Here is a 288,358-nt window from a genome sequence, read left to right as displayed (position 1 = left end):
TTGAACATGTACAGTTACCATAACGTGGTACAGTTTGCATATAAAACATTAACAAGGCTAAATTACAGTAGGGAAATACTGTATTGTAACAAAACAATAGCAAACATACCTGTATTGTATATTAAATGTTATTAAATAATACCGGTATTAGAAAAGGCAACAGCCACCTTACCTCTTCAGTTGTAGCAAAAAATAAAATAAAACCCCTCAAATTCAATTCAATATTTGTCCTGTTTAAAGTAAAATAAAATATAAAAAAATAATAATCCAATTCACTTTAATCCTCATCCAGTTTGATGGAAAAAAAATGTGTGTGTGTGTGTGGGGGGGTCCAATTCAGCTTAATCTTCCTCGTCCTCAGTGTCCTCCTCCTCATCTCTCCCTGTCGTCTCCTCATCACTTGCGCCATCCTCTATAACAAGTTCATTATTGAACAGTTCCTCTTCGTCCTCCTCATTCTCCTCTGCACGTCTGTTCTCATCCTGGCGCAGGCGGGCAGTGGTCAGGGCCTGCCGTCCAGCAGCGCAGGGCTGCAAAGATTACGATACATTACATTTTAGTTTAGCTGCAATTGCAAGTAACAGTGGAAAGGTTCACTCACGAATAAATTCACCTAATGGTAGATGAATTAGACTGATAATAATACATTATTTCAACGTACCTGTCCGTCTCTGAAGCACAGTATGAGGTGGTCCTCACTCCCGTCGGGTTTCACAGACTGGCCACACACTTTGAAGGACTTGATGACCAGCTCCGTGTCCAGCTTGTCCCAAGCAGCAAGAACCCAGTCCACAAGCAGACGGCGAGATGGTGCTTTCAGGTTCCCTCCACTTGTGTACTGCTTGTTTGTGTCGCCAGACATCCATTCTTCATAAGACGCATGCAGGCTTGCTTTGAAGGGCTGGTTCCACACAACATCGGGGGCTTGTATGTACTTGGTGCAGCCTCCTGGGATCACCGCGGTGGTGATGTTGTAGGGCTTCAGTTCCTGCTTGGTGGAGGCGCTGATGTGACAGCGGTACGCATCCCACACCAGCAGGCGCGGGTGGAAACTGAATTTTCCCACCACTGTTTTGAGCCAGGCTGAGGTCAAGTCGTCATTCATCCAGCCGTTAGCAGATGTAGCAATGACTGCTCTGGTGATTTCTTGCTGCACTGCCTTCACTTCACGGACGGCCCCACGGAAAACAATAAAAGGCTTCAGTTTAGAGCCATCAGCCTTAGCAGCGAGAACAACAGTGAGATGGCTTTTCTCATGGCCGGTTGTTTTGAGCGCGACACTTTTTGTCCCTCTTACATCAATGGTGCTGGGAGACACCATATCGAACCAAACAGCAGTCTCATCCATGGCAATTATGTCCTTCTCTGAAATTCTTTTTGAGACGACAGTCTTACTCACATAGTCGACGAATGAGACAAGTTTCTGTGTGAGAAGATCGGGGTCCTTCTGCGCCATTGTGGTGCGACGTCGCAAAGCGAAGCCATTTCGGTTCAAAAACTTTTCCAGCCAACCCCTGCTTGCCAGGAATCGCGCACCTGCATCACTCATGGTTGGATATATTTCCAAAGCCTTGTTTCGGATCATTTTTCTAGACACTCGGTTATGATTTGCCCTCATTAAATGGATCCAGTTACAAAGCTCCGTTTCCAATTCTTCGCTAATCTTTTTTCTCCCTCCTCCTGGGAGCCTCGCTCGCTTCTTGCTAGCTGCGGCTAGATCCATCTTCTGCTTTTTCCAGTACCTGATTATTTCAAATAGGTTTTGAAAAGAGTTTAGCAGTTGTGCTATTAAATTCATGTTTCTTACTTCCTAAATGAGTTTGAACATGGTAACGTAACTTCCATAAGTCATACATCCAGCTAATCATCTAGTGGGATGTCATCAACAGGCACAGGACTCCAAGCCGGCCAGAAGGAAACATGGCGTCTAATATGGCGTCCCTAGACCCACGCCTTATGTACTTTAGACCTGATTTTTATGGTTATACGTTATGAAGCCGCCAATATTTTTCAACAACTGGACATCATTTTATTCATGTTCAACAACATATTGATGAATATTTATTAAGATTAAAAGTAAAAATACACATCGTCACGGTAACAATGTGACCTAAGTCAGTTAACATACCGTAAATCCTCTAATACAGGCCCGGGCCTGTATTTGACTCAAGCTCATCAAGCTCCAGGCCTTTATTGGAAGGAGGGCCAGTATTAGAGGCAGGCCTCTATTTCTATTTGAGCAAAATGAACTAATGGTTCACTGGAGTTTTTGACAATTAAAATTGCGCCCACATTTTCAAAGTTAAACACATTTCTTTTAACAACGGTAGTTTCTGCTTCAGCCCTCTCCCCCCTCCCCCTGCGCAGCGGCTGCAAACTCACTGATGCGCCTGCAGCCTCTCGGAGTTCCTGCTGCTCTAAACATTAAAATAATTATTTCATTTTCTGTTCCTCACTTCTGATTACCTTCAATGGTGTTTGTTTGTTGCAACCACCAGGTACAAAAACTAACTTGTTTTTATTTGACTATTTTTCTGTCCTGCCTGTTTATTATCTTCCTGCATCTCCTCTCAATCCTAAAGAAAAACTGCTACCTGGGTTCATATATATTGACCTTATGAGTTACCTTTGAACTGCAGTTCTAAAAGAGCTACCGACCGCAAAAACAGTGGAGCGCTCCCTGCTTGGGGGCCGTATCATACAGTCCGAGCAATAAACGCGGAAGTTAGATCCAAACACCCGTTGTGTGGGAGAAGCATCGAAATGAACTGTTTAATCTGCCCATCATTTGTGTTGAGAGATCAGCAGTGTTTGGATCAACAAAGGGCGACTACTTTGACAGTAGAAACTGTATTTATGGCTTATTTTTGTGCATTTAAAGTTCAGCCGCCATTGATAGTTGTTAAAAGTTGTTAAACCTGTGCATATGAAACAAAAAACGCCTTTTGTGTATCGATTTATTGTGAAAAAAGGAAGTTGTGCTTGCTCCTTTTCCTGTTGGGCAGTTGTGATTTCTGTCCATTGACTGCGGAGGTGCTCCGGCGAAAATAGGATCGATTCTATTTTTGCCGGACGCCGGAACAGAGGGCGGCGCACGGCGCCGCACTGCCGGAGCACGGCCGCAGTAGTAGAATTGCTCTGATTGACTACAACGGGACCGATTTTGCTCCGGCGTTTGTGTCGGAGCGGAGCGGAGCGGAGGTAGTGGAATTTGCGTCGGAGGACCAGGTGATGCGCGCAGCGCCCCGCTCCACAGCATGCAGCAAAACGCATCAGGCGCAAATAAAAGACAGAAAACATTAAAGGAAATGAACTAACATGAACGATCGTGTGTTAAATTAGTTTTTGAGGTGGCGACACCTGATTGTGGCCGTGCTCAGGAGGCAGATCTACCGACCGCGAAAACAGCGGAGCTCTCCCTGCTTGGCGGCCGCATCAGTGATCTGTGAGTCGGAGGACAAGGTGAAGCGCCCCGCTCCACAGCAGCGAAACACATCAGGCGCAAATAAAAGACAGAAAACATTAAAGGAAATGAACCGACATGAACGATCGCGTGTCGGTACCTATCCTCTGACACAGCGCGTTGCCCCCCTGAGCGCAGGAGCTTGTCACCTGCTGACAGCAGGCTGCTGTCTTTTCCGAGGGCTGCATCTTGCCGGTCATTATCACGTGGCAGCGACTAGTCGACGACAGGCATAAAAAGTCACTATAGTGAAGTCGAATAGTTCATACAACCCCTGCTACTGCTCCCCAGAGTGTTCTGCAGCATAATCAGCATGTTCTCTTTGAACTTCATAGTGTAATGACCTGGCTGGGGTTGTAAGCCAGGTGCATTCTGGGTATTGTGTTATATGTGTTTCCTATCGTTCTGCTGGTTCCTATGTGCTGATTTGCGTGTTGTGTGAGTGTTATGTAAGCCACAGGGAAGGTGATGTGTGTTCTGTGGAGTGGGTTGAATTAGCATGGTTAACTGACACCGTGACTCTGTGTGGTAGGAGCATGATAGAGGATCGTGTCTGTAGCGTTACAAAGCGTTGAAGAAAAAGCCTAATAAAGGTCTGTGTGAACCTCTACTGCCTCCTGCTGGTTGATTTGGGGACTATAGCCCTACCGCTGAGACGCTCGTATTTACTTGTTACTACATTCCACCCGGCCACAATAAGAGACCGGCCATTATTCACCTCCGCTGACTCCGACACCGGCCAAAATTGGAGACCCGGCCTTTAATTGAATACCGGCCTGTATTAGAGGATTTACGGTACACGAAAACAGACTTCAAATTGCAAAACATTTTTTTCTGTCACTGACAATGAGTTTCATTGGGATTGGGAGGTAATATGATTTGAAGGTATGCTCAGGTAACAGCAACAATGTTGTGTTGGCCTTGTCCAAATTCTGGGGCTTCAACTTTCCAAGATCATATTTGAATGCCGGTCACATTACAGTGATATGTTCTTCTTTTTGCAAAATTTAAAGGGCAGTTCTGGTGTGTCCTTCATAGCCCACCATATCCCAGGATTCATTGAGGGCAAAATGGGACATTTTTGTTCTCGTAACAATGGCAGACAAAGTTGGAGAGAATTACAGTTTAAATGTAAGTTAGAGATGCACAATATATCAGCATCAATATTGGTATCGGCCAATGTTAGTCTTGTTTCCGTCTGTGTATATCTGTTTCAGAGGGTGAGGGGGTGAGGATATGTAATTGTTTAGTCATGAGACAGTGATGGTAATCATTAGCCTGGCAAGCCAGACTAAATAAATATATTATTTAGTCGGGCAATGCTCTATTGACAGCTCTTGGTCGTGGGGCGGGTTCTACCGTTGTCTTTCAAACGATTGCCGCATGGTACTGGACAATGAACAATGTGACGTACTCACCGCAATGGATGTCGGTAAACGAGGCAGTCCGCAATTGAAGAAGGTGAAAATACATCCTTTTTTCCAAAAAAATTACTTAAATAAATCTAATGTTGGAGCTAAAGCTGTGTCTGGGAACCAAGGTCGAACATGCATTGCAGAAAGTCAGTATCCTGTTATTCAGTAAAGTTTGTGATGAGTTCCAGTAAGGAATATTTATCTTTGTCACAACAGCGAAAGCTGCATGATTTCCTAAGTAGTCTCTGAAACATGAACCATTAACAAAATATGTTATATCAGGTCCATTAAAAGGAGTACACTCCAAATATGGACTTAATTTAGTGTACCTTGCCACTTCAGCTATGCAGCACTGTGTTTCTCCTTCAAACTCAAAGGGAACACTGTTTGCAGGGTTTGATGTGGTACACTTCTTTATGATGACGTCAGGGTATGCCAGTAATGGCATATACGTTAGGCTTCTTGCTTGGTTTAACACAAGATAGACAGATAGACAGGGCAGGTTATCCTATTGTTATCGACCGGAAAAGGGTGGCTTGCCAACTCAGGGTCGGGAGAGAGGTCCTACCTCAAGTGGAGGAGTTTAAGTGTCTCGGGGTCTTGTTCAAAAGTGAGGGTAGGAGGGATCGGGAGATCGACAGGCGGATTGGTTCGGCATCTGCAGTGATGCGGACGCTGAGCCGATCTGTCATGGTGAAGAGGGAGCTGAGCCACAAAGCCAGGCTCTCGACTTACCGGCCGATCTATGTCCCAATCCTCACCTATGGTCATGAGCGTTGGGTAATGACTGAAAGAACGAGATCGCAGATACAAGCGGCCAAAATGAGTTTCCTCCGTAGGGTGGCCAGGCTCAGCCTTAGAGATAGGGTGAGGAGCTCGGACATTTGGGAGGGACTCGAAGTAGAACCGCTGCTCCTCCGAATCGAAAGGAGTCAGTTGAGGTGGTTTGGGCATGTGGTCAGGATGCCTCCTGGACGCATCCCTGGGGAGGTGTTTCGGGCATGTCCTACCGGTAGGAGGCCCCCTGGTCGACCCAGGACACGTTGGAGAGGTTACATCTCCAATATGGTCTGGGAAAGCCTAGGGGTCCTGCCGGAGGAGCTGGTGGAGGTGGCTGGTGGAGGTGGCCGGGGAGAGGACGGTCTGGAGCTCCCAAGTTGAGATGCTGCCCCCGCGAACCGGACCCGGATAAGCGGAGGAAGACGACGACGATCACAGAGGCTTCCTCATAAGCATGATGCAAAGTAGCCAATCCTTGATAACAAGGGATCCCTGTGTGCCACATTGTCATGCCACATTGTCAAGTTTCACACTGTAGTAAGCAAAGGGCTGCTTCCGATGACCATTGCATGTGTCCTGCATCAACACTGATCGGTAAGTCATCAACATACTGAATCAGAGCACTGCTCACCTCGGTACCTTCGAGGCTTTGTTTCAAGATTTGATTAAATATGTGTGGACTATGTTTTAGCTCTTGAGTAACCTTGTGTAAGTGTATGGCGTCAGAATTCCGCCAAAACCCATGCACGCGTATTGTCCACATCGCGCGTGGAAGTTAGAACCTCACAAGTGAAAATATACATGGCGAGGAGGTCATTTGTACACTGAGAGGGAGCAAACTGTGTCTGTGAGCGCACAAGGATGTGCACAAGTGACAAACCTGCGTGCGCGCATTGGCCAACGAACACACGGCAGAGGAAAGCATGCGCGCGACAGCCTCACTGCGCGTGTGGCAGCCTTTCTGCGCGCTCGGTGCGGCAGCCTCACTGCGCGTGTGGCAGCCTTTCTGCACGCTCGGTTTCTGATTCTGCTCGCTCGGCTGTTGGGAGTTTTGGCACTCTGGAGGCGTGGAAGAATTAAAATGCCAGAAATTGAGCACTTGAACTTTCAATTTGAGAGCAGAATTTCATATCAAGAGACCAACTTTTTAATTTGAGAATAAGATTTTATATTATTGCTCTCAAAACTTGTAATGCTTGCACTCAAAATGTCTGCTCTCTTTCAAATTCACTCTGTTCTTCAAATCTTTGTTTCTGCGCTCAGATTTAACCTTCTTACACTGGTATTGTCTTCTCACGTGACAGCTTTTTCTCTGCAAGGATCAAAACTCCTCCCACAAGTCTGTTCCCTGCTCTCACGGATTTTGTCTTCTCTAGCTTAAAACTTGGAAGTACAATCTCCTAGCAACCGCTCAGCCAATAGAAGACTTGTGGGACTGGGCGGGAACAAACCTCTTTGGGGTGCGCTCATTTTGACGCTCTGTGGATTTTCCTGTGTGGCTGCCGCATCTGCGCACTAACAGCCTGGCTATAACCCGCCCTGATCTGGATCGGGAGTTTTACCTGCACCAGCAAAATGGACCAGAACCAACAAGACGCTCAAGTAAGTTATTTTCAAGGCTACTAGCTGCAGTTTATTCCATAAAATTGTTTTGTTTGCTACTTTTTACGACTCCTCGCATTTAATATTACAATAGGGGCACATAGCTAGCTGGATTAGTGTCCTACATGGAATAAAATGTCCAGTGTTTCATCCAGGAGCTGGGATCGAGTTATGAGGGGCTAGATATCTGTCAGGGAAAGATCCAGAAATTTTTTCTAGTGCCGTATTCCCCAGAGTTGGATAAGTGAATGAAAAAGGATTGTTTTAACCAGCGCAGTAATTCTTATCTGCCAGCAGTCTGTCTGCTTTAGATTAGAATAAACCATGTAAGTTAATGGGAGGTAGCATTTTGTGTGCAAAACTGTGTAAAATTGCTAAATTATGATACCAATTATTCCTGTTGAGCTCAATAATCATGTCGACTGCAAATGAAAAGTAAGAAGTAACACATTTGCAGGAGCCAATTTAGACAGTAGACAAATTTTCACTTAGGGTGGAATATCCCTTTAAATCAAACTTAAAACATGCACGTAAGCAATATACAGAATATTTTAATTACATTTCATGTTAATCATTATTGTTTTCTTAACGCTAATTGTTGGTCACTGATTAAAAAAAATGTCTTTAATAGGTTTCCTGTCGATTGTGTGATAAAGAATTTACTCAGGAGTCTATACAATTGCATGCCAGCTTTTGTGGTGAAGAGGAGGAAGAGGACAGGTACATGTTTTTACCCATGCACGTTGTACACAATATGTTATGAGAGTTGAATCTTTTTTTTTTTGTTTCCACATCTGAACAGCATCATACTGGATGTGGATGACTCTTCCAAGCACTTAAGCTGGTTTGAATTTTTACAAACATTTGTGTTAATGTGTAGGTTTTAAAATGAATAATAATAAACACAATGTTGTTGTCAATAGCTTATCAGACATCCTGAAGTTCCTACAAGAAAGAGTTGACAACACTAAAACCTTTAACATTAATGTGACAAGGGACGACCTTTACCAGAGAGGTCTGAAACAGTGGGCCAGACAGAAGAGGGCTTCCCCCAAAAACCAGCTAAGTGTTTACTTTATTGGAGAACACGACATTGATGAAGGAGGACTACGACGAGAGTTCCTAACCAGTATGTATTCCTTGCTAATTTCATTTCTTTTTTTTTTCCAATAGAAATGATGCGAGGCCTTGAGTTGAACATATTTGAAGGAGTTTCATGCAGAGGCAAAAACCCCAAATATAGTATCTCTTAATACCAGGAAAACAGATACAGCTATGTACAGTATGATGCTGCTCTGCAGTTTAAGAGCAATACAGTGTAACTTGGCTTGTTTTGTGTTCAGGATCTGTGGGGAGATCATTGCCACCAGCTTGGTTCAAGGAGGACCAGCACCGAATTTATTTTCTACTTGGTCCTACCATTTCTTGCGTCATGGACAAATAACAAATGAAGATGTGCCAGAGGTGACTGATACGGAAATCCAGAACCTGATTCAGGAGGTAAATTAAACAGAATAATTTATTTTCTGTAAATTGTACTAACAAGTGTTTCTGATTGAAGGTGGAACGTGCCGAAGAAGACGCACTGACAGACCTTTCTGATGCAATTGTAGCATGTGGCTACACTGGTCCAATTTACAGCGATCGCAAAAAGGCCATCACTGAGTAGGCTATGTTAATGTAGCATTAAACAAGTCATGCAATTTAAAAAAATGAGTTATTACAAGTTCATTATTCTTTTTACTAGGGCCATCAGTTTGCATTCAGTGATGAGACTCATACCAATGCTAAGTCAGCTTAGAGAAGGACTGGCCATCTATGGTTTGGATGAGCTGTTGCCACAACACCACCAAGCACTTCAGCCCCTCTTTCTTCCTGGGAACGTTAAACAGGTAAGTACAAATTCTTTAGGCCTCTGCAAAAAAATATGTCCATTACAGAAACGCATAGGAAATACAGAGAAGCTGAAGCTGTTTTTGTTCCATCAACAGTTCTAATCGATTCTTATAAAAATACTAAGAATCAAATCGATTCACAAGTACAAGAATCTGTTTGTTTAACATTGTTTGCCCCAATTTATTTTTTACAGCTATAATTTTTTACAGACAGCAATTTTAAGTTTTCTTTAAGGAAGTTATCAGATGTATTTTTATTCTAATATCATGGCAATAAAGTTTTACATATTTTTTAGTGGTATACATCTTCATTTTTTTATATTAATTTAGCTCTGCAGGATAAGCCGAAGTAAAATGTGTATAGAGCTCCGGACCCCACGTGACTCTCAGTTAGTAGACGCCATTTTGGCAGGTAAAAAAAGGTAAACAAACACACAAACGTGAACGGGATCAGCTTGGATTTTACTTCGTCGGAGTTTACTTCACACTTTAAAACCGAAGAAATCGTTTTATATAGTCAGAAATTAAATAGACTAAACATCTCTGACCCTTACCGTGTCCCTGGGATACTTTTTAAAAATGCCAGAAGCTGTCGGAGCGGACTTCTTACTGGACCTGGCCGGGGAACCCCTTGGGATTCCCCCGGAGGAGCTGGCTCCGGCGGCTGGGGAGAGGGAAGTCTGGGCCTCTTGACGCTACTGCCCGCTCCGACGCCAGAAGCTGTCGGAGCGGACTTCTTACCGGACCTGGCCGGGGAACCCCTTGGGATTTACCCAGAGGAGCTGGCTCCGGCGGCTGGGGAGAGGGAAGTCAGGGCCTCTCGAGGCTACTGCCCCCGCAACCCGACTCTGGATAAGCGGATGAAAATGGATGGATGTACAAATGACAGATTTACACGTAAGTAGTTTAAATAGAGTGCTGTGCTGTTTGAATGTATAAACTGAACGCCAAGAGAAATCACTAGTTTGATTTTTTTTTTCCGTGAATAAAATAAATATGTCAGGCAGGAGCGTCTCTGTCTGAGATCTGTCTCGGTGACATAAAGTGCTTTTTATGTGTGATCTGACAATTGATCAACCATTGCTTAAAAATTAAATACAGCTTAGCCGGTTAATTGCTGTGATCATAAAACACGTAAACGGCAGCACGCAGAAATCACGAGGCAACGTTTTACGTGATGTTTACTTGTTGCTATGAGTAATAAGACAGAAAAAGCCACGCCAAAATAAGTTTAGGAAGCCCACTAAGAATAGTAATAAAAGCATTTTAAATAAACACCATACACAGTTGAGGAAACGTTAGTTTAAGTACCTGATATGAAGCGGTCGCTGCATAAGTGAAATCCTTTACTCTCAGGGTCCCACAGTTTCATTTAAGCCCGGTCACTAGCGCGTTTTATTACAATGATCCAACGTTTGCGGCGCTCCAGATCTTGGGGAATCCTGTAGAAGGATCTTCCCTTGACTTGTCCCCGTCTGTTCTGGCATCCTGGGGCACAACAGGAATCGACCATATTTCCTGTGTGAGATTTATGACAACAAATAGTCTAGCTGCGGGCTTCTGCCTGCCAAAATGGTGCAGTTTCGATTTGAACTGAAGTGACGTCAACTCCCGGAGCTCTATAACTGACAGATGTCCTGTATTTATTTGAGTTCTTAAGTAATCATAAGAATAGTCCATTACCTATTTGATAGCTGCAGCCCTAACAGTTTTATCTTTTTAATTCACAGTATTTTAAAAAACGTCTTTTGTAGGTGGATGCAGACTTCGTTGTGGAGGCACTGGCTCCTCAGTACAGTGACAATGGATCAGTAAGACACAAAGGCTTGTCTGCTTTTAGCACTGGCAAAATTGGAGTGTTACATGTGCTATAGATTTCTTTTAATGCTCCTGTTTGAATTAAATCTTCGATTGTTGCATTTATTCCCTCTTCTGCTTCTGGTTTTAGTGGGTATTGGGGCTGATAAGGCAGTCTTGCATTTGGCTTTAATTCCATTTGAACTGGGGTTGCTGATGTCACCAATCCAACATCTGTGTCGTGTTTGGACCATAGTTGGTCTGGAACCTGTTTTAGCATGTCAGCTTTCAACTCATTTAGAACCTTTTCTGATTCGGTAAAGCCTTGAATGTGTCTTTTGCTTGCAACCGCTACAATGGAACAGCTCCTGATTCCAATAAAGCCCAAGTCCAAATAATCCAAAATAAATGTCAAAGCTGTTTCAAACTATCTGTCGCCATCTTATTCCACTCTGTTGCATCATCCCGCCCACCAGACGAATAGAGGGTCCTGATTGGCCCACAAACCTGATAAAGCGCTGTGGTTGGTCCAGAAAGGAGATTGCGGACCATATATATGGTTCTTTGTGCTTTGCTAACCCCATTGGGCAAACCGGGAAGCTGGCTTGAACTGGCTTGTTCAGGAAGTGAACTAGCTTTTATTAACTATTGTTTATCAATTTGGACTAATCAGAATTTGACAACTTAAAGTGGGTGTTATCAAAGACCTCAGACACCACTCCTTCACTCAGACACTTAGGGAGATTATATTTCTTAATATGTCATAAAAATGTTAAACATGTATGTGAAGCAACAACGTGTTCAGTCATTAATGATATAGTGATATTAAAATGCAAATATACTGATAGATTAACATTATTAAATTCAATAAATGTACCAATGATATAAGTGAAGATCTGAAAGAAATCTTTATAGGAATAAACATTCATGTTCATTCATTATTCGTTAATGTAAAGTGTTGGGCACATTATTAAACACTTTAGACTTAAACATATTGTCCATTCAACAAAATAAGATTATATACAACTTTTTAAATTACATAGTCATTTTATGAGCTAGAAAAGAGAAACTTTATTCAAAGAGGATAGATAACAAGTCTTACGTCTTCTGCAGTGTCTTGATGGATAAGTTAAGATTATTGGGTCAAGTTCATAAATACTCATATCGATACCACAAGCCAGAGTGGCCTGACCATACAAGTATGGCCTGTAAGTTAAAAAGTTAACTTGTGGTCATTTTGATGAAATACTTGGCCATTTTGCCAAAATCACAAGAATTGTAAAAGAGCTCATATGGTCGGTCTCAAAGTTCTTCCTGTATGGCTGATAAGTTTAGTTTGAACTCCTGGTTAGCACTGACACGGTTGCTAGACAACATGACACCTGCCAAGATAAGGCCAGGAATAAATCTGAATGGTAGACCATTCTACTTCACTTCTAGTGAAGCTGACGTATGGCCCAGCCTACATCGACCAGGTAGGCCAGGTCTTTTGAAAGATGCAGCCCCTGAATTTTGATACAGTCATGAATAAATTTACATTTATGTCTGTACTAGAAGTAAACTCTTCTTCTGCTGCCATTCTTGTTGCTGTACTGTTTTATCTGTAGCAATACAGTTTAGGAATTGGACAGCAAGAGCCGTTGTGCATTTCAGAGAAAACAGAATCCCTTCCATGTTAATTGCACAACTCATTAAACTCACTACCAAAGCCTAGTCTGTTTTTATAACAGAATGATCAAATTATCATCTTAATTTATAAGGGGTATGACATTAAAGTCAGCCAAACCAACACATCCCTGCATTTACTGCCCTCACAACAGATTGTGCAGCAGCAGCCATCAGACACTGAGAAGCTGAAGGAGGCTGTGGTGAAGACAGTGGGACAAAAAATTAAATTAGGAGCAGAACCACAGCTGACTGTACCCCGTAGAGAGATTGTTGTGGTCCACAGAACAAAGAAGACACAAAATGACACCTGCTTCTCTGTGCGCTACAAAAATACTTTGATTGAATTTTCAAAAAAAAGTTTGCAGCTCCCTTGACTCTGAAAGAACCTAATTAACTGTTGGCATTATATTATTGTTAGCATTACAACACCTTGTGTCTGAGCGGTTATCATTTTGTTGTTTAAATCTCTTTTTTCCATGATTTTCAGCGATTATAAAATATTTTTGTCTAAAATAATATTATACAAAGTACTTCAACTAAATGCAGCAATGCGGCTAAACTACAAGCCTTTCAAGTAAACCTTGATATAATTGTAGGATGGCTTTAAAAGTATTTTAAAAAATCAGTAGCATCTAACCTTTCAGTACCTCTGCTGCTAATAAAATATTTTGTTTTAAGATTTCTTTTCATTTAAAATCTATTTTTACACAATCGTCACATTAAAGACTGTCTTGGTTGACTGTGTGCCTCATATTTCTATTGTATGCACATTTGCATGCAGCAAAGTGCAAGGAGAGCAATGTTTTAAACAGTTAATCTGACCAGACATCACTATCTGAATGGCTACTTATAACCAAACAAATCACAATTCCTCTTTGCTCTGCATAGAAACATGACATTTTATTTTGAGTGTATTCTTGGTGAACCTCAGAGATCTTGGTTAGATGTAACACTACTTGGAATAAAAAGTGTAAAAAATATGTGCTAATGCAAACCAAATGGCAATGACTTACTGATAAAAAAGGTGATAACTAGCAAACAGTAATGGAGCAGCATAAATTTGTAAGCCTCATACTTTGGTAGTGTCATTGCAGCAGCAGCAAAGTGTTCAATAAAACGGATCTGCTTCCTGATAAAAGATGAGGTCTGATCTCAGTTTTCTCACAGGAGCACCTCTGCTTTTTTGCAAAATCACATAATTTCTTTATTCCTTGGAGTAGACTGCCACTTAAAGAGGAAAAGTTGTTTATTTAACAATCTGACAACTAAGCAGGACCACAAATAACAATACTGAGGTGTCTCAGGATGCAGAAAAAGAAAGATGATGCGATTGTCAAACAATAAAAAAAACAGAAATTCACATGAGTATTTCTTTTACCAAAAACCTTATTATTCAAAGTGGATAATCAACAGCACACTGTAAGAAATGAAATGTTGAATTTACTTAACCAAGCTTTGTCTACTGGTTCCACTAAACCTGCTTGATTAAATGTAAAGAGTTATATATGTTGCTATGTTAAAGATAAATGTATTTTACCAGAATGAGCAATATGGTTTTAGTTCTAGTTGTGGACCACTGGACCAGCTCTCTACCCTTAAAGCCGGGCGTACACTGTGCGACTTTTTCACATTTTTGAGCAGATTTTCCAATCGTGCGAGAATTCACAAGATCGGGGCGAGTTTTGCGCCGAGCGTCGTGTAGTGTACAGGGGGTTACGAGAGGCGATTGACACCACGTGACCAGCTACCAATCAGCAATCGTGAGCTCGCACAAACTTCTGGCCTGTTTGATATTTTGCTCGTCCCTCGTGAGGGTATCGCACTGTTGAAGCGACGCTGCGAGCAGCTGCGACCCAAAAAGTATCAGAACCGCTCACGGCGCATGCACAATCATGCATCACCACCGCTCGCCTGCTGTTTCCCTAATAACACACTTTGTTCGTTTTTATTTCTACACTTTTTTTACTCACAAAGATTGTCAAGAAAGCGTGTTTGTCATGTTCATGTCAAATTAAACTGATCACAAAACACAGATTTACTTTCTTTATTTCGTTTTCGTCATCCAACCCCCATAAATCCCTGTGTGTCCCCCTGCAGCACTCCCGAAGGACATCAGGCAAGACAAAAAAGTCTGACGTGTTGTGTAAAAACGGCTATTTTTAGCATATTTTTAGGTCCGACGTGTTGCTACCAGACGTACAGTGTGAGCAGTCAGGTTGCATTCGAGAACTGGGTCGTACAGTGTGAGCACATGGCTCGTGAGATCTGCCCTGCGAGGAAGTCTTACAGTTTGAGCTGAAGCTGAGTGCTACGAGTGAAAAAGTTGCACAGTGTTCGCCCAGCTTAAGGGGGTCCTGGAGATGTGTGGGTGTTCGCCCAACCAATCTACATGCATACGACTGTGTCCCGGGAAGCCCTGTGGGGGGTGCTTCAGGAGCATGGGGTACCAGGCCCTTTGATAAGGGCTGCTAAGTCCCTGTATGACCCAAGTCAGAGCTTGGTCCGCATTGCCGACAGTAAGTCGGGCTCGTTCCCAACGAGTTGGACTCTGCTGAGGCTACCCTTTGTCACCGATTCTGTTCATAACTTTATGGACAGGATTTCTAGACGCAGCCATGGTATTGAGGGGATCCGTTTTGGTGGTCTAAAGATTGAGTCTGCTTTTTGCTGATGATGTGGTCCTGTTGGCTTCATCAGAATGTGATCTCTGGGTTTCGCTGGAGCAGTTACCTCATCACTCACATGAATCAAATACATTTACTCAAAAGAGGAAGTGGTCAAGAAAGAGCAGAGCGTGAAAGCATTTTTTTCTGTTATTAAAATTAACCGTTATTCCTAATTCCTAACCGTTATTAACCGTTAAGGGCGTCAATATTTACAATACTTATTATTTATTTACAATACTGACTAAAAAGGCTGGTGTATCCAGCTGCATGAATTGCCTCACTGTTCAAGCACATCTAATGTGCAGTCCCACTTCACTGATTTGAACACATTTTCCAGACTTAACCAATCATTTATGCAGAGGACAATACAGACGCATGCTAATTTGAGAATGTGAGTCATAATAATACGATAGAAGAAAGGAAACGTGATAATAGTAAATTATCACCCAGACACATTGTGTGAATAAAACTAGAGTACCAGAAATAAGAGAACTGCAAATAGCCTTTCACACTTGGATCTCTGACCACATCTGCATTCTGACACCCGGTAAACTGACTTCTTCTTGTTCACTGTGAGGGTTTCTATGAATTACCACGCACTATGTCTGCCATTTACATTTGCAAGGTTACCAAAGGGAGAGAAACCTCAAATGAGATAATTAACAGGTGTATTTAGTGAACTGATTGACAGATTTTTTAATGGTTTCTTCAACAAACTAATTCACAGTATTTACCGTAAACGAGCTTCAGTGTTAGCTGCTGCCTGGCTGTACTGCTCCGTTGTCTGTCTGTAGTTGTCGAAGTTCTGCAAACAAAAGGCATGAAAAGAAAATCTATACAGGATTTTTTAACAGAAGAAAAGCTCATGAAAGCCAATTTTCACTTAATATTTTGTGTTAAGTGAGCCGCACACACAGAATTTGTTTAATAGCTGATCGTATTTTCAGATTTTTAAGTTTAATTTACTGTTGAAATCAAGTTTAATCAACAAAAGATGAACAACTTGCACATTACCACAGTTAGAACTGCATTTTCTGCTATAATTAAAAATGTAATAAGGCAGAAGTAATGAGCTAAATGCATAAAGCACCACTGGAAATGCCACATCCCATAAATTAGTGACCTTTGAGTTTTACAGCCTGCTTACAAATCTGAATATTGGCAGTCTGGTGGTACTCCATAATGTTTTATTTCGAGTGAGAAACCGTGGCATTTAAATAACAATTACAAAACAAATGCAGCTTATACCTAGTGGGCAAAGTCACATACGGCACACATTTAACACAATAATCAGTGGTCAAAGGGGTAATTATCCTGCATTATGGACTATAATGCAGATAATGTGGGTACTCTTTTCTAAATTCAAAGTAAATTCAGCAGCTCAGTGAGTTGATCATCATAAAAGTTTTACAACATGAAGACATTTGTCTAAAACACTTTAAACACAGAGAAAATCTCTCTTGCCCCCCTCTCATTCACACTCACTTCAGTAATCATCATTATTTCAACCAATAACTGCAGCACTCAAGCTTTTACTTAATTATTCTCTATAGTCCCAAAAGATAAGGTGATGGGAGAGGAAGATAATTGAAGTGACTGAGCAGAGAGGAGAAGGAATCAAACACAAACCTCATCCACAACCCCCCTCACCCTCAGCTCCTTCAGTGCCTGCGAGTCATTTTCATATCTCATTATTTTAGGCTCATTCTGCAGATGGTCTCTTCCTGATCTGAAAGTCTGGTGCTGAAGAAGACAACTTACTGTCACAGGCATCTTTGGCTTTATCGTTCTTGTTTTTCAGGGTATATTAATCTGCCCTGTTTCATGCCTTTTCTTGATTATTAAGGCAGTAAAACAGAAATGTAATATAAAAAGTGCAATTCCAATCAAGCGCCAAGTGTTATGAGATGCACTGTAGATCATGTAGGTATACGGCTCCAACAAGAGACAAATCTATCCCAAAATAAGAGAACGATGTGTCTACTGCAGTAGTTTCTCTTTTTTTCTTCTAAACTCAACTATGATGCAAACTTAGAAAACCTTTTGTAAGCCTCTTTTAGAAAACATTGCCACCAATTTGCTGCAATGCTGAGCCGGAATCAGGGGGCCTTGGGTTGTTTATAAGTGCTGAACCGTGGCGGTAATGTGGCGCAATTGTCTCCTTTTAACAAAAGATTATGTGACGGCAGTATAAAGGGGGTATGGGGCGGTCTCTGCACTGCTACAGACGTCCGTTTAACCTGGACACAACTTGCTTTTTATTGCGATCAAAGCCGCACTCGTTAGGTTTTTATTACAAGCCATTTCTAATAGTGTCTGTCCTCCACAGTCTCCGAGAATGGTCAGGTGATCTGAGCTCCAGCTCTAATAGAGAAAAGCTCCTGGAGCTCAGCATTGCTCCAGCTTATCATCTCAACTGGTTCTGTTCACAAAAGCAAAACTTACTGCCCATGTTTACTTCGATTTTCTAAATTATAACCAGCCGGAGCTCGGCAGTAACTACACTTGTGATCATGACACCACCCACTGTTGCGCCAAGGCGTAAGCATTCACAAGTCAGGCGTTGCGGCAATTTGACTACCAAGCGTGGCGAAACGAATTCTGCTAAATTCCAGCACAGCCATGCTACAACCACGTGTTCATAAGACACACCATGGCGGCAGTACTATGCTGATTTGCTGGCATGGTGCATCTTCTAAAATGGGCTATAGTCTGACGGCAAAATTCTGATTGCTTCGTGTTTTGCGGGGTCTAATAGTTCCAAGTCTGAGGCCATGGCCCTCAATTGAAGAAGTATGGATGGGTTGGGATTGAGTAAATGCCCCAAGTTGATGAGTTCAGCCATCTCAAAGTCCCATTAGTTGTCACACACACTTATGTGTGTGCAAAATTTGTTCTCCGCATTTGAACCATCCCCTGGGGGAGCAGTGAGCTGCAGACACAGCCGCGCTCAGGAACCATTTGGTGGTTTAACCCCCAATCCAACCCCGTAATGCTGAGTGTCAAGCAGAGAGCCAATGGACCCCAGTTTTCCAAAGTCTTTAGTATGACCCAACCAGGAATCGAACCCTGATCTCCCAGTCTCAGGGCGGACACTCTACCACTAGGCCACTGAGTTCATCTCTGGGTCTTGTTCATGAGTTAAGATGCAAGGGATCAACGAGTGGATTGAGGCAGCGCCTGCATTGATGTGGATATGGTACAAATCTACAGTGGTAAAAAGTAAAGATGATTCATCTTCTTTCAAACCCTCAGCTATGCTTATGAGCCATGGGCAACAACCAGAGAGGATGATATCAAAAATACAAGAGACTGAAATGAGCTTCTTCCTCAGAGAGGCTGGATTCACCTTCGGGGATAGCGCGAGGAGCTTGACTCATTAAGTGGAAGAGGACTGATAGATAATAGGTGATATTTCAGATTAGCTGCCTTGAATCTACTAAGAGTAAATGAGTGCCAGTAAATGTCTCAATCTGAGGGTTAAAGAAAGCTAGTTCTGGATTAGATGGCAAAAAAGAAACAGCAGGTTTGATTTCTTATTTGAGGGAAATAAAATATAATTTGGAAATACATGGGATTAAGTTAGCCACTTAGAATTCGGCCTTAGGTTAAGGGCTCAGTGTGTATGCTGAGCTCAATAGAATGAAACCGTGTGGGACATTGAGAGTTTGATTCAAGATTTCAAAAAGGTCTCCACAGAAGCTAAAATTCATGGGCACCTTTGATTAAGCAGGAACTCGGAGGAAACCATGAAGCCAGCTAACTGATGCCAAGTCTTGAATATTTTGGAAAAGGGTCAGGCTGTGGTTGATAGAGTGCTCTCGTCTGGCAGAAGATTAAACAAATAACAAGCCAGGACGAGCACCAGAGCTGTAAAAATCAATATATTTCACTGAACTACCGTTATTACATGTAATAACAAGTGTTGTACTGATTGTGTGCCTGTTCTTAAAAACATTTCTTTATAAATATTATGTTTCACACTTTTCTTTGAGACGTTACCAGCCAGGACGTCTGTCTGATCCACAGAAACATGGAAACCAGTGAGAGTGAGACTGTTTTGTGCTGCAGCAAGTAAACATATAATTTAGTGTCTTTTTAACCAAGCAGATTCCAAAACAGCAACTCCAGCTCTGCTCTCATGACACCAGAGAAGAGAAGGCACTATCTCTGGCGTACACACTCTGAGCTCTTCCCAGTGGTTTCCACCCACAGGCACAAAAGCCCAATGTGGAGAGACTGAAAAGGGGGGGAAAGATAACCCTCCAAGGGGAGAGAAGGGTTCTGAGGTTGCTGGAAAAGCTCATGGAGGGGATTAGTGTGGGTGTATTTGTGCTGTGTTTGTGTATAATCTTGCATACATGCAGGTGTGTGACTAAATCTGTGTTTGCACGTGAATCTGTGCTCAGATGATCCTTGCGTGCACACTTGTCTGAACACCCTCCAGAAGCTGTGGACTGAGATGGGCTGATGTCAGGATTTTGAGGGAGGGGTTGTTCTACGCTGCATGCTTGGATGGAGGCGGATTAATTTCTCTATCTAAAAAGTGAAACCGAAGGGGGGGGGGGGGGGATTAAAATAGGTGAATTTTAAACTAAGACTTGTTTACAGAGTCACAGGGTGTGTTGCCACGGATATTCTCTACCTGTACCCTGAAAAGATTAGGGAAGCATCCGAAAATAAATGAGGAGGGCTGGGGATGGGAAAGGAGCACATTCAGAGTGTGCTGCTGTATATTTGTATCCATCTGTCTGTGTACATTTGAAAGTTATGCAGTGGATACTGCAGACTAATTACTCCTAAAATGGCAGGCTGCACACAGACCTGCCACAATAATCACACATTTACACAAACACCCACACACTCAGCCCGTTGTCACATTTGAGTCCGCGGAGAACCCAAAACGACACTCACATCCTTTGGACAAACATGATCGCCTATTATCATCATTTATCCCTTAGGCACACTGGACACGAGTATAGGTGTGTGTGTGCATTTCACACAGGTAACAGACAACACACACATGCACAGGGTTCCAGTTTATTAAAATGTTGTACTTTAAGCCACAAAGAAATGCTGATTCAAGGGAGAGTCCTGCACCAATTATCTGTGGAGTTTCCTTTAGTTTATTGTTTAGACTCAGATAATGAGAACTGTGTAAAAAAGCAAAGCTCTGCATGCGCATGCCTTTTTTTCTGTAACGTACTCTACTGAAAGCTTAAATATATTATTATCAGAGGTTTTTGTTTCTTTAACTTCAGTATAATACAATATAGTGCCAAATCACAACAAGTCGACTCAAGGCACTTTACAGAGTAAACGTTCCAAACTAGGTTTAGTTAGTTATGCAAATTAGTAAAGTTTTCTATGTAAGGAAACCCAGCAGATTGCATCGAGTCACTTACTTATGTCTGAGACTTTACAGCAATCCCCATACTAAGCAAGAGTGTAACGACAAGAGAGCAGACACACACACACACACACACACACACACACACACACACACACACACACACACACACACACACACAAATGTGCATGTGGGTAATATAAACTCTCAACTTCTAAGTAACTGTTTATTTCAGATCAACTAATCCCAGCAACAGCATTAAAGGTACTAACAGAATAGAGTATGAATGAGTACATTTCAAACTGCAAAATGAAGGAGTGTAAAGTGGAATGTGGTCTTTATTTAATGAACATTTCATATAAATGTTTTTTTTTAATCTCACCTACTCAGTCCCTTTCTCTCCAGCTGCCTCACCCACATGCAGGTCAGCAATTAGAGGGGGGAGGGTTGTAGCAAAAGGGACTGTGGCAGCAAGAAGATAGATAAAGCATCCTGCACTCTTCTGCCAATCAGTCTCTTCCGTCAAGCATTGCAACGTGTGCCGCTTGCTCTGAGTCATGCAGGAGCCCTTCCATTAAACTTGTTCATGTAAAAGGTTCTCTCCAAGGCCTAAAGGAGGCAAGTGCCACCGACTAGATAAGGTGCCCCGTCTACCTGAGGAGCCCTGCTGCAGGGAGGAAGGAAGGGTGAGGATGAGACCCTAAGAGTTTCTACCAAATACTGGATGAGACAGAACAATCTAAAACAATGACAAACACTGTACATGTTAATGATTAGATCTGCTCATTAATGACTTTTAACTGTTCCTTTGTCCAGATGGGTCAGAAATGGGGGCCGGGCATTGATTTGATTTGATTTAAATAGCTTGTATTTCTATAGTGTCTATTAGGGTTCTACAACCCCCTGTCACGATGCGAGGTTGGTAAGACCCAAAATGCAGTAACCCAGGATGACACGAGGCAGAAGTTGAATAATAAAAAAAATCCTTTTATTTTAGGATGACCCAACAACAAAAATAATCCCAAAACGCTGGAAGCCAAAGTCCAAAAATCCAGATGAAGATCTGGAGATCCAAATACACAAGAGGCACGAGAAGACATGACAGAACTACAATACCAAACAGAGACAAGACAGGGCTTAAATACACAGGGAGAACAATTAAGGAAACAGGAAGCAGGTGTGTGGAGTGAGGGTTGGAGGGAAGGCAGGTGACACCAATTATTAAAATGGGGAAACAGAACCAATGGAGGGCAGATAAACCTAAAACACCAAACTAAACCTAAGACTGAGGGAACGACTCACACACACACACACACACACACACACACACACACACACACTACCACACACATAAACTCACACACACATACACTGAACTGGGGAATGGACACACACACACACACACACAAACACCGAACTGGGGCAGGACACGCATGCACACACACACACACACACACACACACACACACACACACACACACACACAAACTCTGAGCAGGGGAATAATTTTAAAGGGCTACAACATAAGACACATAACTGAGACGCAGACAAAGGACACATGAGGGCGCTAAGAGACACAAAAGAGAATCTAGAGAGGGATGGAGAAACATCAGGAGACACAAGAAGGAAGACGCAGACGCAGACCATGGCAGGAAGACGCAGACGCAGACCATGACACCCCCCAAGGTGCTTCACAACACATCCAGTCATCCGCACACACACACACACACACACACACACACATTCACCCACTGGTGATGATGAGCTATAATGTCGCCACAGTTGTCCTGGGACACAGTGACGGAGGCGAGACTGCCAAAAACAGTTGCTACCGGCCCCTCTGACCATCACCAGCAGGCAAAGCTGGTGGCTACTTTTCTGCTGCTTTTGATAGAACAAAACTAAAAATACTGTAAAACTTATTTTCTTGGGTCCAAAATGAGCAGAATAAAGTAACTGAATGCATAAACCTTTTTGCTCTACATATGTAAGATTTTCTGTTAAACATTTACATACGTGCTAATTTCATGGGGAAAACACTCACCTTTTTCTCCAATACATCTAATTTCTCTTTATAGAAATTGGAAATGGTGGCCAGCTCCTGTTCTTTCTGCTCCAGTCGTCTGGCCTGGAAGGGAAAACAACCCAAAAAGAAATGAAGGATGAAAGCAAAGATTAAAAACTAATAGAAAACTGACTTTCAAATGACAGATTATGAAAAACTGCTGCTGATTGAGCTGTGATAATGCTATGTAAATTCTGACTGGGACTAAAAATAAAAGTAAAGAAATAAGGTGCCTGCTTTGAAATAACATACTCTAAAAATAAATTTCTAAAATGACCTGCAAAGTGGCTAAACTGATCGGAAAACATATTTACACTCTTTGCAAATGAACACATCTGGATCACCAACTGGTATTAACACAGATGTGATAGGAGAGCAAAGATCTGCAGCTAATTAATATATAAAGATTTCCCCTAACTGAAAAAATTCAGCCCAGAAGAAAGCTTGTGAATACATATTTTACACTTATTTACATTTGAAAAAAAAAGTAACAATCATCTCTCCACCATGAACAGTAACCACCATGCACACGTTCCTAAATCACACATTTATAAAATAGCAGTATCACATTTCTAAAGCTGATTACACACACAAGGCCACTCGATGTGGCTGTATACTGCACTATACTATAGCTGAGTCTACATTTCAGCTTTCCATTGTGTTTCCCAGAGCAGTACCTGGAACTGTTTTTATTACTGTGCAATCAGGTTTTAAGCACACAAGTGTGCTTATGTTACAAGCTTAGCTACAAGATGCATTATTTATATCCTTTAACCAGCAGAGAGCAGATCAAATATCGGAGCACAGTGCTTCATCAAGATTTATAACAAATGTGAAAAGTATAAAGTTCAACCTTTCACAAGTATTTGGTTTAAAATGGCTTTTTGTGTTATTCTGAATTTTAATCAAAGAACATTTTTAAATGTCTTCTCCATCGGCACCGAGTTTCCAATCACAATAATAATTTTTGGTGTGAAGATGTTAAAATATGTACGTAGAAAAAGGCTCAGACGTGCTATTTTGTGGTACACTGACATAATGTAACTCCACTTACAAAACTACAGAGGTGGCATGGGGCTGGCACAGCTGTGGCAGGAGCTGACACGGCGTCGCTGACATTAGGATGAGGTGAAAGTCTTTAATAAGCCCAGTGAGCTGAGCTTTGACAGGCAGCACGATGAAGGAATGGCAGCTGGAAGACCCAGTTTGGGCCGTGGCAAGGCAGCATGCAAGCAGAGGAAGGCAGAAGGCAGATGTCAAAAAAAGGGACATTTTAAAAATAAGTTGGCAGGTTAGCCTGAACACAGACATGTTCATTTTATATGTAGTTTCTATAGGGAGCCTAAGTCTCCTCCCTTTCTGGTGGGCTCATGGGACCCAGGAAGAATGCAGTGTTTCCCCTACATAGGCGTAGCCGTGGCGGCCCGCCACGGCTGAAATCCCAGCTCCACGCCTACAAGATCCCAAGTTTTATTGATACATTTATTTATTTTGCACTGTTTCCCGAAGAAGCAGTGAGAACTACTCTGTTGTTGCTTGTGATCACAGCCAGCAAGCAGCAAGGAGGAGGAGGCAGGGCAGGGGCAGCGCCTGGGAGGCGCTATAGCTACCCCTGGATTAGACATTGTACCCCATAGCACCCCGAAGTAAATATTAGATTTTTTTTTTTTACATTTTAATTTTAATTTAACGTGTGGATGTGATAATATTTAACATACAAAACAAAAATAATCAGTAAATTGGCATGTAGATAGTAAAAACTTAAACCAAAACAGGAAATTGATGTTAACCTTTGACCTCATTTTCCACCTGCGAACGAGTGAAAGGTAGAGCTAGTGGTAAAATGGATCGGTTTTTGTTGCCCAAATTTCCACGGATTCAGTCAGAAACGAATGAATCTTTGGAAGTGATCTCAGACCCACAAAAACCTATGGATCTGGATGAAGAGGGTCAACCCTCAACCGCCGCAGCAGTCGAGGGTTTTGCCGCTGGAAATGCTAACACTAACGTTAGCTAACCTTGCAACACTATAGATAGGTTTTCTGTGTGGCTGTATGTGTTTATGATTTCATGGAAAAGTCAGCGATTGTTCATATGTTTAAGATGTATATTAATGATTGTTTCAGGTGTTGTTGAGGTTTTGTGCACGCATGTGTATCTGCTAGTGTTGAAGTTGTTTTAGAGAACAATAGGTACGCATGACCACTTCATTCATAGCACCCTAAATAAAAAGACTAGCTCCTTCATAGCACCTGCAGAAAAAAAATTCTGGAGCCGCCACTGGGGCAGGATGGTTACAGCTAGGGATGAGCCGGATAAAGCATTTTTGATGAATACGAGCATGAAACGAGTAAAACTTGTAAATATCTGTAATCGTGCTGAATGAAGATCCTCATTGGGTCACTGACTGTCTTCATGTTCTGTGACTGGCCAGTCACACAGAGCGCCCGCCCCTCCCTACACACAAAAAACTACAGCCGGGAGCTCAGTCCATCTGGCCCATCCACGCACATACATAGACAGTAACGGATCTCTCTGTGCTTGCTTCACTGCTGCTTACGTTTCTTCAGTGCTCCCTAGGTTTTCTTCAGCTCGCCTCTTTTTCGGTTGAATATTTAAAGTTACTGTTTTCGTAACGTACGTGGTGCATTTGACAAGACAAAGCTGAAAACAGCTCGTACATGTGTCGGTCACTGCCTTCGCTCCGGTCAGTTTTTTTTTTATTATTTTAACTCACTCTCTCTCTCTCTCTCTCTCTCTCTCTCTCTCTCTCTCTCTCTCTCACACACACACACACACACACACACACACACACACACACACACACCTTAATCAACATTACATAGCAACTTCTGACCAATCCATATCAATTTCAGATTTAAAATAATGTATTGATGTAAACCACACCCACTAATTTCCAAATAATAAATAAGAGGTGCATTCATCTGTGTATCTCCTTTGATCCACATTAGTGATATTTTCAGCACCAGAACAATGAAGCAAAGAAACAGATTCCTTAGTTTATGTAATTTTATTTATTAGGTGCATCTGATCTGTTCTATTTGTCTCCGAAATGAGATCAAATCGGTGCTTCTATGGGTTGTCTCCTCTCTGCACTAGAAAAATGTACTTTATTATAATGTTCACTGTAATGCATCTTGATGTTCTTAACAAATAAATTATATCAAAGATATTGGTCAATAATTCCAAATATGTAAATTTGTGTTTCAGTCATTTTTATACTGGCTTAAAAATACTTAATTAAGTCTACTAAGCAGGGGTGTAGAACGTTATTAATAGGGCCAGCCCAGTAATGATCTTGGACCAAAATAAAGGGGGCAGAAAGTCAAATAAAGGGGGGCAGAAGGAGATGTTTTTCCAGACGCCAAGAAAAATTAAATGCCAAATCCCCCCTGCAAAGTGTGTCACTGAGAGTTTAAAACAAAAATTATTCTTGTGCAAATATTGGTGTATTCACCTTTAATGCTAGTTAATAAAATGCAGCAGTCGCTGGATTGATGCAGTTCAAAGTGGAGTGCATCAAATAAAACAATATTAACATAAAGGTGAGATGTCATAATCCCCACCACCACCACTGGAAAAATTGCTAGGGGAAACACTGGAATGAAAAAAATGAAAACAAGTCAACGGGGCTCAAACTACTACCGTACTACTGCTTTTTAATCTGCTTTGCCTTACGCCCTGGATCACACATATGTTGTAGTTCAATTTAAGTCAAAAGTAGCAATGTGTTTAAACCACACCTGTCACGCACTTTGAGATTTATCAGCTTGTAAAAATTGGTAATTACTATGACTACAAATTAGACCTCACATTCATGACGTCACCACAGACTGTCCTCTGACCCAGCATAACTACTGCCTACCTCGTGGTGAGGTTTATGGTGGTTCTTTCCTTTGAACATCTTTTTGTACATCCGTTCTGAAGAAGGCTGCAGGATTAGCTGAAACTTGTCAATAAAAAAGGGTAAAAACAAATCTTCTACTATGCTGTGTTTAATGAAGAAATAGAAGAGTTGTTCTGTCCTCCTAAAGGAAGGATTTGAAGCTCACTGAACTTACAGCCATTTTTCCTCTGCTCTTCTCCATGTCTGGTTTGATGACATCTATTTATTGATGCGCATTTGTACTCCTGGATGTATTTTCACACAAAACCTAAAATAACTTTTGCCCCCATTCAAAATAAGTACATCCTTGGCTTCAGAATGTGTCTTTAAAATTCACGGGCATCATGTGTGAAATCCATGGCACATAACTAACAGATTAGAAAATAGTGATTTTAGCCCCATTGACTGGCATTGTTTCGTTCTTCCGGGGACCCATGGTCCAGCAGTAGATGGGCGTGACTTAGGATCCCTATAGAAATTAAATGTAACTAGATTATTACAAGTTACATTCAAAGATTGACGATTAAAAACAAACAGATCTTTATGAAAAAATAATAAAGTTACATAAACAGATACGAATTTGTAAGAAAGGTTCAAAAACAAAGGAAATAAATGAAGACGGAAACCAAAGGGCAGGCGTTATTAAGCACTGTCAAGCTTCAGGCTGGGCAGTAAAGTTATGATGCGTTAAGTATAATCAAGGTATATCATACACACACTCATAAAACTAGTTTGAACTCACTTGTTTAAAATCAAATGGAAATAAAACGAGACAAACTTTCAGCTAAGGTCAGATACACATGAAGATCAACTTCCTATAGTGGGTCCTCCTGTGAGCAAAAGTACTGCTAATGTTACACAAATGGATAATAGTACATTGTACTCGTTATGCACATGTCAACATAGAGCAACTTTTCTTTTGGCTTCTCACACTCTTGCTTATTTAAAGACAGCTGGTAGAACCTCACTTATCACTAGATAAACTTTTATAATTATAGCACGTCATCACTAGTATAACAGCAACATTCTCAGCAACACCAGAATTAAAACTGAATTACACATTAATGTTTATGTTTATGTATTTAGCAGACGCTTTTGTCCAAAGCGACTTACAAGTGATAATTGGCATGTTGCCCTTGAGGCTAACAACAACAATAACAACAACTTGACATTAATCATGGAGAGGAGGGAACAAATCAAATCAAATCACTTTTATTGTCACGTCACATGTGCAGGTACACTGGTACAGTACAAGCGAGTGAAATTCTTGTTTGCGAGCTTCACAGCAACAGAATCGTGCAAAAATACAATAACGTAAAAACAAGCAAAATATAAAAATGGCTAATCTAAGTAATAATATATATAGTATGTAAGGTATATACATTACTAAATGTGTGTGCTAAGTATTTTTTTTCTACGTGTGTGTGTGTGTGTATAATGGGTATATACATATTTTACAAATGAATAAAGTAAACAATAAAATAAGAGATATAAAATATAAAGTGGTTGGTATGTGCAAAACAGTGGCATTAATGTACAGTATGGAGTGTGTAATGTTGGAGTTTCAGTAGTGAGGGTGAGCTGTCTGCGAAGTGTTCAGCAGTCTGATGGCCCGATGGAAAAAGCTGTCTGTCAGTCTGCTGGTTCTGGACTGGATGCTGCAGAACCTCCTTCCTGATGGAAGTAGTCTGAACAGTTTATGGCTGGGGTGACTTGAGTCCTTGATGATCCTCCCCACTTTCCTCAGGCACCGCTTCCTGTAGATGTCTTGGAGGGAGGGACGCTCACCTCCAGTAATCCTTTCTGCACACTGCACTACTCTCTGGAGAGCTTTGCGGTTGTAAGCGGTGCTGTTGCCATACCAGGTGGAGATGCATCCAGTGAGGATGCTCTCAATGGCACAGCGATAGAAGGTCCTGAGGATGCGGCGGCTCATGCCAAATCTTTTCAGTCTCCTGGGAAAGAAGAGGCGCTGCTGTGCCTTCTTCACTGTATTGTTCGTGTGCACTGACCATGTAAGATCCTCAGCCAGATGAACTCCAAGGAAACGGAAGCTGCTCACCCTCTCCACAGCGTCGTCGTTGATGGTGATGGGGGTGTGTATTCCTCTGCACCTCCGGAAGTCCATTATCAACTCCTTTGTCTTTGTGACGTTGAGGGTGAGACGGCTGTCCTGACACCAGTGGGTCAGGGCGCTGATCTCCTCCCTGTAGGCCGTCTCATCGTCGTTGGTGATGAGACCTACCACTGTGGTGTCGTCCACAAACTTCACAATGATGTTGGAGTTTCTAGTGGCTGTGCAGTCGTAGGTGTAGAGTGAGTACAGGAGAGGGCTCAGCGCACACCCCTGTGGAGCACCAGTGTTCAGTGTGACGGGGGATGAGGTGGTGCTGCCCAGTCTGACCACCTGGCGTCTGTCAGACAGAAAGTTAAGGATCCAGCTGCAGAGGGAGCTGCTCAGTCCTAGATCCTGCAGTTTCCTGTCCAGCTTCAAGGGAATGATGGTGTTGAATGCTGAGCTGTAATCTATAAACAGCATTCTCACATACGTGTCCCTCTTCTCCAGGTGTGACAGGGCAGCATGGAGTGTCAGGGCTATGGCATCATCAGTGGACCTGTTGTGGCGGTATGCAAACTGTTGAGGGTCCAGTGAATCGGGCAGTGCAGAGCAGATAAAGTCCCTGACCAACTTCTCGAAGCATTTGCTCACGATGGGGGTCAGGGCTACAGGTCGCCTGTCATTCAATGAGGAGATGGTGGAGGATTTGGGTACAGGGACAATGGTGGCCATTTTGAAGCAGGCTGGGACTACAGACAGAGAGAGGGAAAGGTTGAAGATGTGTGTAAACACTCCAGCCAGCTGAGCCGCGCATGACCTGAGGACGCGGCCGGGAATCCCGTCCGGACCAGTAGCTTTGCGTGCGTTCGCCCTCCTGAAGCACCTCCGCACATCCTCTTCAGACACAGTGTGTGCACTGACGTCATCCGCGGTGCGCTCACTGTCCGGTCTCATGGTGTTCGCTGTGTCGAATCTGGCATAGAATGCGTTTAGATCCTCACACAGAGAGGCCGTGGTCTGCGGTGTTGTGGTTTCCCCTCTAAAGTCTGTGATTTTGTTTAGTCCCTGCTACATACTCCGGGGGTTGTCAAACTGTTGCTCTACCCTGTCTCTGTACTCACGTTTGGCTGCTTTGATCATCTTCCGGAGTGGTAATGTGCGTGTTTGTAGTCTGATGTGTTCGCGGAGACAAAGGCGTTGCTCCGCGCCGCCAGCGCCGTTCGCACACCTCCATTAATCCAGGGTTTTTGATTTGGGAAGGATTTAACTGTTCTGGATGGGACAACATCTTCCAGGCATTTTCTGATAAATCTGCAGACTGAGTCTGTGTACTCATCAATGTCTCTAGCAGCCGCGTGAAACATTTTCCAGTCCGCGCGATCAAAACAATCCTGCAGCGTAGACTCCGATTGGTCCGATCAACGATGCACTGCCCTCAGGGTTGGAGCTTCCCGTTTCAGCTTCTGCCTGTAGGCAGGTATAAGCAGGATGGAGCGGTGATCTGATTGGCCGAATGGGGCGTGGGGGGGGGCTTTGTACGCATCTCGGAAAGAGGTGTAGCAGTGCTCGAGTAGCCGGTCTCCACGTGTATTGAAATGGGTGTGTTGGTGTAGTTTTGGTGAGGTTTTCTTCAGGTTACCCTTATTAAAGTCCCCGGTCATAATAAACGCCACCTCTGGGTGTACGGTTTCCTTGCTGATCCCGCTGTACAGTTCTCTGAGTGCTCGGTCAGTGTTGGCTTGTGGGGGAATGTAAACAGCGGTAGCCAGAATGGCCGGCACTTAATCATCAGGTACTCCAGGTCCGGAAAGCAGAAGGATTTGACCGGGTGCACGTTCGCATAATCACACCAGCTGTTGTTGATCATGAAACACACACCGCCACCTCTGCTTTTCCCAGTAAGCTCCTGTGACCTATCCGCATGGTGCACGAAGAACCCCGGTAGTTGTACTGCGGTGTCCGGTACTTTGTCAGATAGCCAGGTTTCTATGAGGCAGATCGCGCAGCAGTCCCGCATCTCTCACTGGAATGAGATCCGAGCCCGAAGCTCGCACAGCTTGTTCTCCAGGGACTGCACATTAGCCAGTAGTAAACTGGGTAATGGTGGTCTGTTAGTGCGCCGTCTCAGTCGAACCAGAACGCCAGATCTTCTCCCTCTGCGTCGGCGCTTGCTGCCTCCACGGGCCCATAACAAAGGCATCTCAGGTGAGATGAATGGGGGATCTGCAAACGGCGGGTCCGTGATGAAAAACCTGAACTCCGGAAAGTAATGAGAAAATTCGTCTTTTACGTCCAGTAAGGTTTGTCGGTCGTACACAAGGAGACATGTGCTACTCGTGAAAAAAATAAAGAAAAAGAAAAAGTAGTGGAGTGGACGGTAGAGAGGGGGGACGGGTGCAGGGAGGGTGCTAGTTTAGAAGATGCTCTCTGAAGAGCAGGGTCTTCAGGAGTTTCTTGAAAATTGAAAAGGAAGCCCCAGTTCTGGTAGTGCTTGGTAGGTCATTCCACATTTGTGGAACGATGCATCAGAAGAGTCTGGATTGTCCTGAGAGTGGTGTAGGCACTGCTAGCCGATGATCTTGTGATGACTGGAGCGGCCGGGCAGGGACATAAGCCTTTGCAAGAGGATTCAGGTAGATGGGAGCCGTACCATCTCGGACTTTGTATGCTAGTGTTAGCAATTTGAATTTGATGCTTGCTGCTAGCGGGAGCCAGTGGAGCTCAATGAACAGAGGGGTGGTGTGTGCTCTTTTTGACGTGCAGCTGCGTTCTGGACCATTTGAAGAGGTCTCACAGTACTGCCTGGAAGACCAGTTAGAAGGGCATTGCAGTAATCGAGGCGGAAGATGACAGTAAATTGCACCAGGAGCTGGGTGGCATGTTGTGTTAGGTATGGTCTGATCTTTCGTATGTTATACAGCGCAAAGCGGCATGAACGAGCAACAGAGGCAACATGATCTTTAAAGGTCAGGTGTTCATCAATCACAACACCCAGATTTCAAACTGCCTTTGAAGAAGCAAGACATTAATAATGTGTCTAAATGCTAGTTACTCCGCAAAATTCAATCAGAGTCGAGCAATCCCATGAGTGGTTAATTATGAAGTGCAGGCCCCTATTTCCAGAGCTAATATTTCAGACTTACATTTTGTTTTTTGGGCATGTCAACATCTCTTAAAACCGCAAGAATCTCAATGGTACATTGTATCTCATTAGATGAGAAAACAGGTGATGTCAGCCTCTACAGAGTTCATGTTTGCATTCTTTATCCAACATGTACCATGCTCAAATAAATGTTGTAGTGTAATGATGAGTGATCACTGTACCTAAGTCATGCATTAGTATGAGTTATACAGATCTGATGGATTGAGCCATTCATTTTCTGTGCTTCTGATGGCACAGAGGATACAAACATGCAGACAGGCTAATGTAGACTGATTGCCTTTATATTTACTGTAATCCAATGTAATCTCATCCAAATTTAACAGACACACACATCACTGCCGAGCACAGAAGTAAATACCTGCACTGCCTCCATTGTATGTTTCCCTTCCTGCAGCAGCTGTTTGATGCTTAGAGGAGGTGTGTAGATGTGTGTTTGCATGTGAAATCTCCTCTGCCAGAAGCACAGATGATGTGTAATTTTCTAGCTGAATACCTCCCAAAGTGTTGCTGTGGGAAATGGCGGTGGCAGCACACTTGAAGCCTTGCTTTAAAGCACAATGAAAACATGACATTTGAATAGAGGAGAGCTTGTGAAAAAGAACGAGAAAAAGCATAAAAAGTAAGAAGGTAATATCATTGCTGCTTACCCATGCATCCAAATCTGCTGGCTAGGAAACAGAAAGAACAAGGGTTAGGGAGACAAGAGAAGGTAGAAATATTGCAGAAGGTTTGAGAGAGTGTTAGCAAATCAAAAAGAATATGAACTAAATTAAGGGTGGAAAGAAGAAAGGTGAGGTAGTGAAATGGACATCCCAAACTCTGGGTCAGGGATGAGGTCCTGCCTCAAGTGGAGGAGTTTAAGTATCTTGGGATCTTGTTCACTAGTGAGGCGTTGTACCGGTCTGTCGTGGTGAAGAGAGAGCTGAGCCAGAAGGCGAAGCTCTCAATTTATCGGTCGATCCACGTTCCTACCCTCACCTATGGTCACAAGCTTTCGGTAGTGACCAAAAGAATGGCAATGCAGATACAAGCAAATGAGTTTTCTCCGCAGGGGGTCTGGGCTCTCCCTTAGAGATAGGGTGAGTAGCTCAGTCTTCCGGGAGGGGCTTGGAGTAGATCTGCTGCTCCTCCAACTCAAGAGGAACCAGTTGAGGTGCCACAGGCATCTGGTTAGGATGCCTCCTGGACCCCTCCCTGGTGAGGCTTTCCATGTCGGGAGGAGACCTAAAAGAAAACCCAGGACAGGCTGGAGGGACTATGTCTCTCAGCTGGCCAGGGAACACCTTGGGGTTCCCCCGGAAGAGCTGGTCCAAGTGGCTGGGAGAAGGGAAGTCTGGGATATTCTAACAGTAAACTCAGGTTCGACTCCACTACCACTTTTTGTTTTGTTGGTTTTAGTGTAAACATTTTTCTTTCGTAAGTTTTGTTAATACGCTTTATTAGGTAGGTTCTATAAAATAAAAATACAATGTATTATCACAAAAAGAAAATTATTTCATTGAAATGCTGCTACTCAGCACCTTCCATGTCCTTGACTAGGTGTCAGAAACCTTTCCTTTTTTCAGCCTCCTTCACACAAGAAAAGAAAATCCACAAGAATGTGGCCTTTGCGGGGTCTAGGGGAGGTCTTTGGGTACATTAGGAATGCAGCGGGCATGCCATTACATGATAGGTCAACAAGTTTTGAACATGCACAAAACTCCCACAGTAGTTGTAGTGCTTTATCATTTTAGGAGTAGCCTATCAGGGTCATGAGTGAAGCGTGGCTGAGGTGGTGACAGTGCATCCATAATGTAATGCCACATTGGTGTGGCTTAGTTGTGATGGATTCAAAACAGTACTGGCCACACTGATCCCAAGACCTCATCAGACTGCCAGCTTCATGTTGATGTGACCTTCTAGCTGCTTACTGTTGCAGTGTGAGAGGGTCACGATACCAGGAATGAACCAGCTGATGACAGATCTTGTTGACAGAAGAAGAGACTGTCTCAAGAACATGAAGAAAAGAAGGGAAAAGCCCCTATTGTGAAGTATTAGGAGTGTTGTGGCTTCATGACAATGCTCGCACTGAATGAGTAATAAAGGTTAGGTAAGTTGTGATGAATGTAGCTGGGGTCTCAATTTGGTGTTAAAGGGGCCTTTAGTACAATAGTAAGCAATCAATGAATAATAGAAAACTAAAAACTCTCATAGGGTACATTTTATCATCAATAGTATGATCATGATTATCCCATTTAATAAATAACTCTTGTGACCGAATGAGCATTTCATTGTCATAAAGTTTTACAAAGAAGAAAATGTTTGAGTCCATTTTTAGCTTGAGTAATTTGATTTAGATAACATGTGTGCAACTAAAAGGGCACACATGGGATGTTGATAACTTGTTTTACAACACCTTTTAGTGGGGCGGTAAGAACTGAGGAGTAGCTGTTCTTGGTAGAAGATCCACATGACTGTTTCTCAATGCCGTCATAAAACATTATATCACCACACTCGCTAGACCATCACCAAATCAAACAACATTCAGACGGGCAAATACGATGCCACATTCTGGCTTTCCTACCAAGTGCTCCCAGTCCGGTATTAGATGCAGATCAGAGAGGGACAGATTAAAGCAGTAGGTGGCTCTAATGTTGCCATGCGTCATAAAAACACCATTCAGTTAAATGAGGTGAACTCACAAAGCCAGTGGTTGCAGAACGGGTGTGATTGTGAGTAATCTGTGAAATGGATACAGTCAGCGCCATCTGTTAAACTTCCCTGCTCTTCAGTTGCTGGTCCAAAACTGAAAATGTGTCTGGGTGTGCCCCCGTGTGTGTGTGTGTGTGTGTGTGTGTGTGTGTGTGTGTGTGTGTGTGTGTGTGTGTGTGTGTGTGTGTGTGTGTGTGTGTGTGTGTGTGTGTGTGTGTGTGTGTGTGTGGTCCCACTTCCATAGATGAAAGACTTTAGTAGAGAGGTGAAGGGGCTGTCGTGATGCAGATGCAGATAAACACACAAACATGTGCGTGCCCACACACACACAGTTTGATGTAGTCAGTGAGATGAAGCAAGCTCTGGCATTCCAGGTACATCTACCCATTGCTCCCCGATGGCCGTTGGAAAAATTAAAGTGAGGGTCAAGGCCTGGGTGGAGACGTATTTCATCCACACTTCCTGTTAGGAAAGCACTTCCGAAAGAGGCGTCTCCTGGCTGACCGAGAGAGCAGCGCTGAGGCAGTAGTAGACCGCACCCCCCTCAACCCCCCGTGTGCTGTCGGAGTTTCTCAATCTAAAAACTAGCTGTTAACGAGCGTGCGCGCACTCACGCGTGCACGCAAGCACACAGTCACACCAGACTTACTACTCAGGAGAAAAGCAGACACAGATTCTGCAGCACTGGAGGATTTCCTGTTAACCACGATCATTAGATGAAAAGGGGAGGAGCGTGTTTTTTCAAGGAGGCAAGCGGCTCAGAGAGCCAGCGTGTCATATCGGCAGGTGAGTGGCTGAGCCAGGTGGAGGTGGGGCTGCCTCACCTGGAGACCAGTGCGGTGCAGCCACGTAGTAATTTGCTGATAACGTCACGTTTTTCAGCTTAGCCATTAGCCACAACTGGTTCTACATAAATGTGGAGCGGAGTTTTTAACCTGAAGATGGAGATATAATTAGGGTTTTGGGCTGAAATATTAAATTTAAAGTAAGTTGCACTTAACTGCCACACTAATGATTACACATGTGCACAGCACCATTAGACACTCATCTGTACAGGTTATCAGCAAAAAAAAGTTAATTTGGGTGTTACTTGCTCTTTAAGCATCTGAGTTGAATCAGCAAGCAGAATAACCACAGCCAGCATAGTGCTGCAATAAGACTAAAGACTCGTCATGATTTTTAAATCCATTAAGGTTAAGTATAAAAAATAAAAGCTTTACTAAGATTTTTTGTGCTGGCTCATGAAACATAAAGTCAGAGAAGAGGCCATTGGTTTGAAGTGTCTATACCAAAAACATAAAATCATATGTATGGTTTGGGCGTACTTCAAAAAATGCTAAGAGATAGATTAAACTGCAGGTGTAAATGTTTCTATGTGTGTAAAACTGGGGGAAACTATGTTTCATAGCAGACCCAGAAGAAACTATGCTGACAATAAACATGCTCAAATATGGAATCCATGCAGAAATGACACCCTGGCTGTTTCTCAAAATGTGTACTTGTCTGAAATTGTGTGCATACGTACTTGTGAAATGTCATCAATGGTAGCCCGCGTACTGTTCCAATCCTGAGTATGTATCATGGCAAGTACGCTCAGGGTTCACGGATGTGTTCTTGCTTCGCCCATTGTATCAAGGAGGCATCAACGCATTTTTCTGAGAACTTGGGCCGTCAAGGTATCCCATAATGCACTGTGTCGCAAATGTTACATGCCAAACACAAAATGGCAGACGAGTAAGTTCATAACTGTGGTGTGTTCTACATCAAAAATACAAATAAATGAATATAAAGCCTGAAATTGTAGATAACTGTGTTTTTGTTTCTCGCTCATCACAATACCCTTAAAATGCTAATTAGCCAGCCCACTTTCAAAATAAATCCAGCGTTGTCTTAAACTGCTCTGTTTTGATGAAAAATAAACTTTTTGTTGTCATTTAACAGCAGAAAATGCTGGTATTTTATCAATTTGGATAAAAAGTGAAACAGATATTAGACAAAAATGTATTCATTGTTATTTTGTTATTTATGGGACATAAAATGTTGGATGGCTTCTAATTTTTTGCACCTAAATGAGAGCAAAACGGAAGTCATAATACTTAGTCCTGGCAAAAGAAATGCTCAGGTGCTGATATTGACCTTGGCCCAATGACCCCCTATGAAAAGAAAATAGTCAGTAATTTGGGGATAAAAATTGACTCCTCACTTAATCTTGACACTCACGTAAATACGGTGGTGAGGTTCTGTTTTTTTAATCTGAAACGACTATCCAGCACCAGGCCTCTGCTATCCAGAGCTCATCTGAAGTGTGTTGCATGCTTTCGTCCTGTCCCGTCTGGATTACTGTAATGCTCTGTATGCTGGTCTGGCCCAGTGCACGGTTGCAGGGCTCCAATTTGTACAGAACCCAGTGGCTAGGTTCCTGGCAGGTACTAGATGCAGAGATGACATCACTCCAGTGCTGACTGCTCTGCACTGGCTCCCGGTGCGATATCGAGCTAAATATAAGATCCTAACTCTTGTTTATAAGGCCCTCTAGGGCAGTGCCCCCTCTTACATTACTGCACTTTTGCACAAGTATGTTCCATCTCAGTCTCTTCGCTCAGCCGAGCAGGAACTTCTGGTGGTCCCCCGGTCGAAATATCGATCGAGGGGTTATCGTGCATTTTCTGTTTTGGCTCAAACTCTGTGGAAAATTGCCATTGACCATTAGGCAGGCGCCGTCCCTTCAAGTCTTTAAGTCTCGTCTAAAGACTCGTTTCTATTTGATTGCTTTTCAGTGATAGGGTTCATTGAATTGCCCTGACATTATGGTTTTTAATACTTCTTCTTTTTGATCAAGATACTTGATATTATTTTGTCCACCATTTGTTTTTAATTGATTAGTCTCATTTCATTATCTCTCTGTATTTGTAATATTGCTTGCTTGCTATTTTATGATTTAATGTTTTTATCTTGCTCTTATGCCCAGGAACTGGGAATGTTTTTATGATGCTATTCAGCACCTTGGGCTTCTGATAACGTTGTAGAAGGTGCTCTACAAATAAAATTGATTGATTGATTGATTGATTGATTGATTGATTGATTGATTGATTGATTGATTGATTATGGGACAAACTAGACTTTTCATAAAATTTCAGGCCATTTTTTATATCGGAGCAAAAAACAGCACTTGTTGCCATAACGTAATGGAGTACGGTTCTGTTCCAAAGGCCGTTCTTGTACTCGCGCACTTGGTAGAATCAGTAGAACAGACTTTCTGTTGCACCTGCCAAGGACGTATTTGTAAAGTATACAAGAACGTACTAGCCTACGTTGATATTAAGAAACAGTCAGTTTCCCTCAAGACGAAGTCTATACTGCATAAAGTAAGAAAGCATGCATCTTACTGAAGTCTGAAGTTCCTGTCTTAAAATGCTGATTTTATTACAAATATAGCAAATGTAGCTAAAATAAAACAGGTCCTTTAATCAATGTGATTTTTTTCATGACACTAAATTGGACCTGGGGTCCAGCCAGAGAATAATTCATGCATATCAACAGAACACAAAACCCTCTATAACTACAAAACTCATTTCTAGGTGAAATGGGGCAAATATTTATCAGCATGGAAAATTTAAGGTTGCTCTGTCAGTATAAACACACTAATTTCATGGATCTTGTTACATTTGATTCTGTATGCTTAGCTGAGTTTGTTTGTAGCGTGTATCGAGCAGGTCACCAGATGCACCAGCTTGGCAACGCTTCATGCTTGATTTAGACTTGAAATCCTAACCATCCAGCAACACAGTGTGTCTATGTCTACGTCTCTGTGGGAGAGGGAGACACACACACACACACACACACACACACACACACACACCTGAACCATGTGTGTTTGTGTGTGAATAACAGTACAAGACCTTTTGGTCTCCAACACCACCTCACATAGTGTGGAACGCTTCCATGGAAATCAATTATGTAAATACTGAATTATGCAAATGGCACATGTGAATAATTCTGTGTGTTTGGAGAGAAAAGATTTTGGTGTGGCTTTATACTTGACAGTCAGGAGAGGAGAGAGAGAGGAAGAGAACTGAGGGAAGGGGACTTAAATGAGGATTAGTCTGGAGAAATGTCACAGTGTGCAAAGTTAAATTGCTGATTTGGTTTCTTAATTAGCAAGAAGGAGACAGAGAGACAGGGAGAACAACACACATATAAACAGAGGAAAAATCACAGCTAATTCACCAACAGCTTTCGACTGTCACATCTCAATGCACATGTGCCATAAGAAATATCACTCGTTCAGATGTAATGTAGTCAACGCTGATGATTGGTTAAAGCCTCAAGAGTTAATTTTAACATTTTTGTCCAAAACGAATATAGAAGCACATGCAGTGACCTGATTTCACCCAAATAAATATACGTAGAGTAATGAAGCCATGTTTCAGATTGGATAAACATTTTGTGTTCACTAAATTTATTTTATTGTGACACAAATCAGACCAACACCAAAACATTATTGAGGATGGAGTTGTCCAAAGTGTGATGCTTGAATGAACCATGACCTGCTTTATATTGTAGGGTTAGGTAATGTAGCTGTCAAGCGTGCCGGTGAATTAAGCCGAGGAGAGGCGAGGATCCAGACCGGGAGGAAACAAGCAGACTGGTATGAACTCTTAACATTGATTTATTGGACACACGCTGGACAATGAAACAATGGACCGACACAAGACACAGAACAGAAGGGGCTTAAATACACGAGGGCAGGGAGCTAAGGTGATTGGGAAACGAGAGGCAGGTGGGAGCAATCAACGAGACACAAGGCTGAACCAAAACGGGGAGACAGGACAGGGTGTGACAGTACCCCCCCCCCCCCCCCCCCTCAAAGGGCGGATCCCAGACGCCCACAGGAGCAAGGAGCAGGGCGGGAGGAGGGGGACCCGGAGGGAGGGCCAAGAGGAACCGAGGGCCCGATGAAGAGGAGGCAGGAACCAGAAGAGTCCGGGGGCCTGCACCTGGGGCAGAGGAGGCGACGACGGGCCCTTGGGGGCCTGCGCCTGCGGCTGAAGAGGAGGCGACGACGGGCCCTTGGAGGCCCTTGGAGGCGTGCGCCTGCGGCTGAAGAGGAGGCGACGACGGGCCCTTGGAGGCCTGCGCCTGCGGCTGAAGAGGAAGCGACGACAGGCCGGGGACATAGTCTCTGCAGGCTGGACCGGATACGGGGCGACCTCCAGAACCACCAGTGGAACCGGAGACGTCGGACCAGAGAGAGCGTCGACCTCTGGAGTGGAGAGAGCGTCAACCTCTAGAGTGGAGAGAGCGTCGACCTCTGGAGTGGAGAGAGCGTCGACCTCTGGAGTGGAGAGAGCGTCGACCTCTAGAGTGGAGAGAGCGTTGACCTCTAGAGTGGAGAGAGCGTCGACCTCTGGAGTGGCACGAGCGTCGACCTCTGGAGAGGAACGAGCGTCGACCTCTGGAGTGGAACGAGCGTCGACCTCTGGAGTGGAACGAGCATCGACCTCTGGAGTGGAACGAGGGTCGACCTCTGGATGTGGAACGAGCGTCGGCGTCAGATGAGGCGTCGACTTCTGGAGTAGAGAGAGCGTCGGCGTCAGACGAGGCGTCAACCTCTGGAGTGGAACGAGTGTCGGCGTCAGTCGAGGCGTCGACTTCAGACGAGGCGTCGACCTCTGGAGTGGAACGAGTGTCGGCGTCAGACGAGGCGTCGACTTCAGACGAGGCGTCGACCTCTGGAGTGGAACGAGCGTCGGCGTCAGATGAGGCGTCGACCTCTGGAGTGGAACGAGCGTCGGCTTCAGACGAGGCGTCGACTTCAGACGATGTGTCGACTTCAGACGAGGCGTCGACCCTTGGACAGGAAGAGGCGTCGACTTCAGAACACGAGGAGGTGTCGACTTCAGAACACGAGGAGGTGTCGACTTCAGCACTGGAAGAGGCGTCGACCACAGGACAGGGCGTCGACCACCATCGACTTCTGGTCCGGGGGCGTCGGCTTCTGGTCCGGAACCGGAATTGTCTGCTTCTGCGCCGGTCCTGTCTGCTTCTGGGCCGGTCCCGTCTGCTTCTGGGCCGGTTCCGTCTGCTTCTGGGCCGGTTCCGTCTGCTTCTGGACCCGAACCGTCTGCTTCTGGGCCGGTTCCATTGACGTCTGGAGTGGAGGTGGAGCAGCTACGGAAGGGGCTGCCTGGACAGGCTGCGTGTGAACCGGAGGTGCTGGGAACGGAGAGAGCAGGGAGGACAAACTGTCCAGCTGAAGCTCCCGGAGGCTGAGGGCACAATGGAGCTGGGCCAGCTCAGCCCGGAGACCGGCGAGCTCCGCTGTGTTTGATAAGGAGGACAGAGCGTCCAGGCGGGATTCCTGGGAGTTGATGAGCTGGCGGAACCGGCCAAGCTCCGCCGGGAGACTGACAAGCTCGGTCAGCTGGGCTGCGGCCAACGCTCCTCCTCCTGTAGGTGACGCAGGCGCTGATTCGGCAGGAGACGGCACTGCTGGTCTGGCCGGGGGCGTGTCCAAACTGCTGCGCTGGGCAGGGGCAGCGGCGAACTCACAGCTCCGTCCCGGGACATCGGATCACGGTGGAGTCCGGCGTCTTTCCCCACGCTGTGGACCAACTTCGGGGGAACAGACAGACAGCCTCGTGCCCTTGTAGCCGGAGCGATCCAGGAGCGTCTCCTGATCAAAACTCCCATCCGGTTCCGGAAGGGCGGCGAGGATCGCCGAGGCTGACGGTCGGGGACGGCGGCGAGGCAGAGCTGGGGCTGGAGAAGGAGAAGCAGAAGCCGGCTGGTGGGTCAGGGTAAGCCACTGGAGCAGGTACTCCCACAGAAGAACCTCCCCGCTGGATCCTTTAACAGGTCGGTCCATTATGTCACGCGTGCCAGTGAATTAAGCCAAGGAGAGGCGAGGATCCAGACCGGGGAGGAAACAGGCATGAACTCTTAACATTGATTTATTGGACACACACTGGACAATGAAACAATGGACCGACACAAGACACAGAACAGAAGGGGCTTAAATACACGAGAGCAGGGAGCTAAGGTGATTGGGAAACGAGAGGCAGGTGGGAGCAATCAATGAGACACAAGGCTAAACCAAAACGGGGAGACAGGACAGGGTGTGACAGTAGCGATACATATAGATTTATATCTATATTTAACAAATGTGGTGTAGACTTAGCTTGTCTTCGTCATTTATAATTTCATATTAAATAACTCGGGGCATCACCCAGTTTTGTATGAGTGAACTGGGACACTGGATTTAATATTTATATCTTCTCACTGTAATGAGTCTCAAAGTTAACACCAAATTTTAATCTGAAAGCTGAATTCTTGTCAGAATGCACCGGCTATTCTCGAGATCGCTAGGCAATGATCAGGCATGATTGAAGTTTTGTGAATCTATTACAAAAATGAGTTACATTGACAAAAAGACCAAACACATTTATAGTTTCATGCATGAGAGAAGGTAGATGGATAAACCCAAAGCTTTACAGCAGTGCTATGATATACTGATATGTAATAAAGTGGAAATTTAGTGACACATAGTGTTATAGTAAATATTAGGAATTATTTCTGTAAGGAGAACAAGTGAAAATGTGTGTGTGTGTGTGTGTGGGGGGGGGGGGGTCCAGGAGGGGCGTAGATGCAAATGAGTGTGTGTGTGTGTGTGTGTGTGTGTGTGTGTGTGTGTGTGTGTGTGTGTGTGTGTGTGTGTGTGTGTGTGTGTGTGTTCGTGTGGCTCGTTATGGCAGAGGAAGAAAGGAGATCTTGAGGGCTAAATGTGAATTTAGGATCTAAATGGACTAATCTGAATTCACTAATCGGGCTTAGCACAAAAGTCAGCCAGTTGAGATGCTTCACAGACCTTTTTCCGTCGCCAAAGAGGTGTTCTGGGGGGCTGGTTCAGCTGGGTCCAGTAGTTTGAATGCGGCCTTCAGGGGCCGTTGGAACTTTTGGCACCTCAGCTTAGGTCAACGGCGTCTGTGGTATGTAGAAGGAGGTGTTCTCCCGTAGTGGTTTGACTCAAGGGTCCTCCACTTCTGCTGCACCGAAAATGTGGAGTTCAGAGCCCGAGTCCAAATTATCAAAATTGATGCTGATCAGAAAAACTGCTCCAAATTAGTTTTAACTCTTAATGTGAAAACTCGACAGGACCAAGCCGACTTCCGGTTTTACGTAGGAAGTCAAACAAAAAAATACGGAACTACTTCTAAGTTTTACCGTAACTTTTGAGAGCTAATTACTTGACAACTGTAATGCGCCGGGTTCTGCTAGGCCAGATGGAAACAGCCGCAGGGATGTGCTTAAGGCGTCCTTTGTTCTTCAACTACCGCCACGAGGTTCGGATAGGTGCTTATATAGTCTTTTGGGCACGCCCACCTGTATCTTACTCAAAAACCACTGGAGTGCACTGTGGCTCTTCCAAATAAACTCTACCTTCTCCAAGATGAAAATCCATGATCACAATAAAGCCTCAAAGGCATTACTTTAGCATCAAAGTATTACTTAAAATGGGAAAGAATAAAATTCATGTCTTAAAACTGAACAGTCTTACCATTAGCATGAATTTTAACTGGAGAAACACCAAATGACAGAGGTTTAACATAAAAGGAAAAACAAACAGTTTAGGTCTGTGGCTGATAAGATTTTAACTTAGAGCACCTTGATTTCTATTTTAAGGGTGAACAACCTAAACACCTTCTTTGATTATAGATAAACAGAAAAATACCAGGGCTTTGATAAAAGCGAGATCCTGGAATCTTCCAGAATGACCCTTGAGAAGTTTTACGAGCACCCGGCCTGGAGGGAAGAGTCAGTTGTTGGCAGGTTAAGGTAAGACAGATCAAGTCCTGATAATGTCCGGCTTAACAAGTCACTTGGTAAAATTTACGTTCCTGGGAGAAAAATGTAGGAGTTAACCAGAATGCCCACCTGTGGGCAAGTTTCAAATTCCCCTCTTTATTTGCATCTGCTGAATGTGAAAGAACCCTTTGTGTGACAATGTTATTGTTCTTTTCCATGTAAATCCATATAAAATGTGGATTTCTGCTACAGTAAATTGAGTACTTTAAGAGCTCAATATATACAGTTGTGGTCAGAAGTTTACATACACTTGTAAAAACTATAATATAATGGCTCTACTGAGTGTCCCGTTATTTCTAAAACTGATTTTTCTCTGATAGAGTGATTGGAACAGATACTTCTTTGTCACAAAAAACATTCATGAAGTTTGGTTCTTTAATGTCTTTATTATGGGTTAACAGAGAAAAGTGATCACATTTGCTGGGTCACAAATATACATACAGCAGTGCTAATATTTGGTTACATGTCCCTTAGCCATTTTCACTTCAATTAGGCGCTTTTGGTAGCCATCCACAAGCTTCTGGCAAGCTTCTGGTTGAATCTTTGACCACTCCTCTTGACAGAATTGGTGAAGTTCAGTTAAATTTGATGGCTTTCTGACATGGACTTGTTTCTTCAGCACTGTCCACATGTTTTCAATGGGGTTTAAGTCAGGACTTTGGGAAGGCCATTCTAAAACCCTTATTCTAGCCTGATTTAGCCATTCCTTTACCACTTTTGATGTGTGTTTGGGGTCATTGTCCTGTTAGAACACCCAACTGCGCCCAAGACCCAACCTTCGTGCTGATGATTTTAGGTTATGTGGAAGAATGTGAAGGTAATCCTCCTTCTTCATTATCCCATTTACTCTCTGTAAAGCACCAGTTCCACTGGCAGCAAAACAGCCCCACAGCATAATATTCCCACCACCATGCTTGACTGTAGGCATGGTGTTCTTGGGGTTAAAGGCCTCACCTTTTCTCCTCCAAACATATTGCTGGGCATTGTGGCCAAAAAGCTTGATTTTTGTTTCAACTGACCACAGAACTTTCCTCCAGAAGGTCTTATCTTTGTCCATGTGATCAGCAGCAAACTTCAGTCGAGGCTTAAGGTGCCGCTTTTGGAGCAAGGGCTTCCTTCTTGCACGGTAGCCTCTCAGTCCATGGAGATGCAAAACACGTTTGACTGTGGACAATGACACCTGTGTTCCAGCAGCTTCTAATTCTTGGCAGATCTGCTTTTTGGTGATTCTTGGTTCACTCTTTACCCTCCTGACCAATTTTCTCTCAGCAGCAGGTGATAGCTTGCGTTTTCTTCCTGATCTTGGCAGTGATGAAACAGTGCCATGCACCTTATACTTACAAACAATTGTTTGCACTGTTGCTCTTGGGACCTGCAGCTGCTTTGAAATGGCCCCAAGTGACTTTCCTGACTTGTTCAAGTCAATAATTCGCTTTTTCAGATCCATGCTGAGCTCCTTTGACTTTCCCATTGTAGCGTTTGTGGGCGTTTGTATCCAATGAGCCCTATTTACCTGGCCTAAGAGAAGTCACCAGCTGTAGTCACTCATAATCACTCACAAGAAGTTAAGAGGCCATGCTATGAAGCTCAGTTCACTGACACGTTTCTAAGTCACCAAAATTGCTAGTTCATGTTGCTGTATGTATATTTGTGACCCAGCAAATGTGATCACTTTTCTCTGTTAACCCATAATAAAGACATTAAAGAACCAAACTTCATGAATGTTTTTTGTGACAAAGAAGTGTCTGTTCCAATCACTCTATCAGAGAAAAATCAGAGTTTTAGAAATAACGGGACACTCAGTAGAGCCATTATATTATATTATTTACAAGTGTATGTAAACTTCTGACCACAACTGTATTACCTCTACTTATGACCAATACGCTGGGATACTCTATCTAAATATAGAATATCACCCTGCCTTGTCTTTATTGTGCTTTAATCAGAAGATTCTAGGATTCTTATCTTAATTTATTAAAGGGGCATTATGGAAGTTTGACAGCTAAAACATGCATAGAAATAATAAATTTGTTCTTCATACATTCTCCTGCAATGCCCTGGTCCTGTAGAATGAGCCCTGGCATTTTTACTGTGATTGCCTGTTTTTCTGTAAAATCACAGAAAAAGAGAGCTGCTCGGGTCGAGCAGGCTGCTTCATGCGCGTTCACGCTCAGGCATAGCCCGTAGCATTTGCTATCAGTAGCTTTAGCAGCAGATAGTGAGGTAGTGCCAACTCAGCGACTTTGTCGCTGTTCCTAACGCCTAGTGATGAACCTAGCTACATTTCTGAGGACCCTTAGCTACTTTCTTCTAGATATTTCCTGCAAATTAGCAACAAAATAGCCATTTTCGCTCCGAACCGTTCTTTGAACGTTGTGTCAGCTGTCATCAAGGATATAAAAGCTACAGATACAAAAAACATCACTGGTGACTTAGCTCACCTAGTAAGACAACGGGCTCCCGTGTGAAAGATCCGGGTTCGAACTAGATGTGAACATAATTTATTTAGAGTTTATTTTTTACATTAATGGTATATTTTTTTACAGTAAGATGCCCAAATTTTTATTTGAGACTCACCGAATGGCATTGAATTCACAGATAAAAAAGATGTGGGTTCAACTTTCATTTTGGAACAATTTTTCAAGCAAGGGAAGGGAAGCTCTGTGAAGCTGATGGACTGACCCATCATAAACCTTTGCCGGCTGTGCTGAAGAGAACGGTACAGAACCAAATTATTTAATTAATTAGCTGCGCGTTCTCCTGTCCTCTGGGCCACACACACACAGAGCTGAGTGTCTCAGATGTTATTTTCCTTAAGGAGTGTGCATGTACAGCATGCGCCCCTCGTGCACGAGCCTACTATTGCAGCTGCTGTTACACTTTTGGCCTGAGGGGGCAATCGCGAGCATAAAAATTCAAAACTCCGTAAAGTCCCTTTAAGGGATAATTTATTTTGATTCAGAAAACAGTCAGGTTTATAAAAGTAAGAATTTATTTTACAAACAATTAAAACATGACAAGTTAACTAAACATTTACTGTGATGGATAGAACTAGATGTGATGTACTGACCCTATGTGTGAATGCGATGTTAGTCAGAACTTCCGTATCTAGGAGAGCTGAATTCTGGATGTAAAAGAATTTGGTTTGCGTTAAGCTATGAGTTGATTATTATCAAAAACCACATCAGACGCAATCCCACTGTGTTCCATGTACCCAAGTGGAGACGCCCTTTTCGGATCCGAGATGACGGGGTCGGAGGCCCCCAGGTACCGAAGTCCGTGGATTAACTTGCAGTACGACCAGGTCAGTCCAGTCATCACCAGGTAACGACTAGTTTGCGTCTCAGGAATAACTCTATATATATATAACTATGTCCTATTTTTTGGTGATTTTAACATCCATATCTGCTGTCCTGATAATGTGCTTGCTAAAGGTTTTTTTAATTTGCTAGATTCTTTCAATCTAACTCAATGGGTATCATCCCCAACTCATGCCAGGGGTCACACCCTGGACCTGGTTATCTCTTATGGTCTACCCATCACGAACCTTGTGACTTTGCCTCCGGTGTTCTCTGACCACTCTCCAATACTCTGTGATGTTACGTTGCCATGTCCTGTCCCTGTGTGTGAAGCTCCCGCTACTAGGTTCAGAGCCCTGGATGCAGAAACTATTTCAAAGTTTGTGGACTGTATGTCTGTAAGGTTAGAGACCTTTAACCCAGATCCATCTAACGTTGATCACTATTCACAACACTTTGATGTAATTTGTAATCAGGTCTTGGACGTGGTTGCCCCTCTCAAACTGTGCAAGTCTCGACCTAGGAGGGAGCCATGGCTCTCTGATGTCACACGGGCTTGCAGGCGGGCGTGTAGATCCTCGGAGAGAAAGTGGAAAAAGGATGGCCTACAGGTCTCGCGTGAGTTGTTCAGAGCATCTCTGGTTGCTTATCAGGATGCTGTGAGGGCTGCCAGAACGGCCTATTTTGCAGACATCATTGAGACAAACTCCAATAATCCTAAGATTCTCTACAAAACGCTAAACTCAGTTCTGGTGTATCAGGAGCCTAGCTCCATGTCTCCTACAGCTGCTGGAAACTCTGAAGCTTTTCACAAATTCTTTGTTGATAAAGTGTCGGGCATTAGAGCAGTCATTTCAGGTAACTCTGTTGACCCTGTTCCAGTTCATCCATCACCACCCACCCTGAGCTCCCTCAATACAGTTTCATACTCTGAGCTGAGTAAGCTAGTTGCGAGACAGAAGCCATCTGGCTCTTCACTTGACATTCTGCCACCTCGTCTCTGGAAGGCTGCCTTTCCGTGCCTTGGCCCTTCACTTGGTCAGATTATCAATGGGAGCCTCAGCACAGGTGTTGTCCCAGCTGCTTTGAAAGCAGCAGTTATTCGGCCGACCCTGAAGAAACCTGGTGCTGATGTCTCTGTGATAGAAAATTACAGGCCTATCTCTACCCTGCCCTTTACATCTAAACTGCTTGAGAAAGTCGTTTATCAGCAGCTGGTCTCACATTTAGCTGACTCTGATCTGTTTGAGGTTTTCCAATCAGGGTTCAGGTCTGGCCATAGCACAGAGTCTGCTCTACTGAGGGTCCTAAATGACATCTATCTATCACTAGATCAGGGTACATCTGTGCTGCTTCTGTTGTTAGACCTAACAGCAGCCTTCGACACAGTTGACCACGCGATTCTACTCGATCGCTTGGAACGATGGGTTGGGATCAAAGGGTCAGCTCTGGATTGGTTTAGATCGTATCTCCAAAACAGGACATTCTGTGTTAAACTGGGTGATGTTTTTTCTTCTTGGGAGGGGCTCCGCTGGGGGGTCCCGCAGGGGTCGATCCTTGGTCCGCTTTTGTTTGCCATTTATCTGCTACCTCTGGGGTCAATCTTTCGTAAACATGGCCTATCATTCCATCTGTATGCTGACGATTGCCAGATTTACTCTCCATTGTGTCAGGAGAAAGGTCACTCTATTCAGTCCTTTGTCTCCTGTGTTAATGAGGTGAAGTCTTGGCTAATGTCCAACTATCTACATCTGAATGAGGGAAAGACAGAACTCATTGTTTTTCACCCCAACAGCAGGAATGTGGATCGTTATGCTGATCTTGGCCCTCTTTCTCCATACTCAAAACCAGTTGTTACAAGTTTGGGGGTGAAAATTGATGTAGGACTTAAATTTGACGCTCACATCAATTCTGTGATCCAGTCCAGTTTCTTTCACCTGAGACGCCTTGCTAAAATCAAGCCTATGCTGTCGAGAGCCCACCTGGAGCGGGTACTGCATGCCTTTGTTATTTCTCGGCTTGACTACTGCAACTCTCTATATGCAGGGTTGTGTCAGTCAACACTGCATCGCCTACAGGTTGTGCAGAACAGCGCTGCCAGGTTCCTGACTGGGACCAGGAAACGGGACCACATCAGTCCGGTTCTGGCCTCTCTGCACTGGCTTCCGATTTGCTATCGCTCACAATTCAAAATCCTTGTCTTTGTCTATCATTTCTTCCAGGGTGGTGTTCCCCCCTATCTGGCCACTCTCCTGAACAAACATTCCTCATCACGCGCTCTGCGCTCCTCTGACCAAGGCCTGCTCGCTGCCCCTCGGTCTAGGTGTCGTACCCGTGGGGACCGGGCTTTCTCAGTCCTAGCACCGTCACTCTGGAACCAGTTGCCACCCTCAGTTAGGCTGTCCCCTTCTCTGCCAGTCTTTAAGAATCACCTAAAAACACACCTCCTCCGCTTGGCGTTTCCAGAACATGTTTGATTTTGGCCCTCTTTTATGTTGAATCCATTCCACAGTTTTCATTGGTACACTCAATCCATCCACTCTATCCAAATGTGTTTCACACATTTGTCCTTTACCAGAATGTTTCATCTATCTTGTAATTTCCATTTTGTATTTTGTAATTTGTATTTTGTAATTTGAATTTCTTTTATTGTTGATTTATTCAATATATTTACATACAACTGTACAATGTTCAGCGCTTTGGGCTTCCTGACAGGGTTGCGGAAGGCGCTTTATAAATAAAGCTTTGATTGATTGATTGATTGAACTCTTAAGGAGTTGAACAAATCAGCTTGTTCTACAGGAACTATTTTGTTGTATCAGCTTCGCAGGTGCAAAAAGGTTTTGACGATGTGTCAAAAGCTTTGGTTGGTTAAAGAGGTTTTTGCTTCAGGTGGCTGGCCTGAAGCTTCTCTAGAACTGAAGAATCACCAGATTGATCTGGTTTTAATGTTCTCATGTTATGATTGTGTAGCCAACCAGAGGTTGACAAGTCTGAGGATATTACCAAGAATCTCAGAAACACGCCTTCTTTTATCCGGAGCCTCTGATCTGGGGCAAAGGCTAATTATGTGTCATGGATTTAACTTTACCTTACTTTGTTCTTGTGTGAGTGCAAATGTTATTACCTTGTCAAGTAAATATGCTGAAACATATATCATTGAGCACAGATTAATGAACATTTCATTATTTTATCATTATTATAAGTCGCAATAAACAAACATTTATTTAATGATTATCTAGCTTGTAAATTTTAGTTCATGTTTAATTTTGAAAATCTTCTTTCTTCTGTTCTTCTGTGAGGCAAGGAGACTTAGATAAAAGGGTGCTCTGTGAGGGACTTTGGAAGGAGAGAATGTTATTGTTATGATTTCATTATCTCTGTCAGAGCTGCAGGCTCTGAGCTCAAGCTGGTGTGAGGAAGGCAGGCTGATTTAAAGGGAACATGTGCAGTCTCGTGTCTCCTTTTTGACCAGATGTTGAATGGTCAAACAGTACCTAAACTCACCATTGCTGGACGTTACAATATCAAACGTCACGACAAAGATAGGAAGTACAATTAAGAGGAACACAACCTAAATCCTGTCCAACCCTAGCTGAGGGTGCATCTTTGACATACAGTATGCTCGTGTAAATATATACTCCGTGTATATATATATATAGAGAGAGAGAGAGAGAGAGAGAGAGAGAGAGAGAGAGAGAGAGAGAGAGAGAGAGAGAGAGAGAGAGAGAGAGAGAGAGAGAGAGAGAGAGAGAGAGAGAGAGAGAGAGAGAGAGAGAGAGAGAGAGAGAGAGAGAGAGAGAGAAATATGTGTCTTTCGGTGTTTGATTTCCTGTCTGGCCTGATCACCTGATCACCAAGCACCCACCTTATTCCTGGCTAGGCTCATGGAAAGATGATGGTTTATCCCCAAGAAATGTACTTGCACGGCTCAGGAAAATGTTGTGCTGTTCACGGCGGTACAAACAACAAGAGAAAATAAAATTTTTGGCTACAAGAGCAATAATTAGAACCTGCGCCTCGGAATAAGAGTGTGGCTGCGAACATCGGTACAGTTTTCACCGCCTCTCCAGAAATGAGGAACCCAGAAGGATGTGTCTCAAAATCTTAACTTGAGAAAAACCACCACAAACTTTATTTTTGTGTTTCTTTCATCTTGTTGAGAAAAATTTCTGAATAGTTATAATGTAACATATTTTTAGATTGGCGGTATTAACCTGAATTTCGGTTCAGACATCACAAAATTGTCAACGATGCAGTATTTTAATCTTTAGCTTTGTTGTATCTGTTACTATGGATTTCCCTATTTTGGGAGCATACACTCAATCGCTACATCTGCTGTGTGCCATCTAAAAAATGCTACTGTATGTTATCTTTGGCCAATTTAAAAATCGTCCTCCCACTCCTCTTGTGCAGTAAGCAGAGGGACTGAAACGGTGTCCCATTTTAGCAGTGACAGCTAGTGTTCCCACATATGAAGCATGAAGGGATTGCATCGCTTCAATGTAAACAAACGCGGGAACGGAAGTTGATCGCATTTTTCACGCAAAGGATCATGGGGGATAGGAATAAGGTGGATAGTGTGTAAACAAAAGACCTGGGGGTATAAATGTAGCAAAGCACCCACACACACTGCTTCCAGGATTCATTGGGGATGTGTCACTGTACGTCCAGTGGAAAAACACCGGTTAACTAAAAGCTGCATCTGGAGCTTTGCAAATGTTGTGCGACATTTACGCATTCAGTGGAAAGTTGGGATGAAAGCTCCCCTGGATGACAAGATCCTTATCTTGTATGTAAGGCTGAGTATGGCTTTTCTACAGACCAAGCTCATTTTAGCTGCTTGTATCCAAAGAAAGTTTCGGTTAGATGCTTAAAAGCATTTTGGGTAAAAAAGAAATAGAAAAAACCCACATCAGCTGTCGCCCTTTCACACACATTTTTCTTGACATTCAAAGCTTTTTACAGAGCAAGACAACAGTTCAAGTGTCTGCATTTATCCTTGCACCAACACCTGTAGGTGATATGCACACAGATCTACATGCTCGTGTAATTTAAAACAACCACACATGTATGAACACCTACATGAGCAGGCTCGCAAGGTGTAGCAGAAATACCAAAGGCATGAATTGGTTAGTCTAGCTGGTCGCTTATTAAAAGTGAGTTTTGTCACATAACCTAGATGAATTAACACTTCATCATCAGCCTTCTCTGCCACCAGACTGTCACAGAGACAGAAAGTGAAAAAGACTGAAATGTGAGAAACACATTGCAGACCAACATGTATTGTCTGACATTGTTTTACAAAAGAGTGAAGAATGGGGTTGAATAGCACGGGGAATCAGGGATCGCACTCTATACCTATTCTACACATCTGCAACACAATATGTCAAAAATAATTAACTTTTAGACATTTGAGAGATTTATTTAGTTTTAAGGTTGAGTGATATATAAAAATGTTTCAACCAATATTTGTCAGTCCACAAAAAGACAATGGGTGATACATTTAGACAGGTAGTGTTTTGACGTTTTGTGGGCCAGACACAAAACAATGCCGTCAATTTGCCGCAACGCTGCGGTGGCATCAGGGAGCCTTAGGTCGTTTATAAGTGGTCAGACCATGGCGGTAGTGTGGTGCAATCATGTCCTTTTTACAAAACATTACGTGATGGCGGCATTAAGAGGGTATGGGGTGGTATTTGGCCCAGGAGAAGGTTCCAGTGGTGTGGAAGACATCCTGCCTTGTTCCAGTTCCAAAGAAAACTCGCCCATCAGCCAATGACGACTACAGACCAGTTGTCCTGACATCCCACATCATGAAGGTCCTGGAGAGACTCCTGTTGGTCCACCTAAATAAGCAAACTAGGACATATCGCCATGGAGTTGTAGTTGAAGATGCCATCATCCAGCTGCTTCAACCAATCCACTGTCATCTGGACAAAGCAGGCAGCACTGTGAGGGTCATGTTCTTTGATTTCTCCAGTGCATTTAACACAATTCAGCCTGATGTACTTTGCCAGAAACTCCAGAAGACACAGATGGGGCCTCAACAATCGCCTGGATTAAAGACTACCTGACAAACAGACCACAGTTTGTGAGGCTGAAGAACTGCACATCAAACCAGGTGATCAGTAACATTGGAGCACCACAGGGGACTGTACTCTCACCATTCCTTTTCACCCTGTACACCTTAGACTTCCAGTACAAATCAGAGACCTGTCATCTACAGAAATACTCAGATGACTCTGCAGTTGTTGGGTGTATCAGAGATGGACAGGAAGCTGAGTACAGAGAGCTAGTGGAGCGCTTTGTGGCATGGTGTGGAAACAATCTGCATGGTGGCTGCATGGTGGCTGCATGGTGGCGCAGTGGTTAGCACTGTTGCCTCGCAGCACGAAGGTCGCAGGTTCAAAACTCGCCTTTCTGCGTGGAGTTGCGTGTTCTCCCCATGCATGCGTGGGTTTCCTCCGGGTACTCTGGTTTCCCCCACAGATCACAACATGCCCTATAGGTTATAAAAATTGTACGTTGCTTTGGATAAAAGCGTCTGCGAAATGAATAAACATAAAACACAAACATAACAATCATCTGACCTTGAACGTGAACAAAACAAAGGAGATGATTTTAGACTTCAGAAGAAACAGGGTGGAGTCAAACACTGTTTCCATCATGGGAGAAGAAGTGGAGGTAGTTGAGGAATACAAATACCTTGGAGTTCACCTGGACAACAGACTGGACTGGAGAAAGAACAGTGAAGCAGTTTACAAGAAGGGACACAGCAGACTGCACTTCTTGAATCAATTTCCCTCTGGGATTAATAAAGTATTCTTGAATTGAATTGAATTCCATTGAATTGAGGACGCTTAGGTCCTTCAATGTCTGTAGCAAGATGCTGCAGATCTTCTATAAGTCTGTTGTTGAGAGTGCAATCTCTTCAGCCATCGTCTGTTGGGGTAGTAGTATCAGAAGCAGGGACCTGAAAAGGCTCAACAGCCTAATAACAAAGGCTGGTTCTGTTCTGGGGACGACTGTGGAACCACTGCAGGAGATAATGCAAAGAAGGATTCTCCAGAGAATCAAGAAAATTATGGACAACCCTGAGCAGTCTCTTCACAAGACTGTCCGACAACGAAAGAGTGTCTTCAGTCAGGCTTCTTCAGTTTCGCTGCAACACTGACCGCTACTGGAGATCCTTCCTGCCAACAGCCATTGTAATATACAACAACTCTTTGATGACTTGATTATTGTTATTATTATGAGCTACTACAGCAATCAATTTCCCTCTGGGATTAATAAAGTATTTTTGAATTGAATTGAATTTGCGCTGCCACGGACTTCTGTTTATCTTAGACAAAACTTGCTTTTTATTGCGATTGAAGCACTGCATTGCTCTAGTTTGCTGTTTCAGCTGATTCAAAAAGAAAAACTTATGGCCCGTATTTGCTTTCATTTTCAATATAGTTGCCGACCGCAGCTCGGCATTAACTCCCTGCGTCATCATGCCAGCTCTCTCTCTGTTGCGCCAAGGCACAATAGCCATTTATTGGGTTATATATTATGCAGATTTGCTGGCACAGTGTGTCATCTAAAAAGAGCCAAACACTGCACGCAGCGATCCACTAATCACAATTGATTTTACTCAGTTTGCAGAAGCAGGCCACGAGGAATCCTCATGAGATTTTGTTGTTTTCTGAATTTCACTATTTGATACATCAATCAACAATATATTGTGCCGAATTTTGTTCACAGATAAAATAGGGGGTGGTACTTCTGACCTATCAGCCAATTGCTGGTGATTTTGCCAAAGCAGAGGAGGTAACCCTTCATCTGTTGGATCTGGTAATATCAATCAAGAGTTTGATGCTGATGTAAGGATCCTAACAAAGGTTATAATGAGAAAAGGTTATGAATGTTTTCAGCAATTTAATATGTTGAGTTGTGGGTGTTAAGACTTGTTCAAAATTGCTCTTTTCCATCAATCACACGAGACTTCCGATGAGTTAGACATTATTTGGTTCGACAAAGCATTTACGGTGTACAGGTATATTTCTTTAATGCCATTTATCATTGACCACAAGAACCCTAGCTGTCCAATGATTTATAATATGTTTATGTTCATAAAAAGAGTTGCAAAAAAAAAACGCTGATTTGACATGAAAGTCTGTAATGTTCCATTCGTGAGACTCAGGGCTGGAATGTACTTGCTTTTTAACCTCGCGTTGGCACAGGCAACAGGCTACCGCTTTGTTTGCATACTTGCTGCTGCATTGCACGGCAACTAGGGGCACACTACACTACTCAAGACTGGATAAGAGCTGGGTTTGTGGGTACAGCCAAAGCAAAGATTAGTAAATGGTTAATTTTGAGATCAAGACAAAAAGAAAATGACTGCAGCAGTATCAAAGATATGAAAGACCTCTAACCCAGAGATGGAATCACCATGGTGAGTGTATCTTGCTTGTTTTGTCAACTACACCTACTGGTTTCTCGTATATTGCAGCGTTCGGACGCATTGCATTAATTTTGGGGGACGCACACAAACGATGCTTCAAATCAATGCAAGTTACACGTGGCATCCATTTTAAACACGCATACGTGTTGTAAAACAGCAAGTGTATTCCAGCCCTAATTCATAGACGTTAAAAGGTCGCTTGTAAAACATGATCGGCGAAGAGCTCATGGTATTGTCGATGACCGATAGATTTGTCCAATCGCACAACATTATTTTGTTAGCTACAAAACAGGCAAGTTTATCTCTCAGCGCAGTTTTTTTCCTATGGTGCCATGTTAAGTTTGCAGGAGTTGTTGGGTTACATCTGCACCGTTTATACACGAAAAGTTAGAACATGTTCTGAAGTTCAAATACAAAAATGAACTCTTACCAAATTAAACTGGATCACACAACATTCCTGCCTTCATTTTTGAATGATCATTTCGAGACTCTTTACTTTTGACTTGTTTGTTAAGAAAAAATTTAATTCTGATCATTTATAAGGACAATCATCTTGGAAATATCAGCTTTCTTTGAAGAATAAATCTTGTCCAGCTGTCTCATTACTAGCTAAAGTCTCTGTGATGGGAGAGGTATTCAGCTCCTGCACAATTTGTCCTCTGAACTGTCAGGATTTGCAGCTCTGCACCGATCAAAATCTCTCCATTTGTAGGGCGCTCTGCTTGTCGTAATTACCGCTGCTCAAACCAAGAGACTATAAGTGTGTGTATCTGTGAGTGAGCAAGCGCACACAAAGGGCTTAGCTGCTGTAACATGCAGGAAAGATGTCAAGTCTGTGATAACACTAGCTGATAGCGTGATTTAGACGTGTGAATGTGTGTGTTACTGAATCACTGCTGTATGTTTCAGTAAGTTTAAAAGAGAAAGAAACTTAATGTGTCAAAAGATGTCACTATGATGAAAGCTTGTGTTCAATTTCAACATAAAACTCTCTAACCTGACAATTTCTTGTTTTTCAATTAAAACTTTTTTTTGATTCATGTCTCATCTCTCTTTTTTCTCCTTTTATCTCCCCTCATTCCTGTTTTTGGCTAAGAAACTGGTTGGCTTTATCTAGTCGGCAGGCAGCCAGAGTATCTGAATCTATTACTGTATGTCTTCTCTGATTTTTAGCCACTGCTTTTCTTCTTTGTCTTTTTGTTGTTGTTGTTTTTTTCCTGAGCTCTCTGGATGATCTCTGGCCTGAAGCTTCCATGTTGTTCCTGTCCAAGCTCCTGCCTGACTTAATGTTTTTGTAACAATGGCTTCTGAAAAAGAATGACAAACAATCTATATAAGATAATAAATGATCGCTGAATGAATGAACTTGTTCATGCAATGCATTTCTACAGAATAATAATGAGTAAACGTTGGTTGAAACCAAGGCATCTATTCAGATGCATGGTCATGTTGGTCAAAGTAGCAAAGAAAATGACTTAAGTTTAGCTGAAGCGACACATCTAGAGTGAAAGAAGACAACTGAAATGATCGCAGTTGACAGACGTTACCTCAGGCTGGTTATCAGGAGGAGATGTGTTTGTAAATAAATGTTAATTAGGAGTAGGAGTGTCAGCACTGCTTGGTATCACAGAGATAAAGAAAATCCAATTAAAACATAATGGTTAAAAAAAATCAATAGAAGTTAAGAAATGTGCTGAAACAAGTGTTTAAAGAAATCTAACAAATGCCTTTTGGACCCAGACAGCAGGGGAGCCTGCTGGTTAGCAGGAACATCTTGTAGCTGAAAGGCTACATATTCAGCGCAAAACATTTACAGTCTCCGACGAGTGTGATTTCCTGGTGATTCTACACAGCAGCTGGCCAGTACAGTTAACACATGGAGCATCGACAGCCGACGTCCAAGCTTTGGTCTGCTGAGCTATGATTTAATGAATGTCAGTGTTTTTCCTCCTATAGGTTTCATCGTCACCCTTTTGGACAGTGTCAAGATCATCCCAATGAGCCACAACACACACACAAAATAAGAACATTCTCTTTTTCCTAAATAAAGAGTGAGACAGAGGGGGAGGAATGAATTCTGGGAGAACATGTTGCCCAGCAGCACATGCTGCAGAGCATGCATTCTCCCTGCTTTTTATTCTATTACTAAACACGTTTCAATACTGCCATCTAGTGGCACTTCACTACTGACTACTTTCTCTCATGCCACATAACTCAGTGACAAATCTTTAATAATAATGCACTTATTAAATCATAACTAAACTCCACAGTCACAAGGAGATTAGATGTAAATAATCATGGTCAAAAAGTAACAGATGACATTAAAGAGCTACATGATTATCTGTCGCCAAAAATCTGTAAAGCATGTTAAGAGGAAGCAGGAGGTGTGAGAGAACAGGGACATAAGGAGTGACCAAATGGGCTCCTAATCTTTTATCACACACTCCAGTTCACAAGGGAAAAGCTGCGAAATGTTCATATCAAGGCATCATTATTTACAGATGAAGAAATCTGTCAGCTTCTTCCTGCAGCAGGTTTCACACTGTGATGTTTTAGAGCCATGGCTCTCAAACTGCGGTACAAGTACTGCTAGTGGTACTCAGTCCCTTTAGAGGTGTTCACAGGACATCTTCGTATCAACAATTTACAAATTAAATCACAATCTAATTAGCGATTCTAATAGGGCTGTCGCAATAATCGCAAGAACAATATATCGCGATATTAAGAAACCCACCGCGCTGCATGACGTGCCACCGCAATTACCGCACTTGATTAAATCTCGCGACAGCACATGCTGAGAGGTAAAGTCCGCGCTGATCGAGGAGATAGTAGGGCACTTTTTTTTATTTCTGTTAGATGTTGCAGCCAAATTTGCATTTCAAAGTTAAACCTCCTGAATGTTGTTTTTAAGTTCAGTCTGAGAATGCCGTTACTGCCCTTTGATCTGCATTCAATAAAGTGTTAAAAATGGCCATGTATTTTTTTCTAACATTTTTAAATGTGTAAGCACAATGTTTCAAAGGAAATATTGCCATGAGTTTAGTAATTAACATACAAATTTGCTAAGTACATTAATAAAAACGGGGTGCAATAATATCGCATATCGCAATATTGAGCTGCCCTGACTCACCGCAGGGGGAATTCCTCAATCGCGACAGCCCTAGATTCTAACTCAAGAGCTGACATAAACAAAAAAGATGAGAAAATTAAATTTTTACCTCCACAAGGAAACTACTTGAAATGAAACAGGAATATTTCAAGAGCCCCAGAGGAACCTGTAGAGGACAACGATTAACTAATATAAAGTTATGAAAAAAATGAAAGAAATTCAAGTTATTTCAAATTTGGTGTGATATGAGTTTTCTCAAGTTGATGCAGCTAACTAGCAAATTAGCTTACAGGGGGATCTCTCACTTTTTGTCAAAAGTAAGTGTGCTTCCTTTAAGATACCTACGCATCACCGTCACTTTGTGGAGTCTGCATGGCACGTGCTTCTCTCGAATTTTTACAAAATGCCCTCAAACATGTTAGCTTCACTGTCAACTTGCCATAATGCTTTTGTTTGGGCTATTCTGTAACACTCATGTGGTGATATCTTAGCTTGAAAACCTTTTTCACACCTCCTGTGTTTTTAACTGGAAATGCATCAGTGGCGGGAAAAAACCATGTTATTGGACAATTACTGTGGCGTAAAAGGCTGTTTTTCTTATGCTCAGAAGTAGGGATGGGTACTTTTGACATCTGAATCGATCCAGTACTAATTCCCGGTACCTAAGAATCGATACCGGTACTTAACGGTACCAATTTTCGATACTTATGAGTGTTTAATATTTTAATTGTCGCACCATTAGATGATAACAATGGTGGCATAGGAAGCTAACATATCAAGCTACGTTATCTTAAACAGTTTATTTAACTGCTGGAACAGATTTAAACGATGATGCCTCACACTTAACCCCCAAATTCCACTACCTCCGCTCCGCTCCGGTCCGCCCCCGCCTTCCGCAGCCGCTCGCTTCCGAACTCAATTTTTACTGGTACCCGCTCTACAACGACTCAGCTCCGGTGCGGAGACCTGAGGGGGGCAAACAAGCATGCGCGGGATTTTCGAGATCTTGCGATACAGTCCGAGCAATAAACGCGGAAGTTAGATCCAAACACCCGTTGTGTGGGAGAAGCATCGAAATGAACTGTTTAATCTGCCCATCATGTGTGTTGAGAGATCAGCAATGTTTGGATCAACAAAGTGTGTCTACTTTGATAGTGGAAACTGTATTTATGGCTTAATTTTGTGCATTTAAACTTCAGCCGCCATTGATAGTGGTTAAAAGTTGTTAAATCTGTGCATATGAAACAAAAAACGCCTTTTGTTTATCGATTTATTGTGAAATACGGAAATTGTGCTTGCTCCTTTTCCTGTTGGGCCGTTGTGATTTCTGTCCATTTACTGCGGAGGTGCTCCGGCGTCCGGCGAAAATAGGATTGATTCTATTTTTGCCGGACGCCGGAACAGAGGGCGGCGCACGGCGCCACACTGCCGGAGCACGGCCGCAGTAGTGGAATAGCTCTGATTGACTACAACGGGACCGATTTTGCTCCGGCGTTCGTGTCGGAGCGGAGCGGAGGTAGTGGAATTTGGGGGTTAATCGTTGTCACTGGTTTCATCTTCACCCAATCACCCGTCGCATTTAGTAAAGTGAAGCCAAACTTTAGAGCGAGTTCATGTTCTTCTAGTCGGAATTTCGGAGTTCCGAGGAGAAAGCGAACGCACCACTAGTGAAACGGAAGCTAACAAATCAAGCTAACGTTATCTTACATTTTATTTACCTACCGGAGCAGATTAAGATGAAGATGTCTCACTTAGATCGTTGTCGCTGGTTTCATCATCACCCAGTTATTCATCACATTTAGTGAAGTGGACCCAAGCTTTAGCTTTCGTTCTTTCTACCCATGCTGCTCTGTTTACAACTCGCTCGCAGCGACCGATGACATAACGCTCTTGCGCATGCGCAGCTGTCTAGGCAAGTTCTTGTTGTGAAGGACGGGTACCGAAACGAGGCACCGTTTCAAATGAAGTGAATCGGTGCTCGGTCGGTACTGTGGAATTTGATCGGTACCTTAAAAAGTACCGAATTCGGTACCCATCCCTACTCTGAAGCAGCCCTACCTCCATTTCCAAGGGTCCGTCGGATTGTCGAACCTCGGATTCAGGAGGAACAATGTGGTTTTCGTCCTGGCCATGGAACACTGGTCTTAAATCGCAAAAGGGTAGAATGCCTTCTCCAGGTCAGGGACGAGGCTCTGTCTCAAGTGGAGGAGCATCTCGGGGTCTTGTTCACGAGTGAGGGAAAGATGGAGCTTGAGATTGATAGGCAGATTATTGCTGTGTCTGCAGTGATGTGGACGTTGTACCGGTCTGTTGTGAAGAGAGAGCTGAGCCGGAAGCTCTCGATTTACCGGTCGATCTACATTCCACCCTCACCTATGGCCACAAGTTTCGGGTAGTGACTGAAAGAACAAGATTGCGGATACAAGCGGCCAAAATGAGTTTTCTCCGCAGAGTGGCTGGGCTCTAACTTAGAGATAGGGTGAGAAGCTCGGTCATTCGGGAGGGGGTTGGAGTACTCCCGCTGCTCCTCCACCTCGAGAGGAGCCAGTTGAAGGGGCTTGGGCATCTGGTCAGGATGCCTCCTGGACGCCTCCCTGGTGGGGTTTTCCGGGCACATCTAACTGGGATGAGACCCAAGGGAAGACCCAGGACACATTGGAGGGACTATGTCTCTCAGCTGGCCATGTAACCTTTGTGATTCCCCCAGAAGAGCTGGCTCAAGTAACTGGGAAGAGGGAAGTCTGGGCATCTCGGCTTAGGCTGCTGACCCCGCGACCCGACTCCAGATAAACGGCTGAAAATCGATGGATGGATGGATTTTGATAACAAAGAAAGCACTTATTTTCAAACGAGGGAAATGTTATTTTAGGTTTTGTGTGAAAATAAGTCCAGGACTACAAATGGGCATCACCAAAAGGACGTCACCAAACCAGACACAGAGAAACAGAGGGAAAATGGCGTTAAGTTCAGGGAACTTCTAATTCTTCTTTCAGGAGGAAAGAACCACCATAAATCTGGCCATGTGGTAAGTAGCAGCAACGCTACAGGAGAGGAGATTCCGTGGTGACGTCATATAAGCGACGTACCAACATCCGGTTTGTAGTCATGCTAATTACAAACTTTTACATGCTGAAAAATCTCAAAGCACGTGACTGGCATGGTCAGAACACACATCATTACTTTTCATTTAAATAAAGTACAACATAAGTGTGATCAGGGTGTAAGACAAAGCGGATTAGAAGACAGCTCTTTTAGCCCCATTGACTTGCATTCATTTTTTTCATTCTTGTCCAGGAAGAACTAGTCTATTCTCCTGGAATTACCTCACCTCAGGAGTCAGAAGTTTGTGCAGCACAGGAATTGGACAGCCAGAAGCTAGAGAGGGCAAAGAAGATGACAAGGGTAGACCATGATGCTACAATAGTCCGTTAGCCCATGCAGGTAAGTTGTCCAAAGCAATCTCTGCTAAAAAGTGAGCTCTTGTACGTTTTCATGACAAGTAAATGGTGCTGAACTGATAATTCATTTAGAACTACCACCCACGCAAAATAAAATTAGAGCAAAGCCACGATAACAGTTTATTGTCCAAACAATATAATTTTCACATTTATTTATTTTTCATGGGTGGCAGTTTTCCGTGGTCTTCGGTGTCTATTTTGAATTTTATATTGGGCAAATGTAAAAGGCTTGTAGTGTAGAAATGATCCATTCTGACTGTAATCTGAACTAGTCAGGAACAGAGATTCCCCGTCGATGACGCACTTGTGGTTTTTGTGAAAGAGGTATATGGTTGCGCCTGTGCTCGGCAGCCTTGCCTCTGTCAGTGCGCCCCAGGGCAGCTGTAGCTACACTGTAGCTCATCACCATCAGTGTGTGAATTTGTGTAAAACGCTTTGGAGTCTTTACTTTGAGAGGCGCTATACAAGTGCGGGTCATTTATCATTTATTGGTGCCTTCTCATTGTTTATCAACAACAACAGTCTCTTAAAAGCCCCAGACAGGTAGTAAGGTCTGCTTCTCAACCACCTGACCTGACAGCCTTCTTAAGATCAAGAACTTCAAGATTGAAGATTAAGATTAAACTCCCATAGTTGTCACACACACTGGTATGGTGTAAATTGCCCTCCACATTTGACCCATCCCTGTGGGGAGTGGGGAAATACAGACACGGACGCACTCAGGAAATATTTGGTGGATTAACCCCCCCAATCCAACCCCTTAAAGCACTCACTCCTTAAAGCTGAGTGTCAAGCAGTGAGGCACTGGGTCCCATTTTTATAAAGTTTTTAGTATGACCCGACCAGGATTTGAACTCCGATCTCCCAGTCCCAGAACAGACACTCTAGGCACTCTATTGTCTGTGCGTGCGTGCGTGCGTGCGTGCGTGCGTGTGTGTGTGTGTGTGTGTGTGTGTATTGCTCAACACTGAATACCTGTGCATACTAATTGCATTTTGCTTGCAGTGAGAATGACACCTCCAAGGTGGAACAGACTGGGAAGGTGTAAAGAGAGGAGAAAAGTGCTAATGTCACTGTTTATATCCTCCACATCAAGGTGTAACAGTTAAATATAGCCTCAAAAACAGACAGAGCGATGATGAGAAAGAGCCTTGATGTGCACTTGAACTTTTCTAAGGGAGTTGCAAGAAAATTAAAATAACAAAAACTAACAAAGAAATCTTGAACTGGCCAAATATAAATTATTCTGTCTTATAATGTATTTTAATTTCTATAATGTTATTAAAATATTTGTATCATTTTTTAAATCTGTTGTTTATGTAAAGAAAAATAATCTATTAATGTGGATGAAACTGTTTTCAGCCAATTTCAAATTTCAGAGGAGCCAATATTCATATTGTGATTGTTTGTGACAGCCAGCCTAAGGCAATGTGGCCAGCAGCTCATCTCATCGACAGGCATAGCCTTCATACCTCCCTAACCTCTTCATCACCCAAATAATGACACACTGCCTGCATGCTGGGCAGCCAAGAGTACATCCAATGAGACAAACTGAGGAGATGGGGGGTTGGTGGTGATACAGTTATGAGGGAATTATTTTTTATCTGTTTTTCCTGCAGATAATTAAGACATCTGCAAATGAACTAGAAATAAGTGTTTTGAAGTGCAAAGAATGTGAATAAATGTTATGTTTAGTGTTCCTCAGGGCTCTGCTCTGGGTTTAATTCTGTTCCCCTGGGTCAGAGGTCTGCAAACTTCACAATCCAAAAGAGCAGTTTTCATCCTCAGTCAGTCCACTAGAATAAAACACGTTTAGAGCCTCAACTGGTACAGGACTATCTGTGAAGAGACAATTTATAGTGTTTGACATGGAGGAGGATTAGTGTTCTCAGAATTCTGAGGACAACATGAGAAATATGAGAATTATGAAAAAAGTCAGAACCCTGACATTAAAACCAGGATACTGACAATTCTGATTTTAAAACAAAAATATTTTTACTCTCTTCATGAGATTTGTTTTTATTTGGGGGGGGGGATACATTTTTAAATTATTTACTTTTAAAATTCTCAACAAAAAAAATTCAACTTGCAAATAGCAGTAAGGATAGTGTTTCCTATGAGTCATTATGTCTGTGGAAAATGATTAATAGATCTAAAACATTATGGGTACTTTTAGTGTTTTTCTGTAAAAATATGGAATATAATTATTCCAATAAACATCTGAAAAGCTGCACAGACCGGCATTTTTAGAAATCCTATCTTTATTTGAACAGACAAGTTTGTGTTTTATTATGTTTGGTCAAAGTTATTAAGACTCTTTGTGGAAGGTCAACAGTCACCTGTGGCTCCAGAGCCACAGGTTGCAGACCCCTGCCCTAGGCTATTTTATCAGGAAAAAGAATAAACATCATCAGTGTTAGGCCAAAGACATTTCTTCTGTCAGTGAAACCAGATGGACCTGACCAGATCAGACTCTGATGTTCTGAACTCTGATTAAACCAAGATCTAGATAAAGGTCAACCCTAGCCCCAACATAAATAACAAATAAATAAATAAATCAGAAGCATTAGCCATTCAGAATGTTTGCTTTAGTTCCTAGTAGGGCTGGGCAATACGGCCTAAAATCAACATCATGATATACTGAGGACCTTACCTCGATAATAAATGGATGATAACTATACGTATAAGCAAAAAAATAATAATTTTCCACTAGATGGGGCTGTCAGGTGTATTAGTTGACTTACGTTGTCATGTGACTCGGGTTGGTACAGCATACAGTGTTCTGCTGATTATTTTTCTTATAATTATAATTCATCTTTATTGTGTTAGTTCTGTTTTATTTTTTATTATGTGTTATTTTTTATTTTTACTGCCAAACTTACTGTATTTTAACACTGCTAAATGTATGAGTTTCTAATCTAAAACGTATATTCTTTCAGGTTTTGACTCCTTCGTTAGATTGGACTTGATTTTAGGTAAATGGAAGATCCAGTTGGGCCCAAGCGGATATGTTAGACAGGTGATCTTAAGCGAGTGTCAGAGGTGAGACCAAGACAAGGAAGAAGACAAAAGGTGGGAATGAAGAGATAAATGTGTGGTCACATAAACACTCAGAAGCCAGTGTTTTCAAGACTTTTCAAACACTTTACAGGCATCTGTTTCTAAACCATTATCACCTTAGAGGAAAAAGTACATTTCCTTTTACTCCACTGTACAGGTGCGATTCTGCTTCGCACCTGAAAACACTTAAGTTTCCAAAAAAATACCCATCAAACTAGGGATGTCCCGATCAGGTTTTTTGCCCTCGAGTCCGAGTCATTTGATTTTGAGAATCTGCCGATACCGAGTACCGATCTGATACTTTCGATACATTAAAAAAAGAAAGAAAAGGAAGAAACAGTTCCAGAATGTTCCTTATTTTTTATTTAATTACCTTTTTATTTTAATTTTTAACAACAGATCACTTCTGGGAGGTAGCTTGAACAATCAAGTAATAAGGAAATGTGTCTTGCAAATTTAAAAAAACAACAGGAAGTGAAGTTCTCCCAAAGCTTCTCACGTGAACCCATAAATTCTTCACTTTTGGACTTTATTGCAAACATAAAAGTCTAATATAAAAACAGATAGCACTTCAACTTAAAATAACTGGCAGGGGTCTATTTTGCCTCGGCCCCCAAAATGCTTAGATACGTCCCTGGGCATGCAATGGAGTTTTGAAGATGATCTGAATTGTATCAACTATATAAATCCTACATGCTGATAATTTATTGCTTTATACAGGTACAAACGTGTAGTGGGATCAATCTACCTACATTTTATTTTTTTAAGAACTTTGTTTTGTTTTCTTGGTTTTTATTTTCCCATCTTCCTGTCCTGTCTGTCTCTGATCTTCCTGCATCTCCCAGTCCTCCTGAAAAACTCCTGCCTGCTTCCTTCTTTTTCACCTCACAAGTAACTTTTTAACTAGCAGATCAAACTGATATGTTGACCGCAAAAAAAGCTGAGTGTGCGCTGCGCTGCTCGACTGTGCCAGTGAAGAGTGCTGCAGCGAGAACGCGTTCACACGTCATGCTCAAATACAGACAGAACTTACCAGAGAGAAAATGAACGGACATGAATGACTGTGTGTTAATTATATATTTTGGGTGACGCCACTTAGAAACTTAGAAAATGTTACTGTGGCCATGTGCAGAACGCAGCTGGAGTTCATGAATAATCAGCGGTCTGCCTGCCGCTCTCTGCATCTCTGCTCAAAAGAATCCCCGCTACGCTGAGTCCATATAAATAATATAATATAGGTACAAACTGGATCTCTTTTGTGCTAGGAGAACCAAGTTGCTCTTCTGTAATTTGAACCCAGTATCCAACTCAGAATCGGGGCTTGGATCGGGAAGTAAAGCTCGAGTCCCGATCAGTCTGAAACCACATGATCGGGGCTGATTTCCAATCGTGATCGGATCGGGACATCCCTGCATCAAACCACTGCTGTTCAAACCTGTCAAATCCACCCATCATCAGACCTTATTCTGCTACAAACAGAATACACCTTTAGTGCCTTAGCCCAGCGGAGGACCAAGCAAGGAACGGCTTATAAAGCGCTGAGGGAAACCCTGGAGGAATGACTGATTGTGTTGTGAAGCACCTTGGGGGGTAGAACCCTAAGAAGGTGCTATACAAATACAGGCCATAAACCAAACAACTTGGAAATTCTAAATAATGACCAACTCACTGTCTAATATAGTCTTATATAATTGACAGAATAAAGCCATCTGGTTATTGTACATTCAAGTCCAATAAAAGTCCAACTAAACATTTGGTCCGCAACAAGTCTTACGTTCACAGTCCAACACAAAAGACCCCTGAAAGAATTTATAATTACCCTCAGATATGTTTCTGACAACCACTGTTAGCATTCTTCTTATGTTCGCTTCAAACTTTTGGGTGTCATCTTCCTGAACCAATAGGTGAGAGGTTGCCACCCACTGCTGGGACAAAATCATCAGCTATTGGCTGACAGGTTAGAAATACCAAAATATTCCACCAATACCAAATCTATTATCTGGTATGTGGAGTGAACCAACTACAGCACAGTTTATAAATAAATTACGCATCAAATACCCATTTGGAAAACAGCAAAATCTCATGCGGAACCCTCGTGGCCTGCTTCCGCAAACTGAGTAAAAAAGATTATGGTTGGTGAAGAGTTGTGTGCAAGAGTGTGTCAGGCCCACAGAACTTCTAAATGTTTCCTGCGCAAATACATCACCCGTCATCATTTTTCGTAGTGACAAATATCTCTTAGAAATGTTGATATATCGTCCAACCTTAGTCACAATATGAAATGTTTCATTATGCTGTACAGGTAGTTGTGACATGATTGTGCACTGGACTTCCAGAGCCAGACTACATCTCTCACCAATAACTTGGCCTTTTCGTGCTCTTCGTGGGTCTTGTGTTTCTCCAACATGAGGGCCGGGGTCAGCTCACTCAGGTCTGTGACGGCTGCAGCTTCTCTCTCCATCTGGGCCAGTTTAGCCAACTGCTCCTGCACCAGAGCCTGCTGACGCTCAAAGCTGAAGGAAAAAAAGATAAGAGCTGTTGACCTTTGACGCTGTATTTATCCAAACATAACCAACAGGCTCAGAAAGATGTTGGTTTAATCACATTAGCAGTTAAAGGTTTTGGTGAAAGTAACCTCGCCAGAATTCTTTGTGGGAATATTTAGGATGTTGTCACTGTTTATGAATAAAGCTGGGGCTAAATGTGCAAAGATGGGAAGAGAAACAGCACAACTTTTTGTTAAAGCTCCCAGTAACACATTAGTGCTAACACTAGCATACAAAGTCCGAGATGGTACAGCTCCTGTCTACCTGAAACCTCTTGCAAAGGCTTACGTCTCGGCCCGGCCGCTCCGGTCATCACAGGATCGTCGGCTAGCAGTGTCTACACCACGCTCAGGACAATCCAGGCTCTTCTCATGCATCGTTCCACAAATGTGGAATGACCTACCAAGCACTACCAGAACTGCAGCTTCCTTTTCAATTTTCAAGAAACTCCTGAAGACCCTGCTCTTCAGAGAGCATCTTCTAAACTAGCACCCTCCCTGCACCCGCCCCCCCTCTCTACTGTCCACTCCTTGTTGCCTCCTTTCCATGATTGATGTCAATGTTGTTGTTATTGTTGTTGTTGTTGTTAGTCTCAAGGGCAACATGCCGATTATCACTTGTAAGTTTTTGTTTTTTTTAATAATTATTATTTATTAATTGTTATTATTTATTTCATTTATTATTAAAACAGAAAAAAACAATACTAACAAATAAATTGAGGTTTCTCAAACCAAGAAAATGAAAAGGGAACAGAAAGAAGAAAAATTATGTTATCTGCCCCTTTTTAACTAAAATGACATTTTTACAATGAAATAACAATAATTATAAATTGGCCTATACAAAGTAATTGCTCGACTGGTTAGCTGACTTGAGTTCAATTTGTACAAAAGCGTCTGCTAAATACATAAACATAAACATAAACAAAGTGTCACACCCTGTCCTGTCTCCCCACTCTGTCCTGTCCTGTGTCTCCTGATTACTCCCACCTGCCTCTCATTTTCCAATCACCCAAGCACCCAGCCCTCATGTCCAGCGTGTTTTATATTAAAAACCTGTTAAACTGTTCCCATCTGCCTGCCTGCCTTCTTCACCTGCGTGTGGATCCTCAACTCTGCTCAACTCACTTGCTCAACTCACCTCATTCATCTGCAGGCGGAGGGACCGAGCCTGCAGCCCATCGGACGGAGCTCGCCAGCCTCCAAGTGGAGCTGGGCCGGCTCCGTCAACTCACCAGCCTCCAGGAGTTCCAGCTGGCCACTCTATCCCCCCTGTTTCTCCAGGAGAGGGTTCCCGTCCAGCCAGCGGCCCCGCCCCCGGTCCAGTCAGCAGCTCCCTCATCTCCAGGCCAAGGGACCGAGCCGGCAGTCCATCCAACAGAGCTCGCCGATCTCCGAGCTGAGCTGGTCCGGCTCCATCAGATCCTCAGCCTTCAGGAGTTCCAGCTGAACAATCTATCCTCCCTGGTTTTCCAGGAGGCGTCACTGGTCCAGTCAGCTGCACCGCCACCAGTCCCAACAGTGGCACCACCTCCACTCCCGTCAGCGGCACCGCCCCCGGCGGCCCAGCCTGTCAAAGAGGCTCTGACCCCGGCCCAGCCTGTCCAAGAGGCTTCGCCTCCAGCCAAGTCAGCGCCAAGTCCGGCGCCACCAGCCAAGCCGTCAGCGCAGAGTCCGGCACCTCCAGCCAAGCCATCAGCGCCAAGTCCGGCACCTCCCGCGGCGCCGCCTCCAGTCCAGTTGACGGCAGCCCAGCCTCCAGTCCAGTTGACGGCAGCCCAGCCTCCAGTGCAGTTGGCGGCTCCCCGCGCAGCTGCTCCGCCTCTACTCAAGTTGGCGTCCCCCCCCCCCCCCCCCAGCGGCTCCGCCTCCACTCAAGTCGGCACCTCCCCTTAAGTTGACGCCTCCCCTCAAGTCGATGCCAGGTTCAGCTCCTCCCCTCAAGTCGATGCTTCCACTCAGGTTGACGCCTCCGGCGCCTCCAATACTGTCGGCACCTGGTCCGGTGCCTCCAGCCAAGTCGACGCCTCCAGTCCTGTCAGCGCCCGGTCCGGCGCCTTCAGCCAAGTCGATGCCTCCAGTCCTGTCAGTGCCTGGTCCAGCGCCTCCGGTACTGTCAGTGCCCAGTCCGGCACCTCCAGTCCTGTCAGCGCCCGGTTCGTTGTCTCCAGTCCTGTCAGTGCCCGGTCTGGTGCCTCCAGCCAAGTCGACGCCTCCCCTCAAGTCGACGCCAGGTTCGGCGCCTACCCTCAAGTCGGCGCTTCCACTCAGGTGGACGCCTCCGGCGCCTCCAGTCCTATCAGCACCTGGTCCAGTGCCTCCAACCAAGTCGACGCCTCCCCTCAAGTCAACGCCTCCCCTCAAGTTGACGCATCCCCTCAAATCGACGCCTCCCCTCAAGTCGACGCCAGGTCCGGCGCCTACCCTCAAGTCGGCGCTTCCACTCAGGTCGACGCCTCCAGTGCCTCCAGTCCTATCAGCACCTGGTCCGGCACCTCCAGCCAAGTCGATGCCTCCAATCCTGTCAGTGCCTGGTCCAGCGCCTCCGGTCCTCTCAGCGCCCAGTCTGGCGCCTCCAGTCCTGTCAGCACCCGGTCCGGTGCCTCCAGTCCTGTCCGCACCCATTCCGGTGCCTCCAACCAAGTTTATGCCTCCTGCCCTGTCAGCACCCAGTCCGGTGCCTCCAACCAAGTTGATGCCTCCTGCCCTGTCAGCGCCTGGTCCGGCGCCTCCAGCAAAGTCGACACCTCCAGCCCTGTCAGTGCCCGCTCCGGCGCCTCCCGCCAATTCGGCGCCTCCACTCCGGTCGCCGCCTCCTGCTGAGTCAGCAGCTCCATCTCCAGTCACCACTGGCCCTGCCCTTGCCAGGCGCAAGCCTCCCAGAGCCCGTCGCTGTCTCCTCCTCTGCCCCAGACGCCAGCCCCCAGACGCAGTCGCCGTCTCCTCCTCTGTCCCAGACGCCACCCCCCCCAGACTCAGTCGCCGTCTCCTCCTGTGTCCCAGGCGCAGGCCTCCTAGACTCTGTCCGGACCTGCGTTGGGCGTCCGGTGCTGCCATTTAGAGGCGGGGTACTGTCACACCCTGTCCTGTCTCCCAAATCTGTTCTGTCCTGCATCTCCAGATTGCTCCCACCTGCCTCTTGTTTTCCATCACCAAAGCTCCCAGCCCTCATGTATTTAAACCCTTTGAGTTCTGTGTGTCTTGCCGATTCATTGTTTTATGTCCAGTAGGGCTGCTCAATTAATCGAATTTTAATCACGATTACGATCTGAGTTTTGAACGATTATAAAAAACAAAACAAGCCGATTATTTGCTCCTCCCGCTTGCGCTGCCCTGAGTTGCAAATGAAGCGCTCCTCCACAGTGTTGCCAACTTAGCGACTTTGACGCTATTTCTAACAGCTTTTCAGACCCCCTTCTAGACTTTTTAATCCTAAAAGTACCTAGCGAACACCTCAGAAACATCTCTGGTAACCCTTAGCTACTTTCTGGATAACTATCGTCGACGTTTCCTGCAGGTTAGCTAAACACTCCGCCTGCACTCCAGACCGTTCTTCAGGACATTAGGAAAGGGAATGGTGCAGTGATGTGTCAGTCGCTAAAGACAGCTCTCGGAGCCGGCTCCCTGTTGGATTAACCAGAGTGAGTGACACACACACCGCACCTGCGGACTCCTGAGCCGCTAAAAACAGCTAAATGTGCGCGTGCGGCGCGCTAAACACACGTGCAGCGTGCCCCTGATTGCTGTGAGACCGGGTTGGGGGGTGGGGGGGTGCAGCTGTGGTTGGGACAATTATTACATTAACTGATGGACTTGTAAATAAATAGTTTGTAAATAAGGTAGAAATAACTTCCTCACGCTGATAAATAATAACTAATCTCTCTGAGGACACGGTGCTAGTGCACTCTCCTACAGCACCTTGACACAACTCAATAAATGTTATGCAACATTTTGTGAACATCAATTTATTTGCATTTATTTGTTATAAATGCCACTGTATAATTCTTGCTGTCAGTATTTGCAAGATATTGGTATTTGGTTCTGTACTGGTTAGACTTAAATGAGTTAAACCAAGGTCTACAGCCCTTGGGTCATAGACTATGAGCTATAAGTATATTGGTCTTTTATACAGGGAATCAGGAGTTCTTTTAGTGATCATCTTGTTTCTTATTTTTGTCCTGATTGTGCCCTGAGCAATTTTATGACTGAATAAAAACAAATAAAATCAACATAAATTGAAAAATCATCCTAAATAATCGTGATCTCAATTTCAGTCACCATAATCGTGATTATTATTTTTGCCATAATCGAGCAGCCCTAATGTCCAGCATGTTTTATATTAAAAACCTGTTAAACTGTTCCCATCTGCCTGCCTGCCTTCTTCACCTGCGTGTGGATCCTCACCTCCGCTCAACTCACCTGCGCGTTCGTGACAATTAGTGGACAGCAGATTCAAACAGATCAGTGAAAAGATGTTAATCTGGGCAGTTCGTAAGTTTTGTGATGCTATTGGTTAGATGTTTAACTTTACTAAACTAGAAAGATAAAATCCCTTAGACTCATTGAATCTTAAATATATATAATCCATGTTTTCCTAAAGGAAGAATTCAATTTGGCAAACATTTACTAATTCTTATGACAACAATTAAATTGGAATGCTTCTCCTGATTTTATTTCAATGCCATGTGCAATACTGTAGAAAAGACTGTGAGGTAGATAAAAAGTAAAATATATGAATAGAAATGATCACAAAACTAAAATATTGGGTGACCAGAAATAACAAGTTACAGTGAAGCCGCTTGTAGAGTCTAGTCTTTCTTAGTTTTACCATCATCATACATTTTTCTGTGCGCCACTTGATTGTGAGACTGCTACCCATTAGCTTTAGCATTAGCCAGCCTACGTGTAGCTGCACTTTTGATCCCAAACTTTGGACCGGTTCTGCCTTTGTGCCTTTGCTTGTTCCTTCATTTTCCTCCACTGCATCCAGATGACCACACTGTGCGCCAGTAAAAAGCATTTTTCTTACACATAACTTACTTTTGTTCAATAAAATTCTGGGGAAAATAGTAATTCAAAGATGTTGCACCAGTTCTACTTTTAAAAATAGACAGACACGCAGAAACAGCTTTTTTCGTCGCACGGTACAGCCCTGCTCTGATATGGAAGAGCCTTGGGGAAAATCGGGACGTCAATAGCACCAACCATAGATCTGTACCAACTAGCGAGAAAAGCAAATTTTGATCTTTGTCTGCAGTTGTTTTAGTGCTTTTCGGTGCACTGATGCTGAAACAGCGCCCCTGTAGTGGTGCAACGCTGCAACTGCAGTTAAATCAGGCTGGGGCGGCACAAAATTAGCTGGAGGCGGCCGCCACGCAAATTTGAATGCAGGAAAAACCCTGTATTGATTTTAGGCCGTATCGCCCAGCCCTAATACCAATACTGGTATCGGTGCATCCCTACTGTAAACAGAATTCTGTTGGATTTTTCAAAACTAAATAATCTAAATTATATCAACATTGGACATGTACTACAGATGCTAATTAGCAACTATGCTATAATCTGGCCCATTTACGATCGATACAATGTATTTGATTGTTTATTAATGTGCAGTGCCCTGAATAAAGAATTGAACTGAAAGAATTTAATTGAATAATTCCTAAATAATACAATATAACGTATATTCTGGTTCACATTGGCAGGGAAAGCCAATGAGAACTTTCCACTACAGCAGGCAGTGTGACATGTCTGTGATGCAGACGGAGTACGTTTATGTTTATTTATTTGGCAGACGCTTTTATCCAAAGCAATGTACAATTGTTAACCTATAGGGCATGTTGTGATCTGTGGGGCAAACCGGAGCACCCGGAGGAAATCCACACATGCATGGGGAGAACATGCAGCTCCACGCAGAAAGGCCGCAGTCAAGTTTTGTACTTGCAACCTTCTTGCTGTGAGGCAAAAGTGCTAACAACTGCCTCACCATGCAGAGTAAAGCAGCAATGGTAGGTCAGGCCACGTGTAGCTGTGAGCACAGCATGACGTACAACAAATCTGTCACATTCACCCAAAATATGTGTCACAGAGGGCTCGATTTATGTATATTAGAAAATAAGTTTTGTTTTTGTTCCATGTAGTGTAAAGTGACAATGTGTAGTTTTTATCATTAATCTCTGGAAATATCCATCCAAATGTTGTTGTAAATGAATAAAAAGATGTCCAGTTGTTGATAAATATTGGCAGTTTCATAACATATAACCATAAAAAAACAGGTCTAAAATACATGAGAGTAGGACTAAGTCTCTGGGTGACACCATGTTGGATGCCATAGTTTCCTTCTATGGAAGCCCATGAGGATAAAACACATTTACTGATTTGTAACAAATGGTTACAAAACATTCAATAATAAACATTTTTATTTTACACATTTACCTCTTCACTCATTGCCAGTGATGAAAGGGAATCTGATGTTCTTGTTATTTTGCTGGAGGTTGTACGCCCAGGGATTTTTGACCCTAATAGCCATCCAGTGGTAAGGTCAAATTTGAACACAAAAAAGATGTTTGCTTGCAATGACTTAGGTATGTACTGACCCTTATTGCCAAGGAAAATACACACTGTCACTTTAACAATATAATCTAAATATGCAAAATGATAGAAACTCCAAACCCAACAGGAGAGCACCTACTTTTTGCGCATCTCCTCCCGTGTCTCTGTTGTCAAGGGTCCCGATTGTTTCGAATCTGGAAAATTAATTATAAAGAACATTAGAATAAAATTGTGGATTTGCATTAACAGCATTTACATAAACATGTATTTATACTGATGCATGAGAGACGGTGAGTGTGACTGCTATAGGAACATACTTGGTGGCGGCTTGTGACTTTCTGCAGGAGGCTCTGAGGGTTTGGTGCTTTCTGATTTCTGAGAGTTCTTCATCCGTCTCAATACATCCTCTGACAGCTGGATCAGAAAATAAGCACAATGAAGTGACATTTCATTTGAATTAAATGCATTTGTTACCTGGTAAAAAAAAAAAACACGGGTCACCAGGCTTGTCCTGAACAACAAAATGATGGAGTAACCATGGATGACATTGGGTTTAATTCATTACCCTTGGCAGCTACAAATTACTGAGCTCACCCCATTATAACCCTGTCATAGCACACAAGCTAACAAGGGGTTAGCAGCTAGTAATATGATGCTATGTTATAAACTACAAATGTTAGATTATATTTGTTATATAAGGTAGGGTTCATTTGAGAACATGCGACCTGTTCGGATATCAAGTCAGCTCCTAAAAAGGCACCAGCTCTCAGCATCCTCCAAACCGCGTTAGCATGCTACACCTGAACGAAAACAAAACTGAGACGTTCCTATAATCTTGATACCTTCACTCCTTCAATAACGGTGACCTTCTCGTTTTCGTCCAGTCCGAACGACACGTTCCTGGCCGTGCTCCCGTTTCCTCCCATCCTGCCCGTTCCCCCGGTACCACACCGGAAAAGAAGAGCAAACGAAACTAAAAGCCCACTTGACTTTAGTGGCAGAAGGAAAACATAAAGGAGATAGTTGGAGTCACCGCCAGAGCGAATGGTGGTCACAATAATCCAATAAAGGTCATTTCTGAAGTATTCTCAAAGCTGATTGGTTAGAGGAAATCCTTCTTAACCAATCACCATTGTCAGTGACTCTTACTAGCGTGTTATGTGCGCAAGGGTTTGTGGGATTTATAGTTTAAAGAACAGACGTGGCGGCGACTTATGTTTGACTTTTTGTTCTGTGTTTGTGGTGCAATTATTCTAAATGTTAGCAATTCACATTGACATCTAGTTTTGCATTAAACATGCACGTTTTAGTTTTGAATATTTTTTTATATTTTCTGTTTTAATACTTCATTTCTAGAAAACGTAAGCATATGAACACTGAAATGCTAAAAAATAGTTACACGGATAACATACCTGTTGAAGAGGTTTAGCATTATGAAAACATTAAACGCATCTTACACATAAACTATAGTATACTTTTCTATTTTATCTTTTTAAAAACAATTAAAACATTGCCACACATCACTGAAATACGGAACACACAAATACCTTCAGATTAAACTCAACCCATTGTTGCATCTCTTTGAATGGTGACCCTATTTCATTTCATTCTACGAAATCACATAGCTCCTTCGTTGGAGTTGTTTGGGCTAATTGACATAATAAACTCCTAAACAGACTAAATTAATTTGTTGTTGATGGAGTTTTTTGTTACTCATTGATAAAAAAGGGCAAAGCTTCTTTCTATTATTTATACAAACCAATTTTCAAAGATAATGAGTCCATCAAGTATATGATAAATGGCCTGTATTTGATATTGCACCTTCTAGAGTTCTGGAACCCCCAAGGCATTTTGCAACACAATCGGTCATTCACCCATTCACACACACATTCACACCCTGGTGGTGAACTACAATGTAGCCACAGCTGCCGGGGCACACTGACAGAGGCGAGTCTGCTGTACACAGACACCACTGGTCCCTCCGAACACCACCAGCAGGCAAGGTGGGTTAAGTATTTTTTAATCTCTAATGAATTTGCTACCAAATAAATAAGCAAAGGTGTTGGCAAATAAGAGTAACCCAGTTTTTCTAAGCTGTAATATTGAAGTTTTTAAGAACCACATTAGTAATTATAAATTTATTTTATTCAGTCATGTGACAATGTAAACACTTTGAGAAAAAATATGAATATTACACTTTTTTAAAATCTCAATATGCATTTATGTAATACATTTATATTATAGGAAAAGTGAAACCCTCCATCTAAGAGGTTGTGACTCATCTGCATGAAACATTGCTCTCAGGGTACAAATGCCCTTTTTTATGAACATTTTCACTGGAGTTATAACTTCTTCGCACATGTCACTTTTACACGCACGCACGTTGGACAGAAAGTGCTTCACGAGTTTTGGCACTCTATGAACACCATGATGTGTATTTCTACTGCAGAGCTGCATTAATAAATATTTCTAGTTTTGAGAATTGAAATAATTTTTTGGAGTTTTTATGTGGAAGTGGCCAAAAAAACTACAGTTTTTTTTCTTCAATAAACTAAAACACATATTAAAAATACACTAAGAAAACTTAGTTATAATAAAAATTTGGCTTTTATTGAGGTGGCCTACTTTACTTCTCTCTTCTCAACATTTTGACTTCAAAAGCACCATCTATGGTGTCTATAAAGTGCCAAAACTCATACACAAGGTTTCCGCGTGCATGCATCAAACACTGTGCGTAAACATGACATGCGCAAGGGAGTTACAACTCTGGCGTGAAAATAAACTTTGTGCACAGGTTTTGGCACTTTCTGAACACCACACCTTCTGTTTTAGTAGGCTTTGTGTGTTTTTATGTACGTAGAAATGTGAACTGTGTCAAGTCTCATAATGAAATATTTCTCCCCAAAACAAGAACACAAAGTGAGGCATGAAATAGTCCATAGTTTATTTTGTAGTCTTATGGAACGGCCAACATGGTATTCGAACATTTGCAAAACAATTTCACTGTGAAAGATTTTGCATTTGAAGACAAAATAATTCCATAGTAATTTATAACGTGTGGTCAGAAAACAACCCAACATCACACCTGTTTAAATCTGGCAAAGCTAGAATTACTTGAAACATTTTCCGTACGGTCTTGCTCCTTTTGTTTATAAATTTAAAAATCTGACCAAAACTCTCTGCATACAGCTCACTACAACCTAATAAAATGTCGATTAAATAAGAAACTTGTTAAACAATGCATTTAATCTGATTTCATTGGCAGGAAAAATTAAGTGAGATAAATCTTTAAGTTAACTCTTTTATTAGATGGATAAGTGAAAGAATAATGTAATAATGACCCAATTCTTTTATGGTTTTAGCATAATCATAAAATTACCCATTAGTCTCAGTGCGTCTTTACTCAAATAACTTAATTATATTTGGAAAATGTAATACTACTACTTTTAATACTATAAAACCCAATAACATTTCTGGTCTCATTTCAGCCGTTGTAACAATAAAGCTGGTAAAATCAGCTGCACCAGCCAGTTAGAGAACATGACTGAATTAGATCTGCTGCTGTGAAAACGAAAGCTTGTTTGAACTGGAAAACACCAAAAAGTTTCACACGAGCAGAGCTTAATTACTTCCTCCCGGAGTCTGAAGGCTCTGCACAGACTGGAATGATTCATTTCAAATAAAAAAAGAAGCAAAACTGGAAAATGACAAAGCATAAATGCCATGAAAACATCGATATCTATTGGGTGAAATGTGATTTTATGTTTTAAATACTTGTATTTGGGAGCTACTAATGTTGGGACAAGTTAAACAGCTTTAGATTATACACCCTGTGTTATGAGGACATCGATCAGACTGATTTGTTGCATTTCTTGCTGTTATCCAAAGCTTTAAGTGGGAATGTACAAATGTTTTTTCCACCAAAACTGATTTACAGACTTCTTTAGAACACCGATCAGGACTGAGCAGCTGATGTTTAGTTGATGGAGCTAAAGAGAATGTGCTGAGTCAGCATTCACATCTAAAGGCCAGTGGAGACAGTCCAGTCCACATGGGAGCAGCAGTCCTGGTGAGGAGACACAGCAGCAGCAGAACACTATGGCACCACTGTTAGCAGTTAGCAATGGTCTGTTTACGTGTCCCACTTGTGAACTCACTCTGGAATCAAAGAAAGATCACGACTTTAGTTCCTCAGTGTTCAACCACCTGGATCTGCAATGTTTTGGCCACTTCCATGAGCACCGTCCTAAAACACCATAATCATGTCCAGCTGAAGATCAGACGTTGATCGGTTTCCAGCGGTCAGCTTCCATGCTGCTAATACTGTTGGACCCATAGGGTCCCGATGCAACATCATCCAGGTAGTTACCAGCCAGACGGGAGCTGCTGGGACCAGTTCCATCGATCTGAGTGGAGGAGTAGTAAAGGCCCTGGTCAGGGAGGTCCCGTCGGCCGAGGGCTGCAGCTATCGTCGGGGGAAGGTGGACGTCGCTTTCGTCTGGCTCATCCACCTGAGACTTATAGGAGAACAGGATCTTGGGCTCTGAGCTGCAAAATAAACAACAAAAGTTTGGTTTATATTTCTGACATTTCTCTGATAAAACTGAATAAAGCTGCTGTTCTGACACATTAAGATCAATGGTTTCAGGTATTTTGTAAAACTACTAACCCAAAGAAGCCCTTGAGGAATGCGACATAAATGAGTGGAGCAAAAGCAGAGAAGTAGAGGAAGGTGGTGACGTCCACGCAGCTGGTTCAGAAAAAAAAAACTAAATGAGCCAACGGTCTAAAGTCAACTCTGTGGGACTCGTTCAAAGCTCTAGTCTAGTTCATCCGACACAACTAAATAATACATAAAACAAGAGTTAACTGAAAGGAAACCTACGGGTAGGCTTGAGCAGTATTACAGTGGTACCGTATACAGCTGGTGTTAATAAACAACTGTATCAGTGACAATACCATCAAGAATAACAAAAATTAATTACTATTTAAAAGCAGTGCATAGACTTTTCTTTGAGGATTTACAAGCCAACATTGACTGAATTTGTTTTGTGTAGTGTCATTCAAAGTCTGACAGCTAGGTGGCAGCATTTTTCACCGCCTTCATTCTTATCTTATGACACTGGGTGTGTCTTGGAAGCATCTGACTTGAGTTTTACAATTAAATTCAGTCTTAAAAATTTAACAGATAATCTGGGCTTTAGTATTGCGATTTATTGTGTGTGTGTGTGTGTGTGTGTGTGTGTGTGTGTGTGTGTGTGTGTGTGTGTGTGTGTGTGTGTGTGTGTGTGTGGGTGTGTGTGTGTGTGTGTAAAAACACACAATTATTACATTTTTAAAAATAATCATTTTACATCCCAACCTTTTCTAAATATGAACAAGCTGTCACTAACCAGAGTCCCTCTATGATTCCAGCACACAGCAGAGCGCTGCCCAAACCCTGAACCAGGTTTAGTAAAGACAGGATGGCGGTGTACACGTAGAAACTCCTCTTGGCTAGAAAACAGGAAGCAAAAACAAAAGCTTACGATTTCATTTACCAAATGTTTACTGGCACAACTACCTATACAGTAAACATGGATTATTTTTAACGCTATAGCCTCTTGTCATTGTTGTTATTTATAAAAATCTGCTCATTAATGTTTGTCATTAAAAGTTGGGGACTTCAAACACCTTTAAAGAATTCTTTGGATCAGATTTAAATCTCTAATCTGTTTACGTCCAACTAACAGTTGTAGCATCAGTTATTACTAATAAACTTGTTGAACTGTCTGACTCAGACATTACAGACTCCTGTTCTAAATGTTTGTATTCAAATTTGTGCTTTAATCGCTTAAGTCTCATTTCTTTTTTTCAGCTTTGACAAGTTAAACTTACATGGCAGGGATATCCTTTCCCTCAAGTGGGTTTTGGGCAGGATGACGATCGTGGAGTACACCTAATTAAAAAAAAAAGGCCAAACCATTGATGAAAGGCTGAGCTTGGGTAAATATTTTCCCTCATATTTGCTGCTGCTGCAGAGTTACCAACCAGGAAGAAGAAGCAGGAGCTGACCAGCCAGAAGTGCCGACCTCCATGACCGTAGATGTTGAAGTCTTTAGCAGACAAATGATTGTCTGGATACAAAATCTCCAGCGTCCCCTAAAGCGACACTTTCATTTCATTCACACGATTTAGAAAGACGACCAGTCATGGTGTAAACACGACCATGTTCCTCATCATATAATTACCTGTGTGATGGAATACCCCAGAGCCAGGACAGCAGTGATGGCCAGCACACGTTTTATACTGGACTTACTCTCTAGGTGACCTAATTAGAGCAAAGATTCAGACCTTTGTCATGTTCAGAATTAAAAACACACCGGTGTCCATTCAGTGATAAGGATGAGAGCAAACTAACCAAAGGCCAGCCCAAAGATGATAACACTCAGCTCAATAGCTAGCAGGAAGAAACGGGTGATCTCCCACAGCACCTAAAGGAAAACAAACTTAGTGAGAAACCACAGGAGCAAAGAAGATCCACCGCACAGAAACACATCCATAGATTCACAAAAGGTCTAACGCTGCAGGAGTGACGATGTGTTAAAAGAACTACTCCAAAGGGATCTGTCTGGTATGTGAGGCATGTAAGATGAGCCTTTCCTCTCAGACATGAACCCTACACAGCTGCTCACTCTGGGTTTGTAATAAAAACATTTCTCCGCCAGGATGAGTTACTGGAAACAGACCTAACCAATTCCATCATAAAGCATCAAAAACAGGCAAACGGATGTTTGAACATAAAGAAAATAAAGAGTTGTTTACTGTAAGCGTGTTGATCACAAGGACAGCTTTGGATATGTTTACAAAACATGCCATGCTTTTCTTAATGATACGTAGAAATTATGTTTTTCTAAGCATTGAAAGAGAGATAAATGTTACAAACTTATAAAACGGAGGGTACAAAATCAAAGTTTCCACAACATTTCACAAATCCAGACTTATATTATATATGATCTGCCATTACTGTATAACGTATACAGATTTGGAGCAAGTCAAAAGCAGCACATCAGCTGAGACATCTTGTGACTGCCAAGCTGCACAAATCATGCACACTGTTGTATCAGAGTGTATGTTTAAACTCAGCTCGGTTCAAAGTGTTTCATGTAAACCAAAAAACTATTTATGTCCAACTTTTCTATGTAATAAATATGAATGTATGACTCTTCCTAAAGCTGCTTTAACAACTATTTAAATTAGTGTTTTTTTAATGAAGTGAGGTTTGTAATCATAAAAGGGTTTTCACACTTATTGAGAACTGGAAAATACTAAAAGTTCATTTTATTTAAGTTTAAAGAATGTCAAGGAACTCTGTACTATGAAAACAGACGCTTTAGACCTTTGAATACAAAAAATAACAAATTAAGACATTAATAATATCCATGAAAGAGTAAATTCCAACAAAAACCAATCAACACATATCCAACAGTCTTCTCTTTTATACAGCTTTAAACAAATAAATAAAAATGAACCCACACAATTCTAAATGCCCCAAAGCGATTTTTAACATCCAAGCTGTAACCCTCCTTTAAGATGTACAACCAAGAGTAGAGCCCCATGGTGTGTCTTTTCTTACTTTGTCTACGATGGTTGCAGCACTGGACGTGCTGACAGTCATAGACACAATCGCTCGGGCGATTCCAACTGCTGCAACAACAAAAACCTAAAACAAACACATTACACAACATGTTTTACTGCTTTATATAATCTACCTCCAGGAACACACACAGGCAACAGTAAAGCTGATAACAGCGCTGCTGCTGCCTAACACCAGAAACAAACACTCCGCGGGCTTCCTGGAGCCGACTATCCTATTGTCTTGGTGTGTTGTTGCCAATGAACACAAATGCACACAGAGATAAACTGGATTATACAACAAAGTGGTTGTAAATTGTTTGACAACGTCCTTTTTCTTTCCTGGTAGAGAGAAGGAAAAGCTAAATACAAACAGTGCTACATTTAGACATTTTTGGTGAATTAAAGCTGTAAAAAGCTAGAAAACTGGTCTGGAAAGGAAACAGAATGAGGTTTGTGTCCTACCAGCAAGTAAAAGGTAACAAAAATGGGGCTAGATGTGAGTCGAATCTTTGCCCTGGCTGAGGGCAGCTTCCACATCAGGAACATGAAGAAGGCAACATTTGGTGCCAACAGCAAAATGTCCCAGAAGCGCACCCTGAGACAAAATAATAATAATAAAAATTAGAATAATGTGTCTGATCTGCTGCATGGATCACACAAAAACAGCTGTCTGATGATTTTCACTTCCTGATTAGCAGTTTTGTTTCAAATGTACAAGAGCTGAAGATCACCTGGAGTTCCCAACATCCTCATACAGAAACTGGAGACATTTGTGAGGCTTGCTGATGTTGGATTGGGTATCAGGTTGCCAGGTTGGGAATACTGATGTGTTCTCTGATGATGGAGGTGAAACTGTGTCATTGGGCTGAGCAAAGCTAACCACAGCAGTTACTGTGGCTAGCATGGTGTCACGTCCTGGAGGGAGACATAAAAAGTAGGTTAGGCAGGGAGCTTGAGATAACGGTTGGAACTAGATAACGAGAACGTGTGTGAGTGTACCGTCTCTTTTCAGAGCATAGTATACTTACTTGTCAACATTTATCCACTAGAGACATTATGTAACAAGGTTTGTGAAGAGCTGAGTTTAAAGTGACAAACTTGCCCAAACACACTTAATCCAGCCTCATTTGTTTACACAACCTCAACAAGCCCGATGTTAACAACCACAAAACGGCAAAAGGTTGAACTGCAAAGCGAAACAAGGTTCCCTAACGCTGATAAAAGGAAGATTATTGGTCTCTAAACTAGAAAACCGCGATACCTTCAGTAGACGGGGGATTTCGGTCGTCAGCAAAAGCTAGCTTGCTAGCACCCGTCCTGTTGTTTATTTAAAAAAATGTTTTTTCTTGCGTAAACAGTACATGTCAGAATACGGTTAATAAGTGTGTTTATAAATGACACAAATTATATTAGCACCCCTTAAAAGCCGCCTAGCTTAGCGGCAAAGTCAAAACAAACGTGGAGAGGCTGTTTCTACGCGAATACAGCTTCAACTAGTAAACATTCCCATCTTACCGCTTCAGAAGACTCGATAACAGGTAGAAAGCTGTGGTAAAACGACGGAGCCCCAGTAAACTATAAGCGTAGCTGTCAACGTTTTAATCGAACAAAGCGTTGAACGCTTAACGCAGACATCGCTGTGTCTGCTGGATACTTTCGTTGACAATTTCCCGTCTGGTCACCTGATTATCTGACACAGGGTTCGCCCCGTTTATGCGCGAGCACATTTAACGTTCCTGTGGGTGAACTAAACACATCAAGATGAATTAATCAGGGAAACGTGTCTACGGAACGGGTAAATAATGCGTTATTTTGTTCCCCTGTAGCGCAATTATTGTCTGAAATAAATTAGTGACACAAAAAACATTGATACATTTGGCAGATATCGGCTGTTCGGTTCAAAGTGACGTGTCATCGCCGATTGGCAATGGAGTCAACCCACAAAAAAACAAACAAAAGAACACTTTCACAAATAATCTCGCGAGATTTACGTAACGAGCGTATTTTTCCCAAGGACGAGACATTTTTTGTCTATTTTATAAAATTTAAGCATTTTATTGGTATGTTGAAATAAAATAAAATGCAGATGGGCTCAATATATATCCTCTCTGATTTTCTTGCTCTAATAACACAATGGGACTGAGTGTGAGCGATCTGTTATGTAAAGTTTTTCTGTCCTAACAATATTTCCTGTATTTGTGTTTGTCCTAAGGTGTTGAGCAAAATGAAGACTCAAAGACTTGTCCACTAAAAAATATCCAATTCGAAACTAGTTTTGACAAAAAAGTAAGTCACATTTTGAAGCTGAACAGAAAATTAACTACATGTTTAATCCTAAGGCAAATATTCAGGTGCAAGAAGTAAAATATCATAAAAACACACAATTCTTAATAAAAGAAGAGAAAATATGTGGCCAGATTTTAAAGTTTATTTTAAATTAATGCATTTTATTTGAAATTAAATGTAGATAACATTGAATATGACACATTTGGTACCCCAAAAATGTAAACACTAACTGGAAACTTGTTTTTGACAATAATTCAGTCATACTTAAATGTATAAATCACAACAGATTTAAACAAGAATCTTAGACCTTCCCCCCCCCACACAGATTAAGTCTTAACTTTCATATTTTAAATAAAGTACATAATTTTATTTCTCCTCTGCACGTATGTTGAAAGTTGTGATTATGAATAAAGTGTGACCCGAGCTTTGGGATGCCCTGACATCATCCTGTAGGCAAGATGAACTGGTTCACTCAGGTTAGCCTTGATCGTGTAGATATGGGTTTTTCCACTGGTGGGACTGATGTTGTAGAAGCTCAGCCTGTGGGTCTTGAAGCTGAGCTTGATCTCCAGCCTGCGTGACACCGTGGTCCTCTTCAGTGGCACACTGTGACTCCGCTCAAAAGCAGTCAGCAGGTTATTGAACCACATGAGACACCAGGAGCTCTGGCTGCATTCCAGGGCAGATGGTAAGCCACTGCGCAGTAGCTTCCTGCCGTAACACATGCCGATGATCCACGGAGAGCCTTCCAGCTCCACCTCCCAGCAGTGCTCACCTTCTGAGAAGCTCTGGGTACTGAGGACCTGAAAGAAGCTGGTGAACCTCTGCGGGCAGGATGGGTAGGGCTGTTTTGCAGCACTGTAAGTGACAGTCTTCAAGTCTTCAGAGAGGAGGAGGTTAGGATGGGCTGTTTCCAGGTCAAAGGTCACCTCTGATGGGTTGAGCGTGTTCCGAAGGGAGCGCTGAATCTCTCCAAGTCTGTCTTTCAGCTCTCTGCTCATGTTGTCCAGCTTGGAACAAGCCTGCGTGGGGTTGACTTTTGCACCGACCAACTCTTCGTCTTCTCCCAGCGGCTTGGCCAGTAGATCCATGATGCTCGGCTGCAGACTTTCAAACTGGTCCCTGAATTCCCTCTCATCCTCTTCCGTGAGAAGAGATTCAGCTGTGAGCCCAGCATGCCTGAGCTGTTTCACCAGCTCAGACGTCTGAATAACACGAGCGCGTACGAGAGCCTCACCTGGACCCAACTCCTCCTCTATCATCTGAGTCACCTTCTCAGCAAAGTCCTGAACCAAGTCTTTGATCTGCGCCAAACGTTTAGACGTGGTCTCTCTCAACTGGGAGTTAGCCGTGGCCACTCCACTTTCCCATTCCTCTTGTTTCCTCAGGACACCTTCTGCCGACTCTAACTTGAGGTTTAGCTCCGTGACCTGAGATGCCAGTTTAAACTTGGGCTCATTCATTTCTCTCTTTTGGCCATTTCCCTCATCCAGATGAAACGGGTGCTCTTCAGACCCCGATCCAATTCTAAAGCCCTGCTTTGCCTTGCATCCATCGCCTCCCTCTCCACTCTGTCCAGCTGTTTCCACATCCTGCTGATGTTTAGTTTCTGATTCGTTGTGATTCTTCTTGACATCAGGAGGTTCTCCAGCTAAGGCTTTCCCTGCACTGGCTTTGTAGGTCTCCACGATGCTGCGCATTTTGAAACTCTTCACCGGGTCTGTGGCCCTGTGGTACTCAGCCTGACATTCTGGGCAGCTGTATCGGTCTACACCTTCTCCCATGGTCTCAAGGCACCCAAAGCAGTAGATGTGACCACAGGGGAGAGAAGCAGGCTCAGAGAACAGCTGGAGGCATATGGGGCATGTCAGCTCCAGCTCCAAGGCTTCAGAATGAGCCTCTGTAGAAATGTTTGCTTTGTCCTCATATAAAGACATGGTAGGTGCTGGAAACCTGCTGAAACACAAAACAAATGAGACTTGAACATCAACAGGGATTAAGCAGACCTTGTATTGACTATATTTACCTTTTTAGTGAATAATTCCTGCTTTTTTTATTTTATTTTATTTTTATTCAAAACATGCTTCACCGTGGAGAAATGAAAATCTAAAGAAACTAAAGAGAAATTGCAGGGTTGCAGAGCGGAGATGGAGAAAGAACAAAACAACTATAAATCATCAAATATATACAGAGCTGATTAAATCATATAATAACGCAGTGAGAAATTCAAGACATGCATACCTTTCCAAACTCATTCTAGACAATAAACACAATTCCAGAATACTTTTTTCCACCATAAACAACATTTTAAACCGTACCTCCATTCACCTCAGAAAACACCCTCAAATGTACTCTGTGAGGAGTTTGCAGCCCACTTCAGAGGGAAGGTAGACACCATCAGAAGGAATATTTTATCCTCCATAAGTAATAAGGTCTTAGATCAATCTGAATGTGTGTCTATACCAGAGGAAACACTGGACAGCTTTGTCCTGGTAGAAGCTGAGACTCTTGATAAAGTTTTCTCCTCAGTGAGACCCACCGCATGTGTTCTGGACCCAATTCCAACTTCGTTCTTTAAACAATTTTATGGATCTTCTAGTGATGAGATTTTAACCCTGATGAATTGCTCCCTTCAGACAGGGGTCTTTCCTGCTGCCTTTAAAAGGGCGGTGGTGAGGCCCCTGTTGAAGAAGAGCAATTTAGATTTGAATGAATTAAACAATTATCGACCGATATCTAACTTACCATTTTTAAGCAAAATTTTAGAAAAGTTGGTTTTAAATCAACTAAATGATTTTATAAACACTCATAATGTCCTAGAGAAATTTCAGTCTGGTTTTAGGGTGAACCACAGCATCGAGACAACTCTTCTGAAGATTTTAAATGATTTTAGAGTAAATTATGATAAACGGAAGTTGACAGTGTTGGTTCTACTGGGTCTAAGTGCTGCCTTCGATACGGTAGACCACACTATTGTTTTAACTCGTTTAACACAGATCGGCCTCTCTGGTGCTGTACATAGATGGTTCACATCCTACCTCACAGACAGGACTTTCATGGTGAGTTTGGAAACCTGTTCCTCTAGGGTCCATGGGATTACATGTGGTGTGCCCCAGGGTTCAATTTTAGGCCCAGTGCTTTTTAATCTTTATATGCTCCCTCTTGGCGGTGTCATCAGGAGACACGGGGTTAACTTTCACAGTTATGCTGATGATACACAGTTGTACATCTCCATGTCTCCTGATGACTCTTGGTCATTGGATGCACTTTTTAACTGTATTTTAGACATTAAATCCTGGATGGCAGAGAACTTTCTCCAGCTCAACCAGGACAAAACTGAAGTTTTAGTCATTGGTCCTGAGGCCCAGAGAGAGAAGCTTTTACCGAAATTACAATCTCTGTCCTTTAATCCATCTGAACAAGTGAAAAACCTGGGTGTGATTTTTGACTCTGAGCTGACTTTTATCCCGCACATTAAAAATATCACAAAAATGGGTTTTTATCATCTAAAGAACATCGCCAGAGTCCGCCCCATTCTCTCTCGGGCCAATACGGAGATGCTGATGCATGCTTTTATCACCAGTAGGATAGACTACTGTAATGCCCTGCTTTCTGGTCTTCCTAAAAAGAGCATCTCAGGCTTACAACTTCTACAAAATTCGGCAGCACGTGTCCTGATGAAGACCAGGAGGCGGGAGCACATTACACCAGTATTAGAATCATTGCATTGGCTCCCCGTATGTTTCAGGATCAATTTTAAGGTTCGTCTAATGGTTTTTAAGTGCCTTAATGGTCCTGGGCCTTCTTATATCTCAGAACTGTTTTTACCATATGAACCCTCACGGCCTCTGAACTCCTCTGGCAGGCGTCTCCTGGTCATCCCTAAAGTCAGGGCACACACTCACGGCAAGGCGTCCTTCCAGTGTTATGGCCCTCGCCTCTGGAACGAGCTGCCAGAGGACCTCAGGGCCGCAGAGAACGTTCATGTTTTTGTAAAGCACTTTGAGTAGCACTTTGTTTGAAAAGCGCTTTATAAATAAATCTGACTGATTGATTTTTATTTGGGTTTTGAATTGTTCGTGTGTTGGATTTGTCGTTTACTGTGATCTAGCTGCTGTTGTAAAGAAAGTCTGATAAGAAAATACTACTTTTTAAAAGTGTTTTGTCAAGAAAATAGGTCAGAATAACAAATTTGGAAAGTGTAATTGGAATTTTAGATTTGCTTTTTTTAATCCAGCTGTGACAGAGAAAATATCCAAGAGCTCAGTATCAAAAAACATCATCATAATGACGAAGCACACACCACAAGGAGGCGTTGTTCCAAAACTTCAGTAAAGTTAGCAAGATATCCACAGATTCGACTTTTGCGGCTCAATACCTTCTGAACAGAGGGGTATTTAGAAAGATAGCATACCTCTTTGGTATCGCGGCAAGGTAGTGAACAAGCTACAACTTAGTTTCTTAGGAAAAAAAACGTTCTCTGTCGTGCTCTGCTCCCGACGCGTACATTGATCTCTATGGGCCGACGGAGCAAAACGAGCGCTCAGGGACCATCAGCAAATAATCACACCAGAAACGTTTGATGATAAACTATGTGAAAAAGTCCACAATTACACACTGCAGTGTGACCAAATTCACTAAATACAACACTGCACACACACACTGATCACACAACACTATTTAGTTTAATCCAGGTATACAGTTTAGATTTAGCGTGAAACTTTTAATAATATAAATTCCAAAAGTTCCTCCATTTGAAACTATAGTGACACCAAATTCACACAGAAAATCTGTCTGTGTCTGTATTTCATGAGGAAACATTTATGTAACAATGAAGGCTGAGGAGACATGTCAGCAATTAATTTAAGGTATTTAAACATATTCTCTTTAAATCTGAAATATTCTCGCTAATGTGGCAAATTATTTGTTTATCTTGCTTTTATTTTGAAATTACAATGGTTTTAAAATTAACAAAAATTAAGAGATGCATTTTTTTCTAAAAAGTACAGCAGGTACGTGTTGATCAGCATGCATGATTTTGTGTCAACAGAGTTTACCGTCTAGGAGCTATTAAAATTACAAAACTTTAAAAATTCACAAAAAATCTGAGAATTATTTCACCCCCAAAATAAAGGTTGTAGTATGTAGAGCAGAAAAGGTGTTGACCAGCGGGCATGATTTGGTGTCAACAGAGTTTACAGTGTGGGAGATATTGAAATTAGAACATTTGAAAAATTCACCAAAATTGAGAGAAGTGTTTTTTCCTAAAAGTAAAGGCTGTAGTATGTAGAGGAGCCAAGTATTGACCAGCACGCATGACTTTGTGCCAACAGAGTTTACAGTGTATGAGCAATTGAATTTAGAAAACTTTAAAAAAAATCGCAAAAAAATCAGAGAAGTATTTTTTCCTCAAGATTAATGTTGTAGTATGTAGAGCAGCTAAGTATTGACCAAAACGCATGATTTTGTGTCAACAGAGTTTACAGTGTAGGAGCTATTGAAATCTCTTAGTTTGAAAGACTTCACCAAAATCAGAGATGTACAAAAACATAAATAAATGGTGCAGACTGTAGATGATATAAGTGCTAATTATTTGGCATTATTTTTGTGTCAATAACATCTTCAATGTAGGAAACATAGATAATTATAAGGTATAAATAATAACTTTATCCAATAATAATGTGCTGTGTGATTTTGGTGTCAATACATTTTAAAATGGAGCAGATATCAAAATTAAAAAACTTTGAAACATTAAAATACAAAAAAAAAAAACGTGTTACTGGATTACAATACCACTGTAGGATGAACAACATGTGTGTAGTGTTATATTTTAACAATTTGGTGACACTGCAGTCAGTGTACAGGGGTTGTGTTCTTTAATATTTGATCGAGCTGTTTCTTGTTAGCCTATTTTCAGATGGTCCCTGAGCGCTCGCGGCAGGTTCGTGGTCTCATAGAGCACAATTTAGCTCGTCGGGAGCTGAGGACGGTGTTTTTTGAAAGAAACGAGGTTGTAGCTTGTTCACTACCTTGCCACGATACCAAAGAGGTATGTTATGTTTCTAAACACCCATCTACTCAGAAGGTATTAAGCCGCAAAAGTCGAATCTGTGAATATCTTGCTAACTTTACTGAAGTTGTTCACAAATCAGCTTTGACTCGTAATTTTACCAGTTGCATTACAGACCATGCACTGTGCAGGAGATAACTTGAGAAGATGGAAGATTGAAGAAAACGGAATTATTCTGCGTCATTTGGCCGTGCGTAAGCGTCATTCCCTTGATGGGTAAGTTTCGATTTCCGGGGAACGCGTGCCCAGACAGACGCACCTGAGTACAGGTTAACAACGCGTTTATAAAGCCGATCCATGTTGTAGAAAGTTCTGTTTCACTGCTTTCATCTGTTACACTTAATCGGTCTTTGCGCTTTTATGAAGTTCCCGCATCATGTTGTTTGGGCCATTTGGGCACGACGCACGTGAGCACTAAATTAACGCGTTTTGATTGATTACAAACAAAATAAATAAAATAAGAAGAAACTCTTACCTGCTGCCACAGGACTCTTGTGTTCACTCTTCCTGATTGAGGTAAAGTCAACAAGACGCACTGACGCAGATCTGCAACATCCCCCCCCCCCCCCCCCCCCCCAACAAGACGAGCCGCATGTTTCTACCTGACATCTGACAATCCTACATTTACAACTCAAGCTTTGCTGTGTTCTGATGAAACCTTTATTTTTGATGATGTCCTCACATTTCTTGCTTGACCGATACTAATAAAACTAAAGCGCGCGTACACACTCGCGCGCACCTCTGTAAAGATCAACATTTAAAAGTTTCTTTCTTTTTGAAGTACCTAACTAGACAAAAACTATAAAATATCCGTAAAACTACAGATATGTTTAAATATAAAGCTGAACATAATGCTTGGCTAGAAAAAGCTAATTGTTTTACATTGATTTAATGTTTATTTCTACGGTACCTTTAAATAAGGTTAGAATAAAACCCAGACCAACATTAGCGTTTATACACTTTTTTTTTAATCATCCTGGGTCGTTTCATATTCTTCTTTTGTAGACTTCCCTCATCTCCTCAATTAGAAAATAAAGGAAAATTCCTTTTTTTAATTATCTCAAAAATAACTTTATAATTTTGCTCCCAAACTAAACATCAGCCAAATAAAGACAGTTAAAATTCAGGCTGGGGCCTACCATTTATAGTTGTTTATTAGGAAAATGGGCTCATTTCAGGTAAAACAAACAAACAAACAAAAAAATACACCAAAAAAACAATGAATCTTTCTTTATTGCTATTAGAAAGAAGTGTATACATTCTAGAAACAAGTAAATAACAAATTTAAAACCAAACCAAATGTTATCGGAAATATTTTGTATTTTTTGACATTCGGTTTATGACATAAAAAATTATCAGCCTAGTGACAAAAAACATGAATAAATAATAAATAGAACCATAAAGACAAAGATCTAACAAAAAAATCACTTAAAAGTTCCTCTTTCACACCTGGAATAAAACTCACTGCTCGTTCATCCTCTTATATTTGGCGCCAGACTAACATGTTCAGTGTAGAATCATGTCATCAGATTCAGCAGTCTTTGTACAATAAAGGCGATATTGGCTGTATTTGCCTTCTAAAATTGAGTCAGCCTCTTTTCCACACCTCTAAATAATTTGCATTTAAGAGTTAAATGAGTTTAAGAACACTTGAATTTAAAAAACTAATGAGAACCAAGAGAAGCAAACTCATTTACTTAGTGCTGCTCATGGCCAAACAGCCCAAAAAACTATCTAAATACATGCTAATATGTCTTTAAACTACATTTAGTACATGGAGCTATAAATACCATTTCATAAAATGCACGCACGCACGCACACGCACACGCACACACACACACACACACCCACCCCTCTGATTCACTTATGAAGATGATTAAAGGCAGCCAGACTGGCTAAAATCTGCAAAGTCCTAATTTGTGTTTAAGTATGGAGCGTGTCTACAGCAGTGTGGTCATGTCCAGCTCTGGCAGAGGCTCCTTCCAGTAGGAGAAGCTGCTGAACTCAGGACAGACGAGCACAGAAGGAGCATTGCTCTCAGCAGAGCGCACGGGGAAGAAATGTTCCACTAACTCACTGAGGTGGCTGTACCTGCAAAACACACACACACACACTCGATGTGATGCGTGATTTCACGAACACATAAAATACACGATTACATCCTGATTGATAGCAAATGTTTTAATTTCTAGGACTAAAAATTGATACATTTTGTGTTATTTAGATCTGATTATTCATTGTCACATGAAGTTGGAGCATCAACTTGGGGTGTCAAACTCAAACTCACACGGGGCCGAAATGAAACTCTGGGACGGAGTCGAGGGCCAAACTTAATATTTTTGAAAAAGTGACGGCAAGTTTGCACATTTTCTTTATCAACATATATGCAATTTTGAACCTTTAAATTTGGAAACAAACTTATTTCTGCATTAACACTGAATGTGGAATAACCAAATGACACACGTGCAAGTCAGTTTTAAATAAAAGGCATCAGTGGTATTCATTACTTGTGGTATAATCAGCATTTTTTAAATCTATTCAGGATTTATGTTTTCTTGTTTATTCATTTTTCTTATTGTTTATTCTCCTTTTTTCTCCTGTAATAAGTGTCATCGCTGCTGTGACATCTAGCTTTCCCCACTGAGGAACAATAAAGGGATTTTCTATTCTATTCATCTATCTGCAGCCTTTCCACTTCCTGTTTACTGTAGGTTAAATCTTTTCTCACGGGCCAACAACAAAATAAAAATATCATTTTATCTTAAATGAAAATGCAACATCTCACCTGTTAACGTTCATGTTTTGGAGCAGAAAAAGAGCATAAAACCAACATATTTAAAGCTCAGTTTTCCTCCACTGGTTTACTGTGATGCTCACCTGTTCCAGCCAGATACCTGCATCATGGGGTTGAGCTGAGCTGAGGAGGAGACTCCTGTTGTTTTGTTCATCTTCATCATCATAATGACAACATTAGATGACAACAGGTGCTCACATAGGTTTGTGCTGCTGAACATGTCTGAGCAACTTTACCACGTTGTTGTGTGTCGGGGAGGAAACACAACGACAGAGCGTGGTTTGAGCGTGTCACTGCTAGCTGGAGTTATATCAGCTCTGTCTGGACGTTAGCTGGAAAATTTTCTCTTTCAGTCGTGAACACATTACTGAGCGGCTAGAATCTCAGTTTCTGGGCTTCAACGTCAGAAAATAGCTGAGTGAACTTGGCGCTGAGTGAGAGGAGTGTAGTTTGTCCGAGACAGCGGAGCTGCAGACACCGGCAGCAGGCGTGGGAAAAAACACAAAGGAGGGGGCGCGTCGGCTCCGCGCTAACGCCACAAAGCATCATGGGAGTTGAAGTCTTTGCGGTAAAATCGGCCAGCGGGCCAGTTTTAATATATTTTTGATATTTATCTCGCGGGCCACATAAAAATGCTCCATGGGCCGCATCTGGCCCACAGGTCTTGTGTCTGACACAAGTGACTTATTCCTTTTAGACTCAAGTTATTGAGCTTTTTATGCTAATTATAAGTTAAAAAAAACATCCAGCTTTTCTTTGCAGGTGCTGTACTTACGTGGACTTGTTGCCTTTAGCCATCTCCTGGATGAGTTCTCCTTTTGGGTTGACAGTGAATATTCTGGCTTCAGAAACTCCGACCTGCTTGTAGGCATAAGCATCCTGAAAGGAGAGGCTGGTATTCAGAAGAGCGTCGCTGAAATCCACCCAGCTTTTTTGGAACATATGGAATACTCTTTATTTCTCTTACACCTTATATTTGGTCTAAATAGATTTTCCTAAGAATGCACTACAGGATGAGTCAGGCCAGAGTTTCCTAAGATAAATTAAAATCCTGTACAAGCGAGTTTATTCACTGCAAACGCATTCCATTTTGTTACCTAACAAGGTAATAAAAGCACTAAAAAGCAGGTTGAGTTTGTTTAAGTTAGAAGGAAGTCTCTGGTGGAATTAAGAGAATGCCCCGTAATCGGAAGGTTGCAAATTTGAGCCCGACTCAGTCTGTCGCTGGTGTTGTGTCCTTGGGCAAGACACGTATCCCACCTTGCCTGCCGAAGGTGGTTGGAGGGACCGGTGGAGCCTGTGTACGGACCAGGGCAGCTGTGGCTATAATGTAGCTCATCACCACCAGGGTGTGAATGTGTGTGAATGACTGATTGTGTTGTAAAGCACCTTGGGGGGTTCCAGGACTCTAGAAAGTGCTATATCAAATACATAATGTCGGAATATCAGCTGGTGGCTCTAAATGTGGCCAACCCCACATCTGGATCATTCCTTTCCTAGATGGCCAAACGTCTGTCCTTTAAACAGATGTGGCAATAACATGGTCTCGCCTTAGTAGGAGCCTTAGAAGCATTTAGTGCTTTGTAGAAATATAACCAAAAGCATCTTCTACATTTGTGTTAGAGAATACAATTACAGCTATTTCTAATTTAGCACCTGGGAATTCTGAATGTTCTACTTTGGCTCCTCCATTACCAGGAGCCATTTGGGGGCGGAGCTTACATTGGTCCTGTTGCCAAAGGCGGCGTAGAACGGTTGTCTGTGTGTGTTGAACAAATCTCTGATGTCACTCAGACAGGCGACCTTAAAAACCTCCGGCTTCTTTTCAATCACCTCTCTGAAGAGGACAGAAGAGTTCATCATCAAAAAGCACGTTAGACCAAAGGGAGAACGTTTAAAAGGAAACAAAACTCCTCAAATAAATCTCATCTAAAGCAACCTCAGAAGAACATTTGAATAGTTAGCCTTCAGCAGCCCTTTGGATCAAGTATTATTTTAACTTTTAGGTTCTGAAGCAGCCATTTAATGAAGAGGGTAGAAAGTTCACTTAGAAGAGGGCCGAAGGAATGGGTTAGAGGTTTTTTGTAACCTGTGGAGTGCTGAAAAGAGGCTGCTGGGAGCCAATAGGACGGGGCCTTTAGGAAGGACGATGCCCTGGTCGTTAACCCACTGCAGGTAGCCTTTAGTGATGGCGGCCATACCGATGGCCCTCGCTGAGCAATACAGGAACTTGTAGCCATTTCTGTAAATAAAATCATCAAAAACAATATAGGTCACATGACTCATTAAGCTCCTGAACTACTTTAAAGGTAATTTTAAAGCAACTTAATCCGATTTCTTATTTTTTTTCAAACGATGATTTTATCTGGTTTAAGTAGGAACATTTAAACGAATAGGAACACCACATACTGGTGTATTTTGTGGTACAGTTTTGCAATTCCCTTGTGTGTCCAGTCTTTTCCAAACTGTGGCAGAATATGACCCAAAGCATCAGACCTGCGGCAGACAGATTCATTCATTTATTTATTTTTATCTACCCAAAGTTAAATCAGGAGGTGTTAATCCATAAATAAACTAGTTTTACTTGGTAATGGTGCCATCGATGTCTGATATGATGACACGGTCGTTCCAGCTCCACAGGTAGATGGCAGCCTCACAGCGACAGGTGCCCTGATACTGCGTGGTCACACTAAACACCACTTTATTGGCTCCTTCGTGCAGATTTAGACTCTCCTGGTAAAGACGGAAAACAGTGAAGTGCATGCATACGTGTTCTGGGGACAGATTTACTCTGACCTCTCACGATCTGTTTAGAAGTCAGACGTAGAGATTTGCGGTAAAGCTGGCTGATGGTCTGAGTCACGGCGACGGTTTCTGTGGAAAGGCTGTGAGGAATGACCGCTTTTCGGCCGAGTCCTGCTGCCTCATCGCTGTAAACGTCGTCCAGCGTGGCTCTGGGGGGGAAGCGTCAGATTATACAAATACTTTGGGTTATTTTTCTCCCTCACAGGGAATTCTTATTGGTATGAAACGAACGTAAACGTTTTCCTTCCACTTATTTCAGTAACAGTAAAAGAAAACCATACAAAGGCACTAAAGCCTGATTTATGCTTCTCCGTCTGCGTCAGCGCGGAGACACGCAACGCCATTATCCGTCCTTGCGTAGGGCACGCAAGTACGTACGGAGTCGAGCCCACTTTTTTAAACATCCGTCGAACGAGACTGATACGCAAGCTTGTGATTGGTCAGAATACCGCTGCTGTTTACAGCGCCGCCATTGCAAAGAGAGCCGAGGATAACTAGCGGCAGACACGGAGAAGCTTGAAGAATACCTCGTGAAAAAACTCTAAAAATATGAACGTTTAATTCTCCCGTGACTGGAGGAGTGAAAAGATGCGCAGCAAGCATTTTATTTGTGGATGGAAATGACAGGAAACGTGGGTTTAGAGGTGGGGAGCGCATGAAGAGGTGGGAGAATGAGAGACAAATACGTCCGTGTTAAAAGTCTCTTATATACACAAAAAACACAATATAAACACACGATCTTGGACCGATACATGACAGGATACCACAGAACAGCGCTACGCCCTCTGTTGTCCTGCGGGGGAATTGCTTTGCAACACTCTCCAGGAGACGGAGAAGTATGAGAGCAAAACGCTTCCGTCAATCCGTGCGTGTCTGTCCCTTGCGGAGCTGACGGAGAAGCATAAACCAGGCTTAAGTGGAACAGCAGGACTTCCTGTAATCGTCCCAACTAAACACAGCACGGCACCTTTAACTAAACTGTCGGGTAATGAGGTGACTCACGTAACAGTGGAGGAAACACTGGCTAGGGCTTCTTCTGGCTCCTCTTTTGAGAGTTTTTGCTACAAAAAGAAAGAGAGGAGTTGTCATCAGCACTTAAAACAGTCTGTTACTTTGATTGCTCTACTAGCCATGCCACACCCGGACAGGTGATTACTGTTGCCAGAACATGCAGGTTCAAACACGCAACACTTCCTTCCTTCACCACCTGAGGATCAGCAGCTACCTGGTTGCTTTCCGAGTCTCTTCGTCTCCAGGAGAACCACCAGCGTCCGGACCTTTTGGACATCTTGTCCTTCACCAGGCGTTCTACTGTACTCTGTGTGACAGGGAGAATTAAAGAAGTTTAACGTTCTTTAAAACGTCATTTGAAAAAATAACTCAGCACACAGCTCATTGTTTTGTAATTATAATTTAGATCTTAAGAAAAAATACCTTAGGTAGGTTTTTCTGGAAAGCGGTCATCGACAAGATCATGGGAGCGGCCACTGCCCAGTTGTAATAGCTGCGATGAGTTAGAATGGACTGACTAATAAACTCAGATTTAAACTAAAAGTTTTCAAGAGAGCATTTGTGATTGAATGGTGGTTTTCTGAATAAACAATAAATGTTCCTAAATCGTACTTAGAATTGATGCAAATGACGAGACTTGGATCCTCCATGATTCCTGGATTGGAGACAAAATCCTGGTACGTCACGAGGTGCTCCTTAAACGTTTCTGGAAGTTTAAGAAGGAACAGAAAAGCGCTGAATTCAGCAATAAACGAGTTCATACCGAGTTACAAATTACACAGAGGCTTCCGGGGATCCCAGTGAGAGCAGGGGGTGTCTATTTTGCACTGGCCCCCAAAATGCCTTGAAACGGCCCTGGATGTGGGACTGAGTTTTGAAGGTGATCTAAACTGTATCAAATATATTAATATTGTACTTATAAATTATTGCTTCATAAAGGTAAAAATGTGCAGTAGGAGAAGTCTACCTTCATTTTAATTTTTAAGAACTTTGTTTTGTTTGCTTGTTTTTTATTTGACTGATTTACTATCCTATCTGTCTCATCTTCCTGCATTTAATCTCAGTCTTCCAAAAACACCTCTGCCCGACTTGAACTAAGCAGCCCAGACCAGATGGATCTACCGACTGCAAAATCAGGAGCACGGGTGATGAGCTCCGCAGCTGCGGTACGAATAAGACAAAAAGTGCCAGAGAACATGAGCGGACATGAGCGATGGTGTTTACCTATATGGTTTTGGTGGCACCACTTTGAGAATGTAACTGTGGCCGTGCGCAGGGCGCAGCTACCTGGAGCGCATCATCAACCAGCGCTCTGCCACTCTCCGTGTGCTCCACTCAAAAGAATCCCTGCTACGTTGAGAATTCGTATATGTAATGTAATATAGGTAGAAACAAGATCGGGCTTTTTTCGGGTTCCCCTGTGTGTGTACACTTGGGGCTTCTGGGGGAGCCCGTCACCCCTTCAGTTGAGCTGTGCTCCCCTTAGCTCTCCTGGTTCATACCTTTAGTGATCTGGCTGGTGTCTCCCTCCTTCCCACAGAGGGACATGCTGATGTCAATGTTGTAGCAGGTGGAATCGGACAGGTATTCGGTGCCGCTGTCCATCGCTGCGCTGCCCACCGACTGAGGAGACTGGCTGCCCGAGCCAGAGCACAGATCCGCACCCTGGTGGAGCGCTGCCTCTCTGCAATCACAACAAACCATCTAAGTTCAACTTTATTCACCTCAGAGACACTGGAGTTATTTATCCTTATGGGACTTTCTGAGCTCATGTCACAAGAAGAGATTTTTACTGCAGCCTGTGTTTTGTTAGAAGGTGAATTCTTACGCTTTGGGGAAATAAAGAGCAGCCACCTCAGGCTCCAGTGTGGTCAGATCATCCAGGTAAATGTCCGTGGGTCCTAGATGCTGGTTTCGTTTACCTGCATCCATTTCAGCCATGTAAATAAAGACCCAAGAACATTTCTCAATATTCAACCAGAAGCTAGTAAAGAATACATCGAATAAATAGTAAACATAAAGCAATGCTTGACCTTTTTTCTTGTCCTGTTGTCTGGAGGATGCATCAGCGGAGGTTGCTGAGCTGACTCCAGTGTCTCTCCCTTCGGTCTGCGCAGGATGTTTCTCAGAGGGTGGACCTCCTGCTGGACTGTCCTCGTCCCTTTCCTCTGAACAGTGATCAGTGTCGCCTTCACAAACAGGAGGATCGTTAGTAGACCCCCAGTCCTGATGTAGCAAACCCTTCTGATCTGACAGATCCCTACCTGTCTCTAGGACTCTGTGGTCACCGTTTTCTTGTACGACCCGTTTAGGATCAGTGTTTGGTTTGGTTTCAGTGTTCACACTGTTATCATTTCTCTGGCTAACTGAATCAATCACAGAACAAACATGCTCAGTAGTGTTGCTTAAATTAGGAGACAAGTCTCTTTTCTCCTCCTGTCCCCGAATATATTCAAGTGACTCAAATGAATCCAAGTCCCCGGATGAGACACAAGACAGGAAAAGGTCCCTTTGGGTAGAAAGGCCACCACGAGAGTTCTTCTCCCAGGAGAAGGCACTGGTTCGGATGGAGAGGTTGTCCAACGTCCTCGGCTGTGGTTTCACAACAGTTACGCTTCCCGCCCGTCCACAGCTGATCGCAGAGTCACAGTCCAAGTCAAAGGATTCCTGCCTCTCAATGGTGCGGAAATGAGAAACGCCTGCAGGAGGAATGACCTGCAGGTCTGCTGGAGTCTTCTCTGGCTGACGAAGCTGTGAGAACAAGGACAGACCATCACTATAGAGCACAGATAGGCTCTAAAAATCACTCGCGGGTCTCCCAGTGTGATCGTACCTGAGGAAAGCCCCCCCAGTTCCACTGCATCTGAGGCCCAGAGGACTCCGGGGATTTAAGCAGAAGCTCAGAGTCACTTTTAGGGGAATCGGGGCGGCTGTAGAACACGCTGCTGAGGAGGTGGCACGCACAAACGCGCGCACACAATCAGCTCAGAATGAAAACAAATACGGTACTTTATTTTAACCAAACATGGATCATTTCTTACTTTTCTGTGGGCGACTGCTCTCCATCAGAATATGGATGAGCATCTTTGGTCTGTGCAGCGCCTGGCTCCTCAGACATTGAGTAATACACTGATTTACTTTAAAATGCAAACACAGAAAGAACTTTTCAACTTTAACTCCAAAACAGTGGGGGAAAAAAACAATCACTTCCTATTTAAGGGTGCATTTAAAGTTAGATAACGGAGTTAATACATGACTCTTACCTAAAATAAATACAAGATTACTGGAAATATTTAAAGATTAACAGCCTATTAATAATTATTTCACCTTTCTCAAAAAGAAGATCTGACCTGATTTGCAGCACTGTGGACAGCTCCTCTGATCCGGGACTGTCCCACAGAGCCAGATCAGCTTCTCTCTCACTCTCCTTCTCTCTCTCCTCAGACGAGGAGCTGACCTCCTCCCTCAGGTGGGGATCCGAACGCACACGTTTACGCCGACGCTTCTTCCTGCGGGCGCCAGATCCGGTCCCTAGGAGCCCCTCTGGTGTCTCCTCAACTTTCTCAGGGGCCTCTTGAGGAATCGGGGAGGTGCACAGATATGCTGGGACCTGACAGAGGAGAATGCACAACAAACAGAAACATGCAAAAAGAAACCGTTAAGGCATAACATCTGACTTTTAACAAGTTTTGTCCAGCTTACCTCCATATTTTCATTTTGCTCCACAAAAAAAGCCTCTCCATTGTCTCCAAGCTTCATGTGCAGGTCGACCGGCTCTCCGTTGATCTCAATGTCCACCTAAAAATCAGTGTTTGATTTACTAGATGTAGAAAAAAGCACAAAAGTGTTAAATAAGATGGAAACACTGACAACTTTCTCCCTGGAACGCAGCACGCCGAGTTTCCCAAAGCGGACATGAAAGGGGGAGCACTGGAAAGACCCGTCGGGCTGCCGCACCACGATGACGTCGATCCCTCCGGTGAGAGTGGCGGGGTTAAGGCCGCGGTACAGCTCCTTTACCGTCACGAACACGGTCTCTGCCAGCTGGCCCACAATATTCATGGTTTGGGACTAGAAAAAAAAAGATGTTAAATTAAGAAAAAAAAAAGCGAGAAACGTTTTTTAACCTCAATTTTCCCCACCGAAGTACAAAATGTATGTTAGCTGAAAGGACTTTAGAATAAAACAGGTGTGTAATAAAGCATATTATGGCTTTAAAGAATACAAAGTACTTCCCAGGTGTTGAGTTGAAGTAGGTTTAATTGTGTTGCTTGTTAATAAAAAGATTCAAATATTGGCAGAAGCGTCCAACCTTTTCTACCAAAGTTATGTCCAAAACAGGACGTCTTCATGTCTGACTGAGAAGCTTCCAGAGGTCTGAGTGAATCATACCGACCTTTGGAATAAGATGTTGAATGATTAAAGGGCTAAAGGTCAACTAGAAGAGAATCAGATGAGATCTATTGAACAGTTCTGCATGTTTGATACTGCAGGACATAAAAAAAGGCACAGTACTTTAGGTTTATCCTGGTGAAGAGGGTGAAGTTCTAGTGTACACAGACATCATGTAAACTAACTGTTTACATTTAGGGAGTGGAAAGCTAGTCTGTTTTAAAAGCATTTGCATGACATAGGTTTTTAGGGCTGGCTGGACCACAGGCCGCTCCAGAAAGTAGAGCGAGATCAACAGTTTGCTTCTGAAGGGCGTAGAAACTGAACCTGCTGGCTTATGTGTGGATTCATGTTAACACTCAACAGCTGTGACATTAAACAGTTTATTTTGAGTGACACAAACCAGATGAGGAATACTAGTCCTCCCAAGATCCATCAAATTCTCTAAATGTCGAGTTTACCTAAATTACCCCCCGCATCAGCAGCTTTTGTGCAGATTCCACCTAATTGGTGTCAAGTCTTACCCAGAGAGATGGAGGCAGATGTCCCCTCCTGACCACGGCGCGTTGCCCTGACCGCCTCTCTGCCATCAGCAACACTGCAAAGGGGTTTCTAACCCTACTAACTCACAAACTCTCTCTTGAATTGGCACCTCCATGTTCACCTGAGGGGAACCTCACAACTCCGTTCCCTAAAACGCTACGCCTCTGAAATCTGTATCAAAGCTACATTTGTCTCCAGATGTCAGGTCGTATTTTTGTCAGCTATGACACCCTTTGAGGCAAAGTTCCAAGAGTTTACGATAACGATTGCAGATGACAGTTCTCTAGTCCTCTCTGCTCTGTGCTGGTGATCAAAATACAGTCATGTTTGAGAGCATCCTAGTATATTCAGTCACACACTGATGCATCCTCTATCTCACTCCAGCACATACACACCACCCTGCCACACTGAATCTATACTTCCCCTCTTTCAGGGCACATGACAGCCAGACTAGCAGTTTCTGAAAAGCTCGGACAGGCTTTTTAAACACACAGTTTCTGGTGATGACCACAGCTCTCTGGGTCATCAGAAATGAGGGGACTCTCCAGCAGCTTTGCTCCACCAGTGCTTGGACATCCAACATCATCCCACCTAATTTAGGAGGACGTCGAGCAAATAGCTTTAACATTTGGATGGATTTTACTGAAGTTACCTAAAACAGGAAAACTCTAGTAAATGGTAAGTATCTGTATCAAATCGGGAGATGTGAAGAACTGAATGTACTAGAGATATAAAGCAGCTCTGTCATCTGTTGTGAAATACTTGAGTGATATCTGATTCTAACTGCAAAGCTGTAAAAACTGTAGAAAGAAATTTTTACAGCTGAAAATGTAGTAAAGATGTGAGAATAACTTCCAAAATCACAAGTTTTTACTTCACTTCATGTAAAAAATGCAAAAGACCAAACTTTGTTTACCATTTTAACCCAACTTCACATCAAACTGTACGTTGTAATCACTCTTTTAATTCACTTTAGTGCTTTCTTCCCCCTGCATGTTTTAGACATTTTTCAGCTCTAGGAGCGCTAAACTTATAAAATTTTACCAATTAAAACTACTTTTTACTGATCTGAATCAGTTAAGTGTTCGTCAGGCATCATTTAGTGCATTCAGACTCAACGCAGCTCTCATTAGCCAGATCTGAATATTACAGAATACATTTCACAATAATTCCCAATGGGTGCTGATACCGAATAGGATTTAGCACAAGAACAAAACGCTGAATGAACGATAGCAACTTCCGCAACAGTTTAACGATACATTAAATTCAAATTATTTGTCCAGCTAATTAGGAACACCATTAAAACTCTTCTACTTACCAAACAGGTCAAGTTTAAGTTAGCAACTTTAGTTTAGCAGCGAGCTCAGCTAGTGATGATTCACCCTCGCCTACATGTAAAAACTTGTGAAACGAGCTGAGGGCTCAGGCACAAATAGCCGATAAAACTCCGACACCTTCATTCACTTAAAGACGAGACACCTCTTTCAATGTAAAAAAAAAGAAGCCCTTATTTGTTCCCACAAAAGTGAAAAAATCGGGACAAAACCCATTTTTGGGATGCTTTTTCAGTTATTTTTTTTGTGTAGTGCGCATGCGCGATAATCGGTCGATCACTCTAATAGGCCAATCAGAAACTGGGTCAAAACAAAGTCCCGCCTACAAAATGCAACGTAAACAGTTCTGAAACGCATGGGACTGTGGGGTAATTAAACACTTTAAATTATAGAGTACATTTTAGAAAGTCACGTTAAAGACAGCTTTTACATTCCTGCTGCTTTTGTTATGTTCACAGTTTCTGTTGTTATTCGATTTGCACTCATTCTTATTTAATTTGCAGTTTATTCATGTTGTCACTCTGCAAATATTACGCAGTATCGTTCAAAATGCGGTGTATAATATATTAAATTCAATCCTTCATTTAAACATAATATAATATAATATAATATAATATAATATAATATAATATAATATTGGAAAAAATACAATCTTTCCATATTATCCATCCGTTTTCCTCCGGGTTCAGGTCGCGGGGGCTGCAGCCAGCACATATGGGCCCTACATGGGCAAGCCGCATAGATCCCACCAGGGTTTGTCCACAGTTTCCATGGTGGCCCCACAGGGATTTGCCCACAAATATTCTAAACTCCCTGAAAACCCATGTAGAGCCCATTAAAATCTATATGGGCAAAGATTTCTCTGGATAAACCCTGATACCCATACAGCTTTTCTATAGGTTCCATATGGAACCTATAAGCAAGAGAGGCCTAAACTTCCCTCCCTCAGGGGGAATTTCAAGGCGTTCCCTAGTCAGATTAGATAACAAACATAGTCCCTCCAGCATGCCCTGGGTCTCCGTTCAGGTCTGTCAGGTGGACGTGCCTGGAAAACCTCATCAGGGAGGAGCCCAAGCCACCTCAACTGGCTCCTCTGGATGTGGAGGAGCAGCAGATTTACTTCAAGTCCCTCCATTATGACCTATGTACCTTCTCACCCTATATAATTCATTGTACATTATTTTGTTCTTTAGCATATTCTAGCATTTTTAGGCCATTTAATTTAAGTTTTAGAGCATACAGCATACCCACCCCCAAATAAAAACAAGATCGGCTAACAGGCAGAATTGTTATGCCCGTGATGAAACTTTCTATTTTACAGACTTGCAAGGATCTTTTCTTTTAGTGATACTTTTGAATTATCCAATGCTTAGCCTAGATGTATTTCCCTCTAAAATGTACTTTAATGTACGTATAGATAACAAAAACAAAAAACATTCAAGCAAAAATAAAATATTGTTATCTGCAACAATGGGTTCGGAAAATTCAAAGTGGTTGCCAATTTAGCCCAGCAGAGGGCGTCCCTGTCTTTTAAAAAATGTCAATAAACAGACACATTTCTTTTCTTTTAAATGTATCTTGTTTTTATTTTTGTCCCCAACATATCCTTGTTAAATATAAATGCTATTTTTTTTACAATAAACTCCATATTAATACGTCTCAAATAAAAGCACAAAACACGTTATATGTTTGTTCTTTTACTAAAAATAACAGAAAAGGTTGCAAGGACAAAAGGATCCATACATTTTACATGTTACTATTGTACACAGCGGGTGTTTAAAACCCAGATTTGTGATTAAAAATGTCAACTCGAACATTTTTTGGATGTGATATAAATAATCTAATATTCACTGAGCATGCACTGACCTAATTAGAAATGAATGAATAAATAAATAAATAAACCTGATCAGCAATTTGACAAATAAAAAAGCATTTCTGACAAAAAGTGTTTCTGACTGTAGTTTTTTTTATCTTATTTTATATAATATGTTTAAATACTATATAAATTTAGCGCTTAGAGGATGAAAAGAAGAAAAACAAACATTTCTTAGTTGCTTTTCAAATATTTTATCTGATCACAGCATCAGTGATGGCCAGCCTCACTGCCTATTTAAGGTTTGAGAAGGAAAACATGTTTAAACTTGCTCTGGATCTCCTCACAGCTTTCTCCCCTCCGTGCTTCCTCTGCACTCCACCATCCAGAGCCTCTGAAATGTTATGGCTCTTTTCTCTAAATAAGGCAGCCGTATCACAGTTCCTGTCATTTGGGCCTTTTCTCCAAACATCCAGAGCTGCGACTGTGGCATCAGCAGCAGCAGCAGCAGGAGCATGCACACTGTGCATTCCTTTGCCTTGTATGGACAAATGGCCTGTCCTGGGATGTCTCTATGGGACAGGCTGCTCTCCCTATTGGTTAGTTGAAGGAAGGAGGTGGGGCCCACTGGGGGGGAGTCTGATTCTTTAAGCAAACTTTCAGGAGGTTTCCTTTCCCACTCCTGTGACGGATCCAGACAAAAGGAGTTCGAAGGACTCCCCTGACATTTCTGCCTGAAGCCAAGGTGAGACTGCAAGCTCTTTTCATCACAAACTGACGATTCAGAGCGCCATAAAGCAAATTGCTGCTCGGTGTTGTGTTTTAGTGTTAATTCTGAGGAGAGGAAAAGAGTTGCAGCAGATTCTGGAGTTTTTTTTTCTCATTAGGAGAGACCTGGAGAGGAGATGTGCATGAACACACAAGCATGAATACTACGGCTGATTAATCTGAGGAATCTCTGAATACAGCTGAACCATTTAGTTCTTTCTATCTCTCTCTCTCTCACACACACACACACCTCTGATGATGTCTTACACTGGCAATTTGAGCTCACACTCATCTTCTTTCTGTTTGTTCTTGGAATTCCTGACCGTTGGACTTTGAGGCTTGACTCTTGCAGAGTTTAACATACAAGATCTAAAGTTGGAGGTGACAGCCAGACGTGTTTGTGTGTGTGTGTTTGTGTGTGTTGTTTGTGTGTGTTGTGTGTTCCATCCATCCCCCTGTAGATGAAAGGGCCTACTGTGTGGTGGCCAGGAAACAAATCCCATTGTCAGCTCAAGCCAAGCTGGGACTCGTCAGCCACTCTCACTCATGTTGCTGATGTCAAAATGAGTTATTCTCAGCTGTTTTCTCATTTGTTGCTGATTTAATTCATTTATTTGTTGCAAAAGGTTTAAACTGTTGTCAAAATGAGACTCACTGATTTGGATTTTGTGCACTTAAAAAAAATCTTAACATTATCACAACAAATCAATACACACACACACACACACACACACACACACACACACACACACACACACACACACACACACACACACACACACACACACACACACACACCCAACCAACCACAAAAGTGGAGCAAAAGTGTGTTGCCCAGAAAGGCAGGAGAGGAAAGCATTAATCAGATGGAGTTCCTGAAACTCTTGAGATGCAGTCAGATGTTTTGTTCCCAGCAACTCAGAGCCAACAAACGGAACACACCTTCAAAACCTCATGGCTTTTGGCACCAGGAGGAGGTGATGCAGCCAAACAGTAGGCACATCATAATAAAGATTGATGCAGCTGGCTTGTGTGATGACACAAGACATGAACTCTGTGTTTGCATCACTTTAAAACAAGATTGTTCTTCCTGCATCCAGATCTGTAGTGTTTTATACTTTAGAAGGAGAGTTGAGCTGTCTGTCAGGATCCTGAGCTGACATTTGCTTTTCTCTGCCTTTATGAGTCATACAAACAATTATAAATATGCGTTTCTCCTGAGCAATAAATAAACATCAGTGTTGCGGACGTTTTGAGGAGATGTGTGATAAACAAGTTAGCATGGAGCTATTTATGAAACGTGTTAACACAAGTATGGAAAATCACTGTAATAGGGTGAGAAATGGGGTTTCACATGTTAGATGTAGGATGTTACATATTAAACCACAATTTTAAACTACAAAAAAATAAGATTTAGCATAATAATAAGGAATGAAATGGCTAAAATAGTTTAACAGAATTATAAATTAAAGGGAGCCTTAAGTTTGATGAAAATATGAAAAGGAATGATTCTGTAATTGTTAGACATTTTTGGTGTTCTACATGGAAAAGAAAATGGCTCAACAGCATAAAACCTTCAGCAAATTGTCCAGGATTAGAAATGCATTTTTGATATTTAGGCTTTATTCAGTGCTAAATCCTTACAAACAAGTCCAGTTTTAATTCCATTTGGGGGAATAAAGTGTTTCTTTTGAGGCTGAGAATAAAAATGTATTTGAAGCATTCTTGTTAGAGTGAGGTTTTCAAACGTGCAGCTTCCACATCCTCCCAACTCCCATCAGGACATGATGTCATTCTTCTGTGTGGCCTTATTCACCTGCTCCTTCCCACACAAACCAATCAGCCCTCTGGGGTTCCACTAACACACACACACACGCACGCACGCAGAGGAGAGACAAAATCCTTGGAGATGTGAACATGATTGACGGGTCTAATCTGCACTAGAGACGTATCGTTGTCACACTCATCAGAGGGCATGACATTTATGGAGAAATAGATTCTCCAGGGGGGTTGACTGGAAAGATCCACCTGTAAGAGATGCTTATAAATATACAGAAATATGTGGAAACAGAAAATACTATTTTCTAACATCCAAAAAGCCTTCTTGAGACTTGACTTGGAAGGATCTTACAGCTAAATATATGGAAATCCTCCTTTTACAGCAGAGTGAATCACTGGCCTAGTTAAATCTTACCTGTTTTGTACGCAGGCACTCATCCAGCTGCCACCATGTCTAGCAAACGTGCCAAGGGAAAGACCACCAAGAAGAGGCCTCAGAGGGCCACCTCCAATGTCTTCGCCATGTTTGACCAGTCTCAGATCCAGGAGTTCAAGGAGGCGTTCAACATGATCGACCAGAACAGAGACGGCTTCATTGATAAGGAGGATCTGCACGACATGCTGGCTTCACTGGGTAAAAACCTAGACCTGAGCTTCCTAATCGTGTTCATGGTGGGGGTTTATTTATCACAGAAGAATGCATCTGATCAGCAGTTGGTGCAGCAGTCCCAAATTAAAAGGTCTACAAATGGAAATTATTAGTATAATCCAACCTGCTGCTTCTGGGTGATTTTATTAGTTTTATTGCCAGGGAAGCATACCATAAGCCCACGTTGCACACATAACAGTGTAGCTCCTTCTCAGGTAAGAACCCCTCTGATGAATACCTGGAGGGGATGATGAGCGAAGCGCCAGGGCCCATTAACTTCACCATGTTCCTCACTATGTTTGGAGAGCGACTCAACGGGACGGACCCCGAGGACGTCATCCGCAACGCCTTCGCCTGCTTTGACGAGGAAGGGTCAGGTAAATCCATCTCAAAATTGTGCACACAGATTATTTAGGAGCTGTTGATTTGTTGTAATTTGAGTGTTCTCCATTTCCAAAGGCGTGATCCACGAGGACCACTTGAGGGAGCTGCTGACTACCATGGGTGACCGCTTCACGGATGAAGAGGTGGACGAGCTATTCCGAGAGGCGCCCATCGACAAGAAGGGCAACTTCAACTATGCTGAGTTCACGCGCATCCTCAAACACGGCGCAAAGGATAAGGATGATGAGTAGTAGAGGGAGATCTAGACCCCATCCGGCCTCCTTTGTGCACACTGCACAACTCTATTACCAGTTCCTCTCGGAAGAATTCATTATCAGCTTATTTCCTTGTATTTTTGTATCATTTGAGATTAATGTGTTCATTAAAGGCAGATTCTTGGGATCCAAAGAATTACTCTGCTGTGCACAGCCTGTTTCTATCATCATGTGACAGCTCTAAGCCTGCTTGGCTTCCACCCAGACTGCAGTTTGTTATTCTAAGGGTCCGTATTTGGGCCTTTAGAGATGCATCAAACATCGGTGTGTGAAGGGACTGTTTGGACTTCCATTATCAGTGCTACATATCTGCCAGTTAGCTACCACACACACACAAGCACTGCAGTGATGCCCCTTCTGTGATCTCTATGCTTGTATGGTTTAAAAATGATTTTGACAATCAAAAGGGGTGATTGTTTCTTCCTCATAAAACAGAATATAATTGGCTGGCTAAATGAAACCTTGCTCTGGCAGCTGGTTGAGTTCAAGTTTTGAGGGATCAGATGTGTTGTTGAAGGAATTTTGTCTTAAAACTGCTCAGGCAAATAAAGTGTTTATATGCATCGTCATTGTACCGTCAGCTGGCCCACGTTCCATGTCTTCCACTGAATTCACGTTTACGCAAAGATTAAGACACTTTATCAGGAAGGGATGCAGACACAATGTGTGAGCAGTGCGCTGGAATCAGTTGAAACTTTTACAAGATTAAATATTTTCTATTTATGTATTTGTATAGGAGTTTCCTAAGGTGTGTCCAATAGATTTAGTATGTAAACGCCCTAAAAAGGATATTTTAAACATTTATAAAACTTATTGTGACAGAATGGAATGATTATGATTACGGGACAAAAAATATTTTCATAATAGGTGACACTCAAAAAATAAAAGTATTTTAAGATTTGAGGATTTGAACTTATTTCTTTATGAATAACTTCATGCTTCAAAATCCATTATTCCATCCTTGACTCTTCTCGTGTCCTAATCTCTCACAAGCAGAAGAGGTGAGGTAGGCTAACTAACATCTGAGACACAGAAAATCTAACAAATTTAAGTAAAAAACAACTAAATTGTATATTAATGGACGCATTTCTGGCACCTGCAACCAAGGGGCAAACTCCGCCTACCAAAGTGACGCCAACGCGGAAGTGATCAAAGTGCAGTTCCCTCCTCATCCACTAGGGGCTGGCTCTGTAATGAAGCAAGTTCCCACTGACTTCCATGTTTAAAATGTCCGCTTCACAGCAGAAATACACATGTTTACAGCGTGGTTTAAAAAACACTTTTAGGTTTAATAGGTCATGTTAACATCGTTAAAAACTGAGCTCGTGAATTTTTTGTAACGCTCCATTTAGATGTAATTAAAGCTTGAAATTATGACTAATTAGGGGTGTGTTCATTTGTTTGACATGTAGCAGATGAGCTCAGTGCTGGCGCTAGCGGCTTGCCTCCTGCTAGCTCCAGGGAAGGCCTCAGCCTCTCATGTCAAAAATGTTACAGCCTAGAAGGCAAAAGCGGAGTCGATCAACCACAGTTTCTGGCTAGAAGAGCCAGCCATCCCAAGCCCTTTTTACAAAACACACCATGCCGGCATATTGGTGTAATATTAACACAAAGGTGTGTCTTATTAATGCGCCAAGTCGGCATGGCGTTGAGCGAATTTAGCGGCACTTGCTAGGCAGTAATGTTGCGGTAATGATCTGTCCCATAAACAGCTATTGTGCCATGGCTCAACAGAGGGAGGTGTCATGATGATATGGGAAGTTAATGCCGAGCTCAGGCCAGCAAATATACTGAAAATGCAAGTAAACGCTGGCAATAAGTTTAGCTTTTTGAACAAAATCAACTGAGACGGCAAACTGACGCTCCATTAGCATCTCTCCGTTAGAGCTGAAGCTCAGACCACCAGAAACCGCATAGGGACTAATGGGGACAGACACCTTTAGAAGCAGCTTGCTAAAGAAAAACGTAACGATCGCAATTTCAATTGCATTAAAAAGCAAGTTATATCCAAGATAAATGGAAGTCCGCGGCATCGCAGAGACCACAACCATACCCCCTTTATGTCGCCATCGCCTATTTTTTTTTCTAAAAAGGACACAATTACGCCACGTTACCGCCACGGTCTGACCACTTATAAATGAGCTAAGGGTCCCTGATGCCACCACGGCGTTGTGGCAAATTTACGACATTTTTTGTAAAATAGGCTTCAGCTCAATTAGACTGTAGCTATATCGGCTCAGAGCTTGATTGGCATCAATCATCTGACCCCAACCCTTCTCCAGCCAGCCAGCCAGCCAGCCAGCCAGAGTCCAATGGAGCATGCCTAGACCAAACTTTGCAAAGCAAGAATTTGGTCTAGTTCACTAGGCTAGATCAGATGTCTACTCAGACCGGTGCAACACCCACATTAGTGCAGACGCGGCAGCACCAATCCGCCTATCTATCTCATGCTCCATTTTCCCTTCACTCGTGAACAAGACCCCGAAATACTTCAACTCCTCCACTTGAGAAAAGTCATTGTCTCTGACCTGCAGAAGGCATTCTACCCTTTTCCGATTCAAGACCATGACAGTGAAGCCCTCAGGTCCATTTTTGTATTTTACGGGAGTGACACTCCCAAGATGGCAGTGGTGGGAACCACTTAGCTTCATTTCAGCTCTTCAGACACCTACGGGTGACGGCGTGAAGGGCTCATCCATTTTATATTAAATCTATGCCTCAGCCTCAGAAAAATGATTAGTTCTTTCCTTAAAAACAAGGTATAGTGAAGCTTCAGTCTCCTGCTCTCTGCTGGACCAGATGAGTACTACAGGCAGTCATTTTCCAATTAGAGGAAATATTTTATCCAATAAACAGTTAAGTAAAAATTATTTTTGTTTCATTTATCAGTTTAAAGTAAATAAGACACGTAATGTTTTAGATAGTAATTTATGTTTAATATAGTCTTTTTATGGACAAAAGGATGAATTATTGAATATAAAACTCCAACAGCAAGTCTCGCCTGTAGTCTGGGTGCACATCAGGAAATGAGACATCTTTTCACTCAGGTCTATTCATGGGCCAAAAGCCGTCCAGGTGATAAATTAGATACCAGATCATCCTCAGTTTGGATCAAAGGCTTCCATTTAATTTGTTCAACTATCACTTCTAAAAGTGGTTCCAGTTCTAGTAACTTTCACAGTCTCTAAATTTAAATGTATTTTAAAACAACTTGTAGTTGACAATTAGGACAAGAAATACGATCTTTGAAAAAAAGGAAACTTTTATTTTTTGAAATGATCATACAAAACACATTTTAAGTTTAAAGTGTATATTGCACAGACTATTGAGTGTTTAATATATTCATATATATATAAGAAAATAAGAATAAAACCAGGACATCATCCCTCGGTCGAGGGCTTAAGGCACAGAGTCAGTCATGACCTAGAACATGAACTTGGAAATGAACATTCAGAACGCGTTTGGCTGTAAAACTACAGTACGAGACAGGGCTCTTACTATTACATAAAAGAAAAATCAACATATTTACATCAGCACATCTTTTACTCATAAATGTCAGTTTGCAGTTAAAACCTGATACAAACTTCACCGTATAAAACCTAGAAGAATAATCCAGATTATGTGAAGCGGGGTTTTGTAGAGTCGCTGTTGGCATAGGATGCTACCAGCAGCAGGTAAGCATTCTGAATCCTCTCGGAGTGGAGAACCTTCTCAAGGAGTCAAGGAAAAAATATAAAAAATAAAATAAAATTAAAAAAATAATAATAATACAAAGAAGGAACGGTTACAACGGGATTTTCTGCTGGATTAAATCTATTTTAAACCCAAAAAATTCCAGAATGGTTCGTACAAATGCTAGCTTGTAAACGTTCACACTGCTGTTGCATTTCATGGTTATTCTGGCAGAAATATAAACTATGTACTGAAAGAGCTAATGCTAGTTTCCATTCGCACTCATAACAGGGAGATTTCTTTTTAAAGAAGTTGTTTAAAGAAGCAGTAATCCACATTGTAACTGGCCCTACTCTGACTAGCCATTAGCTTGTCAATCCAATGAAAACTAACCACTTTGTTCAAACTGAAATGTTTCACAGAGTTAGTGACTGTTAGGGAATTGTACACAATGTTTCAACAGAATCCCACTCCACAGGATCCGAAGTATCCCTTTAATCAGCATTTATCCAGCACCACATCCACAAAGGCATCACAGTGCATCCACGTTGTCGGAAAACTAAAACATCACCACAACGTACGACCCAAGCCTGATGGGAAACGTGTAAAATGAGGTATAAATGCGGACTATTCTACCCAGAGTGTGCAACAAGACGTCCATCCTTACTTGTCTGCACAAAACAACAGAAAAAAAATCAGTCGAGCTAACCGTAGACTTCCTCCGGCCTCACAACAACGCACACACATACTGGAAAACACAAACGTGCTACATTACAATTCTGCAATAGCATTAATGAAAGAGATTTCAGTTGTTCTCTCGTGCTACAGCTGTTGGAGCTTTCGGCAGTATATGGTGGTTTCACAGAAACTACAGCTTAATGGGTTAAAATGGAACCCCTACAGAAACTAGCATCAGATTGACACAAATCATCTAAGTGTGCTACCTCTGTTAAGAACACGTACGCAATAATTAACCTTTTTCACAAGACATTCGAATGTGAAAAAACATAAACTCCAAGAAACGTTAGAGAAATGGTGACGAGTGAATAAAGGCTCCAATCATACAGGCTCTATATGCGTTTGATAGACAATACTTGAAATTTCATCCAGGACGGGAACGTGCAGAGCAGCTGAGATGACATGACATGACGGAGGACGAGCGATAGGGAGAACCGGGGGGGGGGTCCATTCAGTCGCTGCTTTACAAAGACACGGAAGTTGAAAAAAAAGAGGCGTCTACCTTTTCTTAAACTAAATCAAACTCTTCTGGGGAAGATTTAACCAATGACATCAATGTCATTCGTACATTCAACCAAATCCAGCCCTGCTACTGAAGAGGCCAGCTCTGCTCTGCTAAAAATACACATTTTGTACAACCCCCCCCCCCCCCCAGGAAAAGACATTTAAACTGAGGAAATGCATCGACGTCAGCGTCTCTGAATCATCTCAAGCCTGTCAGAGGGACTTTGATGTGCAGACTCAGGCTTCAGATACATTCTGCTAAAAAAAACAGACAAAAAAAAACCCTAGTTGACAGCTTCACTCATTGTGTGCAGGCTGTGCTGCGGCCCCCACATTGTAGTCATTGGGGTCTTCACCACCTGCCTGGTGTTTGAGTGAACCATGCTCCAAACATTGGGCACCACGGCTGAACTCCGCTGAGCACCAGAGGAGGGCAGCAAAGGAGGGGCGAGGCCCAAGCGGGCTGCAGCCGACGCAGAACCGGGGGATGGAACACACAGAGCGTTTCCCGGAGTTTTATGGAACGGCAGGAGGAGCGAGACTCCTTTAGAGGCCGAGTGTGTGTCCTGACTTGTAGCAGAGGTTGAGGCGGGACTAGTGACCGGTGCAGAGACGAGTGATTCTAAAACCGGACATGTGGAAGAAGGTGGGACAGAAGTTGAATCCAATTGCAAGGCTGCGCTGACCACTGGAGCAGCAGCTGGTCTCTGCGCATCTAGCTGCCCCAGGCCATAGGCAGACCCTGGCACCACGGCTGGGTTGAGCTGGGGCTGGTGTGGGCTGGACGCTCTGACGGCTTCCAGCTGAGGACAAATCCTCAAGGCTGAGAACGGAGCAGCCACTCCCAAGGACACAGGGAATTTTATTGACACTCCAGCTGACTCTGGAACAGCCATAGCCTTCTCCATTAGACTCTGAACTCTAGAGGGATCCATGACCTGCTCTTCTGGAGGCGGGGTCGGGCCCAGGTCGCTGCTGTAAGCACTGCGTGCGGTCTTTAAAGCCTCTGGCGGCAGATCCTGAACCTCCTTGAGTCTGTCCTGCTCTTCAGCTCGTTGGAGAGCAGCGTCCACCAGGAGCCTCAGGTCACTGAAGTCCTGTGTAGGGAACAGCTCAGGAGGAGTAGGGGGAGGCGTGTTGAAGAGGCCACTGGAGGAGCTGGCTGCCGCTGTTGAGCTGGCGGGGCCCGTTTCATCAGCTTCCCTCAGCAGACTTTGCGTGTCCAGATTCATTAGCGCCTGCACCGACCCCTGCTTACCAGGGTAGCCTGCTCCAGTCAGAATCGCTGTGGCCGTGTTCCCCAGGAGATTGAGGTCCAAAGTGGGTGCAGAGCGAATCACAGACGGGCGCTGTTGCAAAGAGACGCTGGCCTCTGGAGAGCTGGCTCTCGCTGCGCTGGACAGGTGGCCTTCGATTTTACTGCAGACCTTACGGGAGATGGTGAACTTGGTGGGATCTTTGCCATCCTTACGAAGAAGATCGGGGAGAAGGCGGCGACGCGCGTTGATGAACCAGTTGCATATCTGAGGGAAAAAAACCCACTTCTGGCATAAATAGAGAGCAGAGGTTTAAGATCTACAACATCTTCAAGTGTGTCTGACTTTCTCCCTCTACTGGTAACAGCAAGGAGGAGCAGAGGCAGAAAAATGAGAGTGTTCAGACAGCTGGCAATAATGAAGATGTGAGCTGAAATGTGCTGAGCCACAGAGAAAGCAGCCAAAAGCATTCCACTGAACTGACTGCATTAAAAGGAACGTCGCGGCTGCTCCAACTGCTCTGTAATCTGCACGTGCATGTGGGGAGAAAAGGAAAGGTCTACCATTGGTGCGAACTGGGATGGCGTAATTCACATCAGTAAAGGGTAAATAAAACAGAAAAAAAAGCACAATAAAGTTTAAAATCCCCTCACCTGCAGCACGGAGAGCTTGGTCTGACCCGACAGGCTGAGTTTCTCTTGCTCCGACGGATAGGCGTTGAAGCGGTGCTCGTACAGCCAGCTCCGAAGAATCTGCACCGCTTCCTTGGGCAGGTTGCCACGGCGGCGCCGCTTCCCGAGGAGCCCCCTTCCCGACGGGTCAAGCAGGGATCCCTCATCGCTGTCTGACATGGCTGAAGAGTGCTCCTGGTCCGGATGAAGATCATCCTCCAGAGCTGAAGAGGAAGAAAATGTATTTTATAACTGTTTATCATCTATTGTTTTTCTGTTCACGCTTTCAGGCACAAAACGACACCTTGACTTCATCTTAACATTAGCTGGCTCCATGTGAGCAGACAAGTTCACCAATCTTTACCCTAAAGAAATGGTTCAGCTTTTAGAAGTGGTTTCTGTGAAAAGCCCATGAGCAATTATGGTCTTAACTGTATTTGGATGTTTATTTTTGTATTTGATTATTTTATTTTTAAAAAAACAGACTTTTGAGTGTGAGATTGGCTGATTGTGATCAACAGATGCCTTTTTTGGGATGTCTAGCTCAAAAAAAGTTGAATTTATTTCTAAATATTACTCTAGGCTTTACTTTGGTGCAGGTAGAAAACATGAAATTCTCACCAGAATTATTGCAAATCTTCTAATTTCTGCTGTAAAACATGAATTCCGTCAGTCCAAATATCCATCTAAAGCAGGTAAGACACTTATTGTCTATAACCTTTTCACAGATCTGACCTATCTTGTGCACTTGCAATGCTTTGCCTTAAAGCTGTGGCGAGTTCAAACGAAAGCTTCTTACTTTGAACTCTAATTTTTGCTGAATTCACGGTGGGTCACTGGAGGAAATCTCCCCACAAAATGGAGCATGCCTGATCCCAGGGGTGGGCCACAGAATGCAGTAAATGTCTTTCTCTGGGGCTGGGTGAAACCTGACCCCCGGGGGCAGCGCCTGTCCTCACAAAGGAGATTGTGTTCATATCAACATCACAGTAGCCACTGGCCCAGGAATCTATTGACCATGGAAAGGGGGCTGTTTTCAGACCTCTAGAACCAGAGAGGCTGAAGGGTTTGAATTTTGTCTCGTACCTGGACAGTGAGGGATGCTCTAGTGCACAATAAATTACAAAATAAAATACATTTTCATTTAAAAATAAAACTAATGAAAACTGCTATGGTGGTTTCATAATATAAAGTTAATTCCATGAAGTTAAATCCCGGTTTGATGCTTGATTGTGTTTATTGAGCAGCCTGTTAAAGAAACGTGACGTACGTGATGCACAGCACTCCCGCAACCCAGCAGCCTCTCGCTGCAGTCATTCGGCTTTTTAATCGTTTAAAAACCCACAAAAATAAATAAATTAACATCTGTGAGTAATTGAGTTAAAAGCAAATCAAAGACTAAAATCACACTATCAGCAGAAGCTGGCTACTAAATCACACAGACTGTCAAACAGGCCAACTTCTTGTTTACAAAATGCCCTCTGTTGTTTACACAAGTCAGTAATGTGGGATTTCTTGTATTTTCCTTTGGAAAGGGTTTCGAAACCTCACGTTTGAAGTTTCATCTTGTTCCATGAGAAACTGTCTTCAAAACTTATTCAGCTTCAAAAGTGGAATTCTGTCCGTTAGAAAAAAGCTACCCCACAAAAAGTTACAAATCAGGGGAAGAAAGGAGGGGAACACACCAACACGTCGTTTTGTAGGAGTAAAAAAAGCCAATTGAGAGGAGCAAAACGGGGGAACACTCGGTAAATGAGCCATCTGGAGCGCACAAAGGAGGCAGACAGAAACGCATAGCCTCCCCGCATGTCGCTCCGCCAGATGGACAGCATGCCTGCCTCAGAAGATAACTAGCTGACTAGCTGTCCCCCTCCTCCTCCTCGGTTTTAAACACAAACACACGCTGCATTTGCTTGTGTCACACACACACACACACACAGCAACAAAACTCACACACCAGGCAGAGCCAACAAGCACTTCCAGTGTGTTAACTGTTCAAAACACGAGCAGAGCGGTGCTCACCTCGTTTAAACGCTTTCATTCTTTGTTGATGGGCTCGCTGGAAAACAAGCAGCTGTCCAAGTTGAGCTACAAAAAGGAGCCAAACGATGAGAATGACACTTTCTTCCAACACCTCTTCAGCTTCCTCCTCTTTTTCGAGTCACATTAAAATTCTTCTGTTTAGGTTTGGCCACAAGAAAAGGTTTCCATCTCACTCCTCGCTTTCTGCCAGGATGAATGTTTCTATTTTTTCTGTCGCCTGCTCCCTTTTTTTTACCTGAACGCAGCAGCAACGCGAGCTCTTTGCCAATCTTGACAGTCGCAGCTTAAATGGTCCCGCCTCTTTAGCTCGTATAGGCCAATCAGATTGCAGCTTTCCACCTCCTGTAACCAATCGTGGTGCGTCTCGCGACAGCGGCAACATTCCGTGTTGTTGTGATGGACGGGAGAACCATTTCATTCAAAATCCATCAGACGGTCGCTGCAACGTTGTTGTGTGTGGAAACAGGTCTAAAACCACAGTTAGGGAACGCAGGTTCAGAGACATTTAGATCATATTTCCGACAACTATGGAGAGTTTTACTCTTGCCGTGGTTTACGTAACAATGTAAAAAAATAAAATCTGGTTACGTAAAACATAACCATCGAAAGGTGACTAAAACCGACCTGTCCATGAGTAAGTTTTACGTTATGATTAAGGGTTTTGTGAAATGACAAAAAAATAATCATAATAAAGAAGTAACGCACCTGGAAAACCCACTTTTGACCAAACTTGTCCAAGTTTTGACTCAGATTTATAATTTGAAGAAAACCCAAAAAGAAACACAATATAAAATGAATATCTCTAATTATTTCAGTTTTCTAAAATAATAAATAAGTTATTACAAAAAATCCCAAACACCAATGCAAAGACAGACATGAAAAACTGTTTGAGAAAGTATTTTGTGCATTTTTATTGAACAGTGTGCCTCTGCATTATACATGTGAACAATCTTGATAGTATAAATAGACCTACAGCATTGTAAAAGATGACAATTTTACTCTGGTTTTATTCCTATTTACAAACAATACAACTTTAAGAAGCACAATGGGATAAAATGCAAGACAGTATCATAAGAACCTCCTTTACTCTGTATTGCACATACTTCAAATAATACCAGAGTATAGTGAACAGCTACATCTCATGAACGACACACTCATTCACAAGTTTACAATTTGTTTTTCATTCAAAAACCTACCAACCCTGATTTATACAGCCTATACAGCGTTCTAATGAACAGATTCTAGTCATTAAAATATGTGCTTAATTCATAAAATACTTATTTTCAGAGACTTTTTGCTACATGGCATCTCGGCTGGTGTGAGCATAGCCTCTGCCCTTCACCCAGTCCTGTGTTTTATGAACGAAGCAAAAGTTGGAGGGAAGCTTGTTTAACTGTCTTGTTTTAGAGTAAGGAGGTGATCAGGGTTAATGTAAAGAACATTTTGTCTTTATCTCAGAAGGGCAACACTTTTAAAGACGGGTTGATTTGAACGTCAGGTGTTTTCAGACTTGGTTTTAGGAGTTGAAACAAAAAAGGGGGGAAGAAGCATGGCTTTACATAGTAAATCCTTTTAACTTAATTCATTTATGAGATTTGCCGATCTTAATCTTGTTTGGCCCTCATTCATGATAACTTTATTTCTGTAATTGAGAAAAAGGTGTACCTCTTTTAATGTGCAAAGGTTGCTACTCAAACTTACTTTGAAAGGTGAAAAGTTTCAAACTCATATGTATGAGGACCATTATCGCACCCAAATATTTCACTTTTGCACCAAAAAGCCCCCAGGACGGCTTTAGGACAACTCTACCCAGGAAACAGACATAGCCCTCTAGTTTGTGTGTCTACTGGAGGGAAGCTTTGTTTATATGTATGAGATAAGCTCAGACAGTGATGTCAGGGCATTTCACACAACCAAATGACAGAACAAATAGGAAAGTGTGGTTTTATCTGTATTTAAAACACATGGCATTTTTATGGAGACGACTAAGAGAAAAATAAATGAAAATGATCAAAGAGTAGGCCTATGTGAGTAGGAGATGACAAATCTCCTCCTTTAGTTTACCAAATAAAAGACATGCTCACTGGACAGAGAAAAAAAACATCTGGTCAGGCAAATTTTTAAAGCAGTCAGGAATCAAATCAAGCCAATGGCCATATTTACATGAACAAAAGGCCTTTCAGGTGCTAACGAAGCTATCCTCCCAGTCAAATGGAAAGCAGCATTGACAGCAGCCAGGGACTCGTCTATTCACACCCCTGAGCCACTTTCCTTCCTTGAGGTCACCCACAGCAGGCAAACACAACTCACAAACAATGGGCTGCCGTCACAGTACGAAGAGAGGTATTATTCATGCTTTTTAAATCCATAATTGGGAGGCTCGTTGTTGGGTCACAGTGTAAGTAAGGGCCATTGCAACAATTTTTTTCTAACCAATTAGACAGGAACGTTGTTTATGTTTTCCAATTTGGAAGAAAACCATGAGTGGAAGACAAGCCAACAACTAGTGAATCTGATGTCACAGTTTGTATAGCTGAGCACGTAAGAAAAAATTGAAATTATTTACTGTGGTTTATAAAGACGCATCATTAATTTTAATTTTGCAAAGTAAATGATAATGCTGTGAAAAATAAATAGTCCAAAAAACAATAACATTAGTGATTAAAAAATTATGATTTCATTTAAATAAAGCAGAAAAAATTATTGAAAACGACCGGGTCTTATGTGAAAAAACCCTGCTCATTGATGTATCATGAAAAAAAAAACAACCACAATATTTGAAGAGATGAGTACCATGTACCAAACCTGACTAGTTCCAGACCCATGGAATAAACAAATCACTCCAATAGAACCTGGCTGAAAACATGAAATAGGCTAAAAGATCTCAAAAAGCATCATACACTGCCGAGCTAAGTCTACACCAAAACAAAAGGTCACACATTCTAATATTTTGTTGGACCTCCTTTAGCTTTTATTACTGCACACATTTGCTGTGGCATTGTTTTGATAAGCTTCTCCAACATCACAAGACTGATTTCCATCCCGTGTTGCATTAATGTTTCACCAAGATCTTGCATTGATGATGGTAGATCTGGCCGCTGCACTAAGCCTTCTCCAGCACACCCCAAAGATTCTCAATGGGGTTAAGGTCTGGACTCTGTGGTGGCCAATCTACGTGTGAAAATGATGTCGCATGCTCCCTGAACCACTCTTTCACTATTTGAGTTTATTCATCTTGGAATAAGCCCATGTCACCAGGGAAAATGAAATAACCTGATCATTCAGTATCTTCAGGAAGTCAGCTGACCTCATTATTGTAACACATCCTGTTGGGTATGTATATAAGTATATATGTATGTGTGTGTAAATGAACATGGGTGTGGGTATACATGTTCTTATGTGTTTTTAGGTATTTTTATTCTCGTTTATTGTGGTTGTTGTATGTTTTAGAGAGCGAACATCTACCGAAGACAAATTCCTTGTAAATGTACTTTTACTTGGCCAATAAATCTGAATCTGTTGCTGAACCAAGACCTGACCACCTGCAGTAAGCCCAGATCACAACACTGCCCTGCAGGCTTGTACAGTAGGCACTAGGCATGATGGGTGCTGGGTTAAATAACTTATTGCCAGCTGAAAGATAATCACCCATGCTGTAATTATCCAATAGGAGGCTTGTGCCTAATTGCTTAGTTAAATGCAGGTGGTAACTTTTTTTCTTGCTAGGCAGTGTATCCTGGTCTCATTTAAGAGCAAAAACAACCCTAAACAACTAAATCACCTGCAGGGCTCACTTAGTAAAGTTAAGTTGAGGGGTCATGATTCAGAAATGGCTTCATGGTAAGGTCCAAAACCTCTGCTAACCAAAACGTATACAAAGGCTCATCTCACATCATCTTGGAAGGTGTGTGTAAATTCACATCTGTTATCACCGCATTTCACATAAAAACATGATATCAACAGTCAAACATGGAGGTGGTAGTGTGATGGTCTGGGGCTGCTTTCCTGCTCTACCAGGAAATCCTGAATATCTGACCATTGACCTTAAACAGGCCATTCATGCACAGAAACCCTTCCAATGGGATTGAATTCAGTCCCGCAAATAAAGGTGAGCTGAAATTCCCTCACCGTCCAGGGAAGCTCAATCCCAGTCATATGTAATGCTTGATTTTAGTTCTTGACACCGACTGTTATTAGGTTAGGTGTCCATTAATTTTTCCACATCAACACAGGTTGCTTTGGATCATCTCCTCCTAAAATGTTAATCTGTGCGTGTTTGGGATCAATACTGTTTCACAGTATTGTGTGTAATAAATACAACAGGGCAGAGATCAATGCTTTCATATATGTGAATACCCTTTCACCACATACAACTGTGTAAACTGGACTGACATGTGGGAGCTGTTGACCTCCTCAGGTCAGAAATTATTCTTTCCATTAGATCACTCTCTGGCCCAGGAAGGGCTGAGGACTGATTCTGTAGTCTCACTGCTGTCGTTGGGTAGATGGATGGGTGGTTCTGTTCGCGCTTCCGGCTGTGGGTGTGTGCATATCAAAACGTTAAATCTGTATTACATGTGTTGCCGTGGCTACGGTACGTTTTGCTGCTGACATTCCAACACACAAGTAGAGTCAAAAAAATAATGAACTCATCTTTGGCTTCTGAAGTCTGCAAAGGGACAAAAAAAGCAAACACGATTAAATAAATATTAAAAACAACAAAAAATACTGGAGCTTTAATAAAAACAAGGTTTTCTGTGATTGAGAAAAACAAACATTACATTGAAGCTGGATGGTGATGGGAATCAAAATCTCCTGCTGTACGACTTCCAGGGAAGTTCTAGCTATTTAACACTCATTGAAGTTGGTGAAAATAGAAAATTTAAATCAACTGTGAATATGGAAAACAGAAGAAAAATAATCAAGAGACTAAAAGGATTAGATGGATTAAAACGATGTTTCCCCCAAAACTAAAATAAAACATAATTTGCGAACAGCTGAGATCTTTATGATTGGCCTCTGTTATTATGTGCTTTCATTCAAACCATTAAGAAACTGAACTTTTACAGAGTCTCACCACTTTTAAAATCTTTGACACAAAACATTTTTCATGACATGAGTTTGTTGCAATTAAGGAACAATATATTTGGACCCCCCCCCCCCCTCCCCCCCAAAAAAAACAAACACCTGAATTTCATCATACCTAAGTATTCAGATAAGAACAGATTACCACATAAACCAAAGAATTATCGATCCAAAAAATAAACACAAGGAAGACGTACAGAAGGGAATTTGTGGCGTGTGTGCAATTTGTGAGATGGCCACAAGGTGATGCTGTGCAAAGCTACAAGATGGCCAGTGATCTGGGAAGAGAAAGAGTGAGGGAAGGGTTTTTCCTTCCACCTGCTTAATAAATCTTATAGCCACGATACGAGAACTTTTAAAACAGTCTTCATAAAGATTCTTTAGCCTATAATTGACATAATAATTATTTCATAAACAGTTTTCTAATAATTATCAAGAAAATAATTGACAAAGTTCATCAGGTGAAGTCTTCAGTGGCAGCCTCAAAACGAGTAATCTCCTGGTTTATAGTCTGTTGGCTCCACACGCACAAAAAATAACACAGAAAGAAAAAAAAAATCTATTTTTGTTTCAACCAGGACCAGCCTATCAAATGACCTCAACCCTTATCCACTCAGCAATATGTTCTCTCCTCCAACACTTATCTACCTTTTTCATCTTCCCTGCTCAAAGCTTCTCTCAAAGGCGAGTTTGGGCCTCGGGGACATAAATTTCAATGCTGTCTGCGCTTTCTGTGGCAGAGTTCTGGCGAAACGAGGCAGCCTTCTTTGCAGCCAACAGGCGCTTGCGTGCCTCTTGTCTCTGCTTTTCCGCTGAGGCAGATAAAGAGGTTGAGGAAGAGTCGGCGCTCTTCTCGCGGCTGAGCGTCGGTCGTCCCTTACCAGGCTTCTTTGACGCAGGATGAGCCTCCTTGTCGTCGTTCTGTTGTATATGCAGAAGAAAAAGTACAATGAGAACGTAAAATATATTGATTTATCTGAATTTTGTTTGTATTTCGGACCAAACACGACACTGATTGTGATTTAACCTTTAGGGATCTAGGTGATAAACACAGAAACACAACAGGAAGTACGTAAACACACAGAACAGACAACTTACAAACACCTGAAATGGTAACATGAATCAATGAGTACAGTGGGTCGAACTTAAATTATGACGCGGACATCGAGACAATCAATACAAGTAGACAGATAGGCGAAACAAAGCCAAAACCCAGAAAACTTTTAGATGTTTCAGACAAGACAGACCAAGAAAAGCCACACAAACACAAATATAGTAGCTTAGAAATCTAGAGCGACCATAGCAGTGGCAAAAAGATTTTGCTCTGCTGGTCGGTCTAGCCACGCTCCATTGTAACCTCAGCTGGCTTACCATTGGCTCGAACAATTTTATGTTCGTCCAATCACAGCGCTCTATATTTGTAAAGATGTTAGGCGGGTTAAGCACCAGAGTTGAGATAGAGGTAAACTACGAAGATAGCTCTGGTTTAGGCTTGTTTGAAACGGCTTTGGCATCAACTTTGCATGATTTAGATTTAGGCTTTCTTTGAGACATCAGCAGATAGACGTAATTAAGTGATTTATTTTGAAAAAGGATGTACTTGCTTCTTCTTTGATGGTGTATCGTGGACTGCCACGTTGAACGGTTTCTGTTGTTCATTACTCTGATTGGTTCTAGCTCTGTCCTATTGCATGCAGAGACAGTTTGAAAGACAACCGTAGACTCCGTCCCACGACTGAGTTCTGTCTATGGGTCGTGGCCAGACTATACATTCGTATATAAAGGATGGCTTGCCAGACAAACGTAGTTGTTTAAAGAGCAAAAGCAAGACTGCATTCTGTCACATGAGCCAGTGCATCTTAGCCATGCTCCACAAAAATACAAACACACACACAGAAAAATGACACATGCATGCTCAAAGCAGGGCTTTACACCTAAAAACACAACAGCGCCAACCCTCTTTGAGGTGATTTTCTTTCCCCATGCATGCCTAGAGGGATGTAGGACCCCCCCTTCATATGTTGGCCAGTGAGGCCTTGTTAGAGTTCATACCACGCAGGGTCGAGGTTAAAATTTTGAAATAAAAAAGAGTGGCAGAAATGGTTGTGGTGGTGGTGGGAGGAGAGAGGCCGGATACGGCGGCTTTCCTACCCCAGCCAGGGCACTGGGCTGCATGGGTGGGAAGTACCTTCCGCTCGGGGGCCGACTGGACAGCTACAGATGAAACAGGCTGCCAGTCGTTAGACTTGAGATGGTAGAGCTCATCAAACTTGAGGCTAATGTCCTCGATGGAGAGCTGCAGCAGGTCCCAAAAGCCAGCCAGGTCCTGGGCTGTGGGTCGCGGACTGGCATTCACATTCTGACCAAAGGAGGGAAAAAGAGAGACAAGAAATATTAATTAAGAAATAGGATTTCTTAAGTTGGTGTCTACAATCTTAAGGTAAGAACTGCAAACCAGTTACTAAAAGTAGTACTAAGTACTTTGGTATTTTGCCACCTGCTGAGATAAATAAATCAGAAGTTAGCGGCCATTCACGACCCGCCAGATGAGCTGCCTCTGTCCCTCATGAGGATATTTTCTAAAGCCCGACATTATACCTGCCAACAAACCTGTCTCTTCAGTAATCAGAGGGTTGAAAGATCGAGCCTGCCACCAAGCAGAGAATGCTGCAGTTGTGTCCTTGAGCAAGACACTTAACCCTTTAAGCACCAAAGTCGCAGAACTGCGACAAGCAGCAAAGTTGGATTTAATAAGCTTTTTTTGAATGAGGATTTCTGGACCCTCATCACAACTGAAACTAACCAATATGCTCACCAGTATTTAGAGAGGGAGGAACTGAAATCTAGCTCCAGATATAATGACTGGTACGATGTAACTGTCCCAGAAATGAAAGCATTCATTGCCATTCAGTTCTGCATGGGGCTTGTGGAAAAGCCTGAGATTGAGAATTATTGGGCTGGCTTTTGGCCAACATACACACCTGGCTTCAGCAAAGTGATGTCAAGAAACAGATTTGAGATCATCCTTTCTTTTCTCCACTTTGTAAACAATGATGAGCGTGTTGAAAGGGGTCAGCCAGGTCATGGCAGACTGTTCAAGGTGCGCCCCATTATTGAGATGATAATTCCACGCTTTTCATCCATCAATGGTCGGCAGAAAGAACTGTTCTTGGATGAAATGACCATCGCATTCAAGGGAAGGTCTACCTTGAGGGTGTACAACCCCCCAAAAAACAGACAAATATGGCTACAAAGCATTTGTTCTGAGTGAGGCAAGCTTGGGTTACGTTTTGCAGTGGTCCCTCTACACTGGATAAAGTGCAAATGATGATGAAAATTTAGGTGCCACATGTTTTTGTCTTATTTTCTTAGTGTTGTTATTGTTTATGATACATACATACATATTCCTATGTAGACATATATATATATATATATATAAATATAAATAATATTTATTTCTTTATTGGTATTTTGTTATGTTTACTGTGTATCAATCAAGAACACTGTTTTTGGTGCAAAATAACAAAAATCTGCAAATGTGATGCAATCCAATATGGCTGCCACCTGATGATGTCATAACATGCAAATTATGTGAGTGAATTTGTTCCTATCACAAAATTTGGCTCATACTGAAGATTTTTCTAAGTTGCAACATTCCTCTATCTCTAACCAGATTTAAGCTACAAGCTCTTTAGCTCAGTGGCCTAGTGGTAGAGTGTCCGCCTTGAGACTGGGAGATCAGGGATTCGATTCCTGGTCGGGTCATACCAAAGACTTTGAAAAAAAAATGGGACCCAATGCCTCCCTGCTTGACACTCAGCATTAAGGGGTTGGATTGGGGGGTTAAACCACCAAATGATTCCCGAGCGTGGCTGTGTCTGCAGCTCACCGCTCCCCCAGGGGATGGGTCAAATGCGGAGAACAAATTTCGCACACACATCAGTGTGTGTGACAACTAATGGGACTTTAACTTTAACTTTAAGTAGTGATATAAAAAATTCATATTTTACAGAAAAAACTATGGCGCCTAAGGGTTAACCCAAATTGTCTGCTGGTGGTGGTCAGAGGGACTGGTGGCGCTAGTGCTCAGCAGCCTCGCCTCTGTCAGTGCTGTATCACAAGCGCGAATGACTGATGGTGTTGTAAAGTGCCTTGGGGGCTCTAGGACTAATTCGTTTGCAGTGGTCTGTAGTAGGAATGAATGCCTTGTAAGTCATTCTCTGGGGGGGAAAGCTCTGGTGCTCCTGTTTGAGGACATAGAAGCCAGCCGTAGGAGAAATTAGCTTCAGACGGCAGGATTTGGAGTCTTATTACCTGATTGGCTAACAGCAACACGACTCTGGAGCCTGAAGGAGTTCTGTCGTGTGGTGGAGTTGCTAATGCTAATGGTTAGCTTCTACTAGTCGAGCCATTTTCTATTGTTCCCTGGATGCTAAACCAACAACAGCCTTCCCGGTTGTGTGTCAAGATGGGTGAGTCCATGGGTTAACAGTAACAGTGTGACTTAGATCGGTCAGACTTTTCTGAAACAAGCATTTTTCCATCTATTTTCTATCAGAAGCTAATGCAGAAGATAGGTGTAGGAGACTATTTTCATGTTCAGCCTGCAGGAAAAACTCAGGGTGACTGATCATTTTCAAAATAATGAGTAAAAAATGGTTTCTGAAAGAACTTGGTCTTTAATTATGCACTTTAGGAAATACAGAAAGTTAATTTCCTATAGATAAAAAGATCTCTATTTTTAAATATTTCAGTTTGTTCTTTCAGTTGCAGCTGAAAAACAACAACATATTGATGTTGCCATTTCCTAAACAGAAAATACTTAAGATTACTGGTAATTCATTTTGTATTTTACTGTATCCATGCTTATGTTATCTGAGAAAATTTGACATTGTTTCCTCACTGTACTGAAAACAAACCAAAGCAAGGTACAAACCAAACCGGGCCGTTGGGCGAACCATCACACTTCTAACATTTACAGATCACTGGTGGCTGTTTTCATTTTCAGAAATAGACGGGACTACTTAACACCACATTTCTTTAATCATCAGACCATTAACAGAAAATAGCACTTTATTAGCCTAACTTAACACTATTGTAATAGTTACTATAAGGGCTGGGCAACAAATTGAAAATTTATCGTTATCAAAATTTCTGACTTTTATCAAGATCTTTTTTCCCATGTCAATACATTTGATAATAAAAAAAATGATAATATGTGTGTAGGTTGGCAACGTTCATATCCCTTTAAGAAGTAATAACTCAAAGTAATACATGTGACAGCCCCATCTAGTGGACCACTTTGTTTCTGCGCATACCTGCAGTTATCGTCCATTTATCGTTATCGAGGTGAAATCCTCAATATATCGTGATATTGATTTTAGGCCATATCGCCCAGCCCTAGTTAATGTGATCCAGTGAGGAATGTTAAACAAAAGGGATCAACTAAATAACAGTAACAATGCCCACTTGCATTGTGTTTGCCACATTTGGTTTTATAGATATAATCCACACTTCTCATGTGATGGTTATTTGCTGCCATTTAAAAAACTGGATTTCTATCCAAAACACATTATCTGAGAAGAAGGGCTTATTGGTTTATTATAAGCTCCTTGTATTTAGAGCTGCTAGGTCCTTATAAAGGATTCTGTGGATGCCTCACGGGTGGCGTATCATAACTCTTATCCGATTAGCCGGGTTTTGTGTGTATGAAAGCCTTTCTGATAACCAAGCCTAGCGGCGATGGTGGACGTGTGTTTGCTTATGTTGCTGTCGACTGTTGATGTGTGTGAGCTGAAGAGCTGCAGAGTTATAGAGAAAGAGAAGAAGATGATACACACCAAGTTTTGTTCACACAGTCCTCGGAACTGCTGGAACTTCTGAGAGATTAGGAGTTGAGCGCTTCCCACTGCACTGCGAACTTTTCCCAGCACTGTGGTGAGAGAGGAGGGGGGCAGATCAATATCACAATGTTCTTGTTTCCCTGATCCGTCCCGGTCTGTCTTCAGTGCTCCCCACAGACGTCGTAGGCATGCCCGTATGTTAGCTCCACACGGGGGTCTGATCCCATCTGGAAACTTCAGCTTTTCATCTGTAACTTGTCGCTACATAAGTCTGTGTCAGAATTAGGGCAGACATCTGCCTCAACAAAACTGTTATGGCAACAAGACTTGCAGTGTTGTGAGATCCTGCTGCAGATTTGCATCAGATTTAAAGTGGACTAGGTAGCAACAGGTCACAGCCACACATTTAAAACACAGGCTATGAAAAACACCAAGCACACACTCCATTAGACACACACAGGACCTTTTGTCCAGATAATGACTAAGCACTTCTGAGTGTCAGGTGCCTTCGCTCGTTTTTGCATTTATGGTGTGTGTGTGTGTGTGTTTGCATGTGTCCTCACAGCTGCATGTTTCAGGCTAGTGTTGAGGCACTAATCTAATCTGGTGGTTTAATCAGTTCCAGACTAGATTTGTGTAATTCTGGAGATTACAGAGCTGCTCGTGTGCAGTAACCCCACAGCCTCATCCCTTCCACGCTGCGCTTGTCCAGTAGACGGAATCAGAGTCTGAGGACTGAAACCTGCACCACAAGCTGAGCTCAGACACCCAAAGACCTGCTGGAGAAAGGTCACCATTTATGGCTCACTTAAAGACACAACACATATTTGTTTACAGAGGTTTAGGGAATGAATGGTGATGTATTTTGCAGGTAAACCTCTACCTTTAAGCTCTCGTCCATCGTTAAAATAAAAGTTCTCCTTTAAAAAAATCTAATAATTTATCTTCTACCTCACTTTTAAGCCAAAGTCCTAAAATTTAGACAGAAAAATGAACTGATGTTTGTTTTAAGGCTTTTTCCATGTTGCATCCTACTCCAGATAAATAAAAGTTCTTGTGAACGTGCTGCCAGTCTCACCCTCTTCTGAGAGCTGGTTGTCTTTGGCTTCCTGCTCCATCTGATGACACCAGCCTTCCATGCGTCCCGTCTCAGCCTGCAGCAGCTTCAGGAACCAGTGGCCGTCTCTTCGACAGAGTGTTCCTCCTCCTCCTGCGCTCTGGGAGATGCTGCCGTTATTCCCATTTCCACTATCCAACCATGGGTCAGGAGGTGGCAGAGACGAGGGGTCCAGGGCTGGATCCAGACTCTCAGAGAAAGAGGAGGAGCTACTCCGTGTTGTGGAGCGGTTGAGGATCTGCCTGGGCGGTGGTGGGGGGGAAATGTCTCCAGTGGTGTCTCCGTTGTCTAAAGAGTCTTGTCCAGGAGGGGAACTCATCGATTGGCTGGCACTGTTGACCATGACTTTTTTCTCAAAGGGTTTGGCGTTGTTGAAAAGAGACACGAAAGAGATGTCCGGCGTGTCCGAGTCTGTTTCCTGTTTGGAGGCCATGCTGCTGGAGCGACTGTTCCTGAGGCAAAAGGAGGTAATCATCACTGTTACAAGTCACAATCTCAAAGACAAAAAAAAAAAAAAAACATTTTACTACGTTTGCCACACGCTTTACAGTATCTGCACAACACCAATGCACAAATAATCCATAATTCAACAATCCCTCTGCTTTGAACTCAAATTTGCTAAACTTAAAACAGAAAGTAAGGTTATGTGGACATTCTATAATCATATAATGTCTGTTTTAGCTTTTTGAACAACCTCAGCTTTCAAAGTAGATTGACAAGCTAATCTTTAAACAAGACCATTCACTTCATGCAAATGTTATTTTACAAACATCTTTATCACCTTTGTGAGTTTGCATCATGGATGTTGACATGATTTCTATGTGTTTTTTCAAGGACAAAAGGTAGCAGCAGTTAGCTTTAACATTTATGGTGTATCCCACAGCATGTTCTTCAGGAATATTATACTATTTTTTTGCCAGAAATGTGGTATGAAGATTTATAAAAGAGCACTGGCATGAACTACACTCAACAAAAATATAAACGCAACACCTTTGTTTCTGCTCCGATTTTTCATGAGATGGACTTAAAGAACTAAAATTCATTCCAGATACACATTATTACCATTTCTCTCAAACATTGTTCACAAATATATCTAAATGTGTGATAGTGATCACTTCTGCTTTGCTGAGATAATCCATCCCACCTCACAGGTGTGCCACATCAAGATGCTGATCCGACATCATGAGTGGTGCACAGGTGTACCTTATGGGCCATTCCCATCTGTACCGGGTCGGCCCGGGCCGGGTAGCGTAGGTTGTTTACATATTTGGGTGGCCTGGAATTTTTCCGGGCCAAGCAAGGCTCATTCTCAGCCCTCTTCTCGAGTGGGTCTGCTTCAGGCTGACCAGGGCCAACACACCCACTGCTGACAGCAAATTCACACCTTCCATTAGAGCAAGCCTCTGATTGGTGGGTAGAATCAGCCCACTTGGGCTTAAGACAAGGATGTGTGGAATCAACCGGGCCAGGCTGGGGCCGACTGAGGCTACCCGGCCCGGGCCGACCCGGTACAGATGGGAATGGCCCATTATACTGCCCACAATAAAAGGCCACCCTGGATTGTGCAGTTTTGTCTCACAGCAAAATGCCACAGATACCACAAGCATTGAGAGAGCGTGCAATTGGCCTGCTGACAGCAGGAATGTCAACCAGATCTGTTGCTCGTGCATTGAATGTTCATTTCTCTACCATAAGCCATCTCCAAACGTGTTTCAGAGAATATGGCTGTACATCCAACCGGCCTCACAACCGCAGACGATGTGTAACCACACCAGCCCAGGACCTCCACATCCATCAGGTTCACCTCCAAGATCGTCTGAGACAAGCCACTCAGACAGCTGCTGAAACAATTGGTTTGCTTAACCAAACAATTTCTGCACAAACTGTCAGAAACTGTCTCAGGGAAGCTCAACTGCATGCTCGTCGTCCTCATCAGGGTCTTGACCTGACTCCAGCTCGTCACCGTAACAGACTTGAGTGGGCAAATGCTCACATTCTATGGCGCCTGGCACGTTGGAGAGGTGTTCTCTTCACGGATGAATCTCGGTTTACATTGTTCAGGGCAGATGGCAGACAGCGTGTGTGGCGTTGTGTGGGTGAGCGCTTTGCTGATGTCAATGTTGTGGATCGAGTGGTGCATTTTATTGATGGCATTTTGAATGCACAGAGATACCGTGATGAGATCCTAAGGCCCATTGTTGTGCCGTACATCCATGAACATCACCTCATGTTTCAGCAAGATAATACATGGCCCCATGTTGCAAGGATCTGTACACAATTCTTGGAAGCTGAAAATGTCCCAGTTCTTGCATGGCCAGCATACTCACCGGACATGTCACCGGTTGAGCATGTTTGGGATTTGCTTGACCGGCGTATACGACAGTGTGTACCAGTTCCCACTAATATCCACCAACTTCGCATAGCCAATTGAAGAGGAGTGGACCAACATTCCACAGGCCACAATTGACAATCTGATCAACTCTATGCGAAGAAGATGTGTTGCACTGCATCAGGCAAATGGTGGTCACACCAGATACTGGCCGGTTCTGAGTCCCCAGACCCCCAATAAAGCAAAAAAACTGCAAATTCCAGGGTGGCCTTTTATTGTGGGCAGTATAAGGTACACCTGTGCACTACTCATGATGTCAGATCAGCATCTTGATGTGGCACACCTGTGAGGTGGGATGGATTATCTCAGCAAAGCAGAAGTGCTCACTATCAGACATTTAGACTGATTTGTGAACAATGTTTGAGAGAAATGGTAATATTGTGTATCTGGAATGAATTTTAGATCTTTAAGTCCATCTAATGAAAAATCGGAGCAGAAACAAAGGTTTTGCGTTTATATTTTTGTTGAGTGTAAATGTAATTTCTTTAGATTGGAGCTCTTTTTAAAGGGATATTCCACTCAAAATTTAATTTTTGTCTGTTGACATATTTCCCAGAGTTAGATAAGAGGGTAAAAACAAAACAAAGCTTGTGTGTGTGTATCTCTAACATGTACATCTGTATTTATGGAAGCAGGTGTCTTTGAGGCTGCCTTGCACCTTTCAGCGGAGGCTTACAGCTGTGTTTTGTCATAAAGTAGACCCAAGTCAAAAATGGTGCCTGTGATTCCTTTATGTTACTAATTATTTTCACTGGCAGTCAGTCTGATTATTTAGGTCACCAAGAAGAATTGGGAAGATCACTACTGAGTAATTTTAAGGATTTTACTCACTCACTCATGCTGGCTGGATCCATTCACTTACTGTGTTTTATGTGTTTTAAGCTAACGCTAAAGGAGTATAGTTGAGTCAGGGGAATGACTGGGCTGGTTAAAAAGTGTTCCCCCCCCCCCCCCCCCCCAATTATTTAATGCTGGGAAATATGTCAAAAGACAAAATTTTAATTTCGGGTGGATTATCTCTTTAAGATGTGTGGAATCTTTTTTGCCATATATAACTTGTCAGAACTTACCTCTCTTTTTCTAAACTGAGGCTGTCCAAAGAGCTATTGACAACAGTCATTAGCTGTTCTTAACCTTTCCTGGGATCCCCACTTAAATGCATCTGAACAACCACCTTTAGCCACTGATGCTGGTTAGAAACCAGACCCGTCACGGGAAAACAACCAGACTCTCAACCTGTCAGCTTCCTGTCTTGAAAACGAATGGACTCCATTTGAATGTTATCTGATGAGCTCCATTTCCTCTCACCAATCAGGAAATGTGTTTCAGTATCAGGTCAGATAATCAATGAAATACTGCAAAGACTTAACCCACAATAGAGGAATGAAGATAAGAGTGGACAACTGGACATGGATGCAGTAAAGGCCACTATTTTGATCATTCCTGAACCAAAACTGACACAACTGTAGGTAAGTTCTTGTGTGTACAGCATCAATAAGAACATGCATGTATAAAACCAAAGTAAAAAGCAAAAGGGCATCAGGTGGCCCTAGAGCGTGTGACAGTCAAACAGAAAACAGGACTGCAGCAAATGAGACACGAGTCTCAACATTCAGCAGAAACATATTTAAAGTCTCCCTCCAGTTTAAGCTGTTGGCTGCTGAAACCCCAAAGTCTCTATAGGCACCTAAAAAAATAGCTAGATCATTTAGTACAGGCATGGGGAACCCTGGTCCCCGAGGGCCGGTATCCTGCTTGTCGTTGCTCCAACACTTCTGATTCAGTGGTTGAATCACCTGTGCTGCAGCTCATCAAGCTCTGCAGAAGCCTGTTATTCACCTGCTGATTGAAATCATGCGTGTTGAAGCAGGGTTGAAACTAAGATAGCGGCCGTCGATGGACCAGGGTTCCCCACCCCTGTTTTTGCAGGACATTCGGATTCAAGTGGAAACACTTTTTTTTTTACTAAATTGCAAAAACAGTGATACAAGAAAAGGGCCGAGATTTTCTGCTTAAGAATTTTTCAAGTTACTGAATGTTTTTAGTAAATAAACATGCCTCATAATTGAAAACAGCAGTCTGTAAATGTGTAAACCAGTCCGGAGGGGAACTTCAAACAGTAAATTCTCACAGCAGATGGGCTTTAACGTCACAAACAAAACACATAACAGCACCCATGGTTTCACATCTACAGAGGCCCCGTGAAGGGACAGGACAGTCAGAAGAAGGTGTGTGGCTAGAATTTAAATTCCTCACATTGTTAAAAGGACAGGAAGAGGACTTACTGCCACCCGTCCTCCACCTGTACTCCGATTGACTGAAATTTGGCCAGCGGGGGCGTCTCTTCTCTTGGGACTTCCTGAATACAGTCGACCTTAAAGAGAATCAACAAACAAACAAAAAAAAAAAATAATAATTGCTAAAATTTTTATGTTAAGGCAAGTCACGACATGAAGACACTTTAAATTTCTGGTCAATAGATGAAGTTGTGTTGAAGCCAGGATCTAACAGGGGAAGAACAGAAGTAGCAGCATACCTGTATCCCAATGGAAGACAATTTCCTTCTAGGCAACGGGGTGACAAAATGCTCCTCCGCGGTTAGATTCCCTTTATTAGATCCAGATTTCAGTAATTCAGTTTGGACGACTGGGTCATTTGTCTCGGTGGAGGCGTTGGCAGTGCTGGGGGCGATTGGGTCCCTCGGGGTAGCGATGGGAGTGGGAATGATGTGCGGAGGACGGGGAATGCCCCGAGCCAGGCTGTTGGCGCGAGTGCTGTCCAGGCTGTCAGATGAGTTGCTGTGAGCGTGGCTTGACTGACTGTTGACCTCTGACCTCCTGTCCTGCTGGTCCAGGTAGTTGTCCTGCGCCGACTCGGTACTGCTCTGCACTGTGACCGAGATGTAGGGCTTGGAGGTTGTGCGCGGAGGCACGGGTGGAGGAGCAGCCTTCTTACAGCTTGTTATGTGTGTGGAAACTGAAAGAAAATAAATTGGATAAAAAGATTAAAAATGTAATTTTTATTTCAGGGAAAAAGCCTGTTGTAATTAACTTTAGGTATTCAGAGATCAAGATGAGATCCTATAAGTACAGTAAGAAAACAGTAAGTAAACAAGTAGTTTAGAGACATTGTGTAGTTTTTACCATTAATCTCTGTAAATTTCCTTTGGAATGTTGTTGAAAATGGATGAAATGATGACCCGCTGTTGAAAAATAATGCACACTTTGTAACATTCATCCATTTTCTTAAAGTCGACAATAAATGGTACGACCTTTTCAATTTTTTGAGCCAAATCCACAAGATCGGGGCAAGTTTTGCGCTGAGCGTCGTGTAGTATAGAGATGTATGGAAACACTGTTGGCATTGTCCTAGAGTCTGTCATCTATTTGCATTCTCTGCTGGGAAGAAACTGGCTCAGATCAGGAATGATCAGGAACAAACCAGTAACTACAAACACACAGGTCTACTGTGAACCAGTAGCTGCTGGAATAAAACCAAGATCCTTAAATCAAACTAGCAAATATAAGTAGTGAAGCATTCAACTAGATATCTGTCAGGGATCTGAGTACTTTTGAGAGTATGAACAGGAGACTCACATCTAAATATTAGATTTAATTATGTTTGTGCAAAAATATCCTACCTAAGGAGGAGTTTGAATAAAAATATTTATCTACCAGACTTTCATTACACAGTTGTTTTAGCTTCCTTCTGTCACAGTATTGTGTTCAAAAAGAGAAATCCAAAAGGAGGAAATCCGACCAAGTAATAAACCTTTGCTAACTCTCCATAGTAACATGATCATGTGGTAGCAACACACACACAGAGGGTAAAACATTTAAATATGAGCTACTTAGACCTTTACACCAATACAGCTGAAAGTCTGATTGTTCTTGTCATGATAATGATGATTAATCCAGGATATTATGTGTGCATTCAGAGCTACAACAGAGTTAGATAACAATCTACTTTTTCACAAACCATACAGATTTAAATAAAGAAGCTAAACATCATACAAATACCATGTAAACAGACATAGTCCCTTTGTGTCACGAACTCCTCCAGCTGACTGCATTCCATTCATTCCTGCCACTAACGTGGCGACTGACGTCATCACGCCGACACTACTTAAGGAAGTGCCGGCGTTTCATTCATTGCTCAGTCATCGTTCTCACCAGACTTTGCATCGAGTCTCCAGGCTTACCAGCCCTCTAAACCCTCAAGCTACACCTACAGGAAATAACCACGCCGGTTATCTCCGTCTCTCCGCGTCTGGGCAACAGCACTCTCAGTCACGCTTCAGATCTGCCAACGAACCTGACAGGATGACTGAGCCCAAAGTTGACCCAGCCGAGTTCGCGCGTCTGCGTGCCGAAGTGGCTCAACAGCGCGCAACCTTGGATCAGCATACGGCAGAAATGAACCAGCTCCGTGCCATAGCTGATCGCCAAGCAACTAAGATCGAATCACTCACCGAGCTAGTACTCCAGCTGACCACCGCTCTGCAACGTCAGACCGCAGCTGTTCCTGACAGGATGGAACCACGCCTCAGCCTTCCAGAGAAGTGGGACGGAACCAGGGGATCCCCGGAGGGCATGTTGGCGACCCTGGCCATGACTTTCGAGTGCCAACCGGCACGTTACCCCACACCCTGCTCTCGTGTCGCCCTGCTGACCTCACTGCTGACAGGTCGAGCCGGTGAATGGGCGGCGGCTCTTTACAATCAGAAATCTCCTGCCTGCAATGACTATGAGACTTTTGTAAAGGAGATGAAAAAGACTTTTGTGCACCCCAGCAGCGAGGTCTCGGACGAGACGCGGCTGCTTCAGCTTCGCCAGGGCTCCCAGACGGCGGCTCAGTACACCTCTCGCTTCCGGACGACAGCAGCTCGGTTGAGGTGGGATGACGCCGCCCTAAAGGCCGTTTACCTGGAGGGACTGTCACCGAGAATCCGGGAGGGCATGATCGGGCACGAGGTCCCAACCTCCCTGGACCTGGCAGTGGATCTGGCTCTCCAACTGGACCGCTGCATCCTGAACCGGCCGAGCACCATGTCAGCCCCCGTACACACCAGGACGTCACCCCGCCGGCCGGCTCACCAACTGACGGAGGAGCCGATGCAGCTGGGACATCTTCCCCCTGAGGAACGTGTACGGCGCTACCAGGAGGGAAGATGCGCTTACTGTGGGGATTTGGGTCACCACCGTGGCACGTGCCCAAAACGACCGGGAAAAGGTCCCTCCGGGTCGGAGTAGGAGCTGTCCCACCCGGAGTCTCCACCTTTCCGGCTCCACACCGAACCACTCTCCCGGTCTCCCTCCACCTGGACCAAGGCCCGACCAGACTGGAGGCACTTTTAGACACTGGGGCTGCGGAGTGTTTTATCGATCACGGACTGGTTACTCGGCTCAAGATACCCCTCACCGCCCTCGACCGACCCATTCCCGTGACCTCTGTGGACGGCCGGCCCATCATGCCGTACCCTCTCACCCATCGAACTCAGGGTCTCCACATGACTATTGACCAACACCGGGAGACCCTCCACTTCCTGGTCATCCAGGCTCCGGCCACGCCACTCATCCTGGGTCATTCCTGGTTCTGCCGCCATGAGCCTCACATCTCCTGGTCCACCAGTAAAGTCCTGGCCTGGGGCACGGGTTGCCATAACCACCGGGACTCCCCTGCACCTCGGACCAGAGCAGCCACTCCCACAGACGTAGACCTGACGCTCATCCCTCCTCAATACCACGACCTCGCTCAGGTCTTCGCTAAAGAACCCACTACCAGGTTACCTCCTCACCGACCCTACGACCTGGAGATCAGGCTCCAGCCCGGCACCACCCCCCCTCGGGGTCGCCTGTTCTCCCTCTCTCCGGCGGAAACCCGGGCTATGGACAATTATATAACTGATGCCCTGCAGAAGGGATTCATCCGACCCTCAACATCCCCCGGGGCCGCGGGGTTTTTCTTTGTTAAGAAGAAGGAGGGGGATCTCCGGCCCTGCATAGACTATCGAGGGTTAAATAAAATAACGATCAGGGACCGTCACCCTCTCCCTCTCATGGGCACCGCTCTGGACGCCATCACACAAGCCGCAGTGTTCACTAAACTGGATCTGCTCAGCGCCTATAACCTCATCCGTATTAAGGAAGGTGAGGAGTGGAAGACCGCTTTTATCACGCCCACTGGCCACTATGAATATTTGGTGATGCCTTTTGGACTCTGCAACAGCCCCGCCGTCTTCCAGCGGTTCATTACAGATGTGCTGAGAGACATGTTGGGCCGCTGGGTCTTTGTCTATCTAGATGACATCCTCATCTACTCCCGCACGGCCGAAGAGCACATCCGTCATGTTCGAGCGGTTCTGTCCCGCCTCCTGGACCATGGACTTAACTGCAAACTGGAGAAGTGTGCGTTTCACCAGGAGTCCACCTCCTTCCTGGGTTTTACCATCTCCTCCCAGGGCCTGAAGATGGACCCGCAGAAGGTTCAGGCCGTAGCTCAGTGGCCTCTACCCACGACCCTGAAGCAGCTGCAAAGCTTCCTGGGTTTCTCGAACTTTTACCGGAGGTTTATACGCAACTTCAGCTCCCTCGCAGCACCACTGACCTCACTCACCAAAACCACCAATCAGCCTCGCCCTTTTCGCCTTACTCCAGAGGCTGTCCGTGCTTTCCATGAGCTGGTCGGACGTTTCACTAAGGAACCCATCCTCCTCCACCCGGACCAGACCCGGCCCTTCGTCGTGGAGGTGGACGCCTCAGATGTGGGAGCGGGGGCCGTTCTCTCGCAACGGGGTCCAGACTCTAAGCTCCACCCATGTGCCTACTTCTCCCGGAAGTTTTCCCCCACACAGCAGAACTACGGGGTTGGCGACAGAGAGCTGCTGGCAATAAAATGGGCGCTGGAGGAATGGAGGCAGTGGCTCCTGGGGACCACCGATCCCTTTCTGATCTGGACCGACCACCAGAATCTCATTCATCTACAGACTGCCTGCCAGCTCAACCCACGTCAGGCTCGGTGGGCCCTCTTTTTCGAGCCGTACCACTTCCATATCGCCTACCGGCCCGGCTCCAAGAACCTCAAGGCGGACGCTCTCTCTCGGCGTTTCGCACCAGATGCCGCCCCCCCGGAGCCTCGGACCATTCTGCCGACTCAACGCTTCCTGGCCTCCCTCTAATGGCCGTTGGAGCAGTCCATACAGGCGGCACTTCCTGGCGATCCAGCGCCGCCGGAGACCCCACCGAACCGTCTCTACGTTCCCGCCTCCTGCCGGCAAGAGGCGCTCACGTGGGGGCATTGTTCGCGGCTCGCGGGACATCAAGGACAAGCCCGTACCCTCCAGTTCCTCCGTCGGGCTCTCTGGTGGCCGTCCATGAGGAAGGACGTCCGCGAGTTTACAGCTGCATGTGATGTGTGTGCTCGCTCCAAGTCCTCCGACCGACCCGGCGCTGGAGAGTTGCAGCCTCTCCCTGTGCCCAAACGGCCGTGGTCACACATCGGGCTGGACTTTGTCACGGGACTGCCGGTGGTCGACCACCTGGACACTATAATGACTATCACGGACCGTTTCTCCAAGGCCGTGCACTTAGTGGCCCTGGCCGGCCTCCCCACTGCCAAGAGAACGGCCGAACTGCTCCTGGAACAGGTGGTGCGACTCCATGGTTTCCCTCAGGACGTGGTTTCCGACCGAGGACCCCAGTTCGTCTCACGCTTCTGGAAGGCGTTCTGTCGCCTGGTCGGTGCTTCCACCAGTCTGTCCTCTGGATACCACCCGCAGACAAACAGTCAGACAGAGAGAGCTAACCAGCAGCTTGGACGCTACCTGCGCTGCTTCGCTTCGTCCCAGCCGACCACCTGGCCCCGCTTCCTCCTGTGGGCGGAGCTGTCACACAACCTCCAGACCTCCTCTGCCACGAGTCTGTCTCCCTTCGAGACCTGTTACGGTTATCAGCCTCCTCTGTTTGATCATCAGGTGCCAGAGGTGGAGGTCCCTGCTGCCCAGACGCTGGTCCGCCGCTGTCGGCTCGCCTGGATCCGGGCCCGTGCGGCCATCACCCGGGCCAACACGGAGTATGCCCGTCAGCATCGCCGCCGCCACCGGCCTGGCCCCGTCTTCCGGTCTGGCGACCAGGTGTGGCTCTCCTCCGCTAACCTGAGGATGCCGGCTGGCTCCCGGAAGCTCACTCCTCGCTTCCTGGGTCCGTTCCCTGTCCTCAAGGTCATCAATCCAGTCACCTGCCGTCTACGCCTCCCGGCTACTCTCCGGATCCACCCGGTCTTTCACGTCTCCCAGCTTAAGCCGGTGATCTCCTCTCCTCTCCACCCTCCACCGGTCCGGGTGCCTCCGCCCCGCGGTGTTGAGGCGGATCGCACCTACACGGTCCGCAGGATACTGGACGCCCGCCGCCGGGGACGAGGTTGGCAGTACCTCGTGGACTGGGAGGGGTACGGGCCTGAGGAACGCTCTTGGGAGCCCACGAGCTCGTTTGTCGATCCTGCCCTGCTAACAGACTTCTGGGCCCGCTGTCCTGGGACTTCGGGTGCCGTCCCTAGAGGGGGGGGGGGGGGTCCTGTCACGAACTCCTCCAGCTGACTGCATTCCATTCATTCCTGCCACTAACGTGGCGACTGACGTCATCACGCCGACACTACTTAAGGAAGTGCCGGCGTTTCATTCATTGCTCAGTCATCGTTCTCACCAGACTTTGCATCGAGTCTCCAGGCTTACCAGCCCTCTAAACCCTCAAGCTACACCTACAGGAAATAACCACGCCGGTTATCTCCGTCTCTCCACGTCTGGGCAACAGCACTCTCAGTCACGCTTCAGATCTGCCAACGAACCTGACACTTTGCAAATGACCAGATCTTCCTGGCACCACAAAGGGAGATTATGATATGAACTCTGAAGCTCTAACATAAACACTTCGTGTTCTAATAAAGAGACACAAACAGGCCCAGCCACCTCAGACTTGTGTTTTCGTACAGCCTTTAACACTAAAAACCGATTTAGGACATAATCTTAATCAATTTTCAGCTTCTTTTCAAAACTTTGATTCCCATGAAAGGACCAAATCAATCCCACATTCATCTGTTCCTGGTTTACATGTATGAAACATTTTCGTTGAGGTTTTTGAAAAGCTCCAGAAGTTGAAAAGCTCCAGAAGCAAACACGTGAGCTGAGGTGAAAAGACACAAACAAAAGGGTTTTTGCTCATTGTAATCCTTTAATCAGTGGCAATTGTGGCTCACACAACCGTACCCACATCACCTGAGACATGTCTTTGTCTACCCGTTTGTTTTCATATTGTCTTGGTCTGGGTCATGGGGATAACAGCCCCAGCTGACAGACCCAAACTGCCCTCTCCACAGAAACATCTACCAGCTCCACTGGTGGGACCCCAAGGAGTTCCTTGGCAAACATAACCCCTCCAGTGAGTCCTGGGTCAACCCAGGGGCATCCTTTTGGAAGGATTTGCTCCCTAGGAGGCATTCAGGACAGGATGCATCCTTATCAGACGTTCAAACCAGCTCAGCTTAGCCTAGCGAACTAGACCAAACATTGCAAAGCAAGAGTTTGGTCTAGTAACACTCCACTGGAACCTTTGTGGACCCCTAGCATTCTGGCAAGCCAACCACAGCTTTCTATCCGGGTTTCAAACCACCATTGTGGACCAATCACAGCACAGCTTTTACATCAATTTTGGACTGTTTGGACTTGGGCTTTACCAGAATCTGGAACATATAGATGCATTTAAGACCTTTATTTTGGAAAAAGGATTTATTTTTTGCCTTCTTCAACAGTGGACTGCCTCACTGACTGACATCTGTTGCGGTGAGTACGTCACATTGTTCGTTGTTCAGTAGCATGTGGAAATCATTTGAAAGACAACGGCAGAACCTGCCCAACGACCGAGAGCTCTCAATAGAGTGTTCCCAGACTAAATAGTATATTTATTTAGTCTGGTTTACCAGGCTAAGCTCAGCCGGCTCTTCTCACTGTGGAGGAGCAGCAGCTCCTGGATGTTCAAGCTCCTCCTGAGCCCAACGCACCCCTCTGCAAAGAAAACTCATTTCGACTGCTTGTTTTCATGATTCTTGTTCCCTCTTCACTACAACTGTCCAGCGTCTGCTTCACTGAACTTGATATAGGACCTCTGCCCAGACCCGGAACTGGTCAAGAACTATGCCCTTGGAATAGAGGAGCTGATTTAGGACAGATTTCTTAAGCTGTCAGTAAAAGTTCTCTGGCATTGTTTTACCTTTCAGCTTAAGCAGAACAGAAAAAGCTATCTTGTCTGCTTAGATGGTTGCTTTACTAGTTCAGCAACTTCCCCCTTTCACGGTGGACAGTGGCGTATTTAGCAATTTGGGGGCCCAAGGCGAACACAGACATGGGGCCCCTTACACTAAATTTTCGACAATCAGAAAATCAGAATCAGAAAAAGCTTTATTGCCAGCACTCCAGTGAACCAGAGCATAGGAACTTGACTCCGCAGCACAGCCTGACCAAGGTTACACACACACACATGTAGACAAAAAAGATACAGGCAGACCACGAGAGCAGCCATAATGGCGCTCAATCTTACCTTTAACTGGAGTTGCGAAACTCTCCCCTCTTCTGCCATGAGTCATTTTCCCTTTTTATTAGTCCTCTGCTTTTTTCCTGTCTTTCCCTCCCTTTGAGCGCTTTCAATATTTGCTCTGCTTTCTTTTTCCTGTCAGAGCTCCTGTGCTTTTGCCTTTGCTTTCTATTTTCCATTTTGGTCTATGTTTTCCTCCCTTTAAATATTTTCCATTGTCTTTCCTTTTCTGCTTCCTTTGATGTTTACATTGAAAAACAACATCATTTTCGGAAGTGAAGATAAAAGCTTTTTTGAAGCATGCTGCTTCCTTCTCTTATTGGAGCCACTAGGATAACTCCATTTCACGCTTAATGTTTTGACTACCGCTTCGAGTTTGTTACGAATGCTCCCGCCTCTCTTCTTCTGCTTTCTTTTCTTGTGGTCTTATGGCACTTAGCAAACAACAATTTGGTGCATTACCGCCACCCACTGATTGGAGTGGAATGACTACCAATCGCTTCCTGTTTGTGCATTGGCGTCTTAAAGGAATAGTCCATTGTGGCATTAACAGAGGGGTAGTCAGGGCTAGGGGTCCCCGAACATAAAGGGGCCCCAGGCGGCCACCGACCTATGCCTAATGGTAAAACCGCCACTGACAGTGGATTTCTTTTTCCCATCTATGGAGTGGTTTCTGTTTCAGCTACTGACTCCAGTCAAGGAAACTTGTTTAACTGTTGCTCATTAATACATAATAGCTAGAATCTGTGGGATTTCTTTTGCAAGAGAACCAGAACCAATTTTCTATTAAAACAATAAGAAAGAATAAAATAGATTTTTATGAATGGCTTGTTGTTGCTGCTCCAGTGCTCTCAGGGTCACATTCCAACCAAACCTGAACATTGACATCACTGTCGACACCAGAGAAGAAACCCAAACCACTCCTAAGCTGGCTCTGCTCCAGGTTTGTGGACATCTTCATTCCTAAACACAAACATCTCATTGGCTACACCTTTACAAGAAAGTAGCCAGCCTGTCAGCAATCAAGTCCACTCAATGAATGATGATGTTTTAACAGTCAAGTCAACTAAACCAGAATCCAGCTGAGCTGACACAAAAGCACACCCACAGCAGAACTGACAAAAAAGGTAAGCATCATCTTTCCTGTGTTGTATTTGCTTACACAACCTGGCCACACAAACACAGCTGCAGAAGCGTACAACTCATCCTTGATCGTCCAGCTTACCAACCCCAGAACGACCCTTTCTAGACCAAACCTAGTAACATTAAGCCTTAATGCTTTAAAGTTAGCTAAATGTGTGAAAAAGTGCAGCTTTGTAACAACAACAATGCTCTTTAGAGGTGAGTTTCAAAAGCTAAATAACCAGATGCTTTGTGCAAAAATGCCCAAGTGAAACCTGGAGTGGATGCAGGGAGCTGCTGTTTTTGTGCCATCAGGACAGTGGTGCTGTTGTCTACGGTGATTGTTGGTTTTCTGACCAATGCCAAGAAAACAAGTCACTAAGGAATGTTCCAGAAGGTGAAAATCAGTATCTGTCATTGTCCTCCAAATATGCACGCATGCACATGCATGCATGCACACCTTTGTTGATGCATCAGAAATGACAGCATTCTGCATCTGAACAGGTTTAGTCAGACTAAATACCCATAGAGTTCAAATCTATTTTCTGCATTGTTTGAAAATTTGTACAGAGAAGATTAAACTACTTCACTAACATTACCGTAGCATGCAGACACCTTTTGTTACCAAAATCAATTATGACAATTAGTACATTTTTATTACAGCTGTGCATTTGTTCCATAACTGTTAGAAAGGCAGAAAAAACAAGTTACGTTCAAGTAAGTAAAACAGAACATGTTTATAACACACCCACTGTTTAATAAACCAACGTTGGACACAAATACTTATTTCTGTTAAGTTTATTAGATATATCAACAAAACAGCAGATTTAATTCCTAAAGTAAAACAACATCCAGTCTTCTTCTCATTTTGCACAAAAAAAGCTGTGGTTAAATAATTTCCATTAATTTATTCCTACGTTGATCCACTTGTATGAGCTAAATGTTAATACTGTAAGATGGATGAAATGCAGAAACAAAACAAAGGACGGTTGTAATTATGATGCTCCATGATCCATCCACATAATAATAATAATAATAATAATAATAATAATAATAATAATAATAATAATAATAATAATAATAATAAATAATCCAATTCAGTTAACAGAATAGTTAAATCAGTTACTTACCCCGCAATAAACATAAATGTAATGACTTTGTTAAAATTATTGTAGGTTTAAAAAGGGGACCCAACGAATAGTTGAGTCAGTCGCTTTGGGCTGCGTTTAATAGAAACGCCGGTGACGTTGGGTGCCTTTGCTTAAAAGCTGCTAGTTTGAAGGTAGGCGTGGTCACACCGAGATGTCTTCAGGGACGCCTCCGACATTCCATGATTTTGGATGTGAAGTGAAGCGCCTTTGCCTTTTCTTAAACATTATATTGGCAACTTATGAGCTTTAAGACTTTTAGACGCAATTCTATCTTCTGTATATTTTCAAACGTGTGTCACTTCTTAAAAGTTATTGGAATTTTTAGAAAATCCAAATTTAATGTTTAATATTCTTAATATATTTAATAGTTTAATAATATTAATAAATGAAAACTTTTAGGAAAATAAATATTTATTTAAGAAACGGAAAATAAAAAAAACAAACCATCCAACTTCTTTATTTTCGCCACAATAATGGCCTTGAATATAACATTAGTTTAAAAGATTTTTGTTTGTAAACAGCGCCATCAAGTGGATAATCTATGGAACCTGCAGATGGAGAAAATTCTGGAAGGAGACACACACCCTGGACAGGTCCAGCTCATCACATGGCCACGTTTAAACAAACTGGTGACCCACTTACACCTAGAGAGGATCTAGAGTCACCAATCAAGCTAACATGCAGGATTTTGGTCTGTGGGGACAAACTGGAGAACCCAGATAAAGCCCATACATGCCTAGGGAGAACAAACTGACACTGCACTGAAAAGTCACAACTGGGATTAGATGCTTTGACCTTGTTGTGAGGCAACAGTTTTAACAATTGTATTATCTTGCAGCATAAAACAAACAAACAAACAAACAAACAAATTACCAAATTTGTGTCATTTCACACAGTCACTGTTTCTTTAGGGATACCTCTTTTTAAACTATAGGTTTCTTTGTAGAATTTGTAGAAGTGATACATTTAAAGGATTTTGTTGTTTTTTGGGTAGGGAGAGGGGTTTTGTTACCTGTGTGTGTGGGTAGGATGCGTGGTCTGTCTGTCCCAAAACGCTGAAGAAAAATGGCAAGTTGTTTCTCCTTTGGGGCTTTGTCCAAGCCAGTGGCTATCAGGTAAGAGGCAAATTGTTCTTTCCATGTCTTCCATTGTGTAGAAAGGTCGTCTAATATGGGCAAAAAAGGCTGCATTTGAGCTAAATATGCTATTGGGGACAATCTGGATGGCAAATGTTGCACCAAGGGCCAATAGTATGAGGATCACTGAACTAAAGGCTGTACAAAAACAACCTTGGCCCAAGTGGTTGTACTTCTTGCAAGGGAGTGACAATGTGGGGAAGGCTAGGTGGTGTGAATGCGTTTGTCAGTTTGTAGTGATTTAGCAGTGCTTTGTCGTGAACAACTATTCTGTCTTTTGTTAACGTTTAACCACAAGTATAAAAGTCTCACCAGTGCTGCTGCTGTAAGTGCGAATGGTGGAGTCGATCGGAGGCGGAGAGCAGCCTGAGTCTATGGAAGCTGTGTCATCATCTTGGGAACAGCCTGCCTGGATGGCTCTCAGGTAGCTGTGGCTGCGGGATCGGAAGCATGTTGGCATGGGCAGATCTGGAGGCTCCGAGGTGTCCTGAGAATGGGAATCTCTGAAGGTAGATGCCGAGCTTCGGTCATCGTAATGCTGACTCTTTTCCAGCTCTCGCAACTAGACAAATGAGATGACAAAAGTGATGCTGGTGGAGCCTATATCAGCCAGGAATAAACGTAGCATAAAACCAGTTAAAATGAAATAAATGCCTGTCAGTCATTTCAGATTTTTTTATAGAACTTCTGCATACTTATGTAGAATTAGGTCAGCCATCTGAAAGGCTTCTTTTAAAAAGCAGCTCTGCAAATGTCTGTTCATGGAGAGAAACAAGGCAGAGTGATGACATTTTGATGACTCAGAATATTAATGGAAGGAAAAGAAGAGGTAAATGTAAACGAGTCAGCACCAAAAGGATAAAAGTGAAACACAGTTTTTGGAATCATGCAGCAAACTGCAAGAACAAATTTTTACTCTTGCCATTTAATTCTGATTCAAACATTTACACATTTAAACATTACACAACTTATCAACAACACTTCTGATTTGATATGCTTTGGATGTACTTGCAGGAAGGATTTGCCCGCAGGGGAAATTTCCAGTAATGCAGTATTTTCAAGAAACAGGCAAATTCTGTGCCACATTGCAGTGCCTTATTGAGCAAATCAACCCATGTTGATGTTCTCCAGACTACATTTGCAATTAAAAAACGAACCTGTCCCATGTGTCTGCTTAAAGTGCTGCAGGCCTGGCTGAAGCCGTCCTCGTCCCACGACACCAAAGGTCCTGCTTCGCCAATACAGTCCAGATTATCCAGGCTGCGATTATTAGACAGCTCTCTGAGAGATGGAAGACAGCTGAAAAGAGGGAGTAAAAACAAAACAGAACATTCTTCAACAATTGGAAGTAAAACAAGGAGAAAAAAGGGATGGGCAAAGAGCTGATGTTGACCAAGAGGCAGCAGAAAAACATGAACTGGGGCTGAAAATGATTGATCAGAAAAATCAGGAATCAAAAGAGCGATGAGGACAGGACTGGGGCATTTTTTTAGAATACCAGTTCCAGTAAGGTCACTGTTTTAATTTGTCTCATTCCTGGATCAGCCATTACAGCATTTGTGCATGGAATGTCAGCGGTGTCAGATGAGGCATGTATGTGCCATTACGGTGCCAAAATGAAATCAAACATATTTTACAAAGGTTATTTATTTATTTATTTTGTTGCACATAACAAGAGCAGCATGGCAGTAAAGTTCCATGACATGATACATGAACGCAGATGTCCTTTAGGTCCCTCAATTTTTCACAGAGTCAGACTAAGCTCCTTAAACGCTGAAGCACTGGGCAGATGGTATTTACAAGCTTAAGAGAAAATAGCAGTTGTTAACAGCAGGACATGAATGCCAAACTTGAAGTTTCCACCGTTTAAGCCTTTCTAAGGGGGAGGCAGCACAAAGCCTCTGGTGGGAAGTAGTTTAATAACAATTGTTTTGCAGCTCACCCCTGAGAAGAGGTTTACAGACCTACGACTGACCTGCTCATTGACCTGCCCAGCTGGTGCAGAGAGGGCACACTGTGGAGCGGAGACCACAGGGCATCCAGCTCCCCCTGCAACAAGGTGTAATCCAGGGTTCTGCTGCTCACGCCAACCGGGTCGGCGCAGAACGGAAGAAAGCAGGGTGGGGTGAGATCAGAGGCTGGCTGGGATATCAGGTGTTTAAATGATCAGGCCTTATCGGATATAAGAAGGCTAAACTCTTAAGTAAATCAATGAAGTTTTCAAAGTGGGGATGTGTGTTTAGCCTTGTCTTCATAGAACTAGAACCACTTTTATAAATGCATATGATACTGAACTCTGAAATCCCTCCCACCAAAAAATAAAAATAAAAAATAAACCCCAATTAGTATCTATGTTAGGAGTCCAGCTAATACTTAATAGTGAGCCTGTAGTAATTGCTTCTGCTTGCAGTGAATTTTTGTATCAAAGTGCATAAAATTAGCAAAAAATAAAATAAAAAACAACAACCCCAAACTGTGAGCAAATCCCAAGTATTTTGTGTATTTTAACGCATGACGGTCATATTTCAAAAGCCTTTGGGGATCTTAAGTCACGCCCGTCCACTTCTGGACCATTGGTCCCCAGAAGAACAAAAATATGAATGCAAGTCAATGGGGCTAAAAACACTATTTTCTAATTCCGCTTGTTTTGTGCCATTTCACACATGATGTCCATGAATTTTAAAGAAGTTCAGTGAACTTCAAATCCTTCCTTCAGGAGGAAAGAACCACCGTAAATCTGGCCATGTGTTAAGAAGCAGCTATGCTAGGGGAGAGGAGATTATGTGATGTCATATATCAATCAATCAAAGCTTTATTTATAAAGCGCCTTCCGCAACCCTGTCAGGAAGCCCAAGGCGCTGAACACTGTACAGTACAAAATATGCAATATATGCAACGTACCGACGTCTGATTTGCTAATTACAAAATTTTACAAGCCGATAAATCTCAAAGTACATGACTGGCGTGGTTGAACTACACATCATTACTTTTCATGTAAATTGAAGTACAGTATGTGCGACCCAGGGCAGAAGGCAAAGCAGATGAGAAAAAAGCTCTTTTAGCCACAATGACTTGAATTAATTTTTTCGTTCTTCTGGGGACCCATGAGCCGACTGGAAAGGGAGGGTACTTAGGCTCCCTATTAGCTGGCTTACATCCCACTGAGCCAAAATAGTTTATAGCATCTGCAGCAACATCTGAGTGCATCGAAAATTGAATAAAGTCACATTCCCAGTTTGTCAGAATGACAAAGATGATTTGCTGCACACCAAAGTTATTCCATAATCTGTATTATCTAAGATTTGTGGCACACATACAGTGGAGCCAAGTTTCAGAGGATCCGTAGTAACTGGCATGTGGACGACAACGGGGAGCTTGACACCACTTTTTATGCGTGAGTAAACCCAGCGTGGACTCTGTGAGCATGGGTGTCTGAACCTTTCTGCACATGTCCACAGTGAGGTAGGCTGTTGTGGTTTCCTTCCTGAGCACACAAGATCTGCTGGACTGTTTGTTTTCTTTTGATTGTCAAGTGGTTTTGGCTGATTATGGTTTAACATTTTTTACGAGTGTGTTTCTGAAAAATAACCCTTTCTATAGCTGCATAAATTGAAGAGCCAGCCAACAACTTCCCACACAGGACACAACCTAAGCTTCAACATCAAAAAGTTGTACATATATTTCTTTAATTTACCAGCAATACTGACTATGTAAGTATAATGTTTTTGGTATGAATGAAATCTTTTGTGTTTTCTAACATGCACCCAGCTCAGGTTTCTCTCTTACTTGCGTGGGGGTAGCTGGTCACTCAGAGACTGCTGGGTGGCCCTGAGGTAGCTCTGGCGGCGTGCAGCTGTTTTGGGCGAGGGTTTAGGACTTCCCTCTGAGTCGTCGCTGTCTTCTATGTCTCCCATGGCTTTCACATAGCTACCACTGCGCATCCGACGACATGGGATTTCATTGAACCCCCCGCTGCGGCCTAGTGTGCTGCTCCAATCACCCTACAGGCATCAGTATATGTAGAATATGAGTCTCCAGTTTTAATTTCTAACATCAAATCACTTTTTCATGTTCCTAATTGTGATTACACTTGATCTACTGATTTTCTCAGAGACTATCCATTTCTAGCCTACTCACCCTGCGTCCAACCTGTAGGTAGTTACAAGTCAGCTCTGGTTGGCAGGACTTAGATTTGAGCACGGATCTGTCCAGAGTAGTTGATCCCTTTTGAATGACTTGTCTTGGTTGGCCCATCGTCAACGTAGACCAAGATCCCCCTTTCACGTAGTCATTATCATTTAATATCATGCCTCCTATTCCGCTCCCAATATCCCCTGGGCCAGGAAGTGCTGGATACTTCATTTCATTGCTGCTTTTAGATGAACTGATGGTGTTGTAGCCACTGTGAATGTATTTACTCTGGCCACTCTGGCTGTCATGGCCAGTTGGGTGCCCCAGAGTCATCATGGCCATGGAGTTGTGGTAGCTGCTCAAGTCACTGCTGTCCAAATCGTCCGAGCTCCAATAACCTGACATGTTGGATCTTGGCCGTCGCTTGGTTGCCTCTGATTTTGTGGCACGATCTTTACTTTTGGATCTGCGATGATGCTTCCCTCCATTCTCGGTGCCAGATGAGCCTCCAACGCTGCCAGCAGATCGTCCATTAACGTTTCCTTTCATGTTGTGGCTCTCCAGGGACTGGGACTTTGCAAAAAGCTTTTGCACCGAGTGCAGCATGTAACGGATACGGCCAGGGCTGTCTGTCCGCTGCTTGGCAGCAGCAGTTGCTCTGTGAAACTGCAAAGTGCTGAATCCATCACGACCTCCAGGTAGCTGCTTTTCAAACTCCAGCAGACTGGGTGGGGTTTGACTCTTGGTCATGTGGTGCGAAATAGTCGCTGAGCCACTTGTGATCATAGGCATCCGTCCGCTCAGTCCTGCCATGCCCATACTTGTTGCCATTCCCATTGACATAGATGTCCCCATGGTCCCCGTGCCAATGCCCCCAATACTGTCCCCAGGAGGAGAAAAATCAGAAGGGTCATAAGAATTGTAGTGAATACTAGGAAAGGTGCTGCTGTTGGACAGCTGATTGTTGAGGGGCAGCATGCAGTCTGTTGGGAGGGAGTGTGGGTTGGCTGAGGAGTAAAGGTGGGGGTCCATGGTGCCATAGTGGTCCATTGCAGGGGTGAGTAAGTAAGGGCTGCGGGGCAGCGTGCTGGTCTTCTGCGAATACATGGCCTCCGGATGGCCAGTAGGGGGTTCACAGGATTCTGAGAGGTGCCTGTTACGGTTGGCCCCCAATCCTTTCATAATGGCAAGGAGGTCCGACCCTCTAGAAGATCTCCAGGCCAAGCAGAGAAGTCAGATGGTCCTTTAGAGGATTCCTACAAAAAGAGACAAACATGGCAGTAAGAACAAACACAACAGAACTGATTACATAATCTCAAAACACAATAAAATACATTCAGACTCAACTGTGTATAAAATGTTTGACGCACAAATTCGTCCACTCACGTGGTGAACCAACAATGCAGGCCAGCTTAGCGGCGTGTCTGAGCCTCCTATTGCAAACATCTGTCCATAAATGATGGAAACAGCTGGTAGAACAAGAACTCACTGTAGTGAGTTAAAGAAAGAGGACAATAGCTGACATAAACTCCTCCGCCTTATGGGGGGCATAGTAGCAGCAGCAGAACAAGTAACTCTTTTTTCTGACTAATCACATTCAAGAAATAACAAAAGATCAGCAGATCAATAATCACTCCAAAAATATATACCAGAGGGCCTAGTACGCTATACTCCCGAAGTACCCCCCAAAGGGTCCTCTGAGGAACACGGTTGAATGCCTTCTCAAAATCCACAAAACACATGTAAATCAATTGGGCAAACTCCCAACTCCAGGACCCCTTAAGGGTATAGAGCTGGTCCAGTGTTCCATGGCCGAAAATGACATTGCTCCTCCTGAATCTGAGGTTCGACAATCCGCCGGACCCTCCTCAGCAGAACCCCTAAATATACTTTACCAGGGAGGCTCAGGAGAGTGATCCCCCTGTAGTTGGAACACACCCTGTGGTCCCCCTTTTTAAATAGGGGAACCACCACCCTAGTCTGCCAATCCAGTGAAACTTCCCCGAATGTCCACGCGATACAACAGAGTCACATCAACAAACACAGCCCTACGACATCCAGAGCCTTAACCCTCTGGAGGCAGGTGTTGCAGATTTGCAACATTAAAACCTACCTACCTGGTTACTCCACATACATATTTCATGAGCATTTTTTAACTCAGAAGTACCCCTGAAGGACTTAGTTGTTTGTCCTTTCATCAAAACTAATTTTGAGGCTGAGAGGGTTAAGAAACTCCGAACGGATCTCATCTACCCTTGTTTTTTTTAACCACCTCAGGTTCAGGGATTGCCACCATGACAGGCACAAACGACCCTGTGGACGCAGCTCTTGTCGGTCGAATTGACAATGGAAGCACGGAACATGGCCCACTGGAACTCAACGTCCCACGCCTCCCCCGTAACATTTTGGAAGTTCTGTCAGAGGTGGAAATTGAAACTCCTTCTGACAGAAGACTCCACCAGACGTTCCCAGCAGACCCTCACAATACGCCTACCAGGTCTGACCGGCATCCTCCCCCACTATCAAAGCCTTTTCCCACCAGGTAGTGATCAGTTGACAGCTCTGCCCCTCTCCACACCCAAGTGTCCAAGACATGAGGCCACAGATTAGATGAGACGACAACAAAGTCGATCATCAAGCTGTGGCCTGTAATGTCCTGATGCCAAGAGCGCATATGGACACCTTTTTGTCTGAACATGGTGTTCATTGTGGACAATCCATGACTAGCACAGATGTCCAATAACAAAATACCACTCAAATTCAGATCAGAGGGGCTCTTCCTCCCAAACCACACTCCTCCTGGTCTCACTGTCGTTGCCTACATGAGCGTTAAAGTCCCCCAGCAGAATGAGGGAGTCACTGAAAGGAGTGCTCTCCAGACAACACATTCTTACATCCAAAGCGTCAAAATATGACGCGTGTGACCAAGCCTCAATATATCACGATTTGGAATGCCCCAGCATGCCAGGAGAGGACGCGCAGGGACACGCAAGGACACGCAAGGACACGTGTCACCACTGGCATCTGTATTTGATGCCCACGGTGACACGGACATTTTTCCTCAATTTAACCTTCCCCTCACCCCAATCCTAACCTTTACTCAGTAACTCAGCTGAGTTAAGGTTAGAATGGGGGTGAGGGGAAGGCTAAGTATTTCACAAGTCGCTCAAATGTCCGTCTCACCGCGGGCGTTGGATACCGACAGTGCGTCCTCAGTGCGTCCTCTCCTAACACGCTGGGGCATCCCAAATCGTCATATATTGAGGCTTGGTCACACTCGTCATATTTTGACGCTTTGGGTGTGAGAATGTGTTGCTCCAGAACCTCTTCCAAGGACTCCAAATTGAGTAGGTTGTCTGAACTGTTGTTTGGTGCATAAGCACAGACAACAGTGAGGACTCGTCCCCCCACACGTAGGCGGAGGGAGGCTACCCTCTTGTTCACTGGGTTAAACCACAGGCACCAAGATAGGGGGCAACTAGTATGCTCACACCTGCTCGGTGCCTGTCAGTAGGGGCAACTCCAGAGTGGTAGAAGTCCAGCCCCTCTCAAGGAAACTTGTTCCGGAGCCAGAGCCATGCATTGAGGTGAGTCTGTTTATATTTAGTCAGAATCTCTCAACCTCACACACCAACTCAGGCTCCTTCCCCACCAGAGAGGCGACATTCCACATACCAAGAGCCAGCTTCTGTAGCTGAGGACCAGACTGCCAAGGTCCAAGCCTTTTGTTAACACCCATCAGACATTGCACCCAACCCCTTTGAACCCTCCCACAAGTGGTGAGCCCATGGGAAGGGGGACCCACGTTTCCTCTTCGGGCTGTGCCTGACTGGGTCCCTCGCGTGAAATCCTGGCCACCAGGCGCTCGTCGACGTACCCCACCTCTAGAATTAATGATGATATGATGAATCAAATATCCCATTGTTCCAAAAGCTAAAATTTCTCCTTTTCAAAGATACAACAGATTTAGCATCAGGTGATAGTTAAACCAGCTCTCTCATAATCACACTTTGTTCACAGACCAGTTTAAATTGGACCTAACTGCATGTCCCTAAAACATTTTTGTGTTCCTTTATTTCTTAAAAACTAAAAAAATAAACTCATTATTTTTGCACAACGAACAAAAAACAAACAGAAACAAAAAAATATATCTCCGTAAACCATAAACTGGCTTTTCATTCAGTCATTATTAATAGGCTGCAAGCGGTGACTCATTTAGAGTCATTAACGTAGTTTCTCTGAATGTCATCTCAGTGGATAGGGTCAGACCCTCTAAATCCGTTTACACAACATTAACTAACCGCCGCGTATCCCATCACGACACGCCACTCAGCTCAACTCAGTGCGCTCTCGTCAATATGTCAGCCACTATGACTTCAAATGACAGTGATAGCTTTGGTGGAGGCAGGCTTGTCTGCAGCTATAGATCCTCTTTTGTGCCCTCTGTGGATCAAATGCTAAAGGAGAAAGTGGAGGGTTTAACTCTAAGTAAGGGTTGTTAATTGGAACACACAACACAACATTTTATCTGGGCTAAATCTAAGACACTTGCATTAACAAAGTAACCCTTACAAGCTAATTAAGCAGGCGTAGAAATTAAAAGGTCCTCAGAGAAACAATAATTGGATTTTCTGAGACAACAGAATGTGGTCTGAAAATAATTTTCTTATATGTCCAAAGCCTCTTTCGGGGGGAATAAGACGGGACGTGTTCCTTTAATTAGGAATTAAAGATTTGAGCTGCATGTTTAATGAAGATAGATGCAGTGTATGAAATTACATTGAAGCAATCAACTAACAAACTAAAAACCCTTGTAGCTTCCTTGTGGGTTATCTTTGAATCAATAGGGTTAGAGAATAAACAAAAATGTTATAACATTTTTACTATTTTATTTAAAAGAAAACAAAGTGTTAAAACAAGAATCCTCATTGGTCAAAGGCTGGTGCAGAGTGTTCATTTCTGATTAATTTTTAACCATTTAATTCAGAACTTATGAAGGAAAACGGACGCCCCAACCGTGTGAACAGGACACGGGGAGCACGCAGGTAGGGTTTATTTCACATTGGTACAAGTTCTACCCAAAAACGTTAAGGTGTCTTTGTTTGTGTGCTTTTTTGCACCTCGTTCAGAACGTCTGGTGACAAAATCTCCTTGCCTAGTGCACTGGGGAGCAGCCATCTGCTCCTCTGATGGCAAAGGAGGTGTTTGGCAGTGTGTCCGAGTTTTGACCTCACCCAGTCTCTTGTTTCTGAGCTGCAGGCAGGTCAGACTAGTGACCACAAGAGGGTGACACACTCAAGAAAAGATGGAAAGTTTTCTGCAGGATTCATGACCAACGACCAAAAAGATGTAAATATTTTCTTTTCACCTTGCAGATTTTATACTTAAAAGTTTTCTTTCCTTATATCTGTACAAATTACTTTACAATATGTTCTTTGTTCCATATTTGTGTTTTCCAAATCTCCTCAAAACTATTTAGAAGTTCAGCACCTGGCGGCTCAAAACTGGCAATAAAACTCATCCAATCTTTCTGAAAATAGAATTTTTTTATCACTTTGTCACACTTCTTGGCACATGAGTTTATTTTTTCAAAAACATACGGCTTTTCTGGAATGAGAGCATCTTCCTTTCCGGTGTTTTCCATTTAGAAGCAATTATCAGATCCTCAATCAAAAAGCATTTATGTGAAATCTGTAAGTAACCAGATTTTTTAGCCAGTTGCCAGTTTCTACATTGGCATGCCTGCAGGTGTCCAGCTTTAGATGAGAGACGGTGGAAAGGACATCCGCGCAGCAGTGGACAGTTTGTCGAAGCGCAGCTTGGTCAGTCCATCTGCTCCATAAGCCTGACAACATTACCCTGTAAGACAGGGGGCAGCTCTGCATGGGTCTGTGCCCCATGTGTGTACGTGTGTGTGTGTAACAGGACAGATGAATGTTTAAAGAACACAGGTGAGGAAGATGGAACAGGAGGAAATAAGGAAAAACCCAAAGCTGTGGCCTGTAAGGTGAGGGTTTTGACGACAGCGGAAATGAAAGCAATCTCCAGGGATTGAAGCAGTGTGAAAATGAGGAAATGTGTCATAAGCTCTGCTCTGGGGAGGCGATGAAGAGATGCGACAGAGAAAAAGGAAGAAAAAAGATGGAAAGCAGAGAAAAAAATGGTATGCATTCTGATCAGTTCACCCCAGTAAAAGGTGTGAGTGTGTAAATGAGTGTGAACATGTGACGTGCATGTGTGTGGAAGATAATTGCTCACGGATTCTCGGAATTTACTCGCAGCTTTGTGGTAAACGAGCTCAAAATCAGTCACTGGATGCTTGTAAAAGGTTGAGCATCTTACAGGAAACACAAACATTTGGATCAATGTGAGTACTACACAGAGTCTCTCTCTCTCTCTCTCTCTCTCTCTCTCTCTCTCTGTGTGTGTGTGTGTGTGTGTGTGTGAGACAGAGAGTGAGGCTAACCTTGTCCTAATTACACTCTATCTATTCCATCAGTGCTGTGCTCTGGCCTATTTTCGCAGCTATAAATTTATCACTCCCCCCTCTGTTGTGATAGATGACCCACTCATTTTTGCCCATCTCTGAAGACTGTGAGCCAGATAGGAAGTCAGTGGAAGACAGTGGCACCACTTCACAGCCTACAACACCAGTGATGGAACTTTCCATGTCCTCAAAACTATTTCTGGTGTCCAAATCAGTACAACCATGACTTACGGTGTGTATGGTTTCTGTAACTATTTCGTTTTGAAGGAAAAACCCAAGTTTTAAAAACTTTGGCAAATGTGTCATTATGAGTGGTTTGAGACTATATGCTGACATGCTAATTACCAGGTTCTTAGACATAAACAAAAATGTAGTAGGAGTAAAAAGATAATATAGATTTTAAAAATAACAAATAACACATTTTCAATCACTGCATTGTGTGTGTGTGTGTGTGTGTGTGTGTGTGTGTGTGTGTGTGTGTGTGTGTGTGTGTGTTATACGTTTTCAGAGTTGAGACCCTTTTGTAGGTCATAAAACAGGCATGTCCAAACTTTTCAAGATGAGGGTCAAAATTGCCTAAAAATGGCTATTTATTTATTTTTACATCTCAAAATAGGTCAAAAATAGGCATGTTAGTAAAGATTTGAGCATAAAATGTTAGAAAACTTCATTCCAAATCAACTAATGCAGAGACAAAATTTGTGATTCTAAAAATGTGATTGGGGCCAACCAAAAGTACTCTGAGGGCTGCAAATGGCCCCTGAGCCACATTTTGGCCACACCAGTCATAAAACATAAACAGGCAGGTATGATGTTATTAACAAGCATCATATTCACTTCAAGAAAGATGACCAACAGTCAGAGAGTCCAAACTGGTAGCCATATAGGGTTAAAAATGTACATCATCGCTGATGAGACTCTGTTGGATGGGTATGTCTCTGCAACATTAAACAACATAAAGAAGTAACCAGACTGTGGATGTTCTTGAAGGGTCTCAGCGAGGTCTTGCGTTGTGCTCCTCATTGACTGAGGTCCATGATTTGTGTTTTTTTTACTGATTCTGGTCATTAAACACCATTTTAACGTTACTAACACTCTCCTCACCCCGAATGGATTACATTACCTTTTACTTAGACAGAAGAAAACTTTTAATGTTATCAATGTCTGTTGATGCCTTTAGGTGCTGATCAGTGACATTACTCATTGCAGAAATGGTTGCGATATGCAGCCGCCTTAGAAAAGTCCTGGATGGGACGATTTTGTACGAAGACACAACGACGGGGAGGACAGAGCCATTGTATATTTCCTGCCCTCTGTTCCACTCCCAGAAATTTCCTTGAACTCTTATGGAGGACACATGGCTTTGGACACACGGTGACATAGACACTTTGAGCCAAAGAACTATGTGTCTGAACTAGCCTCGTACCTCCAGCATTGGACTTCATTTGAAATATGTTGAATTTTCTCTATTTTATTACTTGCAACCATTCATGTGTGATTAAAAAACATGGATCATTGCGTTGTTCAAGGGTAGCGCATTGGTACAATCTAGAAGACTAGCCTGGCAAACCATCGGATTTGTGTAAACGTTAACCACAGATGTAGCATTTAGCTAGTGCTGTGTTATCTAGCACGAAGCTGCATTCTTACGCCAGACGACGATGCAAATACTGCAGATCCATCTGCACAACAAGCACACGTCATTTTTGTTCTTTAAAGTTGTTTGGAAACCTGCACTCCCAGCATGCAAGCATGAATTGCAAATGAAGACAGATTGCATGTTTGCACATGATACTCATTTCCCCTCCTGTTAGGGGTGTCCTGCTCTGCTTGTGTCTTCCAAAAGCTACTCAGATCTTTCTGTTTGAACCTTATTGCAAACATCTCCAGTGCCTTGCAGAAGTTTTGTGTCACGGCTCATGCGGACACATTTCCACACATTTCTGCAAACTTTTAAATGCAAAACGCAACACGAGACACATCATGGCTTTCATCTTTAACACTACATTTATTTTTAGTGGATGATGGATAAAATGAAACACAGATGGACATATTGATGTTTCAAGGACAAACTTAGAAAAATAATTTTATGATTGCAATGAACTTTAACCCTCTCAGGCTCAAAATAAGTTTTGATAAAAAGGACGAACAACTAAGTCCTTCAGGGGTACCTCTGAGTTAAAACATGCTCATGAAATACGTATGTGGAATAACCAGGTAGGTAGGTTTTAATGTTGCAAATCTGCAACGCCTGCCTCCAGAGGGTTAAAATGCACATTTCTGCCTCAGTTTACAAATTGGAAGAAAAATGAGAAAACAACCCAAACTAGATTTTGTGGTCTGTACTTGTGGTTGATGGATGTTCTTTTTTTTTACACAGAGAGAAAAAGAAAATAGGGATCTCACACTGAGCGGTCTGCACAGCGAGGGACACAGAGGGTTGTGGGCTACAGCTGCGTCCACTTGCTCTGGATTCAGGGCAAATTCAGACGACTAATGTGAACAGACAAGGAGATGTGCAAGCCCGCGTACAAGGCACTAGTTTCGCTTTCCTTTTTTTAAACAACTACATAGAAATTAAGATTTCTGAAAGCGGGCACCACAAAAATATAATTTCTACCTACATATACATCAAGGGTCAGTGAGAAAATGTAAAGATTATCATTCTTTAAGTCTCTTAGATCAACAGGCATTTTTATGTTAAATTGTCAAATAAAATAACGTTCAGTCATCTCAGTGAAGCCCAGTTCATTCTGTAAGCTGCTGCATTAAATGAGTGTGGAGCTGCGGTCACTCCCAGTCTTTACGATCAACTGCAGCACGGACATAAATCCCTGCAGGATAAGCTTTAAACACCAGTTCAAAACACCCTTGGCCTGACACACGGCTGCCACGGCTCTTTGTGCATGCAGCCTCAGCCTCACAAACACACCTCCTGCTGTAAAAGTAAACTAAGGAAGATACCTCCTGTTAAAAAGGGTCATCCTAAGATGGGAGGGGCGGGTCCTCACTGCATGTAGGTCAGAAATCCTCACGTGACTTCACAATAATACACTAATGGCTATCTGTAGTTTTATCAGTCTGTCAGGGGCACAGGGATGATCCAGGCAGAAGTGGTGCATTTTTATATAATACACTTTTGACATTTAATAAATATGAGTCCCATGCGCTCGTTGCCCTGGTAACATGGGTGGATTAAAGAGCATTTTTCTTTATCGCAACAAAGACATACAGACAGGAAGAAGGAATACTTGATTTGAGGTCAATTAAAGTGGAGTTTTGAGAAGCTTTTGGGTCATTTGTGAAATCCCTCGCTGCTCAGTGCATTTACTGATCATCATTTTGGATTATTGCTCACAGCAATAGAAAGAAACAAAGTGGTAAACTTCAAACAGATCAAATAAACTGATCAGTATCAGCAAAACGTAGGGGTGTGCAGCTACTTGGTAGCCTGGCCTGCCAGACTCCTCCTCTGTTTAATTCTGCACAGAGAAAGAGTCTGGGAACTCTCCTATTCAAATAACTCCACCCCGTGAGAATTCTAACCGAGCCAATCAGCGCTGAGTATCGTACATCACACACCACAAGTACAACACCGAGTTTGTCATAACATGGTGACTGAAGTGGAGTTCACTGCGGCTCTTTCCTTTGTTCTAAATGATTTTAACATTTCTTTAAAACCACAACAAGTAGAAGCGCTAAAAGCATTTCTTCTAAACAAAGATGTTTGCGCTGTCATCAGACTCTATTTTTACTACAGCTAAAAAAACTACAGCGTCGCGGACGTCATACACAGCGACGCTCAGTCTCTCATAAACAACGAAGACAGCGGTGAAGTTTGCTGCAACGCTTTCCTCTGTTCTAAATGCCTCAAATGTCTTTAAAACCACAAGTAGAAGCGCTAAAAGCATTTCTTCTAAAAGAATTAAAGATGTTTGCGCCGTTGTCAGATGCTATGATTTTATTACAACTAGAAAACTACAGCATTGTGCGGTACAGTCAGGATTTCCGTCTTTTTTCTGATTGGTCATTTTTGAGCTGTCTAGTCCCGCCCCTCAAGTGCCTCTCTGCCTGTGAGTTTCCAGACTCATTCTCTGTGCAGAATTAAACAAAGGAGGAGTCTGGCAGGCCAGGCTAGCTACTTGGATGTCTCGCCTCTGTCAGCAAGCTCCAGGGCAGCTGTGACTACAATGTAGCTCATCACCATCAGCGTGTGAATGTGTGTGAATGGATGAATGATACACTGTAGTGTAAAGTTCTGTGGAGTCCTCTGACTCTGAAAGGTGCACAAGTGCGGGTCATTTATCATTCATGATTTTTTTTAAACTAATTAAGAAGCTGACTGAGCCAGTTGCTAAAATTTTATTCCATTCTAAAACAACTTTAATTTCAAAAATTTAATTTCTGGTGATGCAAACTATAAACTAATGCATCATCATAAACTTTACATGAAATGGTTATTAACATATGAGGAGTTAATTAGGAAAATGAAGACGTAATCAAAATGACCAATCTTCATTTTTGAATGAAATCAGCTGAATTAAATGGTTAAACTATTCATTTTTTCTTTCAAAATCTGTAATAAAAATATTTATTTGCTTTTGCAAATGAACTTACATTTACAGGCAAAACAAGGGTTCGGTTTGGGAAATGTGTTGGAATTACAGCCAGTTTCATCCTGGCGGTAAAGAAAAAAAAAGAAATGTAACATTGATAGTATTTGCATAAACTGCTGTGAAATTTACAAAATTGCTTTAAAGCAGACTGTATGTGCTTCCACTCTGCCTAGCCGTTAGCTTATCAATCCTGTCAAATTAATACCTATTTTTTCTAAGTGAGATAATTCAAGAAGCTATCTATAACATTGTTTATAATCTATTGCTGTACTAACCATTCTATTTAACCAGTCAGCAGCCCAATCATGTAGATTTTTTATTACTGACAATTGCATAAAAATGACCAAATGTGCACATTAGAATGACTAGACCCATAATATTTTGCTTTGGCTGTTTCTGCTTTACATGTGCTTGAACTGATGACCCTAAACTAACCCCGTTGATTGGAAGTTACTGCAATGAGGCTGATGAGATAATCTTAGGGAAATGTCATGAGATACCAGCTCAGTGGTCTAGTGGTATGGGTGTCTGCCCTGAGACTGGGAGATCAGGGTTCAAATCTTGGTCAGGTCATACCACTTTAAAGAAATGGGACCCAAAACCTTCCTGCTTGGCACTCAGCATTCAGGGGTTGGATTGGGGTCCTGTCAGACTCACCCTGTCTATCCTACACAGAGGACGAATCTGGATACTCAGAGGCAGAGAGTACCATGAGGAGCGGGACAAGCCAGCTCAAAACCAATCAGAAAAAAGGCGGAAATGATGAATGTATCCTGTGACTCTGTCATTTTTAGCTGTAGCCAAAGATGGCGTCTGGCAACGGCGCAAACATTTTTGTTTAGAAGAAAGGTTTTTAGCGCTGCTTCTTGTTGTGGTTTTAAAGACATGTCAAATTTATTTAGAACAGAGGAAAAAGCCACAGTAAACTCCGCTTCAGACACCTTCTTCGTTGGTTACGAGAAACTGAGCGTTGTAGTGTGTGACGTACTTTGCTCAGCGCTGATTGGCTTGGTTAGAATTCTCAGGGGGTGGGGTTATTTGAATGAGAACTTTACCAGGACCTTTGCTTCCCATAAGGAAGCAATGGCATGGCTGGCCAAGCTAGGTTAAACCACCAAATGGCTCCCGAGTGCGGCCGTGTCTGCAGCTCACCGCTCCCCCATGGGATGGGTCAAATGCGTAGAACAAATGTCACGCATGCTGATGTGTAATGGGACTTTTCTTTCAATATTCCATCATAAACCAGAATAGCCATGCTGACATTTATGACCAATGATGGTGCTACATTAAAAGACAAAGAAATCCCAGAGGGATTATATAATGTTACAGAAAAGGGACACCTCATCCAGCATCAGCACAACAGAGGTTTCTGACCAACTCAAACCTAACCTGAACTTCTATTTGTTTCACTCATTTCTTAAGCATGTAGGATCATTTATCCATTCTCTCTAGCAAGTCTTTTATTTCTGAACATTTTCTAATCTTCATCGTGAATCTCTAAAATCTTTAAAGCTGGAACATAAATGCTTTTCTTTCTGAGACTGTTTATGTGTCGGTACCAAAAAACTGTGGATTTGATGCGCTCCCTCAGGGCTAAGATGTCACTGACTCAATGTGCAGAAGGAAAAGAGACTGAAACAAAATGGGACAACTATGTTTCACGACAGTCTCCCTGTGATCTGTGCAGTTAGTCCAGGCTGCATGTAGTCACCTCAGATCAGAGTCGTTCAGTCCAGACAGGCGAGTGACAGTGATTGAAGGTTTTTGATACCGGTTAAAAAATGCTTCCAGCTTCTTCCACAACATATTGCATTTCTGATATAGGGCTAAGATGCTTTGCATCTTATTTATTTTTTAATTCATTAATATAACGTCCATCCATCACTCTCTTTTTCAGGTGCTTCAGGTACAATTCCAGTCTTTGTTGTATCACATCCACATTTTATCTTCCAAATCCTCAGAATTTTAGGCAAAATAGTTACAAGATTCCCAGTCATGTTACTTGTCTCACTGATGGCCACACACACTGACTGGCCACTCCTTTTTTGTAAGCCTGTTAACTGCTTGTTAAAACAAACATTTAATCTCAGTTTTACTCAAAGCTTTTCAGCATTCAAAAGTGGTGAAAACAAAATATTGATGTTCGAATTGAACATCAGAATTGAGAAGGCATGGATGTTGTATTAAGAGGGGTGACAGGCCCACTTTTTCCAAAGTCAATTTTTGTCCCCTGCACTTATTTTTTGTCCCCAAAAATGACGCTTTATTAAATAGATACTGGTTGGGCACTAGGACGAAGCGAAAAACAACCACTTGTTTTGAAGCCTGTTTCCCATTAGAACTGTCCATAAGCTCATCTATTGGGTCCACTGATACTTGCTAACGTGTGATTGGCCGTTCCTACCACCTGTTTACTTGACAGTTCTGCACTCCTGACATTGCATAAAAGAGCCTTTAGGCTGTAGTTTTATACATATTTTTTGTATACATAGTATAATGATCCTCCCCCGGCCCTCATGCCGGTTGTGTCCCCCCCCACACACTTCTAAAGTCAAAACTACGTCCATGGGAGAAGAAATCAATCAATCAATCAACTTTTATTTATATAGCACTTAATCCTACAATACATGCAACTCAAAGTGCTTAACAAATTAAAAAGGCCCCACATACCCACATTCCCTCCCACCCCACCCAGAATTTAGAAAACAGTCTGACAATAAAAACCCTTCACAACACTCATCCTCCATTACACACGCACTCACACACACCCACACACACACATACGCACACACGCATACATACATACATGCCCCCTTCCCCATGGTAAAAAACACGATTGACTGAGATCAGATGAGCCAGACCAGCTAAGGATAAGGAAACACCATCAGGGGAGCCATCCGCCCCAGCAGCAGCAGATCCACAACAGCAGCCGAGGCACTGACACAGGGCGCCCAGGGCAGGGAGGGCAGAGACCCCCACCTCCACTTAGGCACACCTGGAAAGCACCCAGGCCGCCACAGCCGCCAGGGCAGAGGGCTCCCACAGAGGAAGCACTGGAAAAAAGTTAAATTAAGGTTAAAATATAAAATCAAAAGAGCTAAAATGAGAACTGTAATATAAAAAGTTATGTAGATATTAAAATAATGTTGATCAAAAATCATGGTAAAAACTGTTTAAAAAGCATGTATAAAGAATGTATTAAAAAAATAAAAAAATAGATAAATAAATAAATAACCTAAATAATTAAATAATTTAAAAAGTGATAGTATTCAGTTAAAATCTAAGCTAAAAAGATGAGTATTGAGCCTGTTTCTAAAAACATGAACATTCTCAGCAGCCTTGAGGTCCCCTGGCAGCTTGTTCCAGATGCGGGGACCGTAGTACTGGAAGGACGCCTTGCCGTGAATATGTGTCCTGACTTTAGGGATGACAAGGAGACGGCTGCCAGAGGAGCGCAGAGACCGCGTGGGTTTATACGGTAAAAGCAGTTCTGAAAGATAAGAAGGCCCAAGACCATTAAAACACTTAAAAACCGTTAAAAGTGTTTTGAAATTGATCCTGAAACATACGGGGAGCCAATGCAGTGATTCTAAAACTGGAGTATTGTGCTCCCGCCTCCTGGTCTTCGTCAGGACACGTGCTGCTGAGTTTTGTAATAGTTGTAAACCTGAAATCCTCTTTTTAGGAAGACCAGAAAGCAGGGCATTGCAGTAGTCTATCCTACTGGTGATAAAAGCATGCATCAGCGTCTCCGTATTGGCCCGAGAGAGAATGGGGCGTACTCTGGCGATGTTCTTTAGATGATAAAAACCTATTTTGGTGATATCTTTAACATGATGGATAAAAGTCAGCTCAGAGTCAAAGATGACACCCAGGTTCTTCACTTGTGAAGATGGATTCAGAGACAGTGATTGTAATTTTGGCAAAAGCTTCTCTCTCTGGGCCTCAGGACCGATAACTAAAACCAGTTTTGTCCTGGTTGAGCTGGAGAAAGTTTTCTGCCATCCAGAATTTGATGTCTAAAATGCAATTAAAACGTGTGTCCATTGGCCATGTGCATAGGCGTCATTTTAACCGGGGACGCCGGGGACATGTCCCCGGCAAAATTTGTGATGGGCAGCTGTGTCCCCCCCACTTTCAAAAAAGCCTGCTGATGAGGATTTTTGTTTTACCAGCTCAGGTCTCATGGGGGGATTCAACACCCACACTTTTCCAGCTGTTTTGCTCACCTCCACACCAGTCTGGTTTCTTTACGTCGCACTCACTCTGTTTGCCTCATCTCCTTCTTCCCCTCCCTCTTCTGACAGCCGATGTCGGTTTCAAGGAGAGCAGGAGAGGGAGGGACGGAAGAGCTCGACTGAATTCATAATTTTACATCTTGACATTAGTTGTACAAAGTCTGAGTTTGATAAAGTGAAGAACAACCATTTGCAGAGGCTTATAACAGGCACGGCGCCAGGTTTTCATTTTTGGGTGGGTCACGGTAATTTTGGACGGACCTTAATAAGCAGTGACTTAAGTGAAGCAGGCAGGTCGTGCTAGAAAATTTTGTTTAAAAAGACGTCATAAATGTTTTCCCCCGTCATTTTTATTTCTAAAATATGAAGTAAAAACTCCCAATTTAATTTTCATTCATTTGTCATTAATATGTAGTATACACCCGTGCGTTAAGTGGACCAACTTCCAGTAAAAGCAAAGCTTCCAGGCCACCTCTCCAAATGCGTAAAATGTGCATCAGCCGCTAGTTAGGTGCGCCGCGCGCACCATCAGCTGATCAGCCCAGACAAGAGCAGAGCAAATAGAGACAGAATAGAGTATAATTCTGTCTGAATGTGGATGGAGATTACATTTTACAGCAGCCTGATCATCATTTAAATACGTAAACCATCACCTGTCTTCTAGTCCATACTATCAGCATTATTTTAATTGGTGTGTGTGTGTGTGTGTGTGTGTGTGTGTGTGTGTGTGTGTGTGTTTTCCACTTCAAACACTGGTCTAACCAACCAGACCAGCGTGTCCAGTAACATATTAATGTTACAATTAAACAGTTTCACTTCATGTAGGCTAGGAACATTCCACCTGCCGTGGCCCGGCCGCTTCTGCTCCACATAAACTTTGTGCGTGATCAAATGTCTCTACAGGTGCTTTCTGAGCTGAAGAGGCGACTGGATGCGTCATGCGTCTCCATGTTAGAGATGGGAACAAGCGCTGTTCAGCCAAAGTTTCATAATTTTGTAAAAAGAACATTTTTCTAAGTGACACATCCCTCAGAGAGACCGGGTTTCCAGAACGCTTCAGTGGGAGGAAATCTTATCGCATGCACCATGGTTCTGCACTGCGCTGTGAACCCCTCAGATCTTCAGCCCACTGTCCACCGTGGGCACTCCAAGCCCCAGTGAACACAGTGTCCAGTATAAAGCTCTGATGTTCTGATGGGAATCAAGTTACCTCTGCGATGTGCGTATTAAAATATCAGCTCATCCATGCGCATCAGTGTGCGTCGGGGTAATTCTTTCAAAACAACCAACATCCTTGAGTTTATCCGTCAAAATAAACAGTCAAATGGAAAGATCTGTAACCTGCCATTTAACTTTTACCTTCTTGTGAAGATTGTTGCAAAGAGAAACAATTAAACCTGTTAACCCCAGAGCCATGCGCACTGCACTGTGCGCATGGAAACGATTTAATCGGATCCTTTTCTTTTCAGCATGGTTTAATGTTAAGTTTCATTCAGTACAAACTTTAGTTACACCAATCTAACGAGACAGAGCCTGGATTTGTATTCTGAACAGTTTAAACATGTTTAAAACGGAGACGTGCGTGACGCGTCTAAAATTCGCACCTGCTCCGCTATTATAGAAATTAAACTAACAAGATGAATAACATAATTATTTTAGGCACAGACAACATCCTCCACACTTTTGAAAAGCTTGCAACGCGCCTGGTCGCTCGTGTACGTCAAAGTTATCTTTCATAAGACGATAATCAATAAAACGAATTATATAAAATGGATCCAGAAGTTGTAGCCCGTCTCTGCCTACAATAGTTTGGTATTTTTCACCCTGTTGGTGGTTTTTAAACCCCACTCAAGTGTATGGTTATTGTCCCCAGCAATTCTGAAAACAAACTGACGCCCTTGGCCATGTGTCATCAGGAGACACAGAGATGTACAGCTGTGTGTCATCAGCGTAACTGTGGAAATTCACCCCGTGTCTCCTGATGACACTGCCAAGTGGGAGTATATAAAGGTTAAAAACCACTGGGCCTAAAATTGAACCCTGAGGCACACCACATGTAATCCCATGAACCCTCGAGGAACAGGTATCCAAACTCACCATAAACGTCCTGTCTGTGAGGTAGGATGTGAACAATTGGTGAACAACACCAGTGAGGCCGATCCGTTTCAAACGAGTTAAAAGAATAGTGTGGTCTACTGTATCAAAGGCAGCACTTAGATCCAGTAGAACCAACACAGTCACCTTCCGTTTATCATGATTTACTCTAAAATCATTTAAGATCTTCAGAAGGGCCGTCTCTGTGCTGTGATTCACCCTAAAACCAGACTGAATTTTTATAAAACATTATGGGTGTTGATAAAATCATTAAGTTGGATAAAAACAAGTTTTTCTAAAATTTTGCTTAAAAATGGTAAGTGGGTGAGTAGGAGTGGCAGAGGTCAGTGTGGGATGCAGGGGGGGGGGGGGGGGGGGGGGACGGGACGGGACGTGGACTGGCCAGGCTCATCCCCAGGGTACGTGTGCCATGTCTGTTGAGGTGGAGTCCATCAGCGCTGAAAAGATCCCTCCTGGCCCAGAAAATGTTAAAATTGTCTATAAAACCAATGCTGTTAAGTGCTGTAATGGAGGAGAGTCAGGTGTTCAAGGAGAAGAGCCTGCTAAAACGTCCAATTCCTCAGCCAACGGTAGAATATGGAGATTTGAGATTTAAGATTAAGCAAAAATGCACTATGAGAATCATGTTCTTTGACTTTTCAAGTGCCTTCAACATCATCCAGCCATGTCTACTGCAGCAGAAGATGAGGGGTGCAGAAGTGGGCAAAAATCTGACTGCATGGACCATCAACTACCTCACCAACAGGCCACCATATGTGAGGCTTCACAACTGTGCGTCTGAGGTGGTTGTGTGCAGTACTGGAGAGTCGCAGGGCACTGTGCTCTCACCCTTCCTTTTCACCTTCTACACTTCAATCTTCACTTACAACACCAGTAAGTGTCACCTCCAGAAGTTCTCTGATGACTCTGCCATTGTCGGCTGTGTGTCTGAGGGGGATGGTTAGTCATCATGGACTATGTGGACTTGTGTGAGCACAACCATCTTCGCTTGAACACCAGTAAAACAAAGGAAATGGAGATTTGACTTCCAGAGAAACACTCCTCCTCACTCACCAGTAAACATCAAAGGTGCAGACACTGAGGTGGTGGATACCTTTGAGTACCTGCGTGTTCACCTCAACAGTAAACTGAACTGGTCCAATAACACAGATGCTCTGTAAAAGGAGGGCCAAAGCCACCTACACCTCCTGAGGAGACTGAGATCCTTCAGAGTTAATTGCCAGCTGCTAAAATCCTTTTATCACTCTGTTGATGGCGCTGTTATCCACTCTGTTGTGGTCCATGGGATGCACGCAGCTGTGACCGAGACAGAAAAAGACTGAACAAGCTACCGTAGTTTAAAAAGCTAGCTCGGTTCTGGGCTACCAACTAGTTTCCGTTGAGGAAACGTGTGAAAGGAGGATGCTGGGGAAGATCACCTCCATCTTTGAAAACCTCTCCCACCCACTGCTCCACTGTTTAGACCATGGAAAGCTCTTTCAGAGGCAGACTGAGACATCCCAGTAGAGTGCATATCTCCTCAGTTTAACTGGTACTGGCATTATCCTGTTGAAAAATAACATCAATGCAATAATCTATCCATGTTAAATAATGTACATTGCCAGATGTACATGTTTCTGTGTCCCTTATGCTGCATAATTCAGGAAATGTGTTTCCTTTTATTCATTGTTTTTAGTGGTTGAAGGTTACAATAATAGTTTACAGTCTTTCTGTGTTTACTCGTCATCTTATTTTTTTCTTTCCTTTTTCCTAAGTGCATGTGCTGCTGTAGCAAGGGAATTTCCCCACTGTAGGATCAGTAAAGTCTATTCTATGCTAGTGTAGACAGCTGTTGTATGGAATGGAGAAAAATTATCCTGGTACAGAAGAAAAAAAACTTTTTAAAATTATGATTTGGAGCAGGGCGGCAAATCTGTAAGTTAGCAACAACTCTAAGAAACCCTTAGACAGAAACACAGAAGGGACACATTTAACATGTTCTATTGACACCAAGTGTGTCGTCTTGACTGATTAGAACATTTCTGTTCATTACTTTATGTCTCGAGTTACTCGTCTGGAAAAATACACCAAGACCTCAGACGTAGCAGCACATTCTATCTAATGGGGAAACTGGCACTTCATTACTACAATACAAAGTCTTCACATCCTGTTTGAACAAGCAAATGCAATGACAAACTGCCAAATTCTTTCAAAGTTAATTGCACAAAAAGTAGGAAAATGAGAAAACCCTAACACAAGCAGTGCTTTCTTCTTACTGCTCAATTATGGTTTAGTAGCAGCACAGGATGAACGCTTCACTCTGCAATAGAAGGAAACAAAAGAGATTGTCTGCTGTGATTTTGGGAGAACTACCCAAGTCGCCGTCTTTCTGTGTGAAGACAGCTGAAAGGAAAGCTATCAATCCAAGCTGTCCAGTGCTGCTCTGCTCTTTTCTTAACATCCTTATTGAAACCTAGTGCAGCTTTGATCTTAATGTTTCATCAGCATTGTGGTTGTATTCTTTCTGTTTTTCCTTTCTCTGGTCTGATCACCCTTCGGCACTTGTTTCCTGTTAACCTTAAAACAAAAGTATGAAATAAACCTGCTGCAGGGAATCTTGTTTGATTATTGCATAATCAAGTAACGAAATAGCCTTTGTGCACAGCTTCTGTCCAAAAGCCAGCGTGAAATACAACCAGCAGATTCAGCTCTAACACCTCCAGCATGGTCTTTTGTGAGTGTGATTGCTGCTACTCATCTTCCACTCCAGGGAGACTCTAAAAAGAGGTGTTATGGGACGGACTGAAAGGAGACTGGTTATTGGAGCTTCCTCTTATCTCCAAACTGCAGTACTGCAGCTGGTAGTTCCTCTGATTTTGGAGGAAAACTTGTGCACACTGGCTCTGTGGCGGTGTCTGTTTGAGCACCATGAGCATGCATGTCAGCTGTATTTGTATGCTAATGTCTGCCTCTGTGTGAGTTTTGTATATAGAAGCGGATGTAAATTTTAAAATAAGAAACAACCTGCCCTCGTCAGATGGGGAATCTTGTGGAACCTCACAAGATCGTACAACTTAGGAGTAAATAAACATGGTAGGGGATGCTTCTATCATCTCGCTTTCTGATTGGCTACATGTCATATTCAACTGGCAACATGTTTGTTTGTCCTTGAATAACAGACCTGGAGAATCCAATCTGTTAAACAATCCCAATTTATGCTTGAGGCAATGGCAGCATTCTTTCAAACAGAACAGAGTATTCTTAAAGTGACACTGTGCATTTTGTCCTTAAATCTCTGGAAATATCGATCGAAATGAAAAAAATGATGCCAAGTCACTGAAAAATATTGACGCCATGTTTCCTTCTAGCCAGCTCAGGGTCCTGCGCCTGAAAGTTATATTTTATAGTTTGTCATGGTGTCTCTTCTTTTATGCTATATTTTTGTGTTTTGTTACCAGAATGTTGTTTTTAGTGCTTTATCTGCATTTCTGTGTTTTGGTGTATTTGTTTTTACCTTTTTGTCAAACACTTTGGTGATGTAAACTGCTATAAATAGAGCAGGCTTGGGTAAAGATGGCGCCGTCTGTTGTGGCTTGCCATCTGGTTTACCGTTTGCCATTTGTGCTTTTTGTACTTTTGTCTCTGTTTTTGAGTCTCCTAGTGTCTGATTCCTGTCCCACCCTCACCTATGACCGAGCTACTCTTCTGGATCTCCGGCAGAGGTTCGAGTCTCTCCAACTTCACTATGTCTTATTCAAGCAATCGTTTGGGAACCTGTTTGATGGAGTTCCGCCCTTCCTCCTCTCCTCCGCCTGCGGCCTGGTGGGGCCGCGGTGGAAGCGGCGGCGGCGCGGCAGGCGTAGTGGCGCTCATGTCCAGCTCGGAGCTTCCTGAACGTGCCAGTTCAGTGGCAACGTTTCTTCTCAGGTTTGGGTCTGGTTCCCTGATGATTCCTCGGAACACAACATCCAGATTCTCCACAGGCAGGACAGCGATCCTGTCAGCTGGGGATCCAAACGGAGGCGTCGTATTGGCGGGGTGAACTGGAGGAATCTTACCTATCCTGTGAGGTTCGGCGAAGAGCGTCCTCGCCCTTGTTTGTCCTCAACTTCCTCGTCTTCTCTCAGGATTGCTCTACTAAATGTTCGTTCGCTGGGGAATAAAACCGTGCTTTTAAAGGATTTTTTTTATCGATAGTGGATAAACTTTGTTCTGCATGACGGAGACGTGGGTCCCACCGGGTGAGTCAGCAACACTTGCTGAACTTTGTCCGTCAAATTGTTCTGTTGTGAATGATCCCAGACTGTGACTATGTACTCATCCTCCCTCCCCCTCAAGCGCCTCCCGGGCTCATCACCCCCCACCAGCTTCGAGGTCTCTGTTTTTGAACTCAGTCTCTCCGCTCCAATTATTTTTATTCTACGTTACCGACCACCAAAATGTAACTCTGCTTTTATTACAGACTTTTCTGACCTTTTAGCTGAATATCTCCCCAGGTATGACCAAGGTATTATCCTTGGTAATTTTAATATTCACGCTTGTTGTTTGTCGAATCCTCTGGTGAGAGATTTATCAGATGTTCTGGTTTCATTTGGCCTCCAGCAACTGGTCAATGTTCCTACTCATGAGCACTCTCACACACTGGATTTAGTTTTATCATTTGGACTGAAGGTGCAGGACTTGGTTGTTCACCCTGTCAGTTTCTCAGATCATTTTTCAGTCGTTTTTAACATCTCTGCCATGTTGCCTGTGGTGAGAAGGCAGGCTTCTCGCAACTCAAGGCACATCTCTCCCTCCACGACTGCCTCAATACTGTCCATCCTGGAGGTTGAATTATCCAATCCTTCCTCATCTGGGATCACCACGGATGTGGATGGGCTTTTAAATTCTTTTAATTTGACTTGTATGTCGTCTTTTAAACAGTGACCATCATAAAAACGTACAAACATACAAAGTTGAGCAACATCCGAGTTGTCCGTTGATTCATCCACAGCCAGGGATATGAAATCAGCCTTCCTCGGTTGATCAAGAAGTGTCAAAAACATCCGTGGCTAAAGCATCCACTCTTCCCGCAGCGGTTGTATCAGACAGTGGAATTGATTTAATCGAAGTTACAACTTGCTCTTTCACTTTTTCATCCGTCACCACTTCCTCAACAGCAGGTTGTATGCATTCTTTCACCATTTCAGCATCTGTAAATGGTCGTTTATTTTTAGTCAATATCCATGCGATTCGCAGAGATGCTGTTGTAGCTTTCTGCTGCAACGTGCAGGTTCGGGTGAAATGCACACAACTCAGCTGACAGTTTTGGCTCAGTGTCTTTATTTTTATCTGTCGAACCTCAGAGCCTGGTGGATATTCATTATCAAAGTTAGCATGACTCGTCTTGAAGTGCCTCCGCACCTTGTGTTCTTTATTTACCGAGCAAATGACGAGGCAGACAAGGCACCTGGGTTTCCCCTCAGCATTGTGAATGTGTGCATACTTATCAGTCCACTCGTTAAATTTTCTATTTTCAGTGTCAAATTTACGTCTCTTCTCTTTTGAATGTGACATGTTTTTTCCAAGAAATCGCTGTTATAAATCATCACATACTTTCCATCAGGAGCTGCGCAACTTTTCATAAAACCTGCCGTTTACAGGCACTGAAGAGAATAATAGTGTCACCGACCTGTTGGATGTGTCCCTTACGCTCCAAAACGTGCTGTAAACGACGCAACGTGCCGTAAACAGCGCAAAATGTTGTAAACTGCCGCGATTACGGTTTAGCCATCAGCTGCTAATAACTGCGACACAGCTACTTAAAAAACTGTTTATCAAGAAGTATGAAGACAATGGGCTGGTCCAAAATGCTTGCTGGGCCGGTTCTGGCCCTTGGGCCGCCTATTGAACAGGGCTGGATTAAGGTGTTTGCACAGCGACGAGATTGGGTTTGGTTTTAGTTTGACCACAGGTAATTAATACTGGACACTAGGGGGTGCTAAAAGCAAACAAAACTGCCAAGTGTGCCTTTAAAGGAAATACTGTACCTTCATTCTGCACACCTCTAAATGCCTGTGGAGATATTTAAATTATTAAATTATTTTATATATATCTATATCTATATATCTATATATATATCTATATATCTATATATATATATATCTATCTATCTATATATATATATATATATATATATATATATATATATATATATATATATATATATATATCTTTTTATTAAATAGCTCCATATTCTACCTTTAACGGCTCACTTTTAAACAGTCCTGAATAGTCTTAAAGCTGGTGTATGGAGCAAAACCCTGTTTCAGGCTTTTAAAAGAAGAAATTCAGCTTATGGGAAAAAGGGAGGTTTCACATCCTTATCCATTATTGATAGCACCTTAAGCCTTCCTTGCACTCGAGATGATAAACTTAAAGCAGAAGTGGCACGTCCACAGCAGACCACAGACAAGGGGGGAGACGACGGGGGAGGATTTGTGTTTGAAATTTGAATTTTACCATTTTCCCTGGCTGTGACTCATCCTTTGATGTCAAATCACTGTTTGCCAGGAATAGCAATTAGCTCCTGATAAACTGTGTCAGACATGAATCCTGTCCTTTGTGTTCAGCAAGGTGAAGCTAGATTTAGGTTAAAGGTTCAATGCTCTGTGCACTTGTTTACAACTTTCAAGTCATTTCAATTAAATTAAAAGCATTGTTACAGTACAGAGCTCTTAAGTCAGCCAAGGCACTTACATTGGCAGCTCGTTTCTCTTCAGTGCAGTATTCAGTCTTCAGCGTGTGAAGATTCCTGTAAGAGATGCGTGAAAAACTGTTAGATTTGTCTCCCAATCGTGTTGCCCCTGTCAACTGGAGGAGACAACCTGAGCTATTTTAGGATGCACACATGTCCTGATATACAAACAAAAACTCTGAGGATGAGTCTGTGTCGTGCAGAGGAAAATCAGACATAATAATCAGATTCAGGGGGGAAAAAGAGTCTGAGGGGTATTTGTGTGTGAGCACTGGGGACTAAATCAGCTCCACCTTGTCTTCTTGCTCCAGTCTGCCCTATTTCCTCTGCCGTTTTCCTTCTTCTTGGGGAAGAAAGCGCCAACTAGCTTTGGCGTATTTCAGTCACAGCAGTCTCCTTCTCATCTGAAACCCAGATGATTCAAAACACCTGCAGTGTTATGACAACTATGACTGCCTCCAACCAGGGTCTCTAAAAGCAAGCGGCTCACAGCTTGAAGTCTCGGACACAAGATTGAGAGTATGCACACCGCTGCACTTTTGGACAGCTTCTTTCAATCTCCTGTTGCCAAATTAAAACTCAGCTGAGTAAGAGATCAAACTTCTCAGCCGTGCTTTGACAAGCACCGCATGAAGATTTCATGGAATCATGCATCAAAGTGTGTTTTGGAATCTTCCTCAGAAATTCAGTGAGATCCCCTTTTGTTCACCAGTCCTGCAACTGTTCCAGTATTCAGCGTGTTGATAGGCACCTTCTTGACGTCGCTTTTCATCTGTGTTTATGTCAAGTTTTCGTTTTGCATCAAACTCACATCACAAAACAACTCCTGGTTATTCTCTTTAACGTTTTTAATAAGTGATGGAAGCATTTGATTGTGCCAAGAGAAAGAAACGAAACATTTGATGCAGATGGAGCATTCCCTCATGAATATTCTTCCTGTTTTACATGCACATGACACAGAAACATATCTACAAGGTAAGAGATTTCTCATATTTATTTAATCTTTTTGTTTTGAACAGAATAAATTCTCAGCAGATTTAACAGCAAAGAATCCCACACAAGTTGTTTTAGTGAATCCAACCATACATTTGAAGTCAAACAAGAATAAAAAAATGTCTTGGGTTGCATTTAAGAAGCTGGCTCTAGGAGTAGCAACTGCTATCTGGTGGAAGGTGGTTTCCTACCCTCTCCCCAGCCACTTGGGCCAGCTCCTCTGGGGGAATCCTAAAGTGTCCCCTGCCAGATGAGAGACATAGTCCCTCCAGCGTGTCCTGGGTCTTATTTCAGTCTCCTGGTTGGACGTGCCCAGAAAACCTCACCAGGGAGGCATCCAGGAGGCATCCTAAACAGGAGCCTGAGCCACCACAACTGGTTCCTTTTCAATAAGGAGGAGCAGCTGATCTACTCCGAGCCCCTCCCGAAAAACTGAGCTTCTCACCCTATCTCTAATGGAGAACCCATCCACCCTGCAGAATTTTTTTTTTGGCTGCTTGTATCCACAATCTAATTCTTTCGGTCACTCCCCAAAGACCATATGTGAGTGTAAGAACGTAGACTGACTGATAAATGGGGAACTTTGGCTTTCTGGCTCAGCCCTCTCCTCATCACAACAGACCGGTACACCGCCCACATGTTTGCAAGTTTTCTGTACACTTTTCTTTTAAAAACACAATGCTGAAGGTTGAAGGCCACCCCGAAAGGTTACGTTCTTCAACGGCCTTATCGGAACATGCTATTGATGCAGCCTGCTCAGAACATCCACGACACTCACACACTCATCATAGCTTGGATTTATTTTCTTTCTCTGTCTAAAACAAAACAAACACAAAATTCAAAAGCACTGTGACCTTTTTCAATAAAATTTCAAGCAATAAAATACACACACACACACACACACACGCACGCACGCACACACATACACACACGCGCACGCACGCACGCACGCACACACACACACACACACACACACACACACACACACACACACACACACACACACACACACACACACACACACAAATACACAATTTTGACACAGCAAAATTGAGTGAAAGTAAATCACCTGCTGACAAAAACAATAAATGTTAATGGATAAAACTGATGCCCCCCCACACCTCCATCCTTTCATTCTCACCATGAGCGGCTGAGGCTCCATCACAGCACCATTAGACTTCCTTTCACCTCCTCAGAGAACAGAGTCTCTGTCTTAAACCCATTCATAAAGCTCAGGTGAGGCTGAATGAAAGACAAATGAAAAGCACTTTATGGAGTTTCAGGAATTGAATGGTAGTGAATGGACCTCCTGCGAAACTCTTCTTCACTCGCCTCGCTGCAGATTTAAGGGATTAATGTCAAACTGCACGTCACGACACTGGGTTTGTTGGGGCACAGAGTGAAATAAATTAGAAATGAGATCAGGGAAAGCGATTGAGGTATCAGGCTGGAGGGATCTGCTGATTGGGCTCTTCATGTAGGGAAATGCATTATAGATGCCTGCTCGGAGCCTGGAGAGAATCACTCTCTCTGATCCAATACATCTGATGGTATTTAAGCATGCTTTGCAGGTTTGGAGAACTGACTTTACGGAGAATCAATTATGTGAAATTAAATGTTTCTGATTGTGCAGATGAGCTGATTTCGTTTGGTTCTAAACATTCCAATTGCATCACGAACGCGAAGTAGCCTGACAGAACAAAACTTACTTATAGCCATAGAACTATGAAAAAGTAATTAGTGACTGGTTATTAGAGTATTCTGTGCAATGTTCTGCATCGACCAGCTGGATCAGGTGCCTGCACAGATGAAAAATACAAAATGGAATCAAACAAGTGTAATAATAAAAAAAGATTATTGATCAGTCAGCATGAACACAGAATCAAGAAAATAAATATAATATATTAATAAGTCACTGGAGTCACTGGATAGGGGGCTATGGCTAACTTAATGGTTATAGTCTAAGAGAGTATGGGACTCATTAGAATCATCTCACTCATAAACAAATCACAAATAAGAAAACTGTATCTCATTACTTAAAGGGATAATATGCAACTTCTTCATAATTTTAAATCATTTTCAAGCCAGTATGTGCTAAAACGATTCTTTACTGGGTTAATGACATGGCACTCAGATCCCCGCCACCCTCTGTGGCCAGAATATCACACTTGCAACTTCAGAGTGGTGCTCTGGTCCCTGATGGTCTTAGAAAATGCAGAGCTGACATGCCCAAGAGGACTTGGTCTTCTTCCAGTTAGATAAAGGAGTTAAAAGGATTCTTTGCAACTTTTTCATATTTTTAAATCATTTTCTTGAGCCAGTTTGTACTAAAATGACCCTTTACAGGGTTGATGAAAGGCCATGAATGGCCCCTATGGCCAGAATATTACAGTTGCAACTTCAGACTGGCGGGGCGCTCTGTTGGGACTTTTTGAGCTGACATACCTGGCACTGCAGTCCAGTTCCAGCACATTTCAGATCATGAACCCAGCTGATTTGTTTAATTTAGTGATGAATCACTCCTGTAGACACTAATGAAGGCTGGGGAAACATTTCAGCTGTTGGATTAAGGGGTTAAAAAAACAAACGCACAGCGAGGAGATAGGTTTTGCTTTTTGTTCTACAAACGGACATGAGGGGGTGCTAAAGGCTAGCCAAAACTGCCTAGTTCCCCTTTACGCCGGGGACACACTGGCCGCGGAAGCGCCGCGAAAATGGGACCGCCTTCATTCGGCGCCCTTGTTAAGCTATTCTATAGACCACAAGGGCCGCCGAAGCGCCGCGAATCGCCTCGCGCCGGCGCTCCAGCCCGCGCCGTGCAGCGATCATTTCGGCGTCGGCTCTATTTTTTTTCGCGAGCCGCGGGTGAATCGCGCCAATTCTGGCAGGAAGTCAAACCTAGACATAAGAGGCAGGCCGGTAAAGTTAACAAAATAAAGCATTTCAAAATAAAATTCCGCAATAGTCAAATGTGTTTGTAATCAGACACTGCAGAAAAACCACACGAACACACACACATACACACATCGAACTTGTGTGCGTGTGTGACCACGTGAAGGGGTGTGTGGTTTTGGGTGCCTTTTCACGGAGCAAACAGGACAGAGAGGCAGAAAGTCTGAGGCAAGCAGTTAAGATGGAGGACTATAAATGAATTATGGAAGTTGAGAAACACAAGGAGCTGTACGACTCCCGAAAAACATGATTATTTACGTACCCATTTTGGAAGAAACTGCTAGGATACAGCTGCAGAATTGGAGCGGGTTCCAAGAGATTCAACTGGCAGAAACAACTCACACCATAGGTTCACACACACACACACACACACACACACACACACACACACACACACACACACACACACACACACACACACACACACACACACACACGTACAAACACTCAAACGTAGAGGAAAGGAGCTGAGAAAAGGCAGAGAGGAAATGGAGGACACCAAGTGTTTAAAAGAAAAACTACAGCTGAGTCGAGGCGCGCGGGGGTGTTTTGTAAAATAATTGTAATGAAATTGGAAGAGACCTCAAGAAGAATAGCTCCACACTATGGTGGGAGCTAATGAGGTTCTCAATAAATAAATAAAAATAAATAAACAATAAGTGGATCCCACTCCCCCCACTTCTGCAGAAAAGGTTATTTTTTTTATTTCATCCCTATGAACATCACCAACGCTGCAGAGCCACAGATAGCGCGGGTAAAGCTGAGCCTTTGCATTACTCATGTTTTCAGTACTTATTGATTTCCTGAGTCACCTGTTTGTCTTTAAAATTTATTTGATGAAAACCCAGACTTTCTCTTTTTGTTCCTTTTGAATTTAGTCATTTTCTAAGATCTTTAAATGGCTGTGTTTTTACTTATATTATTGTAAAGTAATCCTTAACCCTCTCACTGTCTTTATGGGTGACCCCGCAAGGAAAGTTGACCATTGAGCAGGATTGGTGGTTTATCCCTTGAGGTCTATGTGGCAGGGGTGTGGCGGTGCTCACTCCTCTCTCTTGCCACATGGACCCTGACCCTGACCCTGCTCAATGGTCAACATTCCTCGCGGGGTCACACCCATTAGGACAGTGGGATGGTTAAGAATACAGAGAAAATCTGAGTGAGGGATTTTGGAATCACAATCCTCATTCAATAAAAATGTTTTATGACAGAAAAAGTTAAATTTTTAATAGAGATTTTGTTCATGGAAGCCTCTTGAGTTTAAGTTTACTGCTACGAGTGCTAAGTTGTTTCTTTCAGGTGCCTGTCATGTCTAGAGTGTAAGTTTGGTCTCTTTTGTACTCGATGGATTTAACAGAACTTGGCTTTGTAAAAAATCTATAGAAAAGAAGCCAAAGCCTCAAAGATGTTGCAAGGCCTTGAAAAAGCTCTTAACAACCAAATAAAAACAAACAAGTGATGGATGCTGACTTCATTTGTTCTTTTAGAGTCTTGTCCCTACTTTGTGTTGTTGTCTTTACTATAATCACTTTTATTTTGTTTGAAATAATGTTTAACTGTATTTGGTGACATGTCGTATGACAGTTCAGTACGTGTCAGCTCTGAACTAGAAACATTAATAAACACAAATTTTTTTCAGCCAATAGATTTCCACCTGATTGTTATTAAATTATCTACACGGCTGCTGTGCTGCATTATTCTCAAAGCCTAGCAACTCTTTCAATTCAGGCACTGCAGCTGAAGCTCTCAGGTGATTATTAATGCCACATCTGGTGCCACAGATTTACACATGCATAAATAAAGAAGTGTCCCAACACTGCAAACTGTTGCAAACAGCTTGCACATCAAAAACAACACATAACTCAAACTCTATGTTCCATAGACCCGTCAATAAAAAAAAAAACTTGAGCTGTCATTGCACGTCTGCCAACTCAAGTCTAGATAATAACTATCTGACGAATGAGAAAGGGTCCTAGCAGGTTTTAGCCCAGGTGCAATTTCATGCCAAAATGAGCAGTGAGATTGCACCTCGTTTGACAGAAAAGTACCGTTAATGCGTTGGAAGAAAGAAAATGTGCAAACAAAATGTGTATGCATTAAACCAATTAAGATGGTGGGATAATTGGTTAAAGATTTATCAAAAAATTAAAAATTTGCAGCATTTCAGATCTTTCTGAAACTAAAGGAAAGTAACAGGCGCTCTACATGACAGATGTAACGAATGCTTTGATCAAATTCCATCTCTGTGATCCAGAGTTTTCTACTTCTGAAAGGCATTTTTAGGAGTAATTTGTCAAAAAATTATGATTATTCAGTGGCTCAGGCTCAATAATGAAAATCACACAACAGGCTACAAAATCTTGCAGCTTCTGAGTCAAGCTGCAGGGCAGCAAAGAGGCCAGCAGACGTGAGAGTCCTTCAGAAATCTCTTTGCTCAATCTGAGCACAAGCTCATCTCCTACTTATGTAATTTGTAGTGTTCAGTGAGCAGATGATAAGATTTTTAAGTATGGAGATGAAGAGAGGCAGTCTGGAGATGCTTTTGGAGGGATCAACACTTCCAAAATCCCCAACTGGTACAATTATAGTAGCAATTTAAAACAAGTGTGTGTGTAATGTGTAATATTAATGTGAAGCTTAAGGCCTGTAACCTAGACCATAATTAAAATGCTTACATTATAAACTATAAATCGCAGAATGCACTAGACTAGGGTGGTTCTCATTGTTTTGTGCTAGGTGGGAGTGAACGTTTTAGTGAATCACATCGTTCTTGTAAAAACCCACATCTGATTTGTGGCGTTAATCCAAGCTAAAGGGTGTTTCAGTTTACATTTATTTCTGACAATATAATAATTAAAGGAATATTAAAATTTTTACATTTGGGATTAGTTTAATGATTTTTTCCTGCAAAATTTTTTCATTAGAAATAATCAGTAAAATATGTAGAAATAATAATTTAATATGTAGAAAAAAAAATTACTTTTGACAAACTTCCAAAAAAAGGGGGGAAAATATAACTTAAAGTCATTATCAAGTGTCTCTAAATATTATATGAAAAAGGTTTAAGTTGAAGAAAATATAATATAACGCAAGAAGTCAGGGTCTTAGGAGGTTTGCATTTAGTATGATGTAGCTTGTGTGTATTTTGTTTGCAACTGACTTGTTTTGTTGTTTAATGGACAGCACTGAGTTCAACTGGTGCTTTACAAATAAAAGGGTCTGGTTAAACAAAAGCAAACTAGAAATAACTGAGAAGGTCAAGATGAAGGAAATATGTAATATGATATATACAATATATATTATAGTGTTTATTATGTTAAACTCATGAGTAATAATGAGCAAAAATAATGGATATTTGCAGAAAGTTTGACAAATCAAAGCAACTAAATCAGATAATTTTCCTCATGTATCAAAACTGCAATTATTATAATATAACATGTGACATTTCAATGGGCTTCAGACAGAAAAAAAAAACAGTTTTTTGGCATAAATCTTCCAAAACTGTAGCTATAAAATACCTCAGAACGAGGTACTTTCTTGACTTTAAACTTCTCCCTACACAGATAAAAGTTTAGTAGAGACACAGCTAGCGCAGGACGTCTCCTGATTACCCAGGTAACTCCAAAAGATCCCCAAATAAGTACTGGTTCTTAAGGACAGAGCAAGATAATGTTGAATTTTAACGTACCTGACTTTAATTTACAAGTAATGGAAACTCTCACTTTAATGGCATCGTGGTTAATTTACCTGTAACTTCACAAAATGGTTTTAAGGGTCCAAAAAGCCACTTGTGGGAGTTGCTGAAAAGTTTACATCAACATTGTTAAATCTGAGATGTTTATGTATTTAGCAGACACTTTTATCCAAAGCGACTTACAATTTCAAACCTATAGGGCATGTTGTGGTCTCCAGCACACTTAGGAGCACGAACAAAATAACTGACAAAACTAACATAGAAGCCAAACAGAGGAATATGACAGCTGCCAAAGAAGCTGGGTGTTTTTTTTTATAGGCCCTGAAGTCAAAAGTACAAGGTACTTAGTGATCTGTGGAATACTGTCTGAGTTCTGATGAAGTCACTTGTCTCAAGATTAACAGGTCTATTAATAAATATGCATATAAAGTATTTTCTGTCAATCTATGACCTTAACTTTGCTGTGGAACAATAAAGGAGCTTTAAGTGGCTCCATATAAAGATTTAAAATGTTGGAGCAAAATCAGGAAGATGCTAATCTAATCATTACACCATCATACATTCTTATGGTGCACATAACACAGCTGGTTGTCTAAAGGGGACTTAAGACCTTTTTCTCAAGTTATAGTTCTGTGGTTGATTCCAAATATGTTTATAAAGAGCTTTGCACTAAATCCCTCCCACATGAAGCAAATTCAGCAGTTTTATTCAGTATCTGTCAGAATCAGCTCCTTGTCCCTCTGACGTGTTGTCCTGTCTCACCTCATTAAGTGTGTATTGGACCCACCTGCCCCTTGTTATCCTACCCACCTGATTTCTGATTACCCTCATGCTTTTAAACCCTCTGTTTGTGCTAGTCTTTGTCAGATCCTCGTCTTGTCTTTCCGTTGCGTTACCTTAGGCTACCTACCATTATTCATATTAAACAGTTCTTTTTCCTGCCAGTCTGCTTCTTGTTCCTGCTCACCTGCATCTGGGTCCTGTTGCAACCATCATCATTTCATGACAGTACCTTCCAGAATGAGCCGTTTCAGGGCTCTGTCACTTTAAGAAAACAAGCTGGAGTTGGCCACGTCCACCCCATCCCCCAGTAAGACTGCTAATTGTCAAGATGAGTCGTAAGCTTGCAACTTTGGCTGAGATTCAGACTCTGGCACAGAAGGTGGATTCGATCAAGGAGCGAGTTGACGGGTCAGCACGGAGGGATAGATTAATTTACACCATTACAGGACTTAGAGGGGTTGGAGACAAACGGAACTTTAAGACAGAGAGGAAATTATCTCTGTCTGGCCCCAAAACAAGTTCTTATCTGAATCTGGTGCCCTTGAGCCTGTGAGGCTGAAGAGATTAGTCCCCCGCAGAAGAAATGTGGAATGCTGCCGTCGCCATGGCAACTCTGTCTCCCTATCCCAGCCTGGGCGGGACTGTGACCGGTGAAGGCCGTGGAACCATTTCCAGGAGTCACTGTGCTCTCTAACCCAAATACCTCCCTCTCCTGTCCAAACGGAGGTGAAGAGCGCTGCTCATCGCGGCTGCACGCACTGAAGTGTGGAGAGTCCCAACCCTACCTCCCCACCTAGTGGACACTTATATTGTGTGATGTCTGAAGTCTGTTACATTTTTGTCTGAGGTGTTTTTTGCATAGCAAAGCTGCCCTCCCTGTGGAGGGTAACTCTCAAGTGACTTTTTTTCCTCCCCCTGACCCAATCCTCATATAAACCCTCTGATCTCTATTAAGGTAGCGCAACTCGGGTTGCGAATGACCACAGTCACCAATTCTTGTCATGTGTCTATGCGTATGTATGTACAGTATGTCAGAATTGTGTGTACTGAATCTCTAATTTCCCTCTGGGATTAATAAAGTATCTTTGAATTTGAATTGAATTGAATCTGTTGCACATTGAAGCAACAACTGATGTCATCATTGAATCGGAGAGAAAAAAAAGATGTAAATCTTGCAGTTTCTTGCCTTGAACTGTGCTTTTTTTAAGCTGGAGATTCTGTATATGCTTCTGCTTTAACAGTCAAGTGGCAGACGGTATAAATGGAGGCTGCTGGTAAAACGTAGGCTGACTGTGAAAGCAACATGCCAGCTCTGCAGGATCTGGCTCCAAAGAGAAATGAACTGCCTAACACTAACGGGCACACAAATACACAATAGCTAAAATATACACATCCATGGATGTGCACTGAAACAGAAACAGTCACACTCACACCTCCGCACACATACACACAGACATGCATCCTGAAAGACACACTTTTGTGGGTTATGCTGACACACAGGTGCACAGGTGCAGGAAGTCAAAGCAGACAACACCCGTTGCTCTCTCTGGCCATTATTCTGGATGCACAAAAGTTAAGTACAGAGAAGCTGAAAGGATACCTCACACACACACACACACACACACACACACACACACACACACACACACACACACACACACACACACACACACACACACACACACACACACACACACACACACACACACACACACACACACACACACCAGGGACTTGGGCTCCACTGACAGATGGACAGACAGCATTGGCCAGAAATGATGGAAGAAATGACTTGAACTACTGATATTTCTGCACTCTGTGTGTGAATGTGCACATATCAAGTTTGTATCTTAGATATGGTGTGTGTGTGTGTGTGTGTGTGTGGGTGGGTGTGGGTGTGTTCTGAATAGATGTGCTTGTGTTTGTGTCTCTGTTTTATCAGAGATGTTTAATCAGGGATCACTATGAACTGCTGCCAGTGAGGATATTTTCCAGCTTGTTTTGGCCTTCTCCCATCACAGTCTGCTAACTGCTGTTTTCAAAAGCCTGGATGTTCAAACACAAACACACCACAGGCCTGGATCACTATCCAGTTTAGTTTTACAGGAATCTGGATGTACGCAGCAATTAGCCACTGTTATAGTCAATGGGTGCATTTTCACCGCCTGCAAGCTGGCACATTTGAGATGTTTTCTAAAGGCGCAGTGACGTGTTACGCTCAGCAGCTTAGAGCAAGCCAGACGGGAAGTCTAACATAAGAACAGATGAAGGCAACTGGATTTCTTTGGTTTCTTGAAGATGATTCGCTTCTCATCCGAGGAGCTTTTTCAATTCTAACTGGAAAATGGGAAAGTCAAACTTATAAGCTGTAGCTGTCTGTTGTCTGTTGTTTAACGAGCAGAAACTACTCTGGATACCCCGCCTCACATCCCCTGATGAATCGTTGGCCTCATTCTTTGAAACCAAAGAAGTCCAGTTGCCTTCATTTAAGTAAAACATTCAGAATTTTTCTAAATAAAAGAAAAGTGCAGATTTCCAGTTGCTTAGTGACAAAAAAAAAAGAAAAGCAGAAGTAAAAAGAACAGAAAATAAACTACAAATTTTTGTTTACAGGTTGCTGTCTTTTTCTTTACTTATTGTCGTGTGAACTGTCTAGTCAAGCATGGTGTTGTAATTCCCCTGTGGCTTTGTGACGTTGCAGGACCAGCTGAGTGGAACACTTTCATAGTCAGTTTTTATCCAAAATACTCCCGGTGGGAAGGGATACGCCGCTGAGCTCCAGGGGAAAACGGATCGATTACGTTATACGCGCCGCTTACACATCCAGTAGAAAGGCCGTGTGGATGTCATTTTAAAAAGACAAAACTGTATCTACAGTACAAGAACCATTTTTACACTAAGACCAAAGAAACAAATCCCCCTTCCTTTGGTTTATCCAAATGAAGCAGCCAATCATAGGATGATCCAGGGTGGTAGTACTGGGTGGGGGTGGGCCCTGGGCCCTCCCCTCACAACCTACTCTGGATACAAAGCAAACATGAAATCCTAAATGGTAACTACATCAACATACCAACAAAACTCATTACATCCACACCAGTGCAATATTCACATTTCAGTCTGGTTAAAATATCCTCCATCACAGTGCCAGCAGGCTACAGAAATAAATTACAGGGGCGAATGGGAAATCATCCATACCACCTCGTCACACTAGTGGTTGGACACGTGTAAACCTGAAGCTCATGTACCTTCACACACGTCACATTTCTGTCAGCCTATAGCTGAGAAGTAGGGTGTCACGCTGTGTTATTGGGAGATTTATTTACATGACCTTGACTGTTTGGCAGGAGATGTAACAGCTCTGATTCGGTGCGTCCCTCTTGAGCCTATTCTCCGTCTGCGTCGGGACGGATGAACGCAACACCATTATCCGTCCTTTTGAGGGCTCTCTGACAGGCTCGCAAGGACGGACGGAGTTGAGCTCTGTTTTCTAAACATCCGTCCATCGAGACGGAGAATGCAAGCTTGTGATCGGTCAGGACGCTGCGGTCGTCAGCGCAGCCATTGCGCCCTCAAAACATAAAGAGAGCTGAGGATATCTAGCAGCAGACACGGAGAAGCTTGAAGAATCCCTTGCAGAAAAACTCAAAAAATATGAATGTTTTATTCCCCCGTGACTGGAGGAGTGAAAAGATATGCAGCAAGTGTTTTATTCGTGGACGGAAATGACGGGAAACGTGGGTTTTAGAGGTGGCGAACGCATGAAGAGGTGGAGGAGGATGAGTGACAAATTTGTCCGTGTTAAAAAGTCTCTTAAATACAAAAAAACACAATATAAACACACTATCTTGGACCGAATACATGACAGGATACCACAGAACAGCGCTACGCCCTCTGTTGTCCTGGCGGGGAATTGCTTTGCAACGCTTCTCAGGAGACGGAGAAGTATGAGGGCAAATTGCCTCCATCTGTGCGTGCGTGTCTCTCGCTCGTGGAGCTGACAGAGAAGTATAAATTAGGCTTTAGCAGGTCTGTGTACCCACCTCTGCCTAATTCTTACTCACGTTTGACTGTTTCGTACGAACTTTGGCACCCACTGTTTTAAATACAGATGAGCCTTTTTTGATACTGTAAAGTTACCTATATTTTAAGCCCAGCCATTATCAGGGCCGTGGTGCAGTTACAATGGAGGAAGACCACAAGAAGATTTTCAGACAAAAAGAGCAAAGCCTGTCATGACTTTGATATATAGTAAGATTGAGAATGACCTCAAACTGAATACATTGTCATCAGAAGGACAGCAGTCATAAAAACATTATGCACTCAGCTTCTAGCCATTTCAGATCCAGTTACTGATAATGGCCTATGTTTCCATTGCAGTGATCCGTTTCAGCTCATTAGCTATTCCTGCTCGGTTGTGTACATTTTTGAGCAACACAGTAAAAAAGCTGGACTTGTGCAGAACTGAAGAGTTGGACTATACAGTCAAAAAGTCAGTGCAACATAAACTTTAGTACATTTCTGTACAAAACTGACATGTTAACACTTAGGTACATTTATGTGGATGTTTATTTCCTTTTGGGTTTAATGTTGGAGCACTGATGATTGGGGCTGATTGTTTGCAGGTGTGATTTTCTTGGCTATTTAAAGGAAGCCAGGTGGAGGCTTGGGGAGGGTTTTTTTTTCTGTAAAAAGAAAGCAATGAAATAAATGCCTGAGGAACATTTTGGCTCCCAAGGAAAAATCTCCCTGAGTTGCAGTTTGCCTCTAATTCTTTCACCTTGAAGACCTTCTGGCTGCTCTACATTTTCAAAACTAGTAAAACAATTATCTCCCCTGAGGGGAAGGGTCTGTGCAACACAAACATCTCTAGGGACATGTGTGGCAGTTTCAGTGAACATAAATATGCACTATTGCACATCAGTCTCCAATTCATCTGGCAGGTAGCATCCATTAAACTGCAATTACTGTCAATAGGCCCTCTGGCATCGTTATTGCAGCTTGGGAACCCTAGAAGGCATCTTCCAAGTCCCAGTGGGAAACATGGAGTCATATGTGTAACTGAATAGGCTACATCCAATTACACCCCATTGATGGCCAAAGCATTACCAATCATTTGATCAATCAAACAACCAATACTGCTGTCTGGAACACTGCTAAAGGTAAGGCCAGTAGTCTGGTTGGGGCAGTAAATCTTAATTCAACACCTTGTTTCCGCTTGGATGCTAGAAGATGCTGTCTGCAAAAAGAGGAACATCCCTCCCTGCTACTGTGATGTTAAGATAGACTTAGCATGATGAGGTCCTCTGTGAGTCACAGAATACGAGACGCAGAAGGAGCGAGCTGGAGGACAGCACTTAAAGTGAAACAAACGACGTGCTTGCAGCATCTGAAAGAACGACTCGGATTTATGGGAGCAAAAGACGGATGAGCGTCTGAAGGGATTCCTGCATGAGTGCAGAGGATTGAATTTCACAGAGGCAAAACAGGATGAATGGATAAAGACCAAGCCACCTCCTGCCGTGACTAGAGGGCTTGCTGTTTGATCCTCAGAGAGGTCGGTGAAAGGACAGCAAGCACGTCACATTTAACAGACAAACAAGAAGAGAGGACAGGCATGTTGGAAAGTAGGACAAGAACAGGCTGGCTTACTGTAAATGCCCATGGGATGTTCAGAGATAAAGAAAGACCACTCAGACTGAGGGCAAAGTGTGGCGTTTACTGATGTGGAACAGTAACGTGTTAAGCCAGCATGACAGCAGAGGCAGCATGTGTGTCTTGAAGTAGCTGCGGCTATTTAAAGCAACAAATGTGCTAAACAGGTTTTAAACTATTATTTTCTCCTTTTTTTTCCCAAAATAGGTGTGATTTAAACAGGAGTTAAGTTTTAAGTAGCAAAACAATTGCAATGTTTTTAGATTTGTGATGTTTGAGTGAGTGAAATATATGTACAGCTAATCAAAGTTTTCCCAGCTGGAGATCCTTGAAAACAGGATGCAACAAATTTCTTCAAGTTATTCCTGGAAACGATGGTGTACATAGTAGATATAGACCGATATGGGCTTTGCTATCACTGATACCGATATGTGGAGGTCACGGTCAGCGGATGGCCGACATATGCGGCCAATTTTTTGGGGCAAATTTTCTTGACTGATATTTAGATGTTTTCTGCCTGATTTGGATGCTAAATTGTCACAAATAACAACTGCTGATGCACAACATTTCTGATCCTGAGTCAGTTTTTGAACTCTGAATTTAAAGGTACACTTGGCAGTTTTGCTAACATTTAACACCCCCTAGTGTCCATTATTAATTCTCTGTAGTTAAACAGAAAATTAAATTCATCTCCTCACTGTGCATTTGTCTTTTTAACATCTTAATCTAACAGCTGAAATGTCTCCTCAGCCCTCATCGGTGTCTACAGGAGTGATTCATTACTAAATAAAACAGATCAGCTGTGTTCATGATCTAAAATGTGCAGAAAACGTGCTGGAAGCTGACTGCAGCGCCAGGTATGTCAGCTCCATTTTTCGGGTAAAGTCCCAACAGAACGACCTGCCAGTCTGAAGTGGAATATTCTGGCCACAGGGGGACGATAGAGGTTGGGTGACCTTTCATTAATTCTGTAAAGGGTAATTTTAGCACATACTGGCTCAAGAAAATGTTTTAAAACATGAAGAAATTGCAAAGATTGTTGATTTTTATTGATTGTTATGTCGGTTAAAATAAAATTTGGCAGCAGTGCCCCAAGATATGACTGTGTTTTAATCAGCTTTAGCGGTATGTCAGCCGATGGATAAAAAATGGTTCATTTGTTTATACATAGTACATAGTAACTAAAAACATCTCTATCTTGGAAAGCTCTCCTTTCTTCAAAATCTACTGTCTTGGAACCAATGGGATCCACTTATTCTTATCCCGTTTTCACAGAGACAATGAACGAGCAGCTTGAGTAAAGATTTTAAAGTGAAGGACTGAAACCAGAAACCAAGCAAAGGAATCCTGTCCAATTACAAACCAGTCGTGTTGGACGCTGTGTGTGTGTGTGTATTTTTGGACATCTGGACAAATCTGAGATTAATTCACAGGCCAAACTCAATGTTTTTTGAAAAAGTGATAGCAAATGTGCACATTTTCCTTTTACCTGCAGGAGGGAACAGTTGAAACTTTTCATTTGGAACCAAACTTGATTTTGCATTAATACTGAATGTGGAATAAACAAATTACACACGAGCAAGTAAATTTTAAACAAAACACAATTCATTGGGTTTCGTTACTTATGTCTGTACTGATTGTAATTGCTGCTGTGACACCAAACTTTCCTCACTTAGGGACAATAAAGGGATTTTTAAATTCTATTACAATTCGGTTAAACTATCTGTAATCTTTCTAGTTCCTAAAGTAGGTTGAATCATTTTAACAGGCTAAAAATAGTAATTCTCTTAAATTAACTTATATGCTTTGGAACAGAAAAGGTGCATAAAATCATAATAATTCAAGCTCAGTTTTTTCTTCTGAGATGTGATGTATTGTAAAGACAAAAATGATCATACTTTTTTCTTATTTTCAGGAGGAGGTGCTACTATTTTAAAAAGTACATCGAGACATACAACTTTGAGGTTTCACATATTAGGACAAATACATGCTGACTTCTCCTGGAGAGGGTTGTTTCTCTCCTTGAGATCTTAACTGAATGTGTCCCAGATCTCTAGTTTCACATCTGTGAAACAATTCCAAAAGACCCCGCCAAAATAAAACAACGATGATGCACTGCAGTGACAGTTTCAGCATAGATTTCATGAGTTATCATTAAACTCCTCCAACTATATAAAACACTAAGGCATTTTTACTGTCACTAACTAGATGTTTACAACTAAATGTGTGTTATTCTAATAAAGTAGATTGAATGGACAGATTAGATACAGTACATTAAACCATCATCACATTTATTTGCTGAAAGGCATTTCTTTGTATTTTTAGCTATTTTTATTGACCAATCAAAGGATACAATGCTTTACTGGATGAGAAGCATTTTCTGTTTTGGGGCACTTTGTTTGATGACTAACATATTGCAATGGGAGATTTTGGCTGATCTTAGAGCCTAATGTAATACGATCAGTTGTTTTTAAGAGAATTCTTGAATTTCATATGATCAGATCATATGTTGCTCACTGGTGTAGATCAATTACCAAAATCAAATTACTGACACACATTACACACAGCAAGACATTTGTCTTCGTGTGTTTTCGCATTTGCATTTAAGAGTGCATTATTTACTTAATACTGTACTTTGTTCTCTACTGTGCTTTGTTCTCTGCTCTATTGTGGAGATTTTGAAAAAAATAATAAATTGGTTCTCTCACATTTATCTAAAAACCTCCAACAATTTCACATTTCGGACCAAAAGCAACTATTGGACCATCTGGTTGTCAGTCTTGCCGAACCACAGCACTTCCTTGGGACCTCCATTCGTTACACACTTGCATATTTAGCAGCAGAACACCACTGGTGTGAGAAGGTCTTCACTCAATAATATCAGAGAAGGAGAAGCAGCCGGCTGCTACCACTTCAAATTTAGGACAAACTATCAGAGACCCAAAAAGGAAAACATCATTTAAAGTCATGGACAACAAGAGAAGTTTGGATGTAAAAAACAGTGACTGGCGTTTAGCGCTATCCCGTTTCGTTTGGCATCGCGGGTTTGTACTTTTAGCAGAAGTGTCTCAAGGAAAATATCCAAGGGGATGTGTGAGTTTTCCGTGACAGTGTTTGCGTTCAAAACCTAGCACATTTGCAGATACGCCATCCATAACAGCTTTCAGCAATTTGATCACCATTTACCAGGCAATCAATAAATGTGGCATCATCTGCAAAATTTTGGCGCTTTACCAACTGAAAACTAAATAATTGGTGTTGAGACTGAAGAAAATGGGTGAAAGAACACAACCTTGTGGTACTCCAATACTGATGATCTCTACACAGAAAGCATCTTCATAGAAATCATGATTTTATTTTATTTTAATTTTTTTTCTGCGGGAGGACAAAGTCCCTCATTGGCAGTTTTGGTCCATTCATGAAATCTACTAATATTTACTGAATTGAGGTAGAACTTTATTTAAATTAGGTCTATTTACCAAACATCTGGAAAATAAGAGTAACATTTGTATTATTGACCCCCCACCATTCGAACTTCCCATAATCAAATTTAAGAGCTTGCAGTAAATGTTTTCAATTGTTTAAATACACAAGAGAAAAAAGGAACCTAATTATAAACAACAAAAGTGGTTGTTCTTTCAAAACCAATGCCCTTAAAGAAGGCTAAAATGTGGGAATCAGGAAACAAAATGATATATATTATTAAGTTAATAACAAAACATTGATTGTACTTTCTAAATTAAAGTATTATAAGCTTTATTCTAAATTGTGGTTATTCTGGCATCACTACAGCAGCAGCGAACCATTACAAAGGCAGGGTGAGACAGCAGCGCTTCCACAGAAAAGAAGTAGAGCAAATTTTCACCGAGGTTCTGTGTTTGCACAGCAAAGACAAATCTGTATAAATTAGCCTAGTTTGTTGAACTGGAACAAATCACATAACCAAAGGATGGGAATAAGCTGTAGTTTCACATTTTCATATTAATGGCACTCCTACTGAAGAGAAAAGGTATTTCTAATATAAATGCATTTAAGAATGTTGATTGGCAGATGAAACAAAAAGGAACTAATTCCCTTGAATGTTACATAATGGAATTGAAATGTTGAAATTCACCCATTTGATTGGAGAGATTACTTAACATTTGCATAACTTTGCACAAAAACTGAGCTGCATTTACATCACAACCCATGCCTGAAGCCTGGTACACACTGTGTGTTTTTCAGTCATCGTAAACAAATCTTCTGTCGTTATCAAAGTCACGACAAAAAATGGTGAACGTGAGGGTGATTTTTGGTTTGTGGCCATCCACTGTGACCGGCCCAGCGACTGCTTACTGAGCACTCTCACTGTCGAATCCAGTCTCCGACAGTCTTCAAGCAGTGTCTATGAATATCTACGGCTTCAGACTGTAATCACCCAATGAAAGTACATCCAGGGAGTGATGCGAAAAACTAGTGATGGGTCTACAATGTGTTTAACTCCTTTCTAGGGTTCAGTTTAGAGACTAATAAAAAAGTGTTTATGCTAGCGCTTTTTCTCTTTCATCATTGCTGTCTTGGGTATCTGCTGGGTATTTGTCGACTTTCAGTGGTTAGGTTAGGGGAACCAGCACTTTTTTTAAAACTTTTTATTTTGAGTTTGACATTGTACAACATGCTTTAACAACCCTGACATTGAGCAGGACAATCACAAAAGCAAAAGAAACAAATAAATGAATAAATAAATAACAACACAACAAAAAATTCTATAAAGAATAAAAGTACAATCATTTAATTTCATCACTAAGATTATGTTTTTTTTCCTCTTTTCTTCCCCTTTCTTCCCTTTTTCTTCCCTTCTCTTTCCCTCCCCTTCCCCATCTTTCTTCTTTTCCCTTCTCTTCCCCCTTCTTTTCCTTCCTTTCTATATTGTTTATTTTTCCTTTTTTCCCCTTTTCCTCCTTCCCCTCCCTCTCTCTTCTCCTTTCTTCCCTTCACCTTTACAACCCGCATTTTCATAATAGCAAAAATTCATATTGACATCAGAGTAGACAACAGGCAAAACAACACCCTAATACATCACATTACTAAGTATTGCTTGACACACTCCCATCTATCCCGGAACAGACCCACCTTCATTTGCAGTATAGACGTCATCTGTTCCATTACATACATTTGTTTAATTCTCTCTTTCCATTCTTTTATAGTTGGGGGGTTCACCTCCTTCCATTTTACCGTTATAATTTTCTTTGCTGCCAATAAATAAAATACGGGCAATGTATCTTTGATCTAAGTTTTATATTTTGCTTGATGTAGCCCCCAACAGATAGAACAGAGGGAGTGAAGGTAACTCCTTTCCCAGATGTTTTTCCAACTCTTCCTTTATGTCTCTCCAATATTTAAGAATAACTGGGCAATTGCAGAATATATGGGGGTGGTCCCCCACCTCTGGGGGTGGGGGGTGGGGGGTGGGGTTAAAAAGTACCTAGTTTTTATCTGCCAATCATATTCCTTCCACATTTGGCTGTTGATCCCCCTATGAATTTGTCTACATATATCAGAGGAACCAGCACTGAGAATGATTTTTATCGTAATAACTAGAGGTGCTGAAAAAAAATCGATTCAAGTCTGAATCGGGATTCTTATTTATAAAGATTCAGAATCTATTCACAAAGGTTCCGAATCGATTCCAGGAACTCAAATGTTTTGCATGTTACATGTTTGAGATGCACTTTTACATGTTTGTTTGGTCTTTGTTAGGAGAGTTAGTACTCCATTTACTTTTGTGGTCCCATAAATTGGCACGATTTATTTTTGAATCTGCTGATAAGTGGGGACAAGAATATAATTTTTTTTCCATACTCAGAAATTCGAGATATTCTCATATTTATTTTCTAAGTTGATAAGTGACTACTCAGGATTACTCATGTGTTTATTTGAAGTTATTGATAAATGAGAGAAAACATTATCCTTTGTAAGAAATCTGAGCCGCTTTGTTTAAACAGGTTGAGGACTCAAATGTTAAACTTGTTTCCACAGATACTCAAAAAGTACCGTAAATCCTCTAATACAGGCCCACGCCTGTATTTGACTCAAGCTCATCAAGCTCCAGGCCTTTATTGAAAGGAGGACCAGAATTAGAGGCAGGCCTCAATTTCTATTTGAGCAAAATGAACTAATGGTTCACTGGAGTTTTTGACAATTAAAATTTTCAAAGTTAAACACATTTCTTTTAACAATGGTAGTTTCTGTTTCAGCCCTCTGCCCCCTCCCCCTGCGCAGCGGCTGCAAACTCACTGATGCGCCTGCAGCCTCTCGGAGTTCCTGCTGCTCTAAACATTAAAATAATTATTTCAATTGTGTCTGTTTGTTGCAACCACCAGGTACAAAAACTAACTTGTTTTTATTTGACTATTTTTCTGTCCTGCCTGTTTATTATCTTCCTGCATCTCCTCTCAGTCCTAAAGAGAAACTGCTACCTGGGTTCATATATATTCACCTTATGAGTTACCTTTGAACTGCAGTTCTAAAAGATCTACCGACCGCAAAATCAGCGGAGTGCTCGCCGGCCACATCAGTTGCGTCACCGAGGACAAAACAGGTGATGCGCCCCGATCCACAGCAGCGAAAAGCATCAGGCACAAATAAAAGAATAAAAGACAGAAAACATAAAAGGAGGTAAGCAAAAATAAATGTTGCCTTTTGGTCAAAAGATTGTTTCTGTTTACAGTTTTAGAATCACTTCATTTTACCTTGTAAATTAGCTTTTTTTTTTAGCATGACCAGTTTAAAGTAAAATAAAAAAATCCCATAGCTTTAACTAACTTGCACAACAAAGTAGTTAATCCTGGAACTGACACTCTGTTAATATTGATTGTGAATCGATTTAAATCGAGAATCGATTCTGAATCGAATCGGCACCCCGAGAATGGGAATCAAATCAAATCGTGAGTTGCTCTGAGATTCACATCCCTAGTAATAACCAATGATTTATGCAAGAAAATCATGAAGATTAACAAGGCTGTCCAAACTCTTGCATCCCACTGTATTGTAATCATGTTTTATTTCTAAGAAAACCAAGCAGTTCCGTCCATGACCCAGAGTATGATGGATTTATCCATCATCACCTGTGAAACTGTCAACCACGGCCAGACTTGCTGATGAAGGCTGACCTAAATCTTCATTTTCCAGAAGCCCCGTTAAGAGTGAGTCAGTCATCTGCAGAATGTCAGCAGGTGACTCACTGATTGTAAAATATGTCACTGGAAGTGTTTTGCAGCCACAGCGAAACAGGTAATAACTGATTCAAGGAGGAAACGAGACGAGGCTAAAGTGATGTGTCTCTCTGACGACTGCTAAACAGCCATCTGAGGTGAGCTCAGATAATCCTGAGGACCCACAGGTGAGAACTATTCAACACCCGTGGTAAAAGAAGCAATCAGCAGCGTGTGAGCATAATGTCCACCCATGCTGTTCTTTAGTGTGGCACACTTTCTGTTTGACCTTGTTCAACACAAATCTGTCCATCCAAAGGTTCATGGATTCCTTTAACGGATGAAATATAAAAGCGGCGATTCCATGCAACACATCCACCAGCAGGCCAGCTGACGTAAAGCTTGAGGGATTTTAGGCCTGATGTAAATCCTTTATTGTGCTAAAAGTCTGATGTGAGTGAAGCTGCAAAAAATGGCTGCCTCCCGTCTTACCTCCCCTGATTTAACACTGCATCAAAAAAAAAAAAAAAAAAAAAAACCAAGAAGAATTTAAAACACCTCACAGAACAACGCAAACTTTGTTAGACCTCTTTAACATAACTTCGAGAGCCATGGAGAAATTCCTTTGAAGAGTGAAAACATTACTGTATCGCCGCCAGAGGCTTTAGAGGTACTCAGACTCTGGTAAATCCATGGAACTAAAGCTTACTCTTCCCTGACTCATAGATGTGTGTTTTCCTGTGTGAGATCACGGACCTCCTTTATCCTTTTTCTCTCCCTACTATTCATACATTCCTAATTGCCACTGTGTGTCACTTTCGCCTAAAATAAAGCTTTTCCTCCACCCTCTATAAACTAGTTGGACATAAAAAATGTCTCATCAGTCTCTGCTTCTTTCAGTCCCCTCCCTCCTCCTCCCTCTTTGCCGTGTGGCAGCTGACAGCTCTTTAAAGATGCCCGGGGGCTTAACCACTTTGACATTATTACATGAGCTTGACTCACTCAAACCAATCTCAAGCTAATTGAGAAGCTTACGACTTCACCACAGTGGCTTTAGGAGGAGGAAGCCACCCCAGTCCGCTGTGTGGTCTGGCTGTTAGTTAAACAGTAACCTGGTCTTTTTTTGCTGTTCTTTTTCGACAGGAATGTAATTGACAGTAGCAAAGATGATTTAAGAGGATTCCTGCAAAATCTGAAAGGCTAAAAGTCAGTTTCTGCTGTGCATTTTATTATCTGTTGGTCAGCTCGCAGAAGAATGTGAAATGATTTGGAGCCAAACAGCATCCTGTTCTTTTAGCACATAGTTTACAAAAATTAATATGTTCACACGTGCATTTATTTGTGGACATTTTTGTTGGACAATGATGAAAAACTGGGCCTTTTTTGTTTTATTATTGTGAGATTTACAGAGGTATGCAATTGGATCACAAGATTCTTCCTGCTCATCTTTGGATTCAAGGCTAATGGACAAAATCCTAAATCACACAGATCTGCTCAGGATACAAACTTTCTGATAATGGTTCTAAATGATTGATAAATTGAGTTTATTTTGTAATAATTAAAAATAATTAACCAAATTGGGGCCCAGTTTGAGTGATTTCACCACAAAGAAAACATGAACTGTGGAGTGATTTGTCACTGAACAAGGTTATAAGGGTTCACTGAGGTTTGCAGACTACATTTTAAGTGAGATCATCTAACTCCTCTATTTTCCACTCTTTTGGACATGAACTGCTGTTCTTTGGATCATCCTGCTGACATGAATTAGAGCAAGTTTTATCTGTTGAACGGATGGGCTCACATTACACTTGAGATTTGTTTTCTTTATGCAAGAATTTCAGGATGGCTTTATGACTGAAGCATGCTGGGAAGACTGGCATCTGAAACATTTTCCAATTAAGAACACTTCTCGTTTGAATCTTTCTAAATAAGAGCTCAACATTTCCCTCTAAACAGCTCTGGAGAAAATCTTCATTTTCTCTTTGTCTTTTGAAAAGGTGTCGACAACAAATGCTGTGTGTGATCTGTGAATACTCAAAGTATGTGTTGTTAATGAGTCCCAGCTAGTGTAATAAGTTTAAGCTCTATTTCTGTTAAACTGACTGCCTTGTAGCAATTTCAGAGTTTTATTTTCGATTCGTTAGCTGTGCATCCTGAAATGGGCTGACTCTAAAAGGTAAATCAGTTGCAGGTGTGCATCCACACAACTCTACCTTGTGAAAGATTCATTCAAACACGCGCCATGTCTTTTGTCAGAGGCCAAAAAGGAGAGCAGCAGGACCATTCATGTAGAACAACCTTGCAGAACTTCGGCTCCCTGTAAACACAAACGTGTGTGGCCTTCCCGTTCTTGGCGGTGTTCATATTTGTCGACAGCACAGGCGCAGGTGATTTGACAGCCTGGCTTGACCTCCCATGTTTGTTCAGCAGCTTCATGCAACTGAAAACACACTGGAGGGCAAAGAAACAGCTGCAGGCACAAAACCAGAGCAATGAGGAAGACAAAAATAAAACATGCTTTACATGGATATTTAGCAACTTTTCAATAGTTTTTAATCATTTTCTTGTATCAGTATGTGCTAAAATGACCCTTTACAGGGTTAATGAAACGCCACTCAGACCCCCATCACGCCCTGTGGCCATTTGCACCTTCAAGTCCGCTCTGCTGGAACATGTTGGGAAATGGAGCTGACATACCTGGTGCTGCAGTCTGGTTCCAGCACATTTCCCGCATGTTTTAGATCATGAACACAGCTGATTTGTTTAATTTCGTGATGAACCGCTCCTGTAGACACAAATAAAGGCTGGGGAGACATTTCAGCTTTCATATTTGCTTTGGGGCAGCAGTAGCTCAGGTGGTAGAGAAGGTTGCCTCATGATCGGAGGGTCATTGGGTCGATTCCAGCTCCCACCAGGGGTATCCTGCTGTTGTGTCCTTGGGCAAGACACTTCACCCAACTTGCCTGTGTTAGTGGTGGTCAGAGGGGCCGACGGCGCCAAATGGCAGCCTCGCCTCTGTCAGACCTCCCCAGGGCGGCTGTGGCTACAAGTAGCTTACCACCACTAGCAGTGTGTGAATGTGAGAGTGTGTGAAAGCGTCTTTGGGTGTCTAGAAAAGTGCTATATGAGTTCAATGCATTATTATTATTATTATTATATCAAGGTGTTAAAAAGACAAACGCACAACGAGGAGATAAGCTATTGCTTTTGGTTCCATTAAACAGACACTAGGGGGTGCTAAAAGCAAGCCACAACTGCCTAATCTCCCTATAAATGCATAAAGATGATAAAAGTGATCAAATAATCAGGTGTGTGTTTTAATATTGAGGGAGAATAAACCTCTAAGAAGCAGCAGGTAATTTTGGCAGAAAACGGTGACTTCTTATGTCTTTTCTATTTTTAATTGAGTGTAGAAAGAAGACAAACTCTCTGAAGCTCCCGCTCAGCATGAATGTGATGATTTTTTTTGCAGAGTTTTGAAAGGCTGACTCATATTTCCCAGATTACAGGTCTACCTCTCGCTTTTAATATAGCCGTGTGAGTGTGACACACAATGTGATATCCCACTTCCTGTGCCAAGTACACAGTGTGCCTCTAGTGGGGGTGGCTGGATTGGAGTGATTGGAGACAAAACCAACTCCTCCCAGCTTACAGGCTGGTTGGGTCAGAAGTCGTGTTTAGCTGCTTTTGTTGAAATCAGCACAAAGATTATGACCATGCGGGAAAGGATTCAGAGGAAGCAATCATGTTTTTAGACATCTACACAAAAGATAGTTTAAAACATGGTTCCCCTTGATCCAGTTTCTTAGTCCTTTCTTTGCAAGCTGGTGCAAGTGTGACGGGGGTGGGGGTGGGGTGGGGGGTGGGGGTGGGGTGGGGTGGGGGGGGTTGAGGAGAAAGCAGAAAAAGACAATAGAAGGCTGTTATAATCCAGGAGTGTTGCATTGTCAACTCAGAAAATTGAGAGACTGCATAAGTGGTAGGGTTGAACGATTTCAGGAAAAGATTGAATTGCAATCTTTCTAGGAGAAATTGCGATTTCGGTTTCATTCACAATTTTCTTCAAATCAAGGTTCAAGACATTATTTACAATATAGTCATATAAATCATACCATCAAAGCATTTAAAGCTACTAATTTTCTCCCATAATTTTCTTTTTTTTTAAACCTTTTTTATTTTTAATGTGCTTGTGAACAGGGGGGCTGCCAGAGATTTTGGGCCCCATGAAAAAATATCAAGTTGGGCCCCCTGGGGGCTTGTCCATAGCTGGAGCTGGGGTTCCACCCTCCCAGATTCGAAGGGAGAAAAAAAAACTTTATATTAGTGTTTCAGTTTTGCTTAATTATGTAGGTCTACATGCATTCTTACTTATTTACATATCATTTTCACCAGCTGTCTCTCATTAAACAGTGAATTTCCTTCAATAGAATTAGCAATATCACTGCTGGAAAAAGCAGGAAATGCACATGCTGAAAGGTGTTAATCTCCTTTTCCCTTTTACTCCCTTAAAATGTGTTTATTTATTCTAAAATTTTATTTGGTGATAAAATTCAAATTTGGATATCTAATTAAATTTCCATGTTGTGTCAAAGCTTTACATAACTACATTTTCAGCTGTCTTTCCTCTTGAAATCAAGTATTTCTGTATGACTGACAAAAATTAAGGATTCACTGCTCACAAGGTGACTTCTTTATTAAGTCTCCATGGCTTCAGACACAAAATGCATAAGCACACAGTTCAAACCGGAGTCAGTTAGGGTTAGATAAAATTTTAACGTCGGACAACTTTGCATGAATTAAGACTCTAAAAATCCATTTTTCTCAACAACAAAAAAACAGCTAAAATATATTCAGCCTTGATTGTACACAGCAAGATTTATTATTTACAGTGATATAATTAATAATGCTCCTGAGTGACATATCTTGTTTTTGATTTGTTCAAAGCTGTCACCATTATTTTTGCAGCAGTATAAATAATGACAAGTTTTAGAAAATTAAGTTTATTTATTACAATTATGAATAGCTTTTGTTTCAGTTTTGCTCTCTGATGAATTATTTGGAAATGACTGATTTTTGGTTTGTGTTCTAAAAGCTACATAAACAAATTACATCTTGTAAAACCTCCCATAATTCAGTCAGATTTGAAACATTTCATTTCAAGGTGTTTAGTAGATGAAGAGGTTTTTTTTCTTGTATGGTGCCTTCAAAAAGGTGCTTCACAGTAATAATCTCAGTAATTTATGTTACATTAACAGACTAAATAACAATGCTTCAACCTGCCCAGCATCCAAAGCAATCTATACATTTTTACTGATTGATATATATAACTATCATTATGTGGAAAACAATGTGTTTATCACCCAAAAAAGCCTTTTTATATTCCTTTGTAATAGTACTGATAGAGAAGAGAGCCTTAAGTGATTCCCACAGACCCCCTTAAATGAGGCTGCTAGCTAACATGCTACATTGCTCACCTTCTTGGTGTTCATTGGGTTGTGAAGGGACACCTGCTGACATATCATCAGCTGCTGACTCTGGTAGGGACAAGGACGACAACTCATTTACCATAATTAGATGAAACATAGTTCCTCTCACTGTGGATATCAGAGCTAGCAAACAGGTTGAATTTAACCACTCAACCAAACCCACCTTTCTTTGAGAAAAACTGAGTGACATACTGACGCCCTCTCTTCTGCCTGTCATCTTTCTCCTTTCTTTCTTTCCTTTTCTGTGACCCAGACTTTGTTTTTGCAGACATATTTACAGCCTTGGCGCACTCTGCTGTCTGAGCTGGCCTCGCCTGCTACGCTGTCCCTCGGCCAGGTGGACTGTACCATTTTATGCCGTTAGGAGGGGGGAGTCCAAATTAATTAGTCATAGGGACCTCTGAATAAATATACAAAGACTAAATAAATGATGCCCAGTTGTTGAAAAATGTTGGCAGCTTCTTAACATATAATCATAAAAATCAGGTCTAAAATGCATGGGAGCAGGTCTATTAGACGCCATGTTTCCTTCTGCGGGAGCCCATGAGGACCAAATGCAATTACTAATTTGTAACAAACGATTACAAAACTTTCACCATTCATGAACATTGTTGTTTTAAACATGTACCTCTTCACTCATTGCCAGCGATGAAAGGGAGTCTGATGTGCTTGTCATTTTGCCGAAGTTTGCACTCCCTGGGGCTTTTTGACCCTAATGGGATCTTATGGTAAGGTCTTACATCAACACAAAAATACAGCTTGCTTACAACAATTTAAGTATCTACTGCCCCCTGCCGCCAGGAAAAATACACACTGTCACTTTAAGAGTTTAAATCAACCACTGACAGTAGAAATAACATTTTTACTTTTGAACAGAGCACCTAAAATCACCCAGAACTCACAGCTTCTAACAAAAACAGCTGTAATATTGATTTAATAAACAGTTTTACTACAATGCTTTATATTTGCTCATGGCACCTAAAGATATTTTATATTAAAGTTCATAAAACACCAGTGGCTGAACACCCCAAAATACCTACAACAACTTTTGTGTAAATGATTCTTTTCACACATGAGCAAAGCATTTATCAAGATGAGACCCTAAAATCAGGTTGGTAACCGAATTTAAAATCTGCCATCAGAGCAGAGAAGAAGCTGCCAGGTGGTAGCCTAGTGAACTAGACCAAATTCTTGCATTGCAAAGAATGGTCTAGGCATGCTCCATTGGAACCTCAGCAGCTTCTACCAGGACTCTGGCTGGCCAATCACAGCTCTCTAGAGGGGTTTCAAACACATAAAGAGCTGTGATTGGTCCATAATGGTGGGCCAATCATAGTGCTCTATCTGCTTAGTGAACAAATCACAGAGCTTTATCCGCTTTGTGGGCCAATCAGGGCACTCTATATGCCTGGTGTGTGGGATGATGCAACAGAGTGAAACAAGAGTATGTCACATTCATTGTCCAGTAGCATGCGGAGATCATTTGAAAGACAACGGTAGAACCCGCCCCACAACCGCGAGCCGTCAATGGAGCATGGCCAGACTAAATAATACATTTATTTAGTCTGGCTTGCCAGGCTAGCCAGGTGGTGGAGAACACAACAACATGGTGTGGGTGGCCAGCTGCCATGGGTGTGCACGCCAATCTGCAGTCAGACTGATGGAAAGTGGGTGCAAAATAAAGTTAAATAATTATCTGGTTTGAATTTTTAAAAGACGTTAGTCTGGTGGCTTGTTTACATAAAAAAGCTCTGCAACCAGGTGGCAAAACAAGTTGAAAAACGTCAAAGCTTTATGAGTTTGTCATGTCTACTTCCAGTCCCCTAAGCCATAATTAAATGATGGCAGAGCTGAGTGGGTTCAAAAGATGCTTAAATATTGCCTTCATTAAATGTAATCAGATTAATTAAAGAGGATCGTTGTAACATTAACTTGTGAATATAAACCACCAAACTTAAACCATTTAAATGACATCATACATTAAAGGGGATGACTGCACTTTTCTAGACTGCTGTGACACATAAGTCTACAAACACACACTTTAAGATAAAGATTTCACAGAAAAACAAAATAAAAACAAATGCTGAAATATTTACACTTGGTAAGAGAAGAGAAAAGGCACTGATGCGTGACAGGCACAGCCTCCCAGTCGATGCAGGAGGACTCTGGGCCCAAGTAATTGTGTTTTAGTGTACAAATGCTATTTTTGCAGTTTTTTCCTCTGGGTTGGGCACCTGCCTCAGGCCAAAATAACGCATTCAGCTATGTGAGGTAAAACCCATTAAAACTGCTGTGTGAGGACATGCAAACCCACAATAGAAAGCCTCTCTCTTATCGAAGTTCTTCTGTATTATGTAGCTTTTTGTCCCATAATAATTTTTGACACTTGCATCAAATTTATTGGTTCTAAATAGATGTGGGCAGCTTCAGTAGTATAAGCAACAGCATCCTCACCGTGCCCGCTCCAGGGTTCAGCTTTTTATTTTTCCTGCCAGATGGGATGCTCAACTTGCACACAATTTATAAAATCACACACACACACACACACACACACACACACACACACACACACACACACACACACAATACCAGATGTGCTTCTCTTCTCCCATGCATCAGGCCACTAGAAGTCATGGTCAACTGTAGCTCAGAGGGGAAAAAACACTCCTTTGTATCACACACACACACACACACACACACACACACACACACACACACACACACACACACACACACACACACACACACACACACACATCATTCACCCTGTTACCGTTTCCAACCACCCTGCCATCTATCCCAGATTTGGAGCAGACAGCAGGTGGTTTTAAACCCAAAACCAGACACAGTAACACATCACATGGTTCCGGAAAGGCTCAAGCATGCCTTGCTAATGGGTCCCCAGTGATTGCTGAAGGGGCGAGACTGATTATATTCGAAGGTAGGATTCAATCTGGAGGAGAAAGTTCCAGGAAGCGAGGAAACAACCTTGCAAGAAGGAGAGAAACAAAACATAAAGAGTGCAAGACCAAAGCAATCAATCTGGTGATCTTGTAACACCATTTAATGTAGGACTTTATAACTTAATGAGAAACAGAGGAGTTCTTAGTGGGATCATTTGGTCAGAAGTATTTTTATCAAGCTCTTCATGTAGCCCGAAAAGCCGACATCCTCCAGTGACGTGTTGGTGATGCTACAGCTTTAGCTGCACCCAGCTGATGTGGCCTTAATCCCTCCTCCTCCCATCCCTCCAAGGGTCTGTTTACCATTTATGTCCATTAGCCTTATTGAAAAAACAGCCTGATTACAGCAACTGAAATCTGTAGCTTTCTCTGCAAATGTGCTTGTTGATTACATCTGCAGTTTCCTCGTAACTCGTGTTAATGCAATCCAATCTGCAGCAAAGCGATGTGACGTCATAGCTGCGTATTTTTGATAAGCTTCTTCATTTAAAAAGCTTTACAGAAGTGGCATGTTGATAATGCTAAAGTTAGCTTTGCTGGGCAGCCGTGGGTGCTTAATCTAAATCCATTATGCCTTCTGAAGGATTAATGATGCATGACATCTTAAACGATTTCTGCACTTAGTTGTACTCTCAGGCAAGAGGATTCCTTTAGTTTTCTCAGGGAGAATTTAATAAACAAGTTATGTAACATCTCAGACAAAAGTAGGAGTAAAGGAAACACACTGAGCAGAATACCACGTCTTCCGTTTGGATATTTAAAGCTTTTTTTAAATGTTGTGGGGAAAAAAGGCAAAACCTCAATGAGAAAACAAACAAAACCAACCATTTATAACAAAAACAACAGAAATCTGGATAGATGTCTGTATGTTATGAATTTAATTGCAATTAATCATTCATGTCATCAACTACTGACAGTGTTTCTTCTCTAGCTTCACTAAAATCTCATATTTATGTGACCAATAAAAGTAACCTAGTAAAATTAGCAGTTTCAAAACATTTCTGATCCACAAAACCAAAACAAAAAAATCACAGGTTGAAATAAAATAATCATATTATTGTACGTCCATCCATTCATGACAGCTATTCTCATTTTTGTTAGAATTATAATGAAATGATGCTGTTGTAGGATTATAATTCAATAAAATTTCATTTTTGGGAATCATTTCAAGACTACAATGCTTGTGTTTTGACATAGCAGCTCCTTTTGATTCTGTTGATTCAGGGGCTGCGGTGGCTCAGGAGGTAGAGCACACAGTAATCGGACGGTAGCAGGTTCGACTTCCACCAGACAATGCTGCTGTTGTGTCCGTGGGCAAGATATTTAACCTGCCTTGCCTGCTGGTGGTGGTCGGAGGGACCAGTGGCGTCAGTGCTTGGCAGGCTTTGCCTTTGATAGTGCAACCCAGGGCAGCTGTGGCTACATCGTAGCCCATCCCCATGTCAATGAGGATGTGAATGGGCGAATGACTGATTGTGTTGTGAAGCATCTTGGGGGGTTGTAGAACCCTAAGAAGTCGCTATACAAATACGGGCCATTTACCATTCTCTTCTTTCACATCAGTTTTGGAAAGAGTTTACCAGAGTTGTTATAAAATGCATGTTTCTTACAACCTAAATGTTTTCCTTATAGCTATTGTCAGGACTCAGGTATCTCCCGGCTGACCTTCGGACCACAACTCCCGACATGCCCCTCGTGGGGAGCTCCCAGCGTGCTCCTCGCGGGGATTCCCTCCACGTCACAGCCAAGCAAGGCTATATATGGAAGACGCCGTGACCGGCTTCTCATCTCAGTCATCGTTTCTTCCTCACAGAGATACGACCAGAGAAATAAAACTGTTAAACGTCTCACCTTGTTCGTCTCCTTCATCCAGTCTGATCAGCCTGACAGGATGACTGAGATCCGAGTAGATACGACGGAGATCGATCGTCTCCGCCACGAGAACGTGCAGCTGCGTTCCATGGTAGATCAGCTCAACACCAAGGTGAACTCCTTGTCCGACCACACCCTGCGTCTATCCACGGCTCTCACGGCTCTCCAACAACAGGCAAACGATCAGCAGCAACAGATCGCTGCACTCCAGCAGCCAACCCGCTCTGCTCCTAGGGAGGAGCCCCACTTCAGCCTGCCGGAGAGGTGGAACGGGGAGACGGGGAGCCCCGATGGTCTGCTCGCCACGCTGGACATGCAGTTCGAGTGCCAACCTGGACGGTACCCATCTGCGCGCTCCCGAGTGGCGCATCTCACCTCCCTGCTCTCCGGACGCGCCGCGGAGTGGGCTGCTGCGCTTTACAATTCCAAATCCCCTGCCTGCAACGACTATGCTGCGTTTGTGTCCGCTCTCCGCAAGACCTTTGTTCCCCCCAGCAGCGAAGTGGGAGCAGAGACATGCCTTCTCAAACTCCGCCAGCGAGAACGCTCGGTGTGCGCTTATGCGTCGGAGTTTCGCACCATCTCCGCCAAGCTGCAGTGGAATGACTCCGCTCTGCGGGCCGCCTTCCTGGAGGGGCTGGCACCCTACATCCGTGATGAGTTGGCGGGAAGGGAGCTGCCTCAGACCCTGGATGAGGTGGTTGATCTGGCGCTGTGCATCGACCAGCGGGTTCTGGTTCGACCCAAGTTATCCACGCGTCCACCCAGGACGCCGGTGCCTCGCCCTCGTTCACCCATGCCAGCTCCTGTACCCATGCTGGCGGAGGAGCCCATGCAGCTCGGCCACCTTCCCCCCGAGGAGAGACAACGACGGTGGCGCGAGGGCCTCTGTGCCTACTGTGGCTCTCCCGACCACCGACGCCTGGACTGCCCGCTACGATCGGGAAACGGGGGCCCCCACTGAGTATTGGGGTCGCTCAGTCTGGGTCTTCTTCTACCCCTGTCGCTACTAACCGTCTCCTTATTCCTGTCACCCTCCTCCATGGTGAGGCCTCACTCCACGTAAACGCATTGGTGGACTCGGGGGCCGCGGACAATTTCATGGACCTAGATCTGGCAAAACGCCTACGGATCCCCCTCCAACCCCTGGAGAGAGTTATACCAGTGACCTCGGTGGACGGTAGGCCTCTCCAACCCTACCCAGTCCGAGACCGAACCCAGTCACTCCGTATGATCACCCAAGGCCACCAGGAGACCCTCCATTTCCTGGTCATTTCTGCTCCCTCTTCTCCTCTAATCCTGGGGTTCCCCTGGCTCCGTCTCCACGACCCTTATATTTCCTGGTCCCAGAACCGCCTGCTGGGCTGGGGGACCTCGTGCCAGACCCACCTCGTTCCTCCTCCATCCTCGGCGGGTCTTCCGGACGAGGGCCCTGGCTCCACACCGCCCCACCTGCCGCTGCCCTATCGGGACCTGGCCGCGGTGTTTGACAAGCGGCGCGCCACCTCCCTGCCACCTCACCGGCCATATGATATGGAGATCAAGCTGCTACCCGGAACCAGTCCTCCCCGCAGGCGCCTTTTCTCTCTCGCGCCTCCCGAGACCAAAGCGATGGAAGAATACATCGCCCAGGCCCTCCAGCAGGGGTTCATGCGACCCTCCTCCTCTCCGGGTGCCGCTGGCTTCTTCTTCGTGAAGAAAAAGGAAGGCGATCTTCGCCCCTGCATAGACTATCGGGGTCTGAACAAGATCAAGGTCAAGGACCGCCATCCTCTGCCACTCCTCACTACCGCTCTGGATGCCATCTCCCAGGCACGGATCTTTACGAAACTGGATCTCCGGAGCGCCTACAATCTGGTCCGTATAAAGGCCGGGGATGAGTGGAAGACCGCGTTCATAACACCCACCGGCCACTGGGAGTACCTGGTTATGCCCTTCGGACTATGCAATAGCCCTGCTGTCTTCCAACGTCTCATTAATGATGTCCTCCGCGACATGCTGGGACGGTGGGTGTTCGCCTATCTGGACGATATACTGATCTACTCCAAATCCGAGGCCGAACACATCCATCATGTTCGCGCCGTCCTGACCCGGCTCCTGGACCACAACCTGTACTGTAAACCCGAGAAATGCTCCTTCCATCAGCAGTCCATATCCTTCCTGGGCTACATGATCTCGGCCGAAGGGATAACCATGGACCCTCAGAAAATCCAGGCGGTGAAGGACTGGCCCTTGCCAACCAGCCTGAAACAACTGCAGAGTTTTCTGGGTTTCTGCAACTTTTACCGCCGTTTTATAAAGAACTATAGCACCCTCGTAGCCCCTCTCACCTCTCTCACTCGACCAGGCTCCCCAGGCCAGCTGTTTCGTCTAACTCCCGACGCCATTCGGGCCTTCCGCCACCTGGTCACCCGCTTTACCTCGGCCCCGATCCTCCGCCATCCAGATCCTGCAGTTCCCTTTGTGGTCGAGGTCGACGCCTCTGACGTCGGCGCCGGCGCCATCCTGTCTCAAGGCGGGCCCGACGACAGGCTCCATCCCTGCGCCTACTTCTCCAGGAAGTTTTCCACCACCCAGCAGAAGTACGGTGTGGGCGACCGTGAGTTACTGGCCATAAAATGGGCATTGGAGGAATGGAGGCAGTGGCTTCTGGGCACCACTCGGCCTTTCACGATCTGGACTGACCATCAGAACCTGACCCACATTAAATCTGCCAAGCAGCTTAACCCTCGCCAGGCTCGCTGGGCCCTCTTCTTTGAACCCTACGACTTCCATCTCGCCTACCGCCCGGGAGCCAAGAACCAGAAGGCGGACGCCCTCTCCCGCCAATTCACCCACTCCACGCCCTCGTCCGAGCCAGCGCCAATCCTCCCGGAACACCGCTTCCTGGGCCAACTGAGGTGGCCGTTGGAGGAAGCTATCCAGAACGCCCTCCGGGACGACCCCGCGCCTCCAGAGACCCCCGCGGGTCGCCTCTATGTCCCCACGGCCTGTCGCAGCGAGGCGTTGTCCTGGGCCCACTCATCACGCCTGTCTGGCCACGCTGGTTTCTCCAGAACTCTTAAATTCCTCCAGGGAGCCCTCTGGTGGCCAGGCATGGCGAGGGATGTGAAAGAATACACCAGCGCCTGTGACGTCTGTGCCCGCTCCAAGAACCCCAACCAGGCCTCGGCTGGTGTCCTCCGACCTCTTCCGGTGCCCAGCCGCCCCTGGTCCCACGTGGGGCTGGACTTCGTCACGGGTCTCCCACCGGTCAATAACCTCAACACTGTCATGACGGTTACGGACCGCTTTTCCAAGTCTGTCCATTTCATCGCCCTTCCGGGTCTCCCCTCAGCCCAACGCACAGCGGAACTGTTCCTGGAGAACGTGGTGCGCCTCCACGGGTTCCCAGTCGACGTGGTCTCAGATCGGGGGCCCCAGTTCACGGCCCGGTTCTGGAAAGCTTTCTGTCGGCTGATGGGAGCATCGGTCAGTCTATCTTCAGGCTACCACCCGCAGACCAATGGCCAGACGGAGCGGGCTAACCAACAGCTGGGTCGGTACCTTCGTTGTTTTGTCTCGGCTCAACCCTCGCAGTGGCCTAAATACCACCTCTGGGCGGAGCTGTCCCACAATCTTCACACCTCATCTGCCACTCGGCTGTCCCCTTTCGAGGTCTGCTATGGCTTCCAGCCCCCGGTCTTTGCCCACCAAGAACCCGAGGTCGCCGTTCCGGCAGCGGAAGCCATGGTGAGACGCTGCAAGAGCGCCTGGATCAAAGCACGAGCCTCCATAACCAGAGCTAACACCAGCTATGCTCACCAGCATCTCCGTCAACACCATCCTGGTCCCTCCTATGCTCCTGGGGACAAGGTCTGGGTGTCCACGGCTGACCTTCGGGTCCGTGCCGGGTCCAAGAAACTCGCCCCTCGGTTCCTCGGCCCATACCCCATCCAAAGGGTCATCAACCCGGTCACGTACCGGTTGCGGCTGCCGGCTACTCTCCGCATCCATCCCACCTTCCATACCTCCCGGCTCAAGCCCTACGTGGAGTCCTCCCTTCTCCCGCCTCCGGCTCTGGCGCCGCCTCCTGCCCGCTTCCTCGACGGTGAGCCTATCTACACCGTCCGGCGCATCCTGGACGCTCGCCGCAGGGGTCGGGGCTGGCAGTACCTGGTGGACTGGAAGGACTATGGCCCCGAGGAACGCTCCTGGGAGCCGGCTCGGTCCATCCTGGACCCTTCCCTGATCTCTGACTTCTGGGTCCGCCGGGGTCGCGCTGGGACTTCTGGAGCCGTCCCTGGACCGGGGGGTCCTGTCAGGACTCAGGTATCTTCCGGCTGACCTTCGGACCACAACTCCCGACATGCCCCTCGTGGGGAGCTCCCAGCGTGCTCCTTGCGGGGATTCCCTCCACGTCACAGCCAAGCAAGGCTATATATGGAAGACGCCGTGACCGGCTTCTCATCTCAGTCATCGTTTCTTCCTCACAGAGATACGACCAGAGAAATAATAAAACTGTTAAACGTCTCACCTTGTTCGTCTCCTTCATCCAGTCTGATCAGCCTGACAGCTATCATCTGTTAATAAAACACCATATTGTCTTTGTTCTTTTAAAGAATGTTAAACTACATAAAACCAACATCAGACTTAGCCAGAAAGGACAACAATTCTTATTTGTGAAGATGTTTAAATGTTTCATCACCATAGCTGCAATGTACAGTAAAATAGAAAATGCATTACTAACTAATACACTCGTCTTCGCTTCATGCTTAGGGAGAATAAGATTCAGCTGCTGTTGGAGACAAATCAAATGATAAATGACCCACACTAGTATAGCACCTTCAGCGTTAGAGGACTCCAGAATGTTTCAGTTTAAAATTCATCCATTCATAAACACATTCACACACTGACACTTTTCCTATTAATAACTTAAATAGAAGTAGATGTTATTTTTCACTAAAATGTCTAAAACTGAAGCATGTAAGATAGGACAAAATTGATGTTAGTAACCTAAAATGTTTCAGTTTTTCTTTTTCATGAGAGAGGGACACAGCATATATTGATATCAGTTTACATCGGTATTAGAAATTATTAGTTAAAGTATCAATAAATAAGCCTATATAGAGCATGTCCACTTATAATGCCGCTCAAATCATTTGTAGATGTAAATGTTTTTATCATATTTTAAGTTTTCGTGCAGTTATCAGCAATCAAAGTAATCAATCATCTGATGTGATGAAAGATTAAATTAATGCATGCAAAAACATGTCCACATCTCACATCTGCAAAACACATTAGCATCCAATATGCTAAATGTGCATAGACCCAAGGAAAGATGGATTCTGATTCATTTTAACTGAGCTAATACCAGGAAGCATCCCAGGATGACCCCATCTTCTGCAGGTCACTGAGCAGCACTACTGCTTCATTTAGACTGGCTCCAATATTTATTATTATTTACACTTTTGTGCGAATGCTGCTGAGGTGGAAAATTGGGATTGCACAACTCCACCCTTTCATTTAGAGAATCAGCCGGATTTAGCCTGAACTTCTGTCTGTGACACTTTTCCCTGGATTTCAGGTTTAGGACCTGAAGAAAACCTCAGAAAAAGTGCAGATCTTGCTGAGTCAACATCATTACTTCATAAAAACGTGTCTCCCTATGTTCAACCTACAGTAGCTCTTCTGTTGAACTCAGCTCTATCATAAGACAAGAGTGAATCTCTGGTCTAAACAACATTCCAGATTGATCCATGTGCTGTTAAACATCATGCCATTAACTCATGTCATTCAGGCCACAGCCAGAGCTCTGAGGCAACACGGTGCAACGGATTCATGTGATGCTGTTAGACAAATGGAGCTCTGATTTATGACATATTATTGAACTCAAAACTATCAGAAAAGGCTTCTATCGCCTCCAGGAAACTAGTTTTTCATTAACTCCAACATAAAAGCCTATAATATTACTCATTTATCTGAAATTGTGCAATTCAGACCTTTCCATTTGAGCTCCTCAGGTTCCCCAGATAGTACATTACCTTTAATTAAAGCCAGCCTCGTTTGTTGACCTTTACATTGTGGATAAGTCGAAACAGGGAAAAACATTGTTTTTAGGGAGGTGTAATAAAAGCAGATAAAGGTTAGTGATCGTTACATCACTGTGGTGTGTTCCCGCTGGGGAGAGGAAGCTGAGGTGAAGAGGTGTGCTGCAGCAGGTGTTCAAATATTACACATTTAACACAAAGTGCAAGGCTTCTAACTAAACAATATTTAAACGTTGTACAAATTAGTCTTTAATAACACCATGCTGGAGCGGCTGGTGATAAAATATTAACACTGTCATCTTTAGTGAGTCAAACATAACACAACAGCAGGATTAAACAATGATTATTGTGTAAATAATGCCATGTTTTGTGCAAAATGTAAGTTTCTTTGTGGAGCAGGGTTGCTTCTTCCCTCCTATTTAAAAAAAATTATAATGACAATTTTACAGACAGTTAAACTTCATTTATTGGTTTAGGTGCAAATTTAGAGTAGCTTGAATAAAAGATGTTAAAATATAAAAAGTGTTGCCCATTAAAACATTTATTCCATTTCCACCTGCTTATATGAGGATCCTGAAACATCAAATGTAAATAAATAAATAAATAAATAAAACAGAAAAGTAGCTATTTTTTAATACTTTTATTTGTGAAAAATAAAGATAAAAGAAATCTTGAGAAAGGTAAAACAAGTTAAAATGGCCTTCAAAGAAATAGCGAATAAATTACATTTTAGAGTTTATATAAATCACACAGAATTAGTCATTTACATTTATATAAAAAATGGACAAAAAGAGAAAGTTGCAGACAATATTACTATGAAGGTGCTCCCTCTTGTGGATGGTTCCTGTATGAGCTTTAAGCACAGCCCCATCCACATAAAAAATTTCCTAATTTTATTGAATAAAAATACACCTCTGATGCTTTTTTAGGAGTTTTGTTAAAAATGTTTGTGGCTTTGTAACATATAACCATAAAATTGGGTCTAAAATACATGGGAGCGGGTCTAAGTCCCTGGGCGATGCCGTATTAGATGCCATGTTTCCTTCTATGTGAGCCCGTGAGGACAAAATGCATTTACTGATTTGTAGCAAATGGTAACAAAACTTTCACCATTCACAAACATTGTTTTTTTACACATTTATCTCTTCACTCGTCACCAGTGATGGCATTCGTAACAAAGCGGGTTGCTGTTGGAGCTTACACGAGGTGTCACGGCTGAAGAAATCAGCAGAAAAACCTTGTCCTCTGATGCCCAGCGCTGAGCTATCTCCTCCCAACAATCCAATCAAAATGAGCAGCTTATATCTGTCCAAGCTTCACTCCATTAATCTTGTCACATGGATTCAGAGAGCACAGATACTACAGGCCGACATGAGGCTCAGGACGGATGACCAGATGGCCTCGCAGATGGAACAGAGAAACACAGAACAGTCACTCGGTATAAAGAGACGGAAAGAAGGGCATTTATCACACCCACTTAGAGAGGAAGACTGGGTGAGGAAGAGGACAGAATAGAAACACAGAAGAAGTGCTGTAGAAGAAGAGAGGCAAACTAACCTAAAATATGTTAAAATATAAAATGCCTTGCACATTAAATGCATGTCAGCACAAAATAAATGGAGTTTTCAAATTGTTTTAATAATGCCAATGTGTGCTGAAAAAGCAAACACTCCCTGTAGTCCAGCGAATGAGAGGAAAGATACAGAAGCAGAAAGGAGTGCAAGTGCAAACAGGAGGTCATTTGATCTGAACAGCAGCATGGTCTGGAGAACATGTCACAGCATCAGCTTTACTTTTTATGTGCTAAACCTTTAAAGCGGAATCCAATTTAGAGTCATTAAAAATTCTCACTGATCTATTTTGGAAAAATACAAAAACAAAGTAATGCAGACTGTAGTTTGATCTCTTTCTGTTTCTGATGGCGTTTCGGCAGAAGAACAAGTTCTATTTAATCAAGAAAAGTTTTAAAAAAGTCGGCTCAATTGATGTGCAATTATAGCTAACATGCACTAACATGCACACATAACCAGAGCAGGTGCAACAACACAGACTGTGGGTGGTGGCCGTCACCGTTACATGTCTCCTTCACCGCCCAGCAAATAGCTGTTTGCTGCAAAACCTAAAGCTGAAACCTGTGTTTAAACCTCACAGAATGACTATATTTAGCATCATGCGGGGTTTGACTATAAGGTCAAAGACCTGATTCGAAAATTAACACTGCAGTTTTCATATGTGTGTGAGGGACGGATGAGTAGATGAACAGAGGGAGAGAGAGACAGGAATAAAAAGGCAGAAGCTTTAAAAGCTTTAGAAGGGATTTGTATTGAGTAAGCCACACACAGGATTAAACCATGCTAATGCAATGCCTACATAAAGTGCACACACACACACACACACACACACACACACACACACACACACACACACACACACACACACACACACACACACGGTGGTATGTGTGCAAAATGGCAGAAATAACTCAACATGCAGAACTGTAGAATAAACAATTCAGGAATTAAAGGGAAGTCTGAATATCAGAAACATGGTAAGAATGCACGATAAATCTGTATTTCTGTAAATTCTAAAATTGTTCTAAAAAAGCAACAAATTAAAGCGAAGAACTACACAGTGTCAGAACAGCACCTGCATCTAAATCCTTCATCTTTTGTTGTTTTATGAGCCAGATGTCTGCCTAAATGCATAGAAAGCTCTCGTGAAATATTGTGCAGAATACTTGCATAGCTCTCGCCAGCTTCCTGGTTTAGTTAGCAACAAGAAGGGAAGTGGCCTTGCAGCAGGCTGTAAAGTCTAATTTGCTCCATAGAAAAAAAAGCAACTTGCAGAAAGAAAAGAGAGAAAATTGATTCTGGATGGAACAAAACAACATGTCTGTCTGACATTTAGTGTAGAGTTGTTTTCAAGCTGCAAAAACACAATAAATAAATAAATGTGCAATAAACAGCATCGATATGGAAACTCCCAGTGGTCACGAGGCTGTAAAGGTCTTGGTTGTAGAAGAGATATGAAGACTACATAAAGACCTAAATACAGCTCTTTTGGAATCAGCCATGTTGCAGTAAATACAGACGCTTTGTAAATGACAAAGAGGAACTGAGCTATGAACACGCCACTTTTTCAGACAAGACTCATTTAAAGGACAAATGAACAATAATTGAAATGCTGTTAATGCAAATGAGTCCAGTCCTGCTTGATCCTAGTGGATTTATTCAGAGATGAGAAGAAAATCAGATTTATTATTGTAAATTCTCTATCACGGAATATTGTTTGAATCCTAATAATTAAACAGAAAATATCCAGACTCTTTGAGGAAGTAAACAGGTATCAACATGAGCAACAACAAAAACAACAACTTTGTGTTGTTGTTTTTGTTGCACTCACAAGCACTCACAAGAGTTCCTGCTTGTGAGTGCATGCACTGTTTGAGTGGGTCAGCATGTGGTTAATCATTTATTAATGCTTATATCTTGTTCTCAAGAGCACTAAAGAAAAACACTTTAAAACTTTTCACCTTTGCTTTAAGTAAGGCTTGATGAATGGATTTAGTCCATGTGAAGCTTCTCAGTGGAGCAAAGCAAGACAATTATTGATGCAACCACTTTAAAAAGAGCATTGATTAGTTTCTAGTGCAGAGCTTTTGGAGTGGGTTTCTGAAGAATAGTTAACATCCTACCTGCTGTAGATAGAACAAACTTAGGTTGGAGGATGAGAGATTCTAGTTCTAGTTTTGAACAGATTGACGTGCTAATGGTTAGTTCAAGAGTGATTATGTCCTAAAAAACATTTAAAAAAATGTCAAAATGTTTTGTTACCCCTGCATTCCACCTGATACGTAAATGAATTGTAACATAATAGCTTTAGCACTTCCAGTGTGCTCTTAAAGCTGCAGTGGCAAATCTGCAAAACAAGCTAGCTTCAAACATGTTTGTGTTCTAACATAATATAGATATAAATATATTGTGGAAATAAAAAAGGGAAAACAATTATTGAAGTGGTTGTCTCGCTTTTGTCTAAAAACCTCAGCCAATAACACGGCTCGGTCCGAAACCAACGATTGGACCATCCGGTTGGTGTCACACCAGGGCCGGATTATCATTGCAGGGGCCCCTGGGCACAATGTGCTTAGGGAAGAAAGCTTTGATCATGCGTCAAAAACATGTGTGAAGTAGTTACCTTGAAGTGAATCCTGCATGAGCTGGACACGTGCAAAGGCATCTTCTGGTTACTGAATAAACATTATTGATTATCATAAATAATAATTATTATAACCAAAGGTTAATAAGTCATTTCATTAATTAGAATACATTTAATATGAAAAGGATGATAATTTATGACGATTATTATAAACCTTAATAATAATAAGCTTTTATTGAGTTATTTGATAATAGCTGAAGATGTCCCTCATCTTGGGATGGACACAGATAAACAGTCAAGCTGATGATTATTCTTCAGACATTCCAACTCCTGATGACTTTGATCTGTGGATAAAGGTTATATCTTGACCCAGCTGTGACCTAGCTGGAACGTGAACTTTGTCCCAGAAAGACAGTCATCCATAACGCTACATGTTTGTGTGCAAAAGCTAACTTTTGCAGATTTGCCATTGCAGCTTTTAATGATTCTACTGAAATACTATTGAAACGCGAAGAGTAAGAAGTTGTGAAATAAAATCTACATTAAAAAATGTTACATTTTGATATCAGAGATGTGTTAGGACAACAGTAACAACAGTCCTGCTCAGCCTAGCTAGCTGGTAGCTTAACTGTCATGTCAGAAATGTCTCCAAACTAAAGGTTGTTCAAACATCAATCTATGACAGTTCTTCAACATTTTAACAGAAGCACACTTCAAAAGAACAAATATTTATATTCAAGTAAAAGCAACAACAAAAAACAAGATGGAAACATCAGAAAAACTGAAATGTGAACATTATATAATAAAAGATATTGTTCCGTGAACACACACACACTTTGTGACAGTAGGAGTTTGTTTTTCTTATGAAACAAAACAACTCTTGTCTCCATTAAGAGACAAAAAGACGCAGGCTAAGGCCTAGTCCACACGTAGCCGGGTTTTTTTAAAAACGAATATCCGCCCCTCCAAAAACTTGCATCCACACCACCTCGTTTTAAAAACAAACTCTGTCCACACGTACCCGGATAAATACGCTGTTAAGGACATGCCAGACCTGTAGGCGGCAGTACTTCCCCCGTTCTTAACCTCGTCCTTCGTCTGTGGTCTTCCGCATGGAGCAGTAATTCCGCTTGCAAAAACAAACAAGCAAAAAGCGCTTGGACAATTGATGGATCGGGTAGTGACAGAGCGCAGCTCTGAGAGCATCCATGCTGTCGGCTAGTGTAAACACAGGTCGCACACGTGATGTCAGCATTTTTTTGTCGCGGAGAGTGACGTTGCGGACCTTAAAACTCCGGTTTTGTCTGTCCACACGCAGACACCCAAAATGGAGAAAACGCAGATCTTCACTTTGGCCGGAGTTTTTAAAAAGATCCGTTTTCGTGTGAAAAAACTCCGTTTTCGTGTGGATGACAGGCCAAAACGTAGGAAAATATCTACGTTTTGGCAGATCCCCGGCTACGTGTGGATTTGGCCTAATTCTGTTCATGCAGCTGATCTGCAGTAACACGAGCAACAGTTTCCTCCTATAGATTGGACCTCAGATTAAATTGGTGCTTAGCATGAAATGAATTCAGAGTGAAAATCACGAGCTGTCACACCTCAGGGAAGCCCTATGAAGCAGGGACGCTCATCAAGCTGAGGACTGCAGCCATGTTCCATCAGCGCTCACCGCTCGCAGGCACCGCCGTGCAAGCCTCTTCGTGACAAAACATCATCCGTGCAGCAACACAACACTAGTAGACGTACTGTACTCATGTCGCATTCAAACTGCTTATCATCAACCACGCTGACATTTCTATTCTGATCTGTTTTTGGCTCCGACAAACACAAGCCCCCGGAGATTTATTAGGCTGTATAAAAGGACAGCTAGTTCAGCCTCCCACGGCTTCATACTTCGTTTTTCTGTTTGACAGCCACACTCGGCCTTTCTGCCCTCAGGATTTATCCTTGTTCATCGCAGACAAGGTCAAGGCACGCAGCTTTCCTACGGCTTGTCAGCTCATTCTCCTGGTGGCTCAGTCGCTTCCACAAATCCAACAACAACATGAAGATGGCCAACGTAACACGAGCAATGCCTCCCTAACTCTGACAGGAGAACTTTAAATGAAGACAGCAAATGAATGTCCTGAAGGTTGGACTTGAACAGAAGTGGAGTACCTTCGTAGAAGGGCTGAAGAGTTTGGTGTAGAGGTCAGAGAAGAGGAAGTTCTGGGAGGAAAAATCCTGTAAAACAAAGAAAAGCATAGTTCAGCACATCTGTAATATTTACATCACATACGGATGTGATCTGGGACCTCGTTATTGCCACCGCTGTTCTAAAGCAAGGGTGTCCACACTTCACCATGTTAGCCATTTTTAAAATGGCCATCGATCCACCACACTTCTATGAATTTGTGCTTCCTACATGCCAAGCGTTGTAGGCCATTTGATAAAATGGGAGAGTGGGGTGTTTGTTGCTGGAGAAAAGCGTCGCAGAGGTCTCCGTGAGAGCGTGGAAGGTGGGGTGTCCTTCCTGAATGTAATTTGGGGAATTTCCAGGAAAATATTAATACAGAAAGAGAGTGTGGAAAAGGGGTAAAATACAGGAGTTTCTTGGCCAAAACGAGAGACTTGACAAGTATGATTAGCATTAGCTTGTAAGATGTTCAGGTCTTCTGTGAGGTCTTGTGTGAAATCAGAAACCTAAAACAATAAAGCTTTATGTAACAACAGAATATTTTACCAGTCAAGCACCAATTGTCAAAGAAATGTTTGCCACAAATATTCTAAGGCTAAATGTTCTGTTTGGGGTTCTCTTGTTTCAGTTCTTTGCGGTCTAGAAATATTTTGGTGTCTTGCAGTGTAGATATTCCTGATGCACTTAAATGCAACCTGTCCTGGTGTGTGTCTGTGTGTGTAGAGTATAACCATATAGAGAGAGAGTGAAATACCTTTCAAGCAGACTTTAGTGGTTATGGTCATTTATCAACATATTTGTCTTTTGGTGATTCAACTAAAGCCACCTGTTAAAGAGACACTATGCAACCTCCAGTATGTTGGGACTTAAAAAAATGGAGTTGCATGATTTATATCATGAACACAACTGATTTGTTTAACACTCCCACTGTCCTAATGGGTGTGACCCTGCGAGGAAAGTTGACCATTGAGCAGGGTTGATGCTTTATCCCTTGGGTCCATGTGGCAGGAGTGAGGAGTGAGCACCACCTCACCCCTGCCACGTGGACCTCAAGGGATAAACCATCAATCCTGCTCAATGGTCAACTTTTCTTGCGAGGTCACCCATAAAGACAATGGGAGGGTTAATGTAGTGATGGATCACTTCTGTAGACATTAATAAATGCTGGGGAGACATTTCAGCTGTTAGATTAAGGTGGTAAAAAGATGAATGTGCAGCGAGGAGATAAGTTTTGCTTTCTGTTCTGCTAAACTGTGATGAAACAAAACTCTCCACAGAACCCAACTTATAAAAATTGAAACCTTTCTCTTGTAAATGCTGGAGCTCCAGGAGTATTTAACAAGTAGATCTGTACTGGCAAGCATGATCACGGCTCTCCGACGTAGACTTCATAACTGTCCTTGGGTAAAGTCTCCCATTGTCTTCAACACTGCTTGTTCTCACAACAAACGTTTCATGTTTATCTTGTCGAGATAAAACCTCTTGACAGATAAAGAATTTCAATTAAAACCATAGATGAGATTAGTAAAGTGCTTCCTGAGGCAGCAACACTCCAGAAAAGCACATTATACAGAGGAATGATAATTTGCATAATGTTGAAGCATTATAGATGCATAAATTAACTGACTACAGTAAAAACAATGAATTTCTTCTTTATTTGAAGAAGTTAAACCTGGAGGTGATGCACGGAGAATAAAGTGCAGCACAAACAGAAAACCACTGGAAAAAATGTTTACTGCAGCAAATGCTTGAACAGGTTCTACATGATGAGAGTAAATAAGGCTCCAGTTTTACACTGCCGTTTCTTTCTGTCATCACATATTAGCCTGGCCTGCCAGACTCCTCCTCTGTTTAATTCTGCACAGAGAAAGAGTCTAGGAACTCTCCTATTCAAATAACCCCACCCCGTAAGAATTATAACCGAGCCAATCAGCGCTGAGCATCGTACGACACACACCTCAACGCCGAGTTTGTCATAAACATGGTGATTGAAGTGGAGTTCGCTGCGGCTCTTTCCTTTGTTCTAAATGATTTGAACATGTCTTTAAAACCACAACAAGTAGAAGCGCTAAAAGCATTTCTTCTAAACAAAGATGTTTGCGCTGTCGCCAGACTCCATTTTTACTACAGCTAAAAAAACTACAGCGTCGCGGACGTCACACACAGCGACGCTCAGTCTCTCATAAACAACAAAGACAGCGGCGGAGTTTGCTGCAACTCTCTCCTCTGTTCTAAATGCCTCAAATGTCTTGAAAGCCACAAGTAGAAGCGCTAAAAGCATTTCTTCTAAAAAAAAATAAAAGATGTTTGCGCCGTTGTCAGACGCAGTTTTTTTACTACAACTAGAAATCTACCACGTCGTGCGGTACAGTCGGGATTTGCGTCTTTTTTCTGATTGGTCATTTTTGAGCTGCCTAGTCCCGCCCCTCAAGTGCCTCTCTGCCTGTGAGTTACCAGACTCTGTGCAGAATTAAACAGAGGACGAGTCTGGCAGGCCAGGCTAATCACAAATAACACTAAACATGCTGCAGCTTGATTCGGTGCAAAACAGAAGACTGTTCCTGGTGGCAATAATATAAATTTTCTAATATGTTCTGATCTAAAAGAAGCTGCTATGTTTCAGTTGTACAAATGACCATGAAGAGGAAATCCTCTATTATTTAAGAGCCATTACTGCTCTGTTCTGCTGTCTGTGCTCTGATCTAATTACACGCAGACTCATCTGATTAGCTGTCTGAACAGGAGCTAATAAAATCCTTGCAGGATGCTCAGAGCAAGGCTTCAATGATGACCAGACACATGATCATAATTATCTGAATGCATGGTGTAATGTTCCTAAAATACAAGGAAAAGCAAAAGAGAGACAGTGACAAGTGAATGCTTTTGTGACCGAATAACAACCGAGGTTTCTAGTATGAGAAAATACAGTAGCGGATACAAAACTGGAGTGGATTAAAAACATTTGAACATTGTTGAGTGTAAAGCAGCACAAATACCAACCATCAGTTGTATGACTGGAATGTTTCTCATGGTTTATCCAAGCCACTCAGAATAAAATAAATATCATAGGAAAGCTTTCTTTGTTTGGTTCAGGATTAAGGTTAAGTTAATTTGATGAAGCAGGTGAAATCAAATTCTAAACCAGCATTGATGCTGTTGAGGGTCTGACCTCATGAGGAAATTACTATGCAGTGATTTTCTCCAAAATGACTGTGCTTAAATTGCTCTGAAAAGCAAATAATCACATCAGCGCCAAGAAACTTCATTTCCCATGATGCTTTGCACACTGAAGCATTGGGATGATGTCACCGCCTAATACCAGAAACACGTTCTGCGCATGTGCGGGAGGCCGTGGAGCTTTTCCCGCGAACTAAGACCATAAATCTTCAGCAGAGACAAAGAAACCTCGTTCTTTTGCCCAGGATACCTGGCGGTAAGGACACGCTTGTCGAACGCTCCGACTCCCTTGAGCACGCGGAAGCTCTAAGTGCCCAAGTTGAGCCACGGAACTGCTGGAAACTACACTCCAACTCCATCGGGACCTGACTGGGAACGAGCGGAGCTCCATCCAGCTCTCAGAGACGCTGTAAGTTGTCAAACTCAGCCCAAAAGAAACTTTGTTCTCTTTGTGTCCAGCCCGTTGGAGAAACACTCGTGGGGCCAAAACAACGGAGAAAGCATCAAACCGACGGACGACGCCAAACAACGGAGAAACACGGAGAAACACGGAGAACCGTCAAATCAAAACAGCGGGGGACGCCTTGCTGTTCTGGTGATCAGAAAACTAATTTCTCTCTCTCCTTTTCTTCTCCCGTTTCCTCTATAGTCCAGAATAAGCAATAAAACCGCGCCTATTGCTTAAAAGTAGCTTCGTGTTTTCCTCTTTCGTTCCCAAACACGTCCGTCGGGTCATTTTGAAAGAATAAACTGCTTATTGATCATTGTTTGGTATTTTTAAATGTTTTCTGCTTGGCCACGTGGTTAAACTAAAAGATATTAACTTGTGATTAATCTTTTGTGTTGTTTCATGATCCTTTGAAATGTTTTGAGTGAATTTAAGGTTAAGTTACTTATGATTCTAAGTGCCTTGGAAGTTAAAGTGCAAGTTGCCACCCACACTTTAGCCAGACAAAGGGGTTAGCCATCTTGCATACAGACTCCATTTTAGAAACACACACACACATACATACACACAAAACACCTTGAACATTATTTTGAATATACATCCTTTTATTATATCACATGGTTATTATTCATTTATGCCACTGTTTATTCATTTGACAAATTGTTAATTAAACGTTATAAAATTCAGATTTCGTCTCCAGTAGCTTTGTTGTGTCGAAGAGAAGTCTCTGCTCCGAGGATTCTACGAACTTCAAGAAAGACTGATAAGAGTTTTGGATTCAATTTTTTCCCGGTTAAAGGGGAATTGTGCCCCGTATATCTAAGAATATCTTAATTAATTAATAAATCAGTAAATATTCCCATATTTACAGAATTTATTGAAGAATCCAAAAGTAAGTTAACGCTTACTAATTGTTCGCTACCGAATAACCCCAACAATGCAAAGACCCACACACGCTTATGCTTTATGTAGGTGAACAGCCACATAATACCTCAAGTTTTAATAACAAACACATTTAGCATCAGGAGCTGCACGCATGTAAATATTTTCTCAGAAATCCAAGCTTCAATTCTGATAGTATTCTGTGGTACTTGTGTTTGTTTAAAGGTGTCGTTCTCTGAAAAAACATTTTACTCATTGTTTTTGATTATAATCAGACTCTCTGAGACCACTGCAAATGTAATAAGTGAATCACACCTTTAGGACTCTTATTTTGAAGAATCAAAGGAAGTTGTGTGAGACTACAGACAGCACTTTGGACTGATTTAAGGAAAATCCACATGTTGATAGTTATAGTTTACCCAGTAAAACCAAACCGGTAACCCTCGGTTACAGAGACAGGGCAAATACTTACTTCCTCTGTCTCTTCTAGGAGCAGCCTTCTGTTTCAACTTTTCTTTGGCATTTCGACTTCCACAAAGAGATGAAATTTAATTTTGGCAAAAAAAAAAAAGAGAAAATAATTCAACAAAAAAACTGTTCACTTAAAAAAAAATAAGTGCCTTATACACCATCTTAACTTTCAGTGAAAAAGAGCTGAATATTTAGTTTTTATTCTTTTTTTAAACACAAATCCAAGAAAATTCTTCATCTTAGTCCTTTCACTGCTAATCTGAACCAGAGCTCAACGTATATCATTTATTTTTCATTAGATGTATTTGCAAAACATCTGTCACAGCAGATGTGCCATACCATTAATCTCCTGTTTACAAACAGGGAGACAATCCTCTCCATCAAACAAATACTATTATTTTTGCAGCAGATATCTACCGGAGCTATCTGTACCGGAGGAAAGAGAGCTCTGTATTCTCCGTTCTGGTTGTTTGTCAGTGCTTTGGAGTTAACTGAAGACGAAACACTTGCAGCGATTAAACAGGGACGAGTGACGAGCGCTGGTCTGGTTTACTCAAGCTGAACTCGTTTTCTGGCTCTCACAACTCTGCTTGTTCAGGGCACTGCTTGTGCAGACAGAAACAGCAAGTGCTGAATGCAGCAGAGACTCGCCGAAGCAACATTAGCATGGCGCATTAGCTTTGTTTTCTTGTGACACACTTTCAGCTTTCTGAAGCAGCCTCTCTAAGCCAGATCTGAGCTCTGCAGCCTCTCTGCTGCTCGTCCTGGTCACCGTTATCCTCAATTCATCGCTTTCACCTCTTCTTCTGTTAATCTACTGCAGTTTTATTTTGTCACATTAATTGCCCTCCAACGAACCCGAGAGGCCATATTGGATCCATGTGTCTAGTTTGGTTTCTTCTCTTCGCGCAGAAATATCTCACTAATTGTTGCTGATCATTATTAAAATTGTTAAATTTCTGATCAAATCTACCTTATAGGAGAAATCCTTCATTTCTTCAAGCTTCGCCATGTGAAAGCTTCTTTTTTGTTCTACTTCCTGCTCCACTTCTTGTCCCCCATAAGTAATCGTGTTCAGGCACACTTTACTTCTTTAACTAGTCCATATGATAACAGATGTTTACGCTGCCACGTTTATACATCAACAGAAAAATCTCAGCAGCTTTTTATGGAATACTGTGAAATTTGGTGCAAACCTCAGAGGGTTAAGGAACTCAGGATGAATGTCATACCGCTTCCTGAAGAGTTTCAAAACCTTCCTCCAAATTAGCGACAACAATCTGACTTAGCATCTGTAAAATATAAAAACCGTTACTGATTACACTGCAGCACCTTGACTCTTTATAATCAGAAAACACTATGACCCTAAAATAACCATTGGTCATTTGCACCAAGACACTATAGCAAAGCTGCCAACTCTCACGCATTTGACCCTCTTGACACGCTCTCACGCCACACCTCCAATCTCTCACGCTAAACCAGTGCCTTCCCAAACGCGCATCACGCACAGTGTGTAGGGCTTATGAAAAAAACAGATGATATTAATTATAGTATTAGCTACTGAACAACAAGCACACAAACAGCACTTAAGTAATAATTTAACTGGGGGTTATTTCACACACAGAATCCCATCTGTATAATCCAAGCCGATGTGCTTTTCTCCGCTCTGGTTGTGAGATGGGCGGAGCGGTGAGCTCCACCTGCTGTAGATGGGACGAGCATGCCCGGTTCTCCCAGAACCGTGAGCTGCGGCTGCGCACGCCGCCAAAATGACATGCAATATTTAGAAATGCAGCCGCGTCGCCAGCCGGTGTTGACGGAGCTTCAGTCCCAAATGTTTTTCCTTTGTTTTCACTCATCAGCCACAGATCGCTCGCTACTCTCGCTCACAGCAAGCTGGGCTTCCCACCGTGGTGACTCACTCACATGTTCCCTCTCCTACATTAGTTGGTGATGCGGTGAATTAAAACATTAGGAATCCTAATGGTTTAATTCACTGCTTCACCTGTTTGTGAGACAACCCTCCTCTATAACCTACTTGTACGGAAGCCTGGAAAGGCCAAAATTCCTCAAACATTTCTTTTTCCCTATTGGCTGATATGAATTAATAGAATAGAGTAGATTGTATTAGTCCCACAGTGGGGACATCCACTCATTACAGCAGCACACACACTTAGAGACACAGATTACAGTAAAACTGATTCCAGCCATGTTTGCTTTGAGAACTTCAATAACTTCATGCTAATGACCCACATGAGCATAATCATGTTTAGTGGATGCAACTACATCAATGAAGTTAGCTTAACATGATAGACTATTTCTTTCTTGGCAGGAAATAATAAATGGTAATATTATGAATGACATGATATTGCCCACCCCTAGATGGAATTTTAATACATTTACGTTAATTATAATTAAAAGTTCCATTTGTGACATGTAGCTGTAACTCTTTACTGCAGATAGATAGATAGATAGATAGATAGATAGATAGATAGATAGATAGATAGATAGATAGATAGATAGATAGATAGATAGATAGATAGATAGATAGATGATAGATGATAGATAGATAGATAGATAGATAGATAGATAGATAGATGATAGATAGATAGATGATAGATAGATAGATAGATAGATGATAGATGATAGATGATAGATAGATAGATAGATAGATAGATAGATAGATAGATAGATAGATAGATAGATAGATAGATGATAGATAGATAGATAGATAGATAGATAGATAGATAGATGATAGATGATAGATAGATAGATAGATAGATAGATAGATAGATAGATAGATAGATAGATGATAGATAGATAGATGATAGATAGATAGATAGATAGATAGATAGATGATAGATAGATAGATAGATAGATAGATAGATGATAGATAGATGATAGATAGATAGATAGATGATAGATAGATGATAGATAGAGAGATAGATGATAGATAGATAGATAGATGATAGATAGATAGATAGATAGATAGATAGATAGATAGATAGATAGATAGATAGATAGATGATAGATAGATAGATAGATAGATAGATAGATAGATAGATAGATAGATAGATAGATAGATAGATAGATAGATAGATAGATAGATAGATAGATAGATAGATAGATGATAGATAGAGAGATAGATGATAGATAGAGAGATAGATAGATGATAGATAGATAGATAGATAGATAGATAGATAGATAGATAGATAGATAGATAGATAGATAGATAGATAGATAGATAGATAGATAGATAGATAGATAGATAGATAGATAGATAGATAGATAGATAGATAGATAGATAGATAGATAGATAGATAGATGATAGATAGATGATAGATAGATAGATAGATGATAGATAGATGATAGATAGAGAGATAGATGATAGATAGATAGATAGATGATAGATAGATAGATAGATAGATAGATAGATAGATAGATAGATAGATAGATAGATAGATAGATAGATAGATAGATAGATAGATGATAGATAGATAGATAGATAGATAGATAGATGATAGATAGATAGATAGATAGATAGATAGATAGATAGATAGATAGATAGATAGATAGATAGATAGATAATGTGAAGAAGTTCAGGAGACGAAAAGAACATTTTTTTAAACAAAGGTCAGTTCCCTCTGTAAAGTCAAAGGTACGGAAGAGGATTAGGGCCACTGAAAATAAAAAAAGAAAAAATAAAGAATTCTGACTTTTTTCCCAGAATTCCCTGTCAGAACTCCGAGATTAAAAGTCAGAATTCTGAGAAAAAAGTAAGAATTCTCTTTCTTTTCTTTCTTTTTTCTTGTCAGTGGCTCTAATCATCTTCTGTACGGAGTTGAATTTAATAAATAAAATGTAGAGCACAAAAAGTCTCAATATTAATAACTCCCCCCTGCGCTCTAAAACAGTCGGTGAATTGTCCGCTCCCAATCCCATGACCCCGTCTCACTCTTTGAAATGTTTAAAAGTTGGCAGCCCTGAAACAGTCTATCGGACGTGCAAAAGTGCTGTGTCAGCTGATTAGTGGAAGAAATTAGTGAACAGTGACCGTACACAAGATGGCACACAGGAACACAGATGTGCTTCCTGTGAGAAAATGACAAAGTGACAAATAACGGTTGGACCCAAAAATGACATGGTGTTAAAAAATAAACCCACGACATAGAGTCAGTGAACTGCAATGAAATGGCAAAAATTGGCTTTTTGCGACACCCAATCTGAGTAGCTGTTAGCTTTCCTCCCAGTTCATCCTGTCACACCCCAGCAATACATCCTCCTCTCAGTGTGTGTGTGTGTGTGTGTGTGTGTGTGTGTGGGGGGGGGGGGGGCATGTAACCAGGCAGATAATCCACCACATTATCTATCTGCATTTACACATAAAAAGGCTGCCTTAAGCGCACTTTCCTGGAAAAGTGCTAATTCGGAGTTTGGTTCCACATTTTCAGCATTTTATAACGTTGATTCAGTAACTGAAGCTAACAACTTCTTTACATCAGTAATCACTGTGGATGAAGCATCTCTCCCCTGATTGCCCCCTAAACCCGTCTTGCTATGGTAACGACCCTTAATGACCACCGTTGTGGCAGCAGCTGTGGTTGCAGCAACAGTTGGGTAGCGGGGCTCTCACGTTGAGACAAAAGGACCTCAGCGTGAGGAGGAAGAGAGGGCAGGAGGGTTTCAGTCATCAGCAGTCAGATGGTGTATGAATCCATCCATCCCATTATTTTACCCATTTGTTGGCTCATCTGTGTCTTCTAACCACTTTTTCACCCCCTGTCCTTTATGTTACTGTCATTCATAATATATAGTTAACCGGTTAACGTTCTCCTAATGCAAGTGGCTTTCAGACTCATAAATACACAGACTGCAACCATCATAATGATTCCCCTTTCTAATTATAGAATAAACGTTTACCATGCAACAGTGAGATGTGATGGGTTTTTATCTTCGCATATCCTGCAGCATTGTGACAAACACAAAACACATTTAAATAACTGCTATAATCCCTAAAACATTTTCAGTCACCCTCCTCTCTGCTTAAAATGCACACTACCATTTTCACGTCATTAACTTTCACCTTCCTCAGGATTTCTGCGTTCTCATCCTTACACTGTAATTTACTGCCCCCTCTCCCTGCTTATGCGTCTCTACATCAGCACCCCCCCCAGACTGAGCGATCTGTGTACCCTGTGCTGAGAGAGTCTGAAAAATTGATGCCCCTCAGTGAAGGCCACCTCCAGGACACTCAGCAGGGGGGGAGGTCTGGGGACATGTGTAGGTGGAGTCAGGAAAAGGCTGAACATGGAAATAAAATAATAAAGCAAATAAAAATTAGTTAGACTGTGTAGTGAGTCATCTATGTCCAAACTGCCATTTGGCTTCCAGGTGATCTGGAGTAGAGGTCGGCTGATATATCAGGCCGATATTTTAAAATTTTCTATATCGGCCATCGGCTGAAATTATTTGTAAAAGCCGGTTAAAAAAAAATGTGTCCCATAAGTGCCCTTATGTGTCTTTTGTCTGCGTCTCAGTTATGTGTCTTTTTGTGTTCCTCATGTGTCCCCTGGTCTTCAGCCCTCCAAATATGTCTCTCAGGTCATGTGTTCCTTTAGGCCTAGTCCACACGCAGCCGTTTTTTTTAAACGAATATCCTGCCCCTCCAAAAACTTGCATCCACACCAACTCGTTTAAAAAAAACTCTGTCCACACGTACCCGGATAAATACGTTGTTAAGGACATGCCAGACCTGTAGGCAGCAGTACTTCCCCCGTTCTTAACCTCGTCCTTCGTCTGTGGTCTTCTGCAAGGAGCAGTAATTCCGCTTGCAAAAACAAACAAGCAAAAAGCACTTGGAAAATTGATAAAGCGAGCGCAGCTCTGAGGGCATCCATGCTGTCGGCTAGTGTAAACACAGGTCGCACACGTGATGTCAGCATTTTTTTGTCATGGAAAGTGACGTTGCGGACCTTAAAACTCCGGTTTTGTCTGTCCCCACCAGACACCCAAAACGGAGAAAACGCAGATCTTCACTTTGGCCGGAGTTTTTAAAAAGATCCGTTTTTGTGTGAAAAAACTCCATTTTCGTGTGGATGACAGGCCAAAGCGTAGAAAAATATCTACGTTTTGGCAGATCCCCGGCTACGTGTGGACAGGGCCTTAGTCTTCTCCAGTCACCCCTCTGCAGTTTTTATAGTTTCAGCTTTTCATTTTTAGTCTCTGTAGTATGTTTTGGTCCCACCGGTCTTTGTAGTTCTCATTCCCTTTAGAATATTAGTTATGTGGTTGCTTTTCTTGTTTTTAGGTTTTACTCTTAGGTCATGTGAGTTCCCTCCCTGATTAAGTATTGCTTTCACCTGGTCCTCTCCCCACACACCTGCAGCTCATCTGCCTCCCATTATGCCCCAGTGTATTTAAGCCCTGTCTTGTCGGTCCATTGTTTGTATGTCAGCGTTTTCTGATGCTCTGTGGGAGCTTTGTGTCTCGTCCCAGTTTTGTGCTCTAGGTGAGCTTTTGTTCTTCTGGTTTTGGATTTTTGGCTTCCTGCCTTCGGAGTTTTGTTTTTTTTGTTTCATCCTACAAAGAAAAGGATTTATTCTTATATCAACTCCTGCCTCGTGTCATCCTAGGTATCTGCATTTTTGGGTCCTAACCATCCCCATAACGTGACAGGTTGTCTTGAAGTTCAATAAATATTAAGTGATTTTATTGACTTATTTAATTTATATTGCACACAGTGACTGTTCACTTGTCTTTCACAATCAATGTGCTGCTAAAACATTATATATGTATGTATATATATATATATATATATATATATATATATATTATATATATATATATATATATTATCAGCCATCGGCAACTAAATTCTTTAAAAATGGGTATCGACATCGAACTTAAAAAAAAAACCATATCGGTCAGCCTCTAATCTGGAGCATCTGCCATTGACAGCATAGTGTCATCCATATGAGTAATCACCATGCTGGTCCACAGAGCACTGGATTAAAGAAAATTATAATGCCAGACGCTTTGATAAAATTTCAGGAAAGACACAAAAATCAAAATGCGACATCAGAACCATCAGTTTCTAGCTGACCTTTGGAATACAGCCTGGTTAAAACAAGCTGGGGTTATGTTTATTTCCACAATCACTTCCTTAGGCGGAAACACCCAAGGACTCACTATGTTTTCATTTTGAATAAGACGTGGTATGCAGTCTCGTTTTACACAAAGTTTTCATGCAATAAAAGATGCCAACACTTAAAGGGGTGGCGACCCAGACAGAGGTAGCATACCTATATTATATTATTTCAGCTAAATCTCTGGTTACATTTTGAGACAAAGCAGAAAGTCCAGGGCTGGTTTTGTGTTCTTGTGCTTGAACCATTTTCTCTGTTTTCTATATATAAAACAAGTTAACACAGAATCACTGCATCATTGTTTTTATTGAAGTACTGCTGTGTTGAAGTGAGTTGCCATAGCTCAAAGGCTCTCCAGGTGTTTCTCATTTGTGAAGATACAGTAAGATCCAGGAAGGTTCTACCCAAGCTTTAGCTATCTGCGGACTGGATCATGGACAAGAAAAAACCACTAATGTGGAGGTAATTTGTCAAAAATGATAAAACAACCTTTGTACAGTTTTGTTCAACTAAACTGTTTCTTGAAGACTAACTACAGTATATGTTGTTTAGACTGGGAGTAGGACTTCTTAAAACAAAGAAACTGTTAGTGAGTTTTTCTGTTTTCTACATGTTGTTCTTCCTGATTGTTACTGTTCTGTATGATTTGTTCACATTTTTCTAAAGTATTTTTCATCTTTGTTCCAATATTTTCTTTCTGATTTTGTTACAAACCTGTTGGTTTTAAAAATCTGCATTTCTGATCACTGAGAAAAATCACCAAGAGCTTTATTGAAGAAAAACCAACCATGTAGACGTTTCCTTTAAATAACAGAAATGATCACATTTCTGTTATTTAAAGTGAGGGTCAAGGCCTGGGTGGAGACGTATTTCATCCACACTTCCTGTTAGGAAAACACTTCTGAAAGAGGCGTCTCCTGGCGGACGGAAAGAGCAGCACTGAGGCAGTAGTAGACCGCTCCCCCCCTCACCCCCCCGCGTGTGCTGCCGGAGTTTCTCAATCTAAAAACTAGCTGTTAACGAGTGCGTGCACACTCGCACGTGCACGCAAGCACGCACTCACACAAGACTTACTGCTCAGGAGAAAAGCAGACACAGATTCTGCAGCACTCTGGAGGATTTCCTGTTAACCATGATCATTAGATGAAAAGGGGGGGGGGGTCGAGGGCATTTTTTCAAGGAGGCGAGGGGCTCAGAGAGCCAGCGTGTCATATCGGCAGGTGAGTGGCTGAGCCAGGTAGAGGAGCGGCTGCCTCACCTGGAGACCAGTGCGGTGCAGCCACGTAGTAATTTGCTGATACGTCACGTTTTTCAGCTTAGCCATTAGCCACAGCTGGTTCTACATAAATGTGGAGCGGAGTTTTTAACCTGAAGATGGAGATATAATTAGGGTTTTGGGCTGAAACATTAAATTTAAAGTAAGTTGCACTTAGCTGCCACACTAATGATTACACATGTGTACAACACCATTAGACACTCATCTGTACAGGTTATCAGCAAAAATAGTTAATTTAGGCGTTACTTGCTCTTTAATGTATATAAATTTTTCACATTTGTCCCTTTTTTGCTGCTTATGTTTGAACAATTTTAAAGCCAAACACTCAACAGCAGCAGTTTCTATCTTGTCTAGTCTCCACGTGTGAGGACTCACCGGCTACTTCTGTTTCGATGTACAGAAATCATTAAAGTGAAACATCTTCGTTTCCTGTGGGAAATTACCACATCACACTGCTTTCACAAATATAGGTCACTACGCCATGCAATAAAAAGAAAGTAACAGGGAAGATCAACCTTCAAGTTGTAAAGCAAATGTAAGATAATTGTTGGACAATCTCTAGGATCTCTCAGAGACATGAACATAGGAGTTTTATGGCAAAAAAGCCAGTGAAAGGCAGTTAAATCTCTCTTTTGCATGTTGTGTCATTTGATTTCTTCTTCTTCTTCTTCTTCTTCTTCTTCTTCTTCTTCATATTATTATTATTATTATTTGATTTATTTGCTTATTTATTACCAGTAGTGGCTCCTAGTGAGATAGCAGTAGGCAGAATCAGGTGAGAAAGGTTGCTCATCTAGCACCATGAATGGTTATTTTCAGGTCATCTGCTCAGCCTTCTGACGGTCACGCTCATACGGACGAGTACAGCTGCATCTGATTCTTGCTGCACCAGGTGTCTTCTCATTTCTGCTGTGAGCCTTGACAACTCACCGCACTTCACCAAGAGCTCGTTCTTAAAGTCCTACTAAATCCGTTTTGACAAGCTTCCGGTTTTTCGTTGCAGGATGAAAAGTTGACATCGCTCTCACAGATAGAGTAAAAGCAGACATGTTTATGTTTCTACTGCTGCATGCATGTGCAGTATGAAGAAAGGGGGGAGGGACACGCTACGCTGCACACAGGGTCTCTGTGAGATGCAAAGGATGGATGAGCTGCAGGTGATCAGCACTGAAAGGCATTGATCGGAATTTGCCGACCACATAATTTACACAGAAATTGGCCGTTCGATCGTAACATCCCTGCATTTCATCTGGTTTAATGAAAATGTATTCTGCATGATGATAATAAGTTAACATGTTTAAAACTATAACAAGCAGATGTGTTTTCCTAACAAAGACCACACTGGCTTCTGTCATGGTTGCTCACAACTAAATAGATGCAAAAATAAATAAATAAATAAATAAATAAATAAAACTAAACCAGTAACAAAGATTTCATTTGCTAACTTATCCTGTATTTTTATCCTGGCTTTAGTACTGGGAATGTAACTTTTTCTCTTCATGAGCACATGCTGAGGCCATTGCAGACTTAATCAATTATTGATGAACTAAGGAGAAATAAATGTGCAAATGCAGCCACAGCTTAGACAGTGTGATATACACACTGTTTTACCCTGGTTACAGCCAGAAAAACGGAGTGATTATTTCTTGTTTGCATTTGGTATAAACACTAACATTCACAATCATCATTTTACAGTAATTCCAAATGGTGAGTCTTTTTAACATAAAATTTCTTTCATGCTTCAGCTACGATGTGTGAAAAATAAAACATCAGGTGGAATGTAAAACTGTATCTTACTGTGCATCAACAGAATACATTCAGTAGCAGAAAGAGTTTCTAAATCAGAGAAAAATACTTTTTGGTTGTTGTGTGAGATACAGACCTGCAATGCGTCATTCACTCAGCAATAGGCCGACACTCATAGCTGCCTGTCATAATGTAGGCCAGCCTACATATTTTTCTCTAAGCATCAATTTTCGATGCCGATATTTAACATTTGAGCTCAAACACATGCACACACACACTGTGCAATTTGTACAAAAACTTCTACAGAAACAAAGAAAGTGATGCAATGTCTGCAATATGTAATTCATCAGAGTAGAATCAATATCAATACCAACTGTTCTCAGGTCAAATAGATAATGACTTAACCACCTGTGTGATACGTTGCTTTTCTCTTTCATTTACTCCCAGGACTGCAGGAAAACGCATTTTATCACAAAGTTAACACACACCGACAAAGCCGTTAAGGCTGCTGGAAGGAATGAGAGTCTAACGATGAATTTATTTATAAAAAAGGTGCACTTAAACCATCCCATGCTGTTATCCGTATCTATTGAACAGTTATTCTACAGTACTTGATAAAAACTCACCAAAGTTTACGCAACATGTAGATGTCGAACAAAAATACAAGTCGCACAACAGATTGTTGCTTTTTTGAGTAAAACTAAACAAAAATACCAAATGAAGCTTGGCAGAGAACACGAGTCTCTTTTTGCCAAACTATAATCCATTGTCTGAGGCTGGGATTGTGAAAGCACCTAAGAGTTGTATGAGGGCTTTACTCGTGTCTGTGTGAACACATGTAAGCACACTTAGTATTAGGCCTGTTACAACTCTGAACCAGACTAGTGGAAACGGTTTAGAATGGGCCAATGCCAGCACGACTGTCTCACGCTGATAAAGAGCAGAAAGTTGAGAGGATGAAAGTCGGCTGGTGTAACCAACGGATGAAGTGTGTAGAGTCTTGATAGGGTCATGGACATGAAGTTGTGACGTTTGGCTTCATATTACACACCCACACTCACATACGCACTCACTGATTTTAGTCCACACTGACATAATGATATCTAGGCCAGCAGTAATTCAAAAACATTGATTAGAAATATTTGCTGACTCATAGTTTTAATACTGTCTTAGGTCACGAAGAACCATGTTCTGTATTTTTACTGGAATTACATCACACGGCAGTACCAGTGTAGCAGAACATCTGAGGAGGAGGAGTACAAACACAAACGTGGGTGTGCTGGTGAATCAGATAGCCGAGGGGAAACCGATGCAATAATAACTGAGACAGACTTTCTAAAGTGTGGGAGCACTTCAATGAAAACACGCAAAAAATTCAATGCATGTTATGTGAAGCAGAGGTTTCCTTCCATAGAAGCACCAGCCAATGCACGAACGTCTAATTCCCTCTGTACCTGTGATGCAGCCATCCATCCATGTGTGTTTTAGTACGTAACGTTAGTGCTGTGGACAGTTTTTGGCGCTATCGTGTGTATAGCTTGATTGGATTGAGAGCTGGTGACTGTGGAGGCTGTCGGCGTTCCAGTGAACTCATCTGAGCTTTGGGACATGGAGCATAATCCTGCTAGAAGTAGCCATCAGAAGATGGGTCCAAGTGGTCATAAATGGATGGGCATGGTCAGCAACCATACTCAAGTGTTGAAACCAGACTCAAGTGTTGCTAAGGTGTCCAAAGAGGGCCATGGACACCCCTCCCCACTATTACACCACAGGCAGAAGCCTGAAGCATTGATACAAGGCAGGATGGATCTATGCTTTCATGTTGGTGACACCAAATTCTGACACGACCATCTGAATGTTGCAGCTGAAATCCAGACTCATCAAACCAGGAAAGGGTTTTCAGTCTCTGCTGGTCCAGTTCTGGTGATCCTGTGTGAATTGTAGCCTCAGTTTCCTGTTTCTAGCTACCCGGTGTGGTCTTCTGCTGCTGAAGTCCATCTGCTTCAAGGTTCAACATGTCGTGTTTCAGAGATGCTATACCTAATCTGAAGGCTTCTGTTGCCTTGCTTTCATCCAGAATCAGTCTGCCCATTCTCCTCTGACTTCTGACATCAAAGTGTTTTCCGCTGCTCACTGGGTATCTTTTCATAGCCACTTAAATCCTCCTTTGTCTTCATTCTGGTGCTCAGTTTGAACTTCTCCAAGCTTTGATGCAACGATGCATTGAGTTGCTGCCTTGTGATTGGTTGATTAGAAAATTGTGTTAACAAGCAATTAAACAGGTAGGCATAATAGTGTGTCTGCAGCTGCTGCTTAACAACTGTCATGGTCCGTGGTGACCTGCCTGCCTGTAATCCTGTTTTTCTCTAAGCCTTGTCTGCAGGTGGGCGTGTCTGAGAGCTACCAGCTGCAGCTGATCCTGTCATCAAGGCCCAGGGAATTTAAGGAGCAGTGTGACGCTACACCACGCCGGATGATTACTCTGTTTGTATAGCTCTAGCATCTAACCTGTCTCGAACCTGTATCTCTTTCTAGAGAACCTGCCGCCTGAAAAATCCCTGATAGCTCTACCCTGCTCTCCTTCAGGTTTCGCTCCACATTCCACCATCTCCATGTGATTTTTTCACACCAAGCTGCTTGCCTATTGTAGATTCACTCTTCCCAGTCTGGTGCAGGTCTACAATTCTTTTCCTGGTGTCCTTCGAAAGCTCTTTGGTCTTGGCCATAGTGGAGTTTGGAGTCTGAATGTTTGAGGCTGTGGACAGGTGTCTTTTATACAGATAATGAGTTCAAACAGGTGCCATTAATACAGGTAACGAGTGGAGGACAGAAAAGCTTCTTAAAGAAGACGTTACAGGTCTGTGAGAGCCAGAGATTTTCCTTGTTTGAAGTGACCAAATACTTATTTTCCACCCTGATTTACAAATAAATTCTTTAAAAATCCTGCCATGTGAATTCATGGATTTTTTTTCACATTCTGTCTCTCACAGTTGAAGTGTACCTATGATGTAAATTACTGACCTCTGTCATCATTTTAAGTGGGAGAACTTGCACAATCGGTGGCTGACTAAATACTTTTTTGCCACACTGTATAAGGACAACATTATCCAGTGTGTTGCTACTGAACTTTAAACTTAGGCACCCAGAAAGCTGCCGATCCTTGTTTTTATTTAGTTCATTTCTAGCTGCTTTGACCTGAAGCATACGAACATTTCGGCCAGGTTTCTTGAACAGGTGTAAACTATGTCAACACAGAGAAAACAAATTGGCATGAAGAGCAGAAAGCTGGGCCTGGGGTGCAACAGATTATAACAACATGCAATTTGCTCTTGATAACCCCAGAGGGTCAAACCAGTCAAGAGATTGCACAAATGTGTTTGTTACTGAACTCTGTGAAAACTTGGCTACTTCAATCTCACATTATTTTCTTTACTTATTTAAGATGGTGTTATGGTCACCCGGCCTGGCCTCTTCTAATATTTTTAACGTCAATAGTTTTAACCCTGAGTTGATGAGTTTAAAAGCGTTAAAGCTCTGAGTGATCCAGAGGGATTGTTTTAAAGGTTAACTTGGTGATGCAATTTTATTGACTTTGATTCCATGCTGTAGTTCTTTTTTAAAACACAGAGCAGTTCTGTTTACCTGTTTTCCCGCTACGTTTCGTTTGCGGCTGCAAACTTCCTCAGGCTGACGCTGATGGTGGTGTCACTTCCTTCTCCGTTTATCCGCGGGCAGCAGAGGACGTTGTCGCCCTCTGCTGCCCGCTCTCCCCTCTCCGACGATGCAGTCCCATGCGCGGTCCAACAAGTAAACTCCATCGTCTCAGTTCATGGTCCCACATCCACGTCTCCTTATCTCGATAGCTTCTTTTATCCATCTTTTGTATTTTTTGTTGTTCGGTGTTTATGATCCTTGTGTTGTCCCAGTCCATTATATGGTTTTCTCTTGTGCAGTGATCTGTTACGGCTGTCTTCTTTATTATACTTTCTGCTTCTTCTTTTGCTTCTTGTGTGTTTTCGACTTGCATCTTTCTCGCACTCCTTTCTATGTTCTATTGTTCGTGTGTTGAGTTGGCGTCCGGTTTCTCCTATGTATGTTTTATTCTTCTGTTTCTGTATCTGAGTCAGAGTTGCTGGAGTTTTAGACAGTTAAAATTGCGCCCACATTTTCTAAGTTAAACACATTTCTTTTAACAACGGTAGTTTCTGCTTCAGCCCCCCCTGCAAGCGGCCGCAAACTCACTGATGCGCCTGCAGCCTCTCCTGCTGCTCTAAACATTAAACTAATTATTTCATTTTCTGTTCCTCACTTCTGATTACCTTCGATGGTGTCTGTTTGTTGCAACCACCAGGTACAAAAACTAGTTTTAATTTGACTATTTTTCTGTCCTGCCTGTTTATTATCTTCCTGCATCTCCTCTCAATCCTAAAAAAAAAAAAACTGCTACCTGGGTTCATATATATTCACCTTATGAGTTACCTTTGAACTGCAGTTCTAAAAGATCTACTAACTGCAAAAACAGCGGAGTGCGCACTGCGCACCAGCTGCATCGGTTTGGTGCGTCACCAGAGGACGAAACAGATGATGTGCTCCGCTCCACGCATCAGGCACAAACAAAAGACAGAAAACATAAAAAGGAAATGAGCTGACATGAACGATCGCGTGTTAACTTAGTTTTTGAGGTGGCGACACCTGATTTGATAATGTTACTGTGGCCGTGCTAAGGACGCAGATGTCTAGAGTGTGTCAACGATCAGAGCTTTGCATGTGCAAGCTGGTTAAGGTTAGGATAGGGTGAGGGGAAAGTTAAATTGCAAAATGGTAAAGGTCACAATTCGGTCAAATATCCGTTTTACGGCGGGCACCAGATACCGACGCTCTGGCACAGTGCGTTGCCTCCCAACGCGCAGGGGCTCATCACCTGCTGTCTTTTCCAAGGACTGCATCTTGTCGGTCGTTATCACGTGACAGCGAATAGTCGATGAAAGGCATAAAAAGTCACTACAGAGCAGTGAAGTCGACTAGTTCATACAACCCCTAGTGGACACAAATATAACTGAACTAGAAGGGCTGGGAGGGAACTAAACTATGAAATGGGAGTGAACGAGTAACATAAAACTAACTGATGGTCAAAAGGACAATAAGGCTAAACTGTAGGGTGAACAGAACATAAGTAGTTGGGCAAAGATAACCAGTGTGGGGGTAACAACATCTGTGAGAAGAACACAGGTTAAAAGGTCAAGGACACACAAGGAGTAGAGTTAAAATGAATGCTGGGGAGACAAAGGAGAGGGGATATGGATGGACACGGGACATGACAGCTTCAAACAACAATCAAAATCAAATTTTTAGTTAGAAAATCCCCAAAAATCTCAATAAGGCCATAAATCCCCTTTACACTCATTATTTATACATAAAACCCTAACTGTAATGATTACATGTTGGAAAAAAAGAACCACATTTGTCAGAGTCTCATTTAAACTCCAGTTTCTTTGCATGAACGTATTATCTCCCAGCATAGGCGACTCCTGAAGGAGGTCAGAGCCATGACGAGGCGAATGAAGACGAATCAAACCCTTTCTGCAAGAACCTCTAATCAGCTGAATGATATTAGTGACCCACAGCTTAAACAAGGTTTTGGTCATCTGGAACACTTTTTGGCAAGCAAAGGGCAACAGCTGGCATCAAAAGTATGAGTAGATGAAGGAGGATGAATCAGGTCATAAACCAGAACCAGGGAGCAGAGATCCTGACACACCGACTTTAAAACATTTGTCTTAAACGTGTTCAGAAAAAACCTGTTAACAACCGTCATATCTTTCATTTATCTGCCCAAAAATATGACTTTTTCAGGAAGCACATGGATTAGAAATGTGTTAACATCACGGACATATTTAGTCGTCACTCGTAGTAGCGCCAATGAGCGGATGAGCGCTGCGCATTCCCGCGGCAGGGAAGCGCTGAGCCGAGCTGAGTGAAGCTGGCTCCCCACCCACATCAGAAATCCACACAAATAGGTTAGTGCTTTCTGATGTGGGTGGGGAGCCAGCTTCGCTACTTGCTGAGGATGGTCTGTTGAGCAGAATATGTTTCAGCTGGGACAGACACGCTGTTATTTTTAGCTTTTGAGAGACAGGCAGAAATGTGCATTTTGAGCATAGTTTTCGTCCCGTATCGGCTCGTTAACGAAAACTCCCGTTCGTCTCGTCATGTTTTAGTCACCAAAGAGCTGTTTTTAGCTCGTCAGCGTCTCATTTTCTTTATGAAAAAAGAGGCATCAACGAAATGAATTTGTCATCGTTTTCGTTGACGAAGGCATGACTGCAATAAACTCTAAAGGATTTAGAAGAATCTGCTTCTAGACCTGCAGAAAAAGAAGAAGAAAAAAAAAACGGGGACACACAACACATCCAAAATATCACTTTCTAATTTAGGCTGCAAATCATGTCCAAGTAACCAATTGTAACCCTTGGTTTAAGTGTGCTGTTTCCTTTTAAGGTCTGTCTAAAAAAAGGTGATCTTGCCTGTCTGAGGCTCTGCTACAGGACAGTGACGAGCACGGATCAGGGCTCTGTCAGTACGCTGCAACTAAATGAGCTATTATCTCCCAGCATAGGCGACTCCTGAAGGATTAACCAGCAATGCTTAAATCTGCTCTCATCATAAAAAGCAGGCACCACACACGCTCTTGCAGGAACGCTGCTGCTGCACTACCAGCACTCACAATAACACGAACAGGCACCATCAGAGCCCAATCACTATCAAGTATCAGCAGCCTAGCTACTTCTTCCCCGGGGTTCAAATGTCACACTGTCACAGCGATTCACTAATCCTGGTGCAGACATCACACTGAGGACTTCTCTGTTGTTTTGTCTGCGCTCAATGATACTTTTCTCTTCAAGGCGTAATTTGTAGTTTTACTCATTCTTAAATTAGGATAAATTTGTCTGACACAATAAACAGATATAAGAATAAAAAAAGGATATGAACTCTGGTGAAGAATATTAAAATGCATTATTTACTCTCTTGCAACTGGAAATAAAAGCACAACAAGTTTAGGTGAAACGAAATCAGTGTTGATTTCTGTTCTGTTGTTAAAAAGCTGGAGCTCTGAGCTGAGTTAACTTGACAACGCTGGGCATGTTTTTATAATGAGAAGATTTTGTTTCCTGTGTGGGACTCAGAAGATTATTAAAAACCTTAAAAACTCCCACATGTTTCATTTCCAGAGGCTGAGACAACAAGAAACTAAAGCAATAGGGACAAAAAGCTTCCTACATGGTCCAGTTTAGTATGTAGGACAAATACAAGGACAGAGACAGTTTTAGGACAGGAGGGAGGAGGAGTGACAGGGAGAATAAGTAGTGCAGAGAGGAATAACGCAATAGCATTAAACATGTGAGCATTAGCTTGCTCAGAACTGAGCCTGGATTGCAAGAAAAACTGAAGCTTTCCACATTTCAGAGCGTTCACTGAGATAAAAAGGGTGGGTGAAAAGCCTGAGAGGCAGGAGAATACGTGCATCCTGAAAGCAAGGCTACATTTGTAGCCTGTCTGTGTGTGTGTGTGTGTGTGTGTGTGTGTGTGTGTGTGTTTGTTTGTGTCTTTGTTCATTTTCATCCCTCTAGTCTGTTTAGATACAAAAAAAAAGATCACATTCATCAATTGCAGTGTTTTATTTAGAAAAATGTCTTTATTTAGTTAATTTTACTGGCCTGCCTCTTCTGTTTTGGTTTGACTTCCTGCTAGAATTAACGCGGCTCACTCACGGCTCGCAAAAAATTTGAGCTCACGCCGAAACAATCGCTGCACGGCGCAAGCCATTCGTGACACTTGCAACTCATGTGACCGAGACCGTTGGTTAATAAGTGCGCCGATTAGAAGCAATCGTCGTTCCACGGCGCTTCGCAACGCACAGTTGCACTTCCGCGTCTGGTGTGTTCCGGGCGTTATGGGGTCTGTTTACTGCACTATACAGTTTTTGACCATCTGTTTTTGACTGTTGCTATACAGCATTATCACGTAGACCCGCGGTCTAGAGTCTTGAGCAGTGGCAGAGCCATCAAAGAAAGCTAGAAATCCCAAAAGAAAAAGACAAGAGTTAATATTGGGCCAGCTTTTCCTCGCTAGACAGCTCTTCTTGAAAGAATGGCATATACTTCAGACTCTGACCTCGCCATGCTGCTAATGGATAGATCAGTAATAAAAGATTTCAGTGGGGTTATTGTATTTGGTCAGGCATAAAGTTGTCCTGATAAAACTTTATTTAATGCTGAAACGTCGCTATACGTGTTTGGGCACACGGATTGGAAAACAATCAGTAAACATGCTTCTTATGCACAACAGAGATTTGGTTTTATGACCATGACGTTATGCAACAAGCCTTGAGAGGGCAACAGAGAGCACAAATCTGCAAAGTTTAGGGGTGGGCCAAAATACCTGCTGAGAGGTGCAGAAGTCTCACTTGTCAGTTACGGGAATGATTTGATTGCAGTGATTGCCTCAAAAGGTTGTGCAACAAAATATTCAGTTAGAGGCACCATCATTTTTGTCCAGGCCTGTTCCATAAGTTAAATTTTTTTATTATTATTCCAGAGGCATGGTTGAAAAACATTGTCTGACTTTCACTGATTAAATTTCATAGATTTTTTATTAATTATTACTTTGTCAGATTCAAGTTATTTCTGTGACCATTGTGGGGTTTTCTTTCATTGACCGAAAGGTACCAACAATTCTGTCCACGTCTGCATGTTAAACAGAGTCACATAGATTTTCTGAGTAAATCACCTGCTTTAATCTTTAGCCCATTTTTGGCCATTATCTCTATGTCCTTCACTCTTCTCAGCATTGAAGCAAAGGTCTCATTTCTGCTGATGGACAATCAGGTCAGCAGTCGACCTATTTAAATCGTGCTCGGTCAGTCATCTCAAAGATTACACAAAAGCTGCTATTTCAAAAGAATTAAGACACAAAAGAGACAAAATGTACAACCCACGCCTTTTGTCATCATTTGAATGAGGTCAAGAGAGCTTTTCCATGAAATAATTTAGAACCTTTACATCCAGAAGACAACTGAGGACAAGTTTAGGGAATCTGTGGTGGTCAGTCTGTCTCACAGCGTCTCACGGTGGTTATCCAGATGGATCAGCAGATAAAACATCTTCTGTCTGTGAGCAATAAAATATACCTCAGCCACACATGTCCTGTAACATGTTAAATAGGTCTGTAGCAGCACTTGATTATCACAGGGGTCACAGATGTTACAAATGCCTGGTTTAATGTTTTTGATCGGCTTTATGACTAAGCTCAAAGCTGGGGTTTGCTGATCGTTCTATAAATAGGATGTTGATGAGTGCTGTGAGTCTGTCCATATTTAGATCAGCAGAACGATAGTTACTATTATTATCACTCACACACAGAGACGATGAACTTTCATTTAACCGACAAACACAAAAATCATGAAGGGCGAAGTTGCTGAATCATGCTTGTTTATACCATCATAGTCGGAACGGTTTTCTTCTAAATGCAATGCAGGGGAAAGAAATAGCAGCAAGGGACTAGATTAATACATATAACAATAAAAATAGAGAAGAAAACTCTGCATTTAACTGATCAGGTGATAAAGGGTTTAAGAATCCAGCGTTATGAAGCTCTAGTTACTGGTAAGGATCCAACAATGCTTGAACAAATGTTCAGGAGTGCATTTCTGTTGTTTTGGCACTATTCATTCAGCAGCCAACAATTTTCCAGTTCATGAGAGCAAAACCTAACACAATGATCTCCAAACCTCCCTCCCACTAACTTCCTCCATCTCATTCACTGTTGTCCAAGCCTTTCCCAGGCTAGCAGAGTCCTGTAAGTGCTGGGACTCCCCTAAACTTCAGCTAAGAGTGAGAAGCTCATTAGAAGACGCCCATTCCAGCTGCTTGGAATCATCATGTTTTCCTTCTTGGGCATTTCAAAACCGACAGCTCTGCTTTTCATTTAATCTCTCTCTTTCACTCAGCTTTCTCTTCACAACTACTGCTGGAGAGCCAGAAGACGGACAGATGGATCCAAATGTTTTCCTTTATCAAGAAAAAACGATGTTTGAAAATGACTTCAGCCAGAGATTATTATGTATAACCTATTTCATACATGCCCACTGCTGCTTTGTTTGCCAGGAGCTGCATCAACAATGAAGCTGTATTTACAGGCTTTTGAACATCTGACTTTGTCCTGACACTTCAATTAGGCGCTGAAAAGGGAATGGTGTCAAAGGAGTCATAACTGGTTTAGGGAAGAATCTCTTGTCAGGCCCAAATATTCTTCTTCTGCAGATTGAAGAGTCATTTTGGTTAGTTTAGCATCTCCAAAGTAGTGATTCACGAGTATTCCAGTGTTATTATTAAGGCTGGGAAAAAAGTTAAAAACCATCCAGAGTTGCGTAGTTTGGGACGGAAGTGTCATGTTCTGTGTCCCTTTGTTCCCCAGCCTCTCCAGTTCCCACTCCAGGTTCTCCTTTTGTGTTTCATAGTGCCCTCATGTGTCCTTTGTCTGCGTCTCATTTATGTGTCTCTTTGTGTTCCTCATTTGTCCCCTGGTCTTCAGCCTTCCAAATATATCTCTCAGGTCCTGTGTTCCTTTAGGCTTCTCCAGTCACCCCTCTGCAGCCAGTCATCCCTCTGCAGTGTTTATAGTTTCAGCTTTTCATTTTATTAGTCTCTTTTATATGTTTTGTCCCACCAGTCTTTGTAGTTCTCCTTCCCTTTAGAATATTTGTTATGTGGTTGCTTTTCTTGTTTTTAGGTTTTTTCTTAGGTCATGTGAGTTCCCTCCCTGATTAAGTATTGCTTTCACCTGGTCCTCTCCCCACTCACCTGCAGCTCATCTGCCTCCCATCATGCCCCAGTTTATTTAAGCCCTGTCTTGTCTCAGTGTCTTGTCGGTCCATTGTTGTTTGTTCAGTGTTGTTTTGGTGCTCTGTGTGAGCTTCCTGTCCCGTCCCCAGTTTGTGCTCTAAGTGGGCTTTGGTTCTCATGTTCTGGATTTTTGGCTCACTGCCTTTTTTTTTAAATTTAATTCTGTGTATCCTACAATAAAAGGACCTTTTTTCTTCATATCCACTCCTGCCTCGTGTCATCCTGGGTTCTGCATTTTGGGTTCTAACATCCCTCCAAAACGTGACGGGAAGTACTGTACATGTAAACCAAAGTGGAATGGTCAAGACCTTCACGCCATCTGATTCTGACATCAGTTAAAGTTTCTTTAGCAAATTTACAGAACAAGCTTGTCAGGATCTGCTCCAACCCCTCTGACTCTTGGTCTCATTTACCCCTAATTAGTTGTTTATTGTCAGACTATAACTATAAGACTCACCTGCCCCTTGTTATCCTATCCATGTGTTTCTGATTATCCTTGAGTATTTATATCCCGTTTTGCACTTGTCCTTTGTCAGATCATTGTGTTTTCACCCCGTTACGTTGCTCCTGTTGTATCATCCTTCCTGCCATTATTCATTAAATCCATTTTTTTACCTGATCTGGCATTTCTTCCTCCTGATCCAGCTCCACCACACATGGGTCCACCATCATCTACACTGCACCGTGACAAAGCTAGGATCACTGAACACTCACCCCTCCCTGTGGGTATCTTTCCTGAGATGCTTCTGCCAGAACTGGACACCCGCGTTGTAGCCCGAAACGAGAGAGCTCTAAACACCAGTTTCCTAGGTCCAAATGTCTTTTGTTGTCCGTGACTTCAATGACGTTTTTCTTTATGGGACTCTGGCAGTTTGTGGTTGTTTTTCTCAGGACTGAAGCTTATTGCTAATGGACTGAGGCAAAGTGGACGTGAATCTGACACCTTGGACAGAGCATCCTAAGAGCTGACACCACAAGGATTTGTGTTCAGCATCCAGTTCTAAAACACAGCCAAGACTGAACTTCACTTGCATTATGAAAGGAGATTATTCTCCTAAAGACGACTTTGTGTTTGTCACAAACAACATCCAGCATTTATTACCTACCAACACATCAGATGCCACTTACTGGACTGGTGTTTGGACCTGTCAATCACTTAGGACCACTGTGAAATAAAAATGATAATACAATGATAAAAGGTCTCTGAGCAGGAAGTAAACTAATATTCTCATTATTTACAAATTATTCTAAAAGTTCTATTTTATTGTTTGCAGAATTAGAGTGAGGTTTGGTTTCTACACTGCTTTGAGACAACTAAACATGACCATTACCACAAGAAGGTACACAAACTTTACAGTAAAGCAGCATCTGTAATACAAAATTGTTAGTCAATCGTTCCCAAAATCAATTCAGGAATGCTGATTTTAGCCTGTGGGAGTATGAAGACTCGTCTGTAAAAACAGCCTACAGACAGCAGCGTATTCTTTGTTATCATTGCTCCACACAATAGGGGTTTATTCTCATGTGGAGAAACACATGAATCTTTTCTGTCTCAAAATATTATTCTGATGTTTTCTTTCTTTTTAGTCGCAGCCTTTATTCAGTTAAACCAGCTTGTAGTCTTCTCACTACCTGCTCCCCAGAGAGCGTTGTGATCTAATGCACCGATTGACCTTTGTCCTTCTGTGTGGATCTCCTGGGGCCCATCACCCAAGACACATCACCAGCATCCTGATGCTTTGTTGCATGTCACCAACACATAGACCTAGTGAGACCCACAATGGCTGACTGCACTATTCCAACTGATCGAAGCTCGCTAAAGGAAACTAAAACTACTGGATGGAATTATATACAAAGTGTTACCAAAACAACAAACCCCAAACTGAAGCCTTTATTTTTTCTTTTTACACATTAAGAAAAAAAAATGTAGAAAAATGTGTTTTATCACATTTGTTTTAGCTTTTGGGTAATATGGGTGATACCACCACCACCACCACCAACAGCAGCAGCAACAACAACAACAACAACAGTATGCTTGTTTGAGGATTAGGGTTATAATTTTTTTCGGTGCATTTAATTAAACAATTGACCTGAATAATAATTGGTGAACGTGTATAGTACCAACAAAGTGGCCACAATGAATGAAAGGCAGGTTTATTTATTGATAGGATGCTAGTCTGAGGTATAAAGCCTCCATTTGCCCTGAAATCCCTTCATCATTTTTTAATTAAACACAACAGATGAGTTGCATTAGCTCGTTCTGTAATGATCTGCTCAGTAATGTGAAACATAAAAGTTCATGGACTGGATTCTGCCTGCAGTGGTCCTGGTTGGTACGTAGACACTCAGCTCTGAGCATGAAAACGACGGAATGGCCTTTAATAAGGAGGTTCCATGATTCATATGAAAGCACACTCAGACATGACATTAATTTTCCTGGAAACAACTCCCAAGATGATAAAATGCCTTTTTTATCTGCAGGATCCATTCATGGATTCACTCGTTGTTCCAGTGATCAATGAGGCCAGGTCAGGGACTACAGGAGCCAGCGTGCTGTTTTATTGTCCACACAAGACACACGTCATGGCTCACGCAGCACTGGAAGTGTTAATGATATACTGAGTAGTAATTTCCTCCTCATCCATGTGTAAAAAGCTCAAATCTTTATTTTATTGAAGAAGCGCATTGATTCAGACATTTTCACACAACAGAGGATCATGGTCTCCCTGCTGATTAATTAAATGATTACTCATGGGAGGAGGAGATGGTCAGCTTGCTTGTTTCTTAAAATCTTTGCAGCTACATCCAGGAAGTGTGTGTGGACCACAATCTTTCATGACGCCTCTTTTCTTTCATCAGTTTAGAGTTAAAACCAGAATAATGGCACACTCCAAATTTAGCAGGAGCAAGCTTGACAGCATAAATACAGCTTTTAATCTGACAGTAGTCGTTTCAGCAAAATTCGTAGACCAAAAATATTCAGTTAGTTTCCATTTTCACAGTTTTTTGAACAGACAAATATAAAACAAAAGCACATGCACGGTATTTGTGGGATTTTATTTAATTGCTTGATTGTTTAATTGATATGAATTAAAAAACACATAAAAGATTTGCATTAGAGTCCAGGACAGGATGCTGGTGAGTCTGACTGTATTATTTTATATTTGGATTGACCTAAACTGCATACAATTAAGATTTAAGTCTTAACCTGACTGTTCTGGACTGAACTGAATTGCATGTAAAATTTTATATGAAACAGACCTCTTTGCTTTTCTATTTCCACACAGACGACAGGTCTTATCCCTGAAACATTTCACCATGCTGTTTGAAGCAGTGGTCATTGTTTGTGAATCCTCTCTTGACTGATCTCAGATCAGCTGTGCACAGGTCCCGAGGTCTTCTCTTTCATCCACAACTGTGTGGAACATGTCAGGCACAACAAAGAAGAAGCGCACTCTGCTTTTTTTCCGCTTTTTATTTAATTTTTTTTGCGGTCAGTAGATCAATTTGATCTGCTGGTTAAAAAGTTACTTGTGAGGTGAGAAAAAGGAAGCAGGATGGTGTTTTTCTGGAGGACTGGGAGATGCAGGAAGATCAGAGACAGACAGGACAGGAAGATGGGAAAATAAAAACCAAGAAAACAAAACAAAGTTCTTAAAAAAATTAAATGTAGGTAGATTTATCCCACTACACGTTTGTACCTGTATAAAGCAATAATTTGTCAGCATGTAGTATTTATATAGATTATACAATTCAGATCATCTTCAAAACACCGTCCCATGCCCAGGGACGTATCTAAGTATTTTGGGGGCCGAGGCAAAATAGACCCCTGCCAGGTGTTTTAAGCTGAAGTGCTATCTGTTTTTATATTAGACTTTTTATATTTGCAATAAAGTCCAAAAGTGAAGAATTTATGTTATTTATTACTTGATTGTTCAAGCTAACTCACAGTAGTGATCTGTTGTTAAAAATTAAAATAAAGTTAATTGAATAAAAAATAAGGAACATTCTGGAACTGTTTCTTCCTTCTTCTTTTTGAATCGAAAGTATCGGATCGGGACTCGGTATCGGCAGATTCTCAAAATCAAATGACTCGGACTCGGACTCGAAGGCAAAAAAAACCTGATCGGGACACCCCTAATTACAACAATTCTGCAAAGATGAGTGGGCCAAAATTCCTCCAGAGCGCTGTAAAAGACTCGTAGCAAGTCATCGCAAACGCTTGATTGCAGTTGTTGCTGCTAAGGGAGACCAAACCAGTTATTAGGTTCAGGGGGCAATTACTTTTTCACACAGGGCAATGTAGGTTTGGATTTTGTTCTCACCCTAAATAATAAAAACCATCATTTAAAAACTGCATTTTGTGTTTACTTGTGTTATCTTTGACTAATGGTTAAATGTGTTTGATGATCAGAAACATTTTGTGTGACAAACATGCAAAAGAATAACAAACATGCAAAAGAATAAGAAATCAGGAAGGGGGCAAATAGTTTTTCACACCACTGTATAAAACAATGCAATGTGCATTAATCTGTGCTTAATGATATATGCTTAGCATGTTTACTGGACGAGGTCATCACCATTTGCACTCACACAAGGACAGAGTAAAGTTAAGTTAAAGCATGACACATAGTTAACCTTTTGCCCAGATTCATTGTCTCCAGATCAAAGAGGGTGTGTTTCTGAGATTCTTGGTAATGTTTCTCAAACTTGTCAACTTTTGGTTGGCTACACAACCACAACATCAAATCTTTCTGGGTTCCTCTCTAGTTCTAGAGAATCGCTCAGACCGGCCGTCTGTGGCAAAAACCTCTTTAACCATCAAGGATTTTGACACAACGTCAAAACCTTTTTAAACCTTTTTCGCAGCTGCGAAGCTGATAGCAACAAGATAGTTTCCTGCAGAACAAAGCTGATATTGTTACGACTCCTTAAGAGTTGTTCCTGAGACGCAAACTAGTTCCAACTGTTGTTACCTGGAAGATGACCCTGGACTGACCTGGTCGTACGAGGAGTTGGTCTACGGACTCCGGTACCGGGGTCTCCGACCCCCTCCTGACATCTCGGATCCGAAGGGCGTCTCCGCTTGGGTACGTAGAACACAGTGAGATTGTGTCTGAATGTGATTTTGATAATAATCTATTTATAGCTTGAACAAGCCAAATTCTTTTAAATCCGGAACTCAGCTCTCTGAGATACGGAGATTCTAACAATATTATATTCACACATAGGTTACAGACACCAACCATTAGTTCACATCCACTCACAGTAAATAATAGTTTAAACAATTTGTCAAGTTTTAATTGTTTGTAAAAATAAATTCTTACTTTTATAAACCTGACTATTTCTTGAATCAAAACGAAGTGTGTACAATTCCCTAATGAATAAAGAATCCTGGAACCTTCTGACTAAAACAAATAAAGACCAAGCAAGGTGATATTCTATATTTAAATAGAGTATCACAGCTTATTGGTCTCAAGTGGTGTTAATGATATAAATAGGTCTTAAAGCAATTTACGTAACCCAACATACTATTTATTAACATTACAGAAGAAGTGGCTCTACTAGGACGAGATGCTTATTTCAACAGCTTGTATCTATGAATGTGTTATTTTAGTCATGATATCAAATTTTGTGACTGCTATTGACAAAGTCCAGCTCCATCAGCTCATCTCTCGGTCTTCTTTACCATCACTAAAAAGTACATAAACAATGAGCTTGAACATATTCAGTCATTAAACAGTTTAACTGTAGCATGATGGGATTATTTCAAAACACAAGTGTTGGAAAAGCAGAAAACAAATAAACACTTTCTCATATGGCAAAAGCATCAGATTAGTCTTCACTGCCTGCACAAGCCTATTAAAATGCTTCTCTCAGTTCGGTGTGTGGTTTTAATTACTTGTCTGTACCTTTCTATGATGTGCTGACAGGAAGCTTGACATCAGCCACCCAAGGTGCGTCGGCTAGAATGTCAAATCTAATAAAGTCCTCCTGAGTCCAGCCAGAGAACATTACATTTGCTTTAACTACATCAAGAGAGTAGAAAGACTTAATCATTTTCTGTCAGTTTGAAAGAGTTAAACTTTGGACACTCTTATAATTTGAACTGACATAAAGAATGCAATTAAGGGTAAAACATATGCTAATGAGTCATTCGTCTGAACTCATTGATGGCATACCCCCTTCACTTGTCAGTGTGACCTGCCTTGCTAATCCCTGCAGCAAATCAACAAGTAAGGCTATTATGACCTTTTATCCTTAAAATAATCATGTAACCTGATGAGTTTAAGTGAGAAAAGCTATTGTGATCCAGTTGAAGAAGAAGACAACACTATTAGGTTTACTCTCCCCAGATCAGTTCAGCACACATCAGTTGATTTAATAAAAAGCAACTCATGGTGTCCCTGGCTTAGATAGCCTCTGCTATGATTGAATAAACTTGCCATGGTACGAGGCTAAGGTTACAGATAGATGAGCTGGTGATGTAAACTGAGCAGTTGGGGCTATTGAGAAGATTAAGTCTTCATTAATTTGTCGGTATCTAATCAGAAGAAAGGTATTCCCCTGAGCCATGATGCATAGACCGTTACAAGGTTCCTTGACAGAACTGTTTGCCTGTTTGAGTGTCTGCTGAAGCTAATATACATATTCACACATCAGTAGTTCTGCTGCTAACACCAGGAAGCTGCGAGGCTGAGAATGACATGCATTCCAACATCAGGAATGCATATTGATAATTCTGTTGACATTCGTATTACTGATGTGTTAATTTTAAATAATTAGTAGACACACAGAGCTACTGGGTTTCCACTGAGATTTGTCACATTAAATGTCCAGCAGATGTTGTACCATCTAAAATATTAATGTAGACCAATTTGTTTTAGTTAGTGGTATTTTCTTCTTTGTTTTATAAGAAAGAGCCTTCCATTAAAGTACTACTGCACTATGTAGGGGCTTGATCAATAGAGCCAGTGAAGCAACAACCTCAGTCTCAACCAACTCACTCACCAGTAAACATTCACGGAGCAGACACTGAGGTGGTTGATACCTTGAAGTACCTTGGTGTTCACCTCCACAGCAAACTGGCCCCATAAAATAGATGCTCTGTATAAGAAAGGCCAAAGTCGCCTCCACCTCCTGAGGAGGCTGAGGTCCTTCAGAATTAATTCCCACCTGCTAAATTCCTTTTGTCACTCTGCTGTGGTCTTTTGGGGTGCAGGCAGCTCTGACCGAGACAGGAAGAGACTGAGCAAGCTAGTTAACAAAGCTAGCTCGGTTCTGGGTTGCCCGCTGAATTCAGTTGAGGAGACGTGTGAAAGTATGATGCTGGGGAAGACTATTGAATTCCACTGTATAGACCATGGACAGCTCCTTTAGAGGCAGACTGAGACATCCTAGATGTTAAACCGTAGGTCAATCATCTCCTCTGCAGTAAGAGTGTATAACTCCTCATTTTAACTGGTGCTGGCGTTATCCTGGTACACAATAACATCAATGTAATACTCAGTATGTGTTCAATACTTGTGCAATACCAAATTTACACAGTACGTCTGTGTCTGTTACAGTATGCTGCATATTTCTGGAATCCAAGATTTTCATTTTTTTTACTTGTGGTTTTTTGTGGTTGAAGGTTACAATAATAGATTACCACCTATGTGTATAAATACATGTAACTTTGTTATTATTTTTCTTCTAATTATTCTCTTAAGCATGTGTGCTGCTGTAGCAAGTGCATTTCCCCACTGTGTGATCAATTCATTCTATTCTATTCTATTCTATTCTATTCTATTCTATTCTATTCTATTCTATTCTAGTCTAGTCTAAAGAAATATGGTTTTGCACCACCACATTTTACAAAACGAATAAGGTATCACTTCTAACAATCAGAGCAATGGAAATCTACAAAAAAGCTAATTTTAAGGTCACTGACTCATCTTCAGCTCTGAGGTGCTAGCTCACTAGACAGGCATCATTTAGCAGTGGAGGTGAGACTGTCTCTTCTTATGTTGTCTCTTTTCTTTCTTCTGTTGCCCAAGCAAGACACATCCTGTCACGCCATAAGCTAACTAAATAACAGGAGGAGTACCTAGAGTAAGTTTGACCTGCCACTCAGATCCATGTCTGCCTAAAAGTGTTAAATAAGTTGTGCAGTACATTGTAAATGCAACTCCGGCTTTCCACTGGATGTGTAAGCATTGTGTAATATAATAAAAGTGTCTTCCCTACGGCATCAGCAGCGCATTCCTATCGGGAGAGTTTCAGATGTGCAGCACCTGCAGTGTGTTCCACGCAATGTGTTTTATTTTGAAAATTACCATAATCTTTATACTCCTCCCATGTTGAATTCCTGTCTGACTCCATCTGCACTTCTAAGCTTGATGAGTTTTAGGACTTAAAAAATACTTCCGCCATAGTATAGCAACACTACACATTTGGGTTGTATTCGATACGCGTTGCTGCACACCCGGTCAAAACAAACCACTTACTCTAACGGCAGCTATTAGCTGTATATTAATCTTCACAGACGTTACGTGCTTTTCACACATCTGAAGGAAACACAATCTTAATAAGAATAATCCTAAATTTCTTTTCAGTATAGTAGCCAAACTTACACAGAATCATAGATCTGAATCATCTATTCCCTTAGCCCTCAGCAGATACGACTTTATGTTATTTTTCACAAGTAAAATTAATTCTATTAGAAACAAAATCATTAGCATCCTCCCTAATGCGATTTCTTCTTCCTTAGTAAGTGAGGCAGCATCAGAGGTATCTGTAGAACCTCACCTGTGTTGGAACTGTTTTGATCCAGTTGAGCGTTCAGAGTTATCAAAAATATTAGCTTCATCTAATATTAGCTTTGTATTTTAGATCCAATCCCACCCAAATTATTTAAAGATGCATTTCCTTTGGTTACTGCCCCATTCTAGATATAATCAATCTGTCCTTATGGATACGTACCACAGGATTTTAAGCTTGCTGTAATCAAACATTTACTTAAGAAACCTTCTCTGGATCCAGATGACCCAATAAATTATAGACCAATATATAACCTTCCATTTTTATCCAAAGTTCTTGAGAAAATAGTGGCCATCCAAGTATGTGAGCATTTAAACACTAATGATCTGTTTGAGGAATTTCAGTCTGGTTTTAGAGAGTATCACAGCACTGAAATCGCATTAGTGAAAGTTACAAATGATTTTCTCATGGCCTCAGATAAGAATCTTGTGTCTGTTCTAGTCTTGTTAGATCTCAGTGCTGCCTTTGACACAGTTGATCACAATGTTTTTTTTAGAAAGGCTTGAACATGTTGTAGGGATCAAAGGAACAGCGCTAGGCTGGTTTAAATCCTACCTGTCTGATAGATTTCATTTTGTAAACGTACATGACAAATCTTCTTCATACTCCAGGGTTACTTGTGGAGTACCACAGGGTTCAGTACTTGGACCAATTATTTTTACTATAGATGCTTCTAATTGGTAAAATCGTGAGACAGCATGGGATAAACTTCTACTGTTATGCTGACGATACTAATTTATATCTATCCATTAATCCTGATTAACCTAATCGGTTAGATTACAGGCTTGTCTTGAAGACATGAAAATTTGGATGACTCAAAACGTTCTGCTTTTAAATCAAGACAAGACTGAAGTTCTCATCTTTGGACCTGAAATTCAGAAAAGGAAATTGCTTAGTCAATCACCTGACCTGAATGGCATTGAATTAATCTCCGAGAACAAAGTAAGGAACTTGGTGTTATCTTTGACATGTCATTCAAATCCAATGTTAAACAGGTTTGTATGATTTCCCTTCTCCACATTCGGAATATTGATAAGATTATATGCATCCTTTCCAGGAGTGATGCTGAAAAACGAGTTCATGCATTTATTACATCAAGACTGGATTACTGTAATTCATTAAGTCCACAGAATGTAGTTAAAAGTCTTCAGCTTGTCCAAAATGCTGCAGCTAGAGTTCTGATGAGAATTAAAATGAGAAATCATATATCTCCTGTCTTAGCTTCCCTACATTGGCTACCTGTTAAATTCAGAATAGATTTTAAGATCCTCCTTCTAACATATAAAGCTCTTAACAATCAAGCGCCATCATACATCAGTGACCTGATTGCTCCATACATTCCTAACCGAGCACTTCACTCTCAGACTGCAGGTTTACTGGTGGTTCCCAGAATATCTAAAAATAAGATGGGAGGCAGATCTTTTAGCTATCAGGCTCCTGTCCTGTGGAGCCAGCTCCCAGCTTTAGTCCATGAGGCAGACACCTTGCCTACTTTTAAGACTAGGCTTAAAACATTTTTGTTTGATAGGGCCTATGGTTAAAATCTGATGTTAGCCTAGATCTGGACAAGTGGGGGAGTAGAGGGAGGTGGAGTGTACAGTCGATAGACGGCTCTCCCTTGCCCTGCCTCCAACATGCCTCCATCTAAAAAGGTTATCCAGAGTTATCTCTGTAGTTATGCTGCTATAGGCTTAGACTGTTGGAGGACACACTGACCACTTTCCACACTCTACTACTTTCTTCTACAATCTGCTCTTTAACTGTATTATTTCCTGCCATTTCAGCTGTTAACTTTATTTTTTCTTTAAGTGTTTTTCTCCCCAGAAGAAGCTACAATGATGTTCTGCTGAGCTGTGGTGGCCTCATGAAGGGGGCCTCATGTGTGTGTGTGTGTGTGTGTGTGTGTATGTGCGTGTGTCTGCTCTATCTTCTCGATCTCCAGTGAGTCATGGTGGATGGCTGCTTATACTGAGCCAGGATCCTCTGGAGGTTTCTTCCTGTTAAAGGGGAGTTTTCCTCTCCACTGTCGCTAAATGCTTGCTTAGTATGAGGATTGCTGTAAAGTCACTGACACTAGTCAGTGACTTGATGCAGTTTGCTGGGTTCCTTATATAGGAAACTTTTTACTGACTGGCTTAATGAACTGACCTGTATTGGAATGTTTACTATGTGAAGTTGTCACACCCTGTCCTGTCTCCCCGTTTGGTTCAGCCATGTGTCTCTGTTAATTGCTCCCACCTGCCTCTCGTTTTCCAATCACCCAAGCTCCCAGCCCTCTTGTATTTAAACCCCTTCAGTTCTGTCTCGTGTTGGATCATTGTTTCAGTGTCAGCTTGTCTATCATCAAAGCCTTTAACCGTTCATGTCAGGACGGAGCCGCGAGCTCGCCGCTGCCCCGGCTCGGCGCACCAGCTTGGACCCACCCCCAGTCAGACCAGCAGTCCCGCCTCCGGTCCAATCAGCGCCTCCGTCATCTGCAGGCGGAGGAACCATGCCTACAGCCCAGCTGACAGAGCTCGCCGGTCTCCAGGCAGAGCTTGGCCAGATCCGTCAGCTCTTCAGCCTCCAGGAGTTCCAGCTGGACACCCTATCCTCCCCACATCACCAGGAGAAGGTGTCGGTCCAGTAAGCAGCTCCCTCGTCACAGGACCAAAGGATCGAGCCTGCAGTCCACCCAGCAGAGCTCGCCGGTCTCCGAGCTGAGCTGGCCCAACTCCATCAGAGCCTCAGTCTCCAGGAGCTCCAGCTGGACACTCTATCCTCCCTGCTCTCCCAGTTTCCGGCACCACCAGTTCAGTCAGCTCCGGCCCCAGCGGTGGTCCCGGAGGTCACACCGCATCCTGTTCCAGCGGTGGTCCCAGAGGTCGCACCGCATCCTGTTCCAGCGGTGGTCCCGGAGGTCGCACCACATCCAGTTCCCGTGGTGGTCCCGGAGGTTGCACTGCATCCTGTTCCAGCGGTGGTCCCGGAGATCGCACCGCATCCGGTCCAGTCTGTCCAAGCGGTCCCGTCTGCAGCAACTCCTCTTCCACTCCAGAAGCCCACAGTCCAGAAGCCGACGGTCCAGAAGCCGACGGTCCAGAAGCCGGCGGTCCAGGAGCCGGCGGTCCAGGAGCCGACGGTCCAGAAGTCGACGCCCCCGGACCAGAAGTCGACGCCGACGGTCCAGAAGCCGACGGTCCAGAGGCCGACGGTCCAGAAGCCGATGCCCCCTGATCAGAAGTCGACGCCCCCGGACCAGAAGCCGACGCTCCCGGACCAGAAGTCGTTGCCCCCAGTCCTGAATTTGACGTCCCTTCCAGTCCTGTGGTCGACGCCGTCTCCAGTCCAGTGGTCGACACCGCCATCTCCGCCGCCGCTTCCGGCCCAGAGGCCGACAACGCCACCTCCAGCCCTGAGGTCATCATCGCCGCCGCCTCCAGTCCAGAAGTCAAGGACGTGTCCTCCGGCGTCTCTGCCTCCGGTCACCAACAGTCCTGCCCTCACCAGGCGCGGGCTCCCAAGAGCCCGTCATCGCCTCCTCCTCTGCCACAGACGCAGGCCCCCAAGAGCCCGTTGTCGCCTCCTCCTCTGCCGCAGATGCAGGCCCCCAAGAGCCCGTCGTCGCCTCCTCCTCTGCCACAGACGCAGGCCCCCAAGAGCCCGTCGTCGTCTCCTCCTCTGCCACAGACACAGGCCTCCAAGAGCCCGTCATCACCTCCTCCTCTGCCACAGACGCAGGCCCCCAAGAGCCCGTCGTCGCCTCCTCCTCTGCCACAGACGCAGGCCCCCAAGAGCCCGTCGTCGCCTCCTCCTCTGCCACAGACGCAGGCCCCCAAGAGCCCGTCATCGCCGCCTCCTCTGCCACAGACGCAGGCCCCCAAGAGCCCGTCGTCGTCGCCTCCTCTGCCCCAGGCGCAGGCCCCCAGGAGCCCGTCGTCACCTCCTCTGCCCCAGGTGCAGGCCCCCGGACTCTACTGGTCCCTGCCTCCTCTCCATCGGTACCTCTGTCCCTCTTGGCCCGCCCTCCGGTTCCCCCTCCTCCTGCCCTGTTCTGTGTTCCTGTGGGCGTCTGGAATCCGCCCTTTGAGGCGGGGGGTACTGTCACATCCTGTCCTGTCTCCCCGTTTGGTTCAGCCATGTGTCTCTGTTAATTGCTCCCACCTACCTCTCATTTTCCAATCACCCAAGCTCCCAGCCCTCTTGTATTTAAACCCCTTCAGTTCTGTGTCTCGTGTTGGATCATTGTTTCAGTGTCAGCGTGTTTAACATTAAAGCCTTTAACCGTTCATGTCTGATTGCCTACCTTCTTCACCCGCGTGTGGATCCTCACCTCCGCTTCACACTCCAGCACGCCTGACAGAAGTGCCTTGAGACGACTCTTGTTGTGATTTGGCGCTATATAAACAAACTTAAATTGAATTGAATTGAATCGGTGGAAATATAATACTGGATATTTCCAGGAAAATAGTAATATGGAAAAAGGGGTAAAATACGGGCTTTTCATGGCCAAAACAGGAGACGTAATCGAAGCATGCGACTGAGTTGTAAAAACCATACTTACAGTATATACCTGTGATTAGTCAAACCTGGTATTAAATTTGTTATATTACAATTCTCTCTTTGTGGTTGTTGAAAGAAAAAGTTTTGTTTGAGAAAAGCTAAAATCATTGAGCTGATTCTAGCTAACAAAATGGGAAACTATAATCTCCGAGCGACTTGTGGATTTTTTGAACAAACAAGAAAAACAAGCATAATTCATGTTTAATAGTGAGAAGAATGAATATAATGATTCTTTTACTGTGGGATTTAGAGGAAATTAAACAAAATATGTTTTAAAATGAATTAATACTAATGGACCAACCAGTGACAGTGTGTCTGCTGCATTTAACAGCTATAACACCTCCACACACTACACTATTGCGCCAGGTGTCTAGTCTACCTTTGATCAGGTCATCCACCATGACTCGAATAAATAAAATCTTCTTGGTGAACTGCAAGCATCTAGAGTTACAGCTGGCGTATTTTAGGAGCTAGAGGGATTACTTTCACAGGAATAATCTCTTCATATGTTATATTAATGAGCTGAGGATCATTTTAGGTATATTTGCAATGCTAGTACTCTCAGTAAAAAAATATATATTTGTATGTTTTGCATGCCAGTGCTCTTTTTTGTTCATCTGTATATGAAACCCACAAGTCTCACTTCATTTTCCCCTTTCCTGCTTTTCCTCCAACTCAGTGTTTTGATGTATGACTCAGCCGAAGATTTTTTCAGCAGAAGACTCCAGCACTAACTTCAAAACAGCCTATAGTTAAAGATCTACCCGGTTTATTAATATTTGAAATGTGGAACATATCAAATGGATTCACAAATGCAGAGAAGATGTGGGATCAGAGCGAGGAATGTCTTACTTTTGGTCTAAATCTGAAACCATAATGTGTGCATTCAAGCAAGTCACATAATGTTTATAGTTTGTATTAAAATGCGTCAAAGAAACAACAAAGATTTGCCAATCTGACCATCTGCTCTCACACAAAGACTAACACTCTGCTTTCAATAGGAAATGATACAACCAGTCACTCTCAAGTACTGCACAATCTAATCAGAGCCCTTTCACAACATAAACATGTGACAGCCATGTCTTATGTAACAAACAAACAAAGACAGCTCAATCATCCTCATGCACAGCAATTTAGTTCTAGCTTTCCAGTGCAGCTAATTAGTGCCAAACTGTGTTATTTCCCCTGTGGAGAATTCTAGTTAACACATGCTCTTGTTGCGTCAAAAGATCTAAACTTTTAAAGGCAACATTTGTTCTGCTTTATTTTATTATTCTTGGTTCTTTTCACGTGTTGAACTGATTTAAACAGTGATTCATTCTTCAGAGATACATTTTCACCAATTTTCATCCATCCATCCATTCATTTTCGGCCGTTTTTCTGGGGTCGGGTTGTGGGGGCAGCAGCAGCCTAAGCAGTGAAGCCCAGACTTCTCTCTACCCAGCCTCTTGGGCCAGCTCCTCCAGGGGAATGTCAATGTTCCCTGGCGAGCTGAGAGACATAGTCTCTCTGCAGTGTCCTGGGTCCTAGGTCTCCTCCCGGTTGGACGTGCCTGGAAAACCTCACCAGGGAGGCGTCCAGGGGGCATCCTAACTAGATGCCCAAGTCACCTCCACTGGCTCCTCTCAATGTGGAGGAGCAGCAGTTCTACTCCAAGCCCCTCCCAGATGACCAAGCTTCTCACCCTATCTCTAAGGGAGACACCAGACATCCTGCAGAGAAAACTCATTTCGGTACCCATACTACCAAACCACCCTCCACAGGGCCCTCAGAGCAATGCAGTCAAACACCTTCTGGAATACACAAAACCCATGTAGATTGGTTGGGCGAACTCCTACGTACCCTCCAGGACCCCCTAAGGGTATAGAGCTGGTCCTGTGTTCCACGGCCGGGATGAAAACCCCATTGCTCCTCCAGAATCTGAGGTTCGACAATCTGACGGACCCTCCTCTCCTGAATAGTCCTTACCAAGGAGGCTCAGTAGTGTGATCCCCCTTTAGCTGGAACCAATATTAATTTCAAAAATAATATTTAAGTTGATTAATAGTGGCCTGTCCAGGGAGTCCTCAACTTGTGGCGGTGTTTTTTAAAGTTTGTGTAAACAAGCATGACAGGCTGAGGTCAAAACAAACTGGAGATTGTCACATTGTTGCTCCCCCGTGCCTTGGGTTTTTCTTTAATTGTGTCCACCTGCCTCTTGTTACCTGATTACCCATCCCAGTGTGTATGTAAGCCTTGTGTGTTGCTTGTGAGTTTGTCGGTTCGTACTCGTTACATGTCAGTTTGTGTTCACATCTGGCTACCCTGTCGTGTCTGCACTCCTGACCAGTAAAGAGGAACCAAATGTCTATTGCTGTTTTGCCTGGGTTGATTTACCTGCCTGAAGGATCTGCTTTTCCTCCCTCACCTTCCCTCCACATCGTGACAGAGAAATACTACATACCTTGAAAAATACACCACCAAGGTCTGTAACATGACATCATCAAGGACAAGATTTTGAAATTTGAATGGCTATCTCATTCCCCTTCTGGAAGCCTGATATAACGCTCGTAGATACAAATAAAAGTTGCAGGACTAACAAAGGGCCATTGTGACCATACCTATTTCTGAATTATTTCCTCAGCCCTCAACGGATTCTGCAGGAGCTGCTAAACACTCATTTTAATCCAATTTGCAGTGTTCAAGCAGGGAAACGCCTAAAACCAACAGAAATCTGGCACTCAACGCTAGCAGACCCCTACTAGCGTAAGGCTGAATGCTACGCTAATCACTTAGCTCCAACACACGAAAGATTTTCACTTTTCTCCTCTTGTCTTACACAATTAGTTTGAAGTCTGACATTCATTCAATGCAGGTTGAGTTAGCATTCAAGCTAGGTTGGTGTGTTAGCTGTACGAGTTGCATCTGCTTTCACCTCGTAGTGCATGCTGGGAACTTGGACATATTCTAGTTGAGTGACAGTTCGCTCTGGATATGCAAATCTATTGGTAAATGCTCTAGGCTGACATTAATGATTTGTTCTGCTGTAGATGTCAGGATCTGGGGTGAGTCAGCACCATTCTGCTAATCAAGCCCCGAGTCTCTGCAGGTGGGCGGTTCCAGAAAGAGCCCAGCTGCAGGCTATTCCTAATTTACCGGTCCAGCATTTATTAGGAGCTGAGAGATCCCTTCACCTTGCCGGATGATTACTCACCTTGGGTAGCTCTTGCCAGCTAGAGTTTAACTAAAGTCTTAGTCCTAGTCCCTGTTTTTTGTGCTCACGTGTTCTTTGTTGTTAAGACTTACTTCGCCTTATCCTCTCCAGGGTCCCTCGCCTCAGACCTCCTCTGCAACAACCTGGACAACACATTCGAGCCTGATCTCCCTCCACGCTTGGACCGATCCGCTCTCCCTCCGCTCACCTCATTTGGATTACGGATACCTCAGACGCTGCTCACCCCATTCCTGCCTGTCTCTCCCCCCCCCCAAGCCCCAGGCTTTGTCAGCCCGCAGTAAAAACCACAAAGACTAAGTCTTGAGTTTGGTTTCTCTCTGCCAAACCCCTCACCAGTGTCTATCTCTACACACCTTGTCTGGAGCTGTGCTCTGCATCACCGCCATGACTGGCGGTGCACCCTCAGTTACCCTTTTAAATAAACTTTTGTTTTTTCCTCCTTACCTACGTCTCCTCGCTTGATTCTGCATGTCTTGGGTCAAGAAACTCCCCACAGTCATGACAGTAGAGGCCAAGGGAGACTTAGGGGCATATAAAGATGAAACATTAGCTACTTTATATCATAGAAAAGAGTCACATTTAACTACTCAAAAAAGTTCAAACTAAGTACCCCAGCTTAAAAGGGGCATTATGGAAGTTTGAAAGCCAAAACATGTATAGAAATAATAAATTTGTTCTTCATAAATTCTCCTGCAATGCCCTGGTCCTGTAGAATGAGCCCTGGCATTTTTACTGTGATTGCCTGTTTTTCTGTAAAATCACAGAAAAAGAGAGCTGCTCGGGTCGAGCAGGCTGCTTCATGCTCGTTCACGCTTGGGCATAGCCCGTAGCATTTGCTATCAGTAGCTTTAGCAGCAGAGAGGCAGTGCCACTTTGCCGCTGTTCCTAACGCCTAGAGACAAAGCTAGCTACATTTCTGAGGACCCTTAGCTACTTTCTTCTAGATATTTCCTACAAACTAGCAACAAAATATCCACTTACGCTCCGAACTGTTCTTTGAACGTTGTTTCAGCTGTCATCAAGCATATAAAAGTTACAGATGCAAAGGTCGTCACTGGCGCTTTAGCTCACCTAGTAAGACGTCAGACTCCTGTGCAGAAGTCCCGGGTTTGATTCTGGATGTGAACATAGTTTATTTAGAGATAATTTTTTACATTAATGGTATATTTTTTTACAGTAAGATGCCCAAATTTTTATTTGAGACTCGCCGAACGGCATTGAATTCACAGATAAAAAGATGTGGGTTCAACTTTCATTTTGGAACAATTTTTCAAGCAAGGGAAGGGAATGATCTGAGCATGCAGGAGGACCGACCCATCTTAAACCTTTGTCGGCTGTGCTGAAGAGAAACATACAGAACCTAATTATTTAATTAATTAGCTGCACGTTCTCCTGTCCTCTGTCCTCCGGGACCCCCCCCCCCCCCCCCCCCCCCCCCCACACACACACACACACACACACAAGGGACTGTCTCAGCTGTTATTTTCATTAAGGAGTGTGCACGTACAGCATGCGTGCCTCGTGCGCGAGCCTACTATTGAAGCTGCCGTTACGCTTTTGGCCTGAGGGGGCAATCGTGAGCATAAAAATTCAAAACTCTGTAAAGTCCCTTTAAGCCTTGGCCTTTTTAACGCTCTGGTGCAGTGTCCAGAGATGATTTGGTTTTATTTCAAAGTAACAAAGCGTTAAACAGTACACTTTTCCCCCACAAAAACCGTTTAAAGCTAATTTTGCAGCTTTTCATGCAACTCATTACCTCTCACAAAGTGCATGCCACAAATAAAATCCAAATAAGTGAAAGAGGTGATCCAATAATTTCATCCCAATCCTGTTGTGTTTGTGTGTTCTAGAGAAAGAAGAGGATGTGGAGCTGAATATCGAGGCTTTGCAAAATGGTGAACAGAAAGTTGACCCTCTTTTCTAGTTCTTGTGTCCTATAATTTCATTTTTTTTCACTTGATTTTTCTCTCATTCTCCAGGGATGAACTTGCACTTGAATGAGTCTCTGTTCAGATGAAAAGTGTTCTCACATCTACTAAAGAACCGTTCCATGAAGTTAGAAGGAAGAAGGAGATGAGCAGCAGCAGCATACGTAATTACATTTGGGAATGAAGACTTAAATAGTATTGTCCCACCCACCCCAAAATAATATATTGGAAATAAAACTGCAGATGTTCTGGTCCCACTTCGATCAGCTCTCTTACTCGTTACCTTGTAAGTAACTTTTCATGTCTTAGGTATGTTGAAATGCTTGACCAACCAATACTCTCTGTAATTATTTATTTGGGGAAAAAAATGCATCTGAAAAAATGTGTTTAATTCGTTATATTATGGCAGAATAAAATCCTTGATATTCTTACTTCTTTCATTGCACATTAAGAAACAAAGAAATATATGGCAATACACTTTAAACATATGACTGAAACAATACCACTAATTAAATAAAGAATTAAACCATCAATCTTTTGAAAACCGGTCTTAAAATTAGCATCACCTGTGAGAAGAATTTACCATTTCCCAAAGGACTCAATGGACATTTGGTAAGGACTATAGAACTATTATATCTTAAAACAAAAAGTTACAGCATGTCCCCTTTAAAAACAGCTATGTATTGATTATGTTTTACATTGACAAAAACTGTTGAATGTAAAACACACATTGTTGTTAAAAGCCTACGAAAAATACTCTCCAGCTGTCATTCACACAGTAAAAAGTATATAAATCACTCTGTTGCCTTCTATACCAACTATGAGCAGAAACCCATTGCTTTGTGGCTGAAATTCTCTCTTGAAAATATGACAAAACCACAAAATAAAACAATAAAATGATGAAATGCTCTATAATATATTTAAAACTGGTGAAGAAGAAGAAGAAGAAGAAGAAGAAGAAGAAGAAGAAGAAGAAGATTAAAAAAATTTAAAATAAAAAAAAATTAAAAATTAAAAAAATATTGTAGCCAATGGAGCTTTCTAGTTCCCTCTTCCTTATCTGTTATTTATAGTTAATAAATATTTTAAGGAAATTTTTGACCTACATTTTATTAACACTTTAGGTTTGTGTTAAAGTAGCTGTCTGGAGTTTTTCGCTTTCAGAAATTATGTATGATTTTTCTGTAAAAGTGATTATCTCATAATGTACTGTGATATAATGTAAGCAATATGTTTTTTACTTGTATTTTTTGTTAAGCACGCCCACTGCCCCGCAGTGCTCCGTGCAATAGGAAACTGAGCGCCGACCAGAATTAACCAATAGAGTTAAACTACTGCTTACCTGCTTCAAATTTACGGACTACCTCAGCTGACGCAGAGTTGACGAACTTTTCACAGACAAGTAAGACAAGTAAATTGTATTCAAAGATAGAAGTGTTTGTGAATTACATGCTACAATGGCTTACCGTAGCCATGCTGCAGTGTGTGGACCAGACTAGTGGCAACAACCAGACTCCAGGCAGCTGCAGCGATTCTGCTCCATACCGTTGCAGCTGCAGACATCCGCAAATAAACAGGATGGTGGGGATTTTTTCATCTGCTTGTAGAGTTTAGTCATTCACAACTATTGCGTTTTTTCTAAACCACACGTTATTGTGAGTGCCATGTGTTAGAATTAGCATTAGCCATCTGCCTGTAGTTAAACTCTTGACCTCAAACTTTGGACTGTTTCTGTCTTTTCTGGGTTGGGTCTTTGCTGGTTTCTCTATGTTCCTCCAAACACCTATATTACTACATTGTGCACCAATAAAATGTGTTCTGTGGCGCATACATTTAACAAACCTTCTAATCTGTAAAAAATGATTAGAGAAATTTCATGAATCGACCCATTCGATGATTCGATTCAGGAGTATTAAAGAAGCTCTAACTTCCTGCAGCACATTTCTTGTCATTTTTTCTCCCTGAGCTGTACCTAACAGCACGATTGGCACTGACCTTTCAGTTTTAGCACAGTGGCAGTCTGACAGGGACCTTTTCTTTCTGCCAACTTCCCAGGTCTCCACTCCTGAGCAGCTGACAGTTTGACCTCTTCTCACCAAGACACGTCTTTTGACTACAGCTTTTCTCCCATTCTTGTGTTTAGTAACGGCGCTGCAACTGCCAGGGACAGAGGGCTAGTTGCTGAGGCTATCATTCATTGCAGAAAGGAGGAAAGGATTAAGGCCAAATGAAAGAGAGAGGAAGAGGGTAGAGGTCTGAGTCTTAATGCAGGGACCTCAGTGTGCAGCAGCTTTTTTATTAGGGTGGGAAGGATCCTGGGTGCTACGGAAACAGCAGAAAATGCAGAACAAAAAGCATGAGATTTTAAAAGAAAAAGACTTAAGCGCTGTAAATAGGTCAAGGGTAATTCTAATTCCACTACAGCTTTGTTGGCAACAGCAAAGAAACACATTTGTTTGTTTTCTTATTTTATTTTCCCATGCCAAGCACAATAAAAATATGATTTTAGGAAGGAAGGCAGAAAATTTTCGACGAAAGCTGTCATTGCAATCAGACACAATCATCGTCTCATGCAAACACACACCAAGTGCTGTCACACAAACCGTTTAATATATTGCAAATTAAAAACTGGGTTCAGCTTTACTTCACACTCCCCCGGTGACTGATGTTGGTTCTGGAATTATTAGGTTAAAATCTGATCACCGATCCACAGAAAACGGAGTCTCTCTAAACCAAAACAACTGAAGATTTTCAAAAAGACTAAATGCAGGAGCTGCACTCAGGTCCCTATAAAATAAATCAATAATCTTGATTTATTATTCGGTACATTTGGCCTGTTTGCCTCTTTCTACCCTCCTGCAGCTAACTCAAGCATGCCCACCAAAAGCTAGAGGCAGAAAAGCAGTCATTTCAGCTCAACGGTGGAGAAACAAGCAGAGCCAATACAGCAGCACTGCAGCAGCGTAGCTCCCTCTGCCCTGAGTCACTACGTTTGTTAACAGGTTCTCTCAGATCACTCAGTAAAAAGGTAAAGTAGTTAGTTTTAGAGCCATGCAGATCCTTTTTTTGCAGGACAGGGCAAAAAGTGGATGTTCTATTCGCTGGGTAGCTTTCTGGTTTCAGTGTTAAGATTGGATTACAGTGTGGGCTCACTTAGGAACCTATTTTAATACCCATGGTGAATTCAATAACCCACAGACAGGATGTCAGATATTATATCCCATGCAGTTATATAACGGTAAAACCATGTGTGACAATGCAAAACACACAGTCATGCACACACATTTAGTAAGGTGGCTTTAGAAAGCCAAAAGCATGAATAGCATCTACCCTTCTGCTGACCTTCAGAAGCCCTTGTGTCTTGTTTTGAATATGCATTAGCTGCAGAAAAGTGACTCATTCTCATTTTGCGTCCACAAAGTTTAACTTCACTTAAATCTTTGCAGATAAGAAAATGAGATAATCTTCTGTGTAGACTCTTGTATATCCACTTGGCGTACACAGATCAGTCATTTTTGGATATTGTGTTAAATATCAATTAAAAACTTTGACTTTTATATGGCAACAAAAAAACCAAACCCCTGAAATAGCCGTGTCAGGTCACAGCTGGTGACAACAGTGTGCTAAGCTATAAAAAAAGAAAAGTCCAGTAGGGGTTTTCTTGCAGCATGGGCATTGTTTAACAATTACTGAACATGTGTTTAACCCTCTCAGGCTCAAAATAAGTTTTGATAAAAGGACGAACAACTAAGTCCTTCAAGGGTACTTCTGAGTTTAAAAATGCTCATGAAATACGTATGTGGAGTAACCAGGTGGGTAGGTTTTAACTGTTGCAAATCTGCAACGCCTGCCTCCAGAGGGTTAAATGGCCAGGACTAAAACTGGAGGCCCTAATTCAGTTTAAGTTCTCCTTGTTTGGACAGAACAAATTTGTTCTGAAATGGAATGGACACGCAAAGCCTAAGGGGTGTCCTCTAGCATCTGGACATGTATCTAGAAGGTTTTGTGGGTTCTGTCAGGAATCTTCCACTTGACTTTGTATGGATGCTAAATTATTCTAGCATCTCAAAGTATCAAATAGATTCTATGTAACATTTTCATATTTGTAATCATTTTGTTAAACCATTATGTGCTAAAATTACCCTTTACAGGGTTAATGAAATGCCACTCAGACCCCACTGCCCTCTGTGGCCAGAATACCGCAATTGCAACTTCAGAGTTGCCGGGCTGCAACCTGCTGGTGGAAGAAGCTGTGGAGTGAAGTGGAGCTGACGTGTTGGAGCTAGAGTCTGCTTCCAGCATGCTGTTTGCATGTTTCAGATCATGAACACAGCTGTATTGTTTGATTTAGTGACGAATCACTCCTGTAGACACTATGAAAGGCTGAGGACACGTTTCATCTGTTAGATTAATGTGTTAAAAAGACAAACGCACAGCAAGGAGATAGGTTTCACTTTTGCTTTGAGTACAGAGAATTAAAAACAAGCACTAGCGGGTGCTAAAAGCAAGCAAAACAGCCAAGTGTGCCTTTAAAACAGAATGTTTTCCTCTGGTTAATTCCATCATTCTTGATATTTGTTTTATTTTGTTGTTTTAGCAGGAGGAATTATTCAGTGGAGAAGGCCCTGATAACGTCATGTCCTTGGAGAGGTGTAACATTCAAGACAGCAGCCAATCATCCACTAATTTGTCAGAACACCAATGAGAGCTCCAGTGTGAGCAGATAATCAATATTCCATCATCTAACTGGAGTTTGATGTCCTACTAGCAGGGTCTTATGGGACGAGACTGATCATGTTTGAATTTCACGTGTTAACAGGAACCATGACTGCTGATGTGTGAAGTCAATGTTTTGAAAAGTAATGTTGCATTGATGACGTAAAACTTTAAATGTCAACAATTTCATCCATATATATATATATATATATATATATATATATATATATACAGGTGTGCACATAAGTGGTCCGCAGGTGCGCATGCGCTGTCAAAATAAACAATGCGCACCTGAAAAAAAGCTGCAGCACACATTTGCGCACCTAAGACTTTGTGGAGGAAGGAAGACATGTTTGGAACATTTTAAAGATGTCCAAGAAGCAAGCTCCATTAAGTAATTATTTTGGTGTTCCTCCGCCTCCAAAAAAAATGTCAGACTGAGTCGGAACCGCAAAAGAAAAGAGTATTCGCGGAGAAGTCGCTGCAAGAGGTCGGCTGGCTTCAAACAAACGATGAACGCACAGAGATTTGGTGCAGATTATGCCGTGAAAATCCCACCCTCGCAGACAAAAACAGCACCTTTTACATAGGCACTAAAAACTTCATCCAGCATTTGATAAACATACTAACAGCAGAGAACATCAGAAAGTTGTTCGGGAAGTCAATAATGAAGCTGCACGCAGTCAGGACCATGATGAGGATGATGAGAGTCTGTAGAAATAAAAACGGTGTCGGTACAGGATCTGCTCGGGCGCAGGATCGGCTCGGGGTCCTTCGACTGCCGATGACGTCAAAGTAGTTGATCGGCTGAACATGAAGCTTACGGAAGTTATCACGTTATGATTTTGGTCAGAACAAATTTGTGGTCATAGTCTTAGCGGTTGTAGTCCTGTAGTCCAAAAATCAACACTTTTTGGAGAAAATATGTTTGAATTTCTAAAGGAAATGTAAAATATAAGCAAATGATAAACGGTGACCCTCTTGGATGTTGATGAAATGGGGCAAAATAAAATATAAGAACTTTATTGAAAGACACCAAGCAATATTTTGAGTCAAAGATTGTATTTAGATAACAACTAAGGAAATATACAGACGAACTCCACATTAATACAATCAGATATGGCTTCACATATAAGAACTGTTCTATTTTTTGTCAGTCCGATGTTGGTTTTATGCAGTTTCACATTCTTTACAAAACAAAGATCATATGGTGTTTTATTAACAAATTACAATTATAAAGAAAATCTTTAGGCGTTAACAAACAAGAATGTATTACCAAAACTGCTGATGTCTTTCAAAAACGTATGTGTGAAAGCTGAGTAGATTTGCAGTAATGTGACGTCATCGGCAGTCGAAGGACCCCGAGCCGATCCTGCACCCGAGCAGATCGTGTACCGACAACGGCATTTATGCAATTTAAAAATCTTTAGTGCTCTGAAATAGCAACTTTGTTCAGTGCTTCAATTTTTTTTGTTATCACAAAAGCAGCTGTTTATACATCGTTTTACATTCAGACAATTCAGTCATGTTATTTGAAAATTAGGTTTAAGTTAAGCTGGCAATACATACCTGTTGTACTTATTGTTTTCAGACCAAATTAACCCTTTGATGCATGAATTATGAAATCTTCAACCATGATTTTTTTTAACAATTTTTTTCATTCGTCTTTAGGTGTGAATGAAACAAATTTCAACAAATATTTTTTGTTAAATTTTATAATTTACAAATAATTTATCACATGTCCACCTCAGTGGACAGCGTGCATTCTGAACATGAAATATGTTGGCTTGGCTTACTGAAGTCCAAATGGAGAGGCTCAAATGCAATAAAGTCTTCAACAGCTGTGCTTAATAGCAAAAACAAATAAATAACAATTTTGAGTACCTGTCCACTGTAGTGACCGTTATGCATCAAAGGGTTAATATATGTTGCATCATCAACGCGTTACTCTGTTTTGTTCTTATTGTGAGTTGAGTTAAAAATTAAGTGCATTAAAGCAGCAACCATAGGTTCTATATATATATTCCATAACGATAATCAGTTTAGACGAACAAATGACCCACATTGGAACCGCCAACATATTCTGCTTGTGCGCTGGTTTGCTTCCAGTGAGTGAACCTCTCCTGGCCTCACACCAGCCATAGTAGCGAGTCATGTTGTGTGTGGAATTACAACAGCTCCTCGCGGCTGGCCCAAGCCCGTGCCAGCTCCGCTCTTTCCCTCAAACGGCACAGGATGTGCAGAATGACTGTTAGCTGCAGGGCAGGTGAAAACAGGGCTTGGCACCCTCTCCCTGGCCTGTCGCCTCAGGGGAAGTGAGACGTAAGGTGTAATTAGACTGGATAGAGGGGTATTTTGGACATGTAGCAGGGGCTTTAATTGACGTCAAAAGTTTCTTCACTGACATCAGATATGTCTACACTTCACAGGGAGGATTTACAAGAGAGAAATGAGGGGCTTTGAGAGAGATAGGAAACATTATTTTCTAGATTTGACTAAAAAATGATTATTATGCCCAGTGCTAAAGAGGCGTAGAGCTGGATTAACATATTCTGCTTCAGTCTTCAACATGTGTGTTGCTGAAACTGACAGAACTCTGACAAGCAAAAAACAAAGAAGCTGATTGCTTGCGACTTTCATTGTGATGCTGATTTTTATTACAACAAACTAGTTTAAAGCCACACTATGCAACTTTTTCATTTATTACAGAGACAATTCGCAATTTTTTTATATTATTAAATCATTTTCTTGAGCCAGAATGTGCTAAAATGACTCTTTACAGGATTAATGAAAGGCCACCCAGTCCCTATCGCCCCCTGTGGCCAGAATATCCCACTTGCAACAAGTCAGTTGCTGGTCTGGTCTGTTGGGACTGAAGTTGCTGTCTGCTTCCAGCACCTTTACTGCATGTTTTAGATCATGAGCCCAGCTGATTTGTTTAATTTAGCGATGAATCACTCTTGTAGACACTAAGAAACACTAGGAGACGTTTCAGCTGTTAGATTATGGTGTTAAAAAGATGAACACACAGCAAGAAGATAGTTTAACTTCTATGAATGGACACTAGGGGTGCTAAACTGCTTAGTGTCCCTTGAAATCATTGTTTTGAGCCAGTATGTGCTAAAATGACCCCATACAGGATTAATGAAATGCCACTCAAACCTCACCACCCTCTGTGGCCAGAATACCGGACTTGCCACTTCAGAGTAGTGGTCCGTTTCCCTATTGGAGCTAATATACTAGTGCAGGAGTCTGCTTCCAGCACATTTTCTGCATGTTTTAGATCATGAACACAGCTGTTTTGTTTGATTTGGTGATGAATCACTCCTGTGGACACTAATGAAAGCCGAGGAGACATTTCAGCTGTTAAATTAAAGACAAACACACGTGGAGGTAAATTTCACTTTTGGTTTCACTAAATAGACAATAGGGGGTGCTAAAAGCAAGCCAAAATGGCATAGTCTCTCTTTAAAGGGCAAACATAACCTCTGACACTAAAATAGGCACACACTCCTCATCTGAACCCGTCTGGAACAACATGTTTGTTGCAAACATGTATTTCTAAAATGAAATCATAAATAAAAATTAAAAACAACCAGGGAAATGAAGGATTTTGTAATGTCCAGCAATGGTCAGTCTTTAGGTACAGTTTGACCTTTCAACATCTGGTCAAAATGGAGACACGAGACTGCATGTGTTCCCTTTAAATCAGCCTGCCTTCATCCCATCAGCTGGAGCTCAGAGCCTCTCTGCAGCTCTGAACACATTAAAACGTATAGTCAACAATAATGTTATCTCCTCAAGAACCATCCTTATCGTCCTACAGGACTGTTCATGTCTCCGAAAAAGAAACACTCGCAGCCCGGATCAGTTGCTAAATCAAAGAATGATTTCTTAAATTAAATATGAACTTCTAAAACTTATAAGCTAGATAATCATTAAATAAACTTTTGTTTATTGCTACTTATAATAATTATAAAATAATGAAATGCTTTCATTAATCTGTGCTTCAATGACTGAAGTTTGAAATGAATGTTATGTTATGATTGCAGTGATTGAAATACGTTTCAGCATGTTTATATGACAAGGTCATAACCATTTGCACTCACACAAGGACAAAGTAAGGTTAAGTTAAACGCTTGACACATAGATAGTCCTTTACCCAGATCAGAGCATCCGGATCAAAGAAGGCATGTTTCTGAGTTGTCTTGGTAATATTCCTTAACTTGTCAACCTCTGGTTGGCTACACAAATCATAACATGAGAACATTAAAACTGGATCACTCTGGTGATTCATCAGTTCTAGAGAAAGCTTCAGACCGGCCATCTGAAGCAAAATCCTCTTTAACCATCAAAGCTTTTGACACGTCGTCAAAATCTTTTTGCACCTGCAAAGCTGATACAGCAAACAGTTCCTGCAGAACAAGCTGATCTTGTTTAGACTCCTTAAGAGTCCCAGATGCGCGGTTCCATCCGTCTGTTGTGACCCGGAGACAACTCTAAGACCGGTCTAGTAGTGCTGCAGTTTCTTCTACGGACCTCGGTGCCTGGAAGTCCGAGGACTTCGACATTCCGGATCTATCACGAGGATCTTCGAGTGGGTATGTAGACATGACAGATAGCGTCTGATGTGTTTTTGATAATAATCAACTTCATAGCTTAACGCAACCAAATTCTTTTACATCCAGAACTCAGCTCTCCTAGATACAGAAGTTCTGATAACATCGCATTCACACATAGGTTTCATACATCACATCTAGTTCCATCCATCACAGTAAATCTTAGTTAACCTGTCATGTTTTAATTGTTGGTAAAATAAATTTTTACTTTTATAAACCTGACTCTTTTCTGAATCAAAACGAAGTGTGTATAATCCCTTAATGAATAAAGAATCCTAGAATCTTCTGATAAACACAGTAAAGACCAAGCAGGGTTGATATTCTATATTTAGATAGAGTATCACAGCTTATTGGTCATAAGTAGAGGTAATATATATTGAGCTATTAAAGCACTCAATTTACCAAACCCTACAATTTTGAGGAATTTCTTTACAGAAAAAGAATGCTTCTAGCTGCTACAATGGCAACAACTCTCTGGCGAGGCAGTGTAAATATAGTCTACTTGATGCAAGGAAACATACGTGCTGTTATCCTTCAACTTCAGCAACGCAAACTTTTTGTTCTGTGTAAGCTGTGTAAGACAAATACAGAATAACTCAGATTCACTGCAGAAGCTTTAAAGCACCGACTTAATTATTAGTGAGCCCACACACTCAGAGAAGTCACAGCTTTCTGGCAAATTCTTCACAGAGGATGGAACTGAATGCCTCTTCCTCCTGTACTGCCTTTATCACTCTATTGATGCAATATGCTGTAACCCAGCCCTTCTGACTGAGCAGATATTTAATACTGGACTGTGCCTAACATTATAAATGGCCTGCTACATGTCATCCTTTTACCAAAAGTTGCTGTGCAAAAAGGAGGAACCAGAAACAACCTGTCCTTGAAATACTGCTCCAATCCCCTCCCCTCTGCGCATCCACACAAATTGCAACCTGAAACTTAAAAATGTAACTCATTTTAAGGTCAAAGGATGGGCGTGCAGAGCAAGCCCCCTTTAGAGTCAATAAATTAGGTAAGAAAATAAACGCAAGCTGTCAAACTGTGACAGGAGACGGACAGTAAGAAAGAGCAAAGATCACAGATCCCATCAAATACTCTCCAGCCTTGCTGCGGGGCTGGTGTGCCTCTTTTTTGGGCTTTTTCTTTTTTGCATGTTGAGATGGAGACAAGCAGAGGGGGTGGGGGCAGAGTGCTGCGAAGAGTGATGAAATGCGATGAGACACAGTTTGAGTGAGTGCATACTAGCTGAGTGGGGGAGAGAGGGAGAGAGAGAGAGAGAGAGAGAGAGAGAGAGAAAGGGAGAGAGTGAGAGAGAGAGAGAAAGGGGTGGAGTGTGCGAAAGTGGATGAGAAAGAGTGAGAGAACGAGAGAGGAAAGATGGACATAAATGGCTATGAGTTAGCATGGCCTACAATTTTTTTCTCTCAGTTCGAGCAAATCGAGGCCACTAATGCAGCAGTTAGGCAGCTTTTCAGGTCACTCAAAATGCTGAGCTAAAACGGTAGCTAGACCTAAATCCATTGTTAATTTGATGGAATTAAAGACGCTGCAGCCCACTAAAGGTTCGGTGCATGCTGCAGCACATCACGCCACTAAACGTGGACCAAACTGTCAGTTTCATTACTAAAAACTGCACGAGTGTTACGGCAATGAATGTAAATATTCGTAATGTTTTCGTATTGATGACACAGCCTTTCAGTTAATGTGACTACAGCATTTAGCTGAAACATTCTCTCCATTATCTTCCTCCTGAGCTGGTTTCCTCTCAGTCCTGCAGTAAGAAAATAAAAGCACGTCACAAGTGATTTATCTGAATTTGTGAAGAAAAAAAACGACCTTGTAAATATGAGGAATGAGCTAAATGTGTGTTTGTGCGGTTTGTGATGATTTCATTAGAAAAAGTGTTTAATATTTTAAAAAGTCATATTTGCCATGAGACTGATATGTTGTCCTACTTAGCTGGACAAAAACAACAAATAATGACTGAATTAGTTGCTGGAAAAAAACACTTAACAGGCCTGAAGAGTTTTAAATCTTAAAAAAGAATAACATTCAGGTGTTTGACATTAAATTAAGTATTTCACAGACATCTTGACTTTTTGTAGGAAAATTCCTTAGCAGTATCATTTACTGATTATATGAATTTAAAATATAATATATCAAAAATATAAATGGTCTGACACCAAGTGTCCATAATGTCTTCCTCAGTTTCCTAAATAATAAACCGTTGTCTATAATGTCAATAGAAGACTGTTCTATTCTATTCTATTCTATTCTATTCTATTCTATTCTGATGATTAATCAGATAACAGTTTATTGCAGAGGACTGCATAAACAGATAAAAAGTGCTCCTGGTTGCAGACTAGGGCTGCACAATCTATCACAAATCTGTTGTCATCCCAAATAAATGTGCTCAATATCAATATTGCAAAGAACTGCTAGAACTGCAATACGTATTAGCCGGATATATTCTAAGTGATGTGTATTTGCATGCTGATGTGATGGACTCTTTCTGTTCCTGGTGCCAACATCCAGATTAGATCACGGTAAACACACAGAAAAGATTGAGAGCTTCATAACAACGCAACAGTGAGATAAATTAGCTAAATGACTGTTTGTCTTCATTTTAGAATGATGTTTTCTTCTAACATCACAAAGTTTGATTTTATTATTATTTTCACAAATGACCTTGATTTATGAGCCTCTATCACCCACCTATGATGTTCAGTACTTTGACCTGATTTAATCTTTAAAAGACTTCTGCATCTGAGCACTAACCTTGGAAATTTGAAGTAAATCGTTGTTTCTTCTGAATTATTTTCTTCATTTCTTCATTTGAAAATCCAATGTATATTTGTAATAAATAAATAAATAAATAAAAATTCACATTTTACCTTAAAGGCACAGATGGCCGCTTTTCTTGCTTTTTTTTTAAATCTTTTATTTTCATTTATTGACATTAAAATAAAAATACAATCAGAACTAAAATTGCTGCAAGCCAAAATGAAAAAGGGGACAGAAAGAAGAAAAACTTATGTTGTCTGCCCCTTTTAACTAAAATAGCATTAATACAAATGAAATAATCACATGATTCTTAAGGAAATTGAACAATATAGTTCCTGGACTTGTTGGCCGACAAAATCTCAACCCACCCCCTAGTGTCCGTTGTTAATTCTCTGTGGTCAAAACGAAAATGAAACTCATCTCCTCGCTTGTGCCTTAGGGTTGGGATTTCAATACCTTAAATTAACTGCAGAAACGTCTCCCAGCCTTCATTAGTGTCTACAGGAGTGATCCCTCACTAATTTAAACAAATTATCTGTTTTAATGATATAAAACATGCAGGAAAAGTATTTGAAGCAAACTGCAGAGCCAGGTAAATCAGTTATTTTTTTCCCAACAGGTGGCGGCCACCACACTGAAGTTGCAAATGCAGTATTCTGGCCACAGAGGGTGGTGGGTGTCTGAGTGACATTTCATTCACCCTGTGGGTCATTTTAGCACATAATGGTTCAAGAAAATAATTTTAAAATGTGGAAAAAGTGGCAAAGTATCCCTTTAAAACAGATTAGTTGTCATGTTAAGATGTAGAATAACAAATAATCATTTTGTCTTATAAAATAAGTCGATATTTGAAGTGATAAAGCAGGGATGGGGTGTTTTGACAATTTTAGATATATATTATTAGGTCTTTGTTGGTAAAACACAAATCAAAATCAACTTTTATCGAGACTGAATTACATATTACCATTATTTTGGAGGGAACATTTCCCAATATGTGATAGCAAATGAAATGTTGGTACTACTAATAATAAATCTTCCACAAAGAGGAAAATTAACGTGGCTTTTTATAAAAAATATTGTACAAATTAAGCTTTCAAACTGCATTTTACTAATAATTCACCCTATTTATTGTTAAATGCTAAGGCATGCGTGATAAATCCAAACTACACTGAAACATATCCACCAGTCAGTTAGATGAGTGAATAATCCTAATAAAAGCATGGAGAAGCTGCACCACCCCAGACCAACATCACATCCGCCCAGCTGCTGTTTAAACCACTCAGACACGAGCTCAAGTGTTTATTTAAATAAGTCCCCTGTAGCCTGCGGAGTCTTTTATAAACCCATTCACAGACAGACGCAGTGTTAAAATAACGGCACCAAAACAAGTGAAGCGGCATGAGTCACCTTCACACCCACTTCGGACAAAATGTTCACTTGTGGCTCTCAAATTTCACTTCACGAGTGAAAACAGGAGACCAGATTTAAGGGGTGCCATGAGGGCAGACAGCCAATCAGCTGTTTCTGTAAAGCTGCTTTTTTATCATCTTACCTGCAGGTGGACAGCGCTTGTTGCCAAACTGGAGAGGGTTTATCCGTAACTTCTCACGCAGGGCATCAGCGTCGGAGGATGTTGTCAGAAATAGAAAAGAAGGAAGAGGGTCGCGTTAGAAACCCGCCTTATTTCTCCGCTGACCTGGAGAGTCTTCTATGGTGAAAGCAACAGTCCCGCTCCTCTGTGGTCTCCATGTTTGAGCTCTGTGTTGGTCTAGACGCGTCAGAAAACCGAGTGATGAGCAGGCAAAGGGAGGAGAGGAGAGAGGAGAGGACCTGCCTCTGAGCCGGGATACACACTGAAGCTCTGCTGCTGCATCCAACCTACCGACTACCGACTTCACTCAGATAGGTGGGGTGGGGTGTGGGGTGGGGTGTGGGGGGGGGGGGGGGGGGGGCAGATTGAATGGCCTCAGTGTGTTTAGGTGAACACTCATTCATCTGTAGTCAGCTCTAGTTCTCCTGTTCACATTTCAAACGGCACCTCACTGGGTCTGAAGGACACAACTTTTATCATTTAGCTTCTCTACAAGGTTCCATGTAAATAAAAATAAAAGCACACAACTTGAACACATTTATGATAGAAAGGTGTTTATTTATATCACTGCAATAGCCGCAAAATGTTACATAACTAAACCACCATGCAACCTGTATCAAACCAGAAACAACAGCAACTGGTCAAAAAAAATTTTTTTCAAGAATTTGATCACCATAATACATTCTCTCTGTAAAAAATGTGGAATTAAAGGGGAATTAGGCAGTTTTGACTTGCTTTTAGCACCCCCTAGTGCCTTTTTGAACAACAGAAAGCAAAATTTATCTCCTTGCTGTGTGTTCATATTTTAACACCTTAATATAACATCTGAAATATCTCCCAGCCTTCCTTAGGGTCTACAGGGCATTTTTAAATGGCTTGTTTTAGGCACATAATTCCTAAAACCAAACGCTGACAGAAAACAAATGGACTGGGTTTTTTCATGTCTAGAGTGTTTACAGAGGCATTACAGGCCCACATGTTATCACAAAAGGATGCTAAAGGCGAGTGCTGCATAAAATGCCCCTTTTACCATCCGGCATATCTGTGATCAGCCCAGTGCTGCTGCAGAATTTTCTTTAAATGTATATTTACAATCTTGAAAAACACCTGTAAAAATTCTCTACCGTCAGCACACACTTCTTTATAATTACCTGTTTTATATTTAATATTTGATCCCTTTGTTGATTACCTTTGGATAAAACTTTGGGTACAAGATGTTTTGTTTTAACACTAAGCAATGCACAAAACTGAGATTCAACAGTTGATTTAATTCAGAGTTCAACAACTGATGTTGTGCATCAACTGCGCCATTAGAGGCTTTTTAGCAGGCAAATAGAGGCAGAAAAGTCTCAGCTATTAAAACAAGTTAACAAAATTGGCATCACATCTCTGCTATTGGCTAACCATGACCTCTACTTGTCAGCATTGGTATCAGCTGTAGCATAGTCTATCTACATAACTAGGATTTAATGCTGTTTTTAACAGAAAAACTCATATTCATGGATGAGACGTTTTATTGTAACGTCATAAGCCCAAATCCTCCAAGCTTGCAAAAACTAGTTCATATAAAATTATGTTTTCAAACATAAAGTTGTTGCATTCATAAGATGCTGAGCATCACCACGGTTTAGAGTCTGCATCAATATTGTCCACAGTGTTAAAACCAGATGCTTTCAAATACAATCATCTGCAAAGTTGACTTTTATTAGGAGTAACAAGAAACCTAAAGAGAAAGAGACACTAGCTCTTCCTGTTTTCCATAAAAGCACATTCCCTGAACAGGAAATGGAATTCATTTTGTCAACAGGAGAAGGTTTTTTTTTCTGTGCAGCCTAAAATGAAATGAGAGTCAGAGGGATGTGATGTGCATTCAGGACCAGGGACAGCTCTCAGTGGGCAGCCTGCAATAGACCAAACACTTTGCTCTTTTTGTTGCACATTTTCTTTGTCTCTCAGTCTAAATTTAGTAGAAAATATTCCAAATATATGCAGAGATCGCCTGGTGAAAAAGGAAAAGATTCACGTGAACATTCACATGTGGCAGAACACGGGAAATAAATAACTTGTGATGTGGCGTGTCAAAACATCAGACCCAGTTTAGTTGTGCTCAAGTTTATTGCTTTATTATGAGCCTGTTCCTGCCTGTCACATCAGGTCACTTCTATTCTCCTGGGGGTGAAGCTATGAACGTTTCTAAATGGGATAGTTCAGATATTTAGAAGCTGCTTTGTGCAGAAGGATTAAGAACTATTATATCACGTCTGTGGAGGATAGCTGCTCTTTTACTGAATTGGACCAGATCTAATCACTTTTTCTTCAACATGAGATTATTCAAACAGTTATGTGTTCATAAGCTTTCCACAAAACACCACTTCCATAGACTTTTCCATTAATTTTTCACATTGAACATTTCCACAACCATTTTTACTTTGCTTGTTAGCTTTCTCGTGTACTTTCTGGTTACAAAACACAACCCTATACATCCGTTTTATAGCCACATTTAGAGAACAAACAGCGTCACGCACACTTAAATAAATTAGCCATTCAGTTTCTGTTCCAAGCCTGTCATCAAAATTGCATAACATGCACGCTAGATTAAAATGTGTGTTGCTGTGGATATAAGTGAAGAAACGTTAACATGAACAAAATTAGCAGAGGAGCAGATTCATGGATGTTTAGTCTGAAAATGTGGAATGAGATAAATATGATTCTATATCTGCAGCAGCATGGACCCTGCAGATAATCCTTAAGTGGACCTGACCTGCTGTGCTTCCTTCCTTTTATAAAGCAGCATCTGTTATGTGTTAGAGAGAAATGAGAGGGAGGATTACCTTCTTAATTAAAACAGACTAATTTGGTTTATTATGTGGGCCCTATGTTCTGAGCACACATCCAATGTAAACATTTGTGTTTAGAGCGTATATTCAATCCTTGCTCTAGCAGTTGTTTTAATACATTTTAGCCATTTTCATCCAGTTTAACCATACATGTAAAAGGCTTGATTTTTATTAGATTTAGCAAATTGTCCTAATTCCCACCAAAACCCAGAGTGCATTTAAAATTCACATCTGGGCTTGAGGTAAATATGCATTTATTTGCAGTTCATTAATGTAGTAAAAAGAAGATGTGAGACGAGTTGAAGCAGAGCTTTGGTCTCATGTTAGGGTCCAGCTGATAAACAGATGGTCTCCCTCTGTCTCTTTCACCCCCTCTCTTCCCATCTCTCTCTCTCTCTCTCTCTCTCTCATACACACACACGCGCACACACACACGCATGCACGCGCACGTGCACACACGCACACAATGACAGTTGAAACGTCCACCAACTTCTCTCCAAAGAACATTAAATTTCACACAATCGCAAAGTTATTTTCTAGGCAGGCTTCACAGGAAGACAGAGACATTTCACTTTTCTTCCACAGACTGTGGAAGTCTGGACTAATTAAGGAAATATTCATGCTCGACTCCTGCACCTGCTCATCAACCTGCCTGACAATACTGATTAACTGCCTGTCATGTAAGAAGATGTTTGACAGCTCATTACCAGTTGAAAAACAAAACTTACTGCATTTACTTTAGCACAGATCAGTTGGGTTTTTGGGTATTTTCTAAGACACCTTAGGAGAAAATCGCCACTATCTTTACGAAATGCACTTAATTTGTGTTTAAGCTGAAACCTCAAATAGAAAGGCTGATTTAGACATCAATAAATAAAACAGCATGATAAATCGTCTTAAACTCTGAATGACTTGTACAAATCAAACACACACAGATGCACCTGTCCACCTCTGCTAAACGTCTCCACCTGAATAGGCAGCTGGTGTCAATCGTGTAGCATTTTGCTCAAAGGGTAATTGGATTTCAAATTTAGTGCTTCCTGAACGCCGGAGCGGACACGGCCGAGTAATCAGCATGCACTTGAACTGACTGAGTCGGCGGGAACGAAACGACGTTTGATTTCCTTTTGTTACCGTGGATTATGTGAGCGGTAATTCTGTGAAAGTCATACAATGGAACACCGTTTACTGTTTCGCTACAAATACAAATAACTGCGTTATTTCAATTTATACCAGTGTCTGTTTCCTTCATGCTGTTTATTCGCTCATTCAAGACAACTGGCTCTTTTTTCAACTTCTTCAAGGGGCAAAAAACGACAAGGCAAAGCACATTAAAACATACAAAATGCATGCATGCTAAATTACCTTAGAAAAATATAAAAGCAACACAGATCTAACAGAAGGTGAAAAAGGAGATTACTGATGTAATGAGTATTGCTCAAGTGTAAAGTACAACTCACACTCTGAATTGTATGTGTGATTTAATGACGACTGGGATTACAGAACTATGTGTGTGTGTGCGTGTCAGCACCTCCTAAATGTGATACGAACAAGTTCAAAGCACATTTAATTGATGTTAGATTAGAATATTTCGCAGCATGTCCATGCGTGTGTGTAGAGGTGTAGGACCCATTCACAATAAACGAAGAAGCCTCTCAGGAAAAGGGAAAACAATAACAGCCATGTTATGGATGATCTCTGCAACGTATTGACGAGTTTTTCAGGAGGGTTCCCCAACATGCAATGCTGGATATGATTTTTTCATGTGGAGGTCGTAGTGATTTATCATCATGGTAGCAGGTGGAGTGTGGGCGAGTGAGAAGACTGACATGGTGTAGCTTGTTAATCAAGAATATGAATCAGAGATGATTGTCTCATGCCGTCGCTATGACGTCCTCACATCGTCAGTATTCTGCTGACATAATCTTCTAATGCATCTTTGCATCCTGATTTGCTGATAGAGTTGTGTGAGAGGATGGTGGCACTGCGTGTGTCATGGCCTGTGCTGAGTTAACCTCTGTCTGGGATCTGAGTCTTTCTGTTGCAGGTAGGCGTGTCCCGGAGAGCAGCTGTTGCAGATCGTCTCATCAGTGGTCAGGGGATTTAAGGAGCGGCATAACAACTCACCAGTGCCGGATGATTACTCTGTGTTGGGTAGTGTCCAGCCTGTGCTCTTGCCTGTTTAAAGATTTGTTTGCTTCCTGTTTTGTCAGCGATCCTCGTATTAATCTGCCCTATTCTCCCGACTGACTCAGGTTCCTCTCGTCAACCAAACCTCACTCTTCTTCAGTACTCCTTTGGATCAACCCTGCCTGCCAGCCACGTCGCTCGCCTCTGACCGCCTGCTCTCCACCACTCACCTGCCCGTCCGGACACATTTGGCCTCCTGTTCTCGAGTGCTCAGCTCCCAGCCATTGTCTCTGTCTCTCAACCATCCCGCTCAGCCAGACCTGACTTGCGCTCCTCTTGAGCTCCTAAAACATCCAGGAAACCGTAAGCCTCCTCTCACCTGGTTTTATTCACAAATTAACTTCAAAATACTCATGCTTGTTCCCACTTCAGAATCTGTCGGAGCCTCCAGACCTCGGACCTCCGCATTCACCTCAACCAAGCGTAATAAATAACATTTTTACTTGCCTCCTGTCTCCCGTGGTGATTCTACATGTCGTGGGTCAAAAAGCTACACCCAAACATGACAGCGTAGGGCTAGGGGAGACGTACGTGGTGTTACAGAAACATTCTGCTGATGAATTATGGATGTTGATGACAGCAGCAAAACTTATTTAGTGAGTACTTTGAGAAAAATGTTTCCATATAATCTGTAATCTAGTGATGTTTTGATCAGTCATGCAGACATAGTGAGGGGCATTATGTCTAATACCATCACCATTAGTGCTGTTTGTCCAAAAGCATGTGTTCATAAATACGTTACCCCACCATGGTACCAGTACCGATTAAGGCAAGCACATAGCACGACCTTCACCTCTCAGTTGAGCGGACAGGTGAGAAGGAGTAGAGTGGTGCTGGGATGGACAGTTAGCAACAGGTGGTTTCCCTCATTAGCCCCAGCACAGGAGTCATGCTTTGGATCTGCTGACATCAAGAAGGTGGATTGTTTACTTCCCTCAGCAATGCCGCGGTCTCATTTATCAAAGATTGCGTAGAATCCATACTTAAACCGTACTTAAGCTCAGCAAAAAAAAATTTCTTACGCCAAGTAGGTTAGTGATCTATCAAACATGGAGTACGCACAGCTGCACACAATCTCCGCTTCATAAATCAGAAACTATCTAGAAAGTTTCTCAGCTGCTTTTTAGTCACATCCCGCCCTCAACACGCCCACTTACTGCCATAAATGGTCGATGCAAAGTGCCTTGTGGATCTCTGCATTTATATAAGCCGGCTTGTTGCAACATTTCGATCACGACCGCAGATCAAGAAAGCGCTATTTCACAAGCAGAAATTCAGGTACTTGTGGGTGAGGTGGAGAAATGAAAGGAAGTGCTTTTGCAAAACAAATAAGAGAAAATCCACGGAGTGGCACAGCGTTGCTGAAGCCGTCAATGCTGAGTTCTTCAGAGAGATCTGTGGCAGATATAAAAAAAAAGTTATCCAATCAGGATTCAATCCCCCAGACTCCCAGGTGAAAGTCACACATGCTAGCCAGTCAGCCAGACAGAGATCTCCCTGCACAAGTAGCCAGGACGCATGATCAATTGGGTCACAGTGACAGGACACACACACACACTGTCACAGACGTATGACATTCTGTCTCAATCTGTCCCCCTGCTGATATTCTGCATTCCGTATTCTGCTCTTCAGGCTGTGTGTGTGCGCGCGTGTGTGAGTGTGTGCGCATGTGTGTGTGAGCGCGCGTGTGTGTGCGTGTGGGGGGTCTTGTTCTGTGTGAAAACGAAGCAGTACAAGTGATAATGCTGCAGGATTTCATTATTTTATCCTCAACAGCAGCACTGCAGGTGCTCTCCATGTCCAAAATGTGCGTAAGCCAGGTCCTTAGTCAACTTAAAGTTGCGCACATTTTTCCGCTAAGTTTTCTTTCATAAATCCCAAAGTTTGCGTGGAAAGTTGCTTACGCAGTTTTCCGACCCCGTATTGTGCGTAAGCAAGCTTGATAAATGAGGCCCCAGGTCTTTACAATCCCACACTTAGTTATGCACACCCATGAAATGTGACGCTGGTATTTACACGTCAGAACTCGCATGTTAAATAACATTTCACAAAATCAACTTCTTTTTGTTGCCAAAAGGTGATTGCTTCATAAAGTGGATATTTAATGTAGCCTAATGATGATCAAATGTGAGATATTAAACTGCTTTCAAGTTTTGGGTGAAAACCTTGAGTATTTGACATGTCCTATGTCCTTTTTATGTCTGACTTTCCTTGTGCTCCCCGGTTTTGTTAATGTGTCTTCCCTTTTGGTGTCTTAGGTGGTATAATTTCCCTTTTCTTCTTAATTATTTCTGTTGTTCAGTTCTCCCATTAGGTTTCATCCACTTGGATTTCTGTTTAGTTCCTTTGGTTGTCAGGGTCTGTTCTCTTGTGTTTCTCAGTGTCATTTAATGTTCTAGCGCCTTGTTTACTCACAGGCGGTACGGATCCACAGATCATTGTCACCATTGGGTCCAGTCAGAGCAGCATCAGCTGTGGTGCGTTGCAGAAGCTTCTGAAAGTTCTGTTTCTATTTTCCCAGGCTTCTAATGCAGATTTATTTAGAGTAAAAAAAATCCACGAGCCAGACAGGAAGTGTGACGTGTGCCAGCGAAGTGCATCCAGTATATTACAAAATAAAACCAGTGTTGCATTTTTTTCTGGCTTTTCTTTTATGATTGATGACAGAGATATCAGTTCACAGAGTGTGGTAGTTCATGTTATTTTTAAAAATGTGTCTTTTTTTTGTCAAATTTCTAACGTGAACTCAAGTGAACCCTGGAGATTGTTTTTATTTCGTGTCCTGTATGGCTGTGAAGCAAACAGCATTGACAAGCCTCAAGGATGTACAAGAGTCCGCTTCTAGACCTGCATAAAAAGAGGGAAAAAAGGGCACACACAGAAAAATGCAATAGAAATAAAATATCACTGAGCCAACAAAATGTGGATATATACCAGCAATAACGCAACACGGTAATAATTCACAGTGCATTTAGTGCCAACCACAGCCTTAGGTTACGTGTCAAAAATGCCCGAGTCCATACATGTGAGAGCACCATGGGAGCTTCTGTGTGCATACACACACTTGAGTATGTAAGTTTTCTCTATAGGAGTGTTCAATAGTGAGTGTGAGGAGCCACAGACCTGCCCCCAAAGAAGATGGAGGAGAGCCAAGCCCCAGAGATCCAAATGTCTCCCCCCGAGTTCAGAGACCGCCACGGAATCAACCCCAAACCCCTTCCCAAGAGGGCTCGCCTGTCACCACTCATTTGTCCATTTCTTGTGCTTTGTTCGTGTTTCCCTCCCTGCAGATTGCTGTTTTTTCTGCTCTCAGGAGTTTTCCACCTGTTGGGTATTTATTAAAGGCATTTATTACCTGGCTGTCTCTGGATCCACTTGTGTTCGGGTCCCATTCTGACAGAATTCACCTAACTACAGCTTCGACCACGTTTTAGAGACAAATAGATCAGCAGATAACTTTTATATGGCTTCATTTCTTTACTTTATTTTTAACCTATATTGTCATGCACCAAATATGGCTAATCATTTTGTGATCTCAGCATCACTCATGTGGGAGTGATAGAAAAGCCCAGATCAATAGTGCGCAGGCCTTTTCCTTTGATAAGATTTTCTCTCTTTTCTCATGACCGACATCTGCAGGACCGACGCTTTAATCTGTCAACCGGCTCCAAGGTTAGCCCTTCATTGATCTGACTTAAAGAAGTCTGCTGGTAATAAATGGTGATGGATGGAGGGTTTGTGTAAAGGATCTCTAGGAGCCTCTGTGATTAAAAAAAAAGTGTGTGCATTTTGACTTAGCTGAATTTAATTTCAATCCCGTTGACAAAAACTATACCAGCGTTGTTTACAGTTTTAGAAAATGTGTTTCAAACTGATTTTTAAGAAGAGACGAGTATTTCCTTCATCAGAACTCTTGTTAGAGTCAAGTAAGATGCTCTGTTGTTGCTGAACCTCCAGTCCTTCAGTAACATGCTTTAAACCAGCCTCGCTGCCTGAATCAAGCCGTTCATACTGAGGCTAATTCTACCAGAAAACATGTGAAACACAATAGAAAACATGCATTATTCTAATCACTTAATTAATTATTCATAAAATTACAGATTCCATGTTTTCCTCAGCTCCCAGCTGAAACAATAGCTCAGCCTTTCAGACCTCAGGGTTCGACAGGTGCTCACAGCAGGACTGTGCAGAATGGGTTTCAGGTTGGAGCCAGGTTTCCATCCATGACTGAAGGTCATAATTTAAATTTAAAGCCAGCTGCAGGAATGTGGAGGGATTTATGAGAGAAAATGTCAGCTGATCATGTCCTTCAGAGCCTGATTCTTCTGAGAAAACCAGGCCTTGGTTTTTAGCAATCAAACCGCAGTTTCAAAGCAGAAATACTGTTGATTTTGAACAAATTTCACAGGAGTATTTAGTTTATCTTTGATGCCCTGTTGAATTTAAACCTGTTTTAAACCCAATAAGGCTACAGAGTTGGTTCTACAGTAAACCTGATTTCATTTGACAGTTTGCTCAAACCTTGCCTCCAACACCGTGTTCCGGTGAATGAGTTCTGCCTGCACAATCAGCTGCCTCTGTGACCTTTCCTCTTGTCAAACAGCAACAAGACGACTCAGACACAAAAACACACCGAATCGATCTGCGTTAGGCTCCCAGAGGTCACACCAATTATCTCCCTGAACAAAAGCTGAGCAAAGGAGGACCAATTACCCAAGCGCATCATGAGATGAGAAGCCAAAGCGCTTCACTTTTGTTTTGGTTTTACATTCCTTCCCTCTGTTCCTTCTCTTCATCAGATTGTAAATGTCACAGGAAGACGTGTCAGAGAAATGCGCCGCCTCTCACTCATCATCCAACCTAAACCGGATTATTTCTCTTTACATGTCTCAAGCTTGCGTCTCTTTTCAGCGGGCTAACCACGTCAGCAGCTGTCAAGTCACATGATCTGTGACTCAGGCAGAGGCTGATGGTTAACACAGCTTGGCAGGCATGTGCACAGATCAGCCACAACATTAAAACTATCTTTCAGATAATGTGCAGACCGGTCTGAGACATCGTGGACACATGGCATGTGGAGGTCTCCTGATGATTTAGATAGAAAATAATGAAGTTGTAATTACTTAACTGTTCACTGTGATATATATATATATATATATATATATATATATATATATATATATATATATATATATATATATATATATATATATATATATATATATATATATATTGTCTTGTGCTAAACAGCTCAAACTAATACTCTTCCATATCCAAAGCCAGGTCATGCTCCATTAGGATGTAAATCTTCCATTGCTTCTATTTAAAAGCCAGAGCCTTGAGCTAGCAGCCAATGAAACACAGCCACAGATGGTTCCTTAATGCTAGCATGGGCATTTAGAGATGAGGGAAAAGAATCAAATCAGCCAAATAGGAGCTGAAGCAGCTTTCTGACAAAGACAGAGACGGGGGGATTAGCACGGGGACTGAAATGCAAAGTTTACAAAGCCTGAGTGCATTTTTAGACTGAGGATATTAAAAATGAATGACTTCTTTGTCACTGTTGTTAGTGTTGTTTATTATTGTTTGAATGCTGTTAAGCATTCAAACTATTGTTTTCCTGTTTTTCTTTATTGTTTGAATGCTGTTAAGCATTCAAACTATTGTTTTCCTGTTTTTCTTTATTGTTTGAATGCTGTTAAGCATTCAAACTATTGTTTTCCTGTTTTTCTTTATTGTTTGAATGCTGTTAAGCATTCAAACTATTGTTTTCCTGTTTCTCTTTATTCTTCTTCTTCTTCTTCTTATTCTGCTTCCGTACACTTTTTGAACCGCTTCTTCTCCTTCAAATTTTGAGCTATTTCAACTATTTTATACCAAAACGTTCAGCTCGTTAAGCTCTTTCCGGCTATTACTTTTGGCATTGATATCTTTAAAATTTTTCGAGTTATTAAGCTTTTTCTGCAAAAAAATTCCCATTGAAATGAATGGGATTGGTCAATTTTCAGCAAATTCCTATCACCTTTTTGACCTAAAACTCTACTGGGTTCCTTTTAACTCAGAGACTTCATTCAAAGTTTAACAAACTCACAAGACTTTCCTGTTTAACATATTAAAGAGGCTTTTTGATATCTTTTACGCTTTTTCTAAAATCGCAGGTAGAAGTTGAGGTACGACTTGAAATTTTCAGAAAAATTCACAAAAGTTATAATGGGGAAAGATAGGAGCAGTGACCCTCCCTTGCTCCATTTCTGGCATTGTAGCAAGAGAACCGTAGGTCCGATTGAAATGAAACACACACTGGCTTACAGCTAACAAAAATACCTTCGTTTTGAGCTATAATCCATGACTGTACTCCAAACATTGTGGTCGTACGGTTAACTTGTTTGAGAAAATTCAAATTTAAAAAAATGTCTCTCCCCACTGTAAACTGAAGATTCCGCACTCTAACTTTTGAACTTCACATCTTCTGTGAACAACTCTTTACTACCCCCAGACCGTTTGGACTACCAAAACAAATTATAACCCAAAAAGTAGGAATTTTTGTCAGCTTTTCAGAATGGGTTTCATTTTCTCTGTAGGTGTTACCGTTCTTTAGCTACAAGCCTCAGAAGGAGGAGAGACCCAGATTCTGTCTCATTGAAACCCATGTTAAAGGAAGAGAGATTTTCTCCTGAGATCGGCTTCACACAGCTAAAAGTTTCTCGTCATAGCTTCTAGACAATTCATGGTAGGCACATACAAATCGGCACAGATGATCATCAAAGTCTTCTGCCACTCACGCTTTTTGAATTTTTCAAATCGGTGCAGTACTTTTCGAATGGTGATGAGAAGTTTGACAGGTCCAATTTCACTTCTGAAGGACAGATTTTAAGGCTTCTCTCATTAACAGGAGTACAGCTGCAGGCCTCCAACAGCCAAGGGGAAAAGGCGGGAAAACAGTGCTGCTCTCTGATTGGTTGAGAGTGTTCAACCATTTTCTGTCCAATCAGGATCCAGCACCCACACAAATGACACATCAAATCGACCAGTTTGGTCTCAGGAATCTTGTATTCAATTTTAAATGCGTTATCTGTTACCATGGCAACACAAGAAGCTACATATCACTTTAATCAAGTCTCATAGGAATGAATATTAAAAAGCTGAATGTT

General features: G+C 42.4%; 7 protein-coding genes across 25 annotated transcripts in view; 1 reads left to right on the top strand and 6 right to left on the bottom strand.

Moving 5' to 3' along the window:
• chchd6b (coiled-coil-helix-coiled-coil-helix domain containing 6b) overlaps positions 1-74,947 on the bottom strand; it is a 128,219-nt gene extending 53,272 nt beyond the window's left edge. For 2 of the 7 annotated variants that reach the window (XR_008565860.2, XM_015959450.3), the window contains exons 1-6: positions 74,698-74,938; positions 74,173-74,269; positions 73,995-74,049; positions 67,121-67,277; positions 22,681-22,764; positions 16,021-16,091 (exon numbers count right to left, since the gene is read on the bottom strand). Coding sequence is in view for 2 of the 7 variants with exons in the window: in XM_015959450.3 (XP_015814936.3) it covers positions 16,021-16,091; positions 22,681-22,764; positions 67,121-67,277; positions 73,995-74,049; positions 74,173-74,269; positions 74,698-74,781 (548 nt within the window). In the remaining 5 variants the exon portion in view is untranslated. The other 5 variants (XR_008565862.2, XR_008565861.2, XR_008565858.2 and 2 more) reach the window with 5 other exon arrangements.
• Positions 74,948-76,785: 1,838 nt separating this feature from the next.
• tpra1 (transmembrane protein, adipocyte asscociated 1) lies at positions 76,786-83,553 on the bottom strand. 3 transcript variants are annotated; one of them, XM_015959453.3, is made up of 11 exons: positions 82,988-83,553; positions 82,204-82,387; positions 81,935-82,067; positions 81,471-81,557; positions 80,256-80,328; positions 80,086-80,165; positions 79,886-79,996; positions 79,733-79,793; positions 79,249-79,351; positions 78,525-78,605; positions 76,786-78,403 (listed from the first exon to the last, which is right to left on the bottom strand). In XM_015959453.3, the coding sequence occupies exons 2-11, from the start codon at positions 82,374-82,376 to the stop codon at positions 78,133-78,135; spliced, it is 1,173 nt and encodes a 390-aa protein (XP_015814939.3). In that variant the 5' UTR covers positions 82,377-82,387; positions 82,988-83,553; the 3' UTR covers positions 76,786-78,132. The 3 variants fall into 3 exon arrangements, with proteins under 3 accessions (XP_015814939.3, XP_054606796.2, XP_054606803.2); XM_054750821.2 differs by lacking the exon at positions 82,988-83,553 and adding an exon at positions 82,501-82,981; XM_054750828.2 differs by lacking the exons at positions 78,525-78,605; positions 82,988-83,553 and adding an exon at positions 82,501-82,981.
• Positions 83,554-83,882: 329 nt separating this feature from the next.
• Positions 83,883-90,401, bottom strand: trim107 (tripartite motif containing 107). 5 transcript variants are annotated; one of them, XM_054750804.2, is made up of 3 exons: positions 90,304-90,401; positions 86,298-86,439; positions 83,883-85,714 (listed from the first exon to the last, which is right to left on the bottom strand). In XM_054750804.2, the coding sequence occupies exons 2-3, from the start codon at positions 86,300-86,302 to the stop codon at positions 84,160-84,162; spliced, it is 1,560 nt and encodes a 519-aa protein (XP_054606779.2). In that variant the 5' UTR covers positions 86,303-86,439; positions 90,304-90,401; the 3' UTR covers positions 83,883-84,159. The 5 variants fall into 5 exon arrangements, with proteins under 5 accessions (XP_054606779.2, XP_054606781.2, XP_015814937.3 ...); XM_054750806.2 differs by having other exon boundaries at positions 83,883-85,711; XM_015959451.3 differs by lacking the exon at positions 86,298-86,439 and having other exon boundaries at positions 90,304-90,396.
• Positions 90,402-91,043: 642 nt separating this feature from the next.
• On the bottom strand, positions 91,044-102,956 carry zgc:123305. Of its 3 annotated transcripts, none has more exons than XM_015959456.3 (21): positions 102,692-102,956; positions 100,309-100,509; positions 100,141-100,236; positions 99,789-100,048; positions 99,480-99,575; positions 99,272-99,383; positions 98,703-99,189; positions 98,472-98,627; positions 98,267-98,360; positions 97,941-98,122; positions 97,051-97,144; positions 96,862-96,931; positions 96,653-96,745; positions 96,430-96,488; positions 95,426-95,576; positions 95,207-95,355; positions 95,032-95,118; positions 94,712-94,864; positions 94,345-94,459; positions 93,398-93,501; positions 91,044-91,919 (listed from the first exon to the last, which is right to left on the bottom strand). In XM_015959456.3, exons 2-21 carry the CDS (start codon positions 100,498-100,500, stop codon positions 91,769-91,771), a joined length of 2,901 nt encoding a protein of 966 aa, XP_015814942.3. In that variant the 5' UTR covers positions 100,501-100,509; positions 102,692-102,956; the 3' UTR covers positions 91,044-91,768. The 3 variants fall into 3 exon arrangements, with proteins under 3 accessions (XP_015814942.3, XP_015814943.3, XP_054606770.2); XM_015959457.3 differs by having other exon boundaries at positions 99,272-99,380; XM_054750795.2 differs by lacking the exon at positions 102,692-102,956 and adding an exon at positions 100,751-101,285.
• A 2,166-nt stretch (positions 102,957-105,122) lies between these two features.
• myl9b (myosin, light chain 9b, regulatory) lies at positions 105,123-108,955 on the top strand. The gene is made up of 4 exons (XM_015959458.3): positions 105,123-105,265; positions 107,498-107,701; positions 107,932-108,093; positions 108,176-108,955. Exons 2-4 carry the CDS (start codon positions 107,518-107,520, stop codon positions 108,349-108,351), a joined length of 522 nt encoding a protein of 173 aa, XP_015814944.1. The 5' UTR covers positions 105,123-105,265; positions 107,498-107,517; the 3' UTR covers positions 108,352-108,955.
• A 2,670-nt stretch (positions 108,956-111,625) lies between these two features.
• Positions 111,626-117,548, bottom strand: LOC107385526 (iroquois-class homeodomain protein IRX-3). The gene is made up of 3 exons (XM_015959459.3): positions 117,239-117,548; positions 115,199-115,440; positions 111,626-114,812 (listed from the first exon to the last, which is right to left on the bottom strand). The coding sequence occupies exons 1-3, from the start codon at positions 117,255-117,257 to the stop codon at positions 113,574-113,576; spliced, it is 1,500 nt and encodes a 499-aa protein (XP_015814945.1). The 5' UTR covers positions 117,258-117,548; the 3' UTR covers positions 111,626-113,573.
• A 597-nt stretch (positions 117,549-118,145) lies between these two features.
• dlgap4b (discs, large (Drosophila) homolog-associated protein 4b) lies at positions 118,146-276,483 on the bottom strand. 5 transcript variants are annotated; one of them, XM_015959460.3, is made up of 15 exons: positions 276,142-276,483; positions 217,917-217,982; positions 173,987-174,041; positions 149,820-151,069; positions 149,469-149,683; positions 147,658-147,759; positions 146,840-146,981; positions 145,995-146,244; positions 145,559-145,711; positions 134,230-134,669; positions 133,979-134,067; positions 129,266-129,756; positions 128,185-128,276; positions 124,533-124,703; positions 118,146-123,265 (listed from the first exon to the last, which is right to left on the bottom strand). In XM_015959460.3, the coding sequence occupies exons 4-15, from the start codon at positions 150,993-150,995 to the stop codon at positions 123,023-123,025; spliced, it is 3,564 nt and encodes a 1,187-aa protein (XP_015814946.3). In that variant the 5' UTR covers positions 150,996-151,069; positions 173,987-174,041; positions 217,917-217,982; positions 276,142-276,483; the 3' UTR covers positions 118,146-123,022. The 5 variants fall into 5 exon arrangements, with proteins under 5 accessions (XP_015814946.3, XP_015814948.3, XP_015814947.3 ...); XM_015959463.3 differs by having other exon boundaries at positions 123,102-123,265; positions 124,496-124,703; XM_015959462.3 differs by lacking the exon at positions 145,559-145,711.
• Between the last annotated feature and the right edge of the window lie 11,875 nt (positions 276,484-288,358).

Source organism: Nothobranchius furzeri, chromosome 3, assembly GCF_043380555.1.
Source record: "Nothobranchius furzeri strain GRZ-AD chromosome 3, NfurGRZ-RIMD1, whole genome shotgun sequence".
In the NCBI taxonomy this organism is placed as follows: domain Eukaryota; kingdom Metazoa; phylum Chordata; class Actinopteri; order Cyprinodontiformes; family Nothobranchiidae; genus Nothobranchius; species Nothobranchius furzeri.
The sequence above is the reverse complement of the archived record's forward strand: the minus strand, read 5'-3'. Positions and strand labels throughout refer to the sequence as shown.

Bases quoted from the DNA above. Each gene is read 5' to 3' on its own strand.
- tpra1 (XM_054750821.2), bottom strand. The intron at 79,997-80,085 runs GTAATTATATGA...GTGTCGCTTTAG, and splicing joins TGGGGTATTCCATCACACAG to GGGACGCTGGAGATTTTGTA. The intron at 78,404-78,524 runs GTTAGTAGTTTT...TTTATTTTGCAG, and splicing joins TTCCTCAAGGGCTTCTTTGG to CTCAGAGCCCAAGATCCTGT.
- zgc:123305 (XM_015959456.3), bottom strand. From the start codon at position 100,500: ATGAATATTGTGGGCCAGCTGGCAGAGACCGTGTTCGTGACGGTAAAG. The intron at 100,049-100,140 runs GTAAGCTGGACA...CTCCTCTGTCAG, and splicing joins AGCAAAATGAAAATATGGAG to GTCCCAGCATATCTGTGCAC. The intron at 96,932-97,050 runs GTACGATTTAGG...AACTCATCGCAG, and splicing joins GTCATTTGCATCAATTCTAA to CTATTACAACTGGGCAGTGG.
- myl9b (XM_015959458.3), top strand. From the start codon at position 107,518: ATGTCTAGCAAACGTGCCAAGGGAAAGACCACCAAGAAGAGGCCTCAG. The intron at 107,702-107,931 runs GTAAAAACCTAG...GCTCCTTCTCAG, and splicing joins CGACATGCTGGCTTCACTGG to GTAAGAACCCCTCTGATGAA. The intron at 108,094-108,175 runs GTAAATCCATCT...CCATTTCCAAAG, and splicing joins CTTTGACGAGGAAGGGTCAG to GCGTGATCCACGAGGACCAC.
- LOC107385526 (XM_015959459.3), bottom strand. The intron at 114,813-115,198 runs GTGAGGGGATTT...TTTTTCCCTCAG, and splicing joins CCAAGCTCTCCGTGCTGCAG to ATATGCAACTGGTTCATCAA.
- dlgap4b (XM_015959460.3), bottom strand. From the start codon at position 150,995: ATGAAAGGATTGGGGGCCAACCGTAACAGGCACCTCTCAGAATCCTGT. The intron at 146,982-147,657 runs GTCAGTCGTAGG...CCCTCTTTTCAG, and splicing joins CTGGGCAGGTCAATGAGCAG to CTGTCTTCCATCTCTCAGAG. The intron at 146,245-146,839 runs GTTCGTTTTTTA...TCATTTGTCTAG, and splicing joins TAAGCAGACACATGGGACAG to TTGCGAGAGCTGGAAAAGAG.